General features: G+C 36.1%; 2 protein-coding genes across 4 annotated transcripts; one reads left to right on the top strand and one right to left on the bottom strand.

Annotated features, from left to right (window-relative positions):
• The first annotated feature begins 24,831 nt into the window (after positions 1–24,831).
• On the top strand, positions 24,832–102,198 carry elapor2.S (endosome-lysosome associated apoptosis and autophagy regulator family member 2 S homeolog). 2 transcript variants are annotated; one of them, XM_041588469.1, is made up of 22 exons: positions 24,832–25,081; positions 33,670–33,790; positions 37,572–37,767; positions 39,452–39,599; positions 40,673–40,759; positions 42,059–42,164; positions 43,008–43,160; positions 44,761–44,849; positions 45,526–45,706; positions 47,215–47,343; positions 47,996–48,086; positions 49,357–49,459; positions 49,901–50,038; positions 50,761–51,024; positions 51,813–51,986; positions 52,311–52,500; positions 53,002–53,095; positions 54,148–54,249; positions 55,483–55,609; positions 58,282–58,460; positions 60,029–60,194; positions 102,083–102,198. In XM_041588469.1, the coding sequence occupies exons 1-22, from the start codon at positions 24,989–24,991 to the stop codon at positions 102,119–102,121; spliced, it is 2,970 nt and encodes a 989-aa protein (XP_041444403.1). In that variant the 5' UTR covers positions 24,832–24,988; the 3' UTR covers positions 102,122–102,198. The 2 variants fall into 2 exon arrangements, with proteins under 2 accessions (XP_041444403.1, XP_018111231.1); XM_018255742.2 differs by lacking the exon at positions 102,083–102,198 and adding an exon at positions 60,965–61,921 and having other exon boundaries at positions 24,833–25,081.
• On the bottom strand, positions 89,603–197,901 carry grm3.S (glutamate receptor, metabotropic 3 S homeolog). 2 transcript variants are annotated; one of them, XM_018255744.2, is made up of 6 exons: positions 197,208–197,901; positions 138,307–138,862; positions 133,509–134,364; positions 101,850–102,916; positions 100,056–100,230; positions 89,603–90,324 (listed from the first exon to the last, which is right to left on the bottom strand). In XM_018255744.2, the coding sequence occupies exons 2-6, from the start codon at positions 138,766–138,768 to the stop codon at positions 90,248–90,250; spliced, it is 2,637 nt and encodes an 878-aa protein (XP_018111233.1). In that variant the 5' UTR covers positions 138,769–138,862; positions 197,208–197,901; the 3' UTR covers positions 89,603–90,247. The 2 variants fall into 2 exon arrangements, with proteins under 2 accessions (XP_018111233.1, XP_018111232.1); XM_018255743.2 differs by lacking the exon at positions 197,208–197,901 and adding an exon at positions 148,456–148,628.
• Between the last annotated feature and the right edge of the window lie 90,457 nt (positions 197,902–288,358).

A 288,358-nucleotide genomic window follows, 5' to 3' on the forward strand; every position in this document is an offset into this window, starting at 1 on the left:
GGGCAAAATCTGGTTTGAATGGTAAGATCTTTATTGATTTGACTCTGGTCCTGTGTGTCTCAGGACTCCTAAGTAACATCAACTTGCTGCTAAATATGTATTTTGGAGCATTCTGGGACTGTCGTATATTTCCATTTGCAGTAAAAAGAAATTATGTTTAAAATCCAGGACAGGATCATTCTTGCATCTAATGATGGAAAAAAAACATTGTCTTTGAAAAAAGGGTTGGGCAGACATGCAGATTCGGGGAGATTGGCCACCTAGTGACTGATCTCCCTGAAATGCCTTCCCGCCAGCAAGTATGTGAATCGCCAGCAGGATGGCATATGGATCGCTTCAGTTTTCCAAAGTTGCCCAAAGGTTCCTCGTCAGGCAACTTTGGAAAACGAAACAATCCGAATATCATCCCGCCGACGAGTCACATTCTTGACAACGGGAAAGAATTTAGGGGAGATTACGGTAGAGGAGATTTGTCTCTGGGTGACTAATCTTCCCACCTGCCACCACCTTTAGGGTTGCTTTATTTATCCTGAGATCCAGAAGATGGCGCCCATGAGCTCAGCTGTGCTTACTATGCACCGATATGTGAGCAAACTCTTAGAGGCAATTTCAGGGGTAACTAACTATGCGGGGGAAGCAGGGAGGGGGGACTACCTAGGATAGTAGGTAGGGTATTTTCTTATTGGGGGCTTTAGTTCTCATTTAAGCAGCAAGTCTTAGTTCTCCCAAAAGACTTGCTTATCTTAGTTACAATTGTATCTTTGCTTACAAATGTATGAAAGTGCAGCTGCTCAGTGTTTTGGGCTCTGCCAAAAAGCCTCTTCAGAAACGTATCTTTTTCTGGTGTCAGTGCAGAAGATCAAAGTGAAACTTGGAACATTTGTGTAAGAAAGCTGGGACTGCGGGCTGAGCTGTCAAAGTTGCGACTGTCCTGCAGAAAAATGCGACAGTTGGGAGGTATGACAAAGATGATCCAACACCCAGAATCCAGGATTTGGTTTGGAATTCATCCTTTTTCAGTTTGACATGTTGGAGATTAATTAAAAGATTTAATAATGGCAAATGACTATTGTTTTAAAGATTATCTTTGTGATCTTCTGGTGTTAGAAATGGTGCATGTTTGACAAGAAGCTGAAAACAAGCTCCTGAGTCCCTTGGATATCATTCCGCAACCCCAGTGGGGCTAGGGCAGTAAATTGGCACTTGGCGCAGAAGCCCAGCTTGATGTGCATGCCCATTGCTAGTCGCATCCATTGCTATGGATGCACCAAATCCAGGATTTGGTTTGAGATTTGTCCATTTTCAGTAAGATTCAAATTCTTTCAAATCCTAGTGCCTGACCAAATCGAATCACATGATTTTTCATCACACGAACAAGGATATAACAAATTGTTGTTGCACACAGTGTGTGGTTCTTTTTAACCTTTCTGTGCCATAATTTAAATATGCAAATTAAGGATCAGGATTCAGCTGAAGTCTTCAGGAAATATTCGTGATTCAGCTAAGTCCTAAAATAGTGGATTCGGTGCAGAGTCACCACCTGGCTGGTATTTATAAGCCTGCCTAAGACTGGATTTACTTTCCTAAAAGGTGGCAACTTTAGAGGGGAGAGCTGGAAAATGTATTCTACTGGGAGACCCAGGCACATATTATTACGCCACTGTCAACAACACAGATTACTGTACTTCACCTTTAAGTTAACTTTTAGTATGTTATAGCATGACAAATTCTTAGTAACTTTACAATTGGACATTTTTTATTTTTAGTTTAGTATTTTTGCTTAGTTGTTTTTTTGTTTGCCTTTTTTCTTCTGATACTTTACAATTTTCAAAGGGGGGGGGGGGAGTCACTGACCCAGGCAACCAAAAAAATAGTGTTAGTTTTACTTTTCATTATTTATCTTTCTATTCAGGCGCTGCCCTATTAATATTCAAGTCTTTTATACAAACCAATGCATGGTTGTTAGGGTAATCAATCATATTGCTGAAATTGCAAACTGGAGAGCTTCTGAATAAAAAGCTAAATAGCTCAAAAAGCACAAAAATGAAAAATAAAGACCAGAGTACACAGAAACCTTGAAGGGCAATCCACTATTACAGGAAACAAATCAATGCATTCAAGCTGTACCCCAAACGATTGGAAAGGTTACAAGAATCCCCCCAGGAGCCACTGCATCAATAGATTTTTTAATCTTACTTAGGGTAAATCCAAATTAGCCTAGGAAGACCGGTAGATAATCTCGGAATTTATTCCTTCTAGCAATATACAAGATTGCGTTAAACTTGTTTATTTTGCTTTCCTTCCTATATTATTTTCCTATATTTTTGAATTTGTACATGTACTTTTAATGATTAATATGAAACGCCAATTGGATGCATAGAACATCCAGGAATTAATTTACATGTTTGGAAAACTAATAAAAACAATTTTTTAAAACAAATTTAAAGATCAGTTCCTCAAGTCAAAAGGGGTGGCCTCTGGTTCATTGATAATTTCTGTGGGAAAAAGATCCCTTATCAGTCTATAATGTCTTCTAATGTAAGAGTAAGAGTAATGGTGTGTCCTCACAAGCTCCTTTTCTCGAGAGTAAACAACCCCAACACCTTGACAGTCTTCCCTCAGTCTTGGATATTGGTTGACTCGTCAATGGGGCTGGCCAGAAAATTTTGATCAGGTACCTTTGCAGGCATCCAGACATTGGCTACTGTTAGTGCTGAATTGCCAGATACAGGTAGATTTCTGTTATTTCTATTTGTATATCTGACGATTCAGCTCTTACACGTCTGTATTGAAAATGAACCAATGGTCACAGGAAAGATCGTAATTGCTTCATTTATGGCCACCGTTAGAGCTGCAGTATTTCTGGTCAGGTGATCTCTAAAGGGATTACAACCCCATCACAAAATGGGGGCTCAAAGTAAAACAAATAAAAGGGAAATATTTACTTGAGTATATATTACAGTTTGGTAAGTTTGGATGTTACTTAATATTATATAAACCATCTGTTACTTGAGTATTCATTTTGGGGTATAGTTTTCCTTTAAAGGGATTCTGTCATGATTTTTAATGTGTAGTTGTATTTCTTACTTACACTTGTTACACTGTTTACATTACAAATAATCCACTCTACCATATACAATTTTATTTCTGAAACAGCAAGTGTATTGTTTAGCTGTAATATTGGTGTGTTGGCAACCATCTCAGGTCATTTTGCCTGGTTGTGTGCTTTCAGAATGAGCCAGCACTGCACAATGGAACTATTTTCAGATAAGCTATTCTTTCTCTTACTCAATATAACTGGATAATTTGCAGTAGGATTTTTACTGCTGAGTTCCATTCTCAAATCTACCAGGGAGCCTTTATCTTGTGTCAGGGAGCTGACTGTTCTGGGGAAAATGGAGTTTGGTGATTCAGTCCAACTTGCAGGCCCCTAAGCTACATCCACACAGGCCCCATTCTAGGCCATTGCTGGGTCCAGATGCGTTGGAACCAGGCACCCAAGCTCTCTATTCTGGGTTGCACAAACCTTGAGGGCACCTGGGAAACTAACAAACTGCCTATCTCCATGTCAAATTTCAAAATTATTGATTTGGGTGCAGAATTCTGCTGGAGCGGCACTATTGACTGATGCATTTTGAAAAATGTTTTTCCTGCAATAGAATCCCTGAAGAATCTTGAAAAATTAAGAAGTTAAACAATCATAGAGCTAAGCTCTTGTAGTACCCTAGTTTGAATACTAATCTGGTTCTGGACCTTTGTTTTCCTCTATGTGTTCTAGTCTCTAGCTGAAATTCCTCCCTGTCACCCATCCATCAGTAGTTATAGTATTAAAATTGGGTCTATTACAAAGGAAGCTTTAATTTGCTGGTTCCTCAGTTGTGCAGACAGACACAAAATAACAGTTTAGAATGACTCTGTATGCATTGCATCATATTGAGACTGGCAGTGTGGGCTTGTTGACAATTATTGATAAGAAAGACGAGCTACGTGCTACTGCTAATGATCCCAATGTAACATTACTGGGTAGGAAAGCCCAAGGGATGACATATTGTGGCCAGCTGTGGTCAGTGTTACTGGCAATAATTGATTCTGGACACATATGGCTAGTATTACTTGCAACAAATGATTTTCCATCACCAATATTTGCTAAGCATCTTACAGGTGCATAGAGAAATAATTTGATCTTATGTCCAATGTCCAAGTGCTATGTTAGCAGTTTTTCGTCTAGAATTTGAGAAAAAAAAACAAAATAAGTCCAATGGATCTTTTAGCCAATTGGGGGCTGATTTATCAAGGGATCGAATTTCGAAGTGAAAAAAACTTTGAAATTTGACCATCGAATAGGGTAGTCCGACGTTCGAAGTTGAAGGATTTTTAAGATCGTACGATTGTACTTCGATCGTACTTCGATTGTATTACCGTACTTCGAATCGTACGATCATACGATTTTGCAAAAAAAACCTTTGACTTCTCAAAACTTAGCCAAATACTGGCTATAGGTTCTAGGAGGTCCTCATAGGCTAACATAGCAATTCGGCAGGTTTAAGGTGGTGAAGTGTCTAAGTTTTTTAAAGAGACAGTACTTCGATTTTCGAATGGTCGAATTTGTGAAGTATTTTCAATTCGAATTAAAGTCGAATTTGGCCTATTCAATGGTCGAAGTACCCAAAAATTACTTCGAAAATCAACGTTTTTTAATTCGAAAATTCACTTTGACCCTTAGTAAATGGGCCCCTTGGTGTATTTAGAACATGGAAAGCAGGCATATTATGTAATATTATGCAATACTGTGCTCTTGTAGAATATATTGCATTTACAATGGGTATAGTTTTGTGTATAACAAGAAATGTGACATGTATTAGGGGGTAATTGTGAATGTAAAAAAAGGTTAGTTTGTAAGGTCCGCTTTTTGGTTACCTAGCAACTATCATGCCACTTCCTGTATGTTCAGGTACTCTCAAACATTGGCAGATTATTGATTTAAATATTTCAATACGTTTCTGTTTTGAGTATATAACATATATATAACTCAGTATGTTTTTTTGCAAGTTTCATTCATGAAAAATGTAACGCATGATTTATTTGTAGGAGTTTCTATTCGGCATTCAGTTTAGGTAGTATACATTAGTTACTAAACAATTCAAAACCCATGGCATGAAACAGTCCTTACAATAACATGTTTTTGAGAGATATATAAGTAAGAGCACTGGGTCTTTGTCAGATCTCTGACACAGATCTAATAAATACCAATAAATAGCTATGAAGGGCTTAGAAACTGCACTGAGCTGCTAGAGTAAAGTAGCTGCTTCCTTCTGGGCTGTCAGCAAAGTGCTAAAATCTATAGGGTACATAAAGAGCAACGGAGACACTTCCTGAGGTTTCAGTTAACCCTCTAACACAGAACTGCTTGGGACAAATACCTGATCTAAACAATAGTAAACTGCTTAAAAATACTAAATTAAATTGCAAAAGTACACTATGAGCATTCATTTTATTTTTCATTAGATCCACTTTGCATTTTTCATGGAACTTTTGAAAGGTATGCTTATTGATCTAAAACAGATGCCATGCTGACCTCGTCTGCACTTTGACCAGGGTTAGTGAACTGCCCTGCTACAGAAACTGCACTCTCTCATCTAGAGGAAATTAGGTTTTTAAAGTTTCCACCATCCCTGATAAAGTGCTACCTGAAAAGGCCCCGACTGGCAAATACTAGATTCTGGCTAATGGCAGAGGGGCTGCTAAATGTTACATACACAGTCATTATTCATTGGGCCTGTGTGCGGCTGCTTGTGACTGTGTGTACTTGAAATGTCACAGCCCATTTTGAATCTCAGTCCAGACCTGCATCTAAGGTAAGGTTCTTTTATTGATTTTTTTAAATATACCTTATTCATATTTGATGTAACTACAACCAATGTGTACATATTATTATTAAAATGTATTTATATAGCGGCAACATATTTCACAGCACTGATATTGTCAATATTATAATATAATAATAAAAGAACTGACATGTAAAAATGCATAAGGTGCAAATGATAGGATAAACAACACAATGCTGCTAATAGGTGAACATTAGATACAATAAGAATTTATTAAAAAAATCCCTTGTAAAAAGCTTAAAATTTAGCAGAAATCAGTTAAGCCTTCTGGTGTCCTGGGTACGCGTCAACTTTCACTCTGTTCTCACTGCCAACACACATCTCCTTGGCAAACGGCTGCCCTTAAATAGGACATGCGCAGTAGTGGAATTGAAGCTTCCGAGGAAGTTGCATTGAAGAATAGAAATCAATTTAAAGTGGAATACTGGTTTTGTTCAAGGTGAAAACAATGGTCGAAACATTTTTAATTACCTGCTCACCACTTTATATACACAATCCAAATGTGGGACTTAACCTCCATGTGCTAGGCCCAATCGTACCTTAAATGACAAGTAGCCATACACTATAATTAAGATAAAAGGCAATATTTATTTACCACCATGCCACATGTACTTAAAACCATTTAAAATAAATTAGAATAAGCAGCGCTGCATTGGGGATAGGGATCCTTCTACCCCAGTTATCTTCAATAGATCAAGGTATATGGGACTGCATGTAGTTTGTGTTCCGTTATATGGGATGGCTAAACAGCCCCCAACCAGTGCAATGTACTGCTGTGAACAGAACTTCAGTCCAAATGAATCCTTGAGTAATTATACATATAGAGAGGATGAGTGTACGCTGTTGTGATTAACATCGGTGTGTGAGGCAATTCTAATTGATTATTTCCACTGATAGCGTCCCTAGGTCCGTACTCGAAAACTAATCAGTCCCGTGGGATAATTATTATTATTATTATTAACATGTATTTTTATAGCGCCAACATATTGCGTAGCACTGTAAAGTAAATGTGATTATACAACTACATCACATGAATTACATATATAGAATATATGGAGTAACAAACATCACAATCAATACAGGTACAAAGAGGTGAGGAAGGCCCTATGCATAGGCATACAGTCTAAAGGGAAGGGAGTAATACACAAGGTGTGGGAGTGGGCAAGATCGAAGTAAGTGGGTGAGAAATGTGGTGTTGCGTTTGGTAGTTAAGCAGAGTGAGGGTAGGCTTCTCGAAAGAAGTGCGTTTTCAGAGATTTTTTGAAAGCAGAAAGGTTGGGAGAAAGTCGGACAGACCGTGGGAGAGCGTTCCAGAGGAGGGGTGCAGCCCTTCCAAAGTCTTGAATGCGAGCATGTGAGGAGGTAATGAGAGAAGAGTTGAGTAGCAGGTCAGTAGAGGAGCGTAGTAAGCGAGTGGGTGAGTATATAGAGATGAGTTCAGAGATGTAGGGTGGAGCAGAGTTGTGAAGTGCTTTGAAAGTCAGTGTCATTAATTTGAATTTGATTCTGAAAGGTAACGGAAGCCAGTGCAGGGATTGACAGAATGGCGAGGCAGAGGAGGAGCGGTTGCTGAGGTATATGAACCTCGCAGCAGTGTTTATTATGGTCTGGAGAGGTGACAGTCTCTGGAGGGGAAGGCCAATTAAAAGAGAGTTACAGTAGTCTAGCGATATGATGAGAGAGTTAATAAGAATTTTGGCAGCGTCTTGGGTGATAAATGATCGTATTTTGGATATGTTCCTTAGGTGGAAGTGACATGATTTAATAAGTGACTGGATATGAGGAGTGAATGACAGGGCAGAATCTAGGATAACCCCAAGGCACCGGGCCTGGGGAGAGGGGGTGATAGTGGAATTGTTAACTATGATGGATACTTCGGGGATGCTACTGGTGTTAGTTGGAGGAAAGAGAACCATTTCAGTTTTAGAGAGGTTTAATTTAAGGTAGCGTTGCGACATCCAGGTAGAGATAGCGGACAGGCAGGAGGAGACGCGAGTTAGGAGTTCTGGGTTGAGATCAGGAGATGAGAGATAGATCTGAGTATCGTAAGCATAGAGGTGGTAGTGGAAACCATATGAATTTATTAATTTGCCAAGGGAGGAAGTATAGATGAAGAATAGGTTGTACCTACTCACCACTTCTATGCAGTGTGAATCACACCTCACTAATTTACAGAATAACTTGTTTCAATAAGCTGTGGAAAAATTCACAAACTTTCTACTAATAGAGTGTTATCACAAAAGGGGTGTGCCACAAAGTCAAAACTATACTACATTATATTTTTGATTTTCTCTTTTGCACCGTCTAACCCCAAGCTATTAGGAGAGCTGGTTCACATCGTTGGACTTTTTCAAGGTTCTCACATTGCCTCGTGGTTGGAGTGGCACTGCCTTTTATTGTGTGCACAGAATAATGAACTTTATTTTAGATTTGGTTCACAAAGCATTTGATTATTGTGATACTGAGTGCAAATGCTGGCAGCAATATACAGATAAAAAAACACAGTCTTGTTTGAACATATGCAGACAATGCAAATGCTGATTTATTTGCATACAAATAAACACAAACACTGCATACAAACAAGCATACAGTATATACTATAAATCCCTTAACATTTTTCAAATTTGCAAAAAACATGGTTGTAGTTCAAATAAGAATCAGTGCAGAAGTTTTTACTTATTAACAGGAAAATATTCCAGCATGCCTTTTCCTACATCAGAGACCTGTGTTTAAACTGCTTTTTTATAGTTATGCCTCTGAATGCATTTGTGCATATTTTGTGATGCATTTATAATGCAGAGAGGATTAGGAATACTGTTACTATGGTAGTGAGATAACAAGACAGCCATTCTGCACCTGTTGACTTTCAAAACAAATGCATATGAATTAGGTTAGTAAGTGAATTTTGAGATGGCTGTTTAGTGCTATAGTTTAATCTTTAATTACACTAAATAAGCATAGCTGGAATTAATATTTTTATATAACGATACTTAAAGGGATACTGTCATGGGAAAAAAAACATTTTTCAAAATGAATCAGTTAATAGTGCTGCTCCAGCAGAATTCTGCACTGAAATCCATTTCTCAAAAGAGCAGACAGATTTTTTTTATATTCAATTTTGAAATCTGACATGTGGCTAGACATATTGTTAATTTCCCAGCTGCCCCAAGTCATATGACTTGTGCTCGTATAAACTTCAATAACTCTTTACGGCTGTACTGCAAGTTAGAGTGATATCACCCCCCCTCCCTTTCCCCCCAGCAGCCAAACAAAAGAACTAAGGGAAGGTAACCAGATAGCAGCTCCCTAACACAAGATAACAGCTGCCTGGTAGATCTAAGAACAGCACTCAATAGTAAAAACCCATGTCCCACTGAGACACATTCAGTTACATTGAGAAGGAAAAACAGCAGCCTGCCAGAAAGCATTTCTCTCCTAAAGTGCAGGCACAAGTCACATGACTGGGGGCAGCTGGGAAATTGACAAAATGTCTAGCCCCATGTCAGATTTCAAAATTGAATATAAAAAAAGCTGTTTGCTCTTTTGAGAAATGGATTTCAGTGCAGAATTCTGCTGGAGTAGCAGTATTAACTGATGCGTTTTGAAAAAAACATGTTTTCCGATGACAGGATCCCTTTAAAGAAACAGTCACACCAAAAATGAAAGTGTTTGAAAATAATGAAAAACGGTAAAACGGACCTGTTTGCTTCAGAAACACTACTATAGTTCATAAAAACAAGCTGCTGTGTAGCAATGGCAGAAATTGAAAAAAGGCTATATGCCACAGGTTAAATAGTGATAACTGATAATACCATTATGTTCTACAGAGCTTTTCTACTGTGTAACCTGAGCAATTTCTCATTTAAATGGCTGTCCCCATTGCTACACAGCAGCTTATTTATACAAACAATAGTTGTGTTTCTGAAGCAAACAGAGCAGTTTTACCAGTGTAGGGCAACACTGCATTATATTTTTATTACTTTTGATGTAACTGTTCCTTTAAGAATTACAGTACTCAACTCCAGCAGAACTTTTTATCAAAGTATGTTTTGCCTGTGTTAATCTGCATTCTGCATTTCATGAACTTTACAGCATACATGTCCTGTTTGCAGATATCAATATTACTGATCATGTGTCAGAGGGAAATATTCAGTACAAATGATGTGGCTTGGGTGGGTAATATATGCCCAACTTATAAACATGGAGGGAAAATGTAGGCTTTACACGTCATTTAAAGAAGAAGTAAACCGTTAAAATGAATATTTTTAATTTACTGTATATACTGTACTTATTGCACCAGCTGAAAGTTTCAGCTTCTCAATAGCAGCAATGATCCAGGACTTCAGGGGGTCGCCATCTTGGATTGTTTGCAACACTCACATGCTCAGTGGTCTCTGTGCAGCTTAAGGGTTGTCGCAAATGATCAAGCAGAAAATGAGGTTGGCCTGTAATAAAAGCTGATGCTACAGGGCTGATTATTAAAGGGTTTTTTTAACTTATTTTATTGATATCAATCAAATATGCTTACAGCAACACAGAATGTAGTATTGTATACACATTGTACCTTTTACACCATAATCAAGGTCACTATAGTAGCTGGATGAAACATTCTGTCAAACAGCAGTATCAGAAATATACATGTGCAAGAACACATTTCCGAAATACAGCCTATTTTGTGATAACATGTAACATAGAAAGAAAAAACAAACATACGGAAGGTTTCCCAAAAAAAAAAAAGAAAAAAAGAGAAAAAATAAAAAAAGGAAAAGGATCAATCACACCTTGTAGCCAAACCTGCTTCAACTTTGTGTAATATTCTTGTTTTGTTGCAGATTTAGAGAGTGGGCCGTAAAAAGCAAATAGGAAAGTGTCCAGACTGTGGGTTATTTAAGCCTGTTGATTATTTTTCTTTCTGTAAGTTACCCACGGTTGCCATATGGCATCATAGGTGAAGATTCGATTTTCATTATGCGCCGCCATTAATTCCATATTTGCTCTAACATCCATTTTTAAAGTTTGATGATAATTGCACTGCTTTCTGTGCTGCCATGTAGTAATCATCTCCATTAATTACCAATGAGCCTTATATTGTGACATTTATAAACTGTGTACTGTATATTTTGAGTTGTCTACTGCTACTGACAGCAGCATAGGGCATGTGCAGTGAATGAGCAGAAAAGAAGATGGGGAGCTACTGGGGCATCTTTGGAGACACAGATTCTGCTCAGGCTGTGGCTGCCTTGAGGCAGCACAGAAGCCCAAAACAAAATGTACTGTAGAACATTACTGCCCTCCTTCTTCAGTAAAGCTTAAGTTCTCCTTTAACAGTATAAAGGTGGCCATACACGGAGAGATCTGCTCGTTTGGCAATGTCGCCAAATGAGCGGATCTCTCCCCGATATGCCCACATTGAGGTGGGCAATATCGGGCTGATCCGATCGTGGGCCCTCGGGCCCAACGATCGGATCCTAACAATGGCTTAACGGGTGGTCAGATCACGGGACCGCATCAACGAACCGACTGGATTTTTAGTCCCGTCCGATCGACATCTGGCCGACTTTTGGCCAGATATCGATCGGGGGAGCCTGTCGGAGTGGCCCATACACGGGCCAATAAGATGCCGACTTGGTCTGTTGGCAGCTTTTATCGGCCCGTGTATGGCCACCTTTACTGGGCGATACCGGATGAATCCGAATGATCGGATTACGATACTACGAATGGTCTCCGACGGGTCACAGGACTGCATCAACTAGCCGTTGCGGTCCTGGATCGTACAAACGTGACCAATCGATATCTGGACGATTTTTGGGCTGATATCGATCGGGAGGGCCTGTCGGGAGCCCCCACACATGGGCAGATAAGCTGCCGAATCAGTCTAAAGGACCAATATCGGCATCTTTAATCTGCCTGTGTATGGCCACCTTTACTGAGGTGGGATTCCAACTTCAGTTATTTACAAAGTAAATACAAAAAACTGCAAGGGCTTAGCTATACAGTAGTTATAGTGCACCAGCATTCAATTGAGCAAACATTACTAATGTTAAATAGAGGCCCTGCACCAGGTATGTACAATCACCTGTAGGACACTAAAAAAAATGAGGACGGCGAATAGTGCAGGCACTCATATAGCTGTAGAAAAAAGGGCGAGGTCCCTTGGTGTAGTACACTTAAAATCATGTGACATTTTATTGCACAAACAAGGACGTAAAAAAAATGTAACCACATGCTGAGAGTGAGGTTCTCTTTTCCCCTTCCTGCCCCGGATTTGCATATGCATATTAGGACTTCACCTTCACAGGATTCAGTTTGGTATTCAGCCGAATCTTGCATTCAGACAAGCAACATTTTAAAATGAAATGTACAAGCAAATACTAGTTATTGTTTTAAATATGTAAGTAGTATGTAGTAAAAATACGGTGTGGGTGTGAGTTCTTTTGTATCTCAGTCAGGCGAATTGTTTGATAAAAATAGAAAAAAACTGAGATTTTGAACCACATCTTTTTTTCTTTTAAATAGGAATATGGAACAGAATGAATTATTCCTCTTAAACAGATTCAGTTACCATCCCAGCACTAGGGAGGTGGTTTCTAGTAACTGTAGGATTATACTGAAGAAATATGCTGACCCACTCCTAAGAGTAAAACTAAAATGGGAAATGTTTAATCCACCCGCAGACCAGTCAGAGTGGGAAGAGGTGCAAGATAGTATGCAGCAGCCCCTGATTAGCACCAAGAGACCGACTGGTACACTTTAAAATAGTACACCAGACCTACCTTACCCCACAAAAACTGTTCCAAATGGGGAAACTACCATCCCCCCACTGTCTGTGGTGTGGAGCTAACCCTGGAACATTTTTACATGCTATGTGGGAATGCCCCCCAGTACATAAATACTGGTGGAAAGTACTCCAGTTCTTGGCAGATGAGTTAGCATTTTCAAATGTTTGTATCTTTCATATTATTCACGATCTGCTACTGAATATAACATTTCAAGTACACTGTATTTTCTACTCCACTTTTACGTGCAAAAAGTAGTAGCAATGAACTGGATGGCTCCGCACTCCCTACAGTGGCACAATGGAATGCCCTAGTTAATAAACAGCTGGAACTCTATAAGCTGACCTATATTACGAGAGGTGTCCCTGATAAGTTTGATAAAATCTGGGGACCCTGGTCGGACTCCACAGCTACAAATGCCAAGTAACAGAACTACAGTGTATACTGAGATAATAATGGATGACTGTAACCTCCTGGCATTTCTCATCTTTGCACTGTTTGTTAAATGCAAAAAGAAAAAACAGATTCAGTTCAATAAGTTTACCTAAGGCTGATACTAAACAGGGCTGAAACCCGGTCTGCTGAAAAATAGAGGCCAATGATCAGCCCTTACACTGGAATCAGCCCCTTACCTTGCTTGCACCTGGTTCCATAGCATCAGGCAAACATGTTGAATTCCAGCAACAAAATCCAGTGTGTGTGCGCATCTGGGTCAATACAATGGATTCAGGGAAGGTAAAGGGCTGTTTGCTGAGCTTTTCAGCAGGCCGAGTTTCATCAGAATATGATATAATTCACTACAGGGTATTAAAGGAATTTAGTTTTGTGTTTCTAACTTTCTTAACGTTTAGCATGGTAATAATCAGCAAATGAATCGTTGCTATTTATTTAAAAAGGTATCCTGTTTTTAATAAGATAAATATATGTAAGCCTGATAGTACAATCATGTAAAGTCTTATATTGTGAACTCTATATTGTATACAGTATGCACTAGGGGGCAGATTTATCAAGGGTCGAATTTCGAAGTGGAAAAAACTTCTAAATTCGACCATCGAATTGGATTACTTTGACTTCGAATGTCGAAGTCGAAGTTTTTGTAATCGAATATGGCCGTTTTCAGTCGAAGTCAAATCGTTCGATCGTACGATGAAATCCTTCGAATCTAGCGATTTGAACGATTTCATTGATCGATCGAACGATTTTACTTCGACTTTTAAAAACTTTGCCAAATGTTGGCTATGGGTTTTAGAAGGTCCCCATAGGCTAACATTGCAATTCAGCAGGTTTAAGGTGGCAAAGTGTGGAAGTCAAACTTGTTTAAAGAGACAGTACTTCCATTTTCAAAGTCTTCGGAAAAAGTCTTTCGAAAACTTTTTTACTTCGGATTGAAGTCGAAGTCGAATTTAGGCCTATTCGATGGTCGAAGTACCCAAAAATTAGTTTGAAATTCGAAGATTTTACATTTGAAAATTCACTTTGACCCTTAGTAAATCTGTCTCTATATATTATGAGTAGGTATTTAAGGTCAGGTAGCAACTCAAAGCATGTGCAGTGAATCAGTGGATAATAAGTATGAAAAACCGCAGGCACAGTTTTCACTGCTATTGCTTTGTGGTAGCTCTTGGCTTCTTAAAGGAAAAGAAAAGTCTAAAATAGAATAAGTCTAAAAATGCTGTATTTTGTACACTAAACATAAGCATGAACTTACTGCACCACAAGCCTAATCAAACAAATAATTTATGCTTTCAAAGTTGGCCACAGGGGGCTGTCATCTTGTAACTTTGTTAAACATCTTTGCCTGACCCTGACCCTGCACATGCTCAGTGTGGTCTGGGCTGCTTAGGGATCGTCATAAACAAAGCTGCTTGAGTTCTGCATGGCTGGGAAGTAAGGTGGGGGCTCCCCCTGCTGTTCATAAGTATGATTGTTTCCCTGCTCAGCAGTTAGGGACCATCTGACAATTCCTATCCACAGCAGTAAATGAAGGTAGAATTTCACTGCATACAGTCAGTTTTTTTCATTAAAGAAAGTAAAAATGGGATTTTATTTTTTTGCCTTTCCTTGTTCTTTAAGAAGCCCAAAAGTAAAGGTATAACAATTCTACCCTATTTTATATTTGAGCTTTAGTTCCCCTTTAAGGAATATTGGCTTTGAATATTCTGGAAACAATTCTACGCTATTTTATTTTTGAGCTTTAGTTCCCCTTTAAGGAATATTGGCTTTAAATATTCTGGAAAGAACTATAGAGATTTTTAAAGTGTGACCATAAAAGAGCGAAACAACTCACCTGTAATTACTTACCACAGAGTACCACATTTCATACAGGTTAGCAGATAAGTTACAATTAATATAATGTTTAATGTAATAACTCTTGCCCATAGCAACAAATCTTTGTTTTCATTTTCTAACTGGTGACAGACTGGTTGAACCTTATTGCTGTTTGGTTCTATGCACGGTCAAACTGGGCTGTCGGGACACCGGGAAAAAAACCCGGTGGGCCCTGGTCTTTGTGGGCCAGCTCTCTGCATGATGCTGCTGCTCCTAATCCTCCCTCCCTGTCCCTGCAGCGGCTGCAAGAATAAAAAGGTATGCGCAGGGGGGGGGGCGAAGGGGGGTTTGCAGCTCCGAAAGGGGGACTTTGACGCTGCTGTGTCAAAGACTGCCCCCAGTCCAACGCTGGTTCTATGGGCAATTGCTCTAGTGCAATTAAGCATGGGTTAGTAAATGAGCACTACTATTTGTATAGTATAGAATGCTGTTTAAAAAATACATTTCAAAGAAGGGTGTTAAATGGTAAATTGTCTAATAGTCTACTGATTTTAATGTATTAATAAAAACCTTGAATATATCATCATAAGTACCAATATTTTCCTATGGAGGATGTTTTTGTTTTGAAAAGTAATTTGGATAGATTTGGTGGACTGGGTCGTAAGCTAGCAAATGTGATTCAATAGTAATAAATTCATTGGGGCCTCCTTAACAGGAAGGAGTTAGGGATTATTGTGTGTAAAAGCTACTTTTCTACTTTTTAATACAAGGATGCAACAAATGCATAATTTTTATGTAAGACATCACATTGAGTTTTTAGACCAGTCCAAAAGAAGAACAATCCATAAGAACATGCTGGATAGCAGAGATGTAAAACTAAAGTGATAAAATGAAAGTAACAATTAAATTATTATAGTATGAGAAACTACTAGCAAATTGTTCTTTTTTTTATCTCTGGAGAATGAGTTGTTTGTGTGTCTGTGAGGGGTTTCTCAGGGTCTCCTGGTGCCCTCTCCTGGCATTGGGCTCCTGTTTGCTAATAATGGCACTAGCCATTGTATTTTTGTAAATTTTGCCTGGGCCTGGAGAAAAGAATACAGAAGAGGAAAGAAGATCTCACTACCCTGGCTGGTACAGTTTTCTGATAAAAGCTGAACTGGCCTGGGATAGCAGGTAAGCTATTATAATTATTTTGTGCATACAACCTCTCAGGTATAGGCAATATTGCTTTTATAGAATTTGTTTTACAAAACACAGGACTAAAAACCATAATGATCCTTTTCTATTGTTATGTGACAACTGTGGATAACCACCATTTCTTTTGGAAGTCTGTAGGCTTGGTAATCCTACTACAATTGTGACAGAGATTTACTTTGCCTTGCTGTTGTAATGTTGCTGTTAAATGTAGTGCAGTACCAATCTGATTCCACCTAATGGTCAATTTTCTCTCTTTTTATCCCTAAATATGGCTACAATATTGGATCATAATACAGCTATAGGATCATATTTGAGGTAGTACAAGGCTAAGCAGATACATTTGTACTTCTGTCCCTTACATTTTCTGTTTTTTCACTTTTGTGTTTTCGCGTATTGCCTCTAGAATTTCTAAAAAATGTCAAGCAATTATTTTCTCTTATATAACTGAATAAAAGAATTTTAGTTGTTTCTGCTTGTTTTTCAGCTTGACAGCTGACAAAGGACCATGTGTGTCTAATGTTGCTGTGCAAACAGTATATTATGCCACAATCAATCATAAAGGCAGTTTTATTTTGGAAGTTTTGTCAAGGTTCATTTAAAAATTGGCCACTGGGGTAAGTGCACTTCACAAGAGAAAGTAAATTAACTGTACTGACTATTTATTAACATGTATTTATATAGCGCCAACATATTGCGTAGCACTGTGACTACTATAAAGATAGTTATACACCATAAGATATGCTTGTTTGGTGAGGTCCCCAAACAAGTGGATGCTTGCCCAATATGGCTACCTATGTGCTGGGCCATATCGGCGTAACTGGCAATCGTGCCAATTGAATGATCACATCATAACAAAGACCAGTGCAGACCATTAAGGGCTGAGGAGAAGAGCACATCAACCAGCTATGTGGTTGTTTCCCCAATGGGATTTCTAAACCTGTCCAATAGATATCTATTTGAATATACGTGGAGATAATATAATTTCATCTCTGCAAAAGTATATACAGTATATTATTGGCATATTATGCACAGTATCCCAGTCCTGTGTAAGTGGAACAGCAAAGTGAAAAGGATAGTATATTGCTGTATACTGTAATGTACAAAACACTATGTCCTGATAGCAGGACATCATTAACTAAACCAAGAAACTAATCAGCAGGTAGAATTTACTGGTCACCTCTTTAAATTCAAACATCCAGGGCTGGAACTAGGGGCATGCAGAAGAGGCACGTGCCTAGGGCGCAAAGCTGGGGTGCTTGCAAAAAGACACTTGAGTGAAAAGGACAGGCATGCATGAGGATACAGACGCCGGCCAAAGCTCCAAGACGGGACCGGTCTAGGGGATAGAAGGCAGAGAAGGTGCGTGCCTGGCACCCCCCACATTTGCACCCTAGGCACATGCCTACTCTGCCTACCCCTATGTCTGGGCCCTGTCCAGTCCCCTGTCTCAACTGTACTGTTCCCTGTGTGTGTGTGTGTGTGTGTGTGTATGTGCGAGTGAATAGGAGCTTGTTAGGGGTGGGAGGTGTTCCGACTGGCCTGGCCCAGCACTGCAAACATCTTATTTGTTGCTATGGGTTACCGCTTAGTGCCTTTTATTACATATGTTGGATATAGTTTTTTCCACTAGGGTGAAAACACAGGTAAAAAAAACTGTGCCATTGGAAAACTGTGCCATTAGTATAAACTGGGAGTGGGGTAAAGAAAGATGAGAGCCAAACAGTGGCATTTGTGACTTACATTCTTATTACAACAAGAGTTAAGTCTTCCTTTCTTTTACATTCCATGTAACTCTTTTATTTAATCATTCATTAAAGTTAGTGTCAGTTTTTGTTGGAATTGAAGTGGTTTAAAAAGAAACACAACAAGAATTTCTGTTGTAACAATGAGTTGTGGTATGTGAAACCTGCTTTTCCAGTTTGCTTTTCATTGGAATCACTTTCAGTTGAGATTTACACAAATCATTTCATTGGTTGTGATCAACAATTATACTTCATTGCACCATTGCACTTTTGATGCCTTTGGCATGCATTGCACCTTGATTTATTAGTGTGAGAGATCTGGTAAAAATGCATTTCCATTATGATACTGCACATCAACTAAAGATGTAGCATTTAGAACATATCTGTGACATTGTGTTAACGGGGGTGGCATATGCATATTCAAGCCACAATTAAATAATATAATCTTTTAAGAAAACCTTAAAAAAAGTAGCTATACTCAACTAAAGAAGTTAAAATAAAGAAGTTAAAACCTCTAGTATATACTCTCAGTAGAATAATGGAAACAGGAATAACAGCAGTCCTAGCTATGCCGTTTAGACCGAAACACAAATAATATAAAACAATAAACAAATAAAGCAGGCTTTAATGATACATTATTGGGGTAAATTACTTTGTACAAAAATGGGGGCAAAACGTCATGTGCTTTTCACACTTGTACATTGCAATTTCTAAATTGCTGCATGCCTTTTTGCTCCAAAATTGTGTTTGACAGCTTTATATTTATGAGGGGTGGATGGGGGGATACACATGGGTGTCCGCCTTCTAAATGTCCCCTAACTTGTGTGTCACTTAGATACAATTCTATACAAAGTCGGGAGTCCATATTATTATCAAACCAAGCCCACGGGACTCGCCCCAGTTCAAAAGGGCCATCAACTATAGAAAAATTTATATCAAAAAAATGATATAAGTCCCAAAGCTTTCTTCGAGTAAAAAATATTAATTTATTGAAGTACATTTTAAAAGAATTATAGCTGGTACATACTACCCCCCATATCCCACCTTACGCGTTTCGCACCCTCCGGCGCTTAGTCATAGGTGTGTCTATCAGTAGGGGGTCATTCACAGAATTTAAACCCAAGTAGTCCCACCCCTTTCTTGTTTAAAACCAATCATGGGTCACAGGCAATTATCCCTGCTTAATAATCTTTAACCCATAATGTTTCTTGAGGGATGTATGTACCAGCTCAGTAATATAACAATTTATATCTCACATTGCGTACAAAACTTTCTTTAACTTCACAGTTTATATAATTGGTTATTACACAATGTTATTTTTAACAGTATTTTTCATATAAGTTAGTTAATATCTAGCCTTGCACAAATTCCATTCTTGTCAGCCTTATATCACATGTATATGTTGTCTCCATTACAACCGTTTTCATAGTAAAATCTTATAAATAAGTGTATTCTTTTTCATTATACATATTTAGATATAACATGTCACGTCAAATTCATGATTTAATCCCAGTGGCAACCGCGTTCCCAGATGAAAAATCCAGTACACTTCTCTCTTATGTAATAATTTCTGATGATCCCCCCCCTCATTCCTAATCTCACCCTCTCTATTCCCTGTATGGAGAATTGATTTACATCCCCCCCACTGCATAACGCAAAATGTTTAGTGACATTACTCTTCTCTACCATTTTGGGGTTCCTAATCTGACTCAAATGTTCCCTCGCTCTCTCCTTCAGTTTCCTACCAGTACATCCGACATATTGCTTGCAGCACTTCAAACAGGTGATCAAATAAACCACAAATGCAGTGTTGCAGTTAATATATCCCTTGATTTCAAACTCCCTTCCTATTACTGTAGACTTGAATTTTTTAGACACTTTCATATGTGTACAGGTAACACATCTGCGACTACCACATTTGTAGCTACCCACAGATACCAGCGGTCCCAAATCTTGTTTCTTAGATTCCGTTTTGAACAAACTAGGTGACAACATGTCCCTTAAGGTGGGAGCCTTTTTGGGAATAATATTTATTCCTGGGCTCAACACCTTAAAGAAGTGTTCATCACCATAAAGAATGGGCAAAAATCGCTTTATAATTCTAGATTGGATATAGTAAACAATTCTTTGAGATATCTAGAATTATAAAACGATTTTTGCCCATTCTTTATGGTGATGAACACTTCTTTAAGGTGTTGAGCCCAGGAATAAATATTATTCCCAAAAAGGCTCCCACCTTAAGGGACATGTTGTCACCTAGTTTGTTCAAAACGGAATCTAAGAAACAAGATTTGGGACCGCTGGTATCTGTGGGTAGCTACAAATGTGGTAGTCGCAGATGTGTTACCTGTACACATATGAAAGTGTCTAAAAAATTCAAGTCTACAGTAATAGGAAGGGAGTTTGAAATCAAGGGATATATTAACTGCAACACTGCATTTGTGGTTTATTTGATCACCTGTTTGAAGTGCTGCAAGCAATATGTCGGATGTACTGGTAGGAAACTGAAGGAGAGAGCGAGGGAACATTTGAGTCAGATTAGGAACCCCAAAATGGTAGAGAAGAGTAATGTCACTAAACATTTTGCGTTATGCAGTGGGAGGGATGTAAATCAATTCTCCATACAGGGAATAGAGAGGGTGAGATTAGGAATGAGGGGGGGGGGATCATCAGAAATTATTACATAAGAGAGAAGTGTACTGGATTTTTCATCTGGGAACGCGGTTGCCACTGGGATTAAATCATGAATTTGACGTGACATGTTATATCTAAATATGTATAATGAAAAAGAATACACTTATTTATAAGATTTTACTATGAAAACGGTTGTAATGGAGACAACATATACATGTGATATAAGGCTGACAAGAATGGAATTTGTGCAAGGCTAGATATTAACTAACTTATATGAAAAATACTGTTAAAAATAACATTGTGTAATAACCAATTATATAAACTGTGAAGTTAAAGAAAGTTTTGTACGCAATGTGAGATATAAATTGTTATATTACTGAGCTGGTACATACATCCCTCAAGAAACATTATGGGTTAAAGAGTATTAAGCAGGGATAATTGCCTGTGACCCATGATTGGTTTTAAACAAGAAAGGGGTGGGACTACTTGGGTTTAAATTCTGTGAATGACCCCCTACTGATAGACACACCTATGACTAAGCGCCGGAGGGTGCGAAACGCGTAAGGTGGGATATGGGGGGTAGTATGTACCAGCTATAATTCTTTTAAAATGTACTTCAATAAATTAATATTTTTTACTCAAAGAAAGCTTTGGGACTTATATCATTTTTTTTATATAAATTTTTCACTTAGATACAAATCATGCTGCAACTAAGTCCTGCATTTACCACCAACCCTATGCTGTGCCATAGTAAATTACACCTTATATCTCAAACCTTGCAATATGTTGTACAGGTACAGAGCAATCACTACAGTGTAAAAAAAAGTGTATGTTGTGTTGCTCTGTGTTTAGTTAAGTGGGTTGTTAAAAAACCTGATCCATTTGTATATATAGGTGCACTGTACAACAAATATTCTTTCTGTGGCAGATTGGCAACATACTGTACTACCAAATTTACCAAAACCCTTCAGATACTGCATATTTATAGAAAAACAACATTATGCAACCAAAATGCGCCTATTTGCAGGAATCCCACAGATGAAGAGCTACAAATACAAATACATTTTGTTTTATGTTCCTGGACATCAAGATAAAACACCCTTTGGATGTTGAAGTTTCAAGTGTCCAGGTACACACCCATTTCACCTTAGGTGTTGTCAAAAAGGAGGGTGAATATATCCAATTATGCTAACACCCTGTGGATTCCATACAATTGTAAAATAATGGAAATCATGGAAAATCCATTTTTGCATGATGAGAGAGTATACTAGGTTTCTTGCATTTAGCAAGTTTCAGCTACATTCAGGAGTAAGGGTGTGTTCCTATTTAAGAACATGAGAATTGTTGTACATATTCACAACACTCTTTGATCAATAATCTGAATTCTAATTTACTACATGAATTAATGAACAGTTTAATGTGTATGTTTATTAATGGTATACATGATAGTGAGCTCTGCAATTAGCACTTATGGACCTTTTTATCAGAAATAGTTTTTTTCTTATTTGAATAAACAATTAAAAAAACTCAAATGTTTACTTATTTATGAAAACTCGATTGAATTCAATCGTGAAAAAACTTGAATACCTCAAATTTTTTGAGTTTATAGGCTTAAAAACTTGAATACCTCAAATTTTTTGAGTTTATAGGCTTAAAAACTTGAATGCCTCAAATTTTTTAAATTTATAGGCTTAAAGTAACTTGAATTTGTGAGTTTACAAACTCGAAAATGCTAATTTAAATAATGGCTTGAATTTTGCCAAGGACAATTCCCATTGACTTCTACATGATCTCGCCAGCTTTTAGATGTCAATTTTTACTTTCGATTTTTCAAGTTTTATTTGCTTAATAAATACCAGATATTTGAGTTTTTGTGCAAAAAAATTTGAATTGAAAAATGTGCCAAAAATTCAAATTTGAACCTTGATAAATCACCCCCTTAATGTTTTTAAATTCAATTCTAGGGCTGATTTACAAACATAGATGCTAATTGCAGTTACCAGTAATAGCTAGTCAGAATTGTGTTTGCATTTCCAGCATGGATTAGACTTTTAAAAACTGCTTAGTGGTTTTATTTAACTTCAGTGGTTATACTGAATTACTTGTATGTTCACATTTTTAAATTTTCTTTTTTTTCCTTTTTTTATAAGTTCTGTTTAATGCCATTTTGTTGACAAAGTTGTAACCTTGTCATGACTTTTCTTGTTTAATTCATACTTTATTTTTTATAAGTAATAATACTTTATAAATTAATATTTGTAATTGTCTTTAAGGGGCAGATTATCGAATTTCGAATTCATGGGGGTTTTTTAAAACCCCAGTTTTAAGTGAAGATCTGTGGCTCCAAAGAAACCTACAAAACTGTCTTCTTTTCTAATGTTTCAGAGTACATGCTCATGGTGACCTGGGCTTACTGACAGCACTAAGCAGTGATTATAACTGATGACTTTAATGAGCATTGTTTATATAGGGAATAATGTACAACCTATTGTAAAACATTAGGATATTATAGGTCACCAAGTTCCATGACCATTTAACGAGGCCAAAGGTTAGGTGTTTTTATATATACAGATCATGGAACTTGGATAAGCAGCATATGGATTTTTTTTTTGTTTATTATATTTTTTCGATATAAGCAGATCACAGAGTACTTTAGAGGTGCCTGTATGTGGAAGAGATAGATGTCAATTGGTTAAAGGCTGGAGTGATAGCTATCTTGGACCATAAACAGTTAAAAACTGATATAATATGAATACAACAATCGACTGCTATATCAGTAACTATAATGGTATATTTCCAAATAGAGTATCCTTTGTTAAATATATATGCAAATAAAGTATTGCTTTGATATTGGCAGTGGCATAACTATATATTATTCAGCCCACAGCAATTACTTAGCACATTATTTTTGAGCCCCCAAAAAGTCTAGAATTTAAAAAAAATTCAATATTTATTGAAATTGACTATTAATCGGGGTCTTATGGGGTCCCTATACCTCCAGGACACCCCTGCAGTTGCAGGGTCTGCTTCCTCTGTAGTTAGACCCCTGGGGATCTTCCACCATGGAGAGATCAACTTCCTTCTTCTTCTTTCTTTGCGTGGGTGCGCATGCGCAGTACTGCGAAAAGCTGAACGTTGATACAGAAGTCGTCTATTTCATTCTACTTCACATGCGTCTGCCCGGCAAATTCGAAGAAAGAAGGAAACGGATCACTCTGTGGTGCTTGCTGGAAGAATCCCCGGGCTGGAGCAGTTTTCTCCTGATAGGAGCACCGGCCCAGGGTGTCAGGTAAGTATATACAATCACTTGGGGGTGCCTAACTTTTAGCACCCCCAAGTAAATGGGCATTTCTTTCTCCTTCAAAAGTTGAAATTCAGTTATACTGTTCTTCTGGTATAGAGAGTACAATTACACAGTGCTGAGAACAGAAATTGTAAGTGTGGGATTTGGCAAGTGGAAGTCTGTCTCAGGCTGCACAGGTCACAGAATCTCGCCTGGTTGGGACAGTCCTCTTTGTTTGGGTTGCTAGTGCAAATCTAAGAAAACAGGGTTAACAAATCTATAAAGCTACCATGTTTTGTACTAAAGGGACATTCCTGGTTTTGAATAGTATTTTATATTGCATGTGTTGCATTATACAGCTTCTCTGGTAGTGTAGTGGGTATTCCCACATCCGTCATGTCGCGCTTGATGTTTCTCCATTGGAGTGTGCAATTTGTTCGTGAATAGGGTTGTCACCTGGCTGGTATTTTACCGGCCTGACCAGTAAAAATGTTGGCTGATCCCAATGTTATTAATAGGGAAAGAACAAAAATATATAGGAAGGCCGGAAAAGGTGGCAACCCTATTCGGGAACCATATGTGCATTGTGTTCCTGGGCTGGAGGGAGCTTAGTGATTACAGTACAGGTACTTGTAGAATTCAGTCTCAATTGATCCACAGAACTCATAGCAACAGCAAAAGGTTAGATCTGATTCAAACAGGCAGCAGTACAACATGCAATCTACTAGCTCAATCACTGCTTTCCTTACTTCATTCATGTTCATGGCTAGTGACCGGGACTGTGCAATAAGCTGCTGCCTGCCTTCCTCCCAGCTATCTCCCTCCCCCCCCCCAGCATGCCTGGCTCTCTGCCCCTTATCCAATCCTACTGCAATCTGCCTTCGCTCCATATTTTCCCAGAATATCTGCTGTCTATTCTGTAGCACTATCTCCAGTTTTCTGCTGGAGAAGTGCCAAAGCCTAATATATACTGCCCTTCTCTCATATCATGACTGGGCTGCCCTAGTCCCCTCTCCTCCCCCCTTATTGCTTGTGACTCCACCTTCTCGTGACATCACTAGCCGGCTTGTCCCTGTTCCATTTGTGTGAGCAGCAGGTGAAGCAGCAGGAGCATCCCGATCCAGTGCTGACAGCGTTCAGCAGTAATAGCCCAGCTCAGCAGCCTCTATACAGCCCAGCTTGCACGATTCCCTGTGCTTACGGATGATGGGGTTTTTCTGCTGGAGCGGATGCCTAGTGATCAGCCTGCAGTTGCTCCTGGGGACAGCTCTGGACAATCTTCCCACTTGCAAAGAGGTGAGGCTTGGATTTGCCTAAGCTTATTAGCCACAATCATTCCCTAACTTGCTGTTGTTGTGTGATGTGTAATGTGCCTTGTGTTTGGCAGATGTCTCACAGGTGCTGTTTACAACCTTAGATACCTGCCCATGTTTACACTGCTGAGACAGGGCTAGGTTCTGCCAGCTGCAAGCAAATACCTAACACAATGACAACTACTACCTCCATTCCCCTCTATTTGGGCAAATGCTTGTAATACCACATTATTTCACATGTTCAAATTATTCATTGGCCTGGCTATTCTGATGTTACCATTGTGCCAGAGACACAATGTAGCAAATTGTTTCAAGTGACTGATTTGATATTTGCTTAAAGATTTGCAAATGATCAGGCCAGCTCTGTTACAAAGCACCATCAGATACATCCCACCCATCAAACCCCCTCCTAATCCACCATAATCTTCCTCTTATCTGTCAAACCAAATCAGCTGTAATGTACAGAATGGACAGAACCATTCTTGCTATTTGTGCCCCTTGTCTACACATCACACGGCCACATCCTACTGCTGTGGCAGGACAAAGGGAGGCTTCCTGCTTTTAATTCAGGATCTAAGCCAAGGATGTCCAACCTGTGTCCTTTTAACTGTTGTTCAACCACAACAGGTAGGGGGGTGCTGGGAGTTGTAGTTCAGTCTGTGATGGGTAATATGAAACTGCATGCTAGTAGTGGCAAGGCCAAGGTACTGCTTGCTGCATTCCTTTTAAATACATGATTGGGAGCTAGTTGATAATGTAGTTGCACAATATTTTTGTAAATTTGTAGCTATTCATTTTAGTTATGATGCAGGCTTGGCACTGGTTCATTTTAAGACTTGGAAAAGGTTCAAACATGTAAAATCTCACCTACAATCTGCCATCTAATGTTCTAAATGATTAATAGTTTAGGGTTTAAAGATTTTTGCAAAGGAAAAGAAAATGTAATTCTATGCAGCTTTCTTATATACATTTATTAAAATTTTTCAATTATTTTTAAGTAATTGCAACTGAAAGCAGTATCTGTCTGACTGTATATAGTTTCTACCCTGATGATTCTGAATCCAGAACCACATTTACAAATATGTTTACAAATTACCTTAAAAATGTATCAATGTAGCAAAGTTGCTCAGAATGAGAAACTTTGTTATATTATGCAAACACAGTTTGTGTGGAGTGTTTGAAACCTGAATAATAAAGGGGAGGTGGCATGCTAAAATTGGTATGGTGACCATACAAAAATTAAAAACCTAGAAATGAGACACAGGATTTCTTTGGTTTCAAATGCTGTCATATAGACTTTCAAGCATACTTTGGAAATTTTAGTTGTAGTGCCATAACTGCGAGTATTATCTGATATTTACATGTATTGGGCAATGCTCACAACTCTGGGGACCATAGAAATTATTTGGAATGCTGCATCTGGCTTGTTTGCGCACAGATGGACAACCCTGAACTAGATAGAGGGCTGAAGAAGGAAAAGAAGAACACTCCTTAGTTTTCAATATAGAAGTGATATTTTGTAAAAATTGTTTCCAGTTGTATATTATTGTGGGGTTTTAGATAGTTTAGAGTTTAGAGACTAGAAACATACTGGGACTTATTCCTACAATGGGACTCAAATACCCATTATAAGGGTTTGGCACTCAGCTCCTGGATTGTTGGACTTTACATCCTGACATCAAGAGACCCCTCTCATAATAATTAGATGTACAGAGGGCTAAATGTAATAGGTGCTTTATAGACATATTGTGTAAATAAGAAAAGCCTGGGAATTGTCCTTGACTAGGACTAACTAAAGCTGGTCATGGACGTGCAGATTTTAGTCTCATATCCGACGAACAATAGTCTGTCGCAATCTTTCGACAACTGCAATAAACCATTCAGATTAAATAAAGTGGTAAAAAAACAAATCAGACAAAGTTCTGGCAGTGACAGCAATCGTTATGTCCTACAAATACAAGTGATAGTCACTCATTGATATAGTCAGATAGGCAATACATGCAGAGAAATTATCGTTAGCTGACAGAAATCTTATAACCTAATCGACTATACGTCCGACCACAATGCTATGAAAAAAGTTACAAACCTAGAAATGTGGATACATCTTTGTGTCTATGGCCAGCTTAAGGCTGGGATCCACCTGGACTAATCCGCTAGGCCACTTTGACCTTGCCTGGCATTAAATAAACCCAATAGGCTGGTTTTGCTTTCAATAAAGATTAATTACATCTTAGTTTGGATCAAGTACAAACTCATGTTTAATCTTTTCTTTAGCTTGAATCAAAGTTAATTAATTTAAGGTTTCTTAATTTATATATGAAATGCAAGAAAAGGCAATCAAAGGCTAAACATAACAACTTGACACCCTCCCAGTGATTTTATCTCGTAACCCCCTTAAACTTTGGTTAAAAGAAATACAAGTTTAGTATCAAGGATAGAAGACTTTTGCTAATGCCAGAACTGGACAGGTATTATAAAAGTAAACTAAGTCTATTGTGTTACCAAAACTTCGGATGATCAAAGGGCCCTCACAATCCAGTACTGCCAAATAGAAATGTTAATGAATCATGCATTTTTGGGAGCAACAACTTTTTTGTGTTTGGTTTTCAGACCTTTTCAAGCCAGTCATTGTTTCCAGAACCAGACAACTGCACCTACCAGAACCAGACTTTCTGGTTCAAGACTGGACAAGTGATAATGCTATGTATGCCCATGTTAAAAGATAAGCAATATTCTTTTAGGGTAGAGTTGATACTAGGGTTTTTTTTTATCAAAATACAAATCCCAGGTTTGTATAGATCATACCTTGTGTTGTATGATTTGTTTGCTGTCCACAGTGCTTTTGCTTTGCTTAGTGCAGATTGCATATACGCAATTCTAAAGTCGTTTTCAATTCCTTTCACAGTGAATAACGTACCAGTTTAACCTGTCCTTCCTCCCTGACAGCCTTGGGGTTTGTTTTAGCTTGCAGCTAAATGTGTTTTATTAGGTTCTATAAACATGCTAATCCTGTTATGTACAGCAACTACTCAGGCCCGTATGTGCTTCTGATGGGTAGGCTCTCAAACAAGGGTATAACCACAAACTGACTCACAAAGCAAATGCAGTTTCTGTCTCCATGTAGGGGTTGCGAGACCATGGTCTGAATACTCAACAGCAATTAAAGGTTTTCAGTAAACCATATGGACTGTATGAAGAGTCTTGTTTCTTGCGTTACTGTAATTACAATGCAATGCAGGGAATCCAAATCCAAATATTGTGTTAAAATGAATGCAATTGCAAGTGTGCAAGTTCACAAACTGGGCAAAGCATTGCTCAGGGTAGAAGTTTTAAAGGCACATTTACTTAGCTCGAATGAAGGAATAGAATAAAAAATACTTTGAATTTCGAAGTATTTTTTTGGCTACTTCGACCATCGAATTCGCTACTTCGACTTTCGACTACGACTTCGAATCAAACAATTGAACTAAAAATTGTTCGACTATTTGACCATTCGATAGTCAAAGTACTCTCTCTTTAAAAAAAACTTCGACCTCCTACTTCGCCACCTAAAACCTACCGAGCATCAATGTTATGCAAATTTTTGATCGAAGGAATTTTCGTTCGATTTTCGTTCGATTTCCGTTCGATCGATTAAATCGTTCGATTTGAAGGATTTAAACATTCGATCGAATGATTATTCCTTCGATCATTCGAACGAATAGCGCTAAATCCTTCGACTTCGATATTCGAAGTCGAAGGATTTAACTTCGATAGTTGAATATCGAGGGTTAATTAACCCTCGATATTCGACCAATAGTAAATGTGCCCCTACAAGTCAGAATGGAAGAAGAACAGTTGGAGAAGGTCAGAATATGGAATTAAAAATAAGAAAAACAAAAACAATTTAATGCTCACAATCAGTTTTTTGGTTGTGATGGTGAGTAACCCAGACAACCCGACAACATTTTAAATTGCAGGCCGGGAATAAGCAGAGTAAAGAATAGAAAAGCTAATAATGTAAAAGACATACAAACTAAATAATGAAGACAACTAAACACTTACTTAGAATACCCCCCCTATAACATACTAAAAGTTAATCTAATGTTTACATCTTCTTAAACTAATGGATTGTTTTGTTTAACAACCTAAATTACCTAAAAAGAATGGATATACCAATTATATACTCTTTATGCTATTTGGAAAACATTGTGCCTGCTGACAGTTTTAGAAGAAGAGTGTCTGAGAAAGCTCAGCTGATAAGTCAGCACCTTATCACTGATAAAGCACCCACTTTGCTTCTGTGTGTCAGTTTAAACATTGCCAAATCCATCGGAATTAATCTCAAGCTGCCAAGTAAAAACTAGATATACAGAACAGTATATAGAGCATAAATATACCTGTATATGTATCTATATATATATATATATATATATATATATATATATATATATATATATATATATATATATATATATATACACACACATACTGCATTGCAGATTATAAGTAATTACGTACCCCTACTTTGAAATATGGGTATATTTAAAGTTACCTTATACTTACATGATTTGTATTAGTCAGCCTGTGGTCTGTGCCTTTATATGATCATGGAACTCCTTGTTGACTTCAGATATGTTTTAGATAGTAGATTATTAAAATTTTCACAAAACTTTCCTTGATTAATATGGTAGTACTATTACATATTTAATTTGAGTGTGGCTGGATGACAGGGGCCCACCAATAGTATCATTGCTCTGGAGCCACAAATACCCAATAGGGACCATGGTATGAGAAGCTGGAATACAGTGATAGAAGATGATAATTTAATTGGCCTGCATGAAGCTGCCTGCTCCTGAGGATTTTGGGTATGTTTACAATGATTTGCATTGTGAGGGTTAACTTTGGGTGCAAATTACTGAGGTGAGGGGTTGAAAATGAGTGTGTCTCTCAAAGAATTTTTTGTTTTCTATAAACCTTATATTTTTATGTCAGTCTCTTTTCTTCCATTTAATTATACAGATTAGATGTTTTTTGCTCTTCATCAGTGTCTTGATATGTTTCTTATCAGTGTTTGCTTATGCCTTGTTTAACTCTGTAAGCCTTAAATAATTCACGCCCTTGTTACACTTTTATCTGTAAATAGAAAAAATGCCAAACCAAAACTCAGAAAGTGATGGTTTATGACTGAGCTCAAGAAAACCTCTTTTTTTAGTATAATAAGATTCAAAATCCTGCTACATTGAACATGCATGTCTGTGTGCATTTGAAAGCACATGTTATATAATTTAATCGGCCTGGCTATGAAAATAAATCTCTTTTATCAGTTATTTTGTAAAGAGATGAACCTCCAAAAAGGTGATTTAGTTTAAATCCCTACTGGGATATATTAAACTTCTCTTTTCACTATCTAATAAACAGCAAGGACACAAACTCATAGATTAGCTTCTTGCAAAATTACTGCAATTACATTTTCTTTATAAACAAAAGATTACAGCTACAAATACAGGCCTTTGCTAAATATGTACTTAACATTATTGTCAAGGACAGAAAAATATTTTGAAGCAAAAAAAAGGGTTTTAATAGAACTTCTTTTCCAAGGCAAAAAGACTTGACTAATATCCTTCAATAGTCTTAATTCATTAATCTCTAGTAATGTATTGCAGTTGGAATGAAAAGTTGGTGGCAGATACAATCTTTTACAAAATATAGAGAACAAGTTTGCATTTGGCAATGTGACATTATGTTATAAGATATAAGAGTGGCATATTCCATTCAGGGACCTTTATACTATTCTGTTCTCTAGTGGGGAGATTTATCAAAGGTCGAATTTCGAATTTATGTGAATTTTTTTTTACTCTAATAAATCGAATATACTCACAACTCGAATAGTATCTTATTTAAGAAAAAACTTGAGCGTCTAAAACTTGAACGAATAGTACCGACCCAAAAACTCGAATCAAATTCAAATCGAATTTGACTAAACTTGAATCGAGTTTTTTCTCCGAAAAAACCTCGAATGTCAGGAAGGCTATTGACATCTTCAAATGGGTCACTGGACCTCTGCCATTGACTTCTACATGAACTCAGCAGGTTTTAGGTGGCAAATAGTCGAATTCGAGTTGTTCCCAGGGTCAAAGTAGATAAATCTTGTATTCAAATTCTAGTTTGGATTATTCCCAACTTGAATTTGTGAGTTTTCGGTGTAAGGAAGGGCAAAATGTTAGTATCAGTCCACTGAGAAGCCCTCTTTGTAATGAACTGCTCATTTTCTACAAGCCCTACAGGTTGCAGCTGAGGAAGGAATGGACTTGTATATACAGAAGGCTTCTCAGTGAACTGGTCATTTGTTTTGAGTGTGCTCATATGAACAGGAAGTAGAGTTCCACTTTATTTCCCATTTCAGATTTTGCCATATTTAGTGCAATACATAACAAAAAACTCTACTTATTTCCTAATTAAAACAGCAAGCAAAAGTATTTTCAACATAACTATTCAGTGCACTCATACTGAAAAACACTGGAACACTTTGGAAAGTGCTGTTTATTTTGAAGTGTTTAGTCCATAGTAAGTTGACTCTTTAATGTCAATAAACATCTTTCTATTTTATGGATGTTTTGAGTTGAGTATTTATTTATTTTGATTTTTTGATGTTGTGCCTTTGTTCCGGATGTTGTATCCTGCATTTTGATGCACCCCTTCAAATAAATTTTGTCAGAGTAATTTTTTACCTTATTAATGCCATGGCCTAAAACATGCATGTATCTTTACTTGACATTTTTATTAGTTTCCTGAAACAGATTTCCTGTCTCCTTGCACTCTGTGATCCCTTATTGTTCCTGCAATCTGAAATGAATTTAAACAAAGTTTGGCAATCACTTGAGTTTATCCTTATATGTATTTCATTTACAAGTATTTTTATTAACCGGTACCAGGATTAAATGTGTCAGGCAGTGTTGTGTTGGTTTTGAAGTGTTTTTTGGGCAGAACTTGAGACTCCCACTGGCTACAATGAAAGTACCTTAGGATATCTACAGAATCTACTCAACTAAAAGGATTAATGTCTTGTTAAATATGGGACATATTTTACTGATTGGAGGGAAGTCATGGTTGATGGAGCACACCCATATAATGGCTCTGCTTCCTCATACTCTATATATGACATAAACAAAGCCATGCTAATAGCATGACATTTTGAACTTGAACTAAGACAGTTGCTTAAGTCTTAAACCATTTGAATGTTACACTTTATGATACTCTTTATGGAGTGAGCACCACAGTGCCCACAATGATGCCTCACATAAAATATAGAATATATAGAATATAAATTGGCCACCTACATCTGACTTTGAGCAGCCGCTCAGATACTCACAACATTCTTTCAACAGGTGAATTAACAGTCCCACTTCACTGAAGGCTGGCTTTATCTTTAAATGTTTTTATTGTTTTCATAATAACATAGCTCAAGCAAGTTCAATCAGGCCGGGGGTTGGTACAGGCGGGGTTCAAGCAAGGTCAGTCAGGCCAAAATTGACAAAGGCTCCAGACCATGAGCCGAAATGTTAATACTTTTATGCGGTGAATACAATTTAAATCAAGTGATTAACTGTAGTGCGTGAGACCACATCTTTCTTGGTGTGCTTGTGGCTGGTATGGATAAGACAAACCGTGATAACTGTGCTAAGCATGGAAAACAGTAATATGTTCCTCCAGTGTAGTAGACTACATTTTCACTTTTAGAAGTGGAACTAGATGACGAGGTTGTAGGTTAGAATGTTTGAAAACAGTCACCATGACCTTGGCAGCATTGCTAACACTTAAGACTTAGGGGCAGATTTATCAAGGGTTGAATTACGAGTTTATGGGAGTGTCTAAAAGGGTAAAAATAAAATCCAATTTTTACTTTATTAACTGAAAATAAACCTATCCCCAATAATAAATCTGTACTGTTGTTATAAGAAACCTGACTGTATGCAGGGAAATCCCCCCTTAATTTACTTGCTCTGACTGCTGCGGAAACTCTACATGGTTGTCGTCTGCTCTACAGGCAAACAAATAAAGCTTGAGTTCTGGGAAGTAAGGTGGGAAGGGCTCCCCATGCTGTTTGAAAATATGATCCTTTCCCTGCAGAGCAGTTAGGGACCATCTGAAGTTTCCTATCCACAGCAGTCAGGGCAAGTAAATGAAGGGAATTTAACTGCACACAGTCAGGTTTCTTATAAAAACAGTAGACATATTTCAATTAAAGTATATTTTTTTCATTAAAGTGATGATGTTAGGCCAGAAAAAATCTGGCCCTCGGTACCACAAAAGTTGGACAGCACTGACTTATAGCAATATCTGTTTTCACCATGAAAATCTGACTTTTCACTTGTTCATACGTATTAAACATTTTGTATAGTTGTTTTCATTCACATCCAGGACATTATACTGTATGCATATGTAAATTATTTATATAGCCTTTACTTATTTCTGATATTTACCTTTTTCTTTTGTATGATTGTTTACTTATTGTTAATATGTAGCATACACTGTACTACACCATACAAAATACATGCACACAAAGCTTAATATTGTATCTTTTCCATGCAGGAAGATTTCCACTTTGAGTACACAGAATGTGACAGCACTGGATCAAGGTGGAGGGTTGCTGTACCCAATCCTGAAAAAGCCTGTGCTGGATTGCCGGACCCAGTAAAAGGAAAAGAATGCAGTAAGACAAACCACTTAAACACCTTATGTAGTCATATATAACATTACTTTTTTGCAGTTTTTATTCATGAGCTTTTAGAAGATGTGCCATTTACATTTTTGGATTACTGGGGGTGCCCCCAGTTATCCACCACCAGTGGATCACTGATAAATGATACCCCTGGCCAGTGCTTCGGTTAGCAGAACACTCCAATGGCTGAGGGTACTCCAGAGTAAGCACCACAGAACAATAGTCTTCTTCCACTTCCATGTGCAGTCGAATAAAAAAAAAAAAAAAAACACGTTTTGGTTAAAGTTCACCTTTTCACTCTACTGTGCATCTGCACCTTGGGCAAAACTGGAAGGAGATCGCTCCATGGTTCTCATTCTGAAGCCGGTACAGTTTTCGGCTAACAGATCCATTGGCCTGGGGTATCAAGTGAGTGATTTAACCTTTCCTTTGCATTTACTGGTCACTTGTTTGAACGCAGCTGGTTGGTTTCTATGGGTTATAACACCTGGGCAAACCTTTTCTTCCATTTCACCGTAAGTACCCAATAGTATGCCTTAATTTAGAATTTAATGGTTTAGTACTGCCCTATAAACAGGTCTGAACTGGGATTCAAAAATTGGCCTTGACATTTTAAGCACACAGAGGCTCACACAGCACCCCATAAGCCCAATAAATAGTGACTGTCTATAGGATTTTACAGCAGCCCCTATGGCATTTGTCAGAACCCACAGATTGCCATTCCAGACCTGCCTATACAATTTTTTTAAATATTTGATATGGCTTAAGATATCAAAACTGTATTTTTAATGTTTAATGCTCTTAATATTTGCTTCTGAGCATCTGATTCTGTAACCATTTGATTGCTGTGGACTTGACATTTCCTGGGGTATTCTTTAGTTGTCAGGGAAACTGGAGCTCACTCCAAAGAAGTGTTGCCTAAAGGATTCTGTAGGAGTCATTCATATGAATATATTTCTAGAAGTCATGTACTACTAAGCTATTTCCATGTATACATTTATTATCACAAGATGGTATTTAATTAAGTTATGATTCATGAAATGTTAATACATCATCCATTTTATATTATAGATAATTGCATAAATACATTACCTTTTGTTTTTAATGTCATACCAAGGCTACTTCATAAAACAGATCCATAGATGAAATGTGCACTTTCAATAAGATATTAGTTGTCATTTACAACTAAAAAGTGTGCAAATAACGGTGCAAAATCAGCCATTTAAAGAATTGATTGCAGGTCTCTGTGCTCCATTTTGGAGGACAGAAACCTGTGTCTCTCCTAAAGAATACAGCTTATTGCTTGCATTTGTAAAGGTATACTGTCATCGGTAAAAAAAAATTTCAAAATGAATCAGTTAATAGTGCTACTCCAGCAGAATTCTGCGCTGATATCCATTTCTCAAAAGAGCAAACAGATTTTTTTATATTCAATTTTGAAATCTGACATGGGGCTAGACATTTTGTCAATTTCCCAGCTGCCCCTGGTCATGTGACTTGTGCCTGCACTTTAGGAGAGAAATGCTTTCTGGCAGGCTACTGTTTTTCCTTCTCAATGTAACTGAATGTGTCTCAGTGGGACATGGGTTTTTACTATTGAGTGCTGTTCTTAGATCTACCAGGCAGCTGTTATCGTGTGTTAGGGAGCTGCTACCTGGTTACCTTCCCATTGTTCTTTTGTTTGGCTGCTGGGGGGGGGGGAAGGGAGGGGGGGTGATATCACTCCAACTTGCAGTACAGCAGTAAAGAGTGACTGAAGTTTATCAGAGCACAAGTCACATGACTTGGGGCAGCTGGGAAATTGACAATATGTCTAGCCCCATGTCAGATTTCAAAATTGAACATAAAAAAATCTGTTTGCTCTTTTGAGAAATGGATTTCAGTGCAGAACTATTAACTGATTTATTTTGAAAAAAAAAATTTCTCCCATGACAGTATCTCTTTAATGTGCCTTTAATCTATTATCTTGGCCTATGGTCTTTTACTATTACAAAGGAATTACAAAGTAATATTCAAAACGTATTTTAGAATATTAAAATTTGTACTATATGAGTGATGTTGCTGCTTTAAAACTATATTTGTTTAATATATGGCCAAATACTACCAAACCTAAATATAGTTTTAAAAGAGGTACGGACACATTTTATAAACATAAGTAACATAATGGGGGTGGTTTAAAATAGATTACTATTTAAATTTTTGTAGACATTTTAATGTAAAGGTGCAAAGTGTGATAGTGATCTAGTAACCCATGATTATAGCAACAAATCAGCAGGTAGTATTTATCTATCAGATGAAAAGAATAATCTGTGAACTGTACACATGTTTATAAAGAATACCCCAGGAAGGTGGAAGAAATAAAATTAGTTAAAAACAAGAATACAATGTTAAAACATTAAAAATAAGCAAAATAAGCATGTCAAAATCTCTTAACTCCTTCACTACTATGCATGATTTGCATTAATTTCCACAGAACCCGATACAAAGAAGCAACATTATAAGCATATACTGTTTTTCGTAGGTAATAAAAGGGTTAAAGGAAGACAAAAGCCTAACTAAAAAATTAGGAAAAAAATGTTGTACATTATGTTTTGGGCTTCTGTACCAGCCCAAGGCAACCACAGCCCTTTAGCAGGGAAGATCTGTGTTTCCAAAGATGTCCCAGTAGCTCCCCATCTTCTTTTCTACTGATTCACTGCACATGCTCTGTGCTACTGTCACTTACTCAGCTTAGGGACCCACACACAAGATACTGATTATGTATTGATTATTTATAATATATATAATATAAGTGTCACAATATAAGACTGAGGCTGATATTTTAAATAATTATTGGTATTTGGCAGCTCAGAAACCACCACAATAAGCATCAGTAATTAATAATCATTTGGCGAAGCGAAACCAACAGATATACTCAACACTGTATATAATATGAATATCACAATATAAGGCTGATTAGTAAATAATTTAGCTTATTGGTATATGGCAGCTCAGAAACCAGCACAATTAACTTAAGAATTAGCCCTGTAGCATTAGCTTATATTACAGGCAACCTCATTTTCTGCTTGATGATTTGTGACAACCCTTAAGCTTAGCTTCTCAACAGCTGCTCAAGCACACATCAAAAGTTTATGGTGTGATACTGTATAAGCTCTTATGCACATTGGCATGTGTTTTTGTGTCTTTCTTTATCTTTCATGCTTTTATAGTAAACATATTTTAGAACAATCATTTCAGAAAAATGTTAAGATGCATTCAAACTATAAATATACAAAGACAAAACCTATGTATCTGATTGCTAGACATTTTCTGCTTGGTATCATGCAGTTACAAGATAACATGATTTCTTGCACTGAAATGTTGCCATTTTGTCTGTTAATGTGTAACTTTTTTCTGATGTTGAGCAGATGATGAATGAAAGACACAGTAGAAGTTTAGAATGACCCTATCACCATAAATTATGAGTATTGATTGTTTCTGTATAACATTTATTGCCCTAACTCACAGGTCTGTGTTAAGTGCTAAATGGTACAGATGTCATGTTCTATTCACATAAATATAGCACAGTCATTTTGCTGCTCAAATTTCTTATACCCATGTGTCCTTAGCATTATCTAAAAATGGTCACATCAAGATAATTTTCATAAGAATACACAAATTCGGTGTTCTCTGGATTTAATCTAGTCAATTTTTTAAATCACTTTAATGAATGATTATAATTTAACTTTTCTGGTATGGAAAAAATGTATGATTCCATTTTTTTATTTTTCAGCCTTTTCTTGTGCTGCGGGAGAGTTTCTGGAAATAAGTAGCCAGCTTTGCAGTAAGTGCGAACCTGGCACCTATTCTTTAGGAACAGGAATCAAGTTTGATGAATGGGACAAAATGCCGCAAGGATTTTCCAACGTGGCCACTTACATGGAGAACACTGCAGAATTTTCAGATAATAAACCAGATAGCTGTGTCAAGTAAGTTTATTATTTCTATAAAAGCAATCAAAGCAAAATGTTGAAGTTCCAAAAAAACCCCAGTGGAAAATTGATGGCAATATTTTCTTATGTGCAAAGACAAAAAAAAAAACCCCACAGCTCATGTTGTAATGCTGTAGGCTTAATTGTTGCCTTTACTTTAGTTTTATTAACTGAATGGTGTAAGGGATTTAAAAGCCAATAGCAACAAAACAACAAAAATGATAATGCACAACATGCATTTAGACATGCTGAAAATGTTCGCTAAGTTGTCTAAAGCTTTTTTGCTAAACTGAAACATGTGGAAGTTCAATGAATAAGTGGTTGATTATACAGCAGATCTGTTATGAGGAAGCAGATAAACTCATTTAAAGCAAAACAAATCAGGGCCACTGCTTCAGATTTAATTTTAGTACTGGATAGAGATAAATTAAGAGGCCAATTTAAACGAATTCATTTTTCCAGCATTACTACAACTTTGGATGTGCTTTTCTTGAAAGGACTATAGGCTTTGATGCCCTAGACACAAATGCACTTAGGGGCACAAAATGAGTCTTGCAGAGGATTAAACCCTTAATTCACAATCCCACAGGCAGGGGTTGAAGGATATGACTAACAGAGGGATGTGTTCAGTAATCTGTTGGTAACTGGGGCCATGGGTGTTTGGAGAAACAAGGAAGGGTGCCCAAGACCAAATATTTCATATGGACCCATGGGTGTATATGCTTTTCTGTCTAAACGTTTTGGATTTGTCAATTTCTGTTACTAAGTCTAAAGCTGACCATGTTGTTAGGTTGTTTGGCTGAATTGGACCACTAATTCTCAACTGTCTGGTTATAACATGTACTGACCAATTGGTAGGATAGCACAAAAATCAGCCCAAGATTGTCCTCTTTTAGACTTCCATCATAAAAGGGCTAGATGAGGGCATGTTAGCTTATGCAAAAATAATGTGCTACATATTGTTATTTTTGGAGATATATAACAAAACTTCACATTCTACAGGTGTTATATTCTGCAGGTTTTTTAGCTCTTACATTGATATGCATTGCCAGGTTAATCAAACTTGATCTGTTAAATATTGTTGGCTGCTTAAAAAAATAAAGTGAAATAAAATCCTGATTAACTTTTTTATTAGTTTAACTGTAAGGAAGGGTTGGTTATTCAGTGCAACTCTTAAAATATATGCTTAGATTATATGTATATATATCAATTATAATAATTATAATTATAAAAGGTGCATATACAGTAGGTTTAAAAAACTATATACAATGAGATTGCCAAATAGTTGTTTGTGTGTTTACAAGCAATTTCCTTGGGGTCATGCAAAGTACACATTTATTTTATCTTAAGAAGCATCTGCCATAACTTGCTTTTTGGAACAGATGCACTAGGTGCTGACTAAATCAGTTGCTTATATGGATGCAATTTGCTAGGAGAACTGTGGAATTACCACAAGATTTAGCCTGGTAGTACATCCAGTTTTTGCTAGTGTCAATGTCAATCATCACTGCACCCTAGGCACAAAGGTACTTATGCAAATTGACTCAAGTACAATGTAAATGTAAGTAACATGTATAATTTTGCATCCAAACCAGTACTTATCAGTTACACTTGCACTTTCTGTTGTAAAAGAGGTACCACAGGTACTTCAGTAAAGAAAACTGTTTTTAAATTTCCTCAGCTCCTCCTGGATTCCTCGAGGAAACTACATTGAGTCCAACAGTGATGACTGCACGGTTTCCCTAATTTATGCTGTGCATTTGAAGAAAGCTGGTTCGGTCTCATTTGAATATCAGTATCTTGATAACAACATCTTCTTTGAATTTTTTGTAAGTCAAGTTATTTACACTTGTATACAGTTACAATAATATATTTATATAGTTATATATAGTTGCAATAATTATTTTGTTAAATTTTGCACAGTGAACACAATAATGGTGTATATTTATCAAAGAGTGAAGTTAGAGATTGCCACAGTCAGCTAAAGTGAAATTCCGCTTCTCTCCATTCATTTCTATGGGCTTTTTAAAAGAGTATTTATCAATGGGTGAAAGTGAAAGTTCACCCTTTAATAAACAGATCTTTAAAAATCCCATAGAAATGAATGGAGAGTGGCTGAATTTCCCTTTAGTGGACTGTGGTGATCTTCACTCTTTGATAAATATACTCCAATGTGTGTTATTTATGGCAACTAAATGCTACTCTTTCATGGCAGAGCTTATTGGAGAAGCAAAAATTCACAGAAATATGTTGGTATTCAATATAATTTGACAAATTCTTTGTGTTTTGTAGATAACTAATAATAAATACAGTTCATTTCATACTCCAAAAATAGCAGTAATTCAACTGAGTTATGAAATACATTCTTAAAGGTGAAATATTAACCCCTTCTAATTAAAATTTAGTGATCATGGTTTTATGAAGACAAACTTAAAGGGATCCTGTCATCGGAAAACATGTTTTTTTCAAAACGCATCAGTTAATAGTGCTACTCCAGCAGAATTCTGCACTGAATCCATTTCTAAAAAAGAGCAAACATATTTTTTTTATAGTATCCCTTTAAGTAATTTGCCATCATTGCATTCTTTGTAACTTTGACTCAATATAACAGTTATAATTATGTATTATTTAATTCATAACATCAGTGTTACATGCTGTACTACTTTTATATTCTGAAACCTGTGTGTAGCATGAACAAGGCTCCTTTAAGACATTTTATACTCATGGGAGTAGGATTTTATCCACAGGCAGTGAAACTGAGCTCATATGCTCAGATTCCAGATTATATTAGGTTTGACGGAAAATCATTACACACCTTTTCATGCTTCTGCTTTGTTCTTTGTTGACCTTTGGCAACTCATGTGTGTTTATTTTCTCATTTATTTGTTTTTGCTGTCAACAGATTCAAAATGATCAGTGTCAAGAAATGAGTTCTTCATCTGACAAATGGGTTAAACTATCAGATAATAGTGACTGGATGCATCATATGGTACAATATATATTTCCACTTATTTGTTCCAATATTTTTTGCAAGTTTTGGTAAATAAAAAATTATTGGGTTGAATACATATTAAAGGTTAAGATGTATCAATATATTGAGCTCTTATCTCCTCCACTATCAGAACTATATTAGATAAAGACTTATCATTGTAGTATTGTAAATTGACCTATTAAATACAGTGTTTGTGCTTTTAGAGGCATTGACTGGTGTGGAATGTTTGTGCAGAATCCATGCCAACAAGGAAATTGAGGACTAGAAAATACACATTGCAGTAGGGATAAGTCTGTGAATGTATTTGAAGAAATAATGGGACGAGGCAGGTCATAGTAAGGCAGATCTGTACCAGGGGAAACAGCAGAGAATCACAGGCAGGGACAATAAGAAGATGGGGTCAAGATACATGCTGGGCCCAGGGAACAAAAGCACATGCTTAGGCATCAATGTGTTTTACTTGGACATCGCTGCATGAGCAAATCGGGATATCAAAACATGCATGCAGTTACAAAGGGCCATGGGAATATGCCCTGGACTGGGGTGGGGCTCATATTGTTTTTATGTACATTTTTTATAATGACTTTTGCATCCCTTTAAATTGTTATAGAAAATGTTTCATATTTTGCAATCACTATACATTGTGAGTTTTAAATTGTTTTGAAAGGGCAAGGCACCCAATGGTGACTGAAGGGGCTGAAAGTGAGATCTATGTAAAAAATGTCATGATTGACAAACGAGTGATTACTGTTAATTGCTAAAATCTTATTTTATGTGGCAGTAGCCGATAGTAAGACTGGGGCCACATAAACTGTTCCAAATTGATGGAGTGTTTGTCACTTGTATGAACTGCAAAAAGAGTTGCAGGAAGGGCAACAGGGGGCTTGAACAGTATAGGTTTAGACTTATTCAAATACTAATTCATGTCTCCTATTTGTTGCTTTTTATACAGGCTAAAAGGCCTTACACAAGCTTTTTTGTGCACGCTTGAAATGCAGGTTTGTGCGCACCTAAACACATCAGCTAATTGATTCCATTTTATTCTGTCAGTTTGTACTAATTTCATTTTATTGCTGTTAAGTTTCACTGCTATTTTTAAACACACCATGCTCCATTTTGCTCCCCTGGACAGGAACATGCAGTGCCTATGTGTAAGAACCTTAACACTAATTTGCAAAAATGACAAGATATAGGGCTTACCAGTAACGGTCAGGGTCTAAGGTAGAATGAGGTTGTGTGGAGCACAACCGCCATTTTATAATAATCCACATTATTATACTTTTCCTGTATTTGCAGGTCTCTCTAAAGTCAGGTACAAACATATTATATTGGAGAACCACAGGAATCCTTATGGGTACAAAACTGGTGAAGCCAGTGTTGATAAAGAACATCACCATTGAAGGTAATATAAAGCGGCAATTTTCATTTATAGCAGTTGCATATTATTCACAGCTGCACGGGTGTACATCACTGTTAATGTACACATTTGTATTGGTAAATCTCCTATAGTGTTAGTTACAGGCATTTCAGTACTGACATAGTTTCATATCTTCAGTCACATTCTGGTCTTCTCGTATTGCCACTGGTTTCTGGGCTGTTTTAAAGAGTGCAGAGACCTTTCCTCAGCAAGAATTTTTTAATATAATAAAAGTATTAACTACCCATTAACAGTTATACAATATTTGCAGTTATGACTTAAATGTCATTATTTTTTGTTGGGGCTTCACATTTTAAAGATGCAAAAAGGCAGAAGAACAAAGCAAATCATTCAAAAACATATTTACTAAAAATAGGACATTAAATTAAAGGTAACCTGGCGCTTTAAGACTCTTTTTAAATATCAAATATATTGCCTGTTACATAGAGTATCGGTAGGAATGTTGTGTTGGAGGTAAAAATATTTGCCTTCAAGGGTAGAGGAGGACTTACACTCACAATTTAACTGCTACAATGTCAAATGCCATAGTTTCAAATGTAAAGGGAGCTCTGTACTGTATCATTTTGTCTGTATCACTATGTGTCTCATGCACCAAATTGTTGCAAAGCATTGGTATAGATGAGTGCTTTGTGATTCAAGTGCTTTATGTATGGTGTCACTTCTGCACTGACTTTTGGTTCTTATAGCAATAGCCCAGCACTATTTCTTTTATGTAAGACATTAACTGGGATTCTTTTCTGACAGTATGATTGTAACAAAAGTTATTAGCTACTGCAATGTCTGACATATTTAAACTGTCACTTTTAGGGGTTGCATATACTTCTGAGTGTTTTCCTTGCAAGCCTGGAACATACAGTGACAAAGCTGGATCTTCTTCTTGTAAAATTTGCCCCAGAAACACATATTCAGACAGACAAGCAAAAGAGTGCATAAAATGTTTTGAGGATAAAGAATATTCGGGTAGGTGCAATTATTCTTTTGCTTGTAAATTCTGTACCCACACTGAAATGTGGGTACAGAAAAATGCAAAAATGCTCTGTTCTTATGCATTTCATTTCAGCAGATGACAATCATCTTGGGTAACTCTTAAGCCTTTGACTCGTGTGAGTTGTAGTACTCATGTCTGCAGCATTCAGTTTCTGTCATCCTGCAATAGTTTCAGGAATATTCAAATAAATATATTTACACTAACTGAACTTCCTCCTGCCTTTCTCCTCCATTTACTGCTCCATCTCCATGGTGGACCCTGAACACTGTGCCACTGCAAGATTTTCAAAGTGTGCCAGCAGACCAAAATCTATTTCACTGCTTGGTGTTGTTTAAGTGCACTAAGGAGCCTGAAAACATGAGATGCTGCTTACAAAACAGTAATGGCAGAACATTTTTACCCATTGTTCTTTTTTCACTTTGTAGCTATTCAATCCTACACTCACTTGATATAATGGAATGTTCTCAACTAGTTGTAGAACCAGTCTCTTTTTTTCAGCCTGATTACAGTTAGTGGTGAAAGGTCAGGAACTGTGCTCTGTTTAAAAGAATCTTATCTGTTATGGTATTCACCAACACCCATAGGAGTGTTCATATTTTACACATGTTAATTGACCCACAACCTTACATTCACATTCCACACAATAAAGATACAAAATATCCTAACTTTTGCAATTGTCACTATCTGAACCTTAGATACAAAAGATTTGGCATAATACCTTGCAATGGTTATTTCCACTCATGATTGCAAAGGGCTGCTCTACATGAGAGTTTAAGGAGCCCAGTTATCAAGTTTCACTATTCTGTTTACTTTTATGGTTGAAATGCATTTTGATGTTGCCAGTTTTCTAAAGCTGTGGAGAAAATGCCAAACATTTTAAATGAATTGCAATAACATAGAGTTGGAGAGTGTGGAGAAAAGCACACAGGTGATTTATACGCTTGAGGAAGGGGCTTGCCCCGAAACGTTGCATGTTCGCACTAATAAACAGCAAGGGGGAACCCTGCTACTGTATTTCTTTTCCTTGAGTGCCTGTGTTCTCTACTTGTACCTCAATATTGGAAGCTGCCGTATCCTCCTACACAGGGAACCAGGCTACACAGTGGAGGAAGGGTTAAGGGTGTGTGTGACTTCATCTACACACGATTTATACACTTTGGCATTCCTAATTCAGACTGCTGCAGGCAACATTTCAGTGGAGACACTAGATGGTCTCTAACGAAATACTTAGATGCTAACTCTAACTAGCCATTTGTTAGCTGAGGAAATGACAATATTCCAGTAGTTTACAATTGGGCCTGTCATACAGTATTTAACATTTCCTTGGGCATCAGCTGTGAAGTTTTGGGCCCAGCTATACAACCTGTGATTCTTATAGCTTGCTCTTCTACAGATTGGCAGACTTACTCTGATGTATAGCCCAGGCATAAAGGGCTGCTAAAAATCCAATCTGTTGTATGCAAAGTAAAGGTAGCAATCCTAGTAATTATTTTTTAACAGGTTTATTCTATGTATTCTTGCTGTTCTAACCAATATAAACAATAATCGTTTTCCTTCACGCTTTTATTTTAGAGGAAGGAGCAAGTAAATGTGTAGCGCGCCCTCCATGCACAAAAAAAGATCTGTTCCAGATTCATACACCATGTGACAGTGAACGCAAGGTAAGGTGCAGTGAAAACTATACATCAGCCTTATGTGGGTGACTTTGAAAGAAGAAAGCGAGTTTTTAGTGATTCCAGTCAACAGTGACCTCTACTGGCTAAATATTTATTGGAATTCGAGAATTTGAATTTTAGTTTTCTGTTAACAAGTGTTAACATATGAAACTATTATTTTTCAGAAAGGAATACAATGTAAGCCATATAAAACATATTATGATAATTTATGTTTGAAAGCATAATATCAGTCAGTCAATATAAAAATTGCTTTGAATAATGCAGACAAAGTTAATTTATTCAGATGCCTGGATTGTCTTATCATCACAAGAATGGAGCTTATACACTGTCAAGCTAGCAAGTATTTTTATCCAAGCAAGATTTTTAGTAGGCCAAACTGCTAAATAAATAAAAATGTTACATTGAAAACTAGACTACCATAACTAGTGCTCACCAGGTGAACCTCAATAAATAAATAAAATATAACTAGCAATTTTAACAATAAAGCTATTTTCCAAAGAAATATCAATGTTTTTGTAATGCTGTCATGACTAACTAGGTTTTTAGTTCTTATTCCCTGTACTTTGAACGGAAATATTTTGCTCAGTTGGTCTTCCATAGAGAGTTTTGAGCTTTCGTATTAAAACTGTACAAATAACAGTTTGATTTGGGATGTTTTCAGACTCAAATAATATATAAATGGATAGAGCCAAAGATTTGTCGAGAAGAGCTTCCTGGTTCAATCAAGCTACCTGCTTCTGGGAATAAAGAAGACTGTCCTCCTTGCAATCCAGGATATTTTAGCAATGGGACATCTGCTTGTTCTCCATGCCCTTTTGGAACCTATTCTAATGGATTAAATGGCAAGTATTTTTAGAGACTGTGTGCATGAAAAGCAATATATTATACATCAATTGGGAGTCCACATCTGATTTCCATCTAATTAAGCCCAAGGGACTCGCCCCAGTTCTCAGGCAATAACATACAAGAAATTCCTTTATACAAAGATAACTGTCCCAAGGCTTTTTTCAGTAAAAAAAATGTCATTTTATTTAAATTAGCATTAAAACTCAGATACAAACAAACCACACCAGGCCCACCTTACGCGTTTCGCTCCCTCCGGCGCTTAGTCATAGGTGCCTATGACTAAGCGCTGGAGGGTAAGGTGGGCCTGGTGGGGTTTGTTTGTATCTGAGTTTTAATGCTAATTTAAATAAAATGACATTTTTTTACTGAAAAAAGCCTTGGGACAGTTATCTTTGGATAAAGGAATTTCTTGCATGAAAAGCAAGACACCAAGAAGTCAATGTCTAGTGGCTTAATTTCTGCTGCAAATACAGTCTAGTGTTGTGCTTTACAATCTACCGGATAACATGCTGCCCTGAAAACAACTTGACAAATGTATCTAATTACATTTAATATGCTGACAAGTATTTGGGGCTGGCTAGACAAGCCAATTTCACACAGTGTAACTGTATGGAAATTCCCAAATATTTGGTGGTATTTTAAGAGAGAAGCAAAACACAGCTAAGGAACTTCACAAAAAATCAGTTAAGACACTGATGGTAGTGTTTCAGCAGCTATAAAAGCTGGTTAATGTTGAATCTGTTTTCCAACTATGGGGCAAATTCACTAACCTCGCAACACTTCGCCAGACATAGATTCACCAAGAACAAAGCTAATTCACTAAAATCCGAAATTGCGTCCAGGGCGCCAAACGCTGACAAAGTTGCACTAGCATTATTGTGCCAAGCAAAGCGAAGTTGCGCTAACGTTGCCTAATTTGCATTCGGTGGGAAGTTAAAGTTCAATGGACGTATATTTTGCAGCAAGTACATTACACTACACAAGCCCGGGAAACCTTAATAAAATAAAAAAAGTTGTTATAATGCCCTACACATGAGACCAGTGTATAGTTTATGTGCCATATATTAGGAAATATAGGGGGGAAGCAGGTTACCCCAAAAAAATGTTACGCTCTTTTGCAGACTATCACCCTGAAAAAAGGAAAAGACACTAGGGAGCGAAGTACCGATAGAGTCTATCCTCCACTAGCGAAGTTACGCTCAATTCCGAAATGAGGTTACACTGGCGAATTTTCGCCAGCGTTAGTCACTTCGCCCTTTAGTAAATTTGCCCCTATGCATTTTTAATAGAAGACTAAATTAGACAGGCAGCTGGTTGAAATTAAAGTCTGTTTATCTTGCCAAAATATGCCTTCTTTATATTATTAGTTTATCTGTCTTTGAGATCATATTCAGTTCTATTAAGTTTAAAATATCTGGTTCTGAGCTTGATTCCTAAATAAATAGAATGTTAGAATATTATGGTAAATCGGGAATGACTTTATATTATTCTTATTTTTGTCCAGAGTGTAAGACTTGCCCTGCAGGAACAGAGCCTGTTGTGGAATTTGAATATAAGTGGTGGAACATCCTTCCAGGCAACATGAAGACATCTTGCTTTAATGTTGGAAATTCCAAATGTGATGGAATGAATGGTGAGTTTCCTCCAGCTTTAAGGCTCATTTCCTTTCGCCTTCCCTGCAGCAACCATTTTTGTTACCAGATTTTTGTTCAGTCATTATATAATAACCACAAAGCAAGTGCATATAGAATTATTTCCCAAGGCAGTTTTGTAATCATATGTTTGGACTTCCCATGGAATAGACCTCATAGTTTATCAATTGTTTTATGTACAATAAAGCATATGAGGTCAGCATTTTTTACTAACTGCAGCATTTTTTACATAGTTTCAGCATAATTACAGTAGAGATGCCTATACACACTGCTATGTAGGCATCACCCCTTTATTTTAAAATGTGAAGGTCTCTGAATACAGTATTACATAAATGCCATATGACTAGCACACTAAAGGGGTAATTTACAAAGTGCATAAGCACAAAGGGGTGCTCAGTGCAGAGAGCAGTATCAAGAAGCAGTAAGGACTCCCTGCCTTGCATGTGCAAATAATGTGTAAGTTAGGGGTGGGTGGGGGACGGGTGATGGGGATTTCTAAAGTAAATATTTAAAATGGGTAAATAATGTTTTTTACTTCATTTTCAAACTAATCATGCGGAAGCAACATGGAAGAGCAGCAAAGTATATTGAGGAGTCATAAATAAACACACATACTTCTCTTGTCTGTTCTAGGTTGGGAAGTAGCGGGAGATCACATCCAAAGTGGTGTTGGGGGAACAGACAACGATTATCTAATCCTAAATTTGCATATTTCAGGGTTTAAGTAAGTATCTCACTTTTTTTAAGAAAAACAAAAAGTATTAGATGTGATCAAATTACAATAGTAATTTATTAAATGAATTCATATGATTTAGCTGCAAATATGTAAACTTTAATGGTGTGTCAGAGAACTGTTGGCTGAGCTAAACATTTCCAGAATTTATCACACCTGCCCATCACACTGCATACATACAGTAAGTAGGTTCCAGCAATAAGGAAAATGAACTTAATTGAAATTCATAACTGTGGAAAACTATTTTGTGGCTGAGTGATGTTACATTTAACCTTTTAAGATACGTGTAAAACATTTAAATATTTGTCAGAATACATATATATATATATATTTTAGACAAAATTGGATACACTGTTTAGCTGAGACATAATAAAGTAGATGTTTTTCTGCAACTCCTTCTGACTATTGCAATCTGATTGACAAGTGTGCAGACCCTTCTGTCTCTCTAAGAACACAGTGGACGTGGTCAGGGTGTTGGTTAAGTAACTCAGTCTAACCAAACTTAAAGTCTGTAGTGTTTTATTCTGTTCTGATTCAGTAATATGTGCTGAACAGATTAAAAGAAGAAATGGAGAGTTTTGGAACTTAAATAAAATACGGAAGTTTTATAATTATGCATTTAGAGATCTTGTATGACCTGAAACGGTCTATGACTTGCTATGCTTTGCTTTGTAGAGTCGGTAACAGTTTTACAGACTCTGCCCCAACCATAAAAATTTGGTGGGCAAGCAGAGGGGAAGGGAAAAAAAGAGGTGGAAGCCGACAGAGCTACTGAATCAGAAAATTGAAGACTGACTGAAATAAATTTTATTTCTGAGGTTTTAGTACACCTTTTAACACAATCTACCAACATTTGGGGGGATTTAACTTCATTCGAAAATATTCTCATGTTTCAAATTTTTTTGCACAAAAACTCGCAAATCTGAATTATATTTTCAAAAGCTCAAATCTTTGGTATATATTAAGCAAAAAAAAACTCGAAAAACTTTAATGTGAAACTTCGAGTTTATGTAAAAGTCAGTGGGAGTTGTCCGAGGCAAAATGTTAAATTTTGAGCTTTTGAAGTTTTTTTTTTTTTGATCTTATAAACTCACAAAATTCAAGTCTTTTTGAGCTTGGAAAGTCACTTATTTACATTTTTTGACAATCGAGTTTTTTTAAATTGTGAGTTTATTTGCAGTAGAATAAGTAGAAATTCAGTTTTTGATAAATATACAACATATTTTTATAAATATTATGATTGCTTTTATTTTTATTTCAGGCAACCCACATCAGTGACTGGAGCCACCGGAGCTGAACTGGGAAGAGTTACCTTTGTGTTTGAAAATATTTGTGTGTCTGACTGTGTGCTGTACTTTATGGTGGTAAGTTATATGTTGCTACACTTTGAGTAGTATTATCTGCAGAAATACATGTACTTTCTTACAGAAAACCTGCCCCCCAAGCAGATTTAAAGGTCCAGTGCAATTTGTAATTTCAGGCACAATAAAGTATAATGTTGTATTGCTTAATTAATATACTTTACTAAGCCTAGGTCTGTCGTGTGTCCTACACTTTAACCTTACTGCAACAGTTAATGGTGATAAATGGGACTTGTGTTGTGCCTTAAGGCACTAATTGCTAGACTAGTCTGACTTATCACTGTTGTTATAAAGTGGTAGTCAGCTGAAAGGTTCAACTGCCCAGTGTTTTAAAAACTGCAATTACAAAAACAAGACTTTATCTGCATGCTGTATTTGCTGATTAGTATATTGGGACACATTAGTTCATGCTGTTTATTATTATCAACTCTTTCTTATTTCCAGGATATTAACAGAAAGTCAACAAGTTTAGTGGAATCATTTTCAGGACGCAAAGAATATCAATCATATACTCATATAATAAACAAAAACGCCACCTACATGTTCACTTGGGCTTTCCAGAGGACAAATACTGCCCAAGATGTAAGTATATGTACAAAAATGTAGTGTTTGCATATATGCCAGTGTTAATAATAGAAACCAATATATACTTTATTTCACTGATATAATATTAACCATAAGGAGCAATATATTTCTTTTTGTGGCCAGTTTCCTACTGATGGCATAAAGCATTATACAGTATGTGGCATTTCCCAAAGGTACAGTCTTTGGATGTGTCACACTTGATTGAAGGTGTCCATTACACTGCACGTGCTGTGGAAGATAGTGAGATTTTAGGTACTAGCGAGCTGAGACTTGCCTTCTATCCTGAATATGGTTTTCTTCTATTGCTTATATACAATCTGAGTTTATTGCTTCTATAATACAAAGCCTGGATAGTGAGGTTATTTGCAATTCACTCTGCTCTGTCGGTACATAATAAATATATTCAAAATGTCACATTTTAAACTACTTAAGAATTGGTTTAATAAAGTAGGCATATCAAGATAATTATATTCCATGCTTCTTTATGAGAAAAGCATAATGAAAACCACATTATTCTGGCTCATTACAATCTACTGCATGATATAATACATATAACAGGTCGTAAATCACATTCCTAATGTAATCCAATGTTCAATATTATGGCACAAAATCTGATTACATGTGCAATGGTTTGGCCAGAAATGTCCGTTTTAGTGATAGTTGATTGCCAAATCAATAATAGAAACTATTTGAGTGGAACATTTTTTCTTTTCTTATAGAGCCGACGATTTGTAAATGACATTGCAAAGATCTATTCAATCACAGTTAGTAATGCTGTTGACGGAGTTTCATCATCATGTCGTGCCTGTGCTCTGGGCCCACAGCAATTGGGATCGGCATGTGTGCCTTGTCCTGCTGGTCACTATATTGACAAAGAGAGCAACATGTGTAAAGAGTGTCCTCCCAACACCTATTTAACTCCACACCAGGTCTATGGCAAAGAAGCCTGTGTCCCCTGTGGCCCAGGGAGTAAAAGCAATAAGGTAATTTGTTGTAATTATTGCTTATGTTAGTAAGCAGTGAAAAATTCCATATGCAGTTTAATTTTGCTATTTAACCAATAGCTTAGAATAATATCTCTTGGAGCCCACTGTGAGACCCTACACATTTTATAGAAACACCAATGCATACTTTCAGGTGTTTGCAGTAACTTGTAAAATGTCTTGCTTCATTTAGGTGCTTTCATTTTTCATGGATTCTTAAAAGCAAAACAAAATATCAGCTTTGAAATCTAGAAAAATACATTTATTTATCCCTCATTAACTCTGTGAAATTGCTGTTTAAGGTACAGGTATGGGATCCGTTATCCGGAAACCCGTTATCCAGAAAGCTCAGAATTACGGAAAGGCTGTCTCCCAGAGACTCCATTATAATCAAATAATCGAAAATTTTAAAAAATGATTTCCTTTTTCTGTGTAATAATAAAACAGTAGCTTTTACTTGATCCAAATTAAGATATAATTAATCCTTTTTGGAAGCAAAACCAGCCTATTGGATTTATTTAATGTTTACATGATTTTCTAGTAGACGTAATGTATGACAATCCAAATTGCGGAAAGATCCATTATCCGGAAAACCCCAGGTTTTGCTATATTATCTGTGGTACCTAGTCTGCTGCTCATGAATACATGATCTATATACTATTTGTTTGTAAGCATACCTCTACAGTTAGCTTCAAGTGTAATTGCTAGCTCTGTGTAGCAAACAACTGCGGTCTGGATAAAAAAGCAATAGTAGTATTAATAATGCATTTTCCTCTGTGTTTTTAAAGGATCATTCTGCCTGCTACAGTGAATGCCTAGTAACCTATATTAAGGAAAACCAAACTTTGAGTTACAACTTTAACAGTCTTGGCAAAGTAGCTACCCTCATAAATGGACCAAGTTTTACTTCCAAGGGGACAAAATACTACCATCTTTTTAACATGAGTTTGTGTGGGCATGGGGTAAGTGTCTTAAATGTTTTAAAGAAATAACATTACAGAACCGATTTTGCATTAGCTGGATTTCTCTTAACTAAAAGTATTTTGCCAAAGGGTAAAAGATGGCACAATAGAATGATATACACATATATATATATATATATATATATATATATATATATATATATATATATATATATATATATTTATATATATATCAGATCTTCTGCTGAAGTCTATAACAAAATTCCATGTAACCGACTGTCATGTGTAATCTATATAGCATGGTAATTTTATTCGTTTTCTTGCTTGAATATGCCACTCACTTTACTTTATTTTGTATGCAAGGGGGAGAAGATGGCCGTCTGCACAGACAATATTACAGATGTAACGGGAAAAGACATTGAAGCAGATGCAGAAGACTACTCTAATGTTGTAAAGACCTTTATCTGTCAGTCTACCATTATCCCATCAGACAGCAAAGGTTTCAGGACAGCACTATCATCACAGTCAGTCAATCTGGCAGATTTATTTCTAGGTATAAAAGTCTATTCATAGAAATGGGGCTTGTGTAGCTACAGTATTTTGACAATCACAATGTATGCAAATAATATTTATAGCAACAGAATGGAGAGATTATGGGGATTATTATGAAGTATAGGAACTCCCCAGTTTTACTTTACTGTAAGAAAACTGTGGAGTAATACGTATTTGACACATAATGACAACCTATTATTTATTTATGATAAGCAAAATTAGATCCATTATGGAATATTATTTTAGAAACGGCATATAAAGTCATCTTATAATATGACAATGTTCTTTTACCATTCCCAATATTATCCTGTTTCTCTAGAACTCCAGTTATTCAGAGTACTACTTTAAGTTTGACTTAAACATTTAGTTGGAATTGATGTTGGTTTAATTCAGTTTGGAAATGACCCCTATTTCTAATTTGATGAATAAATCATCATACTTTATTTTAATATTAATGTGTGCTGTTTTGTTTTCATCAATATTGCATTTCTTGTGTTTTCAGGTGTTACAACTAATGCATTTCTTGGTGGCATCACCATTAGTCCAGACGTATTCCCATCCCATTTGAAGATACCTGATGTGAATTTCTTTTATAAGTAAGTTGATGGTTGATACTGTGTGCAGCTGAGTAGCTGATTCTGTTAAATAGTGACGTATGAAGTCAATGTAATTTAGGCTACAAATGCAACACCTTGGGGCTCATTTATAAACACAAAACAGATTTGCTCCTGGGCAGTAACCCATTGCAATGAATCATATGATCACTTTCAGTATTCACCCTGCAGCTGACTGTAAAAAGCTAATCAATGATTGGCTGCTATGGGTTACTGCCCAGGTGCAAATTTGCCCAGTGTTTATAAATGAGCCCCCTTATGTCTTGAGCTTAAGGGTTTATGGAGAGAACCCTCTGATGTTTTGCTTTCTTTATACTTGTTTCATTGCTTGCATTTTTTATATCTGTTTGTATTTGGCAAAAATCAGTGCTGTAGAATATGATAGCCCATTTTAACTATAACAGCAGGCATTGCTTAAGAGCTGCCATTTTAATGACTTTTAATGATTTATTCTGTTTTGAGGATTTTTAACATTTCTGAACAGATACATTTTATTGAAATAGTAGGTTACATGGACTTTTGTTGTTTGGCAGTCGATTTTACATGTAGCTCAGTTTAAGGAGAACTACCCCCCTACCAAAAGCCCTTTAAACTTCCTGGCATTGTCCCCCTCCCTCCCCGTGATGTGTATTAGTAAAAAAAATCTGATTTTTAAATGCAGAGAAGTGCAGTGGAGCAACCGGTCACCATCTTCCGTCTCTTGGTACTGTATTTTCTTCTGGTCTCAACACTGACTTGCGAATGCGCAGTTGAAGCCAATTCCTGACTTGCCCCAACTGCCAACTGCTTTGTGAAGAGACCCAAAGGCAATACAAAGTGACAGAAGATCGTGTCCAGAAGCTCCCCTGCGCTTCTTTGCATTAAAAGAGTCTAATTTTTTGCTAATGCTAATGCACATCGCAAGGGGGTTGAGATGCCAGGAAGTTTACGGGGAGGGGGTTAGTTCGCATTTAAATAAGCAAAAAGTATAATTTCAAAAAGCTACTGTATATGTGATTTTTAAACATACAGTATTATTTTCTTTTCTTCGTTAGATCCTTAACAACTACATCATCATGTGAACAAGGACGAGCAACAGTTATATCTATGAGGTGCAACCCTGCAAAGCTGGGCCAGGGTGACATTTCTGCACCAAGGTGAAAGGAACTTTTCCCATTCCAGGAATAATATAAATTAATGTGTTTGACTGGGCCACTAACATGCTGCAAACTAGCTAGTGCACAACAAAATATGTTTTCAGAAGTGGAGAATGGAAGTTCCTTGGATAATTGAGGGATCTAAACAGCTTAAGCCATCATTGTTAGTTACTAACCTTGAGTACACATAAGGTCTTGTACCTTTACTAGGCCCATGGCATGCCAATATCCCTCCAGACAATGGACCCCCTGCACTCACCCCATTGTCAATATTATCAAGGAATAATATATATTTTAGTAGCTTTATGCACAAAATGTCTTAATGTTTTTAATATATTTATAATGGGTGAATGAAGAAAATCTCTTGGCATTTAGTGGTAAGCAGTAAACACAACATTCCCTTTTTTGCTATGTCTATATCCCTCCTCATTCTGCAAATATCGAAATATTGTGCACATGGCTGCTATAGCTTCCATGCTAGTTTGCAAATAATGTCAAACTTTAGCAGCCAAATAATGTATAGACGTGAGACGTACAATTAAATTTTCCAAAGCAAATGCAATAGCAAAATATATTAATATGTTCAAACTCTGTACAAGCTGTAACCTAAAAACTATAAGCTGTACAGATATAATCTACAATTTTTTGGTGGTCGTATGCCTACTAAAATGAGTTTTGGAGATTTCTCAGTATAAAAAGTTAGTGGGGGAAAATCAGCCTTTGAAACTGATCAATGCATTGGTCAGGAGCCTCTTTTTTCTAAACAATGCTTTGGTGACAGCTTGATAAATATGTCTGGAGTAAACTGGCAGTCAGTGTATAAACCTTCATGTCGCTGCTTAGCAATTTTATACTTGTAGACTTAAAAATATCCTGTTTTCAATACTGTATTTACTGGCACAGAATCAGTTACTAGTTAAAAAGGGGCCTAGTGATTTTGCAGTGTGTGTTTGTAAGCACAAGTTCCCCGGGCATGGGCTGAGTGACACCAGGGCATGGGCTTAGTGACACGAGGCCATACTCCTATTTATAGGCCCAACCTTCAAAATGACTTGCCTCTAAAGAATGACCCCTCTCCAGGGTACAGTAATAGCTGCTAGAAGAGGTAGGAAGGTAGTGTAGCCAGAATATGCATATTTTTAAAGATATATTTTATACAGTAATTCATCTCTTAGTAGTTTATCGCGTATTTTGGTGAATACAAAAAACTGAATTTATCTTCATTTTAATTAGAAATTGTCCAGCGGCTACATGTGATGGGTGCAATTTTTACTTCCTTTGGGAAACTGCAGAGGCATGCCCACTGTGCACAGAGAGGGACTATCAGAAAATAGAGGGAGCTTGCAAACATGGGCAACAGGTAATTATTACAAGCCACTAAAACTACCTACCTATGAACTACATATGAACAAAGTTTAATAAACAAAGTAATCCGAAGAGTAATAAGGATAACTTGTTTATAGAATGAGTTACTATGTGCTCATTACCTAAAGGTCCATGTACAAGGTACAGGTATGGTTTCGTTATTCGGAAACCTGTTATCCATGGCCTTTCCTTTATGGAAAGGCCATCTCCCATAGACACCATTTTATCCAAATTGTAAAAAATGATTTCCTTTTTCTCTGTAATAATAAAACAGTACTTTGTACTTGATCCAAAATAAGATATAATTAATCCTTATTGGAAACAAAACCAGCCTATTGGGTTTATTTGGTGGGTTATTTACTAATAAGCCCCTCCCTATATTTCATCCCGATCTCCAAATACACTCCTTCACGAAACCTTCGCCCTGCTTCTGATCTTTGCCTCACTTCTTCTCACATTACTTCTGCCCATTTTCGTCTATAAGACTTCTCTCGGGCTTCTGCTTTTCTCTCGAACTCAGTGCCTCGAGCTGTCAGACTTTCTCCTTCTTTCCAAACTTTCAAGCGCTCCTTAAAGACCCACCTGTTTAAAGAAGCTTATTCAATGTACCTTAATTAATCAATCATTGCTGTATCATAAATCACAAAATTGTTTCTAAAATCCTAATGTCTCAATTGTACCCTAACCTTTAGTTTGTTAACTCTAATTTGTAGGGCCCTTTAATCCTATTGTACTCTGTAACCCTTGTTTGTTATCCAGCACTTATTCCCTGTTTGTTATAGCTAAGGTAATGCACTGCGTATCTTGTTGGCGCTATATAAATAAATGATGATGATGATAAAACTCGAAATGTTCTCATTATTTTTAGTGATGGGTGAATCTGTGGCGAAAAATTCGCTAAATTTTTACACCGATTTTACAAATTTATTCGCCTGCGGCGAATTGTGGGAATTCGCCGCAAAATTGGGCCTGGCGAATAAATTCACCCATCACTAATTATTTTAGTAAAACAACTTCAAACAAACTCCCATCCACAATTTTGCTTTATTTATCAAGAAAATAATTCGAAAAATTTGGTGCAGGAAAAGACTCAATAAAAACGTGAAAAAATTATAAACATACACATTTTTTGGATTGGATCTTTCGAATACCACAAATTTTTCATAATATCATACGAAACCCAGTGCAGATCATGATATCTTCCAATTGTAAAAAAGGATATCTGCCATTGACTTCTACATGACCTCGGCAGGTTTGAGATGGAGTGTTTTCAGATTCAGACTTTTAGCAGCCTCGGGGTATAAGTCCCCAAGCATTCTGGATAACAGGTCTCATATCTGTATTTTATTGTGTCATTTATGGACATGAATGTGTTTCATAATTGCACATATTTATCATTTATAACATTATTTTTGTGACAGAAGAAGATGGCACTAATATACTGCCAAAAAGTGTTGCCTACAAAAAAGATGTGTGCAAGTCTAACTTCAGTTTATGCAACCATGGATTATGTAATTTATTTAGTGCTGCCCACTATAGAATTTAAAAGTATCATCCTGTCAACATAACAAACATCAGTTAGGCCAGGTGACTAAACCTAGAAATGGATATCGAGAACATACTGCTATTTTAGGTGTTCTACAAACCAATGGGAAGATGTAATACAAGTCATTTTCCTTTGTGCAAACAATTTATTCTTTATTTGCCTCCTTCTACTAACTCTTTCCAGCATTCAGATGGGGGTCACTGACTCTTCCTGTGGCTACAAATGTATTGTTGTTGCTACTTTTTATTATTCATCTTTCTATTTAGGCACTAACATATTCATTCATTCCAGTCTCTTTTTCAAATCAATGCATGGTTGCTAGGGTAATCAATATAGCGCTAATTTGTCATTTGTAGATCACTAAAATTGCAAACTGGAGTGCTGCTGAATAAAAAGCTACATAACTAAAAAAAAAACGCAAATAATAAAATGTAAAAAACAATTGCAGATTTTTAGGAATATCACTCTATATATCATGCTTCATGTTAATTTAAAGATGAACTGCCCCTTTAATGAAGATTACATTGCCAAATGCAAATTGTTCTTTTTTTTGGTTTACAACTTTTATTTATTTAATCAGACAGATTACTGCATGGTCATATTGTTCTTGAGCTGCAACCAAACCTTTATTATTACTACAGTATGTAGTTCTGGTCTATGTGATATATTTTGGTGACAAAGTCTCTCTCTTTCATTTGAGGTGGCTCATTCCTATAATAAAACTTGAAATTGGGTCTCCAATCAGTAGAGTTATTAGTCACCAAGTTTAGGAAGTGGCCCAGGTGCACCGCCCTGAGCCCTCAGCATAGGGAACGGACCAACCGAAAAGTATTGTTGAGTAGGCCCTCAAATAAGGCAATCTTCCACCAGGTTGTTGCAGCAAAGTAAAAGATTTATTGTGTCCAAAGCCTTACGCATTTTGTGTCTTCAAACACTTAGTCATAGGCTCATAGACCTGCTCAGCAATACTTTTCGGTGGCTCATTCCTGACTGTAATCAGATGAGAATGCTGTATGAACAAAAATAATGTTTAAATAAAATAGACTAGTACTGGTATCTGGAACTTGTATAGTAGTTACAAGGTATCCGGCTTGTATAACCGTACTCTGTTTTTTTCATAGGAAACCCACTATGTGTGGAATGAAATGAAGCTTTGCACAAAAGGTGTCACTTTGCCAGAGAAGAAAGTTTCTGCCTGTGAATCAATTGATTTCTGGCTTAAAGTAGGAGCAGGTGTAGGAGCCTTCACAGCTGTCTTGCTCGTAGCATTGACTTGTTACTTCTGGAAGAAAAACCAAAAGTGAGTATACACAGTGATCTGATGAATTTCCTGTATGCATTAAAGCAACAGTATATTTACAGAACTCTGGGTTTGTACTTGATAGACTTAATAACTCAGCTTGATGATTGTCCTGTTTGCTTTCTTCTGTCTGTCCTCTGGATAATTGAAGGATATTGCAGTTAGAGTACAATATGTGTTACAAAATGTATGAAAAAATGATTTAACCCTGTATAATCAATATTTACAACTACAAATAACATGATATGTGCTGATATAAATACATAAAGTCACATATTATTTCTGCCAAGGCTTGTAAATTAGTTATTTCCCGACATTGTATTACATGCAGAGGATTAAGCTGACTGATAACAAAAGATTTACAAGCAAATTTAAAACATTTTTCTTCATAAAATGGAGCAACTAAGGAGGGAAGAGACATAGTCGCAAGGTACAAAATATACGTTTCAATCAAATGTTTTAATGGTTAGACCAAAAGCACTATTGGTGAAAGTTACTAAATGTTAGAGAAAATTAAAAAGTGGCTAAATAATAATAATTTAGAGGAACACATGTCAAAAACATTTAAACCCTACTTTTCAATGCTTTTCTTCAACAGCAGGACGGCACAAAATTCTGGACCATCACAGGAGAAATGATGCAGGAAACTGTGGCTCCTGTGGTGGTCTAGATGTTAGTGCTAGTCTGCTATTGAAGAGAAGTATATTTAACCTCGCCTAAGGTTCATATGTACTTGGACCCCTTCTTGTTCTGGTGAGTTTACTCCAACCTTGTACTTTACTTCCCAATGACTTCATATATATGTGATTATTATGTACGTTTACTCAGCAGTTGATTTTTATTTTAGTAGATATATTATAGTTTATAGAAACAAACTCTTCTGTAACCATGTAAGTATCCATGCAGTGTCTTGCAAAGCTGTATTACCTGTAATGTATAGGAAATATTTAAAGGACAGTAAGTTAAACTTTAGTATGTTGTAGATTGCAACCTTTGAAGTTTTTTAATTTTTTTTCTGCCTTTACTGGCAGAAGAACCCCAGACCAACACAATTTTTAGCAAAGAGGAATCACAGGGTCAGGGTCTAAACTTATAGATTATATTCAGGGCCAGAACTAGGAGTAGGCAGAGTAGGCACGTGCCTAGGGCACAAAGCTGGGGGGCGCCAGGCACGTACCTTCTCTGCCTCCCACCCCTAGTTCGGTCCCCTCTCTGCACTCTCACGCTGGCTATTCCAGTGCGTCTATTCGCACATGCTTATCCGCACGTATGTTCGCTCACATGCATGTGCACGTCAGCAAGTGAGAGGCGACGCTACTGGCCTGGTTGTCTAGGGTGCCTGCCCGGGCTAGCCCGATGCTGATCATATTCACTTGCAGTGAGTAACACTTTTTTTTTGTAAGGAGATGTTCAGGGCAGCTCAGTGAATCTCCCACCCAGACCCCTTGCAGATGTACTATGGGTGGCATGCCTCTTAGATATGAACTTGTGAGAAAACCACAAAGGCCATCTATCTATCATCTATCTATTTCATGGACAAAATATAAATATATATTCTTTACATGCAGGTTGGAATATAAATATTCAAAACTGATAATAACTGCAAACTCCAAGGAGTGTGAGCTTCCTGCCCCAGACAGCTGTGCTATCATGGAAGGGGAAGATAACGAGGACGATGTGATATATTCTAATAAACAGTCATTACTTGAAAAGCTAAAGTCACTTGCAACCAAGGTGAGACAAAGTATTTTGTATTTTTTATCTGATCAATTTATAGATACATTTTTTTCTACCTCTCAAAAGAATAGTTACCCTTAACAATCATTCCATCAATGACTTTCATTAAGCTGTATCACTACACTAAGTGCAACCAGTCCTTGTGCCAGTAGGGTTTACTGGACTTCTGTAGATTTGACTTTAGACCAGAGATGTCCAACCTGTAGCCTCCAGCTAAATGGGTATGTTTTCCATCTATTGTTTCAGATTGTAATGGTTGTTATTTAAAAAGAGCTAGAAGCAGCAGGTTGGACTATTTTTCAGGCATTCATTGTTGCTTTCTGACAGAGAAGAATTTTGATTGAGAGAATCTTTGATCATTTTAGTTGATCATTTTTTTGCCTTATTTATTAATACACTTTCCAGAAAATGTTGTTTGCGGGGGGGGAGAAAAAATATTGAAAAATACGAATCGTACGAATTTTTCTGATTTTCCATGGATTTCCTGATTTTTGCCCGAAAACCCCGAAATCATCGGATTATTGTGTGAAACCCATTGCCTTATGTGCAACCTCGGCAGGTCTGAGACGCCCGATTTCGGGTTCGGACTTTTTTCATCCTCAGGGTATAATAAATTCAGAAATTTTTTTTTTTTTTTTAAAAAAAAAATAAAATTTTATACTAAATAAACAAAAAAATTTCGGCTTTTTGCCATTCGGAGTTTAGTAAAAAACCCCGTAAGATTTTACAGCTTTTTATGTACTCATTTCATCTATTTACTTTTTTAGGAAAAAGAACACAATTTTGAATCTGTCCAGTTAAAATCCTCCCGAACACAACATATATGATCCTGATGTTGCCTTCTTGGACAGTGGAAGATTTTTTTAAGAAAAGGAAAAAAAAGCTATAAAAAATATTTGTGATACCTGGGCAGATTATTGAGGCATCAGAAGTTAAAAATAATACAACATTAAAAGCTTGGTTGCCTTATTACATGATTGAGTGTCTTGCCAAAAATGTAATGATAATTTAAATTTCTAGTTCAACTCAGGAAGAGAGACCAATGCAGAATATTCATATTCATTCATTAAGAGTGCATTGCCTGTGCATGCCCTGATATACCTGTAATCTTCTGTTCCTTCAAGTACAGAAGTAGAGTGTCTGTATGGTAGACATCATCCATACATCCATCACAGGAAAATTACTGGCTGGATTGTGTATTCACAAAGAAAAAGATTTTAGCTTCAGATGGTGCATTCTTTAATTCAAAGCCTGTAAAGAAAAACATGAACTGCAATGCCCAAAGATTTTGTATTTTATTCCATGGGGAAGCAGCTTGAGCATCTTTTCATCCTAAATTGCTCAGGTACAGTAGCTGGACCATTAAGCCTGAAAAATCATTATTTAAAAATTACACTTTTTTATGTATGCCATAAAAATCTCTAGAATTTCCAAATATACAATTGGCGAGGGAACTTTTTGAGTAATTCATGAAAATGTGCAAGAAATTAGACTATTATTTAACGATCATTATATGCCCATTCCATGCATTATGTATGGTCGTGTAACCTCTATAAAAAGTTGTTGCTTTCCTGCTCCATGGGAATGAATTGTGCTATCTGTGAGTGCCTTAGTTTGTCCAGCCTGAGGCTGCTGTCATTTAATTGTTTCATGTGACTGTGCTGTGCATCTGAGAAGTTCTCATATAAGAACATTTATTAAATAAAAAAGACACATTTCATGGACTAAGACAGAGCTTTATGGAGATGGTAAGTTTTGTTGTAAGCCATCAATTTTCAACTTATTGTTGGAAGGGGTCAATTCTAGGTCCTCAAAGATGGCAAAGAGCATGTCCTAAATATGAGCCATGAATGCTTCCTTACATGAATAATATTTGATATTTGTGTTTTACTGGCATCATGTAAAAGACCAGACACATGCTGAGTGACTTGACCTGTTAAAAATATTTATGCATTATATGTTAGGACACTTCAGCTTTTGACATCCAGCGGTTTTGGAGGATTCTGAAAATTGTAGTTCAGGTTAGACATCAGTGGTGCAATTATTCGAGTGAAACCATATATATATATATATATATATATATATATATATATATATATATATATATATATATATATATATATATATATATATATATTGTAATAAACAGTGCAAAGCTAGTGTAAAGCAAACTAATTTCAAACTAAAATCTAAAACCTCTATTTGTGTATTTAGTCCTTTCCCTTCTTTGTTTTGCCGACTGTCTTATTATCTAAACTTGTACAGCTTCTTTTTGTAATTGGAAGTTGTCCATATAAATGTTACTGTAAATGCCTGATGGGTTGTATAAAGTGAAAATGTTAATTGCATATTTATAACAGCAGCTGGCATTAGCTTTTTTTTTGTATCACACATTACTAAGGTCATTTGTCTAGACTTATGTCAAGTAGTGGGCTAGTTTATCATACGCACATCATAATCCCTATTGAATTTAATGAAAATTAGAAAAGGCCAGATTGACACATTTTATAGCGAGGGGATGTTTACCATCTATAGGATGAATTTTAGTATTCAGGTTGAAATTTAAAGAAAAAAGTAATGACATTGATATTTTAAAACATTATTTTCATTCAAAAGGTCACTTTTATAAGATCAACAATTTTTGTTAATTGCCTACAATATCACAGAGCCCTGGTTTGACATTTCTTGTTTAAGAGCTTGTTTATTTTACCATGATTCTTTTTCAGATTTCTTCATATTTATTCCTTGATACAGTACATTATTGCTTATATTTGTAGAAAAGAATTTTATTTTTAAATGTCATTTATGGTGTACAGACATCTGGACAGGGTAGGACTGAGCTAGTGGGACACCGGGGAAGAACCCAGTGGGCCCCCACTGGCCAAGACTTTCTTCTCACAGCCAATGCGCTCCCGGACCTTCCCCCTCCCTGATCGTTAGCACAAGCGTAGGTACGTGCTAGTGTGTGTTTAGAGGGGGCGGGCAGTGGGTTGGAGAGCGGGGGAGGTGGTTTGCAGCCTGGAAGGGTGTGGGGGCTCCTGATTCTGTAGCCTCAATGGGCCGTGACACCCCAGTCTGACGCTGCATCTGGACAATGCACATCATCTTTGTATGATCAGTCTTATGCTATATCAAGAGTTGAGGTGGAAAATTATGTAAATTAAGCCATTATTTTATTTATAGGCCAATGTCTTCCACGACATATCCTATCAAACAGTTTAAAAAGTTATACAATTTCATTAAATCAGATATAAACATCAGACCAGATACAAACCTAGGCTTGTACTAGACATCTGCAGTTGATATTCTGTGTCGGAAAAGTGTGCTCACCTAAGGGTAAGGGCACACAGGCAGATTCGGGGAGATTAGTCGCCATGCGACAAATCTCCTCTTCTTTGAGACGACAATCTCCCCGAACTGCCTTCCCGCCAGCTAGAATGAAAAATCGCCAGCGGGATGGCACTCACGATTAAATTTTTTGTAAATTTGCCCCCATTTGAGTTATATTTTCGAAAATATATCTTAGTTAACAAGCAAAAAAAAATTCGAATGTAAAATTTCGGTTTTTAGCTGAAAACTTGATCAATTTCAGTTTTCAGGACATAAATTCAATTGATTCAAATTTTTTCGAAGTTTTTTTTTCCCTGTCGTATTTATTGAATTTTTGACATTTAAATGTTTCCATAAACACGCAAACATTAAAAATTCGAGTTTATCCGAGGTAGAAAAACACTCACAAATTCATTCTTGATAAATATGCCCCTAAATCTTATTGAGATTTTCTTTTACAAAAGCTCAATTTAGATAAAGCATCTGATTCTCTACAGCAAATGTTTGATGTACCACAAAAACAGGAGAATAGTTTCATTGTTATAGTAAACCATATGCAGTTATCCCAATCCAAAAGAATGGCAAAATCCTCCAGTTAAGATCAAGTCAAGTTTTAATGATTGTTATGCATTAAAAGACAAGAGCTAGACAAACAGCAGGACTACTACTAACCCCTAATTATAGGCATACAGCAAGTTACAACACCCTCTAGTGCATATAGAATCAAGTGAAATTATACAAAAAATATGATCATATGATTATAAAATATATAACATATTGACACAAAGAGGCAAATTTATCAAAAGTTGAATTTCAAATTAATTTGAGTTTTCAAACCTCCCCTAAACGCCCATAAATTTGACCAATCTAAATTTATTAATAAAATCGGATTTTTAAAACTAGGATGAATTGAATTGACCCGATAATTCAAATCGAATTTGATTCAAATTTAAAATACTTGATTTGAGTTGTTTTCTCTGGAAAAACTTGAATATCAGGAAGGCTGCAAACAACTCGAAATAGATTCCGGGACCTCTCCCATTGACTTAAACAGCAATTCGGCAGGTTTTAGGCGAATAGTCAAATTCGAGTTCTTAAAGGGCCAGAGTATGATAAATCTCGAAAATCTAATTAAATTATTTTTAATTTGAATAACTTCAGATTTTCAGTTTGACCTTTGATAAATCTGCCGCAAAAATGTGTAAATGGCTTATCCAAATGATTAGATATAGAGCATTAAATATGAGTTATTTAATCAGACAAATAATATGATACGGTTAATTTATATTGCCCCATGCAGTGCAGTGCAAAATGCAAAAACACTTTTTTTGCACTTTGTACACTGTGCGGGGCATTTAAAGAATGGCCACAGGGCCTCTACACTCCTTCTCATCAGTACAGAGACCTGCAGCATGCCCCTTGTGGGTGGGGAGGCCCGCCGGAACACATGTACCTCTTAGTGCTCTAGTACTTGCACTCTGGAGTTAAATAATGTCCCTTCATATTGAATGTTCAATCCTTGTGGTATATGGGTGTTTACAATATGCATGATTTCCCTGAAGCCTATCATTGTTTTCCTTTTCGAAACATATCTGTAAATGTATGTGGTTATTGTACCCCCAACTAGTCATTAGTATTGACCATATACTGACCATATCATATCTATATATATATATATATATATATATATATATATATATATATATATATACTACTATATATATTGACGAAAGGATGGACAGCACTCACTATTAATGCTGAAATTCTGTATTGAAAGATAAAAACTTCACATCACCATATATGTGCACATATCATTCGGCGACGTTTCGAGCCATCATGGCCCTTTCTCAAGCCATGTGTATCAATGGTATACCATTAATAGTGAGTGCTGTCCATCCTTTCGTCTGTACATATTATGGGAAGCTAACCGGAGTATCCCGAAGGACGAGCACCACTTAAGCGTGAGTGCTGTTACTAACCTTTTGTATATATATATATATATATATATATATATATATATATATATATATATATATATATATATATATATATATATATATATATATGCAGTCCCACAGTACCAGCACTCAGACAGATGTTGCCAGTGATGCACGATCAATAAATCGTATATAGTCTTATGAAGGATCAGCACACACTGTTCTGTAGTGAAGTAATAGTGTTTATTTTCAAACAAAACACATTTTTATCCGACGTTTCATTCCCACCTGGGGACCTTTTTCAAGGATGCCCAGGTGGGACCGAAACGTCGGATAAAAATGTGTTTTGTTTGAAAATAAACACTATTACTTCACTACAGAACAGTGTGTGCTGATCCTTCATAAGACTATATATATATATATATATATATATATATATATATATATATATATATATATATATATATATATATATATATATATATATATATATGCCTTATTCATGAAAATGCCATTAAAGCTTTTTTTTTTACATTGAGACAAGTGGTGCTGCTATCCAGGTGTATATGGAAAAGTGCTCAGCATGATATCTGCTCTTATTCACCTTAATGGGGCATTAAACTCTACTTACCATAATCCATACATATTGGGCATAATTTATCATGGTCTGACATTTTTATTGAGGAGTAACGATGGACAAACTGGGCATTTAAGATTTAAAATGTAATTTATTTTTTACAACTTGCTTATTGTTAAAAATAAGTATAGGTATGGGACCTGTTATCCAGAATGCTCAGGGGTTTTCTGAATATTTCCATAATTTGAATCTTCATACCTAAAGTCTACTAGAAAATCATATAAACATTGAATAAAATAAGGCTGGTTCTGCCTTCAATAAGGATTAATTATATCTTAGTATGGGTCAATTACAAGGTACTGTTTTATAATTATAGAGGAAAAGAAATACTATTTGTATAAAATGGAGTCTATGGGAGATAGCTATTCCATAATTCTGAGATTCTGGTCGGGTTTCTGGATAACGGATCACATAACTGTACCTTAAATTAGAATTGTGTTTTCTCAATGTTTTTCTCAGTTACCAGAATGATCCTTCTTGCATTAGCACTAAATAATTTAACATTGTTTAACAATTATTAGTGTTGCAAAGTTGTACAGTACATATTCTTAGTACAGAATATTAGTCTTGTGCTTTGTAAATAGATCTGAAAGTACATTTTTTTTAAATTCTTCCTTTTTTTGTATTACTAATGTATTATTCATACACTGCATTCATAATGGGAATGAAAAAGTCTCTAATGTCTTATCATTCCCTCAACACTCCTTTTGTTTTTCTCAGGCAGGTTGATGATGCTTTTTATATGATTATTTTACATAGACTGGGACAACATTTTGCCTTGTATTATAACTGTAATATATGAAATTATTATTATTTTTGTGATTACAAAAATAAAATGCAGTGAGAAAATATGATTTATGCTTTGTTCTAAAAAATGAATTGACGTGCACAAAAGAAAACTGTTGGAAACATATAGGTACATCGGCAGGAATTTGCATTATCAAATGCTCAAAGTCAAACTATTATAAGTTAGCCATAGTCTTCTCGGCTACCAATACATATTTGGTTACACCATTATGTATATACATAGACATTCATTTTATTTGCCAGGGTCCCTATGATTCTAAAACTAGCCCTGAATATGTTAAGAGTGAAGGGTAGATATTTTAGGGTAAGGTGAACACTACACTTACTAAACATTTCTATTACCTCATGTTTCCAGCAAGATATTTGCTTTTATGATTCCATCCACATCCCAATGATGCAATTGACTTTATTTGAATTCTATAGAAATGTAGGTTGGAAGTTCAGTGAAGAAATAGGATAAATTATTTTGATGGTTATGGCTATGGCTATTAAATTGTATTAATACACTTAACCCACCTCCTCACTCTTCTTCTCTAGAACCTGTAATAAAAATATCTTTTTCATGTTCAAAATTATTTTATCATGAGAGATAATGGGAGAATTTTTTTTTGCTTTTTGACACTCCTCAGATATCTATTGTGAAGCCAAAATATTTCTGCATTTAATTTTATTCTGTTTGTTCTGACCTTTTGTTTGTACCAGAGTTTGTTTACAATTTAACACTTTGTAATTATATGTATTTGCTAGCTGTTTCTGAATTGTATATTATCTTCTTTTCCTTTTGTCCTGAAGAAGTTATATTGAAACAAAAAGCTCTAAAAAAAGTACTTGTCTAATTTCTTAAGCAAATAAAGATAAAGATGGATTTGAAGGTCCTTGAAAAAGGCCCAAATGTGGGCCGAAACGTCGGATTAAGGTACTAAATAAAATCACTATTTTGATGAAAAGAACATTGGTGTGCGGGTCTTTGCAACAAATCTTTATATGAATTTTTTGACCCTGCACCCACAAAGATTAAGAAAAGTCCAGTCTTCTGAGTGCGGTCGCTTGTCACAGATTTTATATATATATATATATATATATATATATATATATATATATATATATATATATATATATATATATATATACACTATGATATTCGTATAAACCTTTTCTAGGAGTTTAGGACATAAGCTGTAGTTGAGGAACGCCACCATTTAAAACATGAATGAGAACTAAAGCTAAAAAATAACCTAAGTTAGAAATGTTTCAATGTATTGTAGGCTTGCGGGATCTCATTTAAGATATAACATTGCTCTAAAAGAAACACAGCAGAAAGTTCAGAAAGGAAGCACTTTTGTTTCATAGAATACATGAAAAAAACCTGTTTGCTTGCCCAGTTTATTCCACATAAGATTTAGGGGCACATTTATCAAGGGTCGAATATCGAGGGTTAGTTAACCCTCGAATCTGACCCTCGAAGTTAAATCCTTCAAATTCGAAGGTTTTAGCACAAATACTTCGATCTAAGGATTTTAAGCGATCGATTGATGGATTTTTCTTCTATCAAAAATAGGTTCGAAAAGTGATGGGGAAGGTCCCCATAGGCTAACATTGTACCTCGGTAGGTTTAACCTGCTGAAGTATGTAGTCAAAGTATTTTTTAAAGAGACAGTACTTCGACTATCGAATAGTCGAACGATTTTTTGTTCGAATCGTTTCAATCGAAGTCAAAGGTCATAGTAGCCTATTCGATGGTCGAAGTACCCAAAAAATACTTCGAAATTCAACGTTTTTTTCATTCGAATCCTTCACTCGAGCTTAGTAAATGTGCCCCTAAAAGGTCACTATAATATCATTCATTTAGTACTGAATGTACACATATTTTCTTCTAATTTTTCCTTGAGCTTCTATCTAGAAGATTTCACTGGCTCAGGTATAACCTTTTTTTGCCTTGTTTAGGATGCTAATGTCTCGGTTTGATCGCAATCTTCCTTATCGTTTCCCATAACTTTCCTTACAATATTTTAGCAGGAAACTAAGTATAGTGTTCCACAAGGTGTCATTTGATGCTTTTTGGGGGCAGGGGTGATCCTGGCCCCTCCGCTGCCTGAGGCAGCAGCAGTTGCTGCTGGTCCCCCTCCCCCAGAAATTTGCTCTTAAAGTACCAGGTGCAGCATTTTTGCTGCCCCTGGTACCTAGTGGGGCGCTGCCGCCTGAGGCGACAGCCTCAACTTGCCTCATTGGCGAAGCACCCCTGTTTGGGGGTGTGGTCAGTCATACATGGTTATAATAAGAATATTGCTATTAACTGTAGTAAGAGATAACATAGAACTAAACTTTGATATATATTTCCCCGTACTAAGCACAATTCTGCAGGAATATTCAAATACATTTGAGTTGATCTTTTAATAATCTTAGCATCTATGGCCACCTTTAGTGACTGACTCAAAATTTATATTACATATAGAACAGAAATGTCACAATTTAAGCCTGACTAATAAATGACACAATATAAGCCTGACTAGTAATTTATAAAGATAATTACTGCATGGCAGCATAGAAACCAGTGCAACTAACCCTGTAGCATCAACTTATATTGCAGGCCAACCGCATTATATTACAGGCCAACCTGCGTGATAATTTACTTGATTTTATTGTGACTTTTTCCACTCAAGAAAAATGTATGAAAATGTATTGATAAATAGGGGGAAAAAGTCTGTGTGGATTTGGTCGCTAGTTTTCATAAAATAGAGAGAACTTTTTTGGATTGTGATAAATAACCCGCTAAATATCCAAATTCGTTTTTAGGGTTAAGTTCTCCTTTAAGATGATAAATTGGAGTAACTAAAAAGGTGCCTTCCCCATATCAAGTAAAAATCCCTACATTTTGATAGGTGCTGTAATCCATAATAGGTGATCAGTAAATGCTTCCTGCCGTTTGGTTGGAATAGGTGTTCTAGATAACATTTATTTGGCAGACCTTTGAGTGAATCTCTGTTAATGAAATATGCCATATACTGTACAGGAAAACACTTTTAGGAAGCAAGCACTCAATAAAGGCAATCCTCCATAGGCTATGATTAAGTGTTTATCATGAAACGCTTAAGGCTGTGGACACAATACATTTTTCACTTTGAATTTATCTGCCTTGAGGAGGATCGCCTTTATTGAGTGCCTGCTTCCGGTTTTTCCGGTTCATCCGCTCCCCGTGCTGAGGGCTCAGGGCGGTGCACCTGGGCCTTTTCCACAGTGTGGTGAGTTATCAATTTCTACTTACAGGCCCTAAACTACAATCATATTATATATATACTGTACAGGCCTGGATTGGTGGAAAAGCCACCAAGGCCTGGGCCAAGGGGGCATGATTTTAGGGGACGGCATTCCACTCAACAACATCCACATTGATTCAGAAACACTGGAGATGCGTGGGAAATACAATAGTTCCTTAAAATGTCCTGTGCGCCAATCCCCAGTGCTCCGGACGTGATGATGAAAATGTAGTGAACGGTAGTGGGCCTAGGGGCACCTGCTATATAAATCCATCCCTGATACTGTATATTCCATTCCAGTTATTTTTTATAGTTTAGGGGGGTTATTTATCAAGGTCCGAACTTATCTCAATATTGGCTGCTACAAACTCCGCTCGGGTCTTTAACGCTTATTTATTAAATTTTCCCGAAAATTTGCTTTGCAGAGGTTTCACCTGATTTTCACGATTTTTTTGGAGTTTTCAACTGAAACCTGAGATTTTTGCCTGAAACCTCCAAAAACTTCGAGGTATGGCACGAGACCCAGCGCACATCAATAAAATCATTGGGACCTATATTCTCGAAGAATCAGTATAACTTCACATTTACTAGATATACAAGTGTTGGGGAACTTTATCTAGTTTGGAAAAAGTAGGTATGCCACAGGGAGGCAGCACATTTCCTTGTATAGCTTTCCCATTTACTCTCCTTTCTCACTTTGGTACATTAATTAGTTTAAATAAAACCCATCACCTCAAGCCTACGCATAGTGACTAAGATAATGATAATGCATAGATTAACATGCTTTAAATATTTTCTAAACCTCCACATCCAATTAACAACTGCTGTTTAAATTTTACTGAACAAAAAAAAATTGACAATAAAACATTTTATATATATTAATAAAAAGATATATCTAGAACAAAAATAAGGGAGCCGTTGCTATATTAAAGCACAAGTCTAATTTAATGTTTTCTTCTTTGTGTTGTTCCTGTTTGTTTTCTAATTCTGTAAATTCTTGCTATAAACTGATTTTAACACATACAACAATAAATGATAAAAATAGTGAAACCCTTTCTTGTTAAATTATTGTAAGACTCCTGTTTGTTATAAATTAAATTATTGTGAGACTTTTGTTTGTTATAAATGAATGTAAAGTACTGTGTAACCCACATTATGGGATCTCTTATCCAGAAACCTGTTATCAAGAAAGCCCAGAATTACAGGAAGCCCATCTCCCAATAGAGTCCATTTTAAGCAAATAATTTTTTAACAATTCTTTTGTGCTTTAATAATAAAACAGTACGTTGTACCTGATGGTAACCAAGCAGTATCCATATTGGCAGAAAAACAATCTTATTGGGTTTATTTAATGTTTAAGTGATTGCATAAACATGGTTTAAGACTGCTACCAAATTATGGGAAACCTAATCCAGAAAACCCTAGGTCCCATGAATTCCAGAAAATACATACCTGTATAAGGAAGGATGGGGTGAGTCATCCTAGATTTCAGTGGCATCTTAGGCATCTACCTCATAATGTCAGATCTCCCAAAAAATAACAACCTAGGTTGCTATAGATTTCACAAATATAGTTTGCTAACATGGCAAGGATTATTTTAACAAATGACTTAAAAAAGCATCAAGTTAGTTAAGTGCCCAGTGTCTAGTTTTTATAGGTAATTTCTGCATAATCAACTGTGTGAAATAGTAAATAGCTATAACACAGTACATGACTGGCCAATAATGACCATAAATTATGAGGATGATGTTGGATTTTGATTTGCTGGACCCCCAACACACTGAAAAAGATTCCCCCTGAATTTGCATCTCCAACCATCCCTTCTTTCAAGTGATACCTATGTGACCCACAGGTGGCATGCCAACCTCTTGAAATATGCCACTCTAGGTCTTGTCCTTTGTGGTCTTCCCACAAATAAAATGGCCTCATTAACTTGCCTATTTATGCTGTTAGCGTGAGGCTTATCTCAACATGATTTAAGAATGCTCAAGCCTTTGTACTTTGCATTCGGGTCCAAAAACCACTTGAGTTTGAGTTTCTTGTGTGGGTTCTTTCTTCGAATACCTTTAGCTCTCTTCTTTTTTCTGGGGTTTTAAAGATAATAAAAAGCTCAGTGCCTAAAAGCTAATCATTTTTTTCTTTTGTTGGGGAAAACTCTTCTTGAGGAACTCTCAAATGTTTTTTTTGGACCTAAATGATCGAGCATGAAGGTTCAAGCATTTTTAAATCTGGCCCTTCATCTAGTTGTAGCCTCTCTTTCCTTCCTAGTTAGGCAAGCTGAAGGTGTGCTCTGTTGGGAAAGAACAACCCTGATACCATTCTAATGTAGGCAGGTATAGGAAGAAGAAGAAGAAGAAGAAGAAGTTGAGACTGTTGTGCTGTGTAAAATTTCAATATTTAGACATACTGTATATTCTTATGTTTTAGGGGTAATTATTGAGTACATGAAACAACAGCTGTACATTTTGCCACAGACAACAAATACTTTGGGAATCAATTTCAAAGCAACAGAATGTTTCACCACTAATTTTAAAGATTACACATCAAGTCCACATGTTTTAGTGCACTGAATCATATGGCGATTTAGAGCAATTCAGAAGACTTGTGTAGATTCCCAGTACCTCCGGGACAGGCGATTATCGCTTGGAGATACCTGAATGCTGAAATTCCAAGTGGTAATCACCTGACCTGTGAGTGCATTGCATAGATCTAGGTTATTGCCATTCAAGTGAATGGAGGACTAGTTTTGAGTGTTTGAGTGTCTGCTTGCCAAGCTGGAAATCATGCCAGTGGATTGCCTCTTGTGCCGGTGTGCCCTTAGACTTCCGCCTATTGGACACTGTATATCATGACCTGGATCAAAGAAAATCTTAATAGAGACAAGCTTTGTGGAAGTTTCAGTTTGCCTTGAGGAAAAAGCTCTTTAATGAACTCATGCAGAATAGAAGCTGTGCAATCTCAGTAAGTCAGTTCTTTAAAAGTAATGTTACATATTGAAGAAATTGGTTCATTGTATACTGTATTGGGAATGGAATATTGTTGTTCTTTATAAGGCAAAATATGGTGTACTTTGAGATCTTAATACAAGGTTTTTGTCAATATCTAAACTAATTCTACATCATTTGTTAGTTATTTTGTATGTGTCATACAGGTTCTAGTATAATGGAAATATATATTTGTTACAAAATTTGGCTTTAAAACATGTGTGTTATTTTAAAATCACACTTAAGCCTGACTTTAGAAACAGACTATAAGGCCCAGTGGCAGGCAGAAAGGACTGTATAGGTGTAACTATAGAGAAAGCAACGGTCATGGAGAGCCTTGGGGGCAGGGCCACATGGACTGTGGGGTTAGTTTTCAATATCTTTACACCACTCCGCATTATACAACAATACACTAATACTCTAAGCTAAAAATTCATTGGGGTGAGTAAAGGGGCCTAGAGCACTCTGCAGCCTTCCCAAAATGTTTTTGTGGCACAGTGTTGGTATGCCCCTGACTGTACAGATATACAGTTGTGTTCAGAATAATAGCAGAATAACATCACTAACCTGAACAATCACTGTTTATGGTATAAATTATATTTCTACATGGCAAATAATTTACTAGTTTAAAAAGTTTGTCAGGACTTTTGCAGGCAATTCCGCTTCAAAAAAGAAAAAGTCACCAGTGTTTTTTGAACAGTATTTTAGACTCACAGGATATGATATAAGTGACAGAAGATTGAGGAAGATCTAGCTGCTTTATAGCACTTTGCCTGGTCTGAGGTGGCGAAGGCAACTCTGGCGAAAGAGGTAACATTCAGTAAAATCCACATTTTAGTGATTAACGTGGGTAACGTCCGTTTGTCAGAGCAAAAAGTCACCAGTTCGCTAGCAAATCGGTGCCAATGTCCCTGCTCTTTAGTAAATCTACCCTCTGTAGAGTAGCTAGCCTCGTCTTGTTAACTCTTTTACAACACCAAAGATGCAGAAGCAAAAGACTCCAGGTTATTAGTTTTCATACATATTTTATTATTTTTAAATAAGAACAGAATTTCCAAAGAGCTCTTACCCTGAAACCTTATGATTTAGTTTTTTTAAGTTTTATTTTAATCAGGGACTTTGTTTTACACAGTTATTTATGTCATATCTATCGCTCCATAATGCATTTCAAAGGAGGATACCATATTCTGTTTACATAACAGATTATCACCAACAGATGCTAATGATCTCTTTATCTGTGTAGTTCAGGCTGTCTGTCAGTGCAATGCCTCGATGCTTGCATCCTAGTTTGGCTTTGCTTTATCTTGCCTGTTGGTTATGTTGTTCAAAATGCCCTTCTCATGCTGTCTCTTTGTCTGATGTCCAACTTTGTAGCTTATGCTTTCCTCAATCTGTTCCCTCTATTACAGTCATTTTTGTATCATACCGTTTGAAGTCAGTCTTTGCTTTGCTTCTTTGAGTTTTAGTTTGCTATCAGTATATTCAATTTACAAAAACAAATGATGTTATGAACAGCACCATTCTGGAAACTCTAAAATATTAAAATCTAGTGTACATATCTTGTATCTTAGTATCTGACAAAACTATGCAATTACATTTAATTAATCTTGATGTTTGCTAAAAAGGGAAACATTTTTGCAATGCAAAAAGTACATAGGCAAGACAATCTATAGGAGTTGCAGTATATTCAAAATGAAGCAGTTATGTACTACAATCTATGCACAACTGTATCCTGAATCAGTTTGGTAATCTTGGTTTTGCATTTTTTAGGGGGTAATTTTTTAAAGTCCAATTTGTCTGGTCTGACTTTTAAATGGGAAAAACACAATTTTTTTTGTAGAAAAAGAATAGTCAGACAGGCAAGGATCAAAACTGAATCAAACAGACAGAATTTGCACCCAGATACTACAAAGATACATAACCCTTGCAACACGTAAAACCCGGAAGTGTGCGTCGAGAGAGGCACCAATGGAGGAAGAGAAATCACCGTGGTGGGTGCCCCCACCAAAGGCGTGGCGGGCGTCCCCTCCGGCCCACTAGACCACCAGGGTGAGTCCTCACAGCTGCACACTCTTTCGGCTGAGTCCTTGCTGGAAGATCTGGAGGAAAGGTATTGTTGCTGAACTCTTACTTTAACGGGGTTATTCATTAAGCTTTTTAGTTGGACTTTTAAGGGGGAAAATACAATTTTTTCAGAGAAAAAAAAACACTAGATTTTTTCGTTTTTTTAAATTAATGAAATTATTTATTAAAGCCCAATGGTGTTAAAAGTCAGATGAAAAAGTACTCCAACTCAGCTTTTGGGCAATCTTACGAAAAAATTTTAGGTTTCAAGCACAAAATCTGAAAAATCATAGGATTCAGATTTTTATACAATTTTATCGTGACTTTTTCTCCACAAGAAAAAATTGTGAAAATGTATTAATAAATAGGGGGAACGTTAGTGTGAATTTGGTTGGATTTGGCAGATTTACTAAAGTGCCAGGGTTGCCGTCGCTAGCAAAATTCATCAGAAAATTCGTCAGAAATCCCATCCACAGGGTCATTGCCAATTTACAAACAGGTGTAGAGGACAATTCGCTACTGAAAGAGACCATCACTAGCTTAGTGAATTTTCACTCAGGCAAATGAATGTTGCTCCACAAATTCACTAAAGTGCGAATTTTACAGAACGTTACCTCTTTTGCCAGAGTTTCCTTCATGAACTTAGACTTGGCAAATTGGTAAAATGAAGCTACATCCTCCTCAATCCTATGTCAGTGACATCATATCCTGTATGCCGGAAAGTCACAAGAGTTGGCTGGCGTTTTTTCATATTTTGAAGTGGGATTGCCTTCAAAAGTTCTAACCAATTGGAGGGTCATGCCACATTTGTTTTAGAGTGGGCTCATGTCTGTAGAGGATTTCTTTTGTCTTTATTTGGCTTCCTTGGACACTTGTAATAATAAGTGGCCACTTCAAGTATTTGCACCAACATCTCTAATAAAGACATATATAAAACCTATATGTACCTGCCCTATTCAAATTGACCTAAGCGTAAGTGTACTAACAAAGTTTCTATAGGCGAAATTGAATGCTAGCGTAAGTTTGCTATAAAATGCTCTCGCTGACGAATTAACGCTAGTTAAACTATTCCAGCGTTCGGCTGCTGAGGCGCAACTTTGCATTTTAGTGAAATAGTGTAGTAGTAATGAATGTGCTCCTGACAAAGTGGTGCGAAGTGTGGTGGATCGTTCACTGGTGAAAACTCGCCCTTTACTGAATTTGCCCCTGTGGGGCAGATTTACTAAAGGTGGAATTTCATAGTTTTCGAATTGAAATACTTCAAATCGTTCCAGTCGAAGATATAATGGCAGGTAGAAAGAGAAAGTGTGGGATATTTAAAACTACCTCTATACTATGTTATATCTTGCAGGACAATTACAAGTTAGAAGTATTTATGGCATCTAAGTTACATTTTATGTAATTTTTATGTCTGAGACAATTAATCAATTGCTGAATAAACCCCACATAAATGATAATATTGCTTATATAATCATAATGTGCAATTAACTTGCATGGCATTTTTTCTCCTTATAGTAAATAGGACTGAAGAGGAAAATATACTAGGAATTACTGGTCAGGGACAGCATTGTAATAACACAGCAAAACTGATTTTTACAGCTCCTTAAAAGGCTCAAAGATGTGTAACCTTCTATATTCGAGGGACTAAGCATTAATCTGGAAGGATTATGTGAATAAACAACAACATGTTACCAAAAATATCATTCATGGAAGTAAAATGTGAATAAAAATGAAAAATAGCATACAGATATGGGACCTTTTATCCAGAATGCTTGGGACCTGGTTTTTTTTCCGGATAACGGATCTTTCCTTAATTTGGATCTTTGTACTTTAAGTCTATTAGAAAATTATGTCAAAATTAAATAAACCCAATAGGCTGGTTTTGCTTCCAGTAAGGATTAATTATATCTTAGTTTTGATCAAGTACAAGGCACTGTTTTATTACAGAAAAAAAGCAAATCACTTTTTAAAATTTGGATTATTTGGATAAAATGGAGTCTGTGGGAGACTGCCTTCCCGTAATTTCCTGATGCCATACCTGTATTTGGTTTATTGCTAGTCTACTGGCTTTTTTGTAAACATAACAGAAAGAAAGATGTGGCGAGTTTACCTAATCCCATGGCATTTTATGCATCTCAGATCTCGCAAACATTACATATGAAGCTAAAAAATGTAACTAGCTAGCACAGCAAGGATTATTTTAACAAATTAGTGGGAAATGATTCAAGTTTCCAATTACTATGGGAATTTTTTGGACAATCAGCATTGCAAGAATAGAGAAAAACAGAAACACAGTTTATAAACTTCACGCAGGGCAGATTGGTTCGCACATTGAATATATTTGCCCTGCTCAGGGTTATATTTATAAAGCTGAATAAATGTGCAAACAGAATTGATAATTTTTTTTCGCACTGCAAATGTCTATAAGAGCTTTTTAAATATGCCAAAAATTGTAAATTGCTAATATTTACATGCACACTCTGAGTCTGACTTATGCCACGACTTTGGTGGAGGACAAAATATTCGTATAACAGTTTTGCAAACTGCGAATTTAAGTTACTTTCAATGCTATTTTCATGCACAAAATCCTCTCACAGTGGACGAGGTTGTCTCATTTGCAAGCCATTTGTTTAAAATTTATGCGCAATGCGAATTCGCAAAAAAAAAAAAACAAATATGGAAAGACTGGCACAGCAGTGCAATATTTTATTGTTCAGGACAAAGCATGGGCAATAAATCCATTTGTGAATAAATAACAATAGGTCCTGGGTGTAAATATAGCTCAAGCCATGTACAGTACTTAATAAATTACAAAGCCCACTAACAAGCCACCACCCCCCACATACATATACTGTACATTTATTTCCCATCTTAAAAAGGATTTAGAAGTTTACCAACAGGAGAAAAGATTATCATGAGAAGATATGTTTAATATAAGAATGTGATTATGGATGAGTCTATATTCCCATGTATCGTTCTTTGCATTTCCTGCAACTTCTGAAGAATATTGTAGTGCAATACAGGTACTAACTTTTATGAAAATAAAGGCACAAAGTTTGACAGACACAGGTGTGGTGTTTATACAGATGGCCTGTAGTTGTCACTGTGCTCAAGACTTATACTGTGCATACTTTCTATACAGCTTGTGGTGTTAGAGTTGCTTACTGTTGTCTAATGGCTGCATGAGTCTGCTAATAAAGCACTGTTATACTCTACTCACAAGTGACTTTGCACCTTGTTATACATAACATTGTAAATGTCGCCAGTCTGTTTATCCCGACCAACCATTCCGATCTTTGCTTATATATTTTAACTTGTGTGATCAAAATGATTTGATCATGTTGACTTGACATTCAAAATATGTGTTGATTAAGTTTGAACTGGTCTATTTGTTTGTAAATTCATGATGCACTTGGATGAAAATGTTTGGACTGATGCCTAAAATGCTCAGAATCTACAGAAAACACTTTACAGGCAATGAATCATTGTGATTCATATGAGCTCATTTTTGAGAGGAGCATTTCAGTTATCTCTAGATATAATATAATCTATGTAAAATGCCTCGCTACGTTCTTGACAGCCTACAAATTGAATTAGATTTGGATCCTGAGTATAGTATGTGGAAATCTGTGATCTCCTGCCATGTATTAAACTAACTGTGTCAAATACACATAGCTGAAATATGAATAGCATTAGGTCGGTGAATGTAAATGTTATCTGAAGAAAGAAAATGATATAAGTGTGAAATGGTGCATTAGAAATGTAGCTTCAGAGGAAGAGAACATACGATAACTTTGAAAGTAGGTCACATTTGTCAAGAATAAAGTGTTACTAGCTTTACATACTTACCGGAGAATTGCAGAGAAAAGGACTTGAAGCAATCTTTGAGAATGATCTATTTGTCACCAATTTATTGGCAAATTAGCTCAGTGAAGAAATCAAGATAAATGTTACTATAAAAAATGCCACAAACAGTAAATGCATGCAGATCATTTTCCTATATTAGGTATAAGGTACCAAAAGACCATCCCATTTACCACCAAAGTATCTTTAAAACTTAGCCCCAGTTATTTGTTTGCTCATACCCCACCTGGTATACTAGTAGTTCTAGGGAAATGATGTAGTACATAATAGTATAGAAACCTGGAACACACTGAAAGAAGCATTAAACTGCTGTTGAAAGCTTTATTAGACTGACATGTTTCAGGCTCTACACGCTCTTTATCCTAACATGGCTGTGGTGGAACTTAAAGGGCACTTAGCATCATCAAATTGCTGATTATTATTAGCTCACACATTCGTTATAATTAGTGAACTAAATATTGCTTGCTGCCCCAAGTTAATTGTGTCTTGGAATAAGGAATTAGGCTAGGAGTGGGATGCAAATGCCGTACATGTAAAATTCATGGGTTTTAATTGGTCGTGGAAATGTGCTGGCTGTCTAACAATTTGCAAAAAAGCCATGTTTGCATGTTAGAGCTAAATTAGGTTTACATGCATACAGCAATATGAAAAAAGTAAAAGTTAAAAAAGACTGCCTGGAATAATTCCAACGACTACATTGTGCTCACTTGACAACACCATCAGTAACTAATTATTTCCACCCACAGTGACTACCTTGTGTCTCTCAAAACTCCCTCTGCAGCAACATTTCCCATCACATGGATAGTATACAATCTACATATATCTCCTTTCCTCCTTAATATTCTGTCAGTATAAAAGAATGACACTTTCACGTCACATTCCCTCCATGCCTGCTGCTTATCCTGTTCAATTGACATAAACCCCTTTAATAATAATTATGCCAGACATGTTCACTTGCATAATTTCAAGCAAAATCCTCTCTCACTCTCATTATGCAGCACTCTTTGGTATTCTTACAACCCTACTAAGAGCCAGTCTGTAACTGAAACATTGCTCATATCAACAGATTCTGCACCCTCAGCTGCACTCATATATTAAACAACCTTGGACAGGAACCTTCCCAATGCATCCCCCCTCTCCCAGAGTTGCTTTAGAAGGTGAAAAATTAAACATCAATATTAGAAAATAGATAGAAATAGAAAGTGATTGGAAAAAGTATTTTTTCTGGTAAACCAGCGGTTCTTGCGGTTCCTGATGAGCCTTTGGAGATTCAAAATTTTAGTGGACAGTTGGGTTCAGATGTAAGGCTGAGTGGCAGAAGTCAGCCAAGAAAGTATCATTTGTCTCCCAATGGACAAGAATTTCCAAGTTGTATCCATTCAGGGATTCAGAGATTAAGGACTGGAATGTTGTCTCTTCAGTTGATTATGTGGTCATTCACCTGGCTAAGAAGAATACCCTACCAATTGGTGATAGTTGGCCAGGTGAGTGGATTCGGAACTCAGGAAGGGGTTTTTAGTATTTTTGTCAGCTTGCAAATTGGCAGAGACGCTTGTTTTGGCGTTTAAAGCGATGTCTTTCTAGTCAAGAAGGTCTCAGAAGGGTGGAGACCCATTCTGGATCTCAAATTGGTTAACAGGCGCCTGAAGATCCAAAAACTCAAGATGGAGTTCAAATTTTCTGGCAGTGCATTCAGGAGACTAACTCCATTCAATCGACCTACGGGATGCTTACCTACATATCCTGGTAGCAAAGTCATGTCAGTGCTTCCTTTGTTTCACAATTGCAGGAAAGCACTTGCAGTTTTGCTGCCTTTTCTTCTGGCTGTCCAACACACCAAGGTTTTTTTTCCAACATCTTAGTCCCCCTGGTTGCAGTTGCAGTAGTAATTATGTCTTTGTGGCAAGAGCCCATCTTGCTTTGTCTTCCTCAGTAAATTGATTTTAAGCAGCTCTGATGTCCTGTGGTTTATCCCACTCTGTCAAAGGGGCATGGCTTGGTATATCCAATTGTAATGCAGATATGGCAGAGTGGCTAGGAAAAGGGAGAATTGTTATCATACTTACCATAATTCTGTTTTCCTGGACACTCTCCAAATTACCAGGAATAGAACATGGTATTCAAGGTAGAATGTTCTGGGAGTGCCATAAAGATTTTGAGAGGGAACGACGGAGCCTCCCAGATGTAATGCTGATATGGAGAGTGGCCAGGAAAAGAGAATTACAGTAAGTACAACAATTTACCCTTTTTCTTCTCCTACTCAATGTTATCTGGAGTGGTTGTGAGGTCCTGGTTTTATTTCTTTTGCTTGTGGGAATATTTTTTATTAGTGCCAATGATTTATGAATTCATTTTGACTTATACAATGCTGAAACCTTCTCTGGACTCTTTAAAAGGGAAAGGGGGTTCTGGGATGCCCCTCACTGTGTATAATGTTGGAATATATGCAAGAGCATTCATGCTTACATTTTGTGTGCTATACTATCAGTCATACTTCTGTACAGTTTAATTGACTCATACAGTGCACTGATTAATGCCCAGGAGACAAAGCCTGAAGCTGAAAACATTAGAATTTGTCAAAACCTGGCTCATAGATGAATACAGGTGCAGAAATGAGCAAGCTATTGACAATACAGAGACTAATAGTGAGGCAGTCCTTAAAGGGTTTGTTCACCTTTAAGATAACTTTTAGTATGATGTAGAGAGTGATATTCTGAGAAAATTTGCAATTTGTTTTCATTTTGTATTATTTGTGGTTTTTGGGTTATTTAGCAACTTTCTAGTTTACAGTTTCAGCAATCCAGTTGGATCCAAACTACCCTAGCAACCATGCATTGATTTGAATAAGAGACGGGAATATAAATAGGAAAGGGCCTGAATAGAAGGATCAGTAATAAAAAGTAAAAAATAACAATACATTTGTAGCCTTATAGGGCATTTGTTTTTTTGAAGGGAGTCAGCAATGCCCATTTGGAAGCTGCAAAGTGTCAGAAGAAAAAGGCAAATAACTATAAAACTATAAAAAATAGAATAGAATAGAAATTAGAATTGGTCATTCTAAAACATAATAAAAGTCCAGTGATCCAATAAGGCTCTCTTTTGCCTCCAAAACAATGATTTCCAGAAAGAATTACTGTAAGTCTCAACAGCAAGAGAAGGGGAAAAACAGAAAAAGAAAAAATATATAGTGTAATATGTCACATTTTGACACCAGTAAAACTCAATAAACGGAATCAGTGCATACCAACTAATACATGAGTAGTGAAAAATATTACATAACACATTTTTAGTATGGTGGATGAAGGGTTCAGATAAGTTTAACACCCACACTAAAAAACAGGGTCTATGATGAGACAGTAGCCAAGCACACTACAATCAGGACTCAATGTAACTTCTGCAAAGAAAATACAAATAAAGCACTTTAGTGTAAAAACAACTTTCTTACACAGCAAGCTAACGGAAGACTTATACCTGGGACAACCACAGGGATTTGAGAATCCACAAAGGCCAAACCTAGTTTGCAAACTAGGAGCAAAGCAGACACCTGGTTGTATACTAAGAAACTGACTGGTAGGTGGATCTTTGTGCTCATATACGTGGATGATCTGTTAGTATGCTGTGAGCAAGAAGGGGATCACTCCAAACTACTACAAGCTCTAAATGAGGACTTTGATATGAAAGAAAGGCTACATAAAACGTTACCTTGGTATACAGATTGAGAGAGAAGAAGATGTCAGTTTCCTTCTCAACCAAAGTCACAAAATACAAGAAGTAATTGGAACTTTTGGGATAAATGATGCAAAATCAGTAAATCTCCCAAAGAAACAAATGACTTGATAGAAATTAAGGTAATTTACTACCAACCAACATTCAATACAGAAAAGCTTTCGGAAAACTGTTTTAAATTGCTACAGTTGCAAGACCTGACCACTACAGCAGTGGAATTCTTATGCAGAAAGGTATCTAAGCCAAGTCAGATGAAATCTATAAAAAGGGTCATACGTTACCCAAAGGCAACAATACATTTCAAGTTAAAGTTTCCAGCAACGGATAAATGTAACCTGATTGGATATGTGGATGCTGACTGGGCTGGAGACTCAAGTGATAAGTGAAGAAAATCTACTAGTAGCCACTTGTTTCTACTCTCTGGTGGACCCATTAGCTGGACCAGTAGAAAACAGTCAAATGTAACACTGTCTTCAACAGAAGAAGAGTATGTTGCAGCAGCACAGGCAAGTCTGGAGCTCATTTGGCTAAGATTTTTGCTAGCGTTCATTTCTCTCTTGCGCTTAGGTTAATTTGAATAGGGCATGTACCTAAAAGTCATATGGACTTCTTTAATTGTAATTTTGGTGCAAATGCTTGAAGTGGCCACTTTTTCAAACACATGTCCAAGTGGGCAATTTTTCAAACAAATGTCCAATGTGCCATAATAAAGACAGAAAAGATCCTCTAATGCCCTAGACATGAGCCCACCCTTAAACAAATGTGGCATGCCCCTCAAATTAATTTTAAAAAATTGTTCACACATAAATATTTAATAGTTTGGCCTTTTGAAGGCAATCTCGCTTTAAAAAAAGAAAGGTCGCCAGTGTTTTTTACAACTTGAATGCATTTCCGGCATACAGGATATGATGTCACTGACATAAGATTGAGGAAGATGTAGCTTTGTTTGATCAAGTCGCCTGGTCTGAGGTGGAGAAGTAAATTCTGGTGAAAGATGTAACGTTCAGCGAGAAGTCGACTGGCGATAGAGTGTGAACGAATGCTATCGAAGGCCTTGTTCACTAGCCAATTGTCCTTTAAGCCTGTTAGTGAATTGGCGATGCCCCTGCGGATGGGATTTCTGGCAAATTGATGCCAGCGTCGGCCACTTCGCCATTTAGTGAATCTGCCCCTCTGTGTGCTATACTGAAATGGTCACAAGGTGGCGATGTGAATATTGTTAATGTGTGTTTTCATTGATATGTGCTGTTGTATTACTGCACTTCGATATTTCTGTTTCCATTTCCTTACACCATATTGTTCTTGATTTTCCACAATGTTAAATACAGGGACTAATCCGATTGCCATCTTGGAGTCAGGAAGGAATTTTTTACCCCTCTGAGGAAAATTGGAGAGGCTTCAAATTGGGTTTTTTACCTTTCTTTGGATCAACTAGCAGTTAGGCAGGTTATACATATAATAAAAATGTTGAACTTGATGGACGTGTGTCTTTTTTCTACCTAACTTACTATCTAACTATGTAAATTTGCTTTGTGTAATCCCTGTATGATTCACTAGTAAATCTTCTCACAAGTGTGATCATCATAATGACCACCTCTGCCAACATTTAGGGGCACATTTACTTAGCTCGAGTGAAGGAATAGAATAAAAAATACTTCGAATTTCGAAGTATTTTTTTGGCTACTACGACCATCGAATTGGCTACTTCGACCTTCGACTACGACTTTGAATCGAACAATTCGAACTAAAAATCGTTTGACTATTCGACCATTCGACCATTCGATAGTCGAAGTACTGTCTCTTTAAAGAAAACTTCGACCCCCTACTTCGCCACCTAAAACCTACCGAGCATCAATGTTAGCCTATGGGGAAGGTCCCCATAGGCTTTCTAGTCAATTTGGGATCGAAGGAAAATCGTTCGATCAATGGATTAAAATCCTTTGAATCGTTCGATCGAACGATTTTTGTTCGATCGCAGGAAATGCTGTAAATCCTTCAACTTCGATATTCGAAGTCGAAGGATTTTACTTCGACGGTCGAATATCGAGGGTTAATTAACCCTCGATATTTGACCCATAGTAAATGTGCCCCACAATGTATTTGGGGCTAAAGTTCCTTCTGTCTCTCACTGCATTTAATATATGTAGGGGTAAATATCCCCAATATATTTTGATTGCTGAATGAAAAACACAATACTGGTGGCAATCTGGCTTAATTCCTGAAAAAGGGAAAGAAGGCATCTTCCGACAAATAAACTGGATCACAGCATGTAATATATTTTACATGTGCCAAATGTTAGTTGGGGTAAGTATTTCCAGGAGCATTGTCATCCCCAGTAGTGCAGATTTATTGCTTGTAACAAATCTCCTGGTCTGCCACAATTTTAAATCCCAGTTAATATAAAAGAAAACATTGGCTCAAAAATATTATAGAATTATTATAGAGTCTATAAACATGTGCTAAGCAAGAGGTAATTCTTACTAATCTTTATAAAAGCTTTGCCTATTAACCTTAGCAATGGAACCATTTCATTTCTGCTTTCTCTAGGGATCAATAGGCCTATCTGCATTCTATACAGCTTTCTTCTATTCCTTAGACAAATTGTAACAGAATAAAGAATAAAAAGCCTTTCTGCAATCCTTAAATTGATTCCAAAATGTTGATATTATTACATTTTTAGTTCGCAGAAAGTGCACTTCTAAATCTGATTATTTCTTTGTTTAGATCCCGATTATAACTGTACTGTAATTAATTATGGAATATTTATAAATTCATTTATATACTCAGGGAGTACTCTTTTCGCACATATCTTCAATGTTTTGTTCAATTTTATAATAAAAATGATCTTTGGTTGAAATTGGCTTTTAAACATTTGAAAGGAAGACAATGGACCTGTGTTAGCGAGAGCACGACACATACATTTAGGGGCCGATTCATGAAGCTCGAGTGAAGGATTCGAATTGAAAAAACTTCGAATTTCGAAGTGTTTTTTGGGCTACTTCGACCATCGAATGGGCTACTTCGACCTTCGACTACGACTTCGACTACGAATCGAACGATTCGAACTAAAAATCGTTCGACTATTCGACCATTCGATAATCGAAGTACTGTCTCTTTAAAAAAAAACTTCGACCCCCTACTTCGGCAGCTAAAAGCTACCGAAGTCAATGTTAGCCTATGGGGAAGGTCCCCATAGGCTTGCCTATGTTTTTTTGATCGAAGGATATTCCTTCGATCGTTGGATTAAAATCCTTCGATCGTAGGATTTGCGCTAAATCCTTCGACTTCGATATTCGAAGTCGAAGGATTTTAGTTCCTAGTCGAATATCGAGGGTTAATTAACCCTCGATATTCGAACCTTCATACATCTGCCCCTTACTGTTTGTTGTACTGTGCTATATTTACAACACTCATCTTAAATAACTCATATAGTGCTTGCCTTTTCTGCATGTTCTTCCTTAAAAGAATACTTCATCCACTGTGGTGAGTCTTTATGACAATTAGTGGATAGTCTCTATAATTTTGACATTACTGAATGTAGCGCAAAAAAAAAAAAAATGACCTAAAGGCTATATATATATATATATATATATATATATATATATATATATATATATTTTTTTTTTTTTTTTTTCATATAACTTATCATAAGGCAAGCAATTTAACCAGGCAAAGAGAAATGGATAGGCTGTTATTCCAGAAAACTGCAACAGGTAACCAATTAGGTAATTACTTAGTGTATTTGTGGCTCATCGTGTGGTCCTGTGAATTTAATTGTTTGCTTCTGTAATTATGTTGAGCTGCTGATTTATTTTAAAATAAAATGTAATATTAGGAAGAATATGCATAACATCAGACTTTATTCAAACATAAAAATATTTATTGGAAGATTGAATTAACATTCTGGACCATGAAAAGCAGTGCTGCTTCTGTATAACTCATAGCTCCTGTACCAACATGTTTTATCAGAAAATGTTCTATATAACCCCCTGATGCCTAGTACAGAATACTTTATGAAAGCACTCCAGTGGAATTACAATCCAGCACCAAAGCTGATCCTTTAGTACAGAAGTCACAGACACCTATTGCTTTCAGTACTTTGTCATGAAGCGTTTGGAAGATAACATGACTACAAATGGAAATGAAATATTGTTGAATATTGTTAAAAGCACTTGTCCCTCCAGCACATGAAAGTAGACAGCCTGACACATACACAACTTCCATTCTGTAGAATTTCTGTGAGTACTGCTTTCAGAGCCTTGAAAAGAGATTACTCAACTCAGAGAAAAAGCAGAGAAGATCTGTTTTAAGTGGTTTGATCTTTAAATGCAGGTCGTGTGCTTTACTTAACACAACTCATGAAATTTGTTTAGTATTAGCTTGTGCTTGCTAATTGTTGAGTAAAGAAAACAACCAAAAAGAGTTAGCTTGTGCTGTATTTTATAGATGTTGTTATGTTCTGTTCATTTAATAGTCTTGAGACTAAAGCCCTGTGTATCATGGACTAAGGCTGCAACACATCTGTCTTCCCCCCCCAGCCCTTGTATTTATAATCCCTCCTACCCTGACCTATTGTGAGTTAAATACAAGAGGTCCTCTGCACTCAACCCATTATAAATATATTTACGACATTGAGACATTTTGTGCCTTAAGCTACTAAAAAATGCCTTACCCTTTAAATAAAACAGGGATTTTTTGTCCAAATATTGCAATATATTTAAGATGGCCAATTTACGTATATGTATTTTATGGTTATAAAAATTACTGGTGAGCACAACTTTACCTTGTTTGCTATTGTGAGTTAAAACATAAATACTGTACAGATAATACTGCTGTATGGTAACAATTATAGCACTATAAAATCAGTGGGGGACATTTATCAACACTGGGCAAATTTGCCCATGGGCAGTAACCCATGGCGACCAATCAGATTGCTGCATTCATTGTTCTACTTGCAGCTGGCGTTAAAAAGCTATTTGCCCAGTGTTGATAAATGAGCCCCACTGTGTCTTTTTATTGTAAGTTGGAACATTTTCATTCATTTTTAAATTAACAAAGCCATCTGTATGAACAAAAACTATAAAAAAAGAAGGTATGTATACAAAAAAAGTCAATACACAGTACCATTTTAGGCAAATGGAAAAGGGATTGCTAATTTTAAATCAGAAACTGCAACCTTATTTCTCACGGTAGAGTATGCTGGAGGTTTTCTTTCAACTGCCATCCTGTTTAGCTTTGTATATAATTCTACAGACTTTTGATGCCATGAAATCAGATTTTTTGTCAATTTAAATTTGGGATTCTAAATTCTGCAGGACTACAACTTCCAGCATTCTTAAATATCTTATTAAAAGACAAGGCAGGTTTTCATTATTCAATCCCCCCTTGGACGTTGATACTTTTGGTAATAGTCCCCCTTAACAGGTGGCAGAAACCACTGCTGTATCAGCATAGTTCAGCCATATATACTACAGCAATAAATCTTCACCCACAAATCCTCCCCAGAATTTGGAAACCACTGTTGAATGGTAGGAGTTGAAAGCAGGCCATTAAATGTAAGGCAATTGCTAACCCAATTAGCTAATCGTACTATGGTTAATACACAGTTTCGTTTTACTGAATAATAGCATCTGACTTATGCCCTAAGTCTTATGCCATAGCCTTAAAGTGCTTAAAGGGTAAAAGCCATTACTTTAATTGTGATTCTACACTATAGAACAACATGCCCAGGGCCAAAATCTTCACTGTGCAAATGATTCTGCCCTGCAATGAGCCCCATTGTGAGAAGAGTTGGGTAACATTTATTGCAAGAACAACATCTTGTTTTTTGCAGACCACTATGGAAATAAAAGGAATATCTTTAAGAATATCCTTCTAGAAGAGCTAACGTGTCTATAAACAAGTCTGTAGAACTAACATTGTAATTGTGTTGTATTTCTGATTTGTGTGAAATGGGATACCAGCTTCTAATCTATATTACAAGTGAGTGTGCAAGACTTTTGCTATGTGTGCTTAGTATAGTTGCTTTCTAGTTGGTATTTTACTAGCTAAAGTGATCATTTACACCACTGTTTGGATAGGGAAGTACTGTAACAATGATTCAATGGCATGGTATATTTATATGTACAATGTACCAACCAAGTGACAGTGATCTGTATGATTCTTTGATCATAGAGCTTCGAAAATGACAGAGCATAATTTTAATGTATCAAACCAGTGTCTGTAAACTAGAATATACCGTATATACTCGAGTATAAGCCATCCCGAGTATAAGCCGAGGTACCTAATTTAACCTCCAAAAACTGGGAAAGCTTATTGACTCGAGTATAAGCCTAGGGTAAGAAATGAAGCCGCTTCTGGTAAGTTTCAATCAAAAAATTGAGGGTTTCTGCTCCCATTGGAGGTGCCGGCGTCTCGTTTTTGGATGCCGGCGACCATTCTTGGACGCCGGCGAATATTCTTGGAGACTATTCTTGGACGCCGGCGACTATTCTTGGACGCCGGCGACTGTTCTTGGGCGCCGGCGACCATTTTTGCGCTTGACCCGAGTATAAGCCGAGGTAGAGTTTTTCAGCATATTTTGGTGGCTGAAAAACTCGGCTTATACCCGAGTATATACGGTAATTGTTAAAGCAGCACAGTGTTTGTAAATAACATAGACTAGCCATCAAGGGAGCAATAGGTTCTATTTGAACTCTTATTTTGTACTGGTGGGTATATCCATCTCTGCTGGATATCCAGTTCTTTAAACGTTAAGTTAATAGTTTGGCTGCTAGTGCTTGCAATGATACAGCCATAGTCATACATTCATGTTTCTTTGTTATTTGTCCATTACATCTCCATTCAGTGCAACAAAGTATTTTATCGTTATTGAGAAAAACATGCTTAAAACCCTCAAAAAGGTTTTTTTTTTTTAAATCACCGGAAGCTACATTAATACTTCTGTTGTGCAAAAACATCCAGTTACCTTTACATATTGGGTAACAGCAAGTAACTGTAATGCATTCTAAAACTGGTTACAACAATAACCTAATTTACAAAAAAGTAAAAGACTTTTAATACTGAAATGGCAGATGTTGGTTATTTTATTACTGTTAAGTGGACACTGCAGACGGTGTTCAGCAGGAAACCTCTTGCACTCCATCAGTTATAGAACTACAAATTCCAGCATCCCACACTGTATTTAATTGGGGGTGTTGCCCTGTAGTTTTACAACTCCTAGAGCTCTAGAAATTTGCAGTTTCTGATGGAGAATGTACCCTATTTACATGTCGTCTAAATGTGTCAACAGCTGTGGTCATTGTACCAGTCTAAAAAGCTCTAGAACATTAAGCTATACAGTTCTCAAAAATATTTTTTGTTTTTCTAAAAAAAGTTACAGAACTGCACAACAAGTGCATAAAATCTAACAGTCTAAAAAGCTTCAAGACATAGATTCTGATCACATTTATAAGGATGATGTGGTGGAGTCAAGAACTTCTCCTCCGTTGCAAATGGTTGGCGTGTAATGTGCACTTGCAGAGGCTGAAAAAAAAAACAACATTACATTAATCGTAAGCAAATACTTCATAAGCAATTACTAATAAAGAAAAAAAGCATGTACATTCTCTTTTTATTTATTTTGTTCTTGCATGATGCAAAGCATTAAATTGCATGATGTGTTAAACCTCATGAATCATTATCGGGCAGATTTATTATGTGGTGTAAAAAAACGCAGGATTATTTACCAGGTATCACCATGTTAATAAAAATAAATAAAAAAGGCGTAAAAAGCGCATCATATTTTTGACACGCTGGAACTTACTTTCAAAGGTCTGAAGCAATGTAAAATGATTGCAGCGAATCTGGCGTTTGCATGATGTATAATAAAATACACCTTGATAAACTCACCATTTATTTTACACAGCTTTTTACAATGTAAAATTTCATTTTACACAGCATAATAAATAGGCCCCTAAGTCTACTCTGTTAGTGAAGTGTTTTAATGTCTATGGTAACAGCTGCCCTACTATGTACTAGGGATGTAGCGAACGGCGGAAAAAATGTTCGCGAACATATTCGCGAACTTGCGTCCAAAAATGCGAACGGTTCGCGAACGTCGCGAACCCCATAGACTTCAATGGGAAGGCGAATTTTAAAAGCTAGAAAAGACATTTCTGGCCAGAAAAATGATTTTAAAGTTGTTTAAAGGGTGCAACGACCTGGACAGTGGCATGCCAGAGGGGGATCAAGGGCAAAAATGTATCTGAAAAATACATTGTTGACACAGCGCTGCGTTTTGTGCTGTAAAGGGCAGAAATCACACTACGTCACTCAGGTGATGTTTCTGGACACGGAATGTGAAAAAGCTCACACAGCTAGGTGGCACTTGGTTAAAGACTGGGCAAACAATGCCTGCAAGGGCAACGTATACAGTAGTGGATACGGAATATATTATTGCTGCTGTAAAAACATCACTCAGGTGATGTTTACGGACACGGAATTATTATTGTTATTTAGACAGAATGTGAAAAAGCTCACACAGCTAGGTGGCACTTGCATACCTCCCAACTGTCCCTCTTTTGACCATTCAACCCCATGTCCCTCTTTTGTACTGGAAAGTCCCTCTTTTCTCTGCACTGAACAGCCAGAAAAAAACCAGTTTCTAACTTAATTGGCTTTTGGCAGAGAGCTCAGAACAGCTAACAGGTGCAAATAAGATACTTTGTAACAATTTTGACTCTGGTTGGTGCTGGTAGTGGTGAACTACTAGGAGGAGCAGCACACCAGTCCCTCTTTTCTCTGAACTGAACAGCCAGAAAAAAAACAGTTTCTAACTTAATTAGCTTTTGGCAGAGAGCTCAGAACAGCTAACAGGTGCAAATAAGATACTTTGTAACAATTTTGACTCTGGTTGGTGCTGGTAGTGGTGAACTACTAGGAGGAGCAGCACACCAGTCCCACTCCCCAACACAGCTAGACTAATAGCACTGGGCTCTTATAGTAGCAAAGTAAAAAAACAAAAAATAAAATAAAAGCAGTCCTTACAAGGACTATTGGGTTATTACAGCAGTCAGCAGATGAGATCAGAAGCAGTGCCCACAGCAGCTACATACAGAGCACTGCAGTAGAAGGTAGATTACTAGTCAGCAAAGCTAACTAACCTAAACTCACTGTCCCTCAAATCCCTGCAGAGTTCTGTCCCTACAATACAGAGCAGTATCAAGTAGATTACTAGCCAGCAAAGTTACTATCAACTGTCCCTCAAATCACTAAACAGCTCTCTCCCTACACTAGCTCTTCCAAGCACACACAGGCAGAATGAAAAAACGCTGCAGGGCTTCAGTTTATATATGGAAGGGGAGTGGTCCAGGGGGTGTGGGGGTGGTCCAGGAGGGAGAGCTTCCTGATTGGCTGCCATGTATCTGCTGGTCTGGGGTGAGAGGGCAAAAATAAGCGCCAGCTAAGGCGAACCCAAATTGGCGAACGTCGCGCGACGTTCGCGAACATTCGGCGGACGCGAACAGTCCGCGACATCCCTACTATGTACATATTCTATAGGATATCCAGAAACTTCCTCCCCAACTCCACACTGGACCATTCCAATTTCTCACTTGCAGTGGAAAAGAAGTCTTATAAAGTGACATTCTTCCAAAAACTTCCCCACCCTATTTAATAGTATCTTTTATAATTGGAAGGGGTGTTTCCAATTACTGTAAATTGTACAGAGAGCAGCCCGAGCAGAAATCAATACCTTAAAGTAAAAATATTTTAAACTAGCAGTTTACTTTTTAAGTGGTCCTTGTTACAGACATTGCTAGGGTTTCATCAGGTTTTGTCTGGCAGTGAATACCGTTTATTCTATACCTCTGCTATAGTGAGAAGAAGTGGCACCATTAGACAAATGTCTGATCCTCTGAATTGAACAACAATCTACAGTGTTGGTATACCAATACTTCTATACCTACATCTTATATCTAATATCTGTAGCACTTTAATGGGAACGATGGCAAAAATTTAAATTTAATATAACCTTCATCTCCCTGAAATAAGAAACTTTCTAAATATATAAATTACAAATGTTGTACTGTTTCTGAAATATTCAAGTTAATCTTCACTCTCCCTCTCCCAGCAATCTGTCTCTTCATTCTTTAATTATACAAGGGTTGGAATCAGATTTTGATTGACAATTAGGTATAATACATCCTCTGGGGGGGGTTGCTCCATTTGCCTAGGATGTATTAGAGTGCACTTTTTCAAAATCAACTCTGGCACAAATCCTGCATGTAGAGAGACAGTATTTTGTCAGTTAGTGATTTGGTTATATTTTGTTTGTGCTGGAGGCTATTTGAGTTAGCTTTAACTGCCAGGAGAGGGAGCCCACCCTAAAAGATGCATTAGACAAGTCAATTAAAATTTAACTCACTTTCTGCATGATGAGAGAAATGGTACAGAATTTTTAATTGATTATATTTAGAAATATTCTCATTTCCATGAGATGAACATATTGGTATTCATTTTCGCCATAGTTCCCATTAAAGGGGTGAAAGCTGTATAAACAGCATCAATGTTTTCTTATAGTTGGCCTACTGACTGACAAAATGATCTTATGCTATATTCAGTAAATATATATATATATATATATATATATATATATATATATATATATATATATATATATATATATAAACTAACGCAGCTGCTGCACTCTCAGGATTTGAAAAATATACAGGGCCTTTCCTCAGGAGCATGTTCATAAGTATCAAACGGAGCTGTATTGAAACTAGAATATGAGTATGAATTGAGTATTCTGCATGTTTTTTTTTCAAATCCTGAGAGTGCATCAGCTTTGTTCATTTTTATATGTTTTGTTTCTGTGGCAACCAGGTATAGATGTAGTATATATATTATAGTGTGAAAGCAGCTTTAGAGCTGGGGACATAGAATTAAACATTTTTAATACATATAATGAAAAATGGTCCACACTCCAAATGTCCGTATTTCTCAAAGTACTTTATTCCATAAATGACATAAAGGGAAATACTGATATATATATATATATATATATATATATATATATATATATATATATATATATATATATAATTTTCCAACTTTTGTGTTGCACAATCCATCCGTAGATTAATTAATTATTCTTATATAGCTTTCTTCAATGGTGCCCAGACCCAACTGCGGAAGAGTCACTCCGCCAAACAGCATACAATTGGTCCAACAGGGTCGCACACATCAATAGTTAAAACTTAGCATTTATTGAAAACGCTTAAAATCATTCCAGCATGGATATAGGCATATGTACTTATCTGTACAGAGTGAGCATCAATCGGCAACGTTTCGGGGGCATCCAGTCCCCTTTCTCAAGCCTCTCCCCTCTGTGTAATCTTGAAAAGAATTTTAAACAGAATTGCGTCCATGTCGACGCGCTTTACAGCGTATGGGCGGAAATGACGCACAGTCCCCTTGGTTACACGCGGCATTCGGTCGCGCGCATTCAAAGGAAGTGGCGTCAAATTACGTACACCCAAAGAGAGCAGCGTCAAATTGCGCGCTCATAAGAAAAGGGATAGCAAGTAGCGCATTCTCAAAAAGAAGCAACATACATCAGGCCCCTAAGAGTTCTCATAGCAACCATGGAAAATTTGCATATAGTTAAAATGTACCCAAATATGAAAAAACTTATGTTCTGCAAGTGGATATAAATAGTTAGCATAAAGATTAACACATAACATCATGTATATCTGCATGTATATCAAACTTTGGATATTTGTGAATACTTTGCATATTGGTGATTTTCACAGAAATAGATGCAAATCAAAGTCTCGATTGAGTCCCTTTGGAGAAAGGGTCCTCAACCTATAGATCCATTGAACCTCAGTTCTTTTCAATATTAAATTGCGATCACCACCACGTTTTGGAGGAGGTATATGCTGAATCACTCTGTATCTGAGATCATCTGCAGTATGTCCAACTTCAACACAGTGTCTCGAAACAGGCAAAGACTTATTTTTAGTGTTAATGGTTGACCTATGCTGGGAGAACCTATCCCTGACCTTCTGGGTGGTTTCCCCAACATAGATCAAACCACATGGGCAAACAAGCATATACACAACAAAGTTCGTATCACATGTATTAAACCCCTTGATCTTATAAGTACGATTGTTATCTGAATCTCCAAACTCCGGACCCACTAATACATATTTACATTGTGTGCAGCCCTTACATTTAAACATACCCTCTCTTCTAGGGCCAAGGAATGTTTCTCTCCTGGGGGTAGAGCGAACATCTGCTTTTACCATCCTGTTACCTATAGTTGTATTCCGTCGATAGGACATTAGTGGCATTTGTTGAAATTCTCTGACAGAGGGATAGGCCTCCCTCAGAAGATGCCAGTGTTTATTCAGGATCCTGTTACAATTATTGCTACATTCATTATACTGTGAAACAAAAGTAACTCTTTTCTGGTTAATCTGACTATCCTCTCGCTGTCTCGTAGAGCCTAAGTTTCTAGACTGAAAATCACCAATATGCAAAGTATTCACAAATATCCAAAGTTTGATATACATGCAGATATACATGATGTTATGTGTTAATCTTTATGCTAACTATTTATATCCACTTGCAGAACATAAGTTTTTTCATATTTGGGTACATTTTAACTATATGCAAATTTTCCATGGTTGCTATGAGAACTCTTAGGGGCCTGATGTATGTTGCTTCTTTTTGAGAATGCGCTACTTGCTATCCCTTTTCTTATGAGCGCGCAATTTGACGCTGCTCTCTTTGGGTGTACGTAATTTGACGCCACTTCCCTTGAATGCGCGCGACCGAATGCCGCGTGTAACCAAGGGGACTGTGCGTCATTTCCGCCCATACGCTGTAAAGCGCGTCGACATGGACGCAATTCTGTTTAAAATTCTTTTCAAGATTACACAGAGGGGAGAGGCTTGAGAAAGGGGACTGGATGCCCCCGAAACGTTGCCGATTGATGCTCACTCTGTACAGATAAGTACATATGCCTATATCCATGCTGGAATGATTTTAAGCGTTTTCAATAAATGCTAAGTTTTAACTATTGATGTGTGCGACCCTGTTGGACCAATTGTATGCTGTTTGGCGGAGTGACTCTTCCGCAGTTGGGTCTGGGCACCATTGAAGAAAGCTATATAAGAATAATTAATTAATCTACGGATGGATTGTGCAACACAAAAGTTGGAAAATTGTATTTGAAGAGTCGTGTTCTGCACATCCACAAAATGGAGGCTGCTGAAAGCATGTATGGCGTTTTTTCATATAGTGAAAATGATTTGTCCAGGATATCGGGCATTTTTGGTGGATCAAGAGAGTTTCTTGCTGCACCTTCAGTTATAGGATGCAAACGCAAATATGAAGCATGTAACAGGAAACAAATTGAACTGCAATTACATGGCTTGACACTAACTGAGTATCTACATGTGCAACGCATACCAAGAGGTTTACGAGTGAATCTACAACCTACACTCTTTGCTCGCAATGATGAATTCAAAATGAAGTTTGCTGGCATTTTGAATAAATGCTCACGTGATATAATGGCGTTGAATATAGAATTCATCGAACGAGAGCTGAAAGAGATTGAAGTTGAGTTATCAACTATGCATAATACTATGAGTACTGTGATGTCATCGGATGATTTACAGCAGTTTCAACTGAAACTTGATGATTTAATGCAACAGTACAGAAATGATGTTATCACTCGGAAAAAACAGAAATTCGACAGAGACACCGCTGACTACGAACGAGGCATGGTGTATAATTGGTCACAGATGATACGTGGAAGAGAGAGAAGTAGATCCGGTTCTTCATATAGATATGCACCACAACAGTTCGTGGATCGTCCGGCTCAAAAAGAGGGTTCTCCTTTTTTATCCACAGGTGGAAACGAACCAGACGAGGTAAACGAAAACAAAAGAGATACCAGACCCCGGAGGGAGCGGAAACAGCAACCGCGGCGGGATGTCCGCAACAAATAGTATTTAATCTTTCGTCTGTTGAACTAACACCGATCCAGGAGAAGGTGTTATCTTATGGTTTGAACTTTTGTCCCACGTCACAAGTGGATCCATTTCAATTACAGGTGGACTTATATAGGTTCTTTCGCACATTGAGACTAAAGGTGCATTTCTCGTGTCAACAAGAACAAAGGACTCATGATCCATTACCAGGTTTTGCTGTTGAGAAATATGGGCTCAAATCTAAAAGCAATTACGTACCACCTACCACATATCCAGCTGTTGAAACCTATATTCAAAAAGTGAAAAATGATATTGAAAGTGATTCCTTGACAAAAAATATCAGACATAGATTTAACATGAGTAAGGCTGAGATTGATACCTTGATGGAGCTTCAGGCTATGTCCAACATAACGATAAAGCCCTCCGATAAGGGGGGAGCTATCGTTGTGTTGGACACAGAGATGTATGTTAACGAGATATTACGCCAATTGTCAGATGATACAGTGTATATGGTTCTGAAGGGTGATCCGACAGAAAGTTTCAAAAGAGAATTTGATAAATTGTTGCGGGATGGTGTACAAAATTTAACTATTACTGAATCCTCCAGAAAATATATGACGATACAATTCCCTATTGTTCCTCTAATCTACGTACTACCCAAGATTCATAAGGACCCTATTAACCCGCCCGGTAGACCGATTGTGGCGGGTATAGGGTCCTTAACCAGCAAAGCTGCGGAAGTATTGGATAAAGTACTTACTCCTTTGATTAAACAGACGAAATCTTTTATCCGTGATACGGGTGATTTTCTTGAGAAGCTTTCTGGTATACAGTGTGCGGGTGAAGAGGTTAGACTTGCCACGTTAGACGTGGCAAGTTTATATACATCTATCCCCCACGATGAAGGTTTGAAATCAGTTAAATATCTATTACAAGGGAGTGTTCAATATTCTGAGCGTGAGATTGACTTTTTTATTGAATTGCTGAGATTCATATTAAACAGAAATTACTTTAGATTTCGGGACAAATATTATTTACAGACCCGGGGGACGGCCATGGGCTCCAAGGTCGCCCCGGCATATGCCAACTCATTCATGAGCTGGTTTGAGGAGGGACACGTCTATCGAAATGTGCTCTTCACCAGCCACTGTGTGGCTTGGTGGAGGTACATCGATGACGTGTTCCTTCTATGGCGGGGTGACCTGGAGTCTCTGTCCGCCTTCCTGGATGTACTTAATGGAGCCCATGTAAATATAAAGTTCACTATGACTGAAAATTTGCAAGAAATAGCATTCCTTGATGTTTTAGTCTCACGCTCAGATATTGGATTCAACACTCAGATTTATACAAAGCCGACTGATCGGAACCAGTTGCTAGACTATGACAGCCATCATCCCCCGGGGGTAAAGAAATCGATTCCAATTAGTCAGTTCTCTAGAATATACAGGATAACAAGTGATCCAAACACTCGCGAGAAAGATTTGGAAAATATGGAAAAAAAGTTTCTACAAAGAAGATATCCAAAGGAGGTGATAGAGAGAAATAAAGATAAAGTTCAGTCTAGAAACTTAGGCTCTACGAGACAGCGAGAGGATAGTCAGATTAACCAGAAAAGAGTTACTTTTGTTTCACAGTATAATGAATGTAGCAATAATTGTAACAGGATCCTGAATAAACACTGGCATCTTCTGAGGGAGGCCTATCCCTCTGTCAGAGAATTTCAACAAATGCCACTAATGTCCTATCGACGGAATACAACTATAGGTAACAGGATGGTAAAAGCAGATGTTCGCTCTACCCCCAGGAGAGAAACATTCCTTGGCCCTAGAAGAGAGGGTATGTTTAAATGTAAGGGCTGCACACAATGTAAATATGTATTAGTGGGTCCGGAGTTTGGAGATTCAGATAACAATCGTACTTATAAGATCAAGGGGTTTAATACATGTGATACGAACTTTGTTGTGTATATGCTTGTTTGCCCATGTGGTTTGATCTATGTTGGGGAAACCACCCAGAAGGTCAGGGATAGGTTCTCCCAGCATAGGTCAACCATTAACACTAAAAATAAGTCTTTGCCTGTTTCGAGACACTGTGTTGAAGTTGGACATACTGCAGATGATCTCAGATACAGAGTGATTCAGCATATACCTCCTCCAAAACGTGGTGGTGATCGCAATTTAATATTGAAAAGAACTGAGGTTCAATGGATCTATAGGTTGAGGACCCTTTCTCCAAAGGGACTCAATCGAGACTTTGATTTGCATCTATTTCTGTGAAAATCACCAATATGCAAAGTATTCACAAATATCCAAAGTTTGATATACATGCAGATATACATGATGTTATGTGTTAATCTTTATGCTAACTATTTATATCCACTTGCAGAACATAAGTTTTTTCATATTTGGGTACATTTTAACTATATGCAAATTTTCCATGGTTGCTATGAGAACTCTTAGGGGCCTGATGTATGTTGCTTCTTTTGAGAATGCGCTACTTGCTATCCCTTTTCTTATGAGCGCGCAATTTGACGCTGCTCTCTTTGGGTGTACGTAATTTGACGCCACTTCCCTTGAATGCGCGCGACCGAATGCCGCGTGTAACCAAGGGGACTGTGCGTCATTTCCGCCCATACGCTGTAAAGCGCGTCGACATGGACGCAATTCTGTTTAAAATTCTTTTCAAGATTACACAGAGGGGAGAGGCTTGAGAAAGGGGACTGGATGCCCCCGAAACGTTGCCGATTGATGCTCACTCTGTACAGATAAGTACATATGCCTATATCCATGCTGGAATGATTTTAAGCGTTTTCAATAAATGCTAAGTTTTAACTATTGATGTGTGCGACCCTGTTGGACCAATTATATATATATATATATATATATTCAGTTGCCAGAATAAATGTAGCACAATTTTATGGCTTATGCAGTGTATGTTATCACATTTCTTGTTGAAAAAGTCATACTTCAGTGAAAAAATGGTCACAGAAGCAAAGAAAAAAAATACCACAATGAGATTACAAATTGCAGTTCATAATTGTCTAATGAAAAACAGTTCATTGCAAAATTTTCGTTACAATAGCAGCATACAACCCCCATCAATGCATTTCATTTGTTTAAACTCAATTACATAAGAACTGTTATGCGCAAGAAAAAAAATTGTTCCATTGTTAATATTTTTCTGAAATCAGATTTTATTGCGATCCCCCAGTGTGGGTGAGCTGTATGATTATTTAGCATGTATATTTAAGCTAAATAAGAAGATACTTACACTGTGAGTATGTGGTTGCAGTACCACTAACACTGAACCTATTTAGATGCAGTCTGTGTGTAACAACATTTTTCTGTGGTTGAAACAGGATGATATGAACTTTTGGTGCAAACAAGCACCCGAGAACTACAAAACCACTCAGGCTTACTGAGATGCACATTGTTGTAGTTTGGACCTGAAATACAAAAAAAACATAAACTTTATTGATTTCTGTTCTGGAATATAAAATGTGATTATTTAAAAATGTGGGCTTCAACGAATACTTCAGGGCTCATTTACCAATACTATAGCATAACTGTCCATTAGGGCTCATACAAAGAGCACTTGCACAGCATCTGGTAAAAGGTGCAGAACACAGCTCACATCTGCACAAGGGGTTCCTGTACTTAACATCTACCTATGGCATGCATTAAGTACTGGGATTCCCTGCACTTTGCATCATCTCGTTGCCATCTTGCTGGTATTTTACTGACCTAGCCAGTAAAAATGTTGCTTGATGCCAATGTTATTAATAGGGAAAACCATAAAAATATTGGAAGGCCTGTATTTTTTTCCAGAAAAGTTGGCAACCCAACCCAGGAGCAAAGAAAAGAGTCATTCTGTATGCAGCATTGTAGATGTTTAGCAGTGCTACATACAGAGTAAGACTAAACTCTTGTTGAGCCCTTAGAAAGCTATTCAAAGAATGCAACCATTGCATCATAAATTGTTTGCACGGTGCAGTGACAGGGACACATGGGAGCAAATTCACTAACCTACGGAGTTGCGCTAGCGCAGGCTTCGCAACACTTCCCCGCACTTCGTCAGCCGAAGTTTCGCTAGAGCGCCGCTAATTCACTAAAATCCGAAGTTGCGCTCGGGGAGGAGAAAGGTAACGAAGTTGCGCTAGCATTAATTCGTCAAGGAAAGCGCAGTTACACTAGCGATGCCTGATTTGCATACGGCACCAAGTTAAAGTACAATGGACGTATACTGTATGTAGTAGCAAATACATTACACTACACAAGCCTGCGAACGCTTCATAAAATAAAATAGTGGTGTTATATTGCCTTACACATGTGGCCACTGTATAGTTTAGGTGCCATATGTTAGGAAATGTAGGGGGGAAGGAGGGTACCCCAAAAAAATGTACGATCTTTTTCAGCCTATCACCATTAAAAAAGGAAAAGACACCAGCGTTTTATGGGACTTAGAAAAAATTTTAACTTTTTTTGAAGCAATCCCTATCTACTCTATTGCACTTCACCTGGTCTGAGGTGGCGAAGGCAAGTCTGGCGCAAGAGGTAATGTTCAGTAAAATGCGCACGTTAGTGAATTACTGTAGTTACGTCCCTTCGTCATAGTGCAACTTCGTCTGGCGTAAGGGTGCGAAGTAGCGCTAGAGTAGGTACACTTTGCTAGCGAATTTACACCAGCACCCGTTAGTAAATCGGCGAAGTAACGGAATTATGTCACGCTGACGAATTTGCGCTAGCGTTAGGTGTTTCGCACTTTAGTGAATTTTCCCCATGGTGTTTATGCAACTAAAGAATGCCTTCAAGACAGAAGTTAAAAAAAAGCACCTGCTTAGAGACCACTGGGACCAACATTCAATGGGCTGGAGAGCAACACGTTGCTGGTGAGTCACAGGTTGAGGATCACTGTTTTAGGTGCTAAAATTATCATTTTTAATTACAACCTTTCTTCCTATGGGGAGTATGTATAGTTTTCTTATCCATAAACAACAGAACAAAGTTTGTGGTAGTAGCCATATTAGTCATTACAGCAAGAAAAAAAATTCAGTGTTGTACTTACTCTGTAGTCACTGGACGTGACATAAAATATAGGCAGGAAAGCAAGCCAAATAATGCAAGTTGTATACATTGTAAATCCAATGAACTTGGCTTCATTAAAATTTTCCGGACATTTTCTTGTTTTGAAGGCATATACAGTACATAATATCACCAGGACTACGTCATATGTCAATGAAATAAGCATACTTGAATCTTTGACATTGCATTTTAATACAACAGTTTCTCTTTTTTCAGGAAGTGTATGGCGTCTTGTGCCAGGGTATTCCAACATGAGCCACACAGATACAACAACAATCTGAACTGAGATGAGACTGAGACATATGACAACTTGTGATTTAGGACTGATGAATTTTGGTCTTTGGGCACTATCTTTTACACCACTGAATATCCTGGCAATACGATTTGTCTTGGTTAGCAGAGCAGAATAACAAACAACAAAAGATGTTCCAAGTCCCAAACGGCGAAGAGAACATATGACAGGAGAAGGTTTGGCTATGAAGAAAAATGTCATACAATAACACATAAAAACGCCAATCAGGAGAATATAGCAGAGTTCCCTCCCTGATGCCTTGACCAAAGGTGTGCTATTGTGCTTGATAAAGACTCCTCCAACCAGGCAAGTACATACAAATCCAAGGCATGCAATGGTCACTGGCCCTATTGCCCAGGCATCCTCCCACTTAATGTAATCTTCTGGCAGATCAAAGCAACTTGTTAGGTCTGCTGTAGGCCATCGCCCTTCCCCACAGTCGATGCATGTGAACTCATCAGCAAGGTATTCATATTTTTCACATGGGATACAAATCCAGCAGCAAACATCTCCTGGTTGCATATTCTTCATTTCATTTGGAGCACAGGGGTCACTGCACTGTGATGTTGGAACTGAACTTTTGGACCACTGTATTATGTCAACATCCAGCGACAAGGTTTCTGCCCACTGGCCAATTTTCGTGTAGGAATATTTCCCATTGTGATACTGAAAATTGAACACATTGTATAAGCCAATTCCATCTCCATATGCATCAAATTTCACAATGCTGTCTGTATTACTGGAGGGTATAAAAGGAGCTGCAAAAACAAATGAGAACAAATTATTATTATTATTATTATGTGATACTGTTTTTGATATTTATATATATTATTTATTATATTAATATTTATATATTAAATATCATAATCATTGTTTTAGAAGTAGTGTATTGTATACATATATACTTTCACTTGTTTGTTACATGCTAAATTGGCAGCTGTGCAGTAACTCATAGTACCCGTCAGTGAGTAATTTTGTTAATCCAGATGCAGGGAAAGCCATGGTCGCAGACATTTCATTGGTTGCCATGTGCTACTGCCCAGTTGCATATTTCCCCAGTGTTAGTAAATGTCTTGTGTGCACAAACAGCTTTATTCCATCTAAATACAAGAAAATACTGCTTCTATATCTAAGAAGTAATATACCGTATTATACATCATTGGAATGAAACACCGCTTATTGGTCTCTTTATTTAAACTAAGGACCTTGACTAATTTATATTTTAGCACAGGTTGCATGTTTGGTTGGATACTTTACTGAATTAACCAAATTTAGAGGTATTCCATGTAATTTGAAATCTATATCTTGCAAAATCTCATGGTCATGTATGAATGCACACTCTGATATATTGCTCAGTAAAAATAGTCTACTAAAAAAAGAAATAGTTTACTGAAGAATAATATCAGTAATTAGTACTGTATTTGCAATAGTTACTATAAAGTACAGTTCATTTCTTATTATTACAGATACAAAAAAAAGCAAAACAATCCGAAATAAGAATGCTTTATTCTAAATTAGCATTGCTGTATTTCAGAGCTTTCTGGATAACTGATTTCTGTATAATAGATCTCATACCTGTAATTAAAGGATTGGCTTAATCATCAAGCAGAATATAGCTAGAGATAGTCTTGTGTGGTTTTGAACTGGGCATCAACACTTTAAAACATTTAGTGATCTAAGTGATGCCATAAACTTGCCCTGGTGTCATAACTCCACCAACATCATTGTGCTCACCTTTGATGTTATCATGCTTGTTCCTACATCACTGCCCCACCCACAATGTTATCTGCCCCATCCCCCGTGCTTGGGTTTAGCCATCAGTAAAGGTGGCAACCCTAGTGGAAGTGATGTCATAAATTGTGCACATGAATGGCTTATAAATAGGCTTGTTCATTTTATTTGCAGTTTCTGTCCCTTAGATTCATACTTTTACCATAGGTTTTTATCTTTTTGTAAAAATTTCTATCCAAGTCAGCACCTTTTAGTAATCTTGACTTGGTTGATTCAGCCAAATTCCTGACTGTAAAAAATGTAACCCCTTATCTGTAAGTTCTCTTAGCAATTCTCTAAGTATCTAAATTAAAAAGATATGCAATAGTAATCCCTCTCTTCAGTTGTACAGATAATCCTCTATTATGCTTAGACCCACTATTCTTATAACTGGTGTTTTTAATTCTGTTATGTCCTGACAATAACCTAGTCCAGTGAATGAACTCACATATATCATTCATGACCAACAAGCTTGTGTTTATATCTGTTTATCCATGACTTTCTGCCCTGTTCTTGCTGTTTGTGTTGCAAATCAGAATGAAAAATAAAGATCCTGTTAGGGCATCACACATCTGTCCTCATCTGGTGTCAGCAATATGTTCAGGAACAAATATCCCATTTTCAGAAAAAAATGTAACTTGATTTGACACTTTATGGCCTGACCTGTCCACTCATATAACTGAACTGAGATGATTTCTGTCCAAAGGTTGTCAAGTCAAGAAGGCAAAACAAATAAATTGAAAATGTTCAGAAGAAAAATATGTTGTGTCTGGGCAGAATTTGATGGTAAAGTGCTGATAAAAAAACAGCACTAGTTGCTGATAACTCATAACCACAAATATTCAATTATTAAAGTCAAATTTGACAGTCATTACCAGAGAAATTATGTGTTTTAAAGCAGAAATAGTTTGCACAGTAAAATGTTTAATGCTCTGTTCTCCTACATAATGATAATAGTATCAACAGGACACTAAATCACTACAGCATCGTTCATGTATACTTTTGCCATCAATACCTTGAGCATCTAGAATTGTTATTGTGACAAAATTCACTACTGGTGCATACCATATACCCACCAGCGTACACCAATCCTTTCTAACACATATACATCATTACATTTTGGCATCTGTTTAATTGTAATGTTAAAATGTTTATTACGGAAATAGTATTGTATTATGACAAAACCTTTATAAAATACTTCACTAGCAGTCCTCAGACATGACACATTAGGATTTACTTACATTGACGCAGTTTACAAAATGCAATTTTTAGAACAATCAAAATATTTTTCCAAAAATTAGATGAAACTGCACGTGAGCTTCGCCATGTGCAAGACAGAATTTTACACTGATTAGCGTTGGTTCAATCAATTCCTGTGGTGGTTCCTTGGATGCTCCGCCTCTGGCATCCTATATATTATCCATAATTATGACGATGTTTTGGAAACACTCACAAAAGCAGATTAACTGCAATTAAGCCTTTATTCCATTGCCACACAACATTTTTCGGGCACATTGGCCCTTCTTAAGTGTGTTGAAAAAGGGCCAATGTGCCCGAAACATGTTGTGTGGCAATGGAATAAAGGCTTAATTGCAGTTAATCTGCTTTTGTGAGTGTTTCCAAAACATCGTCATAATTTGAAGCTTCGCCATGTGAGTGACATCTGAGCAAGATTCGTTAGGTCGGTGCAGGGAGTGAAGGAAGTTGCGGCAGCTCCATGGTTCCCTTCACGTCCTGCATCAATAGGCAAAATGCACTTGCACCTATAAAATCTTGTGCAGATGTCACTTGTTTGGCAAACACTGGAAATGATGGCAGGCAACTGTGTCCAATTTGAGATGAAATGCACATGCAGTTACATCTGTTTGGCGAATCAGATGGCAAAGGTTCCCCTGTCTCAATAAGTGCAGCAAAACTCAATTCAGAACAGAAGGCAGGAAGGACTGAATGAGAACAACTACAAAGAAGTGTGAAGAGTGCATTTTGATGCAAGTTTAGATTTAGCTCACTGCCGGAAAATGAAATTTCAGAAATGCATTTGCGAACATACTGTAAATGATCTTTATTATTTTTTATTCGGTCTGGCAAATTCATACCACAAGAAAATCTCTGTGCTGCTAGATACATCCTATAAATATATTAGCATTTGAATGTAGTAAAAGAATATGGTTGAGATTTAGACCTATTTTGTATCTTCTCTTTTACAACAGAATGTCACAGTAAGGGGCATATTTATCAAGGGTCAAATTGAAAAAAAAAAAAGACCAACCGAAATAAAGTCGAAGTTTTTTTTTTGGTCAAATAGGTCCATTTTCGATCAAATAGGTCCGTACGTTTTGTAAAGATACATTGGAATCTTTATAGCTTCCACAAAATAATTTTTCATTTTGTTTATTTTACTTAGGAACAGGCAACAGGTTCAAACTTTTTGTATTGCTACTTGAAGTGTTTATTAAGTGCTAGTGGTGGGTTTTTCCTACACAGTAGTATTCATAACAAACTGTCATCCACTCTTTCCACTGAATATATATGGTGTGCATTTATTTTAGCTTTAGCGATATAAACCTCCATTCCCTTGCTACGTATTACACCTGAAGCTGTGATCCTCTTCCAGTCGGTGAGGCGATGCTGTCTTGTGAACTCAGTCAATTCAAAATGAGAACAATTTGCACCTAAAAGTGACATAATTCTCAATTCTTAATCCCTCTGTGGTCATGAGAGAGCATTTCAGGTAGGTCAGTATTATTTTAATGTCAGTATTATTTTAATTAGTCAAATAATAAAATGACTAATTTTTAGCAAGCACCAATGGGTGCCATCTTTTCCAAGTCTTAAAAAGGCCTTCTATTACCTTCAACAAGGCATTAAAAATTGTTTGGTCAAAGGGTGTGCCTTAATCCAGTTGGAACATAGCAAGTGACCTTTCCACATTTGATAATAAATGTTAATCTGTAGAATAGCATCTACATAAGCAAAGGGATATAGAAAGGGGAAAACAGGTGCATGTTAAGAAAAGGTGGGCTTCAGTTGAACTTTACATGGTTTTACATACTTTATAGTGTCTTCCAAAAAAGCATGAAAGCTCATCTGTCAGTGGTGGGGGTTCAAATCCAGTTAGGTGTAGCTAAGGTTTAGGTGGAGAAGTAAGTAGCAATTTGAGAGCTAAGAATGTATAGGTTAGGCTGTCTTGTGTGTTATTCATATCTGCCAATCTCTGAAGTAGTTGGCATAGTGTGTCATAGTTTTTCAATATGTAAATATTGCAATAGCAGCACTTGCCCTTCTTTATCCAGCATTTTTATTATCTTGGTTAGGTAACATCAATTTAAGTGAGGATGAGTGAGCTGTTTTAGTCCTTAGCAGTCAAAATGTTAACCAACAAAACAATGTTCTTTATACTGGATGGAAATCTTTTAGATATAATGAAGACAAAGGCATCTTTATTTTGCTTTTAGGGCAGCTTGACCCTTTCTCTGTCACACCCATAAATCTTATGTTTTTTTGTTAGCTCAAACAAGCACATGCTTTCATATAGGTTTATGTGTTATGAATGGTGCCTGAGGCATAGGGAAATTAAGTGATGTGCAGAAGGTCATAAGGTTGTGACACTGAGTCCAAAAAAGGATGCACAGATATAGAGTGCAGTGTATTACTCGTAGAGATATTTCTTTATTATTCCCTTCCCAATCTACACTTCATAAAGAAAAAGCTCTGAACTGAAAAATGCCAGTATTTGCTGATTAGTGACTTGTGAAAGTTGCCATTTATGCACATCTGATAAAAAATGAAACAGAAGTATACTCACTATTTTTGAAAAGCTGTCAGATTTATTGACTACTATTTTCTAGAGGTTTCATTTTTACTATATCTGCTCACATGAACATTGTTGTGTTTTGAATGTCTTGCTATGTATTATTACTTATTATTATTGTTACATATAGTACCATTTTCAGGCCTGCCATACAATATGTTTTGTGACTCTGAAACCATATATAATTTCAACATATGCAATGTAAATGGCCTTTGTATTATTTATACAACAGCTGCCTTAAAGCATCAAGTATTTTTTGTATCATATCCCAGCGTTGTAAGACTTGCAAACTCTGTAACCATTATAGCAACAAGAAAAGTTTCATGTTAGCATTTCAATTAAAATTTAATTAAAAAAATGGTTTAACTATTTTAGTGCCATAGATGGTTGAATGTACAATTTGTGGATATATGCTGAGTGAGACTCTTTACTATTGTTTTTGGCTATTCTTCTCATTGAGCGATAATATTGTTACTGTTGGCTTTATTTTTATGAATTGTGAATTTATATCATTAAACTGTGTACAGGTATATGATCCATTATCTTGAAACCCACCAGCCAAATCTCTCAGTCAATTCAAAATGAGAACAAATTTTAATCAGACTCTATTTTAAATTTTTCTTGGTCTGGAAAACCACAGGCTCCAAGCATTATAGATAACGAGTCCCATAAGTGTATTATATTACTTGTTTTTGACCTTAAACATTTTGCATACAAAAGAGAACCTTTCAAATATTTAGATTGCAAAAGACCTTTTTCCTCTTGTAGCAGTTCAATAACAGGTGCTTTTCCACCTGCTTTTTACACTAACAAAGCCACATTTCTGAAAAATCTAGTTATTGGGGTGGTTATTTATTACATCTAGTGAAGGGCCACCTGAGGCAAAAAGTCCTGTTTAGGGAAGTTACACTTGCAAAAAGATTTTTGAGCATTAATTATAGCTACCAGATGGCCCATAAAGGTGACCCATGCTTACTGGCAGCTTTTTCATTATATCTACAAATACAGGTAAGGGACCAGTTTTTCAAAATGCTTGAGACCTGGGGTTTTCCAGATAAGGGGTCTTTCCGGAATTATATTTTAGTTGAACTCAAGTACACAGTACTGTTTTATTATTACAGAGAAATAAGAAAAATCATTTTAAAACATTTGAATTATTTGATTAAAATGAAGTCTATAGGAGATGACATTCCCATAATTCAGAGCTTTCTGTATTACCTGTTTACGGATAACTGATCCCATACCTGTACTATCGAATCACCAAGTTAGGTGTGCCACAAAATATGAAAAATTTGTTTTTATACTCATTTTAAGTCCAATTCCTGTTCATTGGCCTCATGCTGAGTGTATGGTACATTAGTATAAATTGCCTCTTAAAAAAAGTTATGGGAGATTTGCTTTGGATCCATGTGAAGCAGTTAAGACAAGTATTGCAGGAAAACATTTCTCTCAGATACAATACAGAATTATTACCAGCTGTGAAAAATAGGCATTGCTTATGTTTCTCTCACATTCAAGAAAAATAATGAGTTATAATGCCCTTAGCCGGTAACCACTTTGAGATAGCCGCTTGACCTGCTTCTTACCTTATCACTCTGGGAAATATATTTTAAACCTCTAATGTACCCAAAGTTTGAACTTCTTTTGAGGCAGTAATGGAGGTGCACTGTACACTTTGACAACTGCATAGGTCTACCAGACTTGTATTTTCATAGTACAAAAATGTTACTAGAGAAAAGAGCTCAGGATTAGAGGTGCACTGTCACCAATTCCAGTTTCCTAGTGGCTTTCAGTTTGTTTCTCCTACTGTTCCTCTGAAGGCCATAGAATGTAAAGAGCTTAATGTCTGCTGTGTGACATGTGTTAATGATTTCATCTCATGGACGTGAATACTTGTAAGGTCTCTGCCAAAAACACAAGTCCATCTCTAGAGGTAAATGAATGTCAGAGTAATTGGCTTATTTATAGATACGGTTACACAGTTCTTCAAAAAGCTTTAGCATTTTATATGTATGACATGTACTGTCTCATCCTGCGGAAAAGTCAAGTTTATAGTGACAAGATATGAATTGCTATTGGAAACAATTTTAAGGGTGAGCTGATTTTATTGCAATATAATGCAATAAGGTGTTTATATACAGTATCTATATGTGTAAAGATATTTTAGTGTGAAAAAATATAGAAAATACATACTGTAGCTCGTAACGTTGCTTTACAGACAACTGCCTTACCAAGCAGATTTTATTACATAGTTAGTTTACCCTTGGGTAAACTGTGTTAAAAGAAGATGTACCATAGTCCATGCAGTGAGAATTATATGAAATAGATTCAGTTCAATTGACCTTTAACCACCGCTTCGGCCCAATGAAGCATAATATTCAGCAGAAAATTGTGGAAAATAATTGGTCAGACGCAGGTTGTTGCTGCAAAAGTTAAGGTGCTTTAATTGTCACACAACATGTTTTCGAGCAAGAGCTCTTTTTCAAGCACCTTAACTTTTACGGCAACGACCTGCATCTGACCAATTATTTACCACAATTTTTCTGCTGAAGATGCTTTGTCATTCTTGGGAGACTGTGGGCAAAAGAACATCAACAAGTAACTTTGAATTTAGACAAAGCACCAAAAATACTTTAATTCAGTTGAATGTAAAACACAGATTTATCAAAGGTCGAATTTCAAAGCTATGTGAATTTTTTTTAACTTTATGAAAAAACTCGAAAATCTAATATTTGATCAAATACGAATGACCCGAAAATTTTAATCAAATTTGAATTGAGTTTTCCTCAGAAAAAAAACCCTTAAATGTCAGGAAGGCAATTAACATCTTCAAAAGTTTCAATGGACCTCTGCCATTGACTTCTACATGAACTTGGCAGGTTTTAGTGACGAATATTTGAATTAGAACTGTTTTCAGGGTTAAGTTGTGCTAAATCTCAAATTTTTTTATTCAAATTTGACTTGGTTCTTTAAAATTCAAATTTGTGAGTTTTGACCCAAAAAAAATTTGAAAATTTGAATTTAACATTCGTACCTTAATAAATCTGCCTGCAGTGTTCAGTCTTAATTGCATAAAAATGTATAGTTTATCACATGTAAAGTTTTTTACATTGAAATGGAAACGGTGGGTGAAAAAGAGCTATGTCTTACAATGTTATGTACTCAGAGAACAAATGTAAAGTACTTCGAATTGTGCCTAGTTGGGCTGAAGGGTGAAGGATGCTTTGAGGTTATTACAAATTAACTGTGAATGCCATTTAACTTCAGACAAAGAGCTAGATTGCATTGCATTAGGTTTACATGTGAACCTTATTTGGCTTAATAATCAGTGCAGATCTCTGTACACTTTACAGTATGATGTTTGCATAAAAAACACTATAGGGGTCATTTATAGTGATGGGCAAATCTGACCTGCTTTGCTTCACCGAAATTCCGAGTAACAGCCAAAAATTTGCCAAATGCATTGAACTCTATTGGCGACAAATTTTTTTGATGAGCAACAATTTTTTAGACGCTCGACAATTTTTTCCACCTAATGGAGTTTATGGGCGTCTTTTTCACTGTAAAACCTGGTGAAAAATGTTGCTCATCACTAGTCATTTACAATGCAGGATGGAATGGGTAAAGTGCAAAAAAGACCACAATCAAGCCATTGCAGTTTGCACAATGTGTCTTGCATTGCACAAGTTACCAAAAACCTGCAGCTTGCCCTTTGGATAGAACGCTGCCTGCATTACTTATACAGGGATAAATCTCAGTTGACATAATAACCTCAGAGCAACCTTCACCCTTTATCGACCACTAGGCACAATTAGAGGTACTATTCATCTATTCTCTGGGCTGATAACATTGCACATAATTTCTGCTTTTTGCATATAGAAGTTTGGTATTACCCCCTTGATAACATGACAGCTAAATCAGTTAGCCTTCGTGCCTCCCCCCACCCGGCCCTCTTGGATAGAGCACTTCCTAAGACAGGTAGTGCTCTATCCAAGGGGCAATTCCAAGCAATGTAGTGTGGATTAGCACACCCACCTTATAGATAAGCAAAGATATGCCTGGTGCACGTGGGTGGAGGCTCGGCAACCCCCCAAAGCAGTAGTGTAGAAAGAACCTCATGGCACACAGGTCTGCATGAAGTTTTCAGTGATTTATTGAAGCGGAGTGCACTGCAACGTTTGCTTGACAAAGGGGGTGACCCCGAAACGTTGCTGTGCACTCCGCTTCAATAAATCACTGAAAACTTCATGCAGACCTGTGTGGCGTGAGGTTCTTTCTACACTATCCAAGGGGCAGGCAAGAGGTCTTGCAGCCTTTTTTTATTAAATTATCACACTGCCCGACATTGTGACCACATTAAGCACAAGGTGATCTGGCACTTGTGCCCTGAGTATTAATAAATTAACCCATATTGTACTTATTTCTAGTACAAGTGTGGTTTATAAATAAAGGCACTAAACTGCACAAGTCCAGTTTTCAATTGCAAATCTGAGGTATTTATTCATTTTTCAACAGTTTTATGCTGAAATTTGAATAGGTAAATATTAAAAATGCATACTCTGCTTAGATTAAAATATTCAGGAACATTAATAGACACTCTAGAAGAAAGTTGATTTTAGTAAGTTGATTTTAGTAATGTAAATAACAAATATAATTTTTACATGTCGCTTTTTTTTTTACAATTTGTTGCTTATTGTTCGTAGAATTTTAACATGCAAACCAACAAGTAAAGACTTACACTACAGAAATAACTGGAGCTGTCAATTAATTTTGAGTTGCATTTTCTCTGCCTTGTCAAAAGGGGTCTGTCCAGGTTCACTTCCTCCAGTTCCTGAGCTAAAACTGAGGAGGGTCTGCGGGGAGCTGTCAACAACAATGACTTCAATGAAGATCCCCACATCAATGAACTAGAGCGGTCTTAGGCTTTGCTTTTATTAAGATCCTCTGTCAGTATGAATCTGCCATATGGTAACTTAGCAACAAGAGGTTTAAGAGTTTGCAATATTTCAAAAATGGTTCCTGTTTTTTTAAAGAAAAAAAAGCTCATTAATAATACCCCAAATGAATACACTATAGAGGGTGAAATATGACTTATTTATGTAAAGAGAAATACAAATATATATTCATATTATTTTGTGGGGAGATTTACTGTATGTCTTTTTTGCTAATATTAACTGCAGAATCCTTAACCCTTTTCTAATTATACTTGGCCTTGCCTAAATTTGAATGTCAACATCATCTCTAAGGGCCAGTTAGCTGGAACTACAGTGCTTAGAAACCTTATTCTTCTTTTGGCAGGTGGTTTATAGTGCCAGTGCTAATAGCTGTTAGTTGAGGTCCCTGTCTACTGCAGCTATGTTAGTAAAGGAGGGTTCCTCCTTATTAAAGATTTGTCAACTGCTCTTGCCTCTTAAAACCTATACTTAACCACAAGTAAGATCCCACAAGTTATGATCCTTCTGAAAAAGAACCACAAGCACAGCCATTCTCTTGAAGGATCTGCAGGTCATGAGCCTTCAACACTACCAAAATAATATTATTCTAATGTAACTAATACTATACCATACTCTAGAGTTCCCCTTTAAAACATTTAGGGGCATATTTATTGTGATGCTTAAAACTAAATTTGCTGAAAAACAGTGTAAAAAGCTGCTTAAAATGAATGGCAAATTTATCAAGGTGTGTGTAATTTTACCCCATGCAAACACCAGATTTGACACCGTTATTTTACAATGCTTCCAGCACAAATCACATAAGAATAAATGCGTAAAAATGTTATGCTGTTTTTCTACGCTGTTTTTTACACTGTGAAGCGTGGTGATGTATGGTTTATTACACAGCATAATAAATATGCCCCTTACAGATATCTAAACGAATAACAGTTAGGGGCCGATTCACTAACTTCGAGTGAAGGATTCGAAGTAAAAAAACTTCGAATTTCGAAGTGTTTTTTTGGCTACTTCGACCATCGAATGGGCTACTTCGACCTTCGACTACAACTTCGACTTCGAATTGAAGGATTAGACTAAAAATCATTCGACTATTCGACCATTCAATAATCGAAGTACTGTCTCTTTAAAAAAAACTTCGACCCCCTAGTTCGCCATCTAAAACCTACCGAACTCAACCTAAGTTTTTTTGATCGAAGGATATTCCTTCGATCGTTGGATTAAAATCCTTTGAATCGAACGATTCAAAGGATTTAATCGTTCGATCGAAGGAATAATCCTGCGATTGTTTGATCGTACTATCTGCGCTAAATCCTTCGACTTCGATATTCGATTTTAATTCCCAGTCAAATATCGAGGGTTAATTAACCCTCGATATTCGACCCTTGGTGAATCGGCCCCTTAATATATAAAGTCATCACAATCTCAATAAACAAATTATGTTTTAAGTCAAATGAGCACTCGTTACATTCAGTATATTTACACATGGGAATGATGTCAAAGGTTTAAGCAAAGTAAAAGATGAGTCCAATCTTATTTTCATGAACCACACTGCTACTGTATGAAGCTTGGCTGTGAAGTAAAAAAGAGGTTATGTCCTGGTTTTTGAAGATGAACCAGAAAGGCTCAGCATAGACTTTCTCAGAATTCAAATTCCTCTCATATAATTACAAATTCTGAAACACTTTGGTCCTACTTAAAACATGCTGTTTAATTTATAATTTATGAGAACAAGATTTAAAAAAAATAGGGAGCTTGGCTAGACCTTGGTTTGCAGGAACTTACAATATTCATTTAGGTGAAGTTATATCAGAGAAATAATTTTTGTGCAAATTTTGAAAAGGATTCTTCCATCAAAATATGTTTCTACCTTTAAAATCATAAGTAATATTAAATAAAGGTGTATAATGGCTTAAAGTTGTGAATTATGAGTATTATGAATAGTAAATGAAGTTTTTATTGAAATAAGACAAAGAAATAATTGCCGTGTTACTGTGGTGGGCACTTGTGTTTTTACAGCTTTTTTGGTAGAGAACGTGTATTTGTGTTTTCAATTTTGACTTCTAAATGTTGTATTATATTATTCTTTTTTACCAAGTGTGTATATACTGTACTTATGCATAAAACATGTTCAGACATTTGTAAATTGTTGTAAAAGGTAATTAGGTGTGATGTTTTATCTGTAAACCAACTTTTGTCTTTGCTTTTCCTCTGCGGTCCCTTATTTTCTACAAGTTCACAAGTTTTTTCTATTCCTTTGGTGGATTACATTATATTGTTAATTCGAAAAGTTTGTTTCTGGAAAGCTCGAGAATTGAGCATGTTGGGAAAAAGCAAGAATATAGTGGAGAAACTATTTTAAAGGACCTAAAGTATATAGAGCAACACCATAAAAGTCACTCCTAAACATACAACACATTCATCTAATAATAGTGTATTTTGTGATGACCAAAGAGGTAATGCTATGAATTAATAGGACAAGAACCCACTCTGAAATCTCCATGTTGATTTTAATATTCAGATATACTCACAGTTGAGCTGGCCACAGATGCAAAGATCCAATCGTACGAATCAAGGTACGATCAGACTTCCCCATCTCCCGACCTGCCACTAATCATTCCGATCAAATAAAGTACAAAACAACAGATCAGCCGATGTTCTGCACCTGACAGCAATCATACGAAAGTTATGGCCGACAAAAGCTGGTGACAAAGCTGGTCTCCTTCTGAAAATCGTATGATTGGCAATGCATGCAGAGATATTACCCGCAGCCGACAGAAATCTTTTAACCTGTCCGATCAACCAAACAACAATCTCCGCCGGATGAAAAATGTCAGGACTCTCCACACACGGTCCGAAAATCGTACGAATCCTCGATTCGTACGATCAGATCTTTGCGTCTATGGCCAGTTTAAGATTAGGAAAAAGCTTATCAGCTTTTCCATGTTGATTGGGAGTGACTCGAGGGGAGGCATATGGGTCATAACTGTTTACTTTTGAATCTGAGCTGAATGCTAAGCGTCAGTTGCAAATGCACTGAACAGTTATGTCCCATGTGGCCCCCATTCAAGTCGCTGATTGGTTACTGCCTGGTAAACAATCAGTCAAGATCAAGATAAGTGAGATATCTTAATCTTTCATAAATCTGCATCTAATGGCACATTACTAAAAATAACAAAATATTAATAAAAAAAGTCCTTTATTATGTAAATTTTGTAAACAACTTGTTTTGTTTAAACAACTGTTCATATATCATTGTATGTTTTGGCCTCAGAATTTTGGAGAATTACTTTGTATAAAGTAAAATTCAAGTATGGAAATTTGAATTGAAAATTCTCTTGACATTTTTTGTCAGCTTAGGGGGTTATTTATAAAAAGTCAATTATAAATTTGAACATACTCACATTTGACTGGGAGGTTATTTATGAAAAAATTTGATCTAAAATTCAATCAAACGGAAATGACCCAAAACTTCAATAAGTATTCAATTTGAATAAGAAAAAAATTCAAATAGAGTTTTCCTCCTAAAAAAAAAATTAATGTTAGGAAGTCAATTAACATCTTTAAATGGGTCAACAGACCTCTGCCATTGACTTGTAAATGAACTTGGAAGGTTTTATGTAGCAAATATTCGAATTAGAACTGTTTCCACGATCAAGGTATTATACATCTCACAATCAAATTTCCATTCGATGATGGGGATTAAAATTCAAATGTGTGAATTTTGACACCAAAATAAATTTAACATTCAACTTCAAATTCACTATTCGACCCTTAATAAATCTGCCCCTTAGCGTAAGATTCACAAGAAAGGAGATACGAGTTATGCATTTTAAATGCAAACAGTTTTTTTCCAGGAACAAGAGGTAGGCAAAAAAGAACTGCATCATTGAACTAGCTGCTTGTCTCATCTCACACTTCCCAGGTCAACTGATTGTTGTTCACCGGGGGAAATTCACTAACGGGCGAAAATTTGCCAGCCATGGCTTCGCCGCCTTCGCCACACTTCGCCAGGTGCAACTTCGCACAGACAACGCTAATTCACTAAGTTGCAACGTTTCATCACCGGCACAGAGCACTTGCAAAGTTGCGCTAGTGTTACTACGGCAGGCATAGCGAAGTTGCGCTACCATTAGATAATCTGAATACCGTGGGAAGTTACATTTCAATGGACATATATGTTGCAGCGAATACATTACACTACAAAAGCCCAGGGAACCTTAATAAAAGAAAATAGAGTTGATATATTGCCCTACACATGAGCCCACAGTATAGTTTATGTGCCATATGTAAGGAAATGTAGGGGGAAGGAGGGTACCCAAAAAAAATTTACAATCTTTTTCAGCCTATCACCCTGTAAAAAGGAAAAGACACCAGCGTTTTTTTGGGACTTAGAAAAAATGTAAACTTTTTTTGGACCAAGTCCTATCTACTCTATTGCACTTCGCCTGGTCTGAGGTGGCGAAGGCAAGTCTGGCGATAGAGGTAACGTTCAGTAAAATCAAAAACGTAGTGAATTTGCGTAATAACTCTCTTTCGCCAGGGTGAAAATACGCCTGGTGTTAGAGTGCGAAGTTGTGCTAGAGTCTATCTCCTTTGCTAGCGTAATTACGCTAGCGCCCGTTAGTAAATCAGTGAAGTGCCAAAATGACGTCACGCTGGCGAATTTTCGCAAGCGTTACCCGCTTCGCCCTTTAGTAAATTGCCCCCTAGTGTCCAAGTTTAGTTTGATACTAAAAGTTTGTAGTTTAGTGAGCAAAACCATCCAAGAACATCACACATAATGCTACAACCTCCAGCTGTCTCATTTTGGTAGTGGCACCAAGCTTTGACACTGACATTGTTGCAGATTTCTTGAATGCATTCTTATTGTGTTAAAACAGCTATGCACTCAATATAAAAGTAAAAGATAAAATATATTTAGTCAATACAGTATGGCTTCTGTATTTAAGCATCTTAGTCAGTATAGTCCTAATCATTTACCAGTCATTTGGAGCTATGCAACAATCTTTGTATAGTGAAATAATTTTTCCAGTGTAAATGGTGTACCCTAAGTTATGCACTGTGCAACAGTACACTACCATTTCCCTCTATTCTCCATTTTTAGTAACCGATAGCAACAAGAAATCCATAATGACTGCAGACTGGTTGCTGTTGTTTACTAGAACTACAGCAACTTTTGATACTGTTAATTCTCCACTGGTATTTTTCATTCTTTCTTTGGGGCAATTTAATAGCTGTTATACATTTGTTCCACTTGTAGTAACCCATATCAACCAGTAAATGCTTCTTGCAGATAAGTTTATAAGGGTAACTACACCTGGAATAAAGAAAACCTGGAACAAGTGTTCCAACTTTATTAATATCCCTCCAAAGGTGTTCTGATAAAAATATAATGTTATAAATATTTCACTATGGGGTTTCTAAACCTAATTTATTTCTAGCTACATTTCTTTTAAATTAAATATATTGCTGCAAACCACAGAGATGTATTTAAAACATTCAAGCAGACAATTAAATAAACTAGATATTATACTACTATGTGGAAGATTGTCTCTGTGCTCTGGAAGCGTAAAATGGATAAAATACTATATTACTAAATGTTTAGCTTAGTGATTCAGAACAACCATGGTGAGCCATTCTATCTTACAGCCCCAGGCTTGGAAACAGCAGAGGAATTTCTGATAAGTTTGGTTGCTGAAGGCTGAACAATGTATTAGGTAGGGTTTGTGATGTGATTGCAAGAAGAGACTACATATTATTTTCAAGATCACAAATAAAAGCCTTCAGCTTGAGTTTTCTTCTTGTGAACCATTTTTTTTTTAATCTGCTAACATAAATAAAATACAATTACACATATTACCTTATAATCAGGTCTGAAAGTAGCAGAGGCTGGCATAAAATATGTGATTTGTGCTTAATTATCCATGAATCTTCCTTATGTTTTAATTTCTTCTTTTTTTTTATTGAGTTTCAGAATTTGAACAATACACATGAAAAAAATAAAAAATACAAAATATAAAAGTACAGTATAGAAAAGGAGGAAAGATAGAAGGGGGGGGGGTAGGGGGGGGGTTTGCGTTCCTAGGCCTTATGTTTTAATTTCTGTAAAAGGGATATATTTTTGTGTGTGGATGATCTGTATATTTAATTTAAAAAAATCATTCCTCTTGGTGCAGTCTGACAAGTTTTCAAATAATATCAAGCAGTGAGAGAGAATTTTTATTGAAAAGGGGACTTAATGATTAATAAGCTTTGTTATAGCACCATGTTCTGTGTATAAATGAAGCCATTTTAACCTTTATTCTTCTGATGTCTCTATACTACAGAATGGAACAATTTGGTGGAAAACACTAAATTAAATATGCTATTTTTGTGGACTAATTTTTTGGTGGTTTATATTTTTCTACTTATAAAAAAAAGTGGTTACCTAGAAGTGTTGGATCTATTTGGAGTAGTCAGCATTACATGTCATCATGTACCAGTAGCAACTCCTACTAGATAAAGGAGAACTAAAGCCTAAAAATGAATATGGCTAAAATGTCATACTTTATAAAATGAATTTATTGCACCAGACTAAAGTTTCAGCTTGTCAATAGCAGCAATGATCCAGGACTTCAAACTTGTCATAGGGGGGTCACCATCATGGAAAGTGTCTGTGACATTCACATGCTCAGTGGGCTTTGAGCAGCTGTTGAAAAGCTAAGCTTAGGGGTCATGGCAAATTATCAAGCAGAAAATGAGATTTGTCTGTAATATAAGATGATGCTACAGAGCTTATTATTATAATCTTTTGCAAGTTGCACTGGTTTCTGTGCTGCCATGTAGTAATTATCTGTATTAAGTACTAATCAGCCTTATATTGTGACATTTCTATTCTGAATAAACAATATATTGTGAGTTGGTCCCTAAGCTCAGTAAGTGACAGCAGCACAGAACATGTGCCGTGAATCTGCAGAAAAGAAAATGAGGAGCTACTGGGGCATCTTTGGAGACACAGATCTTCCCTGCTAAAGGGCAGGGGTTGCCTTGGGCTTGTACAGAAGCCCAAAACATAATGTACACCATTTCTAGCTACTTCTTTAGTTAGGCTTTATTTCTCCTTTAAGAGGGTCTTATATGCGTGTGTCTTGAACTCATTAGATAATAAATGACAATTTCAAAATGCAACACCACTGTTAACATAAATGTTTATGTTAGTAGACTACTGAACGGCAACTTCCAACTCTTCTTCTGGCAAAATATTCACATTGGAGGCATGGTAAAAGCATGTGCCAAGCGGTTGATCTTTTGATCTCCTGTGGTCTACTCTGGAAAAATATTATTCCAATTAAGTGTAAGTTAATGATATTGCTTGATTTATGAACCTAGTAAGTTTTGTGTTTGGTAATTTATAGTCAACTGAAGGAGTAGAAAAGTGTACTTATATATGACTTATATATGATGTTATGATTTTCGAGGATGCAAAAGTCAATATTTAACCTAAAGTAGGTACATTTAAAACATTTGTAGCTCAGAGTCAACAGAGTGATTGCAATTAGCAATGCTATTGATAATGCAACATTTATGATTGTACAGGCTCACATAGTTTTTGTGGGGGTACTAGGGAAGCAAATTCCATAATAAGAACCATACATATAAACCCAAACTTACATTTCCTCTTACTTATGACAAAGCCTTGTATAAGTGATGATCTGCAAAAGATACATCTTTCAGAAATGTCATCAGAAATCTAATATTCCAGTGCAAATAATTTGACTTCCTAACACATGTTAATAAGGTTCTTAAGACTATAAATATATCTTAATTAACTTTTTGCTCACTTTATCCACTGCTTTTATTCTTGTGTAAACATAGATGCAAAATGAATAGAACAAATAAAAAAAAATCAGTTTTTTAACCTGCCATCTTGATATCAATCTGACAATACTAACTGCACTACTGCTATAAAAAAAAACATATTTTTTCTCAGGACCAGCCATTGAAATGCTTTTTTTAAAGTATATTTTTGATGGTCTATTCCAACAACCACTGCAAAAGTGACATTACTATAAGGTGACATTATAATAATAAAACTACCTCTTATGCACTTGCATTACAACTGAACTGGGAATTAGCACTTATATGGCAATGTCACCTGCTTTAACCTACAGCACTTAATATCCCTTAGGTCTGTATACTCCTGTATGTTACCCTCCCATTTAGAATGTAAGCTCTATGGGGCAGGGACCTTCATTATTTTGTCTCCTTTTCAATAAGCACTTAATATGTATTGTAATTATACTTTATATTTATGTGTGTTATATTTTTGTACTTATTTGTACTTATTAATGTAATGACCCCTGGTTTCTTCTACTAATTTTTTGTTCTGTTATACATTGCTTTGTCCTTAAGTAGCGCTATACAAATAAAAATATACATACAAACAAACACCCCTTTTATTCACAAAAGATCAGTAGGTAGGTAGGTTTTGCTAGGACAAAATGTTCAACTCAATGGATGGACTTTTTAATTTTTATTTAAAGGCAGGGAAGTAATATGAAACACCAATCAAAAAATATATATATGAAAATAATAAAATATCTGTGCCATCTGGGATAGTAACAATGTCAGATTATCTGCCACGGTCACTTTGCAGCTATAATGACAGCAGACGTGTGACAGGAAAGATGATGTTCAAAAATGACTTGTGAAGAACAAAGGCTGCCACCAGTGATGTCCTTAAGGGGAAATTCAAAGTATATGTAAAAAAAGATTTTTTACAAAAATGATATGTTCATAAGGTACTTTTAATTGGTTAATTTGGCCTTATAAATTAACACAGAGGGGAACATATAAGTGGCACAACATTGCTACAGTGCTATTAACGCATGCCTACCAAATATCAATCTGTGGTTAGAATATTAAAAAAAAACCTCATTTGTTTTTTGTACTAAAACAAAACTGCACCTGAACATGACTATTTACTTGTTATTTACTTGTTGTAAGACTGAACCTGAACGTTGGATGAACTTGCCGTAGCCTCCGCTTCACTCACACTTCGCCAGGCATAGATTCGCCAGGACATTACTAATTCACTAAAATCTGAAGTTGAGTCCAGGGCGCCAAATGCTGGCGAAGTTGCAGAAGTGTTACTGCGGCAAGCGAAGCAAAGTTGTGCTAGCATTGCCTAATTTCAGTGTCGGACTGGGCCGGCGGAACACCGGCAAAAAACCCTCATGGGCCCCCGCCGACCCAGTCCCCCTCCCCCAATCTTTGGGCCCCCCAACACTGATCTCCCTGCCCCCAGAAATAAAAGAATTTTCAGCTCTGGTAGTGCATGTGCACCTTAGTTTGCGCATGCACACACATGCATTGCATCGGCACTCGCGCGTATGCGTGAACTCCAATGTTTGCGCATGTGCGTGGGGGGCCCGGAGGTGTGCCCCCCAGCTCCAGTCCGACCCTGCCTAATTTGCATACGACGGGAATGTTGCAGCAAATACATTACACTACACAAGCCCAGGGAAACCTTAATTAAATAAAATAGAGTTGTGATAGTGCCCTACACATGATCCCAGTGTATAGTTTATGTGCCATATGTTAGGAAATGTAGAGGGGAAGCCGGGTACCCCAGAAAAATTTACGATCTTTCGCAGCCTATCACCCTGAAAAATGAAAAGTCGCCAGCGTTTTTGCAGACTTGAAAACATTTTCAACTATTTTTTGAGGAAGTCCTATCTACTCTATTGCACTTCGCCTGGTCTGAGGTGGCGAAGGCAAGTCTGGCGCAAGAGGTAACGTTCAGTAAAATCCGCATCTTAGTAAATTTGCGTAGTTACGTCCCTTCACCAGAGTGCAACTTGATTTTTTGATGTGCGCTGGGTTTTGTGCAATGCCCCAAAGTTTTCGGGTGAAAATTCTGAAAAATCGTGAAATTCTTGAAAATTGGATTAACAATTCCCCCCAAAAAATCGTAAAAATCAGTTTTTTTTTCTGCAAAGCAAATTTTCCGGAAAATGTAATAATAAATGAGCGTAAAAAACCAGAGCGGATTTGATCAGAGTTTGTAGCACAAAATATTGGTATAAATTCGGACTTTGATAGATAATCCCCTAATAGTACTAGGTAACTGGTTGATTTTTAAACTGAACTTTTCACTCTTTAAATCCTCTGCCAGCAGAATATCATGTAAATGAGGGGACTATTTACTGAACTATTTACTGAACTCCAAATACAAAAATCATGAAAAATTTATTTTTTTATTATAAAATCTGTTAAATTATTAAACCCAGAGGATGGAAAAGTCTGAATCTGAAAATATGGCATCTCAGACCTGTTGAGGTTGAATATAAGTAAATGGGAGAAGTCCCAATGATTTTTCAGATGAAAAAAGTGTGAAAATCGTAAAAATCGGATGGAAAATTCCAAAATAAATTATAAAAATCAGATTTTTTCCCGCAAAGCAAACTTTCAGAAAAATGTAATAATAAATAAGCATAAAAAACCTGAACGGATTTGGACGGAGTTTGTAGCAGAAAATATTGAGATAAATTCGGACTTATAAATAACCCTCTGAGTGTTTGTTATAGTTTAATAACTATATATATATATATATATATATATATATATATATATATCCCATGCACAAAAGACGGCACTCACGTTTAAGTAGTCTTGTTTGGTCAGATTATTGTAGATTTATTAAAAAATTAATCCGTACTGTCAGAGGCTATAGATGTAGCTGAAACGTAAGAGTGCAGATCGTTTCATTTATATATTTATTTTTGCCTTAGGTATACATTTTTCATTTTCCAGGAGCTTTCAAAGCTCATAAAGATTTAGAAAACTTGACATAAAGTATAGTTGTTGCTAAATTAGTCTTTAGTTGCTTGGTTACAGGAAGCAGTTTGCAGTAGAATGATCATCTTCCAAAATGCAAATTTCCACTGATCAAATGATTACGTGAGCAATAAGGAACAACGGCAGAACATTAAGGGGCACATTTACCAAGGGTCGAATTTCGAAGTGAAAAAACTTAGAAATTCGACCATCGAATTGCAGTAGTACGATATTTGAAGTTGAAGTCGAAGTTTTTTTTTGATCAAATATGGCCATATGCGATTGAAGTAAAACCGTTCGATCGATCGATTAAATCCTTCAATTTGAACAATTTAATTGATCGATCTAACGATTTACCAAAAAAAAACTTAGACTTCTAAAAAACTTAGAAGCTTAAATGTTGGCTATAGGTTCTAGGAGGTTCAATTTTTTTAATGAATATATATATATATATATATATATATATATATATATATATATATATATATATATTTAGCCTTTGATAAAAACAAAACAATTTGTTTTAAAAAGTTTAAATGACAGTATGAATAAAAGAGTAGAACATATGTTTTATAACATCTTCTAAAAAAGAAATTTCACAGATGAAAGTATGCAATTAACTTGACTTCTCACTCACGTCTCACTCACACTGTTTATTTGTATAATATAATACAGCCTATTAACCAGGCAATGAAGCATGCGCAGTAAAAATGGCTTATGCAACATGGCAAAAACAGTACATGCTGAATAATGAAATATACAAAGTCTTTCAAGTTATGGAACCTTTTGCAAATATATCTGTAACATCTGGTATAACAGAAAGAAACTTAAAATGAGGAAAATTCTTGAATTCTATTTACAGATTAGTTAACTATCTCATAAGTGATCTACATGAACAGACAGTAGTTTAAGGACCCCATAGGCTAAAGCCAGACGTGGCAGTTTCTTGGCCTGATTTATACGCAGACAGAGAAATAGCCAGTTCTGACGTCTGACCATAGCCATGAGTTTATGGTGAGTTTGGTGCCTGAGGTTAAAAATCTATTCTCAGATTGATACAGTAGCTTCATTGGAACCTGTACACTATGCACTGAGCTGGTCTTTTCTCCTAGGAGAGTCCTCAAATCAGTGGCAAAATACTGAGACATAAAGTAATAATATGAAGCTATATATATATTTTGGGGGAAGATTTATCAAAGTATGAAATTTGTGTTCACCACAGAAAAACCTCTGTCACTTTCTATTCATTCCTATGGGATTTTTATAAACATATTTAACAAAAGGTTAAACTTAAACGTGTTGACCATTTGATGTGCTTTTGAATATGCTTCTAAAAACCCCATAGGAACCAACAGAAAGTGGGTCAGTTTTTCTGTGGTAAGATTTAAATTGATACTTTCTGGTCCTTTGAGTCAGCATTACTTACAGTTTATTCAAACACTTAAATGTTTCTATGTTACTATGTTAAATTGGGAAATCAGTCAGTATAAAAGTCCCCAATATCTCTTACTCCCTTACCAACCCAGCTTATTTAAAATAGCTAAAAACTCACTTGCAATAGGCAAAGAAACACTTGCTATTGAGGAAAGCTATAAAATAGGCGCAATAAAAAATTTATGTTCCCCTGAACAAACAGGGTGCAGAACAACAAGAAAAACTGCATAAAGGTCAAAGTTTAAACTGTCAAAACAAAACCAGACGCACATGCATTCCTGTACTCTTTTCCTTATTAAACACAATTACACTTCATGGTTAACTGTGGTCTCTTTTCTTGATATTCTCATTTATGCTTTCGTATTAGTGGTGACGCTTACCTTGACAGAGCTATTCTCTACAAACAATATTTATTGATGGCAATAAATAAATAAATTGCCCCACTACTATCTCTCAATAAGAAGTTTCAAAGTTATTGTCAACCAAAGCAAGAACAGGGTTTTCACACGTATAATTAAAATGTACATTTCCCCTAAACTAAATAAATGTAAATTTAAAAACATATATATTCGGGTGGAATAAAGGTGTTAAAATGCTCTTAAAATGCAATTTGGCATGCATGTTTCTTTACCAGTTCATTGATGGCTTCCAGTTGAAAGGGTCCCATGTGGCTGCACAAGCTGGTAACTAGTAAAGCATAGCATAGCTGAAGGACACAAGTATTTTAGCTGATTAATCTCTGACCATACTTACAAGTGGTTGAGTGTGCTAAATTTCCTGCTCATTTGCTGTATCAATATTACTATTTAAATTTGAATAATTTTGCTGCAGTCACTATTGCTCTCACAACCGGCCTAGATTTTGTGCCTGACATTCTATAATAAACAGGAAATTGTAATTAGATAAACATTGATGCAAGAGGCAAACACTAATTTAAGAACATTTAGGCTAATAAAAGCACTGTGTCTCCCTAACGACTAATCTGAAACTGAAATCCTTGCCTCATATACAGTTTCAGAACAAACAGATGCAGCATTTCATTCCCAAGCTACTGCTAACTCATCTTTCTAACAAAGAGTGAGATAACCAAGGCAACGGAACGAATATGTCCCATAAATCTGCTGCATTACTTTGAAATATTCCTTTAATTTATTTATTCTGTTCTAAAGGACAGATGGTGAAAGTGGACTGCAGTCAATAAATTTAAATCCAATCTTTAATAGCTTTAACTTTAAATGAGTTTTAACTTAACATTCGAGAATTTTCTATACATCTGCCTACAATAATGAAGCATACAGCACTACATACTGTGCAGCTGATTTCTGTACAGGTATGGGATCTGTTATCATACAGAATGTTCTGAATTAAGTAAAGTCTCCCATAGACTCCATTTAATCCAATTAATGCAAATTTTTAAAAATGATTTCATTTTCCCCCTGTAATAACAAAACAGTACATTGTACTTGATCCAAACTAAGATATTATTAATTCTTATTGGAAGCAACACCGGCTTATTTGGTTTATTTAAAGTTTAAATGATTTATTAGTAGACTTAAGGTATGAAGATCCAAATTACATAAAGATCCATTATCCAGAAAGCCCCAGGTTCTGAGCATTCTGGATAACAGGTCCAATACGTGTAACTAGATTCATTGTTACAGGAAGAAGCTGAAAAGCCCACTATGCAATACATGAAGAGAAAGCCTTCATAAAACTGAAGGTAAATGCACGGCTTGTACTACACACCTAGCACTGCCAAAAAATTTAAGTTTTTAAATGTCACTTATTTTTACATTAAAGGATTAGATGCTACTTTAATTTACAGATACCCAACCTGAATAGTTTTAAAACGGTAAAAAGAAATTATTCTTAATAATAAATGATATTTGGATACAAAGCTGAGTTTGGTATCAAAGACAAAGTCATAATCTTAATTTCAACCTAAATCTAAATCTAGTGAATTGCTTTCTTTACACAATTCCTTTCATTTACAATTCACATGGAATTCAAAAGAGTCATTTGTTTATGTGGATATGCATACATTTGCAAACTCCTCACCATCTTTAATTCTACTTTGTTATAAATAACAAGAAAATGTGTTTGCCAAGTTCAACTTCCCATACAACCAATGCTGCTTTTATTCTCCAAAACAAATTTCATGATTTGATATGATGACAAACTTTCTGATATTTAGAGAGGTTTATGCTTTCATAGCGGGGGTTGTATTGCACCTTTGAATATTGTTAATTGTTAGTCTGATGGCAATGGTCTGAATTGGGTTTGAGGGGATTAAAAACTATGAAATATGCAATATTCTATCCAAGAAATCCCTGTTGTCATAAAGATGTATTTACAGATACATTAACAAACATACACATACATTTACTCAGACATCTTATATTGCCAGCCTTACTAATAATCTCTAGTCCTGATATACAGAACTTTTATGTACACAACTCCAGAAAAATATGACCAAGATTTACAGGACAATGAATGGACTTGTAAAATAAGATAAAAAAGTAATTCAACACCATCATACAATTCACATTCTTTTAGCAAAATTGTAAATTTTTATATATTATGCACCATTATTTTTTATTGAAGAAAGTCTGAAGTAGGAAGGTTTAAACTGAAAGCATACTAAATGAATCAGACCAGCTTGATCTGCCCTCTAGGTGTATCAACACATCACTATAAATGTACATCAGAGGTGTACAGGCATTCTGGATATTTGTTGTCTAGGGACAGGGTTATGAAGGACACAACAAGTAACTAAGCATCTATGTCCCAGGAATACCAAGAGTGGCGTCAACAACAAATCAATTCTAGGCCATTGCATGTACTATTGTTACAAAGACGACATCTAATTCCACAGAGTCTTATGTACAGTTCTAAAATAAATACAACTATGTTACATTCAAGAATATTATTTAAACACTTATGTCTGTGAATATCCTATTTGTATACTTCAGTTCAATTTTAAATAATTGAAGTATTTCCTTCTTAACAATTTAAACACATAAGAGGAAAAATATACATTTATCTAGAATGTGAAGACAGTGGGAGGGAAAACATTCTTACATAGACTGTGAAAGCAGTTTTTATTTTTCAATAAGTCTCTTATGAGTTGGCTTAAAAAATAACTTATTCCTTATGTCTAATGGGCAGATTTATCAAACTGTAAAATTAAATCTCACAGCAGAAAAACTCACCCACTTTCTATTCATTCCTATGGGATTTTTAGAAGCATATACTGTATATTAATTGGTCAAAGTAAAGCTGGCCATAGACCATGGAAATAATTGTATGAAATTATTTTTGGACTGAGTGTGGGCTCTGAATTATGTTTTTGGACATGTTTTGCCAAATAAAGATAATATCTGTGCATGTATTGCCTTTGTGAAGATATCCATGGGTGACATACAATGTATTTGTTATCTGGCAATTATTAATGGCAAAAATAAGATTTGTTATTTTTAGGACTTAATCATACAATTTCAGTCTGAATGTTAGTTTTAGATTGTTGCATTAACATGTACGATCAAAATTCAAACGTTCATCGAACAATAAATAAAATCTGAACCTCTATGGCCACCATAGTTAGTCTCTATTGCCACAGTTAGTGCACGAGTATAGAGGAACATTTATTTGTAAGTGCCTTTTATGAATAACTTTTGAATGTATACAGTTTTGTGCTTTGAGCCCTTTTAATCTTCAAGAGTACGTGTGGGTCTGCTCTAGAAATGCCTTTTTATGTCAAGCACCATCTAGTAGGAAACCAAAAATACAGTGTAGAGAGAAGGTTGAGCAGGTTGAGGTAGTTGGCAGCAGAATGTGGTGAATGCAAATTATTGAAATGAGTGATAAACAAACTGTAGTCTAGTGTTGAGAGAATAAGAGTCACAAGGACACAATCTTTTGCAGTACTTGAATTTGAATAACTTCAATTCTGTTTGCTAATGTAATTTGACTCCAGTATAATTTCTAGACTGTACTATAAACAGATTAAAGGCTCATAAACAAATGCAAATGTGAACTCAAACATTGTGAGGTCTGGTTCTCCTTGGTTATTACATCTTCTGGGTACCTACTACTTCTGTCAAAAGTTTACCCACTTACCCTTTCTGCTATTTGGACTTTATCAGGAGAAAATCTTATTTTTATAGGTATTGAAAGAAAAAGATACTTTCTTTCTGACCAATGTTCATTTTGACGGTAAGTGTTAAAATGTACTGATTGATGGGCCTGAACCTTTATGAAGTGAAAATAAAGACCTCTTCTCATTTGTACTTTTAACTACAGATAAAAGTTTATACTTATTTGTGATATTCTACATACTATTTGGAGAATAAAAGAAACAACTAACCCTACATAATATAACGGACTGTTAGAGTGTATGACATTATCCTTAATATACTTGAATGCTGAAATTCTGAAACCCTGTAATCCTGGTATGAATGTTCTTCATTGTATCATATTCCAGTCCAATGTATTAGTTGTGTATTAACTAGACACCAGAAGGGATGAAGATGGATATAACATCAATGTGTAGTTTTATTTCCATTCTTATATTTCTTCTGTTCAGGTAATTATAATCAATAAAATGAACAAAAACTCACTTTAAAAATGCACTAGTCTAGTTCTTTGAAATTGCTTCTTTTCAAAGAATTGAACTGTTTAATTCAAACAAAATAGCTTTACTGTATAGTGCTGTGTGCCATTTGTGCAATGCTCATGATAATAACTCTTTAGCATACATTTCTAGTTAAGCTAAAATAAATAACAAACATCTTTGTGTCAAGCTAATCAAAACTGTGTATGCACCATAGAGCCAACTGTTCCACAATGAGACTGCTAATCACTGTAGTCTCAGATGTCAGTCTAAATGCCTTCTGAAGCAAAGAAATACTCCTGAGAGATGCTGAAGCAACACATCAGAAAAGCAGACACATGTGTGGTATATTTTTCTCTATAAAATTATGAATTGTTATTGTATTTTTTCTTTTGTCCTTTTATGTAAATACATTTTCTTAAAATATACTAGCTAATCTATTGTTAAAAAGACTTTATATTCCTTGAGAATAACTATCTGTAAAGGTAGATAGACAGATAGACAGACATAAAACACAGATATCCACACCCCATGGCATCTCATATTCACAGAGCTGTCTGCAAATGTGAATGCACACCATTGCCATGTTACTTAAAAGAACACTAATACTAAAAAATTAAAGTGTCCTAAAGTAATGAAAATATAATGTACTGTTGTACTGCACTGGTAAAATGGGTGTGTTTACTTCAGAAACCCAACGATAGCTTATATAAACAAGCTGCTGTGTAGCCATGGGGCAGCCATTCAAGCACAGGATACACAGTAGATAACAGATACGTACTGAAGAATGTCATTGTATACTACAGCACTTACAGTATGTGTTATCTGCTGTGTATCCTGTGCCTTCTCTCCTTTTTCAGCTTTGAATGGCTGCCTCCATGGCTACACAGCAGCTTATTTACATAAACTATAGTTGTGTTTCTGAAGGAGACTCACCAACTGTACCAGTGCAGGACATATGTACAGTAGATTTTCATTACTTTAGGACACATTTATTGGTGTTACTTTAACTGGGACCAGTTAGGTACAGAGGTTAATAACCACCCACTCAATGAGCCATCAGACCTGTAATCTACTCATTTTTTAATGAATGAATCATAAATAGTAAACCATTCATTATAATAAACTTGGGGAGGTTAACATAATTTTTAAAATACCTTAATTTATTATTTTACTTTTATTTTCTGTTGGAAAATAAAATCCCAATGAATTTTCCTTATTAAAAACTGTCCTTTTTAGCAAAAAATTTTTTCTTGTGGTTTACCAAGTAGAAGTGTGTTGTGAGGTTCTGCTTGCGTCTGCACTGAGCACAAGTTCTGGTGTTAAAGCCAGTGGTATGGTAAGCTTTACCCAGCTGTAGCCAACTTTATTTATTCAGTTAGTATTGTACAATTTGGGACCTGTTATCCAGAATGCTCCGGACCTGGGTTTTCCAGATAATGGATCTTTCTGTAATTTTTATCTTCATACCTTACCTACTAGAAAATCATGTAAACATTAAATAAACACAATAGGCTGTTTTTGCTTCCAATAATGATTGGATCATGTAAAAGGTTCTGTTTTAGTATTACAGAGGAAAAGGATATAATTTTGAGAAATTAAATTTATTTGGCTAAAATGGAGTAATAGATTTTCATATAACAGATCCCATACCTGTACATCAATACAGCCTCATACCACAAACTATGTTATGACCCCTGGCCTTATGTCTATTGATGGACCAAGCCAGATATAATTAATACGTTCTTAATCATAAAAAATGCAAGCTATTATATTAATATTTATTAGGAATTTGCTCACCTTACTGCAACCATATAAGATCATTGTGATTAGGGGTAAGGGAAGGTAAACAATAGACTGAAACAATACGAACAAATTTAATATAAAACTAAGGAAAGCACAAATAGTAGCATGGGTTCTGAATGAAACAATGGATTTCCAATCATGTATTTGGTTTTCTAGCTGGCAGGCAGACCCCTTTCCCTTTATTACAACTGTCTACAACATTAGCAATGAAACGTGTGAAACCTAAAGCGAGATCTCTGGGGCCCACCAGTACTTTCAGTTGTTCAAATTATATTGTGTTTGAAAGAGACTGTTGACACTGAAAAATCAACCACCTCTTCTTAGGGCAATATAGTTTATAAGCAGGTAGTCCTTTTAAGGAATAACTTACATGGAGTTCTTCCCTTGTATACTGCATTACTTGTATCTCTGGATTACTGTAACTGGGATGAACACGGAGAACAATAAGATTACTACATCAGTAAGCATGTCCTATAGGCTATGATTTCCCATTCCTTTTCCCTAGGGATAACAGGAATCTCTTTTTCACTCAGTTTTATCAGTCACATAGTGCAAAGGTTTTATACAGACAGTCAGCTGTATGTCTAGTTATATGCTAATAATCTCTGACATCCAAACTCTGGTGAATTTCCTTTTCTACTAAATAGAAGGGGAAGGAGAATATTTATAAAAGAGTGAAAATAGAGTTCACCACAGGGAAATGTCAAAGGTCTTTTCACTTGTATATGATTTTAAGTGCATATTTATCAAGAGGTTAAGGAGATCATACAAATCCTCTTGAATAAGAGCTATACCATTTCCTATAGTAAACCTTTGCCAGTTCAGTTTTCACTATTTCAGATTTATGCCCTTCTATATGAATTTGCTGCTCACCATAACATATCCACAAAAAAAAAACTGCTTCTTGCTGTCCAGTTGCTGTCTCTTTCAAAATATTATCTGAACACTCCTCTGTAGGCATAATGTCAAAGAAGAATACTTGAAAGTAACACTAAAGACCAGGCAACGCTATGAGTCTACTCATCTCTATGTAAGGTACAGTATTATTATTCATTCAATAAATATAAAAGAGAAACACTCCTTCCTAGTATTTAATTTGCAAAAGTTTACTTTACAAATGAAAGTTGACACACAAGACAGGGTGCTCAGTACAATCTCTCTGACGATTTTTTGTTCTTTGACCCTGTCAGCAGATTAGGGCCCTAATTTTTTACAGTGAGTTTGGTGAGCATTTACAAAGGTGCTTTTAAAATATTAGAAAATTAGAAGCCACCTAGGCACTCCAAACCCCTTTAAAATAACTGGACCATAAAATTACTTGAAGTTTAAGTCACTAAACTGCCTCTTTATTTACCCCCACTAAATATTTTATTGAAATCAAATCCTATTAACCCTTTAGCACATCTCGTATAGAAGTCCAATCAGAGTAGTTTAGCAGTAGTCTTTGTAGAGTAATCAGAATATTGTATTGCCATATTTGTTAAACATCTGCACTGTTGACTACCTACCCAGTTTATCTATTTTCAGGATCACTAATTTAACGACAAGTTTAAAAGCAGACAACATCCTATGGTAAAGTTAAGCAATAAGAAAGCAAGCTCCAGTAACTTTGCTCATGCTTCTTTGTTTCTTCACATTCCTAAACACTGGCATTTGAAACTCTGAAAATCTGAAAATGTGCTTTCAGGAACAATCTCAGGGAACATCTCAAATGTTGCGCCAAGGTTCAACCTGTTAAAGTGGTGGTTCACATTTATGGTAACTTGGTCTTCATTTTTTCTTTTTTATAGTTTTTGAATTATTTGCCTTCTTCTTCTGACTCTTTCCAGTTTTCAAATGGGGTCACTGACCACATCTAAAAAAGATTGCTGAAATTGCAAACTGGAGAACTGCTGAATTAAAATCTAAATAACTCAAAAACCACAAATAAAAAATTAAAACCGATTGCAAATTGTCTCTTAATATCCCTCTCTACATCATAGTAAAAGTTAGCTCAAAAGTGAACAACTCCTTTAAACCCATTCCATAATCTTCCAAATCACCCAAATCCAGTTAAGCACCATCAGCTTTTGATAGTTCAGATAATTTAGTGCCTACATCATACATTAGTACAGATAAAAAAGGAAACAAAAGCTAAAAAAACTTACCTGTAAAATTTACTTTCAGCAGATAATCTTTATAGAGTTTTTTCCCATCTAAGACCTTCATGGCATCACACAGCATGTTGGTGTTTGAGCACACAGTACGCTGCATTTGGTTTAATGCATAGGCCATTGCATAAACAGCATTGATCACAAACATTATTTTGGATTCTTGTTCGTAGTTAGAACTGTTGATATTGAGACGTTTATCACAAAACTTTACCTGCTGGTTTTTGTTCTGCAATGAACACTGAAATTTTTGCTGCCAAAAATCCTTGAACCATGGATTACGGTGGTTATTGTAAGGTGTAAGGCTTTGGAAGTACTTGTCAAATTCTTTAACAGGATGAGAAGCAAGCTCCAGTGTAATTGCTCCATATGCAATATGTTCATTACCCTTAACAATGCTTTCTTGGGCTCCCCATCCATCACTGGCAATCCATGTAAAGGAAGCATTAAATCTATTAGCAGCTGCCAGAAGCTCCCTAGTGTCATCACTCCTCATAAAAAGTACAACAACCTTTGCATTTGGCTTTTGTAAGAGCTCCTTTATGGCATTATCATATGACTTTTTAATGTTAGACCTTCCAACTTTTTCCGATGTGGCAATGCATATGTTTCTCAACCTTGCTTCATGTTCAAAGGCTTCGATTCCTGTCTCCCCATAGTCTCCTTCTGAGGCAACAGTAGAGACATATGTCCAGTTAAAGAATCTTAAAATCTCAGCCATTGCCTTTGCTTGATAGAAGTCTGGTGGCACTGTCCTAGCAAAGTAGTCATACCGAGATTTGTCACTAAGTTTGGCACTGGTGGAAGCATAGCTTATTTGAGGAATGTGGAAAAGTCTCAACAAATTAGCAACCTGTGAACACAAAATAAGGGTATAATCAGCAAACTAGATATAAATTCTGTATCAAATAGTTTTGCCTGCAACAAGATTTATTTTCTGACAATAGAAGTTCAAGGAAAAATGTTGGATAACAATTCATCATTGTAATCCATGCTGTAGGTCTCTACTTTTGAAATTCCTTGGTCACTGATTTGTATCACTAGATAAAGAAGCCTTGTAGTCCAAACCATGTGTTGTAATTATGCATTTAACTGCAGTAATCTGCTGATTGCACCACCATTCCATCCTCCTTTATGAACTTTCCATCACTTGCTTTTAATTTACACTCTAGCTTTTAGCACTCTACATTCTAGCTGACAAACTGAATGCAGCACAGAGAAGGGTCACAGTTATCCACTGTTCAACATGAAGATCTGGTGGACGTTTTTATGGTTTCTGGTAAATCAGTTCTATTTTATTTTACTAATTATGGTGGCAAATTCACACTTTGATGAGTTTTATCTCATTAACATTAATAAAGGTTATTTTTTTATTAAAAAAACTTACTGTGCTTTTTGGGTCTTCATGTTTGCTTGGACTTTGTTGAAAAACAGGGGTGTGAAAAAAATGTTTCAGTGATGAAAATTGGGGGTGTTTAAACTGCAAAAACTAAACTTGGATTGTACAGCAAGACAAATGTATGACTGATATATTATTATACTTGAAATAAACTTCTACAATATTTGATAAATTTGAATAAATGTTAAAAAAAGCAAGAACAAAAGTAAACTGTCAGTTCTATAGTATAATGTTTATTAAAGGAGAAGGCAAACACTTACACTTGGGGGTGCCAAAACGTAGGCACACAAAGTGATAATATTGACTTACCTGACACCCAAGGCCGTTGCTCCTATCAGCAGAAAACTGCACTGGCCCAGGGTTCTTCCAGTGAGCAACTATAGTATGTTTCCCAGATATTTACAGTCTATTATTTCTACCTACATTTGTTTATATATTTAACATTTTATTTTCAAGTTAATTAACTTAATTTTCAAGATCAACACACTTGCATTGTGAGTCACTGACACATTTCACCTGCTCTGACTGGCTGATCACAGCATGAGTCATCAATTTGCAATGCACTCCTGACAACAAAGTTGAGTTGTTTGCAGTAGAAAAAAATTAGGTTGAGTGAGTACACTAAAAATAATTTATATATCAAAAACTATAAGAACAAAATCTGTGACAAATAATTAAACATGTACAGTACAACAGTTTGGGTGCATGTTCATACCAATGAAAGTTACCCTTTCTGTATACAGTGTATATGAAGGAAAAGATGTATACTGAGTGCTAAGTGCAAACTGCCTTATTAGAACACACTGAGGCTGAAAACAAAAAAAAACTATAAATACCTAGAATATTTTGTAAACCTGAGGGGCTTTACTGGTAATAACATTAAACACCCTACATTCAAGATCTGGCAAATGCCATACACTCCCAACCAGTGTTTTATTCACTTCAGCTTCACAGAGAACCCTCAGTCCCCATTGATTCAGAACTAGCAATTTACACAAAGGATCACTGCTTTATGTAGTACTTCTTTATCCGTGTCCAGATATTCAGCCTCAAACTATAGAGACCACTCCTTATTTCAGGCCTTAAGATGCATGCCCAACAATTATCAGCATAGGGAACTTACTCCCTGGGGTCAAAACCAAAGAACCATCTACATATCCTTAAAACAAATAATAAAGAGCATTGACATTAAAATGAGACATGATTGATTATTAGGTCTAAAGTAATGAGTTCTTGCACACATCCACCTGCCATACAAACAATTATGTTGACAGATAGGATAAATATTATCTATCTGTGCAGTCAATTATGGCAACGGGTTATACTTAAATTCATTTCCAGTTTTAAAATGTGATGTATTATATATTAACATCATTAACACAGACTTCCTTTGATCTGTACTGTGCAGTTTAAAGAAATACCAACACCAGAAATGAAACCTTTTTTCATCTATCATCTTTGTCTTTGATTGCTATTCATAATTATGCAATAAAATCATTTACCTGTTTTTTTTGCATTGCCTATCTGATTCCCTATGATGGGGCTGCCATATTTGTGCAGCAATAATCTTAGAAACTGTAACTGACAGGTTGAGAAGGAACAGTCAGGTTGGCTAAACAGTCAGGTTTAGGAACTTCAAGTAACAATTACTACACTGATTGTTGCTATGGGTTCCTTTGGCCTTTGTATTATAACCACTTAGGGTACTGTTATTGTTTGCATTTTCTGTCAGAAATCTACTCCATGTGCACAGTGATAGGTGAATCTTATTTACTCCTGTCACTTCACATATAGGAAGGCTGCAAAACAGATTGGCCTTTATGCTGTCGGTGTATATACTGTGTGACATACCCTTATTTGTTTCCCAAATCACCAGACTCCATTTGATTCCCAAATCACCAGACTCCATTTTATCCAAATATTTAAAAAATAATTTCCTTTTACTCTGTAATAATAAAAAAAGTACATTTTACTTGATCCAAACTAAGATATAATTAATCCTTATTGGAAGCAAAACCAAACTATTGGGGTTATTTAATGTTTACATGATTTTCTAGTAGACTTAAGGTATGAAGATTCAAATTATGGAAAGATCTGTTATCTGAAAGGTCCCAATAATTCAGGATAACAGGTCCATTACCTGTACTTTGACTCATAATTGTCTCCCATTCCCTGTGACAACAGTATGAGAGGAATAGCTAGCTTCATGTACCAAAATGATACATATCTTATACCTTCTGATCTAATAAATATCACTGAAATGCTAATGCCTTTTTCTATAACCCAAACAAAACCTGCATAACATTATATGAATGTGTTGTTTACTATTCTACTTTAATAATACCTGTCATTTCTCCATTAATAAAAAGAAAGGGCAGGATATTAAACATCTGGTAAACTTTTTGCCATGTCCATATATTACCCTAAATTAAAAAAAATACTTTTTTATTATAAAATACAGACTACAGATGAAATTCCTATTTGTTTGTTGAGGCATAGACAGTGCCAATGACACGCTGGGCCTTCAAAGATAGTTGTTGAATTTGCTTTGGCCTCAACTGCCCTAGAATTAATAAAGTCAATTGTGTGGGAAAATTTAAAGAAGCAATATTTCAATATTTTTTTTAGTAAATAAGCCCCTTTGTAGCAAAAGTAAAATTCTTTAAAATACTCTTTCCACTTTAACATCACATTTATAATTTACAGCACTGCATATGCAAGTAGATGTAAATACATACACATATAAATACATGATATTTCCCCTAACCCATATTTGCTTTTTATTTGTTTTCCATTCTTGCTAAACATTGTAACATCGTATGGCAAACATACTCTGCTTAGCAAAGTAGGTCATAGCCACACAGTTCTCCCCAGAGCTTGCTTTCTCCCAGTTCAAATATAAAATAACTGAAATGCAACTGATGGAAAACTATCAGCATATGCTGAAGACAAATCTAATCACTATAAAAAATAATTAGGTCTAGGTCTATTTATGCCTCCTAGTTAAAGGATGCTGACAGCATGCTGAGGTCCTACTGCTCACTCTTTTTCCTATATATGACCACCTGCCCTCATTCTCTAGAATATATGTATGGATACTTATATATTTTAAGAAATTACCATTTTAACGTCTATTTTATTTTCCATTGCGTGCATATGTAGGGATTTGATCCTTTAGACACCCTCACATAAAATTGGCAGGCAAACCCTCAGTATTATTATAGACACCTAAATGGGTACTAATGGGAACCTGTGTCCTTGCTCTGCTTATGTAAGCCCTGTAGTTCTCACAGGGAGATATATATTCTATATATGTATATATCTATAGAATGTCATGGTCAGGGTACAAGTTTAGGAACATTGTATAAAAGCATATACAAGTTTTAAATGACTTACCTGTATAGAAACACTGCTGTAGGAGCCACCAATGACTCCTGCAATAGGCAAGGGGCTGTTTTCTTGAATGGCATATGACCCATCTGGACACATATACTCAGCTTCGTCCACTTTAGTTAAAGAAGCCCTAACAAACTCAAGGGATTGCTCCAAAGCATATGTGTCTCTTGAACAGGTATCCAAAATATGAACTCCTAATTTGACTCCTGGAAGAAGTAAACTATCTCTGTTAATCTGATCAATTGCAAAAAGCATAGCTTCAAGTCGCTGGATGCCTCGATCTTCGTTAATCCTGCCACATTCATCCATTCCACTACCTTTCTCATTTATAGGAAATAACCCTCCTAAAACAAGGTCACCCTCAAACTTTATTTCTTTCCTCACAAAGTTGTGGTCACTTGAGGAAAGCAAAACAGCTTTGGAAAATAAAGCTAACAAAATGACCCGAAGGCTGGTCTTCATGACTTTTGTGGCTTGATATGACAGCAAGAAGCCCAATTTGTTATTCCTTCGTAGCCGAGTAATTTGCCGTAGATTGTTGCAGTGGCATTACATCCTATAGAGATAAAAAAAAAAAGAAAAACTTTTAGATAGTTCTTTGAACTGTGTCTTTTTTTAGCCCTATCCACGTGTAAATCTGTACTTAAAGGGATACTGTCATCAGAAAAAAAAAAATTTTCAAAACGTATCGGTTAATAGTGCTGCTCCGGCAGAATTCTGCACTGAAATCCATTTCTCAAAAGAGCAAACAGATTTTTTTATATTCAATTTTGAAATCTGACATGGGGCTAGACATTTTGTCAATTTCCCAGCTGCCCCATGTCATGTGACTTGTGCCTGCACTTCAGGAGAGAAATGCTTTCTGGCAGGCTGCTGTTTTTCCTTCTCAATGTAACTGAAGGAGTCTCAGTGGGACATGGGTTTTTACTATTGAGTGTTGTTCTTAGATCTACCAGGCAGCTGTTATCTTGTGTTAGGGAGCTGCTATCTGGTTACCTTCCCATTGTTCTTTTGTTTGGCTACTGGGGGAGGAAAGGGAGTGGGTGATATCACTCCAACTTGCAGTACAGCAGTAAAGAGTGATTGAAGTTTATCAGAGCACAAGTCACATGACTTGGGGCAGCTGGGTAATTGACAAAATGTCTAGCCCCATGTCAGATTTCAAAATTGAATATAAAAAAATCTGTTTGCTCTTTTGAGAAATGGATTTCAGTGCAGAATTCTGCTGGAGTAGCGCTATTAACTGGTTCATTTTGAAAAAAATGTTTTTTCCCATGACAGTATCCCTTTAAGAAACATAAAGTACAGTGCAATCTTCAATAACAGGAGGATACAGGTGTGGGATCTGTTATCTGAAATACTTAGGGACAGCTTTATCAAAATGTCACCATAGTAAAATTCTGCTACTCTCTATTCATTCCTGCGGGATTCTTAGAGGTTTTTATCAATGGGTGAACGGTTACCATAGGAATGAATAGAGCGTAGCAGAATTTTGCTTTGGTGAGCTCCTTTTACACTTTGATAAATCTTCCCCTTTATGTCCAGTGTTTCCAAATAAGGGGAAATGTCATGCCTTAATCTTGCAAAAAAAGTGAAGATCAAATATTAACATGGATTTATGCTAGCTTCGTTAACATAAAGTTCAAGGTACACTCTTGAAAAAAGGCAAAACAAAACTAAGATTTGATTAATGAAATAGGACACTGTTGCAAAGAGCACTTTTTGGTATTGTATATAGTATGCACTACTGCTCCTGCACAAATGAGCCTCCAAGGTTTTGCAGAAATAATAATACATGAATAAGAATAAAAAGTATAAAATGTATGGCATCTATAATCATTCAGAAAGCTCTAAAATATGTCCCATTGTGTCCTATTTGTACAAGCAATTAGTCATTCTTGACTGATCCTATTTCTTTTAATGTTTAAATGCATTTTAGTAGCCTTAAGGCATGATACACCCCATTACCAAAATACTGCTTATTTTTAAAACTATATATATATATATATATATATATATATATATATATATATACACATATATATATATATAATCCTCCACATATATATATATAGTTTGTGGATGGTATTTAGCAGCAATTATAGAATATCTATATAGAGATATAAAAGCTGGCAGCCAGTTGTAGAATTAATGCACATTTGAACCACACAGGCAGGCAATTCAATGATGAATTGGTGTCAGCTGATCTATTCTTCAGTTTCCTCATCAGCAACAGAAGAATCGTGTATCCCATTCTGCTAGTTGGAGATTGTGTTTTTTTCCCCTATTTGTTTGGGTCACTGGAAGGTTACATGTCTGTTCTTTGAAATATTGAACCAGTAAAAAATTACTTTTTGTGCTCCCTTTCTCCTTTGAAAATGCTTATTGTATTTCATTGGCCTTTCAAACACAAGGCAAATAATATGCATTCAATAACATGGTCGTTGAAATGATGGCATTAAAGCATTCAGACCCGTAGTCAAGTGCATATTAATAGGAATACCATTTTCACTGAACAGAGTGGAATGAGTAAAATGTACTGCTTTGTCTTGTATCAATTGCATCATACTAATAAACACTAGTAAAAAATCTAAATAAAGCATAAATTAAGCATACAGGTTAATAATAACATTTCAGAAGTGGTTTAATCTTAAGACTTTCCCTATAATCCAATCTGAATGCAATATATTTAAGCATAGCCTTTGCCAATTTTATCATCATCAGAGTAGGAAAAAAAGGAAAAGCAAGTAGGACTACCAATTAAAAAGAATATATACAGTAGTTCCATTTACAAGACTAGAGATTTAAGAGCACATGCAATGACAATTACAATCAAATCTAACATGATTTGCATTTTTACTATATAAAAGATGTTTAAAGGTTTCAGAAATATGAAAATGAAATGCTGTTAAATCTATTTTAAATATAAGACTGTTTTTAATGTAATTGTTGCTTTGTTTGTGTGGGGTCCCTAAAACAACAAATTTCATTCTTATAATAAATTTCAAATAGGGGGTGCATATAATGCTTCAAGGTATATGGGGACTCCTACATATGGGATCTTTAAGAGTTACTTTTAACAGTAAAAAGTGTCACTCAAAAAAAAGAAAAGAAAGCCTTTTTAAAGAACAATGAAAAAAAAAGACATTTGCATTAAGTAATAGGCGGTGCAACTTATGGCTGTCAAAATACAACACAAAGGAACTAGGCAAAAGATAAATGAAGTAGAAAGTGCTGACAAGAAATCTGGGTTGACATTTGTCAGATGTGAAACCAAAACATTTTGCTTTAAAATAGACCTTTCATGTCTAGGAATGATGGGTTACATTGGGCCATAAGTTAATAGAAAATAACTCCTTCTGGTTTTCACCTTACCCCTGATATTTTTTTTTATCATACTATAACACAGTTCTAGTGAGAATTAACTAAAACAAAAATTCTACAAATTCTACACCAGTAGCTCTTGTTCAAACTGCATTTTCTATGCTCTTCACTATTTAAAGTGGTACAATATTGCATTTCAATTATTAGAAATAATGTGAATAAACATATTCCAGTACTGTTTTAGATAATTGTGACTAGTGATGTTCGAATAAGCGGATTTAACTTGTGGATTTAACCATGGGTTGGGCAGGTTTGCCCAACTTCCACACAACTTTTGAGGGTGGGTTCGAGCTTAATTTCACCATGCGTCTAGCCCGCCTGTGACATTACTATGCTCCACTCCACCTCCAGTGTTTGGTTTTTATAGATTTCCGCCTGATTGCCCCGCCCCTTCCATGAAATCAGATAGGGCGGACTATAAATTGGCCCACGCTGCATTTTCATCCGAAAGTTGAATACATGTAGTTTGCACCTGCAATTTCACATTAAGTTCCATTCTCTTCTGCACATCCGACATGTCATTGCATGGAGACGTGTCGGACAACAGTGCACCATGAAGTTCAGCCCTCACAGAGACCCAACTTTTTAATCTACAAAATGAGTTCAGTGCACAAAATAGTTTGGCAAACTCTGATTTAGCCAACCTAACATATATCAAAATTGATATATTTTTCCAAAGTGATTTTATTCCTGTTATTATTTAATGAAATGTTGAAGTATTATGAACATATTAGAATGATATTCTTTGAAGTGGTTAAGGAAAAGAAAATGTAGATTTTACTGTTGAGTAATATTCTGTATATTTAAGAGACAACAAAGCTCTGAACATTTATTTACAGGTCGTCTATAGTGTTTTATAATAAAAAAGAAGACAAAAAAAACCCAGGAACTGAAGTCTTTTGTTCAATTTGAACAGTGAATACAGAAAAACACATATGAAACTTAATAACCCCTTAATCAAGAAAGTCTTACAAAATACAACCATACCATTCCTGTATTTGGAAGATGAACTGTCTAAAAGAAGCTTATCAAAATGACATTTTGACAAAGAATCCCGCTACAAAATAAGCAACTGTAGTACAAGGTTTATTTGAAGCTATGCTATCTGGCATAGCACTCATTCAGAAGTTTTAGTGTATCCCAGGCTTATCCCTGCACTAGTGAACATGTGATACATGAAAAGGTGATTTGGTTCTTGGGTCCCTAAAACAACACATTTTATTCTTATATTAAAATTTCGAATAAGGGGCACACATAATGCTTCAAGGTATATGGGGACTCATATAGCTTATATAGCTTAGTAAATAAAAAATCACCCACGTTCTGTTAATTCCTATTTGATTATTAGAACCATATTTATCAAATGGTGAATTCTAACTTACAGCCATTGAAAAAAACAATTCTAAAAATCCCATAGGAATGAATAGAATCTCTAAACTCACATTTTGATAAATGTACCCATCTCATGAGCTACTTTTAACAATAATTTTAGGGGCATATTTATCAAAATGTAGGTTTTGATTTTTAAAATATTCCAGCTAAAACCTGGCAAAATCATGTAGAAGTCAATCGTAGATGTCCCTTTTACAACTTGAAGATCTTTCTTTGATTTGTGGTTTTATAGGTTTAGGGTGTTTTTAACGCTGACTTTTGTGCGACAATACAAAAAAGTTGTAGTTATTGTTCGAGAAACTGGATGCATTTTTTGCAACTTTTCTGTGACTTTTCCTGATCATGCATTCTTGCCCAATGGAACCATTATTCCTATATATGAAAGGTCTATTTTAAAGCAAAATGTTTTGGTTTATACATTTCATATCTACTTCATTTGTCTTTTGCCTATTTCCTTTGTGTTGCTATACCCATGTTCTATTCATTCCTATGGGATTTTTAGAAATGTATTTATCAATGAGTGAAAGTTAGAACTCACCATTTGATAAATTTGGTTCTAAAAGTCCAATAAAAATGAATAGAACCTGGGTGAGTCCTAAACTCACATTTTGATAAATCTGCCCCTAAAAAGTGCTACACAAAAAAAAGCAAAGAGAAAAAATAAAGCCTTTTTAAAGAATAATGAAAAAAGACAATTGGTGCAACTTATGGCTGTTAAAATGCAACACAAAAGAACTAGGCAAAAGACAAATGAAGTAGAAAGTGCTGACACTTGTCAGATATGAAATGTATAAACCAAAACATTTTGCTTTAAAATAGACCTTTCATATCTAGGAATAATGGTTCCATTGGGCAAGAATGCATGATTAGGAAAAGTCACAGAAAAGTTGCAGAAAAGTTGCAAAAACTGCATCTTTTCCAGTTTCTCGAACAACTAACACCCTAAACCTATAAAACCACAAATCAAAGAAAGATCTTCAAGTTGTAAAAGGGACATCTGCGATTGACTTCTACATGATTTTGCCAGGTTTATGCTGGAATATTTTTGTATTTGGAATTGTTGCTGTTTTGTCCCATAATAAATCCAAAAAAGTCACTAGTTTTTCCCACAAAAAGATTTTTGTGGTCAAAAAGCCTGACCCGAAAAACTTATGGTTTAATAAATTGGCCCTTTAGAGTTTAGGAAATGTTATATTTAGTTTTGCTTTACTAATTATCAAGAATTTTTTGAATGAACATTTAATCAGTTTGATTCAGTCTCCAAGTTGCAGACTGTTTGCAAAGTTCTCTTTTTTCTAGGAGGATGAGGGCACTGTTTTTGTTTAGATGAAATATGATGCAGTTTGTGCCAGAAAGGATTGCATATATTCTGCAAGGGTGAACAACTGATCTAAACAAATATGCTACAGAAACCTATAGCCTCTACTGATATTCATAGATCTTCTTAAAATTGGGGCATGGATAGTAATTGAATAAGAGAAGTCTGGAGAATTAGGAGCCGCATTGCCTATTATTTACTTCAGTTCACATCTCTCTTCTTTACTCAGCGGAGCAGTGCTTAGATGGGCAGTTATAATACAGACGTGTACACACATACTAAAAGCAGATTATTGCTATATTTTCATTAACTTAGAGTCACTACATTTCTAAGCATATACAAGAGCTCGCTAGTAGAAGCATAACTTCTGAGAAAAAGGTTAAACAGACAGCCTAAAAAGGGGTTTTGAAGGATCTGGTTTGTCTTCATAACAAAACTGAAATAACCATGTTTTGCTGGCTCAAGTCCCAGTAGGGGTTCCTGCTGTCATTGTAGCAGTAAAAGATCTGTTATGAAAATCCATCTAACAAATGCAATTCAAATGCAAATCTTCTAAACTTGATACTGTTGTTTCCAGGTCACCAGTTAGACACGCTGTGAAAAAATGTGATGCTGTATATTACAAATAAGGTATTATATAAGTTAAACAAATGGTTATCCAAATTATATCTGGCCAATTGGTCACCTGAAGGCATCTCAGATGGTGAATAATATTAAGTAAATCTAAATGGTAAATGTCCTGTGAACTGAATGTTACCTGGAGGCAACCATGTTCTGCCAAGTGTGAAATCACAATTAACATAACAAGTGTTTGTTAAGCAAGCAGAAGTTGCTGCAAATTGCTTTCTGCTATTAGCTCATTTCAGCAATGTGTTGAACAGATCATGATTACTAGACCAGAACTTTTATTAAAACTACATTTATAAAGCATAATTGATTGTGTCTAAATTGCAGCTCATGTTTCCTTTGCTTATTCAGTTGGATGTTTTGCTTTTCTTATGTATTGCTGCCTTTGGCTACTGATTTTATAGTATTTTCTTTAAGAAATTATTAACTTTATGGAAAGTTTTTACTTTAGTAATTAGTAATTTACTAATATAGGAACATTGTTTCACTTGGAACAGGGGGAAAAATCTGTAAAAACATTTTTGCATTTCTTTGTTTCATTGTTATATTTTTTTTAGACAGCAGTAAAAATGAAATAACAAATATTTGTATCCTATGAGTTGCTTAAATGCCAAGTCATTACAATAAGGGCAGTGATGCATTGGACTGTTTTGGGCATATTGTTTAACCTCAAAAACAAAGTGCCCCCAAATATTCCTGAATTTGCCTTGTGACCTTACACATTGATCGATACTTTTCTGAATACACCTCTGTACATGTTTCCAACCAACTATAAACTTGCATGTGCTGCCAGACGTCAGGAAATGTAGATTCAGGTCTAGATTTGCGTGTGGTATTTTTGGGCTATTTAAAATGTGGAACTCAAAGCACCCAAAACAGCACAGTTACCCTAATAAAGTTGTCTTAAAAGTGTGGGTGGACCCCCCCCCAAGAAAAAAAATCAAGTGATTGCATAAATGGGCTCATCCTGAAGGCTAATCAGCATAAGATTTGGAATCAATCTTGTGATTTTGTTATAAAATAATAAAAGCATGCACTAAAAAGCAGAAATCTTATTGGACAATGCCTTGTTAATCATTGCAAGAAAATTGCTTTGGGTTACTTAGCTTGGGCAATGTGGTTTTTGACTTCTTTTAAACCTTTGGTCCTTTTTGGTCTAAAAAAACATTATTATGGGCCATCTCACTGGTGGTAAAATAGATCTCAACAGTACTGCACTCTAAATCGAAGCCTATGATTAAGGGATTATGCTCCCGAAATGTGTAAGTCTATGTACATCTGCAGGATTCTGCAATAAACCTGCCTTTTTTACCGGAGTGCCATCCTTTTTTGGTTTTGAGATTACCAAATTATATTACCAGATTATATGGGAGCAGCCACAGGGTTGTGAGTTCAGAGCGGCCCCCCGTGTGTATCGACTCTAAATAGAAGCTTCCGTCACCTCATGGGAATCTTTCAGGCAGTTGATCTGATCAGCTGCATGGTGCTGGAGCTCTGGAGCTACCTTCCTCCCTACTTCCCCAAACAGTTGCTTTCTCTAATAGTGGCACCCTTTATATGATGTTTTAATCAGCACTCTGGGTTCTCCTCTTTTCACAAATGTCATTTAAAGCTCTCAGCACCCCTGGTGCTTTGTCTGACCCCTGTCTGATCAAATTGCTTTTTCACTAATGAGACTTTCTGATGATGTCTATGGTGAGTGGAGGTGAGATGCAGGGATAGGCAGTCGGAAGGATGACAGATTGCTGAAATGGGAGGTATATCTTCTCTGTCTCCTTACACATAAAGTATGTAATACAAGGTATTACAATGAATAACTTGATCTTGATGTTTTTCACATGGGCATTACTACAACTGAAATTAAAACCATGGTCAAACTAAGCTTTAACTCAAGTTGTGCCACTATGATTAATTACCTCAGTTAAATTTGCTGCAAGGAAATAACCTAGAGAATGGAGAAATTGCAAACATTGCCTTTTTATTGCTGAGTAAATCAGGTTTATTTACGGATGAAACAGAGTCCATTATATTATAATGCAGTGCATCATGCACCAGAGGAACACCATTCACTCCAAAGGAAGGAGGAGTTTGTCATGTTGCACCATGTGGACTTTAATAGACAATAAAAGCTTAAACCTTCTGTAGCAATTCAGAAGTCATAGTAATCAGTTTGCAGATCAGCTTGCACATGCACAGCATGGTTGGCTCCCTTCCCTTAGGCCATTTACAATAGTTGGTGCTGATTTACTAATACAGTATTCAAGTAAAAAATGTGTGCATTTTTTTCCATTCATTTTTATAAGTACAACATTTGTCAAAAGTGTAAACCATTGTTCAATATTTCCTCAGAGATTTATTTGCCTAAATTAATATCTTGCCCTGAGGTTGTGCAAACCGTTTTAACCAAGGGTAGCATTTTTTTCCATTATTATAAAATAATGCTGGCTTGAATTTACTATCCTGGATTGCTTTTTTTGTGTTGGGATACATTTCCTTATAATGATTATCATGATAAATTTAGTTTAGATGGTTTAACTGCTGGTAAAAAAAATGTGTAAATAATAATGAACTTTTTATAGTGAAAAACATAAAAATAAATCAGGTCCTTATAGTATATATATTTATGGATTTGGTAATTGATTTATTGAGCAAACCTAGTTAGTTTGACCGATCACACGGTACATTATATAACTTGCCATGTATCAAAGCTATAGGAACAACAATACCAGCTTTGCTGGTTTTATATAGAATGCATTCATATCTATTCAATTTAGGATATAAAAGCATCTTTTGACTTTTTCTGTATTTCTGTGCACAGACCATGTCCCATTTGATTAATAGTATGGGCTGGCTATGAATGTTCTATTCTTTTTTACATTGAACAATGAGCATTTGAATCTGCTTAGCATTTCTGAAAGGAGAGGAAAACAGCCCATCTCCTAAGAAACATTGTGTGTGTGTGTGTGTGTGTGTGTGTGTGTGTGTGTGTGTGTGTGTGTGTGTGTGTGTGTGTGTGTGTGTGTGTGTGTGTGTGTGTGTGTGTGTGTGTGTGTGTGTGTGTGTGTGTGTGTGTGTGTGTGTGTGTGTGTGTGTGTGTGTGTGTGTGTGTGTGTGTGTGTGTGTGTGTGTGTGTTACAGAACTTAGTAACATGCTTTTCAGGGCCTCTACCATCCATCTTCCAGCATGGAGTACAGCTGGCAAAAAGATTTAAAATAGATAGATATAAAAAATAAATAGATCTAAAATTGTAAGACAAGAGTTGCAGAAGAGAAAATGAAAATATTTAATGGAGAACTTGGGGGTACCAAAAGTTAGGCACACCCAAGTGGTTTTTTTTTGTTTTTCAAAACTGTTAAAAGAGAACAAAAGTATTTTTTGCTTGTAGTGCCAAAAGTTTGGCCCCCCTCAAGTGATTATATTTACCTACCTGACACCATGGGCCTATGCTTCTACCAGCAGAAAACTGCACCTACATGGGGTTCTGGCAGCGAGTACCATGGAGCATTCATGTTCTTTGCTTCTTCATTCTTCAAATTTCCCGGGGCATATGCATGCACAGTAGAATGAAATGATCGTCTTTTCCATTAAAGTTTGGCTTTTCACTCTAATTTGAATGTTTAGCTGCGAGAAGAAAGAAGAAGCAGGAAGAGGATTACTTTCTGGTGTTTGCTGGAAGAACCCCCAAGCCAGTGCAGTTTTCTGCTGATAGAAACACCTGCCCGGGGTGTTAGGTAAGTAAATATAATCACTTGAGAATTTTGAAAAGCAAAAAAAATTTGGTTCAATATTTGATCTACAGAATTTGGTATTCAACCAAGTCATAAAATGATAGATTTTGTACATCTTTCATATGGTGTATGAATTGTAATGATTTGTTTTTTTTTCAAAGAATAAAAAGCTAACCATCTAAAACTGTAACTTTAAGGTAATCAGCCCATTTAATGCCTGTTCTATGACAGGTGGTGTATAAATGGCTCTTTGTACACTATGCAGACCTCTTATTTTACTGCTGTGACTTTAATGTATACCTCATTGGTGCATCTGAGTTAGAACTTGTGAATTTGGCACCTATGTTTGTAAATGGAACTGCCAGGAGCACACCTTGACACAAGATAAGGAAACAGTTTTCCCTTCCCATCTGCAATTTAGTACCCACATCTAGCTGTCTATATCTCTAGGGAACTGCCAGTAAACATAAATGGTAACTATTTTATAAGTCCCCTACATGTGCATCTATTAATGTTAGCAAACCATTACATACATGGCTTATATACTGAGAAAACACTTCTTTATATGGTATTACTGTCACATTCTCTACTTTGAAGTGTTACATAGTATGCTAAGTGTTTTTGTATTTTTGTATTCGGAAGCTTTAGGATCTTTATGTATTAAACATCACCCCCTCATGCTGTGAGCAACAGAATTGTTCTATAGTTTTTCAAAGACTTATGCTTGGATTATTCACTGGTTTTTGTTGCATGTAAGCACCACCCTACTACTCTTATGTTACAGGGTTTATCTAAGGTTGCTATAGTAACTTGTCTGTATGGTTACTTTTCAAACCAGATTTCCATAGATGCTGAACCAGAATGCATCAACTACAGGATTTTCATGAATGCTAAACATAATAAAGAGCAAATTTTACGGCAATTGGAGTTGAGTTCTAATTCAGACACAGTATTTTATCATACATCCAAATGCTACTAATAAGGCATACAATAGTAAAAAAAAAAATCTAAATTCATTCATGTTTTGGAAGCTGTTAGATTGCAAATAGCCAGGAGCATCAAAGTTTTAGGGGAATTATTGAGCACAGAAAGAACTTAAAGAAGAAATAAAATCTAAAAAAAAAAAATGTATTCTCCTTTCTGGACCTGCTGAAAGGTTCAGTAGCCATTTAAAAGTAATAAGCCAGGTATTTAAAGTTGTCCACAGGAGCTTCTTCTGAACGTCAGTGTCACTATGTGTTTTGAGAAGTTAAGCAGAAAATTAGGTTCATCTGTCAAACATCCACCATGTTATGTAAATGGGAATTAACTTATAATTAGCCTTGTATAATATCATGAATATATATATATACGTATATATATAAATAATATACAGTATATATATATATATATATATATATATATACTAGATATTGTGAGTCAGTCCCTAAGCTCAGCTAACTGACAGCAGCCCAAAGAACAGACATTTACTGCTACCAGGTTGTGGTTACCTTTGCTAGTTAAGAACTCCAAAACATAACTTGTAACCTTTTTTGTGTTGGTTCTTCTTTTTACTGCATTTTGGGGTTAATTTATGTTTTAGTCATTTAAGGAAGTTATAACAATGAAAGTTGCAAATGTTCAGTGCATATGGAATATGCCAAACATACCATGTCCAAAACATACCTTTTTAATTTATTTGACCTTGGTTTGCATGTCTGCCCTAGTTAAGGGTTGAACCGCTATGCCCCTCGCATACCATCAGTCAGGTTTCTTCTAAGAAGTTATTCAGCAGTGAAAGATGAAACCCGTAACACACTTACAAATTATAAATACGATACAAATGTCAAAGTTAAAAATTCTATGACAAAAAAGTTTTTTTTTTTTAAATTCTAAATAAATATTTTGTGTGTGCCCAGGGTTGCTTCAACCTTATAACTGAGAATCTAATTATAACTGGAGATGTATCTTATTTCTTCTTTCCTTGATAGATAAAAGGACAGAGAGACTGGAAAGTTCTTTAAAATGAAAAGTCTTCCTGCTAAATCTATCTGTAAATTAGCCAGATATGCTTTACATGCTTACAAGCACTTATTGTAGTTATTTACATTTATGTTATTCAGAGCAGTATATTAACTAGACAGCCGACTGTTTGACTCTTAAACTCTGAATGTGTCTTTGAATGTAGTGATATGTAAATGTTTTATCAGTATGGGCAGCCATGTTTCAGTCCGGTGACCACCATCATTAAAATTCTGTGATGGTGCTGTATTATGATTATGTGGGTACCAGCGTACATGATTCGCATGGTGATATGACACTAAATGACTTAAATATATTTTTGTTTAGGTATTCAGAAAATTTCTAGAAACAAAAAAATCAGCATCATCAGATTATACTTTTGTATACTATTCATTCTTACTGAGGCAAGACATATAAAAACCTAGATATTTAAACTAGTTAACTATTCGAGTGCCTGGTATTTGGTAAAATAGGGACTGAACAATTTTTTACATATGACATTTGAGCAGTCTTCTTATATTTCTCAAGGATCCACTCTATAGACATTAAAAAAAGAGTGACACCAAAAATGTGTTTGAAAGTGCTGGGAATATAATGTACTGCTGCACTACATTGGTAAAACTGGTGTGTTTGCTTCAGAAAAACTAGTATAGTTTATAGAAATAAGCTTCTGTGTAGCCATGGGGGCAGACATTCAAGCTGAATTGATTAAAAATGGTCCAATAGGATCAGCACAGCTCCCTTTGATCTCTTTGGGACCTTGGCAGCTTTTACTTGGCATAGATATGTATTAGAGTTTTTTTTGTGTTTTTTAGAGTTTTGGAGAAATACACAAAATAGAAATCCGAATTTTAGTATATCAGCCCCTTAATATACAGATTGTTGTAGATGTACTTTCCCTTTGCTGTATACCAGGACTGTATTTGCTAAATCTGTCTTGTGGAGCAGTGAGAAAAAAATGCAATTTACCTAAATGTGTGGGCTTTGAGAGATGCATAGACAGAGCACTGTGATGAAGATGCAGCATCTGGAGCTTGACATTGCACAGGTATAATGCTCCTGTTCTCAGCTCTGTAGCAGCAATCTTTACAATGAAATAACATATTTTCATTAGACAGGTCACGTCTTGGTCTTAATTTATCAGGCTGGATTGGCAAAGCACAGATGTCTTGAGAAAAAGCTAATAATTTTCATATACAGCTAACACATTGCAATGCAGTTGAAATACTTTTATATTAAACAACCACTACAACTTTCTACATAAAATATTCATTTCTGACATCATTTTCTATCCCTCTCTCATTTAACACAGACAGAGTAGTACTCCTTCTGAAAACAAACATGGTTACACCCACTTCCTGCTCAGAAGACACCTATAGATACCCAGTATAAGAGACTTTCATTTGGCTCCTCACTCAACTGCAGCCCACTCTGTAATACAAAATCAGCAGCAACTGCTGTCTCTTGGTATGGTTTACAAGACATATATGTATATATCTTCAACTTAAATATGTAAATAGTAAAAAAAATGAAGCAGGAAGGGGTGGGACCCTTAATATCAAAGGGGGTCAGCTGGTTTATGAGAACAGAAAAAAGCAGAGATTCTGAACTCTTATTTTTCATCTGTCTACACAACCGAGGAACCAATTAATGAAGGTTTCCTTCTGAACAGTCCCAATCCTAGTAACACAACTAGGGGCCGATTCACCAAGGGTCGAATGTCGAGGGTTAATTAACCCTCAATATTCGACTGGGAATTAAAATCCTTAGACTTTGAATATCGAAGTCGAAGGATTTTAGCGCAAATAGTTCGATCGAACGATCAAAGGAATAATCCTTCGATCGAAAGATCAAATCCTTCAAATTGAACGATTCGAAGGATTTTAGTCCAACGATCGAAGGATTACCCTTCGACCAAAAAAACTTAGGAAAGCCTATGGGGACAGTACTTCGACTATCGAATAGTCGAATAGTCGACCGATTTTTAGTTCGAATCTTTCAATTCGAAGTCGTATTCGAAGGTCGAAGTAGCCCATTCGATGGTCGAAGTAGCCCAAAAAACACTTCGAAATTCGAAGTTTTTTTACTTCGAATCCTTCACACCTAATGTTGCATGGTTAGCGCATGAGGAAATTCTAAAGAGACTAGAGCATGTTAGGATAAACAATAGACCGGATAGAATTCATCCCAGATTACTTAGAAAGCTTAGTTCGGTGATTGCCAAAGCGCTTCACTTAATTTTTTAGTATACATTGAGGTCTGGCATGGTGCTGAGAGACTGGCGTATTGCTAATGTGGTGCCGCTATTCAAAAAGGGATCCTGTTCTCAGCCTCTACACTATAGGCCGGTTAGTCTGACATCAGTGGTAGGAAAGCTTTCAAAAAGGTTTTTTTAAGGGATAAGACACTGGAATTCATAGCAAATCATAATACAATGAGTTTGTGCCAGCATTGTTTTATGCATCATAGACCTTGCTAGACTAATTTAATTTCCTTTGATACAGTGCCACACAGACGGTTACTGGCTAAATTAAAGAATGTTGGAACATAGTAGTTTACTTGTATAGAGAACTGGCTGAAGGATAGTTTACAAAGAATGGTGGTTTATGGAACATTTTCTAATTGGACAGGTGTTAGTGGAGTATCGCAGGGCTCTGTACTTGGTCATTTTTATTAATGACCTGGAGGTTGACATTGAAAGTACTGTTTCTATTTTTGCTGATGATACTAAATTGTGCAGCACTATAGGTTCCATGCAGGATGGCTAAAGGGCCATAGGTTGGATACTTTTGAATTGTATTTTTCCTTAGTTTGGAGCCCTAGTCCTCTCACATGCTGAAATTAAATCTGAAGAATCAAAACTATATGAGAGTAGGTAGGAGAGATGTGAATTTAACTGCTAATTATGCTAACGTGTTTGGATACCATCTGGTGTGAAAGATGAACAAAATATTTTCGTAATAAAAAAAGAAACACTTTATAGTGTTAGCTCTGTTAATTGGCCTAGCCTAGTTCTTCTGTCTAAGTTTAAAACTGTATTGCTGATCATTTCTGTATAATGCCAGTGAAACAAAGTTTAACCCTCAATGTACCAGGTCAACTGTTAATGCAGGAACGGAGCTGCATGACACTAATATGTTACATAGTTGCATAGTTAGATTGGGTTGAAAAAAGACAAAGTCCATCAAGTTCAAGCCCTCAAAATAAAAACCCAGCATCCATATACACATCCTCCATACTTTCACATAAATTATATATGCCCATATCCATACTAACTATACAGTTTACTATCACAATAGCCTTTGATATTATGTCTGTCAAAGAAATCATCCAAGTCCCTCTTAAAAACATTAACAGAATCAGCCATCACAACATCACCTGGCAGTGCACAGCCTCACTGTCCTCACAGTGAAGAACCACCTACTGTATGTTGCTTCAAATGAAAGTTCTTTTCTTCTGGTCTGAAGGGGTGGCATCTGGAATTGTGATCCTCTTTATGGATAAAAAGGTCCCCTGCTATTTGTCTATAATGTCCTCTAATATACTTGTAAAGTATAATCATGTCCCCTTGAAAGCGCCTTTTTTCCAGAGAAAACAACCCCAAGTTTGACAGTCTACCCTCATAATTTAAGTCTTCTATCAATCTATAACCAGTTTAGTTGCACATCTCTGCACTTTCTCCAGCTCATTTATATCCCTCTTAAGGACTGGAGTCCAAAACTGCACTGCATACTCCAGATGAGACCTTACCAGGGACCTATAAAGAGGCATAATTATGTTTTCATCTCTTGAGTTAATGCCCTTTTTTATACAAGACAGAACTTTATTTGCTTTAGTAGCCACAGAATGACACTGCCCAGAATTAGGCAACTTGTTATCTACAAAAAACACAAGATCCTTCTCATTTAAGGAAACTCCCAACACACTGCCATTTAGTGTATAACTTGCACTTGCACGGCCTCCTTGTACCTTATAAATGCCCCAGCTAACTTGAAAGAATAGTTTCACAAACTATTATATAAAGTGTATACAGAATTTCTTAATACTTCCCCATATACTGTGTAAAACGTTGAAGTAGTAATAGTTATCTAGTGATGGCCAAATCTGACCCGTTTCACTTTGACGAACATTCATGAAACAGTGAAAAATTTGCCAAATGCATTGAAACCTATGGGTGTCAATTTTTTATGATGCACAACTATTTTTTCACCCATTGGAATTTATGGGGGAAACCTGGCGAACAATTTTGTTCATCACTAGTCATTGCAGGAACTGCTTATATTACTTTTTAGTAGATCTTTTTAGTAGATCTTTTAGATAAGGGGACCACAATGTGTTGTGTTCTTCTACATGCATTTAGATTCTGGGCAACCATCTTGATAATATCTAACTGTGAGGAGCTTGGAGTGCCCATGTTAATCTAACATAGCAGCAAATCCCATAAGAAGTGTGCATTAGAGAGACTAGACCAATTACTGCTTATTGCTAATTTCATTCAGGCACTAGGTTTTTGCATTTGCAGCTACTGTATGTTAAAACATTTGCTTCCCTAAAGTTTGTGTTTTTCAAGAAACAGGGCTGGATTTCCTGCAAGGGAGCACTAGAGAGCTTGCGAATCCTCAGTGCTCCTCAGAAGTGGATGGGCAACCTGCCACCCCTAATATTTTGCCACCCTAGGCCCAGGCCTTTGTGGCCTCGCCACAAATTCTGGCCCGACATATATCTCGATGGTCTTATTTTACATTAACCTTCTCCGCCTTTATGTGGGAGTTCATTACTATAGCAATACAGAATATACAATTTTACCTGGGCAGAGCACCCCTACGTTTGTGCATCATTTAATGCCATGGTGCAGTTAGTCACAAGATAAATTGGCCATTTATCAAAAAGCACTTGCATCTGGGGTCTTGCTGTCTCCTGCACCTTGCACTTGGCGGTGCAAGACAGCTTTTTGCTTGCTGTATTCATGGGGGGTAGCACAGGCCATTGAGCTTCAATTCTTCATCCACAGCCAATGATGATGGGGCAAGGTGTAAAATGCATGAAACATATTGCCTTGTGACTGTATTTTGCACTTTGCACCCTGCCCCACTATCAGAAAATCAACCCTTAAACCTCTGTATTGTGTCTTAGATAGCAAAAGCTTGAGGCTGTGCAATTGAATTACCTGTTCTAAAGCATGCAGTGAGTTTGGATGTAAAGGTCAATAGAAAAAATCATCCTGTTTGAAAACAATGTCTGGAGATATTAGCATTACTGTCTAATGCAGTTGTATTTCCTAAATGCATTCCAGTCAATATTTAATATGCTAAATCTGCAGATTATTTAAAGCAGCTTTAGCACATTATGTTGTGGCATCATAAATAATTCCTATTGTGTCTTATAGCTACAGTAGGGCCCTCATTTTACATTTTTCAGGGGACAAGAAAAACATTATGTAAAATCCATCAAAATGTAAAATCAGGGAGATGTATTATACACAATTGTGGAAATACAAAAAAAAAGCAATGTAAAACGAGGGAAAGATTAAAATCAGGGGATGTATAATTGAAGTTTCACTGTATACGTATTATTTACAATATTAACAATGAACACTTAGGTAATGAAGATGTTATATCTTCAGTAGATTTATAATCTATGATGCCTTTATTCTAAAACAGAATAGAATGTTACTAACAAAGGAGCATTGTTCTTTTCGGTGGATGGCTGCTGCTGTCTCCTGCTTTTCATGTTATATTTATGCGGATAGCCATAGTGGATATCACACTACTCTAAGACACATCGTATTTCTGAGATACATAATATATTATTTGAAACCCTAGTCCTCCAGATACTGCATTTCTGGAATCAAAGAATACTAAAGTGAAGTACAGGAGAGGGTAGCACAGAAAATTAATACAAACATAGTCTTGTGGGAACCCACTTAGTATATATTTAATTATAAATATTTTTCAAGATATACTGTACAGGCCTTACAGTAATATATAATCTGTTGAATTAAATACAGAGGTGATAAGTAAATGCTGAATACTGGAGACAAAGATCTTAACAATATTAACACTACTCATAATATATCAAATATACTGAGAAAATATCTGTATAAATGGTGAGAACTATCACAAAATCTATTAATTCCAAAATGCAAATTGGGTGATAGATGTACTGAAAGCTATAAACATTGTGATCTCCTACCTACATACATTATGTTAATGCTTTTTACTTTGTTCTAAAACCTTTTTGACCCCTCCTCCTACATGTTGCTGAAGGACTAGTTTCTTCTTTTCTAACAGCTAAGCAGTTTAGCGTAAGAAGATCTGGAGTGTTCATCCTCTAATAAAACAACTTATATGAAACAATATACCGTTGTTACACACATTTGGAGTTGTACAAAAAAAAATGCATGCATCTTGAAGCAGGATTCATAAAAAATGGACATACTGTACGAACATCATGACACCAGTTTCCTGTGACTATAGTTGCTTAGAACGGGAAAGTTGTGTTCACTAAACAATTTTCAATTAACATTAAAGGGATACTGTCATGGGAAAAAATTTTTTTCAAAATGAATCAGTTAATAGTGCTGCTCCAGCAGATTTCTGCACTAAAATCCATTTCTCAAAAGAGCAAACAGATTTTTTTATATTCAATTTTGAAATCTGACATGGGGCTAGACATATTGTCAATTTCCCAGCTGCCCCAAGTCATGTGACTTGTGCTTTGCTAAACTTCAATCACTCTTTACTGCTGTACCCCTCCCTTTTTCCCCCCAGCAGCCAAACAAAAGAACAATGGGAAGGTAACCAGATAGCAGTTCCCTAACACAAGATAACAGCTGCCTGGTAGATCTAAGAACAGCACTCAATAGTAAAAACCCATGTCCCACTGAGACACATTAAGTTACATTGAGAAGGAAAAACAGCAGCCTGCCAGAAAGCATTTCTCTCCTAAAGTGCAGGCACAAGTCACATGACTGGGGGCAGCTGGGAAATTGACAAAATGTCTAGCCCCATGTCAGATTTCAAAATTGAATATAAAAAAATCTGTTTGTTCTTTTGAGAAATGGATTTCAGTGCAGAATTCTGCTGGAGTAGCACTATTAACTGATGCGTTTTGAAAAAAACATGTTTTCCGATGACAGGATCCCTTTAAATAAAACAGGGACTGTTTGTCAACCATTTAGTTATTTGTAATATTTTGCAATCTATTTTTTTAGGCATTTCTATGGGACTAATTTTACCTGCAACCTTGCTTTCCATGGATCACTTAACTGAAGCTGGAACGATGACCTGATGAATATTAGAATTCTTAATGAATTAAAATATCGTGAGTGTAGGACTGCTTTGTTTAAAGGGAAGGGAGTTTAATGCACAAATGGGAAAACATAATAAAAGTCGGTAACTGCAAAACTATTCCCAATGTGAAAAGTTATGCCATTGCGAGAACAAGTTTTCCTTAGCCCAAATTTAATATAGCTTTTGCGACCCTGGAAACTGTTTAGCAACCACTTCCGACAGTGGAAGAAAGATTGTAAATGTTATGGTTTTCACCAGTGCAAGTATGTAATAATACTTCTTGCTGAAAAGTTTGCCATGTCTTTTCCAAAAGATTACGACACCTTCAAGCACTTCTTAAAATTGTGCAGATCACAATTAAAATTCGCAATACTTTAAGGGCATTTTTAAGGGTGGAATTTTGAATTTGAAAAACTTCGAAATTCTAATTTAAAAAGTCCACCAATTGACTCCAACTAGATTCTAAGAGGTCCCCCATAGGCTAAAACAGCAATTCAGCAGGTTTTAGATGGGGTGAATGGTCAAAGTCAAATTTTTAAAAGAGACAGTATATGATACATTTCGATATTCGAATTTTCAAATTTTTTTTCAAATTTAATCAAATTTGGACTATTCCCTAGTAGAGGTACACAATAATAGCTCAAAATTTGATATTTTTAATTCAAAAATTCACCTCGACCTTCTGCCCCTAAGGGAGAATATTACATCGCAAAATGCAAATTTTGATACTTATTTGTGTAAATTGTTTTTCTCTTTGTGACTTTTATTACATTCCCCCCCAAAATGTCTTAATATCCTAAATACATTAATATGGATGAGTGCAGAGAAGTTCTTTATTTAGCCTGTAGCCTGTATGAATTTTGTGGTAACAACCTCATTGCATCCCTGCATATGCATAATAATGCATAATTAATGATTGTTTACTGGTGAGCACAACTTTCCCTTTTTCCCATAGTTTAAATACATAGCTACATTCAGTTGATCCCAGTGGTGGCCAATAAAAAGGGCAATCATTTGGTAATTTTAACCATGATATTTACAAAAGAGGGAAACACTTTTCAGTTCATTATAAAGTATAAAAATAAAGATTGCATAACAGAAAACCTCTAAAGAGAGATTTGTTTAGAAATAAATTGCTATAAATTTCTAGACATATGTAATGATTGATTTCCTTTAGTTTCTGCATTTCGTTTGGGTCAAAAAGGCAATGATTAAAGGTAATCATTTGCTTTTTATATGGCTTTAACAATGTTCATATTAATCTCCAAGTAACTTGAAAACCACTAGCCTGAGGGTTACTTATTTATTCCCAGAACAAGGATACAGAGAAAAATGTTAATCAGTTAAAAAGCGATTTGTCCAGGGATTTATTCAGATCTCTTTCATAGATCTGTATCTTCTGCTTTCAATATTTTACTAAATAAATCTGTTTTGCTTTGAAGACACATTTTACCCCTATGGATGCCAGCAAAACTGTGATTTTCTTCTGAAATCCTTGGAAAAGAATCTTTTATAAGGGTCAGCAATTGCCAGAATTTAGCCACAGCTTAGAATAATAAAATAACAAAACATCTTACCATTAAGCTGAAAATATAATCATCAAAAAAGTTTTGGAAGCTTTTAAATATATCAAATGATCATTTTTAATCCTTATTTTCATCCTCATCTCTCAAATATTTGTACATTGTGCAATGTTTTATTTTGACTAAAATGATATGGATTGCTATGATTTTTATTTATATGGTATATCTCAAACGCCACCAATTTTATCTCTACGCATCCACGAGACTTCTAATTGCAATTGAACTAATATGCCAGGATGGACTTGGCAGAAAATACTAATAGTTTAACAACAGTTTGGATTTCATTTCATAATTAGGCTGATATACACTAACAAATGCTCTGCACATTAACTGGAGTCAAGGCTAATTTGCATTAGCAAAAACAAGCATTTAAATATAATTGTCTTTATAACATGAGTACTATACATTTTTCTTCAAAATGATGCACCAATTGCCAAATTTGTAAATCTTTTACAAAGGCAATTATGCAATGTAAAGGAACAACTTTTGAAACAGTTTCAATCTTTTACAAAGGCAATTATGAAATATAAAGGAACAACTTTTGATACAGTTTCAATGTTTCATTGACCACTATGCATTACTGCACCTGGGCAAACTTTGTGCTTTACATTTGGAGGTGTATATGTAATTCAATTAAATGTATTTAGCTGAAGCCCTGTTATAATTCAATATATATTTTTATTTAAGCAAATGAATAATGTAGGTATTTATTCATATTGTACTTACAGGGAGCACCAATGTGCTCATCCATCCAGCTTTCATAAAGTATGTGCACTCTTTGATGCTAGGGAAACCTGTATATAGCACTGGTAATTCCAGGGTTCCATAGCATAATAGCGGCAAAGGATTTGCAGCAACTGAATCTCTCACAAATGCAGTTATTAATACCATGCACATAAGATAAAAAAACATCTGTTTGAGTTCTGGGCAGGACTAGATTGAAAGACCCACTCCCAACCTGGACTTGCCAAGCAGTGATTCAATTTAAACTTATGCCTTGCACTTTGGCAACTTTGCAAGGCTGCCCAATCCAGGCTGAATCCAGACAGAAAAGTATCTGAAGTCACTAAAAAGTGGAAGTGATGTCACATCTGGGTGGCTTGTCCTATAGAGAGAAATGTCTGCTTTATTACCCCATAGCTGAGCAGCCACATACCAACCAACTTTTCCTGCAGTCTGCTAAACACCCACATGCTGTGGAGATAAGGGTTTTTCATCCAAATCTACCATTACATAAGCCATCTACATTTTTAAAGTTATATAAGTAAAAATTGTATAACACTTTTCTATTTATATTTCTATTTTATGGCCCTTTGCACTGTCTGGATACTATTTTCTGAGCTTCAGACTTTAACATAATATAATAAACATAACAAAAAATCTTTTTCTGAAAAGTGTTATACTTGCAATATAACATTTTCAGCGGTTATGGATGATTCCTCACCATAAATTACTTCTGTTTATTCTGCCTACCTCAAATTTCTTCAATTTCCTTCAATCTGCTTGAAGGGCTATCATCCATAATAAAAGCATGCTGCTATATTTTATGTTTTCATGTTTGCTATACGTTCATTTTTATTTATATCTCAAATGCACTTTATTTTATTTTTTTTGAAAAGTGTACACTATGAAAAGTTTTCTTTTTGGGGTTTATAATCACACTCGTATGCCAGGCTGGGCTTGGCAGACAATATTAACATAATTTTAACAATAGTTTAGGCATACATTCATAATTAAGCCTATGCACACTGAAGAAATACTATGAATGATAATTAGATTCAAGGTCAATTTGTATTTTCAAAAACGAGCATTTAAAGTTAAGTGTTCATGTACTTTTTAATACCATTATAAAATGAGAATTATACTCTTGCCTTCACAATGATGCACCAAGAATCTACTCTCTAAATTATCTGTTAAATACCTAAATGTGTGTTGCAATTAGAGATATTTTGCATACATTATATTATAATAAAACAAATGTTACATTTATTCAACAAATGAGTAGTGCTGTAGGGCACATTTCGTATTACTCTTTCCATCTGTATATTCATATAATTGGCAGCCACAAGGATTCTGCATTAAAGCATATGACAAACTATCCAAAATAAGGTCAAAACTAGAATATGCAGGGACAGTGTATACAAGAATATTACATGCATGTTAACATATCTGTATACAGGAATGGGATCTGTTATCCAGAATGCCTGGGACCTGTGGGTTTCCGGATAATGGATCTTTCTGTAATTTGGATCCTCATACCTTAAGTCTACTAGAAAATCCTGTAAATGTTAATTAAACCCAATAGGCTAGTTTGGCTTCCAATAACAAGGATTAATTATATCTTAGTTGGGATCAAGTACAAGGTACTGTTTTATTATTACAGAGAAAAGGGAAATTATTTTTAAAAATCTAAATGATTTGATAATTTAATTGTGATTGTAATTTGTGACACCTCTTTTGTTCACACCCCTAAAGCCCTGTACTGTTCACACCTGAGACCCAGACTGAAACTGCCCACATTGTTCACCTGTTCACACTTTATAAAAAAATGCTAACGGAGCACCAGCACTGTGTCACTTTATGTAGTACATCTTAGAGTGGTCCTGATGGGTTTCCCTGTCTCCTGCTCTGTTCTGCCCTGTGCTCCATGTGTGTGCCCTGCTCTGCCTGTGGGTGCCCTGCTCTGCCTGTGGGTGCCTTGCTCTGCCTGTGTGTGCCCTGCTCTGCCTGTGTGTGCCCTGCTCTGCCTGTGTGTGCCCTGCTCTGCCTGTGTGTGCCCTGCTCTGCCTGTGTGTGCCCTGCTCTGCCTGTGTGTGACATACTCTGCCTGTGTGTGACATACTCTGCCTGTGTGTGCCCTGTTCTGCCTGTGTGCCCTGCTCTGCCTGTGTGTGCCCTACTCTGCCTTTGTGGGACATACTCTGCCTGGGGGTTTGTTAGCATTTGAAAATAAATTATTGTTAGGGGCCCCTAAGGAGTTTAATAATGTGCTGTGGAGAGCTGTGTTATCCACAGGGGATGAGGAGGTATATGGATTTATGGGTATGTCTTAATACAACAACTTTTTCACATATAAGTGATAAGTGATATTCCTACAGTGAGCACCAACCATTTGGTTTTTTGGTGTGCTATTAATGTGGACATGGCCTTGTGGTAACATGGGTGTGGTTTAAAAACAGTGTGTGGTCAACACTGGCTTCCATTATCGGCCCTCCACCATGTAGGCCAGAAAAATTTTGGCCCTTGGTAACACAGAAGTTGGACAGCACTGTTATATTGCTTTATATAATGTATATACTGTGTGTGTATATATATATATATATATATATATATATATATATATATATACACACACACACACACACAAAGGTATGGGACCTGTTATCCAGAATGTTCGGGATAATGAATCTTTTCATAATTTCGTAATCTTCATAGATTAAGTCTACTAGAAAGTAATGATAACATTAAATAAACCAAATAAATTGGTTTTGCTTCCAATAAGGATTACTTATATATTGGTTTGAATCAAGTACAAGGTGCTGTTTTATTACTACAGAGAAAAATTTTCATAATTTTTAAAAATTTGGGTTATTTAATTGTAATGGACGGCCATTCCATAATTCGGAGCTTTCTGGATAACAGGTATAACAGGTTTTCGGATAATGGATCCCATACCTGTATACTGAATCTCTCTCTCTCTCTCTCTCTCTCTCTCTCTCTCTCTCTCTCTCTCTCTCTCTCTCTATATAATATTCTAATATTCTTGTATTTTGGAGTTGGGATAATCTCTTATAATAGTTAAGGTTTTCTGAAGGAGGGATGCTAGGTGTGTTGACTTTCCAGTTAACATTAGTATTATCATGCATTTTATTTATGAGCACTATACACATAACTGGACCGCAGATGGTGTCCATTGATGACTCAGATGGGATATGCCCAAAGAGCAATCTTTTTGAACAAATTGATGACAGAACATTTCAGAGGAGCCTAAGGCAATATCATCATTCATCATTTCTTGACATCAGAGTGACAAATATAAGCATACATATATATATATATATATATATATATATATATATATATATATATATATATATATATATATATATATATGTATAGTGAATAAAGTACCCCCTCTTGTAAAATATAAGGATATTATTAGTTACCGAGGAGTTTCATGACCATATAAAAACACGAGGCCGACATCACTACTCACCGTTTATAAGGATATAATTTACAGGATATTCATGGCTTTTGTGTATTATATATATATATATATATATATATATATATGTTTACACATACATATATACACATTTAAAATATAGCTGTATAGTGAATAAAGTACCCCCTCTTGTAAAATATAAGGATATTATAAGTTACCGAGGAGTTTCATGACCATATAAAAGTACGAGGCCGAAGGCCGAGTGTTTTTATACAGGTCATGGAACTCCGAGGTAACTTCTAATATCCTCATATTTTACAACTGGGGGTACTTTATTTATTATAATACACAAAATTTAGTGAGTCTTGTGACAGAAATGACATCACTACTCATCGTTTATAACTGATGACATCACTACTCACCGTTTATAAGGATATAATTTACAGGATATTCATGGCTTTTGTGTATTATATACATTTACTGCCCAAATCTCTTTTTAAAACTGAGGTATCATGCAAAATAGATATAATGTGTTCCATTCATAATTAAGCAGGTATATTCCTATGAACACGAGAGAGTGAAAATGTCCTATGTATTATGAAACCTCAATATTTTTGACAAGAGTCTATATAATTATAACAAACACTAAATAACTAAGCCATGGCTAATTGGAATGCTTTTGCTTGTTATTTGATCCAAGGGGTGAATATGCACTTTAATTCGTCATTTAAAGACTGTGAAAGTGAATAAAAAAGCCAACTCTGTAAAAAAAAGCTGACTTTGTAAACCAAGGTTTTATGAAGTCTGAGCAACCGGCTGAAATCTTTGAAGAAAAGACTTCAAAGAAAATGAGAGAAAAACAATGTCTAATCTTCATAAAAATGTGCTCAGAGGTTCACTAAACTAAAGTCTTTCAAGGCTTAAGAATTAATTATCATTTGCCAGAAGCAATCTTTCTCATAGGTAACTAGTAAAATAATTTGAGGTGTGTAAATCATATAGCTATATTAAACTAATTAAAGCCAAGTAAGTCTTCTTACTTTCCTTTAGTTTAATTGCAAATTTTGCATATGGCTTGTGTTTTACATTTCTGCTGGACTTAATCTTTTCTTAGGTATGGGTATAATCATTTCATGATAACAGCTCTGTCTAAGTGAAAGTGAAGCAGTTAATATGTGAATGACGGTATTGCATACCTAGGCACTGTATATAGTGTAGCAATGAAATGCAAATATCCCTTTTATTCAGTGATATAATCTGCTTCTAATAAGGCATCGGTTTCAAGGATAAGGCCTTATATCTACGGGCATCTGGTAAATGGAATTGCTTCTCAATAGGAAAGCAGGTTAAAATAAAGATAAGAAATAAGAAAATACAATTTTGTATACAATGTTCTGCCTTCTTTTTGAATTAACTAATGTATTAGTCAGATGCTACAGTGTCATATAACAAAAAATTAAAACTCTTTTATCTGCAATTGCTTATACCTTTTAGTTCAACCATAATTATTTGTAATGAAAAAAATATCATAATTGGTGCATTTATGCAGGACAGAACAATCCAGTAACTAATGTAGCTTTAGGGGTTAATTTGGGGCTTCAGAACCACAATTCGCAACAAAAATGTTGAGAGGCCAAGTAACCATATATTTTATGGCAACTGAAATGAATCCATGGTTCAGCTATTTTTCACTTCTCAGATGTATTCAAACAGAGATATAATTAAAATGTTGCCTTTCAACAATCCTTGAAGAGTCACTAAAAGCTACACCGTTGCATTTATTTCTAAAATATCAAACAAAATACACTAGTATTGTAAATGGCGTTGTGATTCAGCATTCCATGTCATAGCACTGGGACTTTTTATAGCCTATTTACATTCTTGTTCCTTCACATTCTCCCTTAGAGCTGAGCTTTCTAAACTGTGGGCCAAAGTTGTAAGTGGCTGAAAGTGACTGTCGGCTTATGTTGAATGCTAATTTGCTGATACCCTTGGAATTTGTAATAGGGTACAAATATTATGAACTATGTGTGAAAGAGAGAGGAGACTAAACAAACAGCCCAAAGAAAAATGTGCAGAACACAGTGTGCCATTTCCCATATGTTGGAAACCCAAGTTAATGCTGGTTTTTGTCTGTTGGAAATTAATGTTAAATACTTAATGGAATATTAATGCAATGCAAATAAAAGTATTAAAAAAACCACTAATCTCACATCTACTGTATTCATTCTAAATATAAAACTGGGTTGACTACTAGACAAAGACTACTTGTTATATCATGTAGAAACTTGATTACCTTGAAAAAGCTTAGAACTTTAATAAAAATATCTGTCTGCAAAGCATGCAACATCCCGCAATCCTATTAGATTTTATTGATACTGCTTAGCCAGATTTACTTCCTGTGTAATATATGATCCCTTACAAAAGATTCAATAAACAGCTTTCTTTAGTACTGTTGCATCCAGTTTTATGAATGGATTGCTTTTATCTCTGCTTTCATTCTCTTCCCATATATTTTCTTGGAACTCAGCCCGTGGCTTACATTTGTCCATGCACGTATCTGTGAACATAAACTATATTCATGCCAGGATTTATGTATGCTTTATATATCTGTGCGTGATTTTTTTTAAATCTTAGACCAGCCTGAGAGGATTTTTTTTTTAATTCATGAAATCGCTTTACCCATATATTTACCTTTTGGCTGTACTCTTTTACTGCATGATTATGCAAAATATAATTTTTCAAGTGACTTGATTAAAGTCATTCCTTTATTTCATGAATTAATACTACCACTGAAATACAGATAGAAAAAATAAATATATACAGTAAATACTTTTATGCTGAAACTCTAATGACCTGACATGGTGCCTAAGGATACAGTATGCATTCAAAGATCCACAATAATGGTGAGAATATCCAGTCAAATTGTATTCAGCACCATGGACAGTGGTATGGATTTTAACTTACATAGTAACAGGATAAAAGTCTGCTGCTATGGATGGAATAGGATAAAAGTCAGCTGCTATGGATTCAATTTCTATGGAGTAAAAAAGAAAAATGCATTCAAAGTGCCACGCACCATAGAATCTACACTGCTGATGTAAAATTCCAAAAAAATATGCTGATGCAATAGATTATATAGCTCTGGTTTCCCCTTTGATCCATCACAATTGCAAGAAAACATGCTGTGCAGCAAGATCAAATAAACTCTGGCACAAACAGGGTTAAAGGCATTTCTATTTAGAAAGCTTTGCCACGGAATCATTAAACAGCCAAGCACATAAAGATGACCCATGCGATTCCCACAAATAGTTTGGCGGCACTGGTACCGAAGAAATGTCAGAGAAAGCAACATGTTGGCCTGCTTATTCAGGCAACTGTACCCCTAAACTTTTTGTATAAAAAAATTGTAATTATCAAGATAATGGATATTTTATTAGAATATCTATAGGAAATACGTGTTATAATTAATTGAATTATTATTTTACTCATACCCAACATTTGGATGCATCAAGTGAGAAAATTGATGTTAATGGTAATAGCTCATGAGGATTGATAAAAATGTTTAAAAAGAAGGCTAAGCAAGACTCGTGTGAATACATTGTACAGTAGTTCAGAATTAAATCTGAAATTATGCCAAGTGTATATGTTCATAGAAACAATTCCCAGTTATTGAACTCTTCATTAAAAGTGCAGAAACATTGTTAAGACAGTAATCTTTAAGTATGAATTTCAGTAAGAATCAGATGCACTGAAGGATCAAAAGCACACTTTGAAGCAATTAGATGATGAACTGAAATTGAGTAAAAGTTGAAAAGAATAAAATCCCCCATTCTTTATTTATTTAGTATTCAGTCAACTGAAAATGGAACTCTGTGTGATTCAGTGATTCAAAAACAGTTTAATCTTGTCATGAAACAGAAAACTTTAATATTATATAGGTATTGGACCTATAATTTGGAAGACGTAGGACCTGGGGTTTTCTGGATCAATGAAAACATTCAGAAATTAAGGGGGTTAATTACTAAAACCTGAAAATTTCTCACTATTTTCTTAAAACCACTTCATTATTATTTATCAATAAATTTTCTCTGGTATTGTGAAAAATCCAATTATCGCCCAGAAAACCACGAATTCTTCAGATTATTTTACAAAACCCAGTGCAGATCATGATATCTTCCAATTGTAAATGGGACATCTGCCATTGACTTCAACATGACATTGGCAGGTTGGAGATGGAGTAATTGTTTTTCAGCATTCGGGTTTAATAGATCATGAAAAATTAGATTTTTTCTCTACGAAAAATTTGTGTTTTTCCCCTTTAGAACTCCAACTAGAAAAAATTGGAGTTTAGTAATTAATTTGTTTTGCTGAAAATGTGGATTGAAGCAGCTCAGTTATGATCAAGTACAAGGTAGAGTTTTATTGTTACAGAGAAGAAGGAAATCATTATAAATGTTATTATTTTCTTAAACTCTATGGGAGAATGCCTTTCTGGATATCAGATTTGCAGATAAGACATCCCATAAATGATGAAGTGGCAGGACGCCACGAAACGCGTTAAGCGGGCAGCCACGGGTTGCTGCTGTAACTGGTTTTTATATGTCTATTGAATAAAATTTCAATTTTTTTACATTTTACTGAATTCTCACGGTGCTTCGCTTTTTTTTGTTCCTGGAATTCTTGTGACCGTGTGGGATGGCGGCTAGCAGTACAGCACGTCTGAATTCAGTGTCCGGTAAGTGCTCCCACTAAAACATACTTTTTTTCTGATCCCATACCTGTATACAGACCAAAAATATGGCAGTGGTTATTAGTGATGGGTGAAATTTTTCACAAGGTTTTGCCATGAAAAAATGCTCATAGGCAATACTGTAGAAAATGTAGACAATGTATTGTGTGCTGAAAAAAGTTGTGCAATTTTAATTGAAACAGGACAGATACACACATCACTCAAGGTTAAATGACTTTCTCAGTTCAAACCCTCTTAAGGGTCCATCCATTGGTCAGGGCTCCTCTACCTAATACAAAGGTTATAGATACATGAAAATACTGGTTTATCAGCCATAGATTCAAGAATATATATGAGCCTATTTATAAAATTGTGTAACGCATAACAAAGTTGAGACTACAGGCTGCAATTGCCAGTCTGGGTTCCTTTGGAATAAATAGTAAAGATATTTCATTTACATTTATGAAATTTAAAATCCACAAGGGAATAGATTGTAAATCTTGAACTGCCCGATTGTTCAAACATACCTCTACTCTATTTTTAAAAAGGCACATTAAGAGGCACATTTATCAAAGGTCAAATTTCTAATTCATTTGAGTTTTTTAAAACTCCCCTAAACTCTCATTAATTTGAAATTTATTAATAAAAATCAAATTTTTCAGATGAATTAAATGGACCCAAAAACTCAAAATGAATGCGGATGGAATTCTATTTGAATTTTAAAAACTCAAGTCGAGTCTTTTTCTCAGAAAAAAACTTGAATGTCAGGAAGGCAGCAAACAACTCCAAATTGATCCCTGGACCTCTCCCATTGACATAAACAGCAATTTGGCAGGTTTTAGGTGGCAAATAGTCTAATTTGAGTTCTTAAATGGCCAGATTATGATAAATCTCAAAAATCAAAATGTGACCAGTTTTGTACTGTTCTACTGGGGAAACCAAAACATTTTTTCTGATTTAGCAAAATGAATAGAATTGTAACTGCTTTATTTTTTTTCCGTCTGTGGTATTATTATGATTCAGTACTAGTTTTAGCTCAATTCCTTACATTATTCTTCTATGACAATTTACTGTACATAAAATATGCTATACATAACTACTTATGGCTCTGTTCAACTGTCTCACTAATGTGGATGATTTACAAAACTGGAGCATATTTTGCAATTGACTTGTAACCCATAGGGAGCAGATAGCAATAAGCTCAGTTCAGTAAGGAAAACAAATGTCTGATTGGATGTCATAGGTTTACGTTCTTTTTCTATTCATTTAGAAAAAACCTTCTCCCTCAATTACTCAAATATTTTTTTTGTACAGATGCACCAAATCAATATTTTTAGGATTTTGTAGAATACCAAGTCTTCAACAAAAGCTCTAAACAGCATGTTCAAATTTGATGTACGTTTATAAATTTGCTAAATTGTTGTTTTAAGTTGTTTATAACTTTATACGTTTAGATTCAGATCTGCAATGCCCTCAGGATTTGTCTGAATAATCCAAATCCTGCAGAATAATTTGGTTGAATGGCAATCTGAATCAAATACTATAATTAGTGCATCCCTATTTTTTAAATTTTTATTGTATACATGGTGCTTCATCTTGCCTACTGTGCTGCTCTGAAAATCATTTGGCTTAGCTACAAGATGCCCCATTTTTATGTTCATTGGAAAGTGTTTTAGATACTCATGTCTTAATGGCATGCTGATTACTTACATGAGTACATAAGCAAATATAGCCTTGGAGTCTGGGAACTGTTAAAAAATAAATGTTGTGTCAGCATTTATAAACATAACAAATGAAAACCACATACAAAAAAATATACATTCAATATGCAATTCCACTACAATACCCAGATAAATCAATTCTGAATTGCTGATAAAGTGATACTGACACTAAACATTTTCTTTTCAAAATATTAATCTACATCAAAAGTTAATTATAGATCATGTTGGTCATTTTTCACTGATAGTTCTGCTGTTGTAAGTAATTGTCACTTGAAGTTGCTAAACCTGACTGTTTTGCCAACCTGACTGTCCCTTCTCAGCCTGTCAGTTAGTGTTTCTAATGCTAACAGACTCCTGCTGCACAAATATGGCAGCCTCCTCATAGACGAACAGGGAAGTCAGAAAGCTAAAGTAAAAGAATCAGGCAAATACTTTTATGGCAAAATTATAAATAGTATTCAACGGCAATGTTATGATAAAAAAGGTTATTTTTCTGATGTCAGTATCTCTTTAATGAAGACAAACGAAATCAGATAATGCCCTAGACATGAGCCCACTGTAAAATGAATGTTCCAAGGCCCTCAAATGTCTGGAGAAAAATGTTTACCCAAAAAAGTTTGTTAGGACTTTTGCAGGGAATCCCGCTTAAAAAAAGAAAAATTCGCCAGCATTTTTCAACTTTAATGCATTTTCGGCAGACAGGATATGATGTAAGTGTCATAAGATTGAGGAAGATCTAGCTTTATTTTAGCAGTTCGTCTGGTCTGAGGTGGCAAAGTCAACTCTGGTGAAAGAGGTAATGTTCAGTAAAATCCACACTTTAGTGAATTTGCAGAGCAACGATCATTCGCCTGACGGAAAAGTCGCCTGGTGATAGAGAGCGAATGAACGCTAGTGATGGTCTCTTTCACTAGCGAATTTTCATCTGCACCTGTTAGTGAATTGCCAATGTCCCTGCAGATGTGATTTCTGGCGAAAAGTCGCTAGCGTTAGCCACTTCGCCCTTTAGTAAATCTGCCCCAATGAGTCAAAGGGCTCCTTCTGGGATTATTCGAAAAAGTGCTGATAGTACCAGTGATCAGATGCTTTAGATGATGTGAACACTTCTCCAAGATTAAGTGGTTGTGGGCGTTTATATACTGTAAGTGTTATTTTGATACACTATGGCATTTCTTTGGTTCAGTTTATTTTGAAAAAGCAATTATACTTCTATGAATTCATGATTGCATTCATGTAAAGTGAAAACATTTATATCACATGTTGAACAAATGCATAGGAGGATAAAAATAGAAATAAAAAAAACATGATCAGAGCAGTCCTTTTTCCATGCATGCTTGTATTTTTCATATGATTTTCCAAACTAAAAGACTGTCTATAGCCTGTAGGAATGAACAGATGAATTGTCCCCAGAGACAAAAGTCTATCTTTGAAGCCCTCACTGCTGCTGTGCAAGTTGATTTGCAGTTCAGTATATTCTGCAAAGCCATCTGGTGTTCTCAAGCTTGATGAAAAAGTATGGTATAATCACTACTTTCCCTTACCTCTGCTTTGAAGGTGTCTCTCTTTTATATCATCCAACATACAAATCATCTAAGCATAAATCTCAGTGACCTTTCCTGGCAAAATGTGTTTTACTAATATCCCAGCATCATATGAGCACATAATGTATACAATTTAACAAGATACATTTATTAACACATATAAAGAAACATGTTCTACAGCACCATTCAGTAGAAGGGTGTATGGATTAAACATACAGAATACATGCATGAGAGGGCACTGCTTAGTAAAATATACAAGATAAACAAACAGTACAAAAGGAAAAATGTAAAGCAGTGCTTACGTGTCCTTATGTGCATTTGCATTTTGAACATTTTAATTTTCTGTTAGTGGCTCTTTAAAGTAACCAGGTAGCCTTAATTATAATAGTAATATTGTTGATTTTAAACTTTTTTTATTTGAAAAATCAACTTGTTTTTATTAAAAAAACGACTAAAGAACTTTATTATACATATTTAACACAGAGATAGAGGTTCACAATTCATATTGCAGCAGACAAATTAATTGCTCTTTAAAAAATAGAAATAGTTCCAGATCTAATGATTATAATGAAAGTTGTTAAACTGGTGACTTGATGTGTGAAAGATTAATTTTTGCACCAGGCAAAATCTGTGTACAAATGCATTCTTGGATGGTCAGATATGCTACAGTAAAAATAGCAGGGTTCCTAATAATTTTGGGGATATTTTGAAGACTGGGTTATTTTAGTATGAAGAGATAGGTAATGAGATACTTGTTGACAGCAGGAGTGCTGTGTGATCATAGGAATGGGTTCCAGATGTGAAATGTTTAATAACAAAAGAAGTACAGCATACAGCAGGAACCATTTGGGCAGTATATGGAAAAAAGAATACCACTTTAGGAATAGGAGTTGTTGAGAATTGTTGGTATTTCTGTATAGTGAAGAACTGGTTCTTCAAAACAGTGTTGAATACAAAGAAAGGAAATTGTACAATAAATCTGGAGCAAGGCGAAGAGCTCAGCGGTGGCAGGTGCAAGGTGGTACTTTCCTTAGTGTCCTGCTGCCCTTACTGCCTGCCCAAATGATGCCCAAGTTAGGAGACAGGTAGGGGACAAGAGGAGTCAGGGAATGTCTGCTTGGTTCCTTTCACCTGCCCCTCATGAATACAGTGCTTCCAAACCAGCCAATGTTGTGTTCATGGGGCAGGGTGCAAAGTGCAAAAAACATACTGACTTGTCCGTTTTTTTGCACTTTGAACCGGGTCATCAGTAAATGTGACCTTCTGTATTAGTAAAGTTCGTATAAAATAGTCATTCATAAAGACACCTTAAAGTACACATACATTACAGCAACACGATCAATGTGAAATATGCACAAGATCAGCAGAATTTCAGTGGAAAATGTGTACTGTTTTACAAAATAAAACAAAAGGGGTATTGCAGTGAAATGGTTAACATTTTGCAGCACAGTGGATTAGTATTGATAAATATTCCTAGTGCACATATGCACTCTGTGAGGGCAGATGTTTGTAAATGCATTTTAGAGTCAAGGTATTGTTTAAAGGCAGCCTGCTCCCAGTTGTATCAGTCCTAAACTCCCTTCATGCCAGTTCTTGCGTAGGCAGAAGTGCCCTATTTATACAGCTGAATGCTGCATTTCCTTGCAACAATAAAATGATGGTTATCATTCAAATAAAAGAAATGTTAAACAATGAGCAGGGAATTTTATATATTTCAGGAGTAAAATGCACTGAAGTGTATGTTTTGTAATCAAGGGACAATCTAAATTAGCTTTGGTTTAAAGGGAACCTGTTCCCCAACCAAATGTGCGGGCTAAAATAAAATTGCTCCCTACCAGCACTAGGACACTGGCACTGGGAGGGAGCTCCTGGTTCGAGTGACTATGTTGGGGCAAATGCATTTGCATAATGAGTGAATGCCGCAACTTGCTCATTATGCCCATGACATCAGAAGATCATTATACACGTGCTCCTCATGACATGGCTGCACGCAAAGGGATCTTTAGCACTAGCGGGGCCAATTTAAAAAAACTACTGTTATCCCCAACCGGAGTGCAGGTTCTGTTAGCCCGAACCTTTAGTTGGGGAAGATATTTTACTACATATAGCACATTATCAGTGATCCCTTATATAGTATGTAAAAAACCTCAGAGTTATCCTTGTTTGCTTTATATTATTAGAGCAGGAGTTGAATACTTAGGAATGGAATAATAATGATTTTTTTTTAAAAGCAAGCAAGCAAGTCTTTTTTTAAAAAATATTAAGAGGCAAATATAACTTTCATCCCTTTCATTGTGAAAACAATGGACGCTTCCCCTTACATTTATGTACCCAAATACATTTAACAGTGCTCGCACATCCCACTGCTTCATCTCAAATGTAATATCATAAGCAACATGGCATCATTTTTTCTAAGATTTATCTATATTTTAGCTTATTTCTGGTCTTTTCCCTGTCTTTAAAATCAAACAGAAAATGTCAGTCATAAGCACTGTAGAAAAGGATGCACTAGGACTTTTTGTATCATAAAATTTCTCCCTAAGGGGTAAATACTGCTCAATTTCTCAGTAACTCTAAAGACAAGAATGCTCAGTTCCATTCTTATATATGTGAAATTCTGAGATGATTCAGGTGCCATGGCAACCAAACTGGCAATGCTAACAGGGATACATAAAAAATTAATAAAATTAAATCTATGTGCATTTTGTTTTTTCTCCCCTGCCCTATCTTCATAATAACAAGTGCATATTTCAGTTAGGCATGTTTTAATTAAACCTTAAACACACCATTGTCCCCCTTTCTTTTTAAACTGTATTCAGAGCTTGTGAGCATCACATGCCTTGAATTTAAGTATTGTTTTAGCAGCACTGATAAACAAGACAAGGACACAATGAAGGTTTACTAGCAGTAACATACTGGAAGGCATTAGGAATTTTCTTCATCTATGCATGAAGCTGCCTGTAGGCAAAGTGTCATTTTGCAGCTGATATAGGCATATATGAAAGGTACAGTTAAAGGTTTGCTTAACAGTTACTTTGAAAAAGTGCTGTTTTGAAATAATTGCAATTCAACAAATTGTTTTATAAAGATGCAATTTTTTATTTTTAAAAAGAGGCTTTAAGAGGCCTATCTAATCAGTCACCAAATAGGTTGCCCTATCTGAATCAGTTCAAAGCTCTTCACTCCCAAGCGTTGGCCTAGTTTATGTTCCTGTGCAATTGCCTAGTTAAAGAGACATAGGGCACATTTACAATCATAACTGCAGGTGTGCAAAAATAGTCATTGTATGAACTGATGCCATTCAATAAAGATACTTGTGTCCTTGCACTACTGCATACTGTAGTTGTACTTGACACCACTACATCATCCCACCTTCTGTTGTCAATTGCCTTCCAGTGTGTCTATTGTGTCTTGGAGGAGGCAGTATCAACAGGGTTCCCCCTGCATACAGCATCAATGGATGAAGCATTTGCCTTATCAAGCAAAAACAGATTTTGATTGAGAAGATGCAATCCCTATTACAATTTTGTTTAGCACAATTGTGTTTTGATCTTTTAGATGCAACTTCCCCTGGTGGGTACAATTACATCAAATAATATCAAATGCATTATTAAAGAAAATGGGTTTAAACCTCTAGCATTGTTTGTTAGTGCTAGCCAGATACTTGACTTGGGACAGATTATTCTAATTCTATATAATCTCATTATAACTGTACATTCTGGTGTGAATAATTTGGTTTGGACTTTTAAAGATTGAAGCATTCTGCATTAAAGCAAATCTGTAAACAGTAGGTCAAGGAATTATTTGGTTGATAGCTAATTTTATAGCATTGGTCATTGCAAGCAACTTGTTACTAATCAACTTCCCTCAAAAGGTGATCACACAGTTAAAGAGGTAGTGCACCTTAATGGTAACTTTTAATGTATTATAAATGTGCTTTTCTTTGCAACTATTTAGTCAGCCTTAATTGTTTTTATTCTTTATAGTTTTTCTTCTTTCTCTCTTTCAAGCTTCCATGTGGGCGTGAATGATCCAGTCAGCCAAAAAATATAGCTACAGATGTATTGTTATTATTAATTTTATCTATCTTTCTATTCAGGCCCACTCCTATTTATTGTTTAGTTTGTCAAACCACTGCCTGGGTGTTATGATAAATCTAGATAACTGCCGAAAGAAAAGATATATAATTTAAATGTCAAAATAAATAAATACATAAAAAATGAAGACCAGCTGAAAATGGTCTCAGAATATCAGTCTACCTCTAACTAACGTTAATTTAAAAGTGATCTACCCTTGCCTTTCACAAGCTCTGAATCAGACCCTAGAAAACCCCTCCTTTGTGATGAGCAATTTTTTTCGCCAGGTATGGATGCAACACTACCAAATCCCACATAAACTACAGAACCATCATATTATATTCAGTATTTGTTTGTACCATATTTTTTTCAAATATACATCTGCTGTCTCCTAGTTATAACCCACCAGTATAAAAAGCCACTTTCTGCTCTTCAAAGGCCTTTGTCCTTGTCTTTATTGTATGCTACAATTCATTTTTTGCAATTTCATGAATATGTAATTTCCAACCCCAAACACTCTATATCAAGCTGTCAAGTCTGCAAGCTCTCCCAAACTGCACCCAAAATATTATATTTACAGCAGATGTATTTAATATGTTGGTACATATATATATATATATATATATATATATATATATATATATATATATATATATATATATATATATATATACAGTAAATATCTATGGTTTCTCACTAGTGATGGCGCTCACAGGGTTTCACACAACTACATCCAAGTAATTTTCAAAAAGGTTTATTGAACCAACGTTTCAGTCCCACACAAGGACCTTTCTCAAGGAAATATATATATAATGTATATATGTATATATCTCTCTCTAATGTAAACATTTAATTGTATTCTGATTTTTATTTTTGCATTGTATTTATAAACTGTATAATAATTTTATGGAAACGATTTATTTTTAGAAGTAATGTATAAATAAATGTAAATGCATTCATTTATCAACTTGTTTTTTCAAATATACAATTTTGCTACTGATAATACATTTTAATGTAAATATATGCTTTAAAATGAATGGTTGAAACTGTGCTCATAGCACAGCTTTAGGGCAATCTCTACTGGGAATGTACACAGATCACCAGAGAGAAACACGCATAAGGAATGCACAATGGGCTTTACTTCTTTTCTGTTGTATCACTAGCTCAAATAGCACCAAAACACACATCATCAAAAGAGGTCTGCTGGATATTGTAAAATATTAAAAAGTAATGTAATTCAAAAGAAACTTGCTCAGAATAATAACTGTTTGGCAAAAGGTTGTTGTTTTTAGTGTTCATCATTCCTCAACAATGATAAACTTTTCCCCACACATACAAATTTTGTTTGGATTTTTTTTTTAGTAAAGTAAGTGGTTGGTGGTTAGTTAGGTGGTATTTATTAACAACTAACATTTTTCTCATTATATTAAACATAAAAAGTCTTTCAGATGAGCCATAACTAATAATCATGCTTTTTTAGAAGCATCCCCATGCTCTGCCGTTTTTAAAGCCTTTTTTTTTAAAAAAAAAAAGAAAGGCAGTAGACCCAACAATAAAATTAATGGAAACATTCATTAATTCCACTGCATTCTTGGCACAAGAAAAAATGGGCATTTACTATAATGCATTTTTGGCTCAAGAAAAAAAACATGGTTAAGAATGCCCATTGACTCCCAACACATTTTGCACAAAAAAAGTTCACAATTCATTTTGCGTTTATGGCAAAGTTAAACTGTACAGAATTGCTCATTGCTATTAAGTGACTAAAATATTTTTTGAAACAGTATCTATTTTTTGAGTACTTACGAAATACTAGATATATATAAATATTTTTTTTTTTAAACATGGAGTTCTAAAATCTATATAATCTATATAATCAATGCTGTACATGCTTTAGTATTTTTTGATCATTTCTGTTTTAGCTGTAAGAAACTATGTAAGCTACATACATTGCAAGGGCATTATGATAGTCAGGGAGAACAATGTTAGTGCTGCCTTGCACAATTTAACAGACACAGCTATCTGATCCAGTACGTGACTGCACAGAATTTAAAGATACTGAGAGTGCAAGCACATTTTTTTTAGTAGTATTCTATTATTTCATTATTGTACTTTTTTAAACACCAAAGGGCACAAATATATAGGCTTTATATGCAAAACAACAGATGGTAAACAGTTCTAGAAACAAAATAAGTGCTTGTCTTTTTTTGTACCTATGCTGATGCAGTTAGTAACAGTCAGCTCTCAAGTAAGAACACTAAGCAGTCAAGTATTATTTAACTGAAAATGTCCCACTTACTTTATTAAATTATGCATTTGGGGATGGGAGGGTAGCTTCAATAATTTGTTATATATTTTACACACCCTAAATGCATCTTTTTTTCTTATACAGGTATGAGACCTGTAATCCAGAATGCTTGGGACTTTAGGTTTTCCAGATAAGGGATCTTTCAGTAATTCGGATCTCTATACTTTGTCAACTACAAAATCATTTAAACATTTATTAAACCCAATGGGATTGTTTTGCCTCAAAAAATCATTTTTAAAAATTAGAATTGATTTAAATGAAGTCTATGGAAGAAGGCCTTCAAGTAATTCGGACCAAGATTCTTGAGAAAGGGGTGAAATAAACATTATCATGCAAGCTGTTATGTACCCACTGGTGACTTTTCCATTAAAAATGAATAAAATATGCATCTCAAACATTGATATATCTGCCCTTATGTTTTATTTTTCTTCCAAATCCTTTGGTTCTCAAAAGGCCATATACTACTGTTCTGGTGGCTTATACTTCATGTGAACAGAAAGGTTATCTGACAACCCATTCCTCCCCACTACTCTCCTTATCTCACTCCTGTTTATTCTTAATACATAGATTGAAGAATGTAAAAAATAAACCAAGCAAATAAATCATTTATTGATTAGAGAATTTGATTTTAGAAGGGAGAACATATGGAAAATATGATTATTCACAAAAAATTATTTTAATCAATCAATACGTTATATGCAGTATTCACGTCTTATCTTTGATGCACTTGTATCATTGCACTTTGGGAGTTCAGTTAGACTTTTATGAATATTGGAAATTCACACATGGCTGAAAATGCCTAAATGCTTGATAAGAGTCAAGTGTGCAATTCAGCAAATGTTTTTTTCTGTATGTTCTTGGGATTAGGATAAGTGAAGTGGAAAATATGTACAACCTAACATTTTCTTCATAATCTGCTGAGTAAACAGACTGTCAAAAGTGTATCATTAAAGAAGAGTTCTAGAAGAAAAATAGCCGAATTGACTGTTTTTATTTAGCATATTAGCATTTTAAAAAACATATTTACCGTAAGTAGGCAAATTAACTTTCAGTAACATGTAACTATCAGAATTTGTATTCAGTGTCCAGTATGAATATTGTATGTATAAAATCATGGATCTGTTGTCTAAAACACTCTCTGAAAATGTTCACAAATGTTCAAATTAAATTGAAATCTTTTACTAACTTTTCTGCAATTTCTATCAGATTATTTTGTATTTTTTTCCCCCCACATCAGCTTGGCATACCTTTCTACACAGTACAATTCCAGGAACACAAAAAGTCAATATAATTTGCATTCCAGTGGGGTAAAGCTTGGGATCTATAGTTATTTGCAAACATTGAAAATGCAGTTTGTGTTTTCTTGAGCATAATTTCCTAACACAGTGTTTAAAGTCAAAAGCCAGCAAAACAACTTCAACTTAAAAATGGTGAAGGAAATAATACATAACAAAAGGGACATAAAAGTGATAATCACAGCACAGTGACTTGGTAGGGGGGCACATAGTCATAACTGTTTGCTTTTGAATTTGGCCTGCATGCTAGAAACAATTGCAAACTCACTGAACAGTTATGTACCATGTGGCCCCCTTCCAGTCTTTGACTAAAAGTGGCCATACACGGGCAAATCTGCCCATGTATGGGATGTTGCAATGGGCCTCCCCAATCAATATCTGGTCAAAATATCGTGCTGATATTGATCGGGCAGGTTTGATTTTCCTTTTCTGATCGAGGACCACATCAGCTAGTTAATGCGATTCTCATCATGTCGGCACCCATTGCCATTGCTTTAATCTGATCGTTTGGACCAAAAAATGGGATTATCCTGATATCGCCCTGCCTTTGGTGGGCATATCGGAGAAAGATCTGCTCAAGTTAGTGAGATATAAAGCAGGAAGTAGGGGTTTGTTCTTTTATGTTAGACATCTGCTCCAGCCTTTAAAGTTATAATTATATATTTGGCTAACTAACTATATAAGAAACATTTTTTTATTTTGCCTAGGCATTCTATTTATCCAGTTTTTATTTTTACACTGAACTGTTATATACATATACTGTTTACTTTGAACCAGAGCTGATTTCAGCTTTTACCACTGACTGTATATGGGAGACAGTACTGTACATAGCACAATATAGCTAAAATCCACTAACAAACCATCATATTTTCTGTCCAACAGCTTCCAGCATGCCATTATTAAATATAGGCATGCTGGAGAGATACAGAGCACATTTAAAATATGCACACATACAGTATTGTCTCATCTGGCAAAATACCAATACCCAACACATCATATGCGTACAATATCCACCATCACTACACCTCCACATTTTATAACATGGTTTATTAAATAAGATTCATCAAATACCCAACAGGAACATTTTACAGTATATTGGTCAAAGTCTTAGAAAGGGGACTAAACACCACAAATATACTTGGACAAATAAAAAACTAGGCACTTGAGTAAGAAATTAGGACAGTCAGGACAATTTAAGATTGGACAATGAAAGGGAAATATGGGTCTGGAAACTATGCTATGGATGTAAGTTAGAATGAAGCAGTAGCCAGATAATAACACTTCAGCCCTTAATTTCACCCATTCCGAATTGAATGCAGTTTTTCCTACTCATGCAGAAACCCTGGAGCTACCACCACCTCCAGAACAGGAGGTAGCTCTAGGGTTCTGCAAGTGTCCTGCATTAATGGCACAAAAGCTGGTCATTTTTTTTTCCCAAAAGAGGTCATGCCAAATAAAGAGAATAGCTGATAAGCGCGTGATGCCCCCTGATGAAGGTTCCTATATGGAATTGAAACGTTACACAAACATAACATTGATTTTGCTTAATTTACATTTGGTTTAAATAGTCCAATAGTTAAATAGTGCTGTCAAGTTGATGTGATATTTACTTTGATGAGGACTGGCACCCAGGGTCTTCAGTTGAACGTATGGTTGTCCCCTCCATAAGTTGTTTTTATACATACTTATACCTGTATATATACATTTCCCCCCGCCCCCAAAAAAAAAGCTGATCAAAAGTTTTTTCCCAAAACAGGTCATGGTTTATACAAACCATAATTGTACAATGTTTGCAAGACTAGGATTTAGTTTTTCTTGAAGCTATATGGTGGAGTGCTGTGATAATTACAAAGTATATGATACACGCCATACCTACAGTTAATGCACCCAACTGTTTTTAATTGAATCATGGGATGTATCTTTATTTTAGATATATAGATGATAGATCTTTGGTGCATTTTTGAAAACTTCACTGTCTTACAGTTCTTTTTGTGTAATGGTTTCTTTTGTGCACTTTGTACAGGCCACTGTAATGCAAACTCTTGATACGGTTGACCTATGCCTATAGGGAAACATGGTGGTGGCTTCTTTTAATTAGCAAAGCCTGATCATCTGATTAAACTAAATTGAAATGAAAAATGCAGGCAATTACTAAGGGAAAACTACTTTTAGTCTTCTAAATCTGAAGCTTTGGTGAAAATTCATATTTCAGCAGGACAATAACCCCCAAAGTAACAATGGTGGAAAAAGTCTTAAAATGGCCTAATCAAAGCCCAGCTCTCACTCCATCTAAAAATCTGCCTGAATCTTCCAGAGCATCAGACGGATAAACCTCTCAGCCCTCTAACATTGCACCTTCTTCAAGCGGCTAAAGCCCTCATACCAGTGAAATGGAAGGACGTCACTCCCCCCACTTTTAAAGAATGGGTCTCTAGGGTTGAGGAGATTAGGAAGTTAGAGGAACTGACATATATTATACAGAATAATAGCTCTAAATATTGGAAAGTCTGGTCACCCTGGATACTAGATCTCAACCAACTAGTCAAATCAAGTTAGTTCCACTTTCCCTTTCCTCTGTAACCTTGCATATACAGTCTGATTCCCTTTCTATTGCTATACTCTACTAGACAATGCTCATGATCCTGGTTCACGGTTTACGAACTCTCACATTAATGATTAAGGAATGACCATGCCTTTATTCCTGTTCCATGGACAACTCCAGTAGAAGGAATTACTGTTTTAGATATGACTCGTTTTCTTTGCTTGCTTGATGACTCTGTATGTGACATAATCATATTTGCTTGCATTTCCCTCCTCCCCTCCCCTCTTCTTTCTGTACCCCTACCTTCCTCCCCTTTGTTTGAAAATCAATAAACAGAGAATTTACAAAAAAAAAATCTGCCACTATTTAAAAGTCAAGATGCACAAATGTCTTAATCTGAATAACTTAAAATAAATATGTCTGAAAGAACAGACCACATTCAGTATGGAAAAAAAATTGCACTTTTTATTCAATAACCCGTTGTAGGAGATGAGAAATACAAGGTAATACTGATTATCTGTTTGTTGTAAAAGTAAAGCAATCAGATTTGCAATTGGAATTATGTAATGATCTGTAGTATAAGATGTTTCCCTAATGTAGAACCAAAGCCCACAAAAATGGATTTTGTTATCACTGGTTTATGTTTTCAAAACAATGGCACTTCTCTTACAGCCTGTATAAAACCTGTGATCATTCATGAGTGCTAATTGAATGGCGTTTGTGTGAGTGAGAATATACAGACAGAAGGAAAGCAAGAAGGCGGGGGTGGTGTAAAGGAGTTTTTTGGTGAACTTTTTTCTTCACAGAAAGATCATAATTAATATGTTCTAAATATATATTGAGCCTTTTGATCAGTAAAATTGATGTTATTATATACTATTGCCTTTAAAATTTGTTAGGGATAGAGGTGGGGCAGGCAATGTCTTTCACTTTCTATTCAGTACTTCCTAGATATCACTGCATTTCCCACTTTCCTCCTTCCTATTCACCATCTTATTGCGTAGCCAGTGCATGAGCAGTGGTGTCAGGTCCCCTATTCTGGCTAATAAACAATATTTTCTGATGATGCAAAGCTTGCTTTAATAACAGTGTCTACAAAATGGCAATATTTAAATAATGTTATAGTGTATGTTAAGTAAATTTTGCTTAACTAACTTCATAATGTAGGATTTGTAATAATATCTTATGGTGACAGGTTTCCTTTAAATTACAATAAAGTATCAATCTGATTTTGGGAAGTGCACAATTCTGCAGATGAAGTAGGTTAAAAAGACAAAGACTGTATATTTTAGCATACTGTATATAATCATTTAAAATGCTATATGCTGTGTAACTACACTGATAAATCTATCTCCCCTCCTAATTGTTCACCAATAGGAACTACAAAACACAAATGTTATCTACATTATTGGTATATTTTTTTGCAGGTGCTTTTTTATGAAAATTAAAATGCTGAGTGACATTTTGTGCCACCGCTATGTTTTTTTTTTCCTTTCAGGATAAATGCATTTTGGCAGATGAAGCATTTTCTGAAAACATTGGTGGTTATAACAGCTTTGTGGATGATGTTTTTCTTTTAATCAAGGACAGAAGAAAAATGTGCAATTAACATTCATTAGTTAAAGGGAATGCACAAATTTGCATACTTTAATGTGCCATAGATTGAGTGCAAACTTGGGCTTATGCATTGGTTAGTGCAAACAGTACTGTGAAATGATGCACAAGTTAGTTGTACAATGGGTCTTCCATGTAATTCCTACATAGCTGCTTATATTGCACTGCAGGGACAACTTGCACACCCTTGTGATAGTGATTTTATAAATGAGCCTAAAGACATGTTAAAATATTTAAAATATTTGTGGTTTGACTCAGTACTAGGTCACCATTAGAGTTTGAGCCTTTAAAATGCAGTGAGTTCTAATAAATTGTAGACAAAAATTGTAAACATGTGTAAGACAGGTGTGAAAATGTGGGTTCTGCTGTCATTTACCTTCCTGTGGGAAGGGGGTGGAATGTTTAGCCATCCAGAAAGCTAAAGTGATTTCTGATAAAGGACCTAGTTCTTTATAAAGCAAACTGACTGGATATAGCATTTAAGGGTTGCAGAAGAGTTGGTAGAGGCATTCAGTATTCTACTTCCTACTAACATCTGCCACATACACAGTTCTGCGTCTAGAAGGTTATATTAGCTCTCAACTATAAAAGGGAACACTATAGTGCTATCAATCATACCGGTATATATAGTTATCAAAATATTTCAAGGACAAAAAAAATGATGATGAAGAATCACTTTCCTGCTATGATCTTAGCTTTAACCTGTACCTGTATAAAGCAAAAGCATGGGATTTAGCATTTCTCAATAAAATATCAGCAGTACAATTCTTCCAAATCTGTTTTGTTAGAACTGAAGGCCTTTTAGCATGTCGGGGCTATAATCACCTAAAAACAAAGATGCTTATGTTTTCAGGGAATAATCCCTCTGTTGTGCTTTAAATTCCCTGATTGCCATTAGGTATAATGGAATTCCGGGTGTTTTGTTTGTATATATTTTGCCTGGGAAAAGCACAGAGATCAAAACACCCAGTGTGCCATTATCTTAAAAGACAAAATTAGTAGAGCAGTCAAAATTAGCATTTGAATGTTTTCAATTTCCATCTTGGTCTGCAGTAAATCTAGGCCTTCTTTCTATCAAAAACAAAGACAAAAATATACTTGTCTTTCACAATCTATATAGCAGTCTAGAGACCATAAACAGTGTTGATTATGCATGGATATTTAATCCATACAATGAATACCTATTTGTTACTTTTTCCTGTGCTATTTGGTTGTATCCAGAGACATATATTGGCTTGTTTAACTTATATACATTATATACATTCTATCAGCATCTACAGTGTTAAAACAGCAACTAGTAAATTAAGCATCTAAGCAAGTTGAAATTCCCAGCCTGTCAGGACTTTTCTCCTAGGATACCAAAGCAAAGTTCAGCTAAACAGCACAATTAATTCAAGATCACTTTGTAATATAATAAAACAGAAGAGAAAAACACAAACAAATATACACAGACACACATAGAATGAAGGAGACTGAGCCTCTATAATCCAGAGGAATTATTGATGGTTTCTGGAAGCAAAATTTATATTCTAGTATTGTTTCCTTTGCTTACTGGCATACTTTTAATGAATCAGCATGAACAATAATACTTAACGGAATAAGCATTAAATGCTACACAGGTTTCTTTATTTGTTTAAGGAATTTTAGTGCATGAGTTTCATGAAGAAAATTAAAAAAATGATATTATATTTTTTTCACTGTTCTTGGGAGTAAATGCTTTAGCGAGACTATTTTATCAGCAAAATAAACACCGTGGAATGATTAGTAGCACTGTAATGTTTCCTAAAATATGCTTTGAATTACTCTTCAGCTTTTACAATGCTTTTCTCCACTCCTCCTTTCTTTTTCATTTGTTCCCTTTATTTCTATGAACCAGTTTGCTGTGATTAATCCCTACATTCAGGTTTTTTAGTAGCGTGGGCTATATTTTGGGTGCACTATAACCAAACAAAATTCCACAAATTTCTATTCTACATTTCTTATTAAAATTTTGAAGTCAATCATAACATAAACTTTCAGCAGATAGGGATAATCTAGATATCTGGAAATCTTAAAGGAAGTTGCTCCCATCTTTCTAAACAGGTAAGAACAGTTGATCCGAGGTGGATCAATACAAGTGGGAAGAACAGAGACTATCACTGGGGGTGTCTCACTTAATGAGAAACACTAAACAGGTTCTTGCAGGAATGCAATACAGCAGGGGTGCCCAAAAGGTAGATCAGGATCTACCAGTAGACCTTCATCTGGTGATTAGTAGATATCAAGACACTGTCCACAAACAGCTTGTCTTAATCATCCTCCTGTTTCATTCTTTTCATTCAGATATTTTTTATGTTAAGGTTACAGGAGAAATAGTTGTTTGTTGAATATAGCAATATACACTTTCCTATTAATCAGTAGTTAAGAAATATTTTCCATGGAACATAATGCTAACAATGCTTTTATGGATGTAGATCATAATGGCACAACATCACTAAAAGTAGACCTCACAGTAACGCAAAGTAAAGTAAAATATGGGCACTCCTGCAATACAAGTATGTATGCATGGGACCTGGGGTTTTCCAGATAAAGGATCTTTCCATAATTCGGATCTTCATATCTTAAGTCTGTTAGAAAACCAAGTAAACATTAAATAACCCAATAAGGATTAATTATTTAGGATCAAGTACAAGGTACTGTTTTATAGAAAAAATAAATCACTTTTAAAAATGTGGATTATTTGGATAAAATGGAGTCTATGGGAAACAGCCTTTCGTAATTTGGAGCTTTCTAGGTTTCCGGATAATGGATTCCATAGCTGTATACAGAATTAATTTTTAAAATGAAAATATGAAAAGAATAGGTCTTAGAATTTAAGCCTCCGAATTTGGGATATTGTTAAAATCCAAGCATCATAACAAATGAAAGTACGGGGAAACTAAATTAAAAACGTACGTTAAATTCAGATTTTAATATGTTATGAAAACTGGACATTTCTGAAATTGCTATTTAACTGGTGTCATAATTGTATTTTACAAGGCTTTTAAAAAGTTTAGATACAGGTATGGGACCTGCTGAGGTCCTGGGGTTTTCTGGATAATGGTTAGAAATTTCATGGTTAACATGATAGACCAGGGTGTATTTATCCCATGAGCCACAGTGACAAAGTATCATTATCTGGTAGCAAAATTGTAAGTTCCCCTAGAATTGGGCTGCTGTTCATACTGTATGTGAAACAGGGTTACGGATGTTAACATGGGATGTACAACAGACCATCTCATCTCACATATTATTTACAGTAAGTGTTGTTACAATATACTGAAGCTTCAGAATGTGCAGTACCATTTGTTCTGAGAGAAAAAATAGATAGAACTGATCTGTGACTTTTATTTTTAACATCACTACTTGTTTGGTCTAGTGGGAGGCTTTAGCAGCACATGGCTTACTGTTCACATCTTTCAACTCAAATGCAAGTATTGATGCTTGTCTTTCTTTCTTTGAACATTTTGTGTTATTTCAGCGTTACGGGTGAGAATGTAATAATAGTACAGGTGCCAGAAATGACTACATTCTGAAGATTAGAGCAATTGCATCATATTTTAATGCATCAGCTATAATTGGGTCTGGTGCAATGCAAATAATTTCTGTAATTATGCTGTAATTGTGGGAAAAACATGTCAAATTGCATTTGAAATTGTACTTTGTACACTGTGCTTGTGCTTGTAATCAAACCCTAATATCCCCCCCCCCAGTATACTGTAGGTGCAATATGTATCTTTGCAACTGCTTAATATTCATCTGTACATAAGCAATGTGGTTCATTCATTTTCTCATAATGGTTACTTGTAAAAATGGACAACCATCCTTTGACCACAAAGTCTCTTAAAAGTTTAATAAAAATGCAATGTAATTGACTAAATGTACTGTATATATACACTGTACTTAAAGGAGTAAGGGGATCTATAAGATAAGGACTCATTAGAGGTCATTCAAGTCCACTACCGCAGTTTTGACCTTTGAATGTGGGAAGCACTGTTTGTAAACCTCTACTTTAGTACTTTAGTACTTTATAAAATAATATACATATTACACTGTATATGTAGGCTGTTAGTTTAGCAATGTTTGCAGCCCCAAATTTGTTATTTTGCATTACCATATAGTTAATATAAAATAAAGAAAGCAAACCAACCAAGAATCTAGCTAAAGATGTCACAAATGTAGGAAATGTACATTTCAGAGGTTAAAATGATATACAAAATTATCACAATACGGTCATTTTATTGGCCCAGACAATCAAGAACCATATAAGAAAATGTTTTTTAATGTAAGTCCTAAAAATCAGCAGTTTATGGATGGTGTGCTGGATATAACAACTAAATATTTTCTGGGCAGAACTAGTTCCCAGCCTTTGTTAGCAAAACAACAAAATAGAAAAATATACTTACGATTTCAATGTTCCTTATTAATCATTTACATGTCTTTATATAAGATAACAATACATGGGGGCAAATTCACTAACGGCGACTGCTTCGCCACACTCCACGCCACTTCACTAGGCGCAAATTCGTTACCACTGTGCTAATTCACTGAAATGCAAAGTTGCGTCTCAGTAGCCTAATGCTGGCAAATTTTTTTCGCTAGTGTTATTTTGGCAGTGTGAGCATTTTATAGCAAATTTTCGATTGCGTTCATTTCTAACCTAGCACTCTTGCGCTTAGGTTAATTTGAATAGGGCATGCACTTATAAATCGTATGGACGTCTTTAATAGTAAAGTGGTTGCAATTTTTTGAAGTTGCCACTTTTTAAAACAAATTTACAACAATGAGCCATAATAAAGACAGAAGAGATACTCTAATACATAGACATGACTAGTGATGGGCGAATTTGCGCCGGCGGCGTCTCGTTTTTGACACTGGCCTCTGTTTTTTTGATGCCGGCATCCCTTTTTTTTCGACGCCGGCGACAAATTTTGGACGCTGGCGAATTTTCGCCAGCGAATTTTTGTGGGCGTTTCGCAAATTTATTCGCTGGAGGCGAATCGTGCGAATTCGCACCGGGCAAATAAATTCGCCCATCACTAGACATGACCCCACCCTTATATAAATGTGGCATGCCCCTCAAATTAGTTAAAAATTTGTTCACACATAAGTCTTTAAGAGTTTGGACTTTTGAACGCCATCCCGCTTTGAAAAAAGAAAATTCGCCAGCTTTTTTGACAATTTTAATGCACACAGGATTGAAGAAGATTTTGCTTCATTTATCAGTTTGCCTGGTCTGAGGTGGCGAAGTAAACTCTGGCGAAAGAGGTAACGTTCAGTAAAATTCAAACGGTACCAAATTTGCAGAGCAACAACCGTTTGCCAGAGCGAAAAGTCACTTGACGATAGAGTGCGAACGAATGCTAGTGACGGTCTCATTCAATAACGAATGGTCCTCTATGCCTGGATGCAGCCTATGGGACTCTCCCATTTTCCTTTCATAAACACAGGCTGCTCAATGCAGGCAGTGCAGTGTTTATCAGGGAAATTCAGAATTCTGCTTTTTGTTTAGGGGTTGGTGCAATCTGCAGAAAATAGGGTGGATTGCTCTAGTTTTATTGCATTTTGCACCCTGAACTTATTGTGTATGGTGTATAATTTTTCCTGATCATAATCTTTTTTCTTCATTTTATATTGCAGTATAAGGGCTGTTAAAAGAAAGCTGATGCATGGGTAGAAGCTGAATTTATAATTTATATACAGACAGAGGGCAATTGTTATCTGAGATTTTCACATGCCTGTGGATTACACATCCATCTTCTATTATAAAGTATAGTCTGTGTCTGACCTTTGCTGCTGCCATTGATAATGCACAGATGAATTCAGTACAGGTATGGGAAATGTTATCCAGAATGCTCAGGGCCTGCGGTTTTCCAGATAACAGATCTTTCCGTAATTTGGATCTTTATACCTTTAATCTAGTAGAAAATAATGTAAATGTTAAATCAACCCAATTGACTGGTTTTGCTTCCAATAAGGATCAATTATATGTTAGTTTGGAGCAGGTACTGTTCTGTTATTACAGAGAAAAAGTAAATATTTTTTGGATAAAATGGAGTATATGGGAGATGACCTTTCCATAATTCAGAGCTTTCTGGATAACAGGTTACGGATTCCATACCTGAATTTGGTGGCTGGAATCTATAGTTCCAGAACACATAGAGAACTGAAGGTTAGTTATCTGTGCATAAAACGTAAATGCTAAGTTAAATAAAACACAACAAGCAATAAAGTAAGAATTAAAACAACATAGTTTATCTGATCTTCCTAACCAAATTTGAGATGTCTTGAGTTTACAGACAAACCTAATATTGTAATTCATGGTTTGCAATGATCCCTAAGCTTAGCTTCTCAAAAGCATACCAGAGAACACTGAGCATGTGTGGTGTCCTGATACTTCTAATACAATCCAAAATGGTGAGCTCCTACAACACCACTGAAGGACTGGATTGTTACTTTTGGGCTGCTGAACCTTTAGGTTGATGCAGTAAGGTCAGTATCTAAAATACAGCATTTGTAGCCATTTTTGTTTTTTGGGTTTGGTTCTCCTTTAATATTGCATGTCACCATGCCACAGTAGACCTCACATATGGACAAATGTGCAAACTCAAATTATATCAACTACATTGTTCTACTAGCTTAGGTGTGCATTATATGCAGTTATCGGTGTAAGCTAGGTAGATAAAAAGGGCAATTACTGTTATTATTTATTATGTGTCACATATATAGGGCTGACACGTTTTTTCTATTATCATATAAAACACTGAAATCTTTTTACTGTGTTGTCATAAAATTATAATGGTTTACACCTCTTAGGAATTCTTTTAGGCGAAAACCCTCAAGTACTGTATATTGTAAAAACACTTTAGTAAATCGAAGAACAAGTTACGCTTAGGAAAAAATAAACAGCCAGAATATATGGTTTGTCTCAAACCTGATTTTTAATTTAAGTAGGAAAATAGACAATAACCCATTTTACTCAAATTCACCCAAAACAAAATATATGACCAATTTAAATAAATCATGTAGTGTACTTCAACCAAAACGCAAACTTAAATAATTCCTCATCATGAAGAAACATATTCACCTTCTAATACTGGAATCTGAATATTAGGAAATTGTGCACACGATACTTATACAACTGAATAGATACAGAGAGATGTTATCATTCAGAGCATAGATTTCACGATTCCCTTATGATACAAACTCATGGATTCTTCAAGACATGGTGTGCTTCTCTGCCTTGCATTACTTTTTCTTTTCCTTGCATGCGGTTTTCCCAGTTGTGTCTGCACACAGACATCAATGAGACAGAGAGGGAAGAATGTATGTATCTGAAATTCACTGAGAGAGACCTGTGAAGTTCTGCTGTTGCTCTATGAATACTTTATACCTTCTCAGCCGGTCATTTTTCTCTGATACATTTTGTCATTTAGTTACTGGAGTAAATCTAATTTATATGAATTTAAATTATTTAAATACAACCATGTGCATCCCAGATGTTCAATATTCTATTGTTATTCCATACAAATATACTATAATTGTGAACAATTCATTTATATTTTTGTACACCTAAATAAATTGACAAAGGGTTATATTGTTGTTTGGTTCAATGCAATCGCATCCTGTAGTTGCCTCCAGACATTAAAGGGCATATTTTTCAAGGGTCGAATTGAAAACTAAAATTTTTAGGTTATTTTAGTATAAAAAAATAACTAGTATAAACTAGGGAGTAGTCAAAATTTTAACAGAATTTGAAAAAAAATTGAAAATTGATCATGTACTATCTCTTTAGAAATTCCACTTTGACTATTTGCCATCTAAAACCTGCCAAATTGCTGTTTTAGCCTATGGGGGACCTCCTAGAACCAATTTGGAGTCATTTGGTGAACTTTGAAAATCAACGTTTTTTGGGGAAAAAACTTTTAATCAAATACAGTCCGAATTTGATACGAATTATCGAATGCAGCCTATTCACCCAATGTTAAAAAATGTAATTTTTTTTTATTTGAATTTCGAGTTGATGGGAGTTTAAAATAACTCCCATCAACTCGAAATTCAACCCTTGATAAATCTGCCCCTAAGTGCTTTCATTGTGAATGTAGATGTGAACCCTGGTTCAAATCTCAGGGTCAAATGCTTGTCACCTCAGACAAGCTATTTTATTTCTTGTAGTCCCAGCATACTTAATGCATCCAAAAAAGGTTGCCTTAATTGTTGCAAAGTGCATTCTGTCCTCTGAGACCAAAGTGCTACATAAATCAAATATTGTTACTTATTCCATTGGGAATTGTGTTTTTACATTTTCCTGAAACCAAGTAGCACACTAACTTAAGACATCAAGGGCTGTGTTTCCAACATAAATGGAGAAAATAATTATTGGTATATTTTTTCGAATAAAGAAAATAGAATACAAAATATTACCCCACAGCAGGCAATCACTCAAGTCTTTCTTCAAAATCATTTTAAACTGAGGAGCTTGCGCAATAACTCAACTATTACATTTTTATTATCGCACAAACTATGAAAGGAAAAAAAACAGTTTAGTGAGAAAATGTGTGACATATGTAGATATCTTGTAACTCCATGTTACATGGACCTGATAGCATTGGAGTAATATATATTACTTGCCTCATGCCATGGATGTGTTCACTTATTCTTAATTGCCTGTAGTTGCAGCAGTAGTAAAATTAACCAATGCGCTTAAAACATCACAAAATTAGGTTTTAGCACCATATAATGTAATTACAAAGAAATTAAATAGGCAATACAATCATTGCATACCATCATTGAAGCCTCTGAGAGTTGTTGACACATGACATTTACAGTCTTATGATACCAGAAGATACCTTTCACATAAGTACAAGCAAAAATGCTGTTAAAATATAATTATTACTGCTAATAATAATGATATTGTGCTCTTTGGTATGTAATATATTTTAGTACAGGTATAGAATCCATTTTCCGGAAATCCGGTATCCAGAAAGGTCCGAATAACGGGAAGGCCATCTCCCGTAGTCTCCATTTTTAAAAATGATTTCCCTTTTCACTGTAATAAAAAAAATGCCTTGTATTTCATCCAAACTAATATATAATTAATCCTTACCAGTGGTAAAACAACCATTAGGTTGAAATAACATTCAGAGGCATATTAATATTAGTCCAACAGTAAGGACCAGTATGGACTTAACTATAGCTTGTTTTGCAATACAATCATCAAGGTTTACTTTTACTATTGTCCTAACCACAATGCATTCCTTGCTATAAAAAAAATGCAAAAAGTAATGTTTGACCTATTATTCTGGAAAAGGAACCTCTATGGTATTAGTCAGTGTTCAGAAATACATCAACTGTGCAAACTAACTACACTGGTTTTAGATTTGGTACACTTGCACAGAAAAGCATTCTACCTAATGGGAAATTGTACTGTACCTGAAAGTAGTCTTTCATTCCTGGCACGTGTAATTCTTTAGCTAGTGCATACTTTATTTACACACACACACACACATATATATATATATATAAGTGGACATTGTTCCACGTTGGAGGCTGCCGGGTCGATGCAGGGTTTATCTGTATGCTACACATACTCATTGCTGGTGGGCCGCTCCCTGATGGTTTCGCTGCCCGGCTCATACAAATCGTGGGGATATGAGCATGTTATTTTCCACTACCCCGCGGACTGGCCGCACAGTTAACGCATAGATATGGGTGGCTTTATACCTTTAAACATCCCCCAGTAACACTGACTATTGATGTAAACAGAGAATCTATTACAATTTCTTGAGATGCGGATTGGAACTGTGCACTGTGCAGGACACTGGGACTTGGTCATATTCTATATAACTTTAATAATATTTTATACAACTTTAATAATATTTTCACCTGCATATATATAGACTTTTTTTGCATACATAATTTCGATGTACTTTTTGTTTTTTTGTTTGTTTTTTGGGTTTATTTAGACAACAGGGTGGTCTTAAGGAACACTGGATGAATATCCGTATTACGCTAATATGTCAATATTGGAATCACGCTAATATGTTATGTCATAGACATGCACCAAGGGTTAAAACAAGTGAATTGGTGATTTGGGATTTCCTCCTACACAGATGCAGTCATGACACATTGACATTGGGAACTTTTTAGGTGAATATGGAGGACTGATCACTGGGCATGTAGGGTTAATTATTACACACAAATTGTCTTTACGCACGCTACACGTTTTTGGCCCGTTAATCTCATGATAAGTAGGAATAGACTTAAATGGGGGTCTCTAGATAGCTGAAAGGGTGTGAGATCCACTATGGATGCTTCCATACCGGATAATAGGTCCTAAGTCACATAGCAGGGAAGCATACAAGCGTGATTTTCTATACATTAGTAAGTCTCTATTATTTTATATTTTTTTATTATTCCCTAGGGGTACAACGAGTGGTAGCTTTTATACTGAACATATAGGATGGACTGAGCTCCAGAGCAGGCCTGTCAACTGTGCTCATTATTTTCTGTGTAAACTTTTTGCAACATTGTTCAACACTGTGACAAATATAGTGACAAGTGAGAGTAAAAGTAGTATATTGAAACAATGTTACATTACATGATGATTTTAACAGTTAGTAAGTAATATTTTCTTATATAGAGATTATTAACAATAATGCTATTTATATTTGTGCTATGCACTTTTTAATATATTTATTGAGATGTTAGTAGTGATATTTAAATTGGCAGTGATGTTCTGGTGATGTAATCAATACGTCTGTTTCTATTTGTCTAGATTCCCGCCAATTCTTGTATTTAAGGCATTCTCATAAACAATTTGATACTTTGAGAAAGGCCTCGGAGGAGGCCGAAACGTCAGACTCGCATGTTTTAATAAAACTTTTTTGACAGTATTTAAGACCTGAGAGTGCGGATCCTTCTCTTGCTTGGTATATATATATATATATATATATATATATATATATATATATATATATATATATATATATATATATATATATATATATATATATATATTCCACGGGGCTACCAGCACTCACGACAAAGTTAGTAAGTATGCCTGGGTGCAGAAACTACAACATTTCCACAATACCTCCAAAAGAATCTGCACTCTCAGGACTTATAGATGAATAAAATTGGTCTTTATTTACAAAACTTCAGTCTTGAAGTTCTGTAAATAAAGACCAATTTTATTCATCTATAAGTCCTGAGAGTGCGGATTCTTTTGGAGGTAATATATATATATATATATATATATATATATATATATATATATATATATATATATATGTGTGTGTGTGTATATTGTCTAGGAGTTGCCATATTGTTTTCCTTGCTTTGGTCTTATTAGAAATTATTAATCTCTTATACAAACATTATGATGGACCAATGCTACTTTGGTTCTTTCTTGTAATAATTTTACACTAAGGGGCAGATTTATCAAGGGTCGAAGTACAAATTCGAATTTTGAATTTTTTAGTTTTTTAATGGCCAAAACTGTCAAATTCGACTAGAGAATTGATAAAATTCAATTCCAGATTTTTTAGATTTGAATTAGATTTTTGAAATTTACCATACACTGGCCCTAAGAACTCAAATGCAACTATTCGCCACCTTAAACCTGCTGAATTGTTATTTTGACCTATGGAGGACGTCCTCGGTTCAATTTAGAGTTGTTTTCAGCCTTCTTGTAATTCGTTGATCCTATTCACGCGAGTATCAAAAATTTGATTTTTTAATAAATTGCAGTTGGTCGAATTTTGAGTTAATGGCAGTTTAGAATAACTCATGGAATTCACACTGTATACTGGTGCTTTCAAATCCTAACACCTTCGCAAATTTTTTTGAAATTGTAGTTTATTCCCTGCAACGTTCACCCTTCTCCCGGGTGGGTCCGGGTGCAACCGCCCCTAAGTATTGCTCAGACATGGGACTTCTTGTTTTACTCCATATAATAAGCAATTTAAAAACAATTCATTACTGGTCAGTATAATATTACTTAAAAAAGTAAAAGGCTTTTATGACAGCATGACGCAAACATTTTTAAGGTATTATTGCTACCAATGGTAATTGGTGTGGTCTATCTGTTTGAATAACTTATTGCAATATATAGTATCTATTAAATGGAACTTATTGTTAAAAATTAACAAATATACAAGAATTTTACATGTTATAATTGTACTATGCTGGTTTATTACTATATACAATAACAGACAAAATATGGCATACCCATGAGAGCCAATATCCAGCTGTCATGTACTAAAAATTCTGCTCAGCAACAAATAATTTATCACAACCAATATGAACATTTTTTTTTAGCAGATATTGCTGTGCTTAGAGTTTGCATAAAGTATATCAAGATTTTAACATCTTGGGGGGGAGGGGTTTTCTGAGGCTGTCAGTATAATAGTCTCAAGGCTTAATTTACTTACCATGATATTGCAGAAAGAATTACTCTGAATACACTGAATATATATATATTCTCATTAGAATAATATAATAATCTCTGTTTGCTATTTTAGAAAGGCACATGTTTACTAGATGGCAATGCTCATGGTGATAAATGACTGTCCCTGCAACCAAATCACTTAATAAATTAGTTCATCATTGTATCAGACTCACCACTTCTTACATCAGTGCAATTAGCCTTTACAGAAAGCTGAAGGTAATGAACATTTGTAATTGTAGACACATGTTGCCCTGTCAAGGATTATCAGTGCATGGAATCTACTTATTCTCATACTTGGTCTCTTTATGAATTCCCTTCGGAGAATTTGGAGACACTGTTGCTCTCCTGCTAGGAATTAAATGCTTTTGTTTCTTTCAGTTTCATTTGTTAATATACCTGTGACAGCTTTCTGCTGCTTTTCAGACACTGCTCAGCATGATGTCTGCAAGGGTCAGGTGAAACCAAGAGCAGGAGCAGTCCCAGAACATTCCTTTGCAGTTGGTTTAAGGACACCAGAGCAAACGTAATTAATTTAATTTATGTATCTGTGTTTACATTTCTAACTTTCAGGCTATTATCATTCATAACATATTTTAGTTACATTCAGTCATATCCGCTACAGGCATATTTCTATTACTTGAACTTATATTATGTGCCACTTAATATAATTATTTACAAACTATTTCCAATACCTGACCAATAAGATCAGTAGCTAAGATATCTTGCTGCATCTACAGTAACGAGTAGTTTAAAAAATTTTACTAGTCACATAGCAAATAACTTCAAGGAGAATAATATACAGTTATGATATCATTACCAATGCATCAAACTTTATTATGTCAGAAAAAAAATGCATACATTGATTTTTCTCCCAGTAAGACAGGCATGCTTGCTCAATGAGTTAGCATTGATCTTTAATGATTTTACCTTTTACAAACCCTGCAGCGTTCATTACATTTATGAGTATGGTCTTGATATCTGATTTAATTTCCTTTTTAAGATAACGATAACCCCCCTCCCCCTGGGACCATGCACAGAAGACACATGAGTAATTCCATAAATCTTGGATAAAATCGTACACAAAGTAATTAGACTAAAAACACAGATCTTACCTTGTAAATGTAGCAGAATACAAACATGCCACAGAGAGCATAATCCCTGCCATCCAGGAGCTGAGCAAACTACCATCAGATGCACGTTAAAGTTCAAATGCCTACACATAACACACAGCACTTTGAATTCCCCTTTTAGCAGGCTTTCCTTACACTTTCATTGTTTCTGATCCAGCAGGTCCTTTTCAGCATTTGGATGCCTGGAATGCTTTTCTTCCTCTTCTTTATATTTCAAGCACCAGTTAACTAGAGCTTCAGTGTGCCAGGAATATAGACTTTTGTTTTGCCTTAATATTTTTTTCCTAGAACAGTTCCCATCATCTGTTCTTTGCTACCGACCATTTCATTAAAATGTTTTTTTCCCTGTGAGGATGATCCAGTTCCTTTTAATTAGAAGTATATTGCAGCAGTGAAAGGTGAATTGTTAGTCTGATGAATTTTGCCATTCAGATAGCCCCTTTTCTAAGTTTGATGAATCTTTGCTTCTGGCAAAGCTTCTGGACAATTAGTCCTTGGAGTAGCCTCCTGCCCCCATGCTGTGACTTAATGAGAGGACACACTTTCTGCTCTCACAGCAACTTAGTTGAATGGTGCAATACAGGACTGATGATGATTTCCTTTAACAGCTCCCAAACAGCAACAAAGCTCTTCACAGCTGCAAAGCTGCTGCTCTACACAGTAACAAGCTAGATCCTAACATCACCTTCCACACCAAACCATTGGTAACACCCACTGTGACGTCACCTATCATTCAGACAGCTCCCAGTATAAAGATATGAAGCAGTGTCTCAGCAAGATCAGATCCTGCTTTTTTAATTATTCAGAACAACCACATGACTATATTACTTTTTCACACATGTCCCAGCTGGATAAAGCAAAGAAAAGGAAAGAACATTGTGCTATACTGTGAGCTGATTCTGAGTACAGTTTAGATTCACACATAAAAGAAGCATCTTATCTAACAAGATATACAACGTAAAGCTCAATAAAACCCATGCATAAGAAGGCATTTAGCACGGCGCACATGATTATTTATGTGATGACTGCAGCATGCAATTATGTAATGAAATTAAGTAGCTGCCGCTAAGTGCAGACAGGATTTTTTTTTATTTCGTGTGAAAGTATTCCTCAGCATTTTGCGGTGCCTGTGCTTATTTTTTCAAGTACAGGACTAAAAAACAGCATGCATTCAAGGAAGTGAATTTTTACATTGACTTTGCTATAATTGGTACTATTCAATGCAACGCAAAGCAGGCAAAATCATTTTTTTTTCACCAGTCAGCAATTTTAATTGAATGCATATCTGATCCACTGAATTGAAAGCTAGTTGTGGAGAGTCAGAGTCAAACACTATTTGGTGGGATCCAATGGATAGCGTTGATCGAAAAAGTGCTTTGAATATTAGCTCCAATGGAAAATCATAGGGCAGGAGCACTCACAAGAAAATATGTCATTATGTGGGGATAGTGTAGAGATTTAGCTTTAAAGAACTTTGTAGTAATATTCTTGTTGTCCAGTTCCATGTCCCATGGGCTTTAAGATGGGGTTGGTGGGTAAGGGTACAAATGTATAAAATTTAAATAAGACAGTGTTGTTTTCAGGTTATCTTGCCTTGTGCAAATGGACAAGCAGTTGCATAACCATGGGGTGGTGGATTGGTTTCTCCAATACCCAGTGAAGTATTTGAACAACAGTGTCACACATTTGTGTGTGTGAGGTGGTGGGAATACATTTATCTTATTTCTTGAGCTCTGACTACCTCCATATCATCAGCATGATGGAAAAAGAATGTGTGTGCTTGCCAAGACACAAAGATTAGAATTAACAGGGTGAGTGTATTTCATTAATCCAATTACCACCTTGCAAAAGTTTTGAATTTTGGTGTTTTTGTCCTCTCCTTCACACACTATATCACACACCTGCCTGTGGTGAGAAAGAATAGAGTCTATCCTTTGTGTCGCATTAGGCCTGAAACGCCACAACATATTTGTGAATTATAACAAATAAAACAAAAATAACAAGGGCAAAATCTAAAAATGTCCTGTTTTGACTTTAATCAGCTAGAGTTTTGATGGGCAATGCCATGACATATAGTACCCATGGGCCACCCAGCAATTAAACAAATTACTCGTAATTCTAGAGTAGTTGTGCTAGTGAAAATGCAAGCATTAATTAATTAATGTAATTATTACATTTCATTCAAACACATGCTCACTTGAACGACATAAATGTTCATGAAATATTAAAAGAAAAAAAAGATATATATTTAGTAATATAAAACTATAAAAAGTAACAGAATGAGCCATTAAAGTGAAAAACAAAATGAATCATGGGAGCATCCATAAAGGAGTGATTCAATATAAAACAGAAGAGCCCAATTACTTTTAAAATCTGAACTTCCTGTTTCAGAATGTGGAGAACAGGCGGTGGTTTAATGACCTTAACTTCCCAAAGGGTATACCAACAGGGTTCAAAATGCTGCTTTCAAATTATTCATGTGTTATTCTGCAGCTCATCAGTTTGAAATTTAAATATGAGACATAGATTCTGATTGTGTACTCTGTGGGGAAGTTAATGATTGATGATGACGACTCTAAGGGCTCTTAAGGTAGCCATATACTGCCATGTTGCTAAGTTCAACCTGGGCTTTACAGTTCCGTGCAATGCAGTGGGTATAGTTGCTCTTGCATATAATGGGTTGTGTTAATTCATGTGTTCCCTTGCAGTAGAATGCATTTAAAATCCACCTCCATAGAGGAGCACATGATGATATGCTCATATGTAAAAGTCTGATGGGCAAATATAATAAAAAGAGCAACATTTGCTACTGGTCTAATCACCTGTAGCAACCAATCAGCAGAAAGCATCTATTGTTCACCTGTTTAAAAACAAACATTTTATTGGTTGCTGTGGCTTTCTGCACCTTGCCAAAAGTAGTGCCTTATTTACAAATGAGGTGTAAGGGCTTTAACTCACAAGCTTTTTTTCGTGCGCTTCCCTGCGTTCAGTTTTAATGCATTCAACCACAAGGGACGCATGTAAGTGCCGGCTGCAAGTGGAATGCAGCAAGTGGAATCCAGCTTCCCTGCGTTCAGTTTTAATGCATTCAACTACAAGGGAGGCAGGTAAGTGCCGGTTGCAAGTGGAATGCAGCATGTTGCATTATATTATGATTTTTAAGTAGCACTTTAGAAACAATGACACTAGCGTAAAACACAGCAAAAATCCAGTTCCCTTCAAGTGTTAATCAGCTTACTTCTACTACCTTGTTACAGGAATCATATAGATTCTGCTTTAAAATACATTATCATATATCCAGTTTTTATCCAGAGGAAGGCAAAAAAAGCCAGCTGGAAGCCAGTGCCAATTATACCTCAAGAGGGAAAAAGTTCCTTCCTGACCCCGTGACGATCGGAAACATTCCCTGGATCAAGCATTTAACATTCATTTAACTAATACCATGCAAACTCTCACGTTTATACTGTATAAGAGTACCGAAACCACAATATAACAGTGCATGTTGTGTGTAGCACCATGGTCCTAGAGGAACGTTGTTCGTTTCACTGTGTACTGTACAAACATATATGAATGAAATGACAATAAACCCACTCTTGACTCTTGACTTTGCATGCAGGAAAACATCCAAATTTGGTTATTAGTAGATAAAATGAGAACATAAAGAAGAGAAATGCCTGATATTTTACAAGATATGCAAAAAAAGGGGAGGGTGGGATGCTTCTACCTGCTCAGAAGATAAGGAAGTGAGCTGCTTCTTCCCCTGACATCACATCCCTGCCTTTCTCCGCCCCCCAGCCTGGCATTCCCCTGCCTTAACTCATTCCTTCTCACCCAATCACAGCTACATCTGATTCTGCCAATCTTTAAACAAAAACCAGTGTAATTTAGCTGCTGGTCATTTGGACTCCTTGTCATGCAGACCCTGTGTTTATAGCTCAAGGGCTTTAGTTTTTTTATGCAAAAAAGTTTTTTGGTAGAGATTTATTTAAACACGGGGAGAACTTACATCTGTCAGGGCTGTGATCTGTACCTTGTATCAGATATTTAATCTGGCAAAAATGCAGACCACAGATTACAGTTCTAGAAGGGCTAGGCAGAATTGATTTGTACAGGGTTGTCTTAGGGCATCAATTCTTACATAGTTAAATTGGGTTGAAAAAATACCAAAGTCCTTCAAGTTTAACCCCTCCAAATGAAACCCTGCATCCATACATACACACACTGACAATGATTCCTCCAAACACTCATATAAAATATATATACCCATATCTATACTAACTAATTTGTTTAGTATTGCTATAGCCTTGGGTACTATACTTATCCAAGAAATTACCTAAGCCACTTTAAAAAGCATTAACAGAATCAGCCATCACAACAACATCCGGCAGGACATTCTAATACCTCGCTGCCCTCACTGTGAAAAAACACTTATGCTGCTTTAACTGAAAATTATTTTCCTCTAATCTAAAGGGGGACTCTGGTGTGATGGTCCTCTTTATGCGTAAAAGGGTCCCCTGCTATTTGTCTCTTTTGCATCCCTTACTTCTCCTACATGTGCATCTTGCCCAGGGATTTTAGGACATTTGAGTTCTAACCCTGTTTGTGGTACAACATTGGTTAGGGCCCAGTCTCACCTCACAACTAAACATACTGCATTTTCATACAATGTATAAAAGCACAGCAATATCTAGGATGGTGTTCCAAGTGAGAAAATAGACATTTTCTTGAAATTTGCATTTGCTTTTCTATTCTCAGAGTCACTGGGGCATTCCTATGACCATACATCCAATTACTTTTTGCCTCAGATTGCCATGTTAGGATATTCTGTTTTGTTTAAACTCCATTGCACTCATGTTGTTTATAATAAGGTTCCACCTTTGTGTCTCCTCATTCCATCTTCTGGGTATTTTCTAAATTACTTGCGTTTTGCAAACAAGATTAGAGTTCCAGTACAGGGGCCATAGGATTTTTTTTTGTTCATAATGAGGCTCTGATTAATAATGAGTTCTAAAAAAATGCATATCATTTTCTTGCTAAGAAAAATGTGAGAACTGCAAAGCAAGCTATGCAAGAATTCTACTATTCCTCATTACATTCCTCATGACAATTCAATAATATATGGGTGCATTCGGGTGTGCACAAATAGCTGCAGTCCTCAAATCTGTGTTTTTGAGTGAGAGACTTGCTGTTGCCTTTGCTAGTCCTGCAACTGCCTTAGCCAGCACTATATTGGTGAAGAATGGTGGGGTTTAGATACCCTTCCTTGCCCTCATGATGACCTGAATCTTGTGCCTCATTCAGTCATTCATCATCAGGGCCCTGTCCTTACACCTGCCCTAAGGGTGATTACAAACTTTTTCGTATCTAAATAATGAGAATGTTTTATTAATAAATAATATTTTTAACATTACATGTTGGCCTAAGTGGCTCCTTGGTTGTACTTACCCCTATTTAGATATATCTATTCTTTTCATTTTTTCCTGAAGATGTGGGCATTGCTATACCTGGGCACCTATAAATCTCAGCACACTCACCAGTTAGCTCTAGTAGCTCATCTGTATCTTCCACTGGCATCTGAAGTGTCAACTTCTAAACCATGTCCTGCTATATCATCAAATAGAGAACCACAATTTCATCTATGATAGAGGGACAATTGTTTGGCTTGTAGGTGCTTTATGAATCAATGCCCCGTTCAGTTCAAACATAGTTACATAGTTAGGTTGGGTTGAAAAAAGACCAAAGTCCATCAAGTTCAACCCCTCCAAATGAAACCCAGTGTCCATATATACACAGACACACCGACCCTCCATACACTCACATACACTCACATAAAATGCACACACCAATATCTATACTAAATGTAAATTTTAGTATCACAAAAGCCTATGATATTATGCTTGTCCAAGAAATTATCCAAGCCACTTTAAAATAATTAACAGAATCAGTCATATTGTCTCTGAGCATGCCAGGGTAGGCTATATTATTTTACTAATGACAGACAAGGCAGTAGCTTTTGCATACTCACCCAGGGGAATGAACACTGCCCTTGACAAAGATGCCAACATGTTTCTGAAGATGGCTTTTTGCACCTCTATCTTTGATGGACCAGGCCACGTGAGGGTGGCCTCCTCACTAATCATTCAGACCCATCAGAGCAATAACAATGCCAGGCAGTATATACTTTGCTTTTGTGCTCATACTACTGTAGCTTAAAATGAGGCATTAGTGGTTGCATTCTAGCAGGGTTTGTTGGATAAATTAATGATTTGACCATCTAGCTGGAGGATTTGATTGCTTGCTGCATAACGGGTGACACCCATTTTCTAGAATGTCAGACTGAGGAGGAGCATGATAAACACTTTTAACTTATATTAGCCTCACGCTTCTAATTACTTTTTGGTTTCTCCTGCTACTACATCTACTTTCTCGCAATATGAGGTGCAGATTGGAGGGACATGTCTCATTGAGCAGAAGAAGCTTCACAGATGTTCTGCTGGGTTGAATCTATTGTGGTGGTAAAGCAGACTTTTTTACTGTCTTATATTTATAAACTTACTAATAGGATATGACATCATCACCATACTCTGGCACATTTAAGTCTATTAGGGGCCAATGAATTCATTTGATGGCTCCACTATACCTCTTTTGCTCAATAGCAGCTCACGGTCCCCCACACTTTTAAGTTAAGTTTTAAACCATAAACTTTGAATCTGAGTGTCCCTTTCCCACATAATGTTTGGAAACCAACAATTTAGTATTACCCCTTTTAATAGTTGATCTATGTTGTGATATATGTACAGTATCTATATCTGCAAAGTAGTATCCCTATCTCTGTTTTTGGTATCCCTCCTTTTACTCCTCCTTTGGCCCTATCCAAGGCTTATACAGGGTAACCACTAGGAACTAGGAATTTCTCATACATATCTTGTAATCTGACTCACTCACCAACCTCTCTACTCAAGAAAATTAGATAACTTGTTTGATATTTCTGCCACAATAAAAACATTTTGTGCAACCAAGACCTAAATTGATGTTAATTTACTTAGAGTCCTTCTTTGAGCAATTTTGCAGTTTATATTGAATTTCTGTATTTAGCAATTTATTAAATATTAGCAGTTTCAGACTGCTACTACCAGGCTGCTGGCACAACAGTTTTTTCTGCAAGTCAGAACTCTACAGTTAACTCTGAGTAACTTTATATTAATTGGGTTTAGATCCCCCCTAATTATTTGACGAATAACATTAAATGCTTACCATATTAACCAAAACAGATCCACCTTCCATCTACTAATAATTATAGTTTACATATTTAATGCATTATTCTAGAAATTGAAATGTATTTACTTTGACATGCATTTTTTAACTAAAATTAATTTATTTCTGAAAACTCATTTTTCAGTCTACCCAAGTGCAATGTTATTCATGTATATTTAATGTGCTGATCATACTGTAGTAGGTCATACACAGAACATTTGTTCATGTCTTTAATGCCCTTGGATGGTTAACACTGTCGCACAATGCACTACAAAGAAATATGTGATTTTACTTGCAAATATGAACAAACCATTCAATTTCCATCAGGAAGTGAAGCAAGAAACAATTAGGGTTTCAGACCAAAATCTGAAAATCCAACTTTCTCTCATAGTTTATTAAAAAAAAACCTGACCAAACTCCCATGCCTGATTTTAGCTTATTTATTAATAAAAAAAAACTTAAAAAAATCTAGTGAAAACCGAATTGCTCAATTTTTTTGAGTTATTTCACGAAAGTTGGATTTTCTGGCATCATTGGGACTTCTCACATTGACTTATATGCAACCTCGACAGGCCTGAGTTGCCGGATTTTCTGATTCTGACTTTTCCATCCTCTGGGTTTAATACATTCCGAAAGATTTGTGATTTTTTAAAAGTCCGTTTTTTTAAAAATAAAAATCACAAATTTTTCGTGATTTTTACATTCGGAGTTATATTCGGAGTAAATAACCCCCTTAATAATGGATTCATGGAGTGCTAATATGCTTTCTGGGTATTAGACAAAGTCTTTAATATTGCTGTCATGTGCACTATAAAATGTGTAATAAAAATCCCTGCTTTTTCATTATGTGGATTCTCAGTAAATTACATTTTGTGAAACTGAAATATAAAATATGCAGTCAACACATATTTTGCAGTGTTACTGAATGACCTAGAAGTACGTTTAAATAAAACACGAGACTTGTAATAAATGAAAAACGCAATATTTTCTTCAAGATTTTGTTTCGTCACTTACTTCTTAGACAAAATATTCCACAAAAATAATTTATGCTCCAAAGCATATTTGGTACAAATTATATAGTTGCTTCTTGTCTTTCTTTTGGCATTAAACAGACCTTGCATAACTGAACCACGCTGCTGACAATATTTCGTTAAGATTTAAAAATATTAGTATTTCATTTATTAAAGATACAGTAACCAAAATTGTGTTACCACAGTAATACCAAAATGTAAAAAAGATATTACATTTAAACTATACATCACATCTGTTTGTCCAGCAGCAATCCAAATTTGTATAAGAAAGTGTCTCATCTTCTACAGTACTTGTGCTGCAGTGAGCCATGCATAATATTTGAACTTGCTTGTCACCAGTTAAGCTATTTAGAATAAAATGGTTTTAAAGCGATACTGACACGTTCCTATAATAATCATAGGAACGTGTCAGTATCAAGTAGTTGCAGGACCCGGAATAGTTCCCCTGAAAGCCACCCCAGCCCCGCAAACCTTTGCGCAAGCCGTTGACACAGCTTACTGATCTTCTGCCTTGCTTCGGTGACATTGGGCTGGGGGCGAATCGACCCCTCCTTTTTTCATTCATAATTAGCCTATGGACGGATCACACCACCCCCAGCCCAGCGTCACTGAAACAGCACAAAAGATCTTTTAGCAGGGTCGGGTCAATGCAGGTTCGCGGGGCTGAGGGCAGCTTTGAGGGGGACTTTGAGGTGAACTAGTCCGGGTACAGCAACTACTTGATACTGACATGTTCCTATGATTTTTATAGGAACATGTCATTATCGCTTTAATACTTATCTGCTATATATAACTTGAATGGCTGCTTCATATTTATATAATTTATATAACAACTTCTGAAGGTAACAATTTTATTAAAAACAGGGTAATGGCATATTACATTCAAATTTACAGCATTGTATGATGAAGCAATTTTAGTTTTTGGTTTTACTGGACAAATGTAACGTATTTTACTTTTTATAGCAGGAAAACATGTGCTTTTACTGATGGCATGGGAGGTACCATTGCCAGGCAAATGCTATTTTGAGATAATTTATTTTAATAGTATTTCAACACTGATTTCACTCATCTTTTTGGATCTATATCAAATGAGTGTCTTATTTTTAATAAAGAGGGTTGTGCTTCCAAAACCACAGGCTAAATTTTGGGTAATTCAGAAGATGCATTCTGCAGATTCCTTTTATCCTATGTTTACCCATTCAGGAAAGGGTTATTGTACACAATATACATTTTTGCATTTTTCAAAAGTCACCTTCACATCTCTGAGCATCACATTCCAATCTGTACAGTATTTCAGAAATTACAGGAAAAGTATATTGACATAAATTTCAATGGGAAAAAAACACAGTTATTTGCGAAAAATCTGTGCCAAGCAATCTGTTTATGTATATGCAAATGAGTGCAATTTTTACACTCATTTTGTTTCCATTCTGTTTTATGAGGGCACTTTAACTGACAATATGTTTCATTGTTTATGAAGGATTTTGAATTACTGTATACCCCAATTAGAGATTACAGTATTTGACATGAACTTGTTTTAGCTTTGTAAAACTCTATAAAATACAAACAGTTATAGGATCTATTTTCTAGAAACCCCTTATCCAAAATGCTCTGGATTTATGGCATTACTATAAGGTATTTAAACAAGCAAACGTCAAATCCAAATAAGTCACAGTTTTGGGCAACAAATCGGAAAAAATACGTACAATTTGGATTTTTACATGATTTTATCAAGTCTTTTCCAGCACAAGAAATTTTTGTGAAAATGTATTGATAAATAGGGGGGGGGGGAGTCTGTGGGGGTTTGGTCCCAGAGGTTTTCAGAAAATAGTAAGAAAATCTCAGATTTTTACAAATAACCCTCTAAGTGATGAACACATTTTATTGTAAGGCATAGATGTGTAGCATCCATTGATGTCAATGTATTTTGCAAATTTTCACTACATTGCCAACAAAGCAAAATGGGACAGATTCACTCATCACTACCCATATATCTAAAAAAGCCTGGGTCCCAAGTATATTGCATAGTAATAAACATAACCTGTATATAGAATTATACTTTTTTGTAGCTGTTATTTAGTTTAACTGCAGTCAGCCCCTTCTGCAAAAATAGATGAGGATATGAGACATATATAATGGTGTTTTTTATTGTCAGAGGGCTAATCTACTGTTCATGTTCCATGTATAGTGCACCAGCCCTTATTGCATGTTTCATGTTGTTTTACTTCTGAAGCATATCAAAATAAAAGTGCTTGTGGTAACTAAATTGGTAACTTAATTATGCCTTTTAACATTTAGCCTACCTTTATTTATCCTTTGCTGCACTTCATATCTAGCATCTATAAGAGATTTTCACTCCAGACTAGCAAATAGACTGTTAAATAATCTCAGTATCAGTTCCACCTAGTTTTGCTCTTTTAGGCAGGATACGGCATACAGCAGCTATCTTTACAGTCTGAGGTGTAAAACTGCAGCCATGGAAACAGGTACTGAGAAAATCCTTAACACAGGGTATCAAGGCTGTAAAGCTATAACCTTTAAGAACTGAGATCACTGAAAAAATGTAGGCTATTAAAAAAGCTATTTTGTCCCTAGAAAAGAAAGGAAAAATATGTCTTGCTATTTATGAAGCAGCATAATGACAGTTACTTTACTCTATATGATCTATTTATACATGCTGTTACTGTAAACAGATATGTTTAAGCTTTGGGGGATATGCATATTACAGATTGTCACTGAACTATGAAAATAACTTAGAATGTAGAATAATAATTACTGGTTAATATAGTGTCTGGAATGAAGAAACAGAACATGCACCGAGTATGGTTTTATTGGAATTGCTAAATTGGCTACAAATATTTGGGCTTGTTTATGAATGGAGAGCAAAACAATCTCTCATCAAGGCTGTCAAGCATTTTTCAGCAAGGTATTCAAGTCATTGACCTGCACACTTTGACCTGACTTGTGCTCTGATAAAATTCAATCACTCTTTACTGCTGTACTGCAAGTTGGAGTGATATCACCCCCTCCCTCCCCCCCCAGCAGCCAAACAACAGAACAACGGGAAGGTAACCAGATAGCAGTCACCTAACACAAGATAACAGCTCCCTGGTAGATCTAAGAACAACACTCAATAGTAAAAACCCATGTCTCACTGAGACACATTCAGTTACATTGAGAAGGAAAAATAGCAGCCTGCCAGAAAGCATTTCTTTCCTAAAGTGCAGGCACAAGTCACATGACCAGGGGCAGCTGGGAAATTGATAAAATGTCTAGCCCCATGTCAGATTTCAAAATTGAATATAAAAAAAATCTGTTTGTTCTTTTGAGAAATGGATTTCAGTGCAGAATTCTGCTGGAGCAGCACTATTAACTGATGCATTTTGAAAATAACATGTTTTCCGATGACAGGATCCTTTTAATATATAAAGTAGATATTTTTTGCTATTGGATCATCCAACATTTCTGACCTTCATGTTTAATACAGGGCAGTTTAATAGATGCTATTGCTGCCCTCTCTACTACTGCCAACTTGTGTCTCATGTAGCACTTCTTTGTGTATGGGCGATTAGTATTAAAGTCAAGCCAGAAGCCTGAGACAGCTGCATGGATAAGCACTTGCCCCAAACCAACTATGTATACAGCTAATTAGCTATTACATTTATGCAGCATGCATCTGTGTCTTCTATGCCTATGGCCACCCTGCTGCCATGAAGATATAATTGTTTGTGTGACAATTGCATTGGTTAATGATCTATGCAAAGGGTCCTGTGACTATAAGCTTTCCAGCATGGATATCAGAAATTTTCTGAGCAATTGGCGAACCAGATATGCAGGACAATCTGGTTAGGAACCTATGTCCATTAATCAATGTACCAGTTGAGGTACAAAGAGTTTGTAATTTATTTTCTCACCAATACATTGTCATAAGTGCAGTGAGATTGTAGAATGCCCTTCTGGGTGATGTTGTGATGGCAGATTCTATTTGATTTCTTGAACAAGCATAATATCAAAGGCTATTGTTATACTAAAATCTACAATTAGTATAGATATTGGTATTTAAACTTTATATATACTGTATATGTGAGTGTATAGATAGGTCAGTATTCAGTAAGTACGTGTATATAAGTGCACATAGGGAGGGGTTGAACTTGATGGACTTAGTCTTTTTAAACCCAACTTAACTATGTAACTATAAGCACTTTGTCTGAACCCCCTGAATGTACATTCGATGCAGTTATATGTGTGTGTTTAGGGTAACTATGTTGAAGTAAAGAATGTTCACAAAGCCTTGTTGTTTCCAGTGCATTGCAATCAAACTGTCTCCCAAAATATTTCCATGGAAAAACAGATACAGTAGGTATGTTGTGCTATGGTCCCAGGAGGTAGGAGTTTGGAGTGAGGCCTCCTTATGCTTTCACTTGCCCACCTCAGCAGCTGGGGTGGCCGGCATGGCAGGGGAGGCCCGTTCACTCCAGCGGAGTAGGCAAGCATTCCCGGGTTGGTAATGTTGTTTTTTTTAATGTTGTTATTTAACTATTTAACCTGTTAAACTTGTTGTGTTAATAAAGCTGTGGCCTTTTCACATCCACCCTGGACTGTGTGAGTGTAATTCTTGGGGAGTATAAATAAAGGAGGTAAGTGGCAAGGAATTGGTAAGTGGGAATGAGTAGGTTCAACAGCTAGATGCCTTTACACTGCCCTGGTCAAATATTTAAAAGGCAAATGGAAAAATATAATAAAACCTGCAAAGTCTGGTACATGTCTAATCATCTTTAGCAACCAATTAGCAGAATTCATTAGTTTTAAAGAAAACTTATCGGTTGCTATGAGATACTGCCCCTGGGCAAACGTAATACTTTTATTATGAATTGGGGAAGGAATCTCACTGAAAAGCAGAACATTATCTGAACTCCACATATTTTGGTGTCACATTGCACAGATTATTTACTCAGAAAGCATGGGTGCAGCATCCCAAGACAATCACAACTCATGTAGCATGCTGCACTTGTTTTGAATGATACTCTACTGTATGTACAACACAACATTGGGGCCTGAGTTCAGACGTTCCATGTATATTGAGGTGCGAATTTGGGGCGTCTATTTTGCAAAACAGCAAAAAATTCATGAAACGGGGCCAGCGTCTCGTTTTTGACGCTGGTGTCCGTTTTTTGACGCCAGTGTCCATTTTTTTTACCACGAATTTTCGATGCAGTTTTGCGAATTTATTCAGCGACGGCAAATCGCGCAAATTCGCTGTGAATTCACGCCTGGCAAATTAATTCTCCCATCACTATCCATGTAATATCAACATGCCCTTATAGCCTTGTGTTTTGTGCTTAAGAGGAACTGTTGTAGCAATAATATGTATTCAAATTGCAGTGAATATTTAAGAAATATTTGACATAGGTCTCTGTGTCAAATATATGTATTAAATATTCAATGCAATGTGAGCACATTTTATAGCTAATTTTTTTTATACCTGACTTAAAACTGTTTTATTAATGTGCTCCTTCAGTATGATATGTATTCTTGCTACACAGTTGTATTCATGCTATTTGGCAATTGGGCATTCCAGATAGATGCCTCATACTGAATAGCTAATTAGTCCTGAAAAATCAGTCTGAGATTCACAGCATGAATGTAAGGTTGAGAAACATGTAAATAAAATCATTAGTGGTGAAATGTAATAAAAGTCCTTAAAGGGATACTGTCATGGGAAAAAATTTTTTTTTCAAAATGAATCAGTTAATAGTGCTGCTCCAGCAGAATTCTGCACTGAAATCCATTTCTCAAAAGAGCAAACAGGTTTTTTTATATTCAATTTTGACATGGGGCTAGACATTTTCTCAATTTCCCAGCTGCCCCAAGTCATGTGACTTGTGCTCTGATAAACTTCAATTACTCTTTACTGCTATACTGCAAGTTAAAGTGATATCACCCCCCTCCCTTTTTCCCCCTAGCAGCCAAACAAAAGAACAATGGGAAGGTAACCAGATAGCAGCTCCCTAACACAAGATAACGGCTCTCAATAGTAAAAACCCATGTCCCACTGAGACACATTCAGTTACATTGAGAAGGAAAAACAGCAGCCTGCCAGAAAGCATTTCTCTCCTAAAGTGCAGGCACAAGTCACATGACTGGGGGCAGCAGGGAAATTTACAAAATGTCTAGCCCCATGTCAGATTTATAAATAGAATATAAAAAAATCTGTTTGCTTTTTTGAGAAATGGATTTCAGTGCAGAATTCTGCTGGAATAACACTATTGACTGATGCGTTTTGAAAAAAAACATGTTTTCCGATGACAGGATCCCTTTAATCGAAAAAATGTTCAATGGAAACATTTTTTTAACAACCCGCATAAGTATTTGGTGACACCTCTGTTGGAAAAAAGGATTGTGCATTGTTATCACTTGTATACAAGTACAATGAAATTCTTTCTGGAAAAGTCATGATTTATACCATTTTAGAGCAGACAAACGCTTTCAGGCAAAAAACCCTGAGGAAAAGTTGACAACTGCTTTAGTTAATAATACAAAAACTCACACATGCGAAAATAAGTTGTAAGATAATTTGAAATGAACTCAACACTCATAAATGGAAAAACTGTTTCAGAAAATACCATGTTTAATTGAAATTTGTGTGGGCAAAAATACAAAGGTCAGTAAATCATCCCCCCAAAAAAATCACTTTTAATTGTTAATCAATATAATGTTATCACTTTCATCGTGCTCAGATTAATGAAAATCTTTACACTTTAGGCACTGAAAATCTGAACAAATCAATATACAATATGTCAAAATAAAATATATGAAAGATGCTTTGATATTTACAGAGCATTCAGCCTTAAGACCCATTTGTTGAGTATTGTGGCGTATTCAGAAAATAACTGTCTTAAAATTGACAGTGTAGAAAAGTAAATATTGGGAAAAATAACACTTTTATTTGGGGAAAAATTTTCCCTAGCAATTCTAAGTAAATAAATTCTAAATTGTGTTTACAATTATTTAACTATATTGGAATTATCAGACTAAGCTCAATTAAAAGTTTCTGCATGGCAAGGGATCCAAATGACCAGCAGTCAGATTATACTGGTTTATGTTTAGAGATTGGCAGAATAAGATGTAGCTGTGATTGGGTGAGAAGGACTGAGTAAAGGCAGGGGAAAGCAGGGCTGGGGGCGGAGAAAGAGAGGGAAGTGATGTCAAATGAAGAAGCAGTTCACTTCCTTATCTTCTGAGCAGCTAGAAACATGAGGCAGAGTTTTCTCTTTTATATAATGTTATTAGCTTCAGTATATACACACTAATTCCTCAGTATACTTGCTTGGCCTTATCTTCTGAGCGGTGATTCTGAGACAATTTGCAATTGGTTTTTGTTTTGTTATTTGTGTTATTTAGCCTTTTATGCAACAGCTGTCCAGATTGCTATGGATTGCTATGGAGCCATGGATTATGGATTGCAGCAAAATTCCAAATTTCACCATCTGCAATTTTTTTGTGAAACTGAGGCCAAAAAAAACCACCCATTGACTTTTATACATTTGGACAAAAAAGTTGCCTTAAGAAAAAACGCCATTGACATTAGTGCATTTGGAGCAAAAAAATTGTATTTTGGCATAGCAAAATGGGACAAATTCGCTCATCACTACTGCACAGGAAATTTAAGGAAATGAGGTTTTCCCCTGTGACTTCACAGTGGGTTCATTGATACAGATGCTACTACTGCTTGTGCTAGGTGCAGCCTACTTGGATTTCCTATCATAGACACACTACAGCTTCAGGGCGACAGCAGGGCTGCTGAACTTCTCTCATGGTGGGAGATGCAGCTCCTTCTCGTAGCAGATTTGGGGGCCATCCTCTTTGTAGATAGAGGCAGCCTAAAACTTAGTGGTGGATATAATGCTGATCTTAAATGGCAACTATGGAAGTGAAACTCAAGTTTTCAGTAAGGAGTGGCAGAGCATAGTCGTGATAGGGTTCAGTGGTATGGCTCAAAGAGAAAGGTTAATTGAGGTGTCCCTTGTCATGAATTCTGCAGTGTTTATGAGATCTAATAAAACGTCCTATAGTTGTTTATTGAGGAGGTGGAAACCCATTTAGAAAAGGAAAAATAATTTTCTCTTTACTTTTGTTAGAGGTTAGATTTATTTGTTACAAGCAAGTTGATGCCACCCCCTTGCATAGTTTTTCCACACATTCATTTTTAGTCCAAATGCATTAAAGTCAATGTACAACAAGTTTTTGCGCAACAATTTTTTTGCATGCAACTTTTCCGCCAGTGAATTGTCGCTGCAGTTTCGTGAATTAATTAGTTTACAGTGAAATGCGGAAATTAGTCGGAAATTCGTGTCTGTCAAATTTATTTGCCCATCACTAATTTTGATAAAAAAATCGGAATTTCAGCTCTTTAAGTTTCCAAAAGTGGTGTTTTGCCACCCTTGGTTACTTGCAGGCTGCTGCCGCTTGGTATTTATGGTGGTATGGTAGTTCACCAGTCAATATTCACCATTACTGCAAAAATGGCTAGCTTTATTGTGTTATAGTTTCTGCTAAAGGGCCTTATTTTATGTTGTAATTTAATTAATATGGTTATATTATGCTATTTCTGTACACTTATATGTAATACATATTTCTTATATCTAATACATTTATTAAACAGAAACAAAAATAATCCTCGCCATTCCCCTGAAGACAGTATAGTAATGCTCACTAATACATCATCTACTCGACACCAAAGCCAGAGAATATTTCCTAAGATGAACATCTGGTGGAGCAATTTGCCTCTTTAGTTGCGATGATTTATTTACATGTATGTTACAGTATTTTAAAACCTAACTAAAATAAGTAAATGCAGTTTAACATTAATTGCCTTCAGTATTCTTCCAAGTGTGTGATAGAGTACTTGATGTAACATATTATGAATATACTAGATTGACTGTATTTTTTAATATTTCAATAAGTGTATTTCAATAAGATTTTTTCCATTCCCAAATGAGACAATTTTATGTTTAATATGTCTTCTGGCCATTTAAATATGATTTGCCTTAGAGTTTCTTTTTGGCTGATGCAGGATTGTCAAGCTGTGAAGCTCTTGAAATGTTGGCTAGTGTTATAAAGGATCTTTCATTGCTTCCAGCGAGTGTGCATGCCAAACAGTTCAGGATACTGCTGTCAAGAGCGATGACACATGGAAGTGTTTCTTTTGTAATCTTACAGCATCCATGACCTACCACATACAGGGGAAGGCAAAAGATCTACACTTTCCCATTAATTTAAGGTTGGGATAGTGAAGGGGGTTGTTTAATGAATGCACTAAGAACTTGTAGCCTAAGGCTTCTCAGGCAGAGCATACCACTTATCTCTTATATTTTGTTAAGCTTGGGTTGCATTTATTCTAGTTGACCATTATGCTGAAAACCCATCTTATTAAAGCATATGCTGCATGTGCTTTTTATATTGCAGCATTATTCCATTAAATAAAAGAAATAGCAAAGGAGCTGTTCTCATAGCAATAATGGTAGCCTTTATGAATGGCTTGTGTATTTCTTTGACTAGAAATGCTTCAGGTGAGAGAAAGCTTTTACAAATAATGCCATGAATGAATCAACGTCAGCAAATTTAATAAACCCAGCCAAAAAACAAATCTAAAACGTTTTCAGGAGATTTTGTAAAACACATAATTTTTTTGACAAGTATATTGTCAACTTTGATATACCGTTTCTTTATATACTATAGTAAGGAGGGATACATTTAAAAGTTATAACTGTGGTTCTATAGTTTTTGCTACTGCCATAAACCAGGCCTGCCAGGCTACTTTCATTCTGCAAATACCCCATTTTAACTTCCCTAGGGGCTTCATTTAAAGGTACCCTCCACCAACTATGACACACCCCTCTCATGGGGAGGGAGGGTGGAAGGCTGCAAGCTGCTCCTCCTCCCAATGTCCTGTGCAGGCTTAAGGGTAAGCCCCACATTACCCTGCGTATCTCTGCCCCTCTCTGACAAAGCCTGGGAAATTCAAACTGGCAAATCACAGCACCTCTCTAATGTGTAGGGGAAGGGATGCCCCTCCTAGCCCAGTCAAGCCTTGCTTCCCTACACTGTGCTACGGGTCATTGGGCCCCAGAGTGGTGGTGGTAGAGGTGGCAGGTCAACATTTACCTGCAGGCATGTTCTTGAGCCTAGTTGTGCCAATGTCTCAATAGCTTATAGCGTTACTTTAATCGAGTGTGTTAGTGCACAGAAAAAGAAGTGCAAAGGATTTTTGGTTGTTGTTTGTAATATCATATTCAAGGATACCATAATTAAATCACCTATTGTTCGCTGATATTATTCCCATCACAAAATAATTTCATAATAAATAAAATGGAGATCAGAGTAACAAAAGCTAAAAAAAATATACTGAGAAAAATAGCCCTTCTGTTACAGAATCACAGAGCTGACTAGTATCCAGTGACAGCTGGACATCAATCAAGATGTAAACAAGTTGCAGGAGAGGAATGTGACACACATGATAGCATTCTATACTTGCATATAGTAACTAAAATACTTTGTAAATGAAAAGGAGTGCTGGCAATCTCAAGCTGTCTCTATATTTAACCTGCTTTAATAAAATCAGAATGCTCAACTCTTAGTGCCATTGGATTTCCTTTCTGTAATCTTTCTGTGTGTTTATCCAGTTTTTAGAAAGATGTTGTTTAAGCAGAATAAAACTTTGAAACTCCTTTTGAGTGTACCAAGGCAGACATATGAGTATTAGTACAACATTATCATTGCAGTCAATCACTTTTTAGTGAAATTTTTAGTAGAAAACCAAAATGTAGACGTTATTGAATCATTCATGGGTCACCTTAAAGTAAATTAAGAAGTTATAAAGTTTTTTGCTGCTCTATATACATATAATTTTCCAGCATTATTTGCTTTTGTCTATAGGATGTTGTGATTTCAGGCACCGGAACTTGATGTAAGCTGCAAACTTTGCAGTGCAGAACAAAAATCCTTGAAGTAAGCTTGCACCTAAAGAATCGGTTGCAGACATCATTTTGACACAAAGCACTGGAAATAAATACATCCAAGCATCTGATTTGTGTCATGGTGCACATGCACTACAAACTGCTCACAGTTTAGGGCTCACGTACAATGAGGGGCCTTGACATGGCACGTGAGTTTACATATTTTGGACAAAGTGTGGTACTAACACCTCGTTTTTTGTAATAATTATTTTTAAAGGCAAACCGTGCTCTGGCAAATTTTCTCTTTCTCTTTGTGTACAAATATTGGCTTTTTATCATTTTTGGCAGCTGGTCAACAACAGAGTGTAGGTTAGACCTTGCGCTGGGACAATGGTGTCTACGGCAGCCAGTCAACGCCAGAGTGTGTTAGACTGAGCTCTGGCGATTTCTCCGTGTTCCGTGCACATGCAACTGAGCCATTGGCCACAATAGCCACATACACACATCCCCTGAAGTCTGCAGTGGTGCTGGGAATTATAGCACTCAAAAATGCATTATGCACATTTAAAACTGAGCACTATAGTGACATCAAAGTTAAAGAATGCTTGTAATTTTAGTGCATGAGGCAATCTTATTCTCCATGTGCCTGGGCAGGCATTTGATTTTGACAGCTATGTGAATTGCTCACCTGCACTGTCCCCAGTGTATCTCCATACTTTTTAATACTAGTTGTAGGAGTAGGTTGTGAATGATGGGGAGAGCGACCAGCACAATGGCCATGGACCATACCACATAAAAACGAATTCTGTATGTAACTATAACTTGTTTTTCAAAGTCCCAAAAAATGCTGGCATCTTTTCCTTTTTCAAGGGTTATAGGCTGAAAAAGATCATAAATTTTTTTGGGCGTACCCTTATTCGCCCCTACATTTCCTAACATATGGCAACTCAGCTATACAGTGGGCACATGTATAGGGCAAAATAACAACTCTATTTTATTTTATGAAGCTTTGCCAGCCTTGTGTAGTGTAATGTATTTGCTGCTACATATATGTCCATTGTACTTTTACTTCTCACCGAATGCAAATTAGGCTGGTACTGGCAAAACTACACCTGGCGAAATGCGGCGAAGCTGTCGCTGGCACAACTTCGGATCTTAGTGAATTTGCCCCCTAGTTCTGGCCTTGAGTGTGTCCTTTTGATTTAATGCTCTACCAATAATATTTCTCCTTATTCGGGATAAGAGCACTGTATCTATTTTCTGACACATATGTTGTATATTCCCATATGGAAAAACTATGCAATAAAAATTCTTATTGCTCTCAACCTACCTAGATAGTAAAAGGATGAGAAATACCTCAATAGTTAAAGACATAGGGAAGAGACAATGGCGTGTTTCAAATGATCAGAATCAAGTTGGGACAACACAAAACCCTTAGTTCAAATTACAGTATATTGAGAGCACTGATAGGTGCAACTATCTGAGAAATTGCCAAGGCCCAGTGTTGTATAGCTTAAGCTGCCAGAAACAGGCTCATCAAGAAATGCAACCTCCTAGGAACCATTACAAAACCCTTTATATTCATGAGATACTGAAGAACAATAATTATAGAAGTTACATGTTTCATGGATAAGGAATCAACCAAGTTATCATCAAGGTAAACAAGGCATACTGTAAGTCTGAAGGAATGATCAAAGAATGCAATTAATAAAATCTTTTTTGTGTTAGCACAGACAAAAAAAGTTTACGACATTGCTGGAGGAATTGGGGGAAGGACACTTCTTTGAGAACAATCCCTCACAGTCCCTCTCTCTCCCTTAGACTGGTATCAATTCAAAGTGTCACCAAGGCTTCAGAGGCTAAAGGCAGATTATTAGTTGATACTGTAACTCATCCTTCAAATGCTGCAAAAGGCAATGTCAAAAAGCAGGAACAGGAGTTTCATCGTCAGGAGAATTGAAAATCTTCCAGGAGGTGTCAATAAAGACAACTAACTATATCTTCCAAAGGAACTTTCTTACAGTGGGAACAATCACAGACCAGGATATCCTAGCTAGGAGTGCAATGATTTAAGCAAACTTTGACCCCTTTAAGTAAAACTGAGCAGGCAGTAAATTGAGTAAATGAGCATTGGTTTAGAGTCTGTGAGTCTTGGAGACCCCACTGTAACAAGCTGATGCATTATTCAATCAATACTAGAAGGGCAGAAGTAACTTGTGATGGAACAATGTGTGTCACATAATGACATGATTACTTGGAGAGTGATGTGAAGTGTATCTAAGGTGGAAATGTAATAATAATAATTCACAAATAGCAAAACTTTGTGAAAAATATTTGCCTGTTGTGCATGTAATATTCTTTGTTAGGCTTTTATTACATTGCACATCGTAATTGCGTATTGCGAGCCTTTAACACCTGCTCTGGAGTTTAGTTGCAAAAAATAGTTTGCGATTGTGAAATGTTATTACACTGTATACGTTCACAAAAGCAATTTGTTTGCAAACTTTGCGAGGAAGTCTTTGAGGTCTTTACTCAAAAATAGCACTAATATGGTCGCTAACATTTGCGAAAGAGTTTGCAAAGCTTTTTTTGTGCTATGAAACATTCCCCCATAAATCTCTTAATGAATAAAATAAAAAATTGCACAACTGTAAAGCTGAGCAACTACAAGTGCATTATTCTGTGTAAATAACCCCTTTTATGTTTCATGTACTTTACTGCAATGTGTTGCAATTATTATGAACTCTATTGATATGTTTATGTTTACATGGCATTTTCATGTGATAAATGATATTTATGAAAAAAGTGGACAATACATGTGGAATTATAAATCTTGGATGGACAAAATTGCAATCAGGAAAACATTTTTGACAAATCCTGCTGTTATTTAAAGGACCAGTAACATCAAAAAATATTTTTTTTAAAAAAATCATTAGTACACATCAAAAAAAAACAACAACACAAATTATAATTTAAAATCACAAAGCCTTTATTAAGAAATAACTTACAGAAACTGCACTTCCTGTCCTGTACAGAAAAGGCAAAAGGGCGACCATCAATGCTGCTGGGCTCGATTTCTCCTCCCTGGCCACTCTACTGACAGCATGTGAAGGAGCAAGATGGATGCCTCATGCCTGCGATGTGATGCAGTGACTGCTCGGGACCCCTCCTCCTCCTGCACTATAGATGAGAAGCGCCCACCTGGACACTGGAGGAAGTGGTGGTAGTGGAGGCGGTGGGGGGAGCTGTAAATCAATGTTGGCAGTGGCGGCCACTTCTCATCATCAGCGACTGGCCAGGCCTCCTCATCCTCCACTGCTCCCTGCCCCGGTCGCTCCTGCTCCGTTCCCTGCACTGGGCTGGCAGCGAGCCAGAGAATTGCACATGAGTTATTGTTTCTATAGCGTTTGTATCTGCCTGCATTCCGTTTAGCTAACAGACCTACGTGTGCCTTGTAGCTGGATGCGATACAGCTTTCCTTTTCCCTGCTCCGCTGCACCTCCTCTGCTCCTGTGCCCAGTGCTAATCCAGCGCATAGTAAACTTTGATAAGTGGGGTCTTTCCTTCCCAATGCGCCGGGGCGGAGACAGGGCCCTTCTCTCTGTGCATCACTTACCCGGGAGGAGGTGAAGGTCCCCCAGCATTGCCACAAGCAAACTTACCCTGATGCGCAAAGCAGATCTTGTTCCACTGAGACTCTCAGCTTTTGGACAGTCACTGCATCGCATCCAACTACAAGGCACATGTAGGTCTGTTAGCTAAACGGAATGCAGGCAGATACAAACGTTATAGAAACAATTAGTCATGTGCAATTCTCTGGCTCGCTGCCAGCCCAGTGCAGGGAAAGGAGCAGGAGTGACCGGGGCAGGGAGCGGTGGAGGAGGAGGGGGCCTGGCCAGTCGCTGATGATGAAAAGCGGCCGCCGCTGCCAACATTGATTTACAGCTCCCTCCACCGCCTCCACTACCACCGCTTCCTTGTTACCTGTTAACAGTTGTATTGTTCTATTCCTTTCTAATGAGGTTATAATATCACAACTTTTATTTTTAATTTACAAAAAAAACTTCAAATCTTCAGAGACATTCCCATTGACTTCTAAACAAGCTCAGAATTAGTTTTTTTCTTTAAATCTTTATATTTTTTGCAATAAATTAATATTGAGTTTAAGAAAATTATACTAAATCACATTTTATGCAGCTTATTTTCTTGAAACATGGAAAAAAGCTTGATCTTGAATTTTAATACATTTTCCCTGTAGAGAATGGTCTTGTAGGGGAACCATAACTTCTTATTAGGTCATGCTTCACATGTATTCTTCTTCTCCCCTTTTATGCAGTAACTCTTGCACTATCAACACAGATATAATGTGTCCATTTTCAGAGAGCTCTTGGTTTTATCTTCAAAAAAATAATTTCCCCGTTGAATAAAGTATGTTATTCTACAATTTTCATCTGCTGGGTGTCTATGTTTATTATGATTTTACTTGTTTTGCTCTCTGCAGGTTATCCTTTCCTGCTGGTTCACTGCTGGCTTTTTGACAAAACACATTTTATTGTTATTAAATGCTGATTTCATCATGCATTCTTCATATAAAATGGCAATCCTTCATTCCCTTATGAACTATTTCCATAGTGTAAAACATTTCTGCTCACTTTTGAAATTAAACGTATTTACTGTATTTCTAACAATTTTACTATATATAAATAAAAAATAAATATACATTTTGAACCAGAAAACGCCATAGAACTTATAACAGATATATAGGTATGGAATCTGTGATCAGAATGCTTGGGGCCTGGGGTTTTCTGGATAACAGATCTTCCCATAATTTGGATCTTTATACCTTAAGTCTACTATAAAATTATGTAAGCATTAAATAAACCTAATAGGCTGGTTTTGCTTCCAGTAAGAATTAAGTATATATTAGTTTGGATCAAGTACAAGGTTTCAATAATTTGGGACTTTCTGGATAACAGGTTTCCAGATACCCCATACCTGTAATTAATTACTGCAGATTTGAATAAATTAAAGAATATATTATTATATAAACGGGACTTGCAATTTAATTGACTATTAGCCATTATTGTGCAAGAATACTTATGCTGTAGCATTGTAAGGATTAACTAGGGCAGCTCAAGATATTCAAAAGTTATCTTGCTGGTAAAAGGAAGACAGAACATCTAAACATGTAACAGGAATCTATTAATTAGAGTCTGGATCCAGCAAGCCATATGTAAATGTGTCTTATCCTTTGATACCTGGTCTAGCCCTGGAAGAAAGAAAATTGATAAAGTAGTCATTCCATTTGATGGAGTACAAGTCTTTAATTAACAATGAATCATAACCACAAATATATGTATCATTCCAGAATCGCTACATATTATGCCAACAGTATAATCAACCAGGTTACTGGTATAATACAGTATCAGCTACCATATACTGTAGGTCCAAATATGACTCCTGTACCTAACTGGTTTATTATATATAAATATATCTGACCAGAGGCAAGGTACACAAAAATGATTTCCTATTCCCTCTGTTATTATAAAACAGTACCCTGTACTTGATCTAATTAATATTTATTGGAAGCAAAACCAGCCTATTGGATTTATATGAATATATATTTATTAAATGTTTACCTGACTTACTAGTAGACTTAAGGTATAAAGATCCAAATTAAAGGAAAACCTCAGGTCCTGAGAATTCTGGATAACAGGTCCTATACCTGTACAATAAATGGATTTATACAATGAACATACACAACATACACGATCATGTACAAAGTAACCAGTATCCAATACGAAGAGGTGAAGAGGCCCTGCCCAAAAGAGCTTACAATTTAAAAGGAGAAGGGGTTGAGGCACAAGGTGTGGGAATAAGCAAGATTAGAAGTAAGCAAGGTAAGATATGTAGCATAGGGTTTTACATTTCATAGCCCACTATGCCATTATTATTTAAAACTAAATTAGGTTAGGATTCTCTAAATAGATGTGTTTTAAGAGATCTCTTGAAAGCAGAAAGAGTGGAAGAAAGTCGCACAGACTTATGAACATATTCAGAAAAGGGGTACAGCCCTTCCCTTGTGAAGTCTTGAATGTGAGTGTGTAAGGGGAAAATGAGAGAAGTGTTGAGGAGCATGTCAGTATGGGTGCAATAAGTGGTATGGCAAGTATCTGCAGGCCCGGATTTGTGGCAAGGCCACATAGGCCCGGGCCTAGGGCGGTGCTGTTCCCATTTTATTCTAAATGTTTGCGGAAGCCTGTGCAGAGATTGTCAGAATGGCATGGCAGAGAAGAGTTTGCTGTATGCGACTGGCAGCAGTATTTATTATGGACTGCAGAGGTAACAGTCTCTGAAGGGGAAGGCTAATTAATAGAGTTACAGTAGTCCAGCTGTGATACAATAAGATGTATTAGGAATGTTGGCAGCATCTTGGGTAATAAATGATCATATTTTGAAAATATTTCTTAGCTGAACGTGACATGATTTAATAAGTGGCTGGATTTGAGGAGTGAAGGACAAGGCAGAATCAAGGATACACATGGCACCTGGCCTATAGAGATGGGGTGATAGTGGAATTATTAACAATAGATACTTGGGGGATTTTATGGGTCTTTGAATGGGAGGAAAGAGAACAATCCTGTATTAGAAAGGTTTAATTTAAGGTAATATTGGGGCATCCTAGGTGATATAGAAAACAAGCAGGAAGAGACCCAAGTCAGGAGTTTGGGTTGAGATTAGGAGAGGAGAGACAGAGCTGAGTATCATCAGTATAGTGGTGATACTTAAATCCATATAACATGATTCGTTTGCCAAGGGAAAAAGTAAAAATTATAAGGAGCCCAAGACAGATCCTTGAGGGACCCCAAAAGAAAGAGGTAAGGAAGAAGAAGATGGCAAGGCATTGACCAAGAGAATCGAGGGACTGGTAGAGAAGAGTGTGATCCACAGTATCAAAACTAGCTGACATATCAAGAAGTATTACAAGTGAGAAGTGTTTTTTTGGATTAAGCCACAGTTTCTTTGGAGTGTAGAACAGAGTATGTGCAGTGAATCAGCTGAAGATGGGGAGCTACTGGAGCATCTTTAGAGACACAGATCTTTACTGCTAAATGGCTGTGGGCCCTGGGCCCTAGTTGCCCTGGGCTGGTACAGAAGCCCAAAACATAATGTACAACATTTATAGCATACTTCTTTAGTTAAGCTTTAGTTCTCATTCAGTAGGCTGTATCATGTGGTAGTATATATCATATTCCCATTCTTCCAATATGGTATTCTCATTTACCACCTTGGGCAAATTTACTAAACGGTGAAGCGTCTAACTCGTACCAAAATTTGCCAGCGTGACGTCATTTCGGTACTTTGCCAATTTACTAAAGGTTGCTGGTGTAACTTCGCTAGCGAAGGAGATAGACTCTACCGGTACTTCGCATTCTAACACCTGGTGAATGGACATAACTATGCAAATTCACTAAGATGCGGATTTTACTGAATGTTACCTCTTGTGACAGACTTGCCTTTGCCACCTCAGACCAAGCGAAGTGCAATAAAGTAGATAGGACTTCCTAAAAAAATAATTGAAAAAAAAAAAAACGTTAAAAAACGCCAAAAAAACGCTAGCGTCTTTTCCTTTTATAGAGTGATAGGCTGAAAAATAGCGTAAATTTTATTTGGGGTAACCGGCTTTCCCCCTACATTTCCTAACATATGGCACATAAACTATACACTGGGCTCATGTGTAGGGCAATATACCAACTTTATTTTATTTTATCAAGGTTTCCCGGGCTTGTGTAGTGTAATGTATTTGCTGCAACATATACGTCCATTGAACTTTAACTTCCCCTCGTATGCAAATTAGCCAACTTTGCTTCGCTTGGCACAGTAACGCTAGCGCAACTTCTCCATCGTTGGGCGCCCTGGACGCAACTTCAGATTGTTCCCCATAGGCTTTCTAAGTAATTTGATATTCGACCAATAGTAAATGTGCCCCTAATTATTTCTTCTGCTGTTGGCATGTAATGAATGTGGGAAATACATTTTAGAGGCTTATATAAAGTTATCCTTTTACATTTATGAAATTGTGTACATCTCTGATGATCAGCAATTTAATATTTTGTAGTCTATTCTATGTTGTATTCCAATATGAACACTGTTTACTGCTGGTATATAGGCACTTGTTTGGGGGGGGGGGTTCTTTACTCCTAAAGGTTTTTTGGGATCTCAGTATTTGTGTTTTGGCATGTACAAGACAAAGCTTCATTCTTTCAAATCCTCTTTGGATGTTGTATTTTAAATGAGGTAAGGAAATTCCAAAATCAACACATATGATGCAACATACCCATTATTCTACATAAATAATTTTTTGACTCTTGCATAGTACTGCCAGATGGAAGGCAGGTGAAATGCAGTGAAAATTAAAATTCTGTGACCTATTTTTTTTGCAGATGTTTTTTGTAAGACATGATAGTAATTTTTAAGCCTTTTCTTTGCTTTAAAATCTGGTAAATTTCAGATCATTTCCACAAGGCATGTTCCTGTGTACTAAATCTGTTTACCAACTTTGTATGTCAGATATGCTTCAGGACATATTTAATATGTAAATGTGATTTATTAAAATGTAAATTCAGTGTAGTTTACATTTTCCTTGAATGATGCTTCATTTTATTGCTGCTAGTATAGCGCTATAGTAAATTGACACTACTGTAGTCAATTTTAGCTAATTTTCATGTGGTGTGGCACCACAAATTAGACCCTCTTTACTCAGGGGTAAGCCCTTGCAGCGGGGTGGAGGCAGGGTATAGTGTAACTGTAACCGTGTGCCAATGCACAAGAATTGGGTGCCAGAGGTTCTTTTATGCTTAACCAAGAACAGTATTTATTTACAGTAGCACATATCCACAATGGAGCATAAAGCACAGATAGCATAAAGGAGCATATACTCAATCAGTACCATTATAGGCTGAATCCCTACAGGACCTGGGACACATCAGCAGAGGGTTACACAGCTTGAGAGGAGGTATTGCCCAGTTTTCAGGATCACCTTAAGTGGAATCTAGGGGAATTCCTATCATCCCTAGTCTCAACACTTGGTCCCTACTCAGGGATCTTAATCCCTCTAATATCCTCGTCAGAGCCTTGAACTGCTCAATTACATAACCTGTCTATAACTCCTAGAGTGATCTATAAAAGAGTATGCTATCACTTTACTAGGGCCATTGCTCCTAGGATCCACTACCCATTCCCTTCCAGCCTGCTTGGTTGGGCTAAAGTAATGGACCCAGACAGCATGGTTTCCAGGACCTTTATACTTTGCCACAGTGCCATCTTGCATGAACTGTGAGAACTACAGGGGTTACATAAGTAGAGCTAAGACACAAGGTCCCCATTAGGACCCATTTAGGCATCCATATTACTAGGGATGTGCCTGTCAATAATATGTGAGGGTGTCCAAATTGTCACATCCCTACACTAGCATTACTTTGGCAATAGTAACTAATTACATTAAAAAAATCAAATACTGGAAAAATAATAAAAAAGTTGTGATCATGTGTGTAATAACTATTTTTTTCATACTGTATGTACTAGTGCTATTAGTTGAGTCAAATTAAAACCACTTAAATGCACTTAAATTATTTTCACAGCAGACTCATATTTATGTTGATTAGTAACAGTCCAATCACATTTCATTTGTTGCACTCTCTCTGTTTAATCCCCATGTACTGTATTAGTATTCACCACTCACTGTTCTGGAACTCAACCGTCAAAAAGCTTATCAGGCTCTATATTTTTTTTGCCAGATGAATACCTTTAATTACACCAATATCTTACCAATTTCAGGAATTTCAAGAAGAGTGACACATGGTCTACTAAACAGTTTGATGCCCATTGTGGCACAATACAACTGCCACAATTATGAGTTTAAAAGTCATAATTATGAAATTAAAAGTCATAATTTCGATTTTTTTAAAGTCATAATTATGAGATTAAAAGTCATAATTATGAGTTTAAAAGTCAAAATTATGAGATTAAAAATCATAATTTTTGACTTTTTAAAGCCATCATTTTGAGTTTAAAAGTCATAATTATGAGATTAAAAATCATAATTTTGACTTTTTAAAGTCATAATTAAGAGATTTAAAGTCATAATTATGAGATTAAAAGTCATAATTCATCAGAATTTTTTTTTTTCCTGGCCCTAGTGTTGATTAATGTTGCTTCCTTTTTTAGCTACAGAACCGGTACAGTACAGTGTTCTTTACATTAATTAGCTGATCTTTTTTCTCATCTTCAAATATACCATTATCATATTCAAGTTTCCACTGGGTACGTAATTTAAGATTGTTACACATTTTACGGGGTTATTTATCAATTTCCAAATTTTTCTGATTTTTTGAAATAAAAAAGTCTGGCCAAACTGGAATTCACAATGTGACCTTATGTATTATTAGAAAAGCACAATTTAATCGGATTGGAGACAAACACGATAAAATTGAGCAAAAAACTCTAATCATACAGTTTTTTCCTGAATCGCTTGATTTCTACGGCTTTTTCCCAAAAAGCCAGAATTTTTAGGATTTTTGCCCAAAAAGTCCTAAATAGTCAGCTTTTTGTGCTAATTCCAGTGCAGTCCAAATAGGATAGGGATCTCTCCCATTCACATATGGACAAAATCGCAGGTCTGAGATGCCGAATATATGGACTTTTTGCAGCATCGGGCTTTAATAAATCCTGAAGAATTTTGGTTTTTATTACACTAAACATTCTGATTTTATTGTAAAATAACTCAAATTCTTTGGGTTTTTACCATTCGGACTTTAATAAATAACCCCCTTAATTGTCAAGTCTGTCAGGAACAGGAAGTAGGGGCTTGGAAGGAAGCAGGTAATGGAGAATTGGCAGAAAAGATATGACTGGTACCAAAAAATAGGTAGAACAGTTGTGAACAGGCTAGTAGGCCATCACTAGCGAAACAGGAACATCTGTGACTTTCACAGAAAAGAACTAGGGGCAGATTTACTAAAGGGAGAAGTGACAGTGTGACATAATTTCATAATTTAGCCAATTTACTAACAGGCGCAGGCGTAACTTCACTAGTGAAGGAGATAGACTCTAGCAGTAATTCAATTCGCCTGGCGAAGTTGCTCTCTGGGGAAGGGACATAACTATGCAAATTCACTGAGATGCGGATTTTAATGAATGCTACCTCTTGCCAGACTTGCCTTCACCACCTCAGACCAGGCGAAGTTACATAGTTAGTTACATAGTTAAATTGGGTTGAAAAAAGACAAAGTCCATCAAGTTCAACCCCTCCAAATGAAAACCCAGCATCCATACACACACCCCTCCCTACTTTTAATTAAAATTCTATATACCCATACCTATACTAACTATAGAGCTTAGTATCACAATAGCCTTTAATATTATGTCTGTCCAAAAAATCATCCAAGCCATTCTTAAAGGCATTAACTGAATCAGCCATCACAACATCACCCGGCAGTGCATTCCTCAACCTCACTGTCCTGACTGTGAAGAACCCCCTACGTTGCTTCAAATAAAAGTTCTTTTCTTCTAGTCTAAAGGGCTGGCCTCTGGTACGGTGATCCACTTTATGGGTAAAAAGGTCCCCTGCCATTTGTCTATAATGTCCTCTAATGTACTTGTAAAGTGTAATCATGTCCCCTCGCAAGCGCCTTTTTTCCAGAGAAAACAACCCCAACCTTGACAGTCTACCCTCATAATTTAAGTCTTCCGTCCCTCTAACCAATTTAGTTGCACGTCTCTGCACTCTCTCCAGCTCATTTATATCCCTCTTAAGGACTGGAGTCCAAAACTGAACTGCATACTCCAGATGAGGCAATAGAGTAGATAGGACTTAAAAATAGTTGAAAAAAACGCTGGCAACTTTTCCTTTTTCAGGGTGATAGGCTGCAAAAGATCGTAAAATTTTTCTGGGGTACTTGGCTTCCCCCCTACATTTCCTAAAATATGGCACATAAACTATACACTGGGATCATGTGTAGGGCAATATAACAACTCAATTTTATTCTATTAAGCTTCCCTGGGCTTGTGTAGTGTAATGTTTTTGCTGCAACATATACGTCCATTGAACCTTAACTTCCCGCCGTATGCAAAATAGCCATCGCTAGCGCAACTTCGCTTGGTGCAGGAATGCTAGCGCAACTTCACCAGCGTTCGGTGCCCTGAACGCAACTTCGGATTTTAGTGAATAAGCGTTGTCCTGGCAAATCTACGCCTGGCGAAGTGTTGCGATGTGAGCGAAGTGGATGCTAGTGCAAATCCGTCACTTAGTGAATCTGCCCCCTACTGTCAGGCAATGTTTGGTGTTTTCTATACATCTGTGCCAAGGTTTCTCTGACATGAGGGAACTATGTCCATATTGGTGGCAGGTTCCCAGCACAGGCAGGCAGGATTGTTTGCAACCTTAATAATACAAGTTTACCTTTCTGTCACTACAATTTTATGATAGTCTCAAGTATTTTTGTTTGTATGTCATCTTGTTATCATTTAAACACAGTGGGGCTTTACTCTTTATAAGTTGTAAAATGCAACATTAATGCTTTCAAATCATGGTTTATTCCTATGATATTTGCTGTTTCCTCTCTTTGACTTTTCTGTTCCTCAGATCTTTCTCAGTGCGATATTACCCTGCATTTGCTATGATTTTCTTTAAACTGTTTTTTCCCCTCTCTCTTTAAACAGATTCCAATTGATCTGGCAGTAAACATTGTGGCTTGCTGAGTATGACCGTGACAGAACAGTTTTAAGCATTATAGTCAGGGTCTTTGAATGAAAAAGTAATATTTAGTTCATAGCTGCATTTAGTTGACCTTAACCAAAATTGTGCAGAAAATCCATATTTTATAACCTTTAGAACAGACTGAAATTCTGTATAAGTTTTTATCTATTACCACATGAATAGCACTAATACAAGCAACACAAAAGGAACAAATATGTACATACATATAGGGGTAAGCAATTCTATACATTCTATCCTTTCTTGCCATCTCACATAATGGCTTCATGTCACCCTGAAAGGCCTGCCAGCTAATAATGCACAAGGAAAGTTTATCATATGAACTATATAACATATGGAAAGTATTTCTTCTTAATCAACCACTTACTTATATGTAAATAGCCGAGTAGACATTCCTAAGACTCTATTACACTAATTTGCCTTTTTTTCCCAAAATGTTTTTATTGAGGTTTCTCATTTACAAGCATTAAACATGGATACAGTTTTCATGAGAAAAGAAGTATCAGTGACCCATAAAATGATCATCATGTGATATTCCAGATCTGATGTCTCCCATTTAACAGCAAGTAATAGTTAATTACTATAGTAACAAGATGTCATTTTTGTAGCGATGTTTTGGACTCATGTTTTTTGTGTCATAGCATCAGTTCCAAACTGTAAAACTTTGCTTTATTGCTCCTGGGGGGTTTTGGGCAGTCTCCTTTTGCTTGGAGAAAACAAATTGCTCCATTCATGTCTGGTAGTAGTTCTATTTCCATTTAAAAATGCTGTAGTACCACCTAGGCCAACAGACCTTATAGAAAGCAAAAATTGTATATGGAGCTGTTTCAAAAGTCTTGGCTAAATCCACTGGAACACCAATTTTTTTTTTGTAACAAGATTATTGAGTTTTGATAATATTTATATAACATACTATAGCTTTTAGTGGTTAAAGAGTAATTAAAAAACCTGAAGCATAGAATTGCAAAAATGTAAATAATCCAAATAGAATAACAAATTAAAACATCAAACATCAGGATGTTGTACCAGTTAAAGTTTTGAAGTATAACCTTATTATAGATAGTGTACGTACAGTATATGCATAGTTATACATTGTATATATTGTGCAGTTTCTACTTAATTCCAAAAGTTGACAAATATAATGAATTCCATATTTAATGACTATAAAGGCAATTGTGAAACCATCTTGTACTGTCCTTACTATGGCACGCAGGTTGTTCAATTATGGGAGGCATAATAATCCCACTTAGACCACACTTTTTCATGTAACACATATCTTTCAAAGTAATTTCTTCCATCAGTTTCATCCCCTGTATGCCATTGATGACCTCACTTTGGGTTGGGGTTCTGTAACCTTTCATCTGGAGGTGATAAATAATCAGACTGAGGTATAGATAAAATGTAATATTCTTTGTTCATGTGGTGAGGTATGAGTAAGGGGTGAGCCAAGATATCTGTAGCTATTTCCACAAAGAGAATTTTAGTCTGTAATATCTTTCCAAAATCTGGATTGTTTAAAACAGAGTGCCTGTCTGATCACCTCCCCTCTAACACTATGTTGAGACATCTAGTTATATCTTGTTATTTCTCTCTTATTTCTCTGGTGTGTAGTACCATTGAAACAGTATTGTATAGATGCATTCTCACATAAGTAACATTTCTCCTAGCGTTTTCCCAGATAGCCTCCCACTGTTGTTGGGTAAGTATAGTTTCAATCTCATCTCATCCCATCGTATCATTTATTTATGTTTATGTGGTGGATCTCCCACTAAGCTACTGTATTTAAAAGAAAATAGATGTTTGATATCAATGCCTTCTGAGGGAGCCCAGTTATGCAAAGTCTTTTGAAGAGAGTCATAAAGTTGGGGGGTTATCCTAGTGATAGACTCATCCATAGTGATAGATTCAACTTCCTGCTTAATAAAAAGGCAGTACCATTGCCTGACATGATCAGTCTTTTATAAAAGCAAGATGTTTACTATTTATAATGGCTGTTTTCAAGACATAATCTTGAATTCCAAGTTTGAATAATATTCTGGCTATAGCTGAACTATGTTTCCTAAGCTAAGTGCAATGTTTGGATCGTTTGAGTTAAGCCTTCTTTATGACTACAATGAGCTTCATCAGACAAAGGCTTATTTATTGCATATACACAGACATCATATTCCCTCTTTGGTAAATATGTTTTCTAGTGTTTTTGAATTTTCAGCCTAATTTCTAGAATGCAAGATATTTATAAATAAATATTATTTTGCAATATGGATCTTTTTGCCTTAGTCATGTGTAACTATTATTAAAATCACAGTCCAAAAAATAAGCACTATATCATTGAGTTGCAGCATACTCTACTCTTTTTTTGTTAATATTAAGGAAGATTGATTTGTCCAAGTTTAAAACTAATTATTTTCAAGAAACACAAATTGTATTTCAGAAAAAAAATGTTTGTAATGTTTCAGCCCAGTAACATTTAGAAAGTTAACTTTGTGCACTCTAATGCAGTTCTTCATTAAAGAGTAAAATAAATGTAAATTGACATTTACAATGTTTAATTGTATCCTGTGCCATGTAATGAATGGCACTTTTATGCTTATCTTGAGTAAGCAGCACAATCTGAATGATCTCTTTGGCTAAATCATTTGTCATTGTCAGAAACTGTATCTGTATGTTTTTGACTCACTTTGATAGTAAGAGCTTTGGCTCAGGGACTTCCTCTTTACTTTGTCTCTTACCCCATAACACTTAAAGGAGAAGGAAAGGCTTTGTACACTTGGGGGTACCAAATGTTAGGCACCGCCAAGTGATATAACCCTGGTATAACCCCTGGCTGTTGCAGTTTTCTGCTTATAGGAGCACTGGGGGTGCCTAACATTTGGCACCCCCAAGTGTACGAAGTCTTTCCTTCTCATATAATTGCTGTATTTGTATGCTTATGTAATTTTTTATTATAATGTCTGATCTTTCTGTGTGTGCTTTTCTATGTGGGATATAGGTGGGATATGTGGGATAAGGCTTAAGTTCTTTCCAGCATCATATAGAGAACCTCTCTTCTACTTTCTTAGTGAAACATTGTGAAATTTTTAATTTGGGGTAGGTGTTCTCTACTCTCATTCAACTGTTGCATAACTTATTTGAATGTAATTGCATGTACCTTTACATTTTTGTTAATATCTCACCGTCTATTATCTGTTAAGCCTCTTGGAACACATTTTACAATGAATTTCTTAATAAGCATAGTTATTATGTATTCAAATGTTAGTGTTCAGTGTTTCAGTATTCTTCAATGTTATTATATACAGAATACTGTACATTTTAAAAGTATTGCTTGCAGGAAACCTTGATCATTAATTTAATGATTTTTTTCTTTGTTTACAGTATCTTATATGGTTCTTTAAGTAATTCCATGAATATCACAAAACTTGAAATGAGATAAGGTTTGTGTATGTATTAATATAGTGTTAAAACATACTCGATTTGAGAATACTATGAAAAAAAAACCCCACGTACATTTTCCTTACCTAAGGTATTCCGCACCATAAATTTGGCCTAAGACAGGTTTTAAACAGAATATTGGAAATTCATTCTATAGTTGATCTCAGTAGAATACGTTGAAGCTCACTAACTTTTGCCTGCAATTGCTAATCTGGCAAACTCCATTTATACAGAATTTGCTGTTTAATGCCGTCACAACTTGTGTAGTTTTCCTTTATCTTTAAGTTTCCCTGGTCTACTCTGCCTCATTAGTTCATTAGTTCCAAGAAAAAGTGTATAGAACCAGTAAAGTCCAGCTATAGGAGCATATTTTAGTTTGGGACTTAGTTTATTACTTTGGTCCCAGCACCCTCCTGTTAGGATTCCTGAAATAAACCTCTGTTGCTAATAGTGATGAGAAAAAGAAGCCCATTGACTCCAATAGGTGACAAAAATTGTCTGCGTCAAAAAAATTGTTGCGCATCAGTGGAAAAAAAATTGTTGCCTATAGACTTCGATGAATTTGTCGAATTTTCCGTCGATTCACTAATTTTCGCAGAAACAAAACGGATCCGATTTGCCCATCACTATAAGCTAAAGCTACAGACCCACATGTAACTCAGGAAGGCAGTTCCCAAATCATAAGTCTTAAAGTCCAGAGTTTTGGACAAGGCAGGCCCTGATACTTTTAGATACTCTGAGACCCAAGCACCTTTAAGAGAATAGTAAACCTGTTGAGATCCCCTAGGTTTGGGATCAGAAACTATTTTCCCGATTTTTCTTGGAAGATTGCAGAATCTTTCTTTCTGACAGACAACATAAAAATCTAATAACTCCTTTAACACTGTAAATGAACCAAAGGAACACTGTAAGCTTCATGGAAGACACAACTTTACAGAAGTTGATTTTTTAGTTTATGTAAAACAAAAACAGGTCAAATGGAGGTCATCAATAAGACAGCATTTCAGAATATTATCTAATTACATGTTATTGAGATGTTAACTATCTATAAATTAGATATACTGTACTAGCTTCTGAGGCACTAAATCTACTGGCTAAAAATCTGAAATTCCTCCAACTAAATTGGCACCTTGGGGAGTTCCACTAGGAATACAATTTTAAAATACTATTAGAAATATAATAATAAAAGTGCATTTATTTATACACAGGGTTTTCCCTGACCCACACCAGACCCTAACCCGCCCTCCCTCCACCCGCACCCACCCGAGACTTCCGGGTTCCCTTTATAGCCCCCTGCTGCCCCGCCCCACCAATGATGTCACAAAAAGGGGTGGGGTGATAAGGCACGAGTCTATAAAAAAAGGAAGCCGGAAGTCGGAGGCCGGCAGACCAGCAGTGCACGGTGGCGGGCAGGTAGAAGAGCTCAACCTGGATCCGCCTGCCACCCGCAACCGGAAGTGCGAGGTCGGCCCGAACCCGCCTGACCCGCAGTAAATACGTGGATATCGGGCTGGCCCGTACATCACTAATCTAGACAGTAGGATACTGATGGAAAAAGTTGCCACTGTGTTTGGCAGAAATTGTTGCATAATTAAAAGGAGCCTCTCTAAAAAGGTAGGGAAATGTATATAATATTGCAGAATGAGAAATGCCTTAACTGCAATGTAATTCCATCTTACTCTGACTTCAATGCATTTCAGCAAAATTTTCCTCAGTTTGCAAGAAATTAAACAAAACAAAAAGTTCAGTTATTACTAATTCTACCAATAGGACTCCCATGTGCTGAATACACCATCTGCCCACTATCAGAACAGCACTAACCCTGTTGACTATTGTATGCTCAGAAGAGTACACTACAAACAACAGTATCACAGGCTGGTGCCATTTAAAAGAAAGAAAAAACGAGCATTTACCTATAGGCAGCAACTCTCCCTTGGACATATCTGTCATGATATATTCATGCACATTTGCGTGCACATTTTTTTTAATGTTACTATAGACACTATAGTAACTGTTGGGGTAGTCCACTAATTTTCACCTATCTGGGTGATGAATATATTTCACAAGAAGGGGCATATAAAGAAAACCAGTCTGCTTTAGGGGATACAGGTTTTTAAAAATACAAATTCTTAAAATAATTTTCAGGTGCTTGGAGTTGTATGGCTGAAAATGGCAGGAGATGTTTCTAATTTAAGTCACATCCATCAGTACTTACACAGGTGCCAATACATCATACAATGATATTCTTGACATTTATTGCTCCCTATTTTGGGGCAACAGGTTGGGGAAAGCCCTTTGCTGTTTCAGCAGGCTAATAACTTAGCACAAAATAAGGTTTATTCATAATAGGTTTTCACATAAGTGGAGTCAGTCTTATTACACAACATTAATGCCTAACCTCTTATATATAAATGGCCACAAATGTCAGTATTCCTACATCAAGTGAAATGTCTTTCTAAAACAGTAAAAGGTAAAGGCAGTTTTAGCAGCAAAGAAATTACCAATTTTATATGAATACCCTTGGTTTTGAAAAAAGATGTTGGACAGCCAGGTGTCCACATACTTTTGCCCATAAAGTGTATATCATTAAATCATTGTTCTATGAACCAGTTAAACAGACATTTTTAGTTTACTTGTTTCTATAACTATAGGCCTATCAGTTAGCACAGAAATGTCTTAGGCCCTTAGTTTTTCCGATAATTACACCCTAATACTTTATTTTTTATAACCAATCCATTATCAAATACAGACAGGGATTCCATACATTTCTAACATTTTCATTAGCACATTGTGGTAGACAAACATTTTGTTCTGGTTTAAAACATTATGCAGGTGTAGGGATGTGTAGGATAGCCATCCCCAGTATTATTTAGCAGGCAGTTTCCCTAGTGTTATAGACACCTAACTGGGTCCTAAAATACAGTTGGGAGGGGTAACTGTTTCCTATTCCTGCTTTAAGCTATGCCCCTTGTTGTTTCTCACAACACTAGATGGCATTGTGCAAGAGTATAAAAGCTTCTGAAGCCATGCTTTCAGTGTCTATCTTGTGCTGGCTCTAGCATGTGCAGGAGGCAGAGCTTCAGTGGAACCTAGACAGGTCAGGTCTAGTAAGAATAGGCTACTCACCTTTATAGGTCACTCTAGGAGTGACAGACAGTCAGATTATTTAGCTGAGCAGTTTGAGTCTCCTCTGAGGATTGTGAGTGGGATTAAGTTCCTGGGTACTAATTGCCCAGAAGTAGGGACTAAGTGTACAGACCTAGGGTAGAGTATTCCCCTTAGGTTCCACTTAGGGAAAAGGCTGAAAGCTGGGTGTACCTCCTCAAAGCTGCATGTATTGTTCCTATCTCTAAGGAGAATCATACTGACCAAAGGTGCTGTGAGTACTGCCTATCCATTGTAATGTTGATCCTGTATGTGCTCATTGTACACTCCACTGCGGATTGTATATTGTGTTTAATAAATCTGTTCTATGGTTAAGTTATAAGAACCACTGGCGCCCAATTATTTGCACCCTGAATACATTTACAGTTACACTTCCACATCGATGCAAAGGCTCACTCCCTAAAATTTTAAGGTCTCATCCGGAGCATATGTACTGGGAGTGGAGCTTATAGTAGAGTAAGGTGCACTAAATTTACTATAGCGATACACAGGAATGAGTCTTAAATTCAATAATTCATCATACGCCAAGTACTACTGTGTCTGTTTGAGTTCAAGTCTAATACTGAATTGAATTTGTGTTCCTGAGAAAATTGTACACGATTTACCACTGGGATTACTTTTAAAATGAATGAATTTCATAGACATATTTTGCTACAGAACACTGCACTGGAGAAACTGTGACCTTATGTGATCTCTGTTTGTCTGCATTGTTTCCTTTACAGTACAATGCAGAAATAACTGCTCATATTTCATTTGTACATTTGTAATATTTTGAGTGGCTAGTGTTTTTAAAACTCCTTCATTAGAATTCATACGATTATCTGCATTTATGATTTCAAGATTCCTGCCCTATGTACCTATTTAGATGCTATTATGTTTTCTGTTAGCAGTCCTCAGATACAGAATCACATGTTTATTTATCAGCATTAAATGGCAAATTTAGATTTGTCATTTGTAGTTACTGTGCGTTTTAGTGCTTGGGGAGTTTATTGTACTACTATTGCATCTTAGAAGTCAGTGTGCTGTTTTAATGTTGTGGGCCACTGTTCCATATTTGCTAAGGGCAACTTTGCCATCCAATACTGGGAGTGATTTGTTTTTTTTCTGGGGGGGCACTGAGCCACAATTTTAGGTATGTAATATAGTCACTTTGCAATGTAATGTTGAGAGCTGGTATATATATATATATATATATATATATATATATATATATATATATATATACATATATATATATATATTATATTTATAAATTATTTTGTGTTATTGTCAAATTAATTTCTCAGGGTCATCAATGCTTGGGGGAGGTTCACTATGCCATTTAACACAATTGAACTGAAAAAAAGTATTCAAAAGATAAAATATCAATTGCATTTTTTTCACCAGTTCACTATCTACTCATGATTAAACATTCTTTATAAAGTGTATATATATATATATATATATATATATATATATATATATATATATATATATATATATATATATATATATATATATATATATCTATATATATATACAAATGTAAGTTTCTTTCTTAACTAAAAATTGTATTTTATATACAATCAAGGGAACGGTCAATATTTGAAAATTGTGTAATGCTCATATCTGTATCATATCATATCATAACTGTACATGAATTTATTGAGTTAGAAATATATATATATATATATATATATATATATATATATATATATATATATATATATATATATATATATGTATATATATATATATATCAGTCAGATCTAATTCCGTCTAGATTCTGTACAAAAAAAAAAACCTAAACAGGTTTTCTCTCATTACTGAATGAGTTTATCAAGGCTTTACTGTAAGAGCTGGGTCAGCCCAAAAATATCTTCAATACTTGAGATTGTAAGTTAAGGAAGTATCCATAAAATCCTTATTTCCAACAAAAGCTTGTTGTGCAGGTCCTTCTGCATCTTTTGGCAATATGTGAGGTAGGCAATGTGATGTTATTAGCTCTTCAAGTTGTTCTACTAAAAAGAGCATCCAAAGAAATGTTTTGACCCGATGGCTTGAAGTATCTGTACAATCTTTCTATTACCATTGTCTGTGTTTTCCGTGGCAATCTATATTAATGCTTTTGCTTGAAGTCATTTATTCAGCGGCAAACACTGCTATTCATGTCAAGAGTTTATTCTTATCATGAATAGTGTGTAACATAATGGCCTTTTTATCTTTAAATGAACCAGTATTTCTATTCAACATGCATGTCTACAGCTAGAAGGCTAGCAATATTTTCCCTTACAAAGTGAAAGACATAAGATGGATGGTGAACAGCACTATAAGCTTAAAAAAAGAGAAAGAAAATCAATTTTTTGTGTGTCCTTTAATGATCATGTATTTCACAGAAGACTCATTGATTGTGTTGGGAAAGAGAACTTTGAGTTTAAATTTTCTTTCTTTTAACTTTATCTCAGTATTAAACAAAACACAAGCTTTTTTCTTTTACAATTACACAGTTATCATCATCATCATCATCATCATTTATTTATATAGCGCTGTCAAGATACGCAGTGCTTTACTGCAGTTATAGCAAACAGGGAATAAATGGTGGCTAACAGACAAGGATTACAGAGTACAATGGGGTTTACAAACTAAAAGGTTAGGGTACAATTGAGACATTAGGATTATATAAACACTTTGTCATTTTTGATACAGCAATGATTAATTAAGGTACAACGAATAGGCCTCTTTAAACAGATGGGTCTTTAAGGAGCGCTTGAAAGTTTGGAAGGAAGGAGAAATTCTGACAGCTTGTGGCAGAGAGTTCCAGAGAAAAGCAGAAGCCCGAGAGAAGTCTTGTAGACGAGAATGGGCAGAAGTGACCAGAGGAGAAGTGAGGCGAAGATCAGAAGCAGAGCGTAGGTTTCGGGAAGGAGTGTATTTGGAGATTAGAGATGAAATATAGGGAGGGGTTTCATTATTAAGGGCCTTGAATGTGAGTGTAAGTAATTTGAATTTGATTCTAGAAGAGATTGGGAGCCAGTGAAGGGACATACAAATGGGAGCAGCTGATGTTGAGCGGCGAGCTAGATGAATGAGTCTAGCGGCCGCGTTTAGAACAGTTATCTTGAAAAAAATATTAGGACATGTGAGAAGGTAACCAGATCATCCAATAAATCAGTTACACATAACACGTTTTAATTGGCACTGAACCAAATTTAATATAATATGAAAACAGCAATCAAAACAATATTTTCTCCAATGTTTACGTGTTCTTCATTAATCAGATGATTTCATAATATTTTACAAATGGATTTGGCATCAAAATATAAATATAAGTCAATGAGACATGTGTTTAATTATTAAAGTACAATGTAATTGTTTTATGTTATAAAATATTTTATTTTGTGTGCCCATGACCCCATTCATTTAGTTATTTTACAGCTAACAATGTGAACAAAAATGTTTTAAAATTTGATGGGGTCTGATCCACAGACAGTTAAAATTTTGTGGAAATAAAAAGAGTAGGGAACCTAGCTCCATTCCCAGTAGATTGCTTTGCTCTGGGTTGTCCCACCACAGCACTCACAAGATGGAATTGTGTATTGGATGATGTGTGGGAAGGAAAGGGAACACCAGGATTGCCTGGATTTAACACCTACCGTTAGGGTGGAATCAGCAAAGACTTTAAAGGTCTGCCTGCAGCCACTGGCAGTATAGGGGCAGATTTACTAAAGGGTGAAGTGGCAAACGCTGGCGACAACTCATCAGTGTTACCGCCTGCAGGGACATTGGCAATTTACTAATGGGCGCAAGTGCCAATTCGCTAGCGAAAGAGATAGACACTAGCGCTCATTTGCACTCTATCACCAGACGACAATTCGCTCTGGTGAATGGACGTTACTCCGCAAATTCACTAAAATGCGGATTTGACTGAACGTTACCTCTTTCACCAGACTTGACTTCGCCAGCTCAGACCAGGCAAAGTACATTTGAGTGACTAGATCTTGCTCAATCTTTTGTTACTTACATCATATATTTTTTTGGGTAACCGGTTTCCCCCATACATTTTCTAACATATGGAACATTAACTATACAGTGGGCTCATGTGTAGGCCATTTTAACAACTCTATTGTCTTTATTAAGGTTCCCTGGACATGTGTAATTAACAGTGGAAATGCAATGTATTTGCTGCAACATATAACATAAAGACATCCATTCGACTTTAAATTTCCCACCGTCTGCAAATTAACCTGAGCGCAAGACCTCTAGCCAAGTTGTGCTAGCCAGAAATGAACGCTAGTGCATCTCCGCTTTGAAATGCTTGTATTGCCGAAATAACGCTAGCAAAAAGTCACCAGCGTTCGGCTCCCACAACAAAACTCCACATTTTAGTGAATTACTGCTGTGAAGCTGTCAATGACTAGCCAGTTAGTGAATCTGCCCATAAACTGTCCAGAAAAGCAGGCAGTAGCTGTCTCTTTTGATCTTGGCCAGATGTTTCATTCTGAAGCATGAAGACCTGTGCCTATCTTCTCAGCCTATGGCAAGAGAACACAAATGTGATGGCTTGTCTCTGTGCTTTGATTCATGCTTTGTGAGCCCTTTGGAGTGTAGCGAGCCTACACGTAACTGCATTAAAACTTGTTCTTACAATAGACAAGGAGCAAATTTATTAATGGTCGAATTTCAAATTCATGTGCGGTTTTTTAAACTCCCATAAATTCGAAATTCAATTAGTTGAAATTTATTGATAAAATCTAATTAGTAAAACTCGAACTAATTTAAACGACCTGAAACCTTGAATTGAATTTTATTCAATTCGAGATTCAAGAAACTCGAAAAAAATCAAATGTCTGGAAGGCTTCAAACTTCACCAAATTGATCCCTGGACCTCTTCCATTGACTTATAAAGTAATTCGGCAGGTTTTAGGTGGTGAATAGTCGAATTTGAGTTCTTAAAGGGCCAGAGTATGATAAATCTCGAAATTCAAATTTGAATTAAAACTCGAATAGAATTTAGATAACTCACAATTTGAATTTGAGAGTTTTGACTAAAACAAAAATTTTAATTTTAATTTTCACTTTGACCTTTAATAAATCTGCCCCTTAGAGTCTAGTGCAACTACTTTATGGTGGCAGGGCACCATTTACTGCCATAATATCAAACACTGTGTTTTTCAATATTATAACTAGTGATGAGTGAATCTGTCCCATTTAGCTCCTCTGAAAAATTTGCAAAAATGCTGAAAAATTTGAGAAATATTGAAAATTCATGAACATGTTGTGAATATTTTGATGCAAGACAAAAACATTTTTGTTGCACATTTGTTGCACAGTTTTCTAGCAAACTATATTAGAGTCTATGGGTGTTTTTTGTGTGGTGTCTTGTTTATGCTTTGGAGCTACCAATAAAAATTGGAAAGGCAAAATCATATGCATGTATCACTCAGTATACAGCTGTATATATGCTTTACATTGCTAGAGAACCTCCTTTCCACTATGGTACAACTGCTTTTTCAATAGAAATGTGGCCAATTTCTTAAAAACATGATTTTTGACATTAACTCTGATCTTAAAGTACAATCTTTAGTTTATATATAACTACAAGCTTACTAATCAGGCACAGCTAAAGATAAATCTGACTACCAACAGATAATATCTGGGTGCTTTGTATCCCATTTTAAAATGAATAAACAATATATGTATATGTATGTCCTTATATAGACTGTGGGATGGCTCAGATCCCTTTAGTTGATGTGGAAGTATAGGGGAAGGGTAAAATGATGTATGCCTTTGTGCAAGTTTGTTGCACGTGCCTATTTTTTTTTTTGTCTTGCATGCTTTTTCTTTTTTGGTTGCTAGGGGCTACTGCCCAGGTGTAAATTTGCTCAGTGTTTATAAATGAGCCCCACTTGCACTTTTTTTTTGCTCTGAAAGCTTATACTTCATGAAAAATTATGAATAGTATATATTATAAAATAGTATATAAAATCAGAAGGACCATGACTTTCCCCTTCTACTTTACAAATAAACAAATGCTACTAAATACACACTGTATGCTGCTTTCCACTTAGTGACATGATTTCCTTGAATTCCCTTGAAATTTAAAATGAGATTGTATTATGATTGGGAGCAGTTCTTCTACTATGAGACAGGCTGGGTCAGATCAGCAGATTTGGAAAAGAGCTGATGATTTTATATTATCTTAATTAATTCAAGTTATAGCAAAATCTGATATTATACAGTATATTTTCCTCTAATTAAGTTACATTATTAATATTTAGGGGCCGATTCACTAAGGGTCGAATTTCGAAGTTAAAAATACTTCGAAATTCGACCCTCGGATTGAAATCCTTCGACTTCGAATATCGAAGTCGAAGGATTTAGCGCTAATCCTGCGATCGATCGATCGAAGGATTTTCCGTTCGATCGAACGATAAAATCCTTCGAATCGAACGTTTCGAAGGATTTTAATCCAACGATCGAAGGAAAATCCTTCGATCAAAAAATCACAGGCAAGCCTATGGGGACCTTCCCCATAGGCTAACATTGACTTCGGTAGCTTTTAGCTGCCGAAGTAGGGGGTCGAAGTTTTTTTTAAAGGGGAAGTACTTCGACTATCGAATGGTCGAATAGTCGAACGATTTTTCGTTCGATTCGTTCGATTTCGTTCGAATTCGAACGAATTTAACCAATTCGATGGTCGAAGTACCCAAAAAATACTTCGAAATTCGAAGTATTTTTCATTCGAATCCTTCACTCGAGCTTAGTGAATCAGCCCCTTAATGTCCACAACAGTATTTGAACATCCTTAAATATTTTAAAAGTATAAAATCATGCTCAAGCAATTTATTGAGAACTTACTCCTTTGTAAATAGGAATGAACAAACCTTTGTTTCAGATATGAATTTTCTTGACAAAACAAATGGTTACACATTGACAGATGATGCAAACAAGAATGAATAAATCCAGTATGGCTGTGAGGTAAATTCGCTAGCGAAGGAGATAGACTCTATCTCTACTTCTCACTCTAACACAAGGCAAATTTTCGCTCTGGCGAATGGATGTAACTATGCAAATTCACTAAGATGCGGATGACTGAACGTTACCTCTTGCGCCAGACTTTCCTACACCAGCTCAGACCAGGCGAAGTGCAATAGAGTAGATAGGAGTTCCTCAAAAAAAAGTTGAAAATTTTGAAGTCCCAAAAAACAGTGGCATCTTTTACTTTTAACAGGGTGATAGGCTGAAAAAGATCGTAAATTTTTTTTGGGTTCCCTCCCTCCCCCCTATATTTCCTAACATATGGCACCTAAACTATACAGTGGTACAGTGGCCTTGTGTAGTGTAATGTAGTTACTGCAACATATACCTCCATTGTACTTTAACTTCACGCCGTATGCTAATTAGGCATCGCTAGCGCAACCTCGAACTGCTTATTGTATTATCGGTAGCGCAACTTCGCTAGCATTTGGAACCTTGGATGCAACTTCGGATTTTCGTGAATTAGCGTTTTCCTGGCAAATCCAGGCCTGGCGAAGTATTTCTAAGTCAGCAAAGCCATCGCTGGCGCAATTTCGGAGGTAAGTAAATTTGCTCCCTAGAGTGAACTCACACCAGCCTCTACCACAAGCTAGGCTGGTCCTGCCTCTAGATAAGTGGTCACCAACCTTTCATACCCATTAGTCACATTCAAATGTAAAAACAGTTCGGGAAAAATTTAATTGGGATGGCAAATAAGGGCTGTGCCTGGCTATTTGGTAGTCCCTATGTGGACTGGTTGGCTACAGGTGGCTCTACTCAGAAGTGCATCTAGTTTTTATGCAACTAAAACTTGCCTTCAAGCCTGGAATTCAAAAAAGGCACCTGTTTTGAGATCACTTGAAGCAAAGCCAAAGGGGTTGGTGAGCAACCACAAGGCACTGGTTGAAGCTAGCTGCTCTAGATGTTTCTAGACCAAAGAGGAGGTGTTAGAGCTCTTGCACTTCCTTACATAGGCTGCTGCAGAGGAATTTCCCTCCAGGTTGGCACCACCTGCTGACTAAACTGTAACATTCTCAACTATTTACATTATGAAAAATAAAAGTTATTTTTCTCCATGTGTGAATGACATGAATCAGACCCATTTCCCTTGCTGCAGGGAATGGGTAGCAACTTGCATGCGGAATAGGAGGAGGACAGGGGGGCTTCCATGTGCCCTGCCACTTTGGTGTTGCTCTCATATCATCCTGCAATGCTGCATCATATAAGAATTTAAGGGTATAGTTCCCATTTAAGACCCTGGCTTCCCCTTATGAATTCTTTCACAGCAGAGATTGCACATCTTGACTGACGTGTACTGAATGCCCACACCACTGTGGTGTGGGCCACTGCCTTGCCTGCCTCATGTGCTCTGAAGACAAGCACTGGGCCTTATGCCCCCTGAACATAATCACAGTGTCTCTGGACCATGGTGCAGGACTGTCCATCTGTCTACCGCCCCATCAGTGGTAGGACAGATTTTCTGTCCTTGCAAGGGTCAGCTCATTATCATTATCACATAGTTCCCCTATGAACTGTTACTTTTGCGCACAGGTTCTGTCCTTGTCATTAACATCCTCCTCTACAGCAGATCCTACATAACCATTGGTGCCCATACCAAGCATTGTGCTTTTCATTTCTTCATTTTTCACATCTTCATTTGTGGCCCCTCGAACGGTATCACTATACACAATGTGACAAAAACAAATATAATTTCGAAAAGTGAAAGTGGCATAAAACCTAAACCTGACTAGCACTAACTAGAATTTAATCCCTAACCAAACTAGCACTAAATTAAATTAATTAAAGGAAAACTATACCCCCAAAATAAACATTTAAGCAACAGATAGTTTATATCATATTAAGTGGCATATTGAAGAATCTTACTAAACTGGTCTACATATTTAAGTAAATTGTATCCAAAAGATGTGAGGGTCTCCAAAAATAAAGAAACAAATGTAAAAAGTAGAAAATGTATTAGGACATGAAGACCTAACGCGTTTCGTGCCTATAGGGGCACTTACTCATAGGCTAAATGACACACCCCTGTACATCTGTTGTATAGGGGCTGTGACCAATCACAAAATTACAAACACACGTTACCATTTCACACAATAAGTGAAGTTCCACCTAGTGGTGGGAGCATAAAATGTTACAAACATATCCTAAACAACAAAAGATACACCTCAAAAATTAAACAAAAATAAACAAATGAAAAATTATATATATAAATGAAAAAATAAAAAAATAATTGCAAATGAAATTATCTATAAGGAAAAAACAAATGCTGAAACAAAAAAATAATAAAATTTACAATACATAATATGATAAGGTTTCCCAATATATTTTACAAGCGTCCTCTTGTCACCCCAAACATGTTATTAAGGCAGTACCAATAGGGCAATTCATGAGATTATGAAGACTGTGTACAAACGTACAAGAATTCGTATCTCAGTCAGAAGCACTACGACAAAGATTTCGTGCCAGGGGTTACCCAGAAAAACATTTAAATCAAGCCTTTAATAAAGCTCTTAATTACCATCCTAATGAACGACGAGAGAGCCCGTGTCCAAGAACAGATAACAGGAATGTAATGGGGGAGATATCACTAAATTGTCTGTCTTGGGTATTGATAGAGTGGTAAGGGGAAAACGAGGGGGAGATGCCCTGCCAAAACTGCTCCGTCTGGAAACAAAATTGATATTTTTCTTGGGGAGTAGAAAACCTCTTGGTCTTAATAGCGACTTTGACGTCACATGTTTCTTTTGATTTTGTTTTCTTGAGTTTTTTCGAGTTTCTTTGAGTTTTTTCTTTTTTTTCCTTTTTGAATAGTCCTTTTTTCTAAATTATATATATTTCAATTTCTCTTTGATTTTGTTTTCTTGAGTTTTTTCGAGTTTCTTTGAGTTTTTTCTTTTTTTTCCTTTTTGAATAGTCCTTTTTTCTAAATTATATATATTTCAATTTCTCTTTGAATAGAGGTCTGTCCTTCATTGCAGGCCAACCGGTATGCTATATATGCATTAAATACATACAATATATTACATATGTATATACGAAGGGTATAAAATATATTGGGAAACCTTATCATATTATGTATTGTAAATTTTATTATTTTTTTGTTTCAGCATTTGTTTTTTCCTTATAGATAATTTCATTTGCAATTATTTTTTATTTTTTCATTTATATATATAATTTTTCATTTGTTTATTTTTGTTTAATTTTTGAGGTGTATCTTTTGTTGTTTAGGATATGTTTGTAACATTTTATGCTCCCACCACTAGGTTGAACTTCACTTATTGTGTGAAATGGTAACATGTGTTTGTAATTTTGTGATTGGTCACAGCCCCTATATAACAGATGTACAGGGGTGTGTCATTTAGCCTATGAGTAAGTGCCCCTATAGGCACGAAACGCGTTAGGTCTTCATGTCCTAATAAATTTTCTACTTTTTACATTTGTTTCTTTATTTTTGGAGACCCTCACATCTTTTGGATACAATGTTTTTGGTTTCTGCACCTTGGGACTGAGGTGAACTGTGAGTGTTTTCCTCCTTATCACTTCTTCTATTATACATTTTTGTATCTTTACTTATTTAATATTTATGTTGAGTGTTGCCTCAGAGATCACCTGACCAGAAATACTACAACTCTAACTGTAACAGGAAGAAGTGTTGAAGCAAAAGACAGAACTCATGTGACTTAATAAGTATGGTTTGTTGGTATGTTTTTGTGCACAGTGAATCATACGATCCCCTTATTTTTTAAAATGGCAATTTTCTATTTAGGATTACCCAATGGCACTACTATAAAAAGTATATTATTATGAAAATGGTTAATTTACACGAAGCAGGGTTTTACATGTGAGCTGTTTTATGACTTATCTTTTTATAGAGACCTACATTGTTTGGGGGGTATAGTTTTCCTTTAATTAAGCAGAAAAAAATTAAATTAACTGGAATGTGGAACCACAATGAATGCACAGACAATCATAGCCCTGGCAAGGGCTTTTGGGTCTCACAGTAAAAGGCAAATAGAACTGGGAAACAGCAGAAACATCTCCATAGATTCCACTTGCACTGTCTCAGTTTTATCCAAATAACTCCTACACTACTCAGAAATGCTTTCAATCTCTGTCCAGTGACTGCAAACCCTTTGAGCTATAGCTGGCTGGACAACTACTTATATAGACAGAATGGAGGGCTCATATCCCATTATTTTAATGTTTGCCAGTGAAACAGAGGGGGTGTTACTTTTATAAAGGTATTGTTTCCCTTCATCACCTGCCTTTGTGTATAGAGAATTTATCTCTGACCAATATTCCACTAAAACTAAGACTCACTGAAATCTGTGCAGTATAAAAAGTTATGTAATATGAGGCTATAAGAAGGTAGGTGTAAGTTCAACTGTATAAAAGAACTTTGATATTGTGCCTTTATATCTCCGTGGTACTCTTCCGTGATTTGCAGTGTCCTTATAATAAATAAGAGACTAGAATATCCTCTAAATGATATGCTAATAAATGATGCTTAGTGATGTCATCAGTTAAATGGTGCTTAGTGTTTTAATTTGTGCCACATGGCTTACTAAAACTTGTGTATTATAAAAAATAATGTATCCTGATGTAAAATATGGGCATATTAGAAGCCACCTTGACCTTATGGCTTGATATATGGTCATGGAACCCCTTGGTGATTTATAATATCCTTATACGTAGCTTTATACAACATGGATTCTGTTACATGGATTTTTAAGAGACAAAACATAGTTTGAGAGACAGAATGCATGTTTTTATTTACAGAATTTAGTTTGTGATATTTTATAATATCTTTTGTGCATAAACTTAAATTGTGGTTATCCTTGACAAAAAAATTTACATTTGTATATGTTTTACTAGGGTAAGTATGTACAGTATATAATTATGCACATAGAGAATTTTTTTTATGTACAAAATGTATTTTGAGATATTTCTGCATACAAAATTTATTTTTTGTAAACACAATATACTTAGGACAAACGATTAGGATACAGGAGGTAGGAAGGACTGAGCAATGCAGAGTGCATCTATACCGTGGTGCAGGAAGCGCCATTTGATGCAAGTACGGTAGTTCAAACTTGTGCAACCAAAATATGTAAGCAAATATTGCTTTTACTTATTAGAAATTAGCTTTAAACCTGTTTTAAGGTATATTAAATATGAATTGTTATATTTGTGATTTAATTAGTTCTTCCATAATAGCTTTTTCTAAAAACCCTTTGTCTGTGTAGAAGGGTAAAGATCAGATTATCAAGCTAAGGGTGGGTCCTGTTTCACAGTTGTGAGAGGGAGCTGTTTGCCTTTATGGCAGTTCCTAGCAGTTAAGTAGTTAGCTTATGGTATCAGGATTCCCTAGTCTTTAAAAAAGGAAGTCAACGTGCTTGCTTTCTTTGGACCCCACATTATGGAGGGGTGGTAGGTGCCAGAAGAGCCTAAAGTGGAGGTAGGCCTCAGTATTAGTAGACAGTGTCAGTAAATATTTTTAATAGCTCGCTCTAGGAGTGAGATGTACTATTAGGGTAGCTGGATAAACAGCCTGTGGTTCCAAAAATGAGGCTAAAGTGATTAACGATGTCTGTTGGAAAATGTATGGAGCGGAGAACATTTGCAAAATGCATTTAATTCAGGGGCTGTTTTTCCAGTGGAGATAGTAACTTTTTTTTCTGTGCAGACTTTTTTTTTGCAGCAACAGTTTTTGTGTAGAATACATTGGAGTCGATGGGGCAGATTCACTACAGGGTGAAGTGGCTAATGCAGGCGATATTTTGCCAGAAATTTCATCCGCAGGGACATCACCAATTTACTAGCAGGTGTAGGCGACAAATAACTAGCAAATGAGAGCATCAATAGCTTCCGTTCTCACTCTTTCGCCAGGCGACTTTTTGCTCTGGCGAACAGTTGTTACTTTGCAAATTCAGCAAGTTGCGAATTTTACTGAACGTTACCTCTTTCGTCAGAGTTGACTTTGGCACCTCAGACCAGACGAACTGCTAAAATGAAGCTTCATCCTCCTCAATCCTATGTCAGTGACATCATATTCTCTATGCGGGAAATGCATTAAAGTTGTAAAAAATGCTGGCAGCTTTTCCTTTTTTTTAATCGTGATTACCTGCAAAAGTCCTAACTTTTTTGGGTTAACATTTTTCCCCAGACATTTGAGGGGCATGGTACATCTGTTTTAGGGTGGTCTCATATGTAGGGCATTAGAGGATCTCTTTTGTCTTTATTCAGGTTCCTTGGACATTTGTAATAAAAAGTGGCCACTTCAAGCATTTGCACCAACATCTCTAATAAAGATGCCCATACTAAAAAGGCCCTTTTCAAATTGACCTAATCGTAAGAGGACTAACAAAGTTTTGCTAGGCAAAATCGGTCAATAGCGTAGTTTCGCTTTGAAACACACGCACTGCCGAAGTAACACCGAAGTAACGCTAGCGAAGTGGTGGAAGTGTGGTAAAGAATTCTCTGTCGACAATTCACCCTTTAGTGAATCTGCCCTTATGGGTGTATTTTCACAGTGACTTTTTCAATGACAAATTTGAGAAGTTAAGCAAAAAGAGATTTATAGAGATGGATTTATTTTAAAATAAATCACACACCTTTGTAAAATATGCATCATAGAAACCACACACACACACAAGTAGTAGGGCCATGTATGTTCACTACAGTTCAATACACACCAAAAGCAAAAAAAGCAGGACTGTTTCAGGCAGAATTGTTAATAAAATACACAAACAAGGTTTTATATGATTTTCCGGGAACTCTTTGATGCTTCCCAGGACAGATGAATAAACATTTATAGATAGCTCCACTTCAAAGACAGGTCATTTGATGAAGGTTTGAAGCACTGAACAAAAACGAAGTATTATGAAAGCACCTCAGGCGCTTGTTTCACTTCCTAAAGAAGTAATAATAAATGTAAAACAGATTAATTGCAATTTTTAAAACTTGAAGTAGAAATTTAAAACCATGTAGTTCTGCCTTTATTTTGAACTTCGTAGATAAATACAAGTTCTTGTCTTGAACTTTGCTTGGTACATTTTCCCACCCTGACTTCACTTGACTATTATGATAAACTGATTGCACTTATAGCTATAGAAGTCAGAGTCAGCAAACTCGAAATGGTTTTAGATGTTTAGTTGGGGGTTGTTCATAAGTGCACAATGCTTATCCTCCCAATTTTAACCCTAGACAGGTTAGTGCTTTTGCCCCCCCCAACTAAAATTATAGTATAAAAGTAGTGTACCTTTAGCATGTCACCCGCCTGCAAATACCATCTGGTCAAGGCTGGGGTCCAAATTTTGAGCTAACTTTTGTGTACTTCGACTAGGGAATAGCCCAAATTCGATTCGAATTTGAAAAAAATTAGAAAATTAGAATTTTAAAATTTATCATGTACTGTCTCTTTAAAGATTTGTCTTTGACCATTCACCATCTAAAACCTGCCAAATTGCTGTATTAGCCTATGGGGACCTCCTAGAACCCTTTGGAGTCAATTGGTGGACTTTGAAAAATCTAAGGTTTTTTTTGGAAAAAACGCTGAATTATATGATTTGAATGCGCAATCGTACATTTCAAATTCAATCAAAAACAGAACTATTCAATCAAAAACTGACCTATTCGACCAATAAAAACCCTTCAATTTAATTTCGGTTGGTCTTTTTGAATTCGAATTTCGAAAGTTTATCTAATTCGAAATTCGACCCTTGATAAATATGCACCTTATTCTATAAAACGTATTATGCAGTTATATTCCAGAATGATCACTAGATAATATTGCATATTATACACTCATATTTTTAAATGAAAAATAAAATCCTTTTTCATATGAAGGACATTCTGCTCTAATTCTTGCATTATTAAAACATGGTCCACCACTTGTTTAATGCAAAAGCCTCAAATTACTTGATTAAAATAGAAATATTTTACTTAAGTCAGACAAAGAATAAAAGTTCTTTTAATTTATTAGTTTCAGACTGCATGCATTGCCGTATAATACATATGTTGTTAAAAGAAATTAAACAGTTGACACATCAGAATGATTTATTTATATTTATTCATAAAGGAATAAGTTACTGCATTTCAGAATTGGTATCTTAACAAATAGGCCATATACACATACACACAATACAGGTTTCAATAGTAAAAAAAAACAATAATGAAAACCAAATAAATACAAGCAACTGAAAATGATTAACAGATATGGCATTTGTTACTATGTGTATTTTAAATGCGAATAAAATGATCTGTAAAAACTAGATAAGAAAGTCTGGCCTCAAAGGGTGATTGGGTGCACCCATTTACTGGCATTTTTGAACTAATTCATAGGTGGAAGTTTATTATACCCACATTCCCATTTTTTGTTAATTTAATGTACAGTAAGTATAAGTATAAAGATCAATCACAAGGATACCAGCAGAATAACTGATAACTAGTTTTGCACAACAATAAAAGTGACACATTCCGATTTTAAATTTTAATGGTGGTGGGTTTTTTTAATATTTTTACAGTGTGTGATATCTGCTTTCAGAATGTAACAGATTTAATATTGGCTTTTTTGGGGGCCAAGCAATGGCTAGATACACCACTGTTCTGAATACTGACCACAAGCCAGCAGCTCAAAAACCATAGGTTGCTCCTGAAAAGGAATTAACAAAACATGCCCATCAGTATACATATCTGCATTATTTATTTAGTCCTTTATTTACCTTGATTGAATTAATGCAACTTTTTATATAGACTGGTCATCATTCACATCAGTTCTTGCTTCAGCGTGCATATATTTATTTCAGACCCCCATGGCCACCCTTCCACTATCCTCTTTGCAGACCTCAATCCCCCAATACTTTCACATGTAGAACTGGTGCAGAAGGGGCAGCAAAGATACCAAAATATGTCACTGCACAAAACACACACACAAACAACTCTAATGTCAATTTAACCAGGAGACAATAAATTTTCCTGAATTATTTTGAAGTACGGAATTAATCTGTAGTATACAGGGGAAACCTACAGAAAGGGGCAGCTTTATCAATGGTTGAATTGAAAATTTAAAATTTTAAATAAGAATTTTCGTGTTTATCTTAGTGTAATTTAACTAGGGAATAGTCCAAATTCAATTTGAATTTGAAAAATATTTGAAGTTTGAATTTTAACACAAAACAAAAACTGTGGTTCCGTGTTAGCCAGTAGCAAAAATAACAAATAAAAAAAACAATCAAATACAAAAAGTATTGTAGAAGTGATATCTATATGGGCTAACAATAAAAATACATTACAAGCTTTCAGAGCACCAAGGCCCCTTCGTCAGGCAAAATACAAATGAAAGCTAGAAAGACAGCATATATTCTGTTAGATCAGTGAAAGGTATTCATGGGCAGTAAATTAGGAAGTTACAGATAGATAGAGATCAATTGTAGAGATAATACAATGAATTAGGGTGGGTTGTAAATAGTCCAGGAGTCTGGATTCAGTCAGGTCACATATGGTGCTCTGAAAACTTGCAATGAATTTTTATTGTTAACCAATATAGGTATCACTTCTACAATGCTTTTTGTATTTGTTTGTTTTTTTATTTGTTAAATTTGAATTTTGAAATTTATCATGTACTGTCCCTTTAAGAATTCGAATTAGACTATTCGCCATCTAAAACCTCAATCAATTTGGAGTCATTTGGTGGACTTTTTAATAAATTTCGATTGGTCATTTTTTTTATGCACAGTCCTATAGGCTCCATTAGAGCACTTCTGTGTTGACTTGAAGTGGTGGAGACTATTTATTTTTCAACACTCCTTTCCCCCAAATGCCTGGCCATTTTTTTAGCTGGGGAGAATACTGCCTACAGAGACACACTTCTTGAGATATCAAATGAGAAATGAACAACTAGCCTAAGAACCACTAAACTATTTACAGTTCAATAGTCCAAGATTTTGCATCTCTTGGGGGCAAATTTACTTATGTTTGAATTTTCACTTCGGAAAGCTTTGCCATACTTCACACAACTACTTCAGACTTTAATTTGCTACGACTATATGAAAATCTGTCTCAGCAAATGAACTCTGGTGAAAGTTTTATTACTTTCATTACTTTCTTCCTAGCAAAACTTTGCTGACATACTTACGCTTAAGTCAATTTAAATATGGCGGGTACATTCAGGTCATACCTTTATGAAATTGCTGGAAGTGGTCACTTATTGATAAAAATATCCAAGGAAGCAAAATAAACATTAAAGACATCCTCTATTGTCCTAAAAATGAGCCTACCCTAAAACAAATGTGGTATGAGCTTCAAATGGTTAAAAAAAGAAAACAATTGAGCTTTTTGTCTTTTTTTTATCACTTTTTTGAAATACAGGATATGATGTCACTGACACAGTAATATTGAGGAGGTAGCTTCATCTTAACAATTCGGCAGGTAGAAGCAGGTGAACTAGACTATGGAGAAAAGGGTAGGTATTGTGGATTAACGATTGAGCGAACTTAATCCTTGTGTCTTTAGACTTACTAGTTCAGTAAAATAGTAATCATTCCTTTCTTATACCCTAATTTATCTTCAGGTGAAACTTTCACAGGAAGATAATTTACTGGTCTAACTGTAGAAACAGATAAAATCTTCCAGTACCAATCTCAATAAATGAGAAAATATGTTCTCAGGAAAGATAAATTAATGAATACAACAGGTTTTCAGAAAGATTATTGCATGGTCTATTCATGCATGGATGGAACATGGGGTTTTGCAAGCAATTTTGCACTCTAATCAAGATGTACATGATGCTCCAAAAAGAAGAGCTTTACACTTAGATGAATTACCGGAGATCACAGATTATAGTAATATAATAAAGGGTTCCCTTACCGGCAGTACTTAGAGCACCATCTATAAATACTCTGTATGTGTAACACATATCTAATCTGCAAATATCTCATTTCCTAATTGACTTCAGATTATTTCAGTTAAAAGAAAGTTGTACCATGTAAGCCTTATCTTCAGAAAAAGATAAAAAAGTGATTTTTTTTCTTCATGACATTGACTAACTGCTTCTCTTACCTCAGTAAAGACAGTTCCACTCCCCAAAACACACACACATACACTCATAATCAGGTTTTATTTACTGGATATGTACAATCTACACATTAAATCTTTATGAAAAATCACAAATTGCAACCAGCGCTCTGTAAAGATGAGAAATATGTATAACTTTGTGTAGAGGTTTATTAATAAAGTTCTAGTAGGATACACAGTTCTGTAAAGTACAGAGGGTCATTATAAAAGAACACACATGGTGGACAACATATTAGTAAGTAATAGTAAGTAAATGCATAAAAATTTACAGGAATTAATTGCCATGAGGTAAAAGGCACAGTAGGATTGATGTCACTGTGCATAGCGTTTAATATTCCCACATCTGCCCTTGCAGATCCATGAATTCGATGGGTGATGGTACATTTTTTTTATGTACAAGCAGTGGGATATACTGTTATTATGGGGCACCTTTACTAAGGGTCAAAGTGAATTTTCGAATTTAAAAACTTTGGATTTCAAACTAATTTTTGGGTACTTCGACCATCGGATAGGCCTAAATTCGACTTCGATTCTAAGTAAAAAAGTTTGACTTCGAAAATCGAAGTACTGTCTCTTTAAAAGAGTTCGACTTCGACACTTCGCCACCTTAAACCTGACGAATTGCTATGTTAGCTCCCCAACTCTTTTTAAATCTGAATGTTGTTCACGGGTGAAAAAGGTTGGGGACCCCTGATCTAGAACATCAATACAAAAGAGGAGAACACTTCCATTGTGTAAAATTTTCACTGTAATTCATAATTCAATTTAAAATCACAATGTAAAGTAAGTAACCAGCTATTAACACTCAAAAGTCACAGCAGCCCTCTCTCAAATAAAACTGTATCATGGAACAGTGACACTTCAAAGCAGCTGTTTATAGCAACACACAATTCACACATCTCTAATATACATCAAAATTTGGTGCTTAACTGCTGGGGTCAGGATATCAAATTCATCTCTATGCTAATTTGATCTTAATTTACCCTCATCCACTTTTCATTTTAATATCGTATTCGGAACATACCAGCATCTGCAATTTCAGTTGCAGACAGCATAACATCATTAACACTTTTAATATATGTCTGAAAAAGACATATATATAAATATTTATATCTTAAATACAGTGCATGCACATATACATGCATGTGTACAAATACATATACAGATTATACCGTACATATTTATACACACACACACACACATATAAATGTGACCATTTTGAGGGACCACTGATGCATTTAGTAGAACTAATTCTGAGTCTTATACTTTTTTTTAAACATTCTATTAAAAAAATTATATTTATCTATTTACCTACATTCAGTGGCGTAACTACCGGGGGAGCAAAGGGTGCAGTTGCACCGGAGACCTCTCCCCCTCGGGCCCGCCTGAGCAGCTGACTTTTTTTCCGGGTTTTTTTTTTTGCCTTTTTTTTGCACTGGCTGGGCCCTCCCCTGTCCCAGGGCCAGATTACCCGCTAGAAGCCCTAGCGCCCGCCTAGCTCAAGGGCCCAGGCGCCCAGCCCAGGATGGAGAAAAACATCACCTGCCAGACTGCCGCACGTCACGGCGCATGCGCGGCCTTCCCCTAATTAAATCAGGCGTGGGGAGTGGGACTGTGCAAAACTGTAATAACTGAAAAAAAAACACAGAAATGTGTTCAAACTTTCATAACCTGCCAAATTTTGTAAAATGAACATGGTAATTAGGGGGTGTGGCCACAAAAATGGTTGTGGTAAAAAAAAAAATTGCCGCGATACACGCGCTAACCTTTTTAACCCTCTTTCTGTTTCCAAAATGTTGGGAGGTATGTGCTAGCATGGCTGTTCACTTCTTGGGCTTTGAGCCAGTATAACCTCTCTGGCACTGTTTCGCAGCTGAAACTGTGCCGGTGACATCGCTGTCCCCATTCATTCATTATATAGAAGGGGCATGGCATGGCAATGCCACCAAGTCCCTCTTTACAGAACAGGACATAGAGCTAACTGAGCGCCTGCAACGCTAATCCTCACCCTACTACCTGCTCATCCAACCCAGTAATGCTGTATTCCAGCCCAATGCATGGGGGGGGGTAGTGGGGCCCAGTTTTAAATTTCTGTATCAGGGCCCTTAGGGGTCTAGTTACGCCACTGCCTACATTTACACAGATCTTTATATTTTGGAAGGAAAATGACATTCTGAAACACTGCACAAAAAGACACAGAAGTTTGTAAAAATGTAACCCTTTCAAAGCTACCATGCATGTTGGTAGAGAAAAGCAGTCCTACAATGATCAGTTGCCAATTCAGCCTTACAAGTAGTTGTTGACTCCAAAATTGCAAGTTTCTTGGATCAATTATAACAAGTAAAACAAAGTAAAATAAACATAAACGTTCTAGCAAGAAACGTATCAGTCCATTTATCAATGAGTCACTCATTTAGCATCTATTGGTAGGCAATAGCATACCTTGCTTGTCATTACAGTAAATAAACCATTTTTATAGTGCATTTTTTATATTGCCTCAGTTACACAAATATTTTATCTTTTTATGAAGGATCCCCAATTTGTTTGGCCTGTAGAGGTTACATAATAAGCACTTGTCTAGAGCACGAACAAAGGGAGCAAGACTGCCCTTATTCAAATTAAATAGTTTCTATATTTCAGCTAATTGAATGGCAAACATGGGATCCATTATCTTCAAACCTGTTATCCAGAAACTCCAAATTATGGGGAAGCCATCTTCAGTAAAAGGCGAATTGTCGACAGCGACCACTTCGCACCACTTCGCCCGGCGAAAATTCATTACCACTATGCTAATTCACTGAAATGCGAGGTTGCGCCCTGGGCACCGAACGCTGATGATTTTTCACTAGCTCGTTTGTTCCTAGTGAAATTTCACTAGTAATAATACTCTTAGGTCAATTTGAATAGAGGAGACGCATAAAAGTCATATACACGTAATTTTTTGAGATGTTGGTGCAAATGCTTGAAGTGGCCACTTTTTATTAAAAATGTCTAAGGGAGCTTAATAAAATCATTAAAGCTCCTCTGATGCCCTAGAAATGAGACCACCATAAAATATGTGTCAGGCCCATCAAATGTGTTATAAAAATGTTCACACAAAAATCTTTAATCGTTTGGACTTTTGAAGGCAATCCCGCTTTAAAAATAGAAAAGGTGTCTGCATTTTTTTACACTTTTTATGACTTTCCGGGGTACAGGATATGATGTCACTGACATCAGACTGAGGAAGCTGTAGCTTCGTTTCAGCAGTTTGCCTGATTTGAGGTGGCAAAGGAGTCACCTGGCGATAGAGACGCTAGTGACGTTCTATTCACTAGTAAATTGTCATCTGCGCCTGTTAGTGAATTGGCGATGTCCCTGAGGATGGGATTTCTTGTGAGAATTCCCTAGTGTTAGCCACTTCGTCCTAATTATCACTGATTTGAAGAGTTAATGGATTAATTCAAGAACCTTCTTAAAGTAACATTATTTTATTATAACAATTACTTTGCACATATGTAAACTGGGGACATATGTTGTCATTACATTTGGATCTGAACCCAGATAAACAAATTACTAGAATAACTATATTTGCTGCTTCCTGAAATGTAATGCAATGCATGACTTATCCAAAAGATGTTGCTTATGATGTTCCCTCTGAGTTTTGAATATGTTTCCATTACAAAGACCTGAACTCTGCAAAGAATTATAACAAGCACCCAGTCAAATCAATAAAGGATAATGTACAATTTTTTCTAAATGAAAATCACTTTTAGATTTATGGGTCACATCTAAATTTAGTAAGCAGCCTTGAAGCAGAGCATAACAATAATTTCAGCTTTAAACATTCTAATGATTTTTCCATATCTGTGTTGTCAGTATAACAGATGGTTGAGAAAGCAGCTGCGTGTGTGAAATATCCAGTACTGTTATTTCATAAATCCAATATAAATAAGATGCACTGAATATGCTTTTCAGATTCAGAAATGTTCTAATTTTTCAATATTCGGTCTTCATTTGCCAGTTTTACAAGTCATAGCCCCCACTTGACACATAGTTTTGACATACATGTATCTGATGGGTGTATTATTTGCATAAAAAACACATTTGTATCCAAAAGTTCAGATAGTGTTTATGCACCTTTATCTTCATAAACCCAAATTAATGAGCTCATGAGTTCTGCCCTAGAGGGACAACCCTTCTAGTGAAAGTCTGGGGAACAGGGACCCCCATGAATGAAGTAAAGTCAGTTAAAAGACTAGTTTATGTAATTTCTAAGATAGGGAGGCACAGATAGAAAGAACAGCCTTTCCTCCTTGTTTCACTTTTAAACAACAAGAGAGGTGAAGTTCATAACAGCCTTACCTTCCTCTTCTACTTAGTGAAGGCCCGCCTGGGTAGGAGTCTAGTGTGACCTATATTCTACTGGTCACTAGCTTGGGAAGGCCTATTTTAGCCAAGATAGGGTTACATAAACTTTTACGCAGATGACCACAATTCCATGCATTCCTAGTAGCTGAAATGGCCTCCAGCCGCTGTTCCATTTACTGCTGCCACGAGGCAGGGTAATACCTAGTCAATGGTGCATAAACAGCTCACTTCAAAACCATGGTACAATATCTAATCTCATCAGGTATTCTGCGTGGTCTTCAATGTCTTTTTAAATATTGAATCTTCCTACCAGATGTCTACTGCTTCCCTATCATGCTCCCAACTACTGTAAATAGTATTGCAGTGTTCTAAAAGCTTCTAAAGACTTCCTACCTACTCCTCATCATTTTTACCTCTACACAGTTAAATTAGTACATAACAAAGTAGTTATTGCTGTGTCTCTACTGACCAGGGCTGGACTGGTCCACCAGGAGTCTAGGAAAAAACCTGGTGGGCCCCATTTCTGCAGGGACCAGCTGATTGCTCTCAATTGTGCTGGGTCCCCCCAACTGATCACTACTGTGCTGGGTCCTGCTGTCTGCCATCCCCGGCTGGGCCCCTCTGAATAACACTGCTAACCCCTACTGGGTCCCTCCAAACATTACCACCATCCCCCTACAGGGCTACTCTGAATGTCATTGCTACTCCTCAGCTGGGTCACGCAGAAAGCCACCACCCTCCACTGACCACCTCCATCCTAACAGAGCTGTCTGCCACCATGTTGGGTCCCATTGGCCATACACCGGTGCCTTTCTGTCCTTTCTATACTACCTGACCAATGCCTGTAAGAAGGTGGACAATTTAAAGATGCCAATACATTCCACTGTGGAAAAAAGGTGGTATTCTGCTTGCACAAGTGTGGGAAAGTAAATGCTTTTTTCTATTGCTTAACCTTTAATGCTTTCAATTCATTTTCTGCAGTGATCTCTTACTGACATTTCTGCTGTTAAAGACATGCCCATACATGCTGCTAGCCACTAGACTCTTATTCAAATTTAAGTGGGAAGAAGCAAAGAGAAATACTTAGAGAAACTTCTTCCCTGTGCATCTAGTATAGTGGGGATAGCAGAGTGTGGAATACTGAACAGCTGGCGAGACTGTTATCAGTAAAGTTAATTACTGGGACAGATGTTTCATTCATATCTAACCTATAATTTAAAATGGATCAGTGACCCCAGAAACCACAACACACGATAACATTAAAATTTAAGGTGAACCTTTTTACAGTAAATATGCAATTTACTTTTTGTATTTCATTGCATAGTGGATATGTTCAATAACCTTCTACATTCTTGTTATGCCTTCCTAATAAATAAAGGAGTTTGATATACATGGGATTAAGAATGGCGGGGGGGGGGGAATCAACCCACTCAGAATTACTATAAAGAATCCAGAATGGAGAAATATTTTAAAACATGACAGTAAAAAAAATAAAAAAAAACAAAAACAAAATTATATGTATATCAAATCAAATATGGCAATTCTTGCCATACAAGAGCACTTATAAATATTTTCTTTCCTTAGTAGGGCACCTTAGAGAGTTAAAATATCAAATGAGTATCACTTTATTGTCTTGTAATACTTTTTGTTAATCTGCAGCAGGAAATAACCAGGAAATCATTAAATCCTCAACATGTGCATGTAGCAGCAATGATCCTATATTAGGAAATAAAGCTTTGATCACAAGACCTTGTTGTTGAACCGAATAAAACAGCATCATTAAATTTATAGGGAATGCAAGCTTGTTTGAACAAAGACTGCCCAGATCCACTGCTATTCTATCTACTAACAAAATAATTGTGCTATTTATATTCCTATTCATTTGTCTCCATATGGAGTATGCTCATGCTGTGTGAAAAATATCATATAATTTTCCCTGGAGAACACTGTTCAGTTTGAATTGTTCAAAATAGGACTTTATTTTTTTAATCAATCTCAAAAAGATGTTCTTAAAATATAAGCTAGCTAGTTGTTAGAAATAGCAGCTTAGACTCTCAATAAGCGATGCCCAGTGGGGCTCCCCATCTGTTATTCAGCTTCAGCTAGTTTGCCACAACTTACCCATTTGTCTATCATTTAATAATGGTGTATAATTTGATAATTAGACAGTACAGGAATAGTTGGTATTGTATCACCAGGTATCAGTCTAAAAAATATAAAGGAGTTGTAGTTTGTAGTTGTACAGCAACTGGAGGTCTGACTCCAGATATCCATGTGGAAATATGCTGTTATATATAAAATAACACATAGAAGCCTTAATAGGCAAGTGTGCAAATTTTCTTCTAATGGGTTCACATGAAAGAAAATGCCATATGTTCAGTGGGAGTTTTGATCACCCTACAGCATATACTGTATGTATTTAGAAACTGTAGCTTTAATAAGATTATTGTTTACATATAATCAATCAATGCAATACAAATTAAAAAAACAAAACGAAGAATGACAAATTATATATATCTATATCTGTCTATATATATATATATAAATGCTCAAAGTCCCAAAAGAGCACACCGTCTACTTGATAGAATACCTGCCAACCCCGTTGCCAGGTATTCTACCAAGTAGACGGTGTGCTCTTTTTAAGGGTCAGGGGTTTAAAATCTGTGGATGGACTGGGTTCTGGTTGTTTGTCTGTTTACTCCTGATGAAGATCAAATAGTGAGGGATCAAAATGTTGAGTCTAATAAAAGTTTTTTCAGATTTCTGCCTGAAAACCCCGTGAGTGCCTCCATTCTTTACTTATTTTATATATATATATATATATAGCAATGGGTGAAGCTTGCACTCACAGGTCTTAAAATACATTTTCACGTGTTTATTGGATCAAAAAACAACTAACGCTTCGGCTAGCACTGTAGCCGAAATGTTAGTTGTTTTTTGATCCAATAAACACTTGAAAATTTATTTTAAGACCTGTGAGTGCAAGCTTCATCCATTGCTATATCTCTACTTATTGGGCTTTTTGCACCCAGGCAAAATCGACCATGTGATGAGCTGTGCTGGTTCCAGAACCTTATATATATATATATATATATATATATATATATATATATATATTGGTCCAACCAGATCGCACTCCATATTTAAAACATAGCTTTTATTAGCTTGTTAAAATGTATCACAAAATGGCATTCTTCACAACATAGTAGCAGCGTCATTTGTATCAAGACACTTATCTGTTAAAAGTCCAGCATAAACGCTATATCCATCCACACTCACGCGACGTTTCGGGACACATCCGTTCCCTTTCTCAAGCGTATATATCGTGTAGTAGCGTGTAGGACTCCATTGCACACACTTTCTGCTTCCTTGTTAGGCGGGGCATACGTGGTAAGTAACTGTGATGATGCTTCCTCACCTGGAGGCCGGATCTGCACGTCAGTCACCACATATCTCCACCCTCCCGTTACTATGCAAAGTCCATAGTTACCAAAGAAAAGAAATATATCAGTAACAGCAAATTACATGGGCATTTTTCACTATATCTGATGATTGTAGTTGTTTGAGCAGATTATGCCAAAATGAAAAGCAAAAGTTAACAGATGAATGGCAAAAAAGAACAAAATTTTTTTTAAAAAATACAAAAATACTTATAAAGAAAATATTCAAAAAATATACACAAAATAATATTAGTTGCCCGAAATATTACTACTCACCCTAAATGAGTACTTTACAGAAATAAATGCAAGTCAAAATCACGATTTAGACCCCTTGGACTGAGAGTCCCTAGCCTGTCAATCCATTTAACTTCTGCTCTTTTTAATGCTAGAACACGATCTCCTCCTCTTTTCAGAGGTGGGACGTGTTGGATAACTCTGAATTTCAGCTCCTCTGATGTATGTCCTTGTTCTAAACAATGTCTAGAGACTGGCAATGATCTATTGCCCACGTGTATAGTTGATCTATGCTGAGAAAACCTATCCTTCACCTTCTGGGTGGTTTCTCCAACATAGACCAACCCACATGGGCACACCAGCATGTATACAACAAAATTGGTATCACACGTATTATAACCCCTAATTTGATACTTCTGATCCCTATGTGGATGTACAACCAAGGAGAGAAGCACGCAACAAATAGTATACAACCTTTCATCTGTGGAGCTGACACCAATACAGATGAAAGTTCTATCATATGGACTCAATTACTGCCCAACATCTAAACTTGACTCTTTTCAATTACAGGTTGACCTATATCGTTTTTTTCGTTTGCTTAGACTAAAAGTACATTTTTCACAGAATCAGGAAACAATAAATGTAAACCCAGTCCCTGTTACAGGGTTTGATACTAACAGACTGGGTTTACGTAATAAAAGTAAATTTGTTCCCCCAACATCTTATTCCACTGTGGAAACATATATAAACAAAGTGAAAACTGATGTAGAATCATTTTTAAAATTGCCCCTCAGTTTGAGTAATTACAATATGAGTCGTGATGAAATAGACGCTTTATCACAACTGTCCTCTATGTCACACATAACAATTAAACCTTCTGATAAAGGAGGGGCAATTGTTGTGTTGGACACAGATAAATATATATCCGAAATCAATAGACAACTTTCAGATACAACAGTGTATATTGAATTAAAGGGTGACCCTACCACTTCCTTTAAAAAAGAACTGGATGGTGCTTTACATAATGCCTCTCAGCTGGGGATAATCACAGAGAAATCTAGGACATATATGATGGTGGACTATCCTATTATTCCACTCATATATGTCTTACCAAAAATCCATAAGGATCCAATAAATCCGCCAGGCAGGCCAATAGTGGCAGGTATAGGTTCCTTGACGAGTAATGTAGCCGAGACTTTGGATAAAATATTGGGTCCCCTGGTACAAACAACTAGATCTTTTGTAAGGGACACCAATGATTTCTTAGAAAAACTTTCCCAAATACCTATGATAGAGGGGGTGTGTTGGCTTGCCACCTTTGATGTGGCAAGTCTATATACATCGATTCCTCATATGGATGGCTTAAAGGCAACCAAAATTTTACGGCCATGGGGTCCAGGGTCGCTCCATCATATGCCAACTCCTTTATGAGTTGGTTTGAGGAGGAGCATGTCTATCAAAATGTACTCTTCACTAGGCACTGTTGTGCCTGGTGGAGGTACATCGATGACGTGTTCCTCCTATGGCGGGGTGACCTGGACTCCTTGGCCGTCTTCCGTGAGGCAATTAATGGGGCCCATAATGACATTAAATTCACGATGACAGCTGATCTCCAAGTAGTTACTTTCTTAGATGTATTGGTTACACGAACCGAGACAGGGTTTGATATACAAAACCCACGGATCGAAATCAACTTCTTTCTTACGACAGCTTCCATCCCCCCTCAGTTAAGAGATCGATTCCTATCAGCCAGTTTACCAGAGTGAGTAGAATTACAAATAATCCAGTGGTCCTGGAACAAGACTTAGAAATAATGTCTAGGAAACTTACAGATAGGGGATACCCGAATCAGCTAATACAAAAAAACCAACAGGCTGCTAAGGAAGGGATTCTTGGATGTACATCAAGAGATCGGCGTACTACAGGTAACAGATTATCTTATGTTTCCCAGTATAATTCTGCCAGTTCCAAATTTAAATGCATATTAGATAAACATTGGCACTTATTAAAAGATGCATATCCTTCAGTTCCAGAGTTTCAACAAGGCCCTATGATGTCCTATCGCAGAGGAGCAACCATAGGGAGTAGATTAGTGAATGCAGACATACGGAAACCACCTAATAAGGCAATGTTTTGGGGTCCCAAGAAAGAGGGCATGTATAGATGTAAGGGTTGTGCCCAGTGTCGATTTGTATTGGTAGGTCCTGATTTTGACCATCCACATAGGGATCAGAAGTATCAAATAAGGGGTTATAATACGTGTGATACCAATTTTGTTGTATACATGCTGGTGTGCCCATGTGGGTTGGTCTATGTTGGAGAAACCACCCAGAAGGTGAAGGATAGGTTTTCTCAGCATAGATCAACTATACACGTGGGCAATAGATCATTGCCAGTCTCTAGACATTGTTTAGAACAAGGACATACATCAGAGGAGCTGAAATTCAGAGTTATCCAACACGTCCCACCTCTGAAAAGAGGAGGAGATCGTGTTCTAGCATTAAAAAGAGCAGAAGTTAAATGGATTGACAGGCTAGGGACTCTCAGTCCAAGGGGTCTAAATCGTGATTTTGACTTGCATTTATTTCTGTAAAGTACTCATTTAGGGTGAGTAGTAATATTTCGGGCAACTAATATTATTTTGTGTATATTTTTTGAATATTTTCTTTATAAGTATTTTTGTATTTTTTAAAAAAATTTTGTTCTTTTTTGCCATTCATCTGTTAACTTTTGCTTTTCATTTTGGCATAATCTGCTCAAACAACTACAATCATCAGATATAGTGAAAAATGCCCATGTAATTTGCTGTTACTGATATATTTCTTTTCTTTGGTAACTATGGACTTTGCATAGTAACGGGAGGGTGGAGATATGTGGTGACTGACGTGCAGATCCGGCCTCCAGGTGAGGAAGCATCATCACAGTTACTTACCACGTATGCCCCGCCTAACAAGGAAGCAGAAAGTGTGTGCAATGGAGTCCTACACGCTACTACACGATATATACGCTTGAGAAAGGGAACGGATGTGTCCCGAAACGTCGCGTGAGTGTGGATGGATATAGCGTTTATGCTGGACTTTTAACAGATAAGTGTCTTGATACAAATGACGCTGCTACTATGTTGGGAAGAATGCCATTTTGTGATACATTTTAACAAGCTAATAAAAGCTATGTTTTAAATATGGAGTGCGATCTGGTTGGACCAATATAACTAAGAAGCGGAATTACTCACTGCTATTGGGATCAGCACCCTTGACTTTGATATGCATTGGGATTAGTGCATCATAAACGTTGGAATTGTATATATATATATATATATATATATATATATATATATATATATATATATATATATATATATATATACACACACACACATATGTATATATATATATATATATATATATATATATATATATATATATATATATAATTACTTGGTAAGGGCAGCACTCCGCCTTTGCAGCATTCCTCGGGTGCACGGTAATGTATAGTATAAGCAAAAAGAAGACCAGCACACCGAGATCTCTTGTGATATAATCAAATCTCTATTGTGAAATCACATGCAAGCCGACGTGACGTTTCGGTCCACACAGGGACCTTAGACCTGGCGAACTAATAAGATGAAGCTTTATCCTCCTCAATCTTATGTCAGTGACATCATATCCTGTGTGCCGGAAAGTCATATAAGTTCTAAAAAAACGCTGGTGTTTTTTCATATTTAAAATCAGGATTGCCTTCAAAAGTTCTAACTATTAAAGATTTTTTCAACCATTTAAGGGTCATGCCACATTTGTTTTAGGGTGGGCTCATGTCTAGGGCAGATGATCTCTTTTGCTTTATTTTGTTTCCTTGGATTTTTGTGATAATAAGTGGGCACTTAAGCATTTGCACCAACATCTCCAATAAAGATGTCTCTACGACCTATATGTACCCGCCCTATTCACATTGACCTAAGCGTGAGTACTAACCAAGTTTCGCTAGGCAGAATTGAACGCTAGCAAAAGAACGATAAGAAATGCTTGCGCTGACAACGCTAGTGAAAGTTCGCCAGCATTTTAACCTACAGTTTTTCAACCTCTTGGGGTTTTCTACTAAGACCTTACATTTGGTCAACCCCCCAACACCTCCATTAACTTACATAGAGTACACATGAAAAACTCATTGCAGTGGTCATCCTGGTAAGGGTATGTAGTAACATCCAAAGTTAACAACACCACAGTATTAAATCGTTTACTTAAGTTTAATTTACCACATTTTTTCTATTTACAAAGAAAAAGTAACAAATCGTAAGTAGAAGCAATATCGGAGAGAGCTCCATTGATTGTCCAGTTACACATATTTCATGTATTTTCATATATAGGTTGACATTTTGGTAATAAATGAATAGCACTTGCTACAATAAGTTTGTAACTACTGGAGCCACTCAAAAGTAATTTAACATATAGCAATGCTATTGCCAGAGAAATAAAAACAAATGTATGCTTACGCAGACCTTTTCTAACTTAAAAATTGATGTCACTTTTCATGTGGGCCCTTGCAACCAGTGAATGAATTCAGAAAACGTAAGACAAGCAAGCGGCAATAAAAGCAATTTTCGTCAGCCAGAGGAAAGAAAAAACCCCAGTTCAGACAAACAGGCTAGATAAAGCACTAGAGAAATAACCACTGGATGAGGCTATATCTGTAACAGATTCCTTTCAGTTATGGTGTTGTGATATCCATTAAAAACAAATAGTCCCATATAAAACTTACATATACTGTATCTAAATTAAATATTATATAAAATAAAGAAATATTAGAGACAGTGTTACTCCTAAGGAGAATAGCCTCCTAGAGATACTGACATCAGAAAATAACCTTATCCTTTCATAACATTGTCTTTGAATGCTATTTATAATTTTGCCATACAAGTATTTGCCTGATGCTTTTACATTACCTTTCTTACTACCCTGTTCCTCTATGAGTGTCTCTTTATGTAGATCTTTCCCTCGCCATTTGCTGTGCCATGTATTGTGTTTATTAATAAACACAGCCATATCCCACTATTTGGATGCCTTTCAAGTAGTAGGTGCAAATGACTCACAAACCTATTATTTAATAGATTAAAAAACATAAGAGCAGCTTTTCTTTTTTAATTTAGGGCAATGATCCCCAACCTTTTTCCACCCGTGAGCCATTTTCAAATGTAAAAAGAGTTGGGGGGGGGAACACAAGTAGGAAGAAAGTCCCTGGAGATGCCAAATAAGTGATGTGATTGCAAATTTGGTAGCCCCTATGTGGACTGACAGCCTACAGGTTTTACTTGATGGTACACCTGTTTTTTTTATACAACTAAAACTCGCTTTCAGGCCAGGAATTCAAAAATAAGCATCTGCTTTGAGGCCACTGAGAGCAATATCCAAGGGGTTGGTGAGCAACATGTTGCTCAAGAGCCACTGGTTGGGGATCACTTGATTTAGGATTTTCGGGACCTGGGCTTTTGTAAATAAGGTTTTTTTTTTTACTTGTGTTACATGCCAGCATATGCTGATGGGGAAAAAGTGATCCCATGCATTCTGCCCCATTTTTGGGATTCACTGTCAGGCATTGATTTTGCCTGTGTCTGACAGTTATAGTTGTAAGTCTAGTTGTAGGGCTAAATCAAACCATATGGTTCCATTGCATCAGTGTATGCCTCATTATTAAATAGGGATCGGTTTGTTTTATTGAGGGTTCAGGTCTGAGAAATTTTATGATTAGGAATGCATCTTTTTGGCTGTAACTCTACTCTGAAACCACCCACTGAGGAACTATGTATGAAGTATTTTGAACATATTGTTGTGTGTTCACTGTCAGTATACCTGGGAAAGTCCAGGACAGAGTTTACATAGTTCTCAAATTCTTATTCCCACAGTGGTTCTGGGACTGCTAGTCCGCCTGTTTTATGTTAGCTTGAGACACCTCAGGTAGATAATTACAAGATACAAGACAGCTCAAGACACAGTGAGGAGAGCTCCGTCTTTGGGAAAGATATAGGAGGGCTGTCTGTGTGAGCTGAGTCAGAGACATTGGAATACTAAAATGTTATATTTTTGCTTTCATGTCATCTATTTGGGACACAGGCAGTAGGTAAGTCTACTCCTTGTTCATTGGGGAGACTAAACTGTGTTAGTTAGATGTCCATTAAGGTGCAAGGATTTAATTTTTTGTGCTGTTTTTTCAAATAAACTGCCTGAAAGTTATTACATTTTAGTGATTGTGCTGTGGGCTGGTTTTCCCAGAAAGCAGGTCCCGGCTACCTAACCCCTGACAGTAGCCATAAACAGTAAGCACCTATTTTATTATAGTTTCTATGAATTGTATCTCTGGTGTGCCAGCCACAGTATGTTACTATAAAACAGTATGTGGTAAATATATAAATGTTGGGAGTTGTGGTGGGATGTGCCCATTTTCGTTCAATCCACTATAATGTTCAACTTTGCATGCATGTGTTTTCACGTTTTTCTGTTTTTGTATGCTTGTCTACTTGCCATAAAACTAAGTTGTATAATTTGAAGGTGGGTGGTAAGACTATTTGCCTTTTCTGCCCCTTACCTGCATTTTTGTGGAGACATAGCCCCTGCATAGTTTTTTATATGTGTATATTTTATTGCAAAAAAATCAACAATCTCTCATTTAGCTTCAAATTTGCTTCTATTGTTTTTCTCTTCCTTTGTGAACAATTGTGAAGAACACAAGGAGAAAGTACAGTTTGTTGGCATTACATTAATTTCTAGAATCAATACAAAAACTGTGACTGTGACTAGTGATGGGCGAATTTATTCGCCAGGCCCGAATTCACGGCGAATTTGCGCGATTCGCCGCCAGCGAATAAATTCGCAAAACGCCCGCGAAAATTCGCCAAAAAAATTCGCCGGCGTCAAAAAAAATTTCGGAAATCGGTCGCCGGCGTCAAAAACGTGCGCCGGCGTCGAAAAAACGGGCGCCGCCGTTTCGCGAATTTTTTGCCGTTTCGCGAATTTCGTGCGAAATTCACGAATTTTTCGGCGAAGCGAAACGGCGCAAATTCGCCCATCACTAACTGTGACTGCAGTAAACTGGGCATGATTTTGGAAATATTGACTTGTTTGCAAAGCGAGTTTGTGATGGCAGGAAAAAGTGTCAGCCAATTGCCAGAAAATTATTCCTGAAATGCTAACAAAGTCATGCTAAAGGGCAACACAGTTCCAATGACCTTCTCATGAAAGCTGTTACTGCACTTGTGCATAGTTGTTTGTTGTTTGCTTGTGAATCATGCCCAGTATGCCAATTGTCACATTGCAGCATAAGCACGTGTTCCCACAATCACAAAAACACTGGAATGTAAGACCTATGTAAGACCAGTATGTAAAGGTTGCCAACAACTATGTGCGGCCAATGACTCTAGACATATTAGAAATATGTTCATGCATTAGGATCAGGGAACTGAGCTGCCCATCTCTGCTGCTGCAGAGCTGCTTTGGATAAAAATCCAAACTGAGCTCTGCACCTTGTACTGGACTAAAAAAGAATTGCACCAGAAGCTGTGGGTACAATTCCAAAATAAGATGTTTTTCCCTTCTTGGCCACCATCACCACACTAAACAAGCCCTTCGAGTCAACTCTTTCACACATACACTTCCAACTGCATTTCATAGAAAATGTCTCGGTATATATATATATATATATATATATATATATATATATATATATATATATATATAAAAAATATAAAAAAGGGTAAATTCATAAGACAGCACAAAATATATTGCTATAAAATATAACACACATAACCTCATACAATTCTAGTACCAATTTATCTTGCTATAATGACTGCAACGAGTCAGGCAAGTGACCTACAGCCATTTTGTCATTAGTTTCACAAGACAAAAGAAAAAGACATGTCACTTAGACTGGCAGACAGGCAGCTCATTTTTTTCTATGTGCTTGATTCATTAGTCTTCATTTGTGTCAGAAATGGGTGCTGCCAACAAATAGGAAGTCTCAAAATATCAACATTAAAACATAATATAGGCAGAAAATGTACAAATGCACAGAAATGTCAAGATCCAAGATTTTGATTCACTTTTTTTGCACTTTTATATAATTCTGTAATTGTTTGAAAGCAGCTTGATTTATACAGTACAGGAGTCACTGAATTCTGATGGGGGTCAGGGTTTGAGTATAGTGTCGTTTAATTGTCAATTCAGTCCTTCTGTGCCTCAAGCAGCAAATTTAAAATGCAATGTGTAACGACGCAGGCAATATTCTTAAACTAGTCACCAAGTTTTGCCCACCATTACTATCCAAGGATAACAACTAATACTATTACTACTAAATTATCTCACACTTAACAAAAACATTTTGGGGGTTATTTACTAAAACAGAAACAAAACCAGCAGACGGCACTTCTGGAAAGGGGTTTATTGGGGTTGCTGCTGCAAAACCTAACGCGTTTCGGGAGTAAATCCCTTAGACCTATGACTAAGGGATTTACTCCCGAAACGCGTTAGGTTTTGCAGCAGCAACCCCAATAAACCCCTTTCCAGAAGTGCCGTCTGCTGGTTTTGTTTCTGTTGGAGTTAGCAGTGGGGACACTGCTTGACGGAGCACCTGGTTGGGAGAACGCGGTGAGTAGTAGCGGTCCTTTTCTCTTCGTTCTCTATCCTCAGTTATTTACTAAAATCTGAAAATGTCTCACTATTTTCTTAAAACCATTTGAACCAAACTCCTTTTTACATTTTGACTGTATTTACCAAAAAATGTACTCAAAAAAAATCTGGTGTGGGAAAAAACTCAGAATCTGATTTTATTTTGGGATTTGACACCTGTAAAGTCCTATTTTTTGGATTATCACCCAAAACCACAAATAAATAGGATTATTAGTACAAAACCCAGTGCAGATCAAAATTTCTTCGAATTATAAACGGGACATCTGCCATTGACTTCTGCATGACCTTGACAGGAGATGTAGTATTCTTTTTTTTTTTTATTCAGACTTTTAACAGCACGTGGGTTAATAAATCCCAAAAAATTCGAAAAAATTGTGTTTTCCCCCTTTAAAACTACAACCAGAAAAAAATCTAGTTTAGTCGAGTTTAGTAAATAACCCCTTTATGTGCTTAATTATCCCCATTGCAGGGGAATGCATTCACCCCCAAAAGTATATAGGTTTTTTTTAAAACACACATAAAAACAGAGGGGCTTGTGTGTGATGCCCATTTGTATTTCAATACTAATCAAACCCTTTTCAACAAAAGATCATACACCATAGTATATACTGCTTTTCATTTCTACTGTTTAATTCTTCTTTGCAAAGTATGGTAATGCAGTGCAAAAGCATTGGAGTGACTAGCATATATATTTTATTTGAAGGTATTCAAGGCTACACAAAATAGACTCTACAAAGGTCTCCCCATGCAGTCATCCTCGCTAGATTATAAGGAGTATTAGAATGGACAAATCTCATAGGACTTGATTTAGTTGTGAATGAAACCAAAACAAAAACTTTCAAACAGTGTTTTTTATACTGGTAAAAGATATCTCACTGAACATGCCATATGCAAATTCAGGAGCTTGTTCTTGTCACTGCCTGACATATTTCACTAGTCACTTTCAACTAGGCACTGTCAAAAATAAAGGAGCAGAAAGGCCATATTCATACAAACGTGCAATAATCATTCTGGGCTCTCTAATAGCTATTGCAATACAACTCATGGCATAGATGTTAACATTCCAGAATGTACAATTATAGATGCATTCTGTGCTGCTTAACTTTTATACCTGACCTGACCAGTTTGAATATATTGCAATATATGGACCAACAATCCCTGTTATGTTTAAAGGGGTGGGAATTAGGGCATTGTTCAAAGGGGAGGATCAGTAGCCAAAGGGCAGATTTATTAAGGGTTGAATAGTAAATCTGAATATTCAAAAAAAAAAATGGTGTCAAAATTCACACATTCGAATGTAAATTTGAATGTGAGATTTATCACACCTTGACCTCGAATTTGTATATTCAGCACCTAAAAACATGCAGAGTTCATTTACAAGTCAATTGCAGGGTCCATTGAACCATTTGAATATGTTAATTGCTTTTCCTGACATTCAAGTCGAGAAAACTCGATTCAAATTCAATTGGAATTTGCACTTTTTGTTTGTATTTGTACAATACAATTATTATTAACACACGCCTGCTGCCACTGGCATATTTTATACATTTTTAATACACTGCAACACAGCAGGCAAAGGTAAGGGGGATGTTATGGGCAGAGGTAGCATGTGCTACCACTTTACCTTCCCTGTTGACAATGACAAGTCATCAGCATGAGAACAGTGATGTCACTAAGCTGCAGTAGCATGACCATGACAAGATAGGGCGATTCGAAGGATTTTAATCCATCGATCGGAGGATATTCCTTCGATCAGAAAATTGTTAGGAAGCCTATGGGGACCTTGCCCATAGGCTAACATTGACTTCAGTAGCTTTTACGTGGCGAACTAGGGGGTCAAATGGTCGAATAGTCTAATGATTTTTAGTTCAAATCGTTCGAGTCGAAGTCGTAGTCAAAGGTCGACGTAGCCCATTCGATGGTCAAAGTAGCCAAAAAAAACATTATTCTATTCCTTCACTCGAACTAAGTAAATGGGCCCCAAAATGTCACTAATTTTGAGTTTCTGTGCTTTGACATAAAAAATATCACGGAATACAAAATGCAGTGTAGGATTTGTTATTTAGTATTTATTGAGAAACTACTCAAGTATCTCAAAAGCTTTGAAAGGAAATGTATATTATTCAGTTTGAATTAAACCAAATGACAAAGAAAGAAGCGTAGATAAAGTATTGGGGGGCTGGGGGTGGTGCAAACTTTGAATAGGCAAAAGTACAAATGTAAACAGTAATCCAGTCTACTGAAGGATTGCACCAGCCTTTTGTGGCAGAACTAGTGAGAAGGAATTACAATTAAATGTAAATATTTTTAGGGGCAGATTTATCACGGGTTGAAGTGGATTCGAGTGAATTTTCGAAGTTCAAAAAGTTCGAATTTCGAAGTAAATTTTTTTGTACTTCGACCATTGAATAGGCTACTACGACTTCGATTCAAAGTAAAATCGTTTGAATATTCGACCATACGATAATCGAAGTACTGTCTCTTTAAAAAAAACTTTGACTTCAATACTTTGCCAAATTAAACCTGCCGAAGTGCTATGTTAGCCTATGGGGACCTTCTAATGCATTTTTCTAAGTTTTTTGTATTAGAAGTAAAATCATTTGATCGATCGCTGAAATCGTTCGAATCATTCAATTCGAAAGATTTAAATCTTACTTTTTTTACTTATGATTTTAATTTTACTTCGACCGCAAAAATTCTGTAAAAAAAACTTCAACTTCGATATTCGAAGTCGAAGTATAGCCATTCGATGGTCGAATTTTGAAGTATATTTCAAGGCAAATTTATCAAGGCTCGAATTTCGAAGTAATAAATACTACGAAATTCAACCCTCGAATTGAAGTATTTTTCACTGAATTTGGCCATCGTACGATCGAAGTAAAATCGTTAGATCGAACGATTCGAATGATTTTAACGTACGATCGAACGATTTTACTTTGATGTGTAAAGACTTAGAAAAATGGTCTAGAAGGTCCCCATAGGCTAACATAGCACTTCGGCAGGTATTAAAGTCAAAGTTTTTTTAAAGAGACAGTACTTCGATTATCGAATGGTCGAATATTCGAACGAATATCACTCGAACCTTAGAAAAACTGCCCCTTAATGTATAATTGGTTGGGATTTTGGTTAAGAGCATTTAGTTTTAATTTCATATTTACAGAACACATTTTACCTTCTCAATAGAATATTAAAGGGCAGGTTTATTATGCTGTGTAAAAAACAGCAAATATTATACCACTCATCACCAGGCTTCACAGTGTACAAAACGGCATTCATTTTTTGCATATTTTTTCTTAAAGTGACTTCTGTTGGATGCAATGTAAAATTATGGAAGCGAATCTGCATGACCTAAATTACATACCTTAATAAATTCACCTTTACACAGCTTTTTACACCTTTTTTAAGCAAATTTTGTTTTATACAGCATAATAAATATGTCCCTAAGTCTATGTACATAACTCTGGAAAGCTTGAAATCTAAAGCTATCCCTCAAATTTCCACAAGAAAAAATGATGAGGTGAAAAAAAAACCCCAAACAACATTTGAAAATAATTGGGAGACAAGCTCAAGCTGATCTAACCACAGTAATGAAAAGCTAGGAGGTTCTGACCATGTACCATGCAAAGAAATGTGATGCAGTGCAAGGACAAGAATATTATACATGTTCCCAAAGGAACGAGAAACTAAACCAGCTCAATCAAATGTAGACAGATGATAAAGAAAGACAAAATAAAATGTGCATTCAAAAACAGTCAGTTTTACCACTGCTTTTTCATAGCAGATTGTTAGATGCTCCAGAATTAGTTCATCCAAAATTTAATGATATACTTAAAATGTATACCTTTTATTTAGATTTTCAAAACATTGCAGTTTTTTATTGCAGTTTAAATTTTTGAGTTATTACTGCATTTTATTAGGGTAGTATAGTAGTAGACACTGTAAGAGCTCACTCTCATATTCTCTTTCTTTTCAAACAACGAAAATAGAGTAAGTGCTTTTAGAAGAAGGTCCAGCAAAGAAACAAATACAAAAAAGTCAAGGAACCTCAAAAAAGGCATGATGGACTCACTGCAGATATTTCAGAAGAAGTAGAGAGAAAACCCAAATGCCTGATAAAGAGTCTTCAAGAAAAGAGGAAACAATAATACATTTCTGCAGCAGGTTCTTTTCCAGTCATGAACTGTCTATATAAAAAAATGGACCTGCCTTTTCTACCACCAACACAATTGACCATAATTTATATAAAACATTTGTTATCAAACTATTGCTGAAGTTTTACAAGTTATTGAGTTTATAAACAGACACTAGTTTATATGCTACACATCCTTCTACCATACAAGACTATCCTTTACTAAATATATTTTTCAGTTTTCAGGATGTTTTTACTAATCTTTATCTAAATATGTTTTTTTGAAACGTCTTGGTATCCTAGGGTATTTTACACTTGCATTTTACTATTATAGGTCTATCTATCCCCTTTGACAACATTTCTCTTGATATTAATTACTTGCACTCACATAGTGATGTACATTTTTTAATTCATTAACTTTATATACAGTTACATATGTTGACATTCATATGTTTAACTGAGAATGATAAAAGCTGTAAAGTGTTGAACAGATATAAGTATTAAGATTAAGTGACAAGTAATTGTTTAGACGATAGTAGTCTGTCTGATTTTATGTTCTGAATATCTCCAAAATTAGTATTTATGACTTGTGATTTGATGTGTAACTATATACAATAAGAAATTAGATTCAGATAATGCATTTCCCGGTGGTAGCAGAAGATGACAATTTATTATGATGCATCTTTTAAAAAAAACTATACAATCATGCTAAACTTTACACTTTGTTTTCAGATAAATATACTATTTTTATTCTAATAATGGCATTTAACCCATATCATTATCCTTCTTGACTTTGTGTCCCGCTTCTCTCATTTTTTGCTGAAAGAATTGCAGTGGGAGACATAATGTTATTGAGTGGTCATCACTCAATGCTTTGAATGTAATCTCAACGCTCCTCCACCAAGATTGTACACAATGGCAATTCATTCGGTAAATAGAAGGGGGTGGAGAACAACAAACAGCAGCTCATTGTGTTATGTAACTCAGGAACTGCCAGCAAGTTGATTAACATCCCTCTGATACAGATGAACCTTTCTTTTGCCTGTAACCATGCCAGTGCCCTTTTTGTCATGTGTTTGTATTTTAGAGGAAATTTTTTTGAAGTTGTTCTGGGGATGGAGCACAACTACTGCAACCCAGAGCACTGAAAACCATATGACTTACATAAACAATGAAAGGCTACCATACAAATCACCCAGACCGTATTAAACTAAAAATGAAAAATACAAAAGTAGAATGCTATATACAAAATATGTAATACATTTTTTAAAGGGGTAATTCACCTTGTAAAAAGTATAGTTCGATTTGTGCTATGTGTTGTGTTGAACAATAATGCAATACACTTTCATTAGTTGACAGTGATGAGCAAAATTTACAGATTCGCAGTAAACTTTGTGAAAATTTTCGCAAAACTGCGACAAACATTTGCAGCACACAGGCATGCTTTTAAGAAATTGGCAACATGGGAGCCTTTTTTCTGCTGAAAAAGCAATTGTAGTCTAGAGGATAGGAGGTTCTCTAACAATATAGGGCACATGTGTAACAGTATACTGAGTGAATAATGCATGTGATTTTGCCCTCCCAAAGCAGAAACAAGGTTCCACGAAAAACAACCTATAGACCCATAGATGTAGTTTGCTACAAAAATGCCACGGGACAGCATATTGTTGACAAAAAAAATTGCAACTATTTTGGCACTTTCGCTAATTTCGTTTGCGCAGGAGTGGCTTCAGAGCCAGTATTCGCTGGAAATCCTCACAACGCTTGAACTCTAGTTTTTCTATTGGCGCATTTGGTTCCACAGACTATTGCTTTCTCTTGCATTATCTTACCTTGCACACTGATACCTAGTCATTTACTTGAATTAAGGAAGCAGATCCTAACCATAATTCAATGTTTGAAGGCACCATTCAATAAAAAACAGTGAATATTTTAATATTGCACAGACAACACCTAAAATCTAATGTGACATACATACTTATTATATACATACTTATTATATGATAAGGTGCAGTCCCCTTATATTTTACTGTGATTAAGGGGTTTTTTTTACGTCAATTTACGTCAATATGTTATTGAATGGGCAATTCTAAGTAACAGATTCAAAGATGTCAAAGAATATTGTAAATGGATGCAGCCACGGCTGCATGAGACAGAAAACAGTTTTGTAATGTAATTCTTTATGTATTTCCAGAAATCTGTCAGTAATAAAAAGGTGGTTTGAAGAAATTCCACAGGAATTGGGAAAAACTGAGCAGATGGCAGAGTGTTAGAAGGAAAGAGACCAATTACTTTAGAATCTGCTCAGAATACTTTACTCCAGATAGTAATACATATAAGGCATCAAAAAGAGTTTTAAAATCTGATGAAAAAAGTATTTTTTCCTTGCAAAGATATGCCTTCAACATCTTTCACACCACATCTCAGAGAGAAATACAAGAACACCTTTCTCCTTCACCTGCCCAACCACAATCAACTCTTTTGAGTACTAGTGAAATACCAGAGTCGCAGGAGACCATTGAAACAACATTGTCAGCAGACTTTCTAACAACCTGTCAAAACCATACTTCAGTAATTCTTATCAGTTCATGTTCTTCACAACACTTTCAAGACATTAGCACTTCAATATTAACTACATTGGAGGCTTGCAGAATGCTGTATGTTTAAGCAATTAGTAGTTTATCAAAATAAAAATAAAAATCCTGTTTAGTAGATATAGGAACCAATCCATATTTTATGTAAATAAAAGGACAACAAGTGTCAACAAAGACAGATACAATTTTTTTTGTAGAAATGTTGGTGTACAAGTAAAACAAAGTAAATGTCATAAGGCATTGCAGTGTGAACGTATAAGGCCAAATTAAATGGGCCCTCATTCATTAGTGAAGAAACAGTTGAGCCAGTTATTATGCAGTTCATGCCAATAAAGATCCCTCCACTAGAACACAGTCTCTCAACATTTTTCAAAGCAGTATTTTCTGAATAACAAGGACATTCACAAAAATCCTACTTTGAAGATCTAGAGAGTACAGTTGAAGATGATATTTCGAAAAGAGAATAGAAGAAACTTCAAAGATAGATCTAGATTAATCCTACCATCCCTCAGAGAGCTTTGTGGAAATGGAAATTGGGTGGCAGTATCAATAATGGAGATTACAGTAGAATATGATATGTCAATACAAAGACAATATTGCATTGTAAATATTTAGTTTTCAAATCAAAGCGGGATACTTTTCTTATGAATTCTAGATGCCTTGGTGCAAAAATGAACATAAATTCCATCTCAGGGACAGTCAGCCCAAGAAAGGTAAAATGTCTGTTGGCAACATTTTGATGTCAGCTGCAATCCTACTCAGTGGCTCCAACTACAGTAAAGCTACTGCAACTATATGAATAAACTTCTTGGACTCAAAACAAGTTGGTAAAACAACCAACTATTTACTACCACTGGAAGGTCGAATAAGAAAAGACAATTAAAGAACTGGGAAGTAACGGAGTATGTTTTGCTGATGATGGACAATGTGACTCTCCCAGTTTAAGCATATATTACCACATATACTTCCTTCCAGAGTAATCCACTACAAAAATAATCATTTTTTACATCAATCGGGTTTCACCAGAATTTTCATCTGTTTTACGTGAAAAGAAAACTTTCAAGAAAGCTGTGAATGAATGCTTGAGAAAAAGGTCAATGTCCAACTCATCTTTACTGATTAATTAAATTGGTATCTATGAATAGAGGAGTGGCAAGCTTTATTTTAATTCTGAGCACAAGGAGCTTGATGATGATGATGTTTAAAGCAGAAGATTATGGTTGAAGATGGGATCTAGTGGGATCTAGTGGTGCATAAGAGATGTACCACAGTAATTGCTTAAAGTCTTGCTCAAAGCAAAATCATTAGCCTTTGCTGTAACTTGGTTCCTGACCCTCCTTTGTCTCCTTATTCTGACTCCCCAGTTTTGATTTGGCCTGATATATTGGATTATGCTTATTTGCCGTCTACCCTGACTTTGTGCCTTTTCTTGCATTCTGTTGTGCTTGACACTTGCCTAGACCTTGTTCCTTGTTCGGCCAGTTCCTTATACAATTCTGCAGAGGTTTGGTTTACTTGTAATTACATTTTTTTTGTTTCAACTTTTTGTCAAGTCTCTGTAATGTTTGTAGCTGTTTATTCAGCATGTCAGCTCCTGATGGTTAACTCGGTAAGTAATTCTATATATACAAATATTTAGTAAAATATTAAGTAAAAAAGGCCCTGCTCTAAAGATCTTACAATCTTAAAGAAGAAAGAGTTATGATAAAGTAGGTATTGGGATGTAAAATGAGAAGTAAGAATTAAATAAAATAAATTACAGTCTCAATATGCATATATAGTTTTTATATATGTGTAATGGGAATTAATGTCATTAAATACAGCCATGTTAGCCACAGCTAGGATGGAGAGGAAAGTGACATGATTCTTATTTAACCAAAGGAGAACATGGCAGGCACTCATAGATCCCACAACAGGTTTGTAAAAGAACTGAGAAAATAGATTAACACACAGCCTTTACGCTGGTATACCTTTGGTTTTTTTTGTACAGCCTATGATTAAGTGCCTATTGGCATGAAACTCTTAAGGCTATGTGTTAATCTACTTTGTGGCCTAAATAAAGTTCCCAGTTCTTTTACAAGCCTGTTTGTGGGATCTGTGAGTGCCTGCCATGTTCTCCTTTGGTTGGATACCTCCACCTCGAGCTGTAGGTGTGGGGCATGAGCACCCAGGCCCCACATTTTAGTGCATGATTCTTATTTAAACTGGGTAAATTAGAATTTTTTTTTAACTTGGTTCTGTGTTTGAAGCATAGACTGGTTTGGATCTAAGTTGATCTGTGTTTATGACAAGTGTGTTGTGTCAAATGCTAAATCCACTATTTAACAATTTAAGGAAAACACATGTAGCTCCGCCTTAAATGATGAATCAGCAAGTGATGTTACTTGGCTGGTGGCCATGGGTAAACCTGTCACCCAGTCATACACATATACTGGATGTTCACTACTATTTGCTTTCTGTAGAGCACCACAACCATTTGTTGGGACTTTTTAGAGCTACAATAACTGAATAGACAATATACACTACTGAGTCTTTCTCTATTTAACTACTCATGTAAACACACCTTTGAAAACAAGAATAAGACCAATCAAGCCTGTCATACCTAGCAAGCTCCCTATAGTTCTTCTGGCATTTACACACAAGTTACCATCAAGTGACATATATTTTTATGAGAAAAGAATTGGAAAGAAATGGAAGTTAATAAATACAGGAAACAATACATATAACAATGATATATTACATATTTAAATGAATAAACTTGTGGGCTGGGTAGAAGGAATGTTTTGTATATGCTTTTGTTAAAGTTTTAAATAAATTGAATAAGTTAACATTAAACAGAGTAAAAATGATCTCAAATATCTTTTTATCTGATGTTCTAAACCACACCATCGGTTTTACTAGGCCATTGGATGCCATTGCTGCTATGAAAACGTTTTTCAAATCTGCAGCCAGTGAATATTTACAATCAGTGAATATTTCATTCTATGTGAAAGGATACTACTCCTTCACATAATTTACCAAATCAATATACCAGAGAGGCTGGTAACAGTAACGGGCAAGAAACAATTCACAGACAGGTTAAGCAATTAATGATGAGGAGCTGGGTTCCAGGAGAGAGCTGAGGCAAACTCTAAATGCAGACTGGACAAGAATCAGCAGAAGACTTTAACATTAGGCACAGGACACAATGACCAGGATGCAAAGCAGAAGTCTTTTTCCTTAAGACATGGAATACAATGTACAGGATACAAAACAAAACAGAAGCAAGTTTCCTTGGGGCACAGGATCAGTGTTTAGGGACAAGGGAAGGTAGACATATACACAAGACAGAGGTTCAATGCAGGATTAGAGAATGTACTGTATATGCATCTGGTAAATGACAGAATAGACTGAATTAAGAAAATGTCAGAACAAAGAATTCCAATCTCTCCACTCCAGCCTGCCTCTGGAGCAGAGAGCTAAGAACAAACAGCTGCAAATTACCAGGTCCCAGGTTTTAATGCAGCAGAGAGCAGCAAAACAGGGCCTTATTTTTCATAAACTCATTTTAATTAAATAAAATCAGATCACAGCAAAATTTAAGGGGGCTATTTATTAAAGTCGGAATGCCAAAAACTCAAAAATGTTTAGTTTTTTTTACTATAAAATCCAAATTTTAGTGGAAAAAAAACCTCAAATTTTTCAGGACTTCTTACAATCCGAGGATGACAGATTAGTTCATCACTAATTGTAAGGTAATATAATATGCTTTTTCCATCATTTATCTCAAACTGATGGGAAGTAGTAGTGCAGCCAATTGTCTAAAGACTAAAGATTCCTTAATTCCCTACCCTGGTTCTGGGCAAGGAACACGTGCACTGCTATAAGCCCAGATCTTGCAATATCAATGTGATGCCAACACACCATTACTAACATACTAACACTTCAGAGCCCTTTACCTCAACACTCATGTGCTGCCTCTAGTTTTTTCAAAAGGGTGCAACAGAGATGCAACCAAAGAAGGATTCAGCAAATAAAAAAGGAATCCATTCAGTTTATTGGTACACCTTTATTTTTTCCATTTTAAGACATAAGTGAACCTATATATAGACATAAAACGCAATGTGTAAGTTTCCTTTTCCTTTAAAATAATGCATTTCAATTTATGTAGTCTAAATGGTAATCATTTATATTATACTGAAAGTTCTAGATTAGTTAGAATAAATTGTATTTGTAGACACTGACGCTTATTTGTTGGCAGTAGTGCTCTGTGGTTAGATTCATTAACTAAGCACAGCAGTTTTATTGTTCTTTTGCTGCAAAACAACATCAATATATATATGGTACCATAAAATGATAGCATGCTGTCCTTTACTTGATATCATTCTCTCTTGCTCACTCCCTTGGGAAGATTTGACATTGTCTGCTTTTGCAGAAAGGATTAACTGTTCGTCTCACCTAAACCCACAATGAGATTGCATTCTCCTTTTATATATTTTATCCAACTGAGCTGCACACAACTTCACAGCTCTTCCATGGAACATATCCATAATAGGGATCATAAAAATGTCTTAGGGGAAATTGTTTCCACTCCCACTAAATCTTTGACAAGCTGCTCATTTTACCCGTCAAAAAAACACACACAACAACAAGATGTAAAGTTTATTCCTGTGGGCACATTTATATCTTCATTGATTGGGCAGAGACCAATAATAATTACCTAAGGGATATATTTCTGGGACAGATGCAAGATGAGGGTAGTCAGAGTATATGTATCACCATTCATTTTTCTACTATTCTACTACACAGCAGGTTGTAAAACAACATCTCTGTAATACTACAAGTTTAATTTTATTTTAAATTAAACTGGCACATACATCTTTAGGAATTCATCTTTTTGGGCATTTATTTTCTACATAAAACACAATTCCAATGATTTCAGACACATTGTAGAATAGAGTGATACAGTATTTGAAGTGCTATCCAGTTTCCATTTGAAATATGGATTATCACTTTAATTTATAAAGCAATTAAACCTATTATAAAATGGGAAATTATTTTATTTCATTTAAATATAAACAGACTCACATACACATCCTGCAAGTTACTTGAATTAATTCCTTAAAGATGCCTATATGTTGAAATAAATCCAGACACACAGGTCTTTGCTTGGTCAAAAAGATTATTCCAATGAAAAGCCAAAGCTGCAGTTTTTATACCAGGGGTGCCCAAAAGGTAGATAGGGATCTACCAGTAGACAGTGAGTAGATCTCACTGTCAACAAACAGCTTATCACCTGCCTATTTCATTATTTTATTTAGCTGACAATTCTGTTAAATAGACTATACATCATATACCTCAATAAACAACCCAGTATTTCATTGACATACATTTATAAAGCAAAACAGAAATAAACCAAAACCCAAATTGTGTAATTAAATATTCACGGAGTGTCATCCTTTTATTCCAAAACCACCCCTTCAAGTCTTAACACAGTTTTTCCTAAACAAAGGCATACAGACCATACTCCCTATTGAGACCCCTGGGATATAATGTCTGTAACATATGAATCCAAAGATTCTCCCTCTTTTGTATTTGCAGGAGTTTATTGCCCCCCTATTGAGGGAGGGAAACAGACTCCACCACAAGAAATCTGAGAGATGCTGCTGTATGTCATGCTAAGTGAAAATATGATGGAACTGGTAGCTTAAGTACTTCTTTCCTTATGGTAGATTTGTGTTAACTAATCCTATCACAAAATGGTTGTATAGTCTCACTTAGGTAGGAGAGATCGCATGGAAAATTAAACATGTAAATCACATACTCTAAAGTGGCCCTTTATCTCAAATATTTTACTTTAACTGTGAGGGTGTCACCATCCAATTATTCTTTAAACTTCAAAAGGGATCCAACGTCACCCTTCCAAATTACCAACAAATTGTCTATATAGCGCCACCATGTCAGCCAGTACTTTTTGAACAGATCATGTGTAGACTTGCTGTACAGTACTTGTTCTCAAAATGGTTCATGAAAATGTTGTCATAGGTAGGGAACTCATCACAGTCCCCTGTAATTGAAGGAAAAAGGTGTCTATCATTGGTGCTTTTTACGAAGCACCAATGATAGAAGTTTCATGAAAAAACTGGACTGCATACTGTTATAATGTGGCCTTTCAATATGAAGGTATGCAGGCTGCAAACATCAAAAGCTGCCAGTACAACCTCATCTTCGCCATAAAATTGGGATGTATCTCTGTAGAACAATCTAAAGGAACAAATGGGGCCAGGACAATATCAGGGAAAAGTTGCCATGGGGCAAAGATGGAATTAACCCCAGTCACAACGGAGCACCTTGGAGGAAACGCTAGATTCTTATGAATTTTGGGAAAGGTGTAAAACACCACTATATATGGAAATTCCTGTAACAAGCATTGTTTCAATTCCTCACTGACCACCCCCTGCCTTTGGTACCGGAGTAATATTTTTAATAACAAACCCGTAAACTGTTTGGTAGGGTTCCTGTCCAAACGTGCATACATATGTTCATCACTCAATTGATTTAAAATCTCCCGCACATAATACTCTTTATGCTGCACTGACTGTTCCATCTGTGCTTTAATCGCCGAATATAATGTGTGTGTGTGTATATATATATATATATATATATATATATATATATATATATATATATATATATATATATATATATATAATATATCTTAGAGAATAAATTGATTGTAGTATTTCAGTTATTTGCAACTTTTTGTTTCATAATAATAAGATATAGGTTTTTATATTTTATATTGTATGATTGACATTTCTCTCATTGGGGCAGATTTCCTAAAGGGCGAAGTGGCCATCACTAGCCAAAATTTGCCAGAAATCCAGCATAGAGGACAATTCACCGTTGCTAGCAAAGTTTTGCCTTTCGCCAGGCGCATTTTCACTCAGACGAACTATAGTTAATCTGTAAATTCACTAAAGTGCAAATTTTCCATTACATTACCCCTTTCTCCAGAGTTAACTTCACCGGCTTAGACCTTATGAACTGATAAGATGAAGCTACATCCTCTTCAATCTTATATCAGTGACATCATATGTTGCGTGCCGAAAAGTTATTAAAATGATAAAAAAAAACACTGGCAATTGTATTTAAAAGTTGTGTTTTTTTAAAAAATATTATTTTAAATTTTTTTAACCATGCCACATTAGCTTTATGGTGGGCTCATGTCTAGGACAATAGAGTTTTCTCCCCTGAACAATTTTAATGACGTGGCTACTTCGAGCAAGTTCCCCAACATCACATACAGTATACAACCTATATGTACCCACCCTATTCAAATTGACCTAAGCGTAATTGTATTAACCAAGTTCAGAAATGAACGTTATCAAAAGTTCGCTATGAAATGCTCGAGCTGACGAATTATTCTAGCACTTTACTTTAGTGAAGTGGTATGAAGTGTGACAAAGTCTTCACAGGCTATAATTCACCCTTTAGTGATTTTGTCCCATTATATTTCAACAGGTTTACAGTTCTTAGTTCATCAGTTTTGTCGTAGTAGTCTAATGCTTATGAAGGTGAGCAAGTTGTGTTATGCCAGCAAGAACTGTGGTACTACTGGGTACTTTCACATTTGACAGAGCCATATCACTCTGATCCTATTATCATGCAAAATAATTAATACAGTACCCTAAGAAATGGTCATTTCCTAGGAAAGCAAGCTGTCCGAGAAGCACCAAAATTGCAAAGTTTGCTTTAAAACCTATGCAAATTATTATACCATATACAGTAATGTTTAAATTTTGCCTAAACAAATATGACCATTTTTATGCCACTATTACTTTAAACATTAATTAAATTACACTTTATTTTCAAAATATCCATTAAAAAAAATCTATAAGTGAATTTGCACAACATTGTGTTGCCATTTATAGTATACTGGAAGAGTTGATTTTATTCAAAAGATTAACTTTAATTCAACATATATGCTTTAATCAGTCTGGATCAGCTTTTTAAAGAATTTGTTGTGTGTCACAATGGAGTCATGCAATCAAGGAAATAAATTGAAAGTGAAAAGTCAACAAGAATAGTTTAAGATTGTACATTGGTGTGACAAAGATAAAGATTCAGTGACCGAGATTCTGAAGACTTTGAAGCTGCTAAGAGAGCAGTTTTACACTGAAAGCAAGTACTGTAAAATTCCATTTGAATTTTCTAGCTGGAAGCCCAAACACTGCCACATACTGATAGTGATAAATCCAAAGAGGCACAACCTTTGCAAAGCATTTTTTATTTCCAAATCAAAAGTAAAAGGGATGCTGTCTCAGCAGCCCAAAAGCAAAATTAAATGTGTTTAACTTTCTCTTATATGTATAATACAAGCAAATTGAAACATTTTACATATACTCTAGGAAAAATAAACAACAAAAAACGGAGGAAGGAAATGCACGGAATATGCACACTGATTTTCATAAATGCTACAGAAAGAAAAATATTTTTTTTTTCATTCTGCCATGAGGGCACAGTCAAATATCACAACACACATACATAAAAACTGTTTTACTGTCAAGTATTGTGAGGTGTATAAATAACTGAGCACACTAATGTAGGGGATCAGACAAATCCTTCTCCTGTTTTTCTGTCTGTGACATCATCTAGCCCAGTTACAGACTGGAGAGCCATCCGATTGGATGGGTGCCCCAGTGCATCCTTGGGAGAGAGGGAGTGTATCACTTTGGAGCCATTTGTACAGGGTCTCCAACAGAGCTTAACAGGGGTTGTATGCTGCAACATTCAGCCAGAACCAGTTCTTGTGAGACTGTCCAAGCTGTTGCATGTGTATAAGTACAGAGAGAGCCCATCCTGATCCCTGCCAAGCTGCTAGAGACTCAGGGGGTGAAAGGTGCCACTGGTGAGATTGATCCTGCTGCAGAGCTGCCTGTAATCTCCAGTCTGACTGCCTCTGAGAGCACCCCAGTGAGTGAGCCACGCAAGGGAGGATACTGGCAAGGATACAAATGCGGACAGGTCAGGACCTGCTATGTGGGAGTGGCTGCTAAGTTCCAAAGGGAGAGGTACTTTTGGCAAATGTAGCACTACCTGGGGTATAAGAGCTCTGAGGAATGTTTGGTGGCTGAATAAAAGGGGATACTCCCCGACTGCATTAACCAGTATGTGTGCGGATCCGTTTTCTATACACATTAGCTCTGAGGAAGGGACATTCTATTTGAACTGAACTGTGTGGTTATTAACCCCTTCCGGAGGATTGGGACTTTGATAATAAAATGGACTGTGTTGGAGAAACAGTTAGGTAGCTTACTCTTACCAATTATTATTAAAATGATCATCAACAAATTAATATTTATATGCTGGCCTTCAATATTACTATAATAATAATGGCAACAGCAAATCTTTATACTGATACTCAAAATGCATGTACCAGAATGGTTTACCTCAGTTGTAAGGATTCCAACATGCCATGTTGGCTTTACGTAATAGCTTTATACAGGGGCGATCCTGCCCAATTTCCCACCCAAGACGGCCTTTGTTTTTGCCGCCTCCCCCACAGCACTTACCTTCAGCACCGGATGGGGGTCGGGGGGGGTACATGTCGCTAGTGCAGAGAGCGTAATTGCGCTCTCTGCACTAGAAGAGCCGAATTTCCGGGTTGAAAACCGGAAATTTGTCTCTTATTTACCAGGAGCGGCATTTTTGCCGCCCCTGGCATCCAGGGGGCGCTGCTGCCTGAGGCGAGTGCCTCAATTCGCTTCATTGGCGGAGCGCACCATGCTTTATAAATCACCACACCCAAAACCTTTAACCACAGAATCAATAGTTCTATGCTCATTATAAAGGTTTCATACATGTAGGTCATTGAAAATTATCACATCTACCTTGCCAGCAGTAGTGATGGGCGAATCTGTCCCATTTTGCCACAAAACTCGCAAATTTCCCACGAAACGAGCAAAAAATTCACTGGTGTCAAAATTGACAAAATGTTATGCCGCCAAATTTTCACCAGCGATTTTTTTAGAGCAAATTCGTGAATTTATTCGCCAGCGGCGAAACGCGGAAATTTGCCATGAATGCGCATGCCAACTAAATTCTCCCATAACTGCCCAGCAGGCCTTGTGTATATCAGGCCTTAATGACTCTTATTTCCATTTCCTCTCACTGCAATCTGGCTACTCCAGTTTGCATACTCTCTATAAACTTCTTCTGGTGCTTTGTTAAAAGGTAGGCATTCTGGCTCACAGACCAGTTGACAGTATATGTTTGATTTATAAAGTAACAAATGTTAGGTAACATAAAGAGAAGGTGAAACTTCATTTATTTCAAATACATTTTATTGGGAGGATCATTTATGATTGGTCCAGTTAGCTCTTTGCCAGGGGTATTGTGATGCTACACCCAAGAAGCCCCCAACAACAGAAGAAAACTGTTGACATCACAAGTTGTCAGATATTTTGGAAACCATGACTAAAGTCACAAACTCTAAAACCACAATTGTCATTAAATTTATTAACAGATCTGAATATAAAAAGTGTGAATGAAAGAAAAGAGCTGAACAATGAGGTAAAAACTGAAAACCTCTAAAAATTGCATTTTTGGACATTTCCTAATAAAAAAACCTGTAAAAGTCTAGTTTGATTAAAAGTCATTCAATAAGATCAGCTCAGCTCCCATTGATTCTATAGCACCTCAACAACTAAAAGTTTTCATCTTTTTTTCACTTAATAAATGCTAATGTTTTAGAGTTTTTAAGAAATATAGGAAAACCACAAATTGGTCAAGATTTGTGGGAATAAATTGCAATTGATTGTTTTTAAATGGGCCCCAAGTATATGAATCTTGCTTAATCAAGATCTAGATATATGTGAGGGTAATATTCAATAATCTGCTCTGTGATGTCATTATCAGATAGTTATACTGGTTTTGACCCTAGATTGCCCTGTGAGATTTATTGCTTTATTGTTATTTTAGCAGGAGTTAAAATACTGCTAAGTAAATATACATGTCAGTATATTCCCCATGTAAGC

Source organism: Xenopus laevis, chromosome 3S (assembly GCF_017654675.1).
Source record: "Xenopus laevis strain J_2021 chromosome 3S, Xenopus_laevis_v10.1, whole genome shotgun sequence".
Taxonomy (NCBI): Eukaryota; Metazoa; Chordata; class Amphibia; order Anura; family Pipidae; genus Xenopus; species Xenopus laevis.

What these genes read in the sequence shown, in the direction of transcription:
- elapor2.S (XM_018255742.2), top strand. Translation starts at nt 24,989, where the DNA reads ATGATGGGGTTTTTCTGCTGGAGCGGATGCCTAGTGATCAGCCTGCAG. An exon ending in CTATTCTAATGGATTAAATG is followed by an intron (nt 45,707 to 47,214) that starts GCAAGTATTTTT and finishes ATTTTTGTCCAG; the next exon opens with AGTGTAAGACTTGCCCTGCA. An exon ending in TTCTGGAAGAAAAACCAAAA is followed by an intron (nt 58,461 to 60,028) that starts GTGAGTATACAC and finishes CTTTACATGCAG; the next exon opens with GTTGGAATATAAATATTCAA.
- grm3.S (XM_018255744.2), bottom strand. Translation starts at nt 138,768, where the DNA reads ATGAAGACCAGCCTTCGGGTCATTTTGTTAGCTTTATTTTCCAAAGCT. An exon ending in ACAGCAGTGTTTCTATACAG is followed by an intron (nt 134,365 to 138,306) that starts GTAAGTCATTTA and finishes TTGTGTTCACAG; the next exon opens with GTTGCTAATTTGTTGAGACT. An exon ending in GCTGAAAGTAAATTTTACAG is followed by an intron (nt 102,917 to 133,508) that starts GTAAGTTTTTTT and finishes TTGTTTTTGCAG; the next exon opens with CTCCTTTTATACCCTCCAGT.